This window comes from Apteryx mantelli, chromosome 7, assembly GCF_036417845.1.
Source record: "Apteryx mantelli isolate bAptMan1 chromosome 7, bAptMan1.hap1, whole genome shotgun sequence".
Lineage (NCBI taxonomy): Eukaryota > Metazoa > Chordata > Aves > Apterygiformes > Apterygidae > Apteryx > Apteryx mantelli.
The window spans coordinates 13,019,864-13,265,630 of record NC_089984.1 but is presented as its reverse complement, the minus strand read 5'-3'; the positions used below and the strand labels follow the sequence as shown (position 1 = coordinate 13,265,630).

General features: G+C 39.0%; 2 protein-coding genes and 1 long non-coding RNA gene across 3 annotated transcripts; 1 reads left to right on the top strand and 2 right to left on the bottom strand.

Annotated features, from left to right (window-relative positions):
* Positions 1–41,618: 41,618 nt before the first annotated feature.
* Positions 41,619–100,126, top strand: LOC106499866 (uncharacterized). The gene is made up of 5 exons (XR_001295279.2): positions 41,619–41,746; positions 47,836–47,908; positions 63,757–63,825; positions 65,277–65,380; positions 99,378–100,126. It is a non-coding gene; the product is annotated as an uncharacterized lncRNA (long non-coding RNA).
* LDB3 (LIM domain binding 3) lies at positions 57,244–178,979 on the bottom strand. Its single transcript, XM_067299800.1, has 17 exons — positions 178,887–178,979; positions 147,443–147,594; positions 128,609–128,684; positions 120,324–120,730; positions 103,711–103,880; positions 102,684–102,720; positions 88,244–88,279; positions 86,292–86,495; positions 81,597–81,770; positions 79,824–79,931; positions 74,607–74,654; positions 71,783–71,910; positions 65,259–65,559; positions 63,795–63,975; positions 60,926–61,046; positions 59,293–59,408; positions 57,244–57,333 (listed from the first exon to the last, which is right to left on the bottom strand). The coding sequence occupies exons 1-17, from the start codon at positions 178,977–178,979 to the stop codon at positions 57,244–57,246; spliced, it is 2,442 nt and encodes an 813-aa protein (XP_067155901.1).
* Positions 178,980–203,994: 25,015 nt separating this feature from the next.
* Positions 203,995–238,782, bottom strand: OPN4 (opsin 4). Its single transcript, XM_067299595.1, is given in 12 exon segments — positions 203,995–204,194; positions 205,034–205,076; positions 205,538–205,606; positions 206,086–206,238; positions 207,878–208,043; positions 208,736–208,907; positions 210,767–210,900; positions 210,902–210,965; positions 212,673–212,806; positions 214,777–214,916; positions 237,038–237,188; positions 238,712–238,782. Coding segments are annotated over 12 exon segments (1,497 nt in total).
* Between the last annotated feature and the right edge of the window lie 6,985 nt (positions 238,783–245,767).

The window sequence follows — 245,767 nt, the reverse complement described above, 5'->3', positions numbered from 1 at the left end:
TGTACCTACATGCAGGCATGATTGCTCCTGGGAAGGAAAAGCAAGCCAAAAAGCTGAAAAAGTACTATAAGTAGGGTGGGTTTGATTTTTTTTTTTTTTTTTTAACTGGCATAAACTCAAGTATTAGAGGAAACCAAGAAACAGGCTCTTACCTGACATTCTAACAATTGTGAACAAACCTGACTTGTGTCAAGTCCCACTGTTTTCAAATATCTTTTGAAAAAGCTAATTTGAGTTTATCAGCTTTAGTACTTATATTCCAATTTGATCATATGCCACATATGGCCAAGTCTTTCCATTTTGTCACAGTGTTACAACTTCTGAACGTTTCCATTATCTGAGGCTTTCAGAAAGACCATAGAAAAAGTTTATGATTAAGAAGTCTTACTCTTATGTATGCAAATATAACCCTGAAAGTAACACAAAGACTCAAATATCAGTAATCTAGATGTATTGTTACAAAGCGTATAAGCCAATCTTACAAACTAGAGATTTAATGCCTTATTTCTGAATGCCAAGCCTGACAGTATGGGAATAGGGGTGGATGAAACAGTTGCCTAAGCAACTTCCAGCAAAGGAAGAATTTCAGTGTCTGCTTTTCTTTGCTTTTCCTTCCCAAGCTCCATGAGGACCTTTCCCATTACACGAAGGTCAGAATACTTCTGTCTCCACGTCCATTTATAAGCACTGTTCCTAACACACTGTGGTTTAATAGTCTTGGTAATAAATAATAAATCTGTTTAAAACAGGCAACCTGAAACCATCCTGAATATCAAATAGCACTAGTTCTTAAAGACAACTGTCTCCGCTGAGCAGACAGGCTGACACTCGACTTGTTTCTTCCATGATAAAACTGAAAAAACATTCTTGCCATGCAAAGGTGTCTGTGGGGGTTGCTTTTTTCTTTTTCTAAATTAAGCTTGTAAGAAATGTACAAACTAAATCCATCTCTTTCTATGTAATCAATGAATTGAGTTCATTTTCTGCCAGGCTCCAAAACAAGCTACTGTAAGCAGGAAAAAGGTGTACTTTCCCTTTCTACTATACCACCACATTCCCTGTATCTAATTTATACAAAGGCCACTTTTTACAATTTGAAAAGGCAGCTTTACAAGGCGAAAGGTACTTCTGAACAATGCTGGTGTTTATGATGCCCTCTTGATACTTTTTCCAAACTACCGAATGGATGAAATTCTTAATAGCTGTTAACTCTTACAAATATATTAACTGCATTTCCTGCTCCTGCTCCTATTTATCAGATATCCAAGATCACTAAAATAATTGTTTGGTACAATCACTGGTATGACTTTTTTGATCTGCACAACTCTAGATATGTCTACATTAGCATTTTAATTCAAAACAGGAGTGCAGTTTTAAAGTCAGTCTCCCAAACACCCTTATTTTCCTTGCTTTGCTTTACATAGCAAAACAGCCTCTGAGCACATGAACCAGACTTCTTTTGAACAAAACTAGATCAGAGATCGACCTTCTGGAGTGCGCAGTATATGCTCCAACCACTAACAGGAATTCAGTCACAGAATCATACTGGAACTAGTTTGAAGTAAAACCCTCACAACCTGTATAGCGGGGATGTCAGGTTCTCAGCATCAACAGATCTGCTCTTACTACACCACATTACTTAGTAATGTGGACACGGCCTCTTTCATTGCTTACCAAATTGTCAGTTCCAAATTCACCCCTCCTTTTTTGAAAAGGCAAACTCCAAAACCTTCATCAGGGATGAGGCTGAACTTAAGAATAATTATTTATTTATGTGAGTGACCTCACTGTGTTACAGACTATTTCTTCATCAGCATGAGATGCTACTTAATTTTATATTAAAAAAAACAACAATTGACATAGTATTTTATACAGTTATCCAAAATGCTCAATTATTAATGGATTAGTTTTTCAAAATATTTGGTGTTTTTATTCTAGATGGCATTTTTATGAGAAATGCTATCAAGTACAAAATAAAACCATTAAATAAGTTATTTTCACAATTCCATCCTCCCTTTACCAGAATTTACTACTCATCTACTCATTCATCTACTAAAATGACTATGTGAAGCACTAACGAATTAAAAGTAAGCAACCTCAAAGTGCTTGTATCTGGTTACATATTAAATACAGATTTATCTGGCAATTTTTAGAATTAAGATTAATTGCAGGATCTTCATACACTATTAACTCAGAAATATCAGCACTCACTCTTATTAAAAAAAAAAAAAATTAAGATACCAACTACCTAGCTAGCCCAACAAACTACAAGTTTTCTGTGCCCAGAAAACTTTGGTCATAGGGAACAGCTAGAATATTTCCCCTGAGCTGCTTCCAGCCTCATTCTGCGGGGAAGGAAGGGCTGTCCTGCCAACGCAAGGCAGAGGGCAGGAACAAACAGCCGTGAGCTGGACAGAAAGGAGGGATGTGCAGCAGAGCAAGGCTGCAGTGCGACCGAGGGGAGCTGTCGAGGGAGGGAGGCAAGCTCACACTGAAGCCTCCTTTTCTCACCTCCCCGCTTATCTCCAGATTCTACCTCTTTTTCTCAATAGCTACTAATTCTTCCAGCTCCAGGTCCCTATCCAACTACTCCCTTCACCTATCTTTTCTCTCCTCTAAAACTTTTCAGGGCACTTGACTTCCCCTAAGCTTTGTTCCTCCAATCCATCTCCCCTTTCCCCAGCTGCCTTGCTGGTTTTTCAGCTCACTTATTTACTTACCTTCAGTATAAATTAGAATTTTTATAGCAGAATGAAACCATCAGAGATGAATCAAGGGCATTCCCTATGCAGCTAGAAACATCCAATAGCCTGATCAGTCTATAGCTGAATAAGGAGCTTAACTCTTAGCCCAGAAATAGCAAAGAAAGGTTGGCATATGAGAAATCTGTAACTGCAGGAAGACAAAAGGCTGCTCAGAGGGGTTCTTTACCTTCAAATGAGAAACTCATCACTTTTAGAAACAGAAGGGTAAAAATGACCCTTTTTTGTGCAAAAAGTATTTGCACAGAAATTTTTATGTTATGACACATCTGTAACTCAGGTGTGCATTTTTAAATGCAAAAGAATATGTACTCAAGGAACATAAATTTGCAAAGTAATCTTAATGAAAGTAACCTAACAGTTAGAATAACTGCAATTAAGTACATGATCATACAAAGACTTGTTACATTTTACAGGTTAACGATGCAATTCACTCCAATGTCCTGCTACCTCTTCCCCACTGTCTTTTCCCTCCTCCCATCACACTAATCATACCTTCACTCAGAAGTATGAAACAGAACCCTGTTTCAAAGTTCCTAAAAATTCAGATCATGACAGACATGGTTAGGGTAATAGAGGACAAAACTAAAAGAGAAAGAACTGGAGCAGTAACGTTCAGCATTTGAGATCTGGGATAGGAGCAATGGAGAGAATGAGACAAGCAGCAGGTGCTAGCAGCATGTCTCTGTAAGCAGTGTCAGAGGTTCACAGCTAGCAGGTGACTCTGTTAACAAGAGATGGGAGAGGTTTCTGAAGCAAATTACCCATTTTGGGGTACAACTATAGTCTTAAAAAAAAGGCTTCTTCTTAAAAACCTATGCACCTGGCAAATACACTACAGGCCCAGGCCATTAGACAGCAACCTAGAAGACGGTTCAGTTAACAGTCTCACAACTGCCACTGAAGATTTTAGCCAGAACTGTGATAAGCTAGAAAGTGTTTGGAAAAAAATACCAAATATACTGTTTTTACTACTGTAGCTGTGAAATTTGGGTGGAATTTTAAAAGGAAAGCGGCCATAACAAATGACTAATTCCTACTTCAAACTTCACGTTCCTATTCAAGGATATGAGTTTCTTAAAGAAAACCTTGTCAACATAAATGAACACGCAGAAAAACCCCCATAGCATGCCAAATGGAAGAGCAAATATGATATTGTTTGTAGTACATTTGGGGCTTAATGTTTTTTCTGTAGAATAGTGAAGGCAAAGAGCAAGAAAACCTTGTTCAACAAATAGCCCTTCCAAAATATACGGGACCACAATATAAAATAGAATGCTGCTTGGGCTGAGCAAGTGTATCACTTTTCAGCCTCTGGACACCAAGCAAGATGTGAAAAAAGAGTCTGCAATATGTTTCAAGCACATTTGTTCAATCCTTTCAAGTTTCAAAGTCAAACTAGTTCAAAGCAGTTCCGATCAATCTCCCACTTAAGTGAAAATATACCTGCCTGCAAGCTAATTTTAAAAGTTAACTTTAAGTCTGGCTGTATTCACTTGAGTTTTAGTACACAATCACTAAGCTATTCTTGCAGGCCTCTAAAATGCAAGGAGCAAGATGATATTCCAGCATTTCCCATTTGCATTATAATGGTTTGGCCTTTCTGTATATCTGGTCAGGACTCCTAAGTTAGTCTAAGATAATGCCACTTCCACACACTTCCAGGTTGTTCTTGGAAAGCATTATTTTTGCTGTTCTTATTGATTACTGTATAGAATCTTTATGGCAAATTTGTAATCGTTTGTGGGTAGGTTTATAGACTTCAGAAACACTATCTTGGAATAGTTTGACGAAAACAAAATATTCCATAGAAATAACACTGACCAACTTAAATACTTAGCTTAATCTAAAACAATTTGGCTGGTTGTGTGTGCTGGCAGGTCAGATAATGAGCGCTGCCTCCACTAATGCAAAATCTCCACTGACCTTTTATTTCCAAACTGAGCAAAAATAGGGCAAATCTCTACAATTGAAAAAATACAACTGCTTTTCTTCAAGTCAAGTATCCCTCTTTCTAGAAAAGATTTCTTCTCTATCAGGGCATGCAGCTTTCTTCTTTCTGAAACAGAATTTTTATTTATTTTATGCACATTATTAGTTGGAAATTAGATTGATGGACTAAGGCCTAGCACATTTGCATTATTTTCCTGCAGAACAGAGACAACTGCTCTTCCAAGTCCTTATAAAGAACTTATATACTCAGGAGGTATTAGAGGCACTCTTCACATGTCATATCATGCTTTCCCTTTGAGAAGGAAAAAAACTATCTGTACCCACAAATTGATGGGATATTGTGAACACATGCAGTTGTAGTACAAAAGGGCAACAGACCAACCGGAGCTTTTTCTCCTGAGTCCTTACAACCATGCAAATTATGCAAAGACCAGAGATACCCTAAGCAGGAACATCTGAAGTGCCTACAGTCTGCTTCGTAGGTAGATACTCTGCTGTCCTTTTCATTCATTTCTGTTTTCCTCATCTGAGCTCCCTGTTGAGATACAAGACATATTATGTTGAGATAAAAGATAGAAGTGTTCCACATGCTCGAGCTCCTGAAAAATCACTGCTGCAGGGCATATTCAGAAGCATTAGAACACAAACAAATTCCTGAGTAAGGCAGGACTGTGCAATACCAGCCAGGTAGAAAGGATGCATGTTACAGAGTGACATGAGTCTGTGTAAGTCAGAGTGCAGCTAACAGAGGCAGCCAGACACAGCAGTGTGCACAGAAGGGGTCCTCACCTCCATTCCGAGCAGCATACACATTCTCAGTTATGGTTGTGACATGCCACAGAGCACGTTCGCCTGTAGCTAGCAGTGTATCCCGGGGTCAATGCCGGGCCCAATCCCGTTCAACTTATTCATCAGTGATCTGGATGATGGAACAGAGTGCGCCCTCAGCAAGTTTGCTGATGACACCAAACTGGGAGGAGTGCCTGATACACCAGCAGCTGTGCTGAGTCAGAGGGACCTCAACAGGTTGCAGAGATGGGCAGAGAGGAACCTCATGAAGTTCAACAAAGGCACATGAAGAGTCCTGCACCTGGGGAGCAATAACCCCATGTATCACTTCAGGCTGGGGACTGACCTGCTGGAAGGCAACTCTGCAGAGAAAGACTTGGGAATCCTGGTGGAAAACAAGCTGACCATGAACTAGCAATATTCCCTTGGGGCAAAGGCGGCCGATGGTATCCTGGGCTGCATTAGGAAGAACTTGCCAGCAGTAGAGGGGGAGGTAATCCTCCTCCTCTACTCAGCACTGGTGAGGTCGCATCTGGAGTACTGTGTCCAGTTCTGAGCTCCCCAGTATAAGAGAGAAATGTAGCTACTGGAGTGAATCCAGCAAAGGGCTGCTAAGATGATTAAGGGACTAGAGCATCTCTCATATGAGGAAAGGCTGAGAGAGCTGAGACTGTTCAGCCTGGAGAAGAGAAGACTGAAGGAGAATCTTATCAATGTGTTTAAATATCTGATGGGAGGATCTAAAGACGACAGGGCCAGACTCTTTTCAGTGGTGCACAGCGATAGGACGAGAGGCAACAAGCACAGACTGAAACACAGCAAGTTCCATCTGAACAAGAGAAAAACTTTTTTACTATGAGGGTGACTGAGCACTGGAACAGGTTGCCCAGAGAGGTTGTGGTGCCTCCATCCTTGCAGATATTCAAAAGCCATCTGGGCAGTCCTGGGCAACGTGCTCTAGATGACCCTGCCTGAGCAGGGTGGCTGGACTAAATGATCTCTGGATGTCCCTTTCAACCTCAACCCTTCTGGGATTCTGTGAAATCACTATGCACTGTGCCCTCCGGAGTGTCTCGTCACACAAGAAATTCCTTGTATGAGAATCCAGATATAAACCTCTTATAACACTGACTTAGACCCATACTGAAAGCCTGCCTTGGCAGCAGGGGCAGAAAATTCCGCTAGGCTCTCACTTTGTCTTGGCAGATGTAATTTCCTATCGTAAAAGGAGCTTAAGCCTTCTAATTTCTTAGAGGATAGCTTAAATGTTTTATTTTGGCACACCCAGCTACATCATCTGGAGTCGTCTGAAGGACTCCACAATGCTAATCTCCTGTAACTGTTGCGCTGTGAAAGCAGGCTCCGCACTCTCAGTGAAGAGGCTCTTTATCCACTGGTCCAGTGAGCTAATACCATGGACACGAAAAGTTCTGAAATTTGTGCAGCCAATAAGGTGAAAAAGTCAGCTGACTCTCAGTACTTTGGGGCTGAAAGGAATCTGACAACAGCTTGCTGTTAAATCAATAGCAGTTTTATAGCAGACCATCCCCAAACCTTGCACAGTCCCATCAGTCTGCAGCACTGGTGACGCATCAAAGCTGGAGAGCTCAATCAGCATCAAGAAATGAAGTCCGAGTCTAACTTATCAAGTTTTGTCACTAACACAACTGGGTTAATGCCTTTGCTATGCAACTCTTCTTTCACTATATTCCCACAACTTCTCAAGTATCCCCCAAAAATTCTCCTCAGCTGTGCTTCTGATTTTTAGAAGGATCCAAAACTCAATTAACTGTTTACCTCACATTGGAGGTTCCCGGCTCAAAGCTTCCCCATCAGCAATCTAAACCTCCTCTCAGTATACTAAAGACAGATTATCCCCAAGGCTAATACAGAGTCTTCTGCTGCTTTTGTCCCTGAAAACATACAGCTAGTCGTGATCCAAACTATTTCACAAACCTTCCTGAGTTTCAGAAAATTAACACAAAACATCTAGGCCCCATGCTGTTTAGCCACCAGGAAAATTTCATAGTCAGCTTTCTCAGCATGCTTCAGAACCTTGCTGGGCCCTATCATTTGGCTAATAATTTGCCTTCTGTGGATAGAAGCAACAATAAAATTTGATCACTTGGCTCACAAACCTAGAGACGCATGTTCTTATCATAATACTGATCCTGGGAACAGTGCCCAGACTTCAATTTCTCTGACAAAAAAGCCAACGAAATCTAGCTTCTGCCTGTGCTGCAGGACATATTCGACCACATTTTGATAGGTGATCTTCTTTCCCCTCCCCCTAGGATTCCTACAAAAGGTCAAGTATTTCTTCAGTCTGTCTTTTCACAGAGTAATGCAAAGGGTGAGAAACATTTTCAGGACCTCCTTGATTAAAAAAAGTAATTCTGTCACACCTCTAAGATTTCATGGTCTTAGAAAACAATCCAAGTATCTCCTCTGAAATTTCAAAATATTCACTTCAGTTTACACACTTTCTTAATCAACTGAACATAAATGCTGAATCCTGGTCTGTGAACACTACCCATTGCTTTTTTTCAGGCCAAGTACATCCTGCAACAGACCCACTCTTGACAAAAGCAATCATCAGTAAAATAAGTGAACTTTAATTCAGAGACAGTAGAGTGAGCAAGACCCACAAACTTCATCAATGCTATATCATGGTGACTTATACCAAGTCAGGCTTCAGGTATCAAACTTCCAGGAGTAAAGCATGCACATTTTCAAGCGCTATTTCAAATCATTTTACCAGAAGATAGTGAGACACTAAGGTCTCCGTAACACAAAATGAAAAAACAGTAAAGATTAGTTAAACATTGCTCCACACTATCTTTTTGTTGGGGGGTGGGGCAGTAGGGAGATGATGGAGGATTACTGTTCGACTTTGTTGTTTTTTAATTAAACTGTCACAGAGAGTTGCATTAACACAGTTTATGGGGTTAGTAACCTCTGACAAAGAAGGAAGATGATAGGAACAAATGGTTGGGGGTGAAAAGCCTTTCCAAGATCATCTGCCTTCAATGAAACAGTAGTTGGAACCATTGCCTCAATAGTTTTGAGCACAGGAAAAAGTAACAGAATCTTTAAGGAAATCAGGAATCACAGAAGAAAATGGTTTAAGGCCTCCGCCAATAAATTTTCCTACAGAGAATTATCTGGACTTCAAAAGGGACGACACTATTATTCAAGAGTAAAATCGCGCTTCTGGGGGAACCAAGACAATGTGCACTGAAATTCAAATGTCTACTACTTTTTTCATTCAAGTATGAGAATACTAAAACAAATTTAGACATTTTTGGCAGCTTAAACAGACTTTAGGTATTAGGGTCCTTATGATTAAAGTTCTTATAAAAACATAAAAACACTTCTGCAATAGCTCAACAATTTTCCTCCCCAAAAGCAAACCAAAAACCTAGGTCTCTGTCTTTACTCAGTATATGACAACAAAACAATCAAGGTATGTATGGTTTCTCCTACTGGATCTGACATACAGAAAACAGCTGAAGGTCAGTCATAATATGTTTTAGCTGTCTGTCATGATATCAACTATTTAGAAGGAATACAGAAACCTTAAGGCCCAGAAGTTAGGAACTGGCACAGAGACAGAGTTTAAGATTTATTTTTTCCCTTGGACCTATAAACATACTATTAAATGGCCCTTACTGAAATCAAAATCCTATTGGCATTAGAGGCACAAAATGACAGAATTCTTGCCTAGCTTAATAAGATCTGTTTAAGCTCTGCTAAACATATAAGCCTTAAAATCTGCATTTGTTTCCACCACTGTAAAGTAAAATAAAGGAATCTGTCAACTATCATTAATTCTTAAAATTGGCAATGACTACAAAAGCAAGGGAAATACATTTAAATGAAATTCATGCAGTTTGTGTTGTATCAAGAACATGGAGAAGAGTGTTTGTATTTATATATGAAATCCTAGATTTAGGCTCCTATTGATTTAATCCAGAATGACAAATCACTGACAAGAACCAACCAAAAAAACCCAACCAAACAAAAAAAGTAGTAAGCCCACCCATATTCCCCAGAATACATCATCATTTATGTGAAATAGTGATAGGATATTCGGAGAACAACCAAACTCCCCTTTAGAGCAGACTGCCAAAACCAAGAGCCCTTTGCAGACAAAAGCTTTCTAGCTATAGAAAAAACATTACACCCAGCCTCTTGTTCTCTTTAAAATCACTAGATTACATAACATTGTATAACCAAAGTCAGAAGAGAAAGGCATAAAAAAGTATTTCAAATTATTTTAGACTACTTCAGAGTTTATTTTGTCCGAGTGCAGTATCTGAAACTTAGGTATTCCCATGGATAAAAATTAAAGGTCACAATCAGATAGTCTGCTAATGCAAAGTGTTCCACATGATCATTTAAGGGGCTGTTCTGGCTTTGTGCAATTAACTGACGTTATGCAAACAACTAAGCCTTTGGCAGACAAGATACAAAACTGCAAGATTTACCATTTTTCATAATTCAGTGGTACAAAAAAATACCATCTGTAGGTAAGGCAATGAGGAGTGCTTTATAACCCAGGAAACAACACAGCAATCTCAAACCCCAGCAAACATGAAGTTTTTTTGACAAAAGAGATTATTAAAAAAAAAAAGAAAGTTCCCTCCTTTTCAGGTACGTCACAATACAGAACTTCATTTGCAAGTCCAAACCATCAGGTCACAATGGCCTCAACTTCTGGTCAGGTTGAGCTAAACAGGCTTGAGTAAGGAAATGCTATATCACATAGGGAATAATTTACCTGAGTAATTCAGTGCACAGACTAAGCTGCTCAAAAAGTCTCAGACATTTCAACTATTAAGTCTAATAATTATACATTCAGCTCTAGAACGTTACACCACCTGTAGTTATTTAGCCACCAAATAATGTACCCTCTTTACTTGACCTATGGTTTCTAATGACAGATTTATGAAAGAAAAAATAACCCCGCAAAGACAAATGCAGCATAGACACAGTCAAGTCATAAACAAAGTCAAACATGTGGGAGGCAAATTGAACATGCTTCTTGATCATGCTATATAATTTATCTATTTCATCTGGCCTCTCCCACTTCCTACTAATTTATGTATTCAGAAATAAAGGTGAAGAACTTCTTTTCATCTCTCAAACACTCTTCTTCAAATGCGCAGGCCTACTAGTGCCTTTATCAAGTATCTGAAAGAAAACTAAACCGTTTCTAGAAAGCCTGCAATGAGAAAGGGTCACTTACTCTCTTCTGGTAAACTGGCTGGAAACAGGTTTATTTTATATGGCAAAATCACCCATCTATGAACAAAGACCCTACGATAGGGTCTGTATCCTGAAAAGAACAACTCTAAAAAGAATTTTTAAATGAAAACCATGACAGGATTTAGGCACCACAAGCAGGATTTATGTGATCTTCAAATTCTTCAGCCAGGGAAAGATTTTTGTCAAAGCTCTAAAGGCACTAGAGTTTTGCTACTGCCTATGCTGAAAAGTGCTATTGTCTTGACAAAGCTTGAAAGCTCTCATCTCCTGCTTAAGCCTCCCGAGAATGCCACCATACATGAGGTATTCTGCATAAAACTTTAACCACACTGACAACGCCAACAGATGTTAACATGAAATGTAACAGTCACAGACACTTTCCTTCAAGCTTGCTTTTGGTACTATAATCTGGAAGTTAAAGCACTTGAAAGTGGGAGATCTGTCGCAGTTCCTATGAGCTCTGGATGAACTGGTGCTCCAAGACAGATTTGGAGGGTACAAGCGATCATTCTCCGCTGCACTTGCAAAGGATACGCCACTTTATAGAAATGAGCACAAGGCTCATGGGGGAAGGTGCAAGAGGGAGAAAACAGCTTACGTTGCTCTTTAGACAAACAGTTAAGAGTACCTGGGGTGGCAGACAAGTCCTAAAATATGTTTAACACATTCTTTAAAGCAAAATACACTTCAAACCAGAAGTTATTTTACACTTGGGAGGTAGAAAAAAAGATGAAAGTAATCCCCTTCATCTAAAGAACGACGATTCCTTCGTTTTCCTCTTTCTGAGCAAGTATGCCATCTGGAAGGAGGTGGGCGTAACCCTGTGGATTTACATTCTAGTGACTGGATTAAGGGATAATATAGGTCCCAATAATATTAATAGTGAAGTCTAAAGTAGGCATAAAGAAGTAATATAAAAGTTTTTTCCACCAACATTGTGAGAGACTTCTCATCAGGGAAATAAGTAAATTTCTGATATTCACTCACATTGTTCAATAGCATTTTTGAAAATTGCAAATTTATTTCAGTTCTGGAAAACTTGTCCTGCTGCAAGAAACTTAACATACCTGACATCATTGTTTTAATGTGACCTCTCTCCAACAAGAAAAAAAAATTCTGACACTAGCAGCTTTTTTATTCAGTAAAGGCACAAGAGCCAACAGCTGAAATTTGAATCTTGCACCTTTTCTCAAAAAGCAAAAGAATTAGATTACAACAGATACACTTTAAGTGATTGATTACCCTAAGTTATTGCTGCTTCATTATTATTTGCTGGTATATTCAAATGAAAGGAATATAGAGCATCTTTGCATGTTCTGCTAACTGAGGTATTTCACTTTCTACCCAAGTATTGAATACAATTCCTATTTTAAGCAAGGAAAAACGCAAAAGGGATTCAAATATAGAGCTAATCTCTGCCTGCTCTACACTGAGAATCTGGATTCTATTAAACCGCCAAGCAAGTACCAGGATGAATAAAAGAATCTGTAGTGTTTAACATCAGTAGCTTCTTCATAGGCTGTGCTAAAGCTCTAAAAAAAAAGCCTCATCTGATTAACACTTCAAATGCATGACACCTCTTTTATGCATTTATACAGACTACTTTCATTCTCCCTTCTCTGTGACTGCTACACAAATCTGCAGCTAAATATTTTTTTCCAGGCTATCCTAATCTACAGAGCAGCCTCCTCCAAAGCTACTAATGAGACTACTTATAAAATAGCAATCAATAATATGAAATTTAGGGGAAGACAACATAAAGACTTCCACATAAAGCTGTCAGATAATCTTACTTCAAATAACTCTGTGTTTTAATCTTCTATAATGTAGAATGCAGACTGTGCATGGCACTACTCAAAAATTCAGTGAGAACAAGGCCTAACTCCATACAACTATCCCTTGGGCTCTGAAGAAATTCATTCTCACCTAGATTTACCCAAGAAACAAACTTCTATATGCCATTTCAAGCAAATAACTGACAAACCTCAACAACAGGAACATTTCTCGGAATACTTTCATACCTTAAACAGATATTTACAATGCAACTGAAGAGTCAGTCATCAGGTAGGCCTTTTCAATGTAAAGTCATTCCTATTGAAGCAGAAAGCCACTCAATTTCCTTATGCTTCGTGGAAATAAATTTCATTCCACTGACGATTTACCAGAACTTCAGTATTATGTTTGATAAGAATGTGAGACACGGTAAATGCCGACAGGCTGAAGAGATTTTAACTTTGTGCATAGTTTCCAAAGGTACTTGTGGAAAATACGAAAGAATCCAAATGCGGGGCAGCAAGTTCCTTGCTCCGGTGAAGAAAGCTGAAAGGCTGTACAAGAGCAACACTGAAAATAATAAACAGAAGAAAGTCACTTACCTGCAGTATTTTATAAAGGATCAGTAATTTAAATTTTGCCTCTGTTTTCTTTTTACAAAAAAGGTAAAACAATTAAAACTCCAATAAAGATATGATATAATTAAACAGGATTATGAAAGGAAGAGTTTTATACACCCTGCTATCACGACCATCTTTTGCTTGTTCAAACCTCAAATGCAACTGTTGGAACAAGTAATTAGGGAAAAGGTAGGGATTGGTGGATTCAAATCTTCAAAATTTATAAGGCAATGTGTGCCTTATAAAGCCATGAAGAGACAAGTTTGATATTCCAATGTTTAAATGAAAAAGAATAAAAAAGTAAATTTCCATAGCCCCTTTTTAATAAACCGTATAGTACTAGGAAGGATGAAATAGCTTTGAAAATGACCAACAGTGACACAGATTTACGTACCCAGTTACGGTCTGTTCATAAGAACGTATCTCATATTGCCCCACAGAAGTGCACAGCTTTCCCATCTGTCAGCCCTACCAACTCAACCCAGAGTCAGGCTCAAATGGGTTACTTCCTTGGCATTCCATTAAAAACAGAAGATTCCACAAGAGAAATATATACCCAGATATACCAGTGTGTTTACTTCAAGGGAGTTATTCAAGTACATGCGACTGCAACTCAGGAAACTGCTTTCAAGTATACAAGGAAGATTAGGATGTCTGACTTGGTTGTGCTGGGCTCTAAGAGAGTCACAAGATAAAACAATGGAAGTTACTAAAGCGAGCAGAAATAAATGATTATGTTTAAATATAAGTTCTGCTGAACAGAAGCAGTGGTCTTGCACATTTCTTCTCACATTAGTATGTGATTCTCAAAACTAAAATAGAACAAATATTTGAGTATATTTAAACAGAACCACACAATCACAAGCTTACAGCTCTTTATATTTAAAAACAAAACAGAACTTGAAAGATCTAAGCAATGCAACTAAATCTTGATCAAAGCAGCATGCAATCATATTCTGGCAGTCACTAAAGCAGATGCCTGCCATTAGAGTAATAAAGCAGCTCCATAACCTAACTCATCCTTATTTGGCTGGGGAAGGGAGCAGAGGAATCTGGGTTAAGGAAAAAAAAAAATTTTTTTTTGAAGTTTTAGAAAACTCAGCAAAGAGTGATCTCAAGATGCCGTAATATATTCTGCTTGTGCACATATGTCCAGAAGTCAGGTGAGGCTCAAAAGCTCTCAAATTCTGTAACACAGAGAATGTCTGTCTCTAATAAACCAGAACGTTATATGGTAAGCGAGTGATCTGATGAAATGATTCTGGACTGTCAAACCACTAGAAACGTCAAACTAGTTTGGACTACATGGGTCTTGATCTTTCTTAAAAGAAGGGAACAATGATGACATGGCACATTGACACAAATGATCTGAAACAAAAAAACCTCTTAACAGGGTCCTTGACAAGGCCTGCTAATTCTTGCCAAGGCTTTCAAAGACATACAGTCGCCTCCATTTATTTTGCGTTTTGCAAGTCCACTCGGGATGGAGGGAAAGAAAAACTACCTCCATCCCCCTAAATATATACTCTTTGAGATATTGCTTAAAAAGCCTAAAGATTCAAGCACTGAAGAACAGTTTTGTTGAATGAAGAACTTGTGGACTGTCCTTGTCTACATGGTCATTGAGGGGTAAGGTTCATCTTTTTGGCAACAGAACCTAGTACACGGCAATTTGTACAATGACAATCTCAGTTCTTTTATGCACAATTCAACAAATCAGTTTGCAGGAGGTTGGGTTTCTGTGGTTGGTTGCTTGTTTTGTTTTTAAAACAAGCTGAGACTTGCCCATAGCTTCTCCCTACTTGTTAAAAGTAGCAAAAACATTTGTAAGTTATCTCAAGAGGAACATTCTTAGATACTGAGAAATAGCAGCACTTTGGATGCATAATTCTGACCACACTATTCATAACTTGATCTATCCTAAAATTCACAAACCAATAACCAGTTTCAGACCCTTATTACCTGCCTTTCAAAAAAAAATAAAATTAAAAAAACCACAGCACTCCAGACCATTTCAAAACAGGATGATCAAGAAGATATTCTTAAAAACACAGAATAGGTTAAATACATGAAAAGCACTAACAGGATGAGATGATACTCTTCTGTTTGAGCCGACAGATGAGATTTTTCAAAGGTATACCATTAGAAAGAGGATACACATGATTTCACCCTTTATCAGCTTCAAAATTCATAAAAAGAAAGTTTATCATCAGTGCACGGGGAAAGGTGTTTTGAATAACTGATTAAAAATATTTGTACTTTAAATGGGACAAAGAGAGGAAAGACTGAGATAACAGAAGAGATAAGGAAAAGATAGGAAGAGAGCACAGCTCTGTTTCAGCAACTGCTCTTCTCCAGACAGAAGCTAAACAACTGCAGAATTCAACCTAACCTTGGAACGAGGGAAGTACTTGTGCCAAAGCTCCTCAGCCCTATTTCAGATGCACAAATGCTAAATTTAGAACAATATCCAAAATAGCAAACTGCCTATTGTACACAAAGTAATGACAAACAACTTTTCCATTACTGAACAATAATACTGTATTATTTTTCTCCAGGTCCTTCAGCACTGCCACAGTATTTGCTGCAATTATTTTTAAAAATAATAATTTTAGACTTTTCCAATTATTACATTTTAGCTCTAACTTTGATGAGTTAAAAGGGCTTCTTTTCACTCAAAAGCAAGAGAGGTTATGACACAGCCCAACTCCAGGAACAAACAGAAAAGGCCATTTAATACTTTCAAACATTCTGATGTTATGCTTTCAGGATAAGCAATTTTGTCAAATGCCAGTTATACAGCACCACCAGTATATGTAGCTCCCACTGAAAAGCAGATAAAGAGCTTTCCAAGCCACTGTCCCAACAGTGAAACCAAAATAGTTTCTGGGGAATCTATGGAAATCATGACTTGCTACTGCAGTATTAAGAAGACACATGCACAAAAAATATAATGGGAAGTTGCCTATAGTCTGTTCTAATCTTTATTATCTTTATCTTACTATATTTTATCCGCCCTTAAAAGGCGTCCTCTGATGCTATTCAGTTTATGTGCTACAAAGAAATAATCAAAAAAGCAACTTTTCATACAAGAAATTTTTCAAATACAATTGGTACAAAGAATACATGGGAGGGAGACAATGTTCACTTTTTTCATTATCTAATCCTGTATAAGAACATCTCTACTATCTGATAGCAATGATATTCAAATTTAAATGTTACATGAAAAAAGACACGTCAAAAGGAAGCAGGCCCAAAATATAAAAGTAGAGATTCCAAATCTTTTACCCCAAAGGAACTTTTATTAAAGTCTGAGTTAAGAGCAAACAAAAACAAAAATGAAAAAATAACTGTATTTGCCTAACATTTTCTTGATTTGTCTTTGATAAAACTACAGCCACATTTAAGAAAGCTTTCCAGTTCACAGATCCATTTTATTTCTTGTTGATCCTGCAATAAGTTTTAATTAAAAACCAATAACAGAAAGAAAAACATCAAATACGTATAGATTTAAATAAAAGCTAAAGAACATGTTAAATGCTTATGTTTCCTCCTTCTAATGATGTTTGGGGAGAGAAAAAAAAACAGAGGCTATATGTAAGATGTAACAGTTGCCTGCTGTGCTATTCAATGCACAAAGTAAATAAAGTAATACTCTGTTTTCAAGTTTAGCTTGTATGTATGGTCTTACATGTAGATATGTCTTGCAAGCTCATGCTGTTGCTTTGAAGTTACCTTCATACATTTATACATGTGCAGTATGGAAACTATCATTTTCAAACTGTCACAACTGAAAGATTAAGTGACAGGAGGATAGGCTAAGAGATCTTAATGCCAGCACACAGTTGATATTTGGAAAACAGACAAAGAAGAGAAGGTTAAGAAGATTCATGTCGTTAGTATGTGGGGAATTTTCTCTAGTTTAGTAACCTGCCTTAAGGTTTTTGGTCCTCCACCAAGTTCCAACATGATTTTTTTTTTTTTTTTAAACAAAATGATTTAAAATAAAAAGGTTTCTGTGGAGCTGAGTGATAACATTCACATTTGATAACATAGCCAAGAAAATCCAACTTGGAAAAAAAATTGTGTATTCCTCTTGTGCATTACCTATCATTACAGAAGTGCTATTGTCTTTTGAGTTAGAAAACCCAATGTGCATAACCTTATGCTGAAAACACTTGCTGTTAGTTCTCAGTTATTTCAGTTACACATATAGAAACAATTGCTTACAGGTAAACAGTTCCATATGTACCCATTTCAAATCCTGCCTCACAAAAGGAAGGAAGAAACCTACTTTTATTCACTTAGAAATAAGCTCCTCCCCTTCTCCTTTAAGTCCTACTGTAGGATTTTAACATTTGCAGAAAAATCACGATTCTCGCAAGGAGTATATTAAGAGTTACTCCTTTCCTGCCAAACTGTTTCTCATGTTTGTGAGCCACTGCCAAATCTAACACTGACAGAAGAAACACTTCAGAACTTCAACATTTTTTAAAGTCTTTCCATTGTTTCAAATATGCTCTTAGAAACAAACAGCATTTTACATCCATCATAACATGTTTTTTCCAGGTCACAAGCACTGATAATTTTTTAAAACATAAGAAATAACTGCTGTAGCACAAGAATATGTACAGTAATCTTTCTTAAAATAAAATTTTTGTTAAAATAGAATAGGAGCCCAGATCTACTTAGATACTTAAATAAGTGGTCAGATTAAAGAAGAAATGCTAGGCATCCACCCAACAGCTTCTACTGACAAAATATTCAGATTGAGATTTTTCAAATGGCCTGTAGCACTAAACTGTTTGGCAGCTCTCCTGCCTTGGGGTCTCTGTATAAAGACACACTTAAATCAGGGAATATAAGACTAACACAAATAAGGGATAAGCAGAAAAAATAGTCTACATAGTTCTTCATGTCCTACCCTGACCTTTAGAAAGCTAGAACTCAGGCCACCCGAAATAAATGAAGTGAACTTCAGTTACAAGTAACAAATTTCAGAAGTAAATTGAAAAAACAAAACAAAACAAAAAAATCCCCACACCCTTCTGTTAAGTCTCTTTCTTTAGAAAAGATCTACTAGAAAAGCCCCAAAATCTGACTTTAAAGAAAAGATCACTCAACCCCACATCTATTAGCTTAGTTCTTTCCTCAGCTGTAAAACTAAAAGGATAGTTGTATACCTGCAAGTTATACACTTAAGTCCCAGTTTTCATTTTCCTTCACTGATGCACAATACAAATCAAGTTTAACCACTGCTGGCAGTGCAGCAGGATAAGCTAACCTGGCTGGCACTAAACAAGGTCAAGTGGTTCTTGCTCCTCTCCTCCATTCACTCTCTAACTCAGTTGAGTACAATGATATCAATTAAAAAAGACCCACCAAACGACCTGCTAGTTTGGGTAAGAGAACAAACAAGCCAAACTGTCAGAGCCACAGAGGAAGAAAAGGAAATCACTTAATATGAATCAGCAACACCGTGTGTCCAGTTTACTGTCACACAGACTCACTGAATAACTGAGGTTGGAAGAGCCCTCTGGAAGCTGCCTAGCCCAACCTCTTATCCAACACAGTCAAATTCAAAGTTAGATCAAGCTGCTCAGGACTTTGTCCAGTTGCGTCTTGAACATCTCCATCGATGATGATTTCACAACCTCTCTCAGCAACATGCCCCACTACTTTACCATTCTAATTGTGATTTTTTTAATGCAGTAAGAAATTACCTTGCTGCAACTTGTAACCACTGATTTCTCATCCTTTCAACATGTACTTCTGGAAAGACTTTGGCTCCACCTTCTCTAAAACACCCACCCACCAGGTAGCTGAAGACAACAAACAGATCATCCCTCAGCCTTCTGCAAGCAGAACAAACTCAACTCCCTCAGCTTCTTCTCGTATGTCTTATGCTTGGCAACCCCTCTGCTGGAGCTCACTTCATTATGTCAATATCCTCCTTGTACTGGCAGACCCAGAACTGGACACACTGTGCCTTCAACCTGCTGGCTATGCTTTGTATTCTAATTCAGGAGAATGGTGAGCCAAAACCAAAAGGTTTAGTCTTGGTCCCACTACTCCTTTTTCTCTGCCTCCCCTTTTAGACCAGAGCAAGTAATCATGTAACCAGAGGATGAAGTTCCTCAAATAGCTGATGTGATGCATTTTTTTGTTTTGTTTGCTTTTGGGTTTTTTTTTTTTTTTTTTTGGGGGGGGGGACACGTTAGTTTTCTGTCAGAACAATACAATGAAATGACTTAACTTGGTCAATCCAATTGCTAGATGGGATATAACAAAAAAAGTGAACAGGAGCAGGACCATCTTTTTGGGCAATATTGCACTGCTCTACTGGATAGGTGAACAAGTATCTGAGAGGGTTTTACAGAGAAAGCAATACTAGAAACATAAAACAGAACACTCATTTGCATGGATGTTAGCTCAAATACCATGTCATTTTAGTGCCAACATAGTTTTGTTGCTTGCCACAGCACATAAGGAAAAGTGTTTTCATGAAGATCTGTGCAAACATTTTGCAAGGCAAGCATGTGTGGGCAGAAGCAACATAATTCAGATATGTTTGTTGCAAACATAAAATATGACAGTAGCAACTACAGTCTATTTCAGCTAAGGCAGAAGTCGGGTGTTGGTGTTGCAGCTTTACAGAGCTCTGCATCCATTAATTTACCCTGAATCTCAACACAGCGACTTCATCATTATGCTAGATTGCTTGAAATTTCTGAACTAGCACAAGTGTCTAAGCAAAATACAGTATGTATGCCTTTACAGTCCTTTTTCCTCAGTTCTAGGCATCATACACAGTGTGACCTCAGCTTGAAAATGATGAAACTGTATCTGAACTGCAATGAAAAGCAATATAGATGTACATATTGGAACAGAAACAACAAAAACAAGAGTTTTTTTGGTATCAGTTTCCTTTAAAAACTCTCAGCAGCAGCTGCATCTGCTGCATACTGCTTTTTGGAATAAATACATTTTTAGCCAGCAATACTCACATTTTGAAATACAGCACAGGCCACAGTGAGTTGCGCAAACACTAAGAAGAATTTGGCCAAAGAGTAGCTGAGGTGATCTAGTCATTTCTTTTTACTATATATAGCCTTTCTAAGAAAATGAGAAATAGAATCCATTTTCACTTTTATTCCTAAGGTCAAATCTGATTAACCTGAGGGCCAATTCAGTCTTCCTATAAAGTTTACATCCAGATTTTAAACTCATGCAGTGGATAGTAACTAGTCAAGAATAGATTTCTGATTTTTAGGCTAAGGCAGAAAGAAAAAAAAAAAACCTCTAACCTGTGCCAAAGACCATTTTTTCTAGGAGAGGTGGAAGACAGAAAAGACTCACTGCAGTGAAGCAGAAAGAATCAGTTTGATCCCTCTGGTTTGAAAGGAGCTTAGGGATAAAGCGGTAGCAACTCAGAAAGAATTTTCATCAGAACAAGATACTCCAAGCGCTTTGTGCTAACTAAAACAACCGGAGAATTTTGACATAGGAGTCCCCATTTCAGTGGGCGATTGCTTTTATTTTTGGGAGGAGGGAGGGGAATAAAAAGAATTTCTTTGACAAGAGAAAAACTACACTGCTAACCACATCCAGGATCATTTTACCTCTTTTGCTACAAAGAAGTTAAATGCCATGAAGAAAAATCCCATGATCTAACAGCTTTATATTATTTTTACAAATAATACAACTCTAACCAGTCGCTACAGAAGATATTTTTGCAGTTAATTTATCTTGCACATTTCACAGCACTCTGTGTACAGTGTCTATCATTTAGGCTCCAATAAATGTGGTATCTTGAGCCTTTGATGAGACACCCCAAAAACAAAGCTGTATTTTGCTCTTGAAGCAAGCCTAGCATCATTAGTGATCTCATTTTTGTTGTCTCACACAAAAGGTAGAGGAAAAAAGTCAGAAGTTCAGAACACCTGATTGGCAGAATGATTTACAGCCTGAACTAAAATAGAGAAATAGGTCAAAAGCATGGACAGGATTTCAACTTAGTATGTCCCCCTTAATTTCCTTTCCCTGAAAATATTTATGTAGCCTCAGAGAAGCATACAGGACACATATGAATGACTCTGAAGGAGTAGATACAAGCTGACACTGCTGTATCTTTAGGCCATACTGGCTACAATAACATTTCCACACAGCATTCCATTCCAAAGTCAACTTGAAACTTTGCACGGTTATATTATAAAAAGCCTTAATGATATTCTACTGCAGTTTTTTTGATGGTGGAAGCTTTAGGAAAAAGAAAAGAAAGGAAAAAGTGTGCACAGAGTACACAGGCATTGTTCCTCAAAGGAACCACTGAGCACTGCTGCAATACAAACATTAAATGAGACCTGCAAGATACTTCAAACACATTATTTCAAATCACTGCTTTGTACCCATGAGAAGAGACAGGAAAACAAGCAAAATACACAAACCTATATCTCTATCAAAAAGAAACATTCACATGGAATTTTCATAATATCGTAGATCTAGGTAGCAGGTTGAAAAATGAGAAGAGAAATAAATGTGTGACTAACTAGCTTTCTAACCCTCAAGTATTTTGAGCACAATAATCTGTTTCCAGAAAATCCATATAAATGCTGTTAGAACTAAGCAAAATTAGACACAGACACAAGGATTACAGACATCTAAAAATACTTCAAATACCATTCGTTTCTTAATAAATTCACGTTTACTCGGAGTAAAATAATCAAGAAAGCGAAATCCTCAAAAAAAAAATAGAAGAGGTCATGTCATTCTTACATCTACAGTGACGGCAATGGTAAAAACCGTCACAAAATGAAGCAACCGTGAAAAAAAAAAAAAAAACTTGAGAAGGAGAACTGCTTTCCCTTTTTCAGGCCCCTTTTAAAGAAAATCTCTTTTGGTCTCTCTTTTCGAAGTGGGGGCAGGGTTAGAGATGACTGGCAATTGCGTATTCTAGCTTCGCCAACATGTCTCCAGCCTTCAAGTGTAGTGGTAGGCTCTGGAATGCAGAATGAGTAACTTGATCTCTTCCCTTCCCTCCTCCTTCACAGCAACATTTAGAAAGTAATTTAACCTCTTAAAATGGCATCTCAGCACTGCTTAGCAGGGAACAGATCTACCCATATGCTCTCCTGAAATAGGAAAGAAAACTATTCTTTTAAAATATTTCTTTCCTGAAGTAACGTGGAGGAACTGAGCCTACGGTACATTTGGATCCGTCACTTATAACTGATACACCCCATTATTTCCCGTTAACACGAGTGTGTGTGCAAGCCAAAAGCAATTCTGGTTCTGGGAACAATTACTTTTTAGCTAAGCCATGAAGGTCTGAATTTCTAGTTCAACTCTACCTTGGCTCAAATTAGACTTTACTTTTGCTAATCTTAGAAACAAAGAGATCTTATTCATAAACATGGGATAATAACCATGTAAAAATAAAGATTTGTTCTTTTTCATCTACAAAAACTGTGGATACCAGAACCAAAACATCTATATAAGTCAAATAAGACAGAATCTTATCCAGCACAATGCCACTTCATAAGCCCAAATGAAGGAGACAATTTTGTTATAAACCCATTTAATTTTTCAAACTATATAGTTTATTTATGATACCACCATATTACAAAGTCTAAGTTTTAATGTTAATTACATACATGCACACTAAAAATAATAAAAGAATACAATGAAGTTATGCTTTAAGCCAATATATAAGCCAATCTTATAGATACACAAACTGTTTCCATCTATTTTCACTAAAGATAACATTTTTGTGGCATGAGTAAGACTGTTGGTATTCAAAAATAAATATTTAAATGTTTTACTGTAAACAAAATAGCTAAGATTTTTACCATTCTGAACACACTGAAATTAATAAGACACCATTATCGTATCAGATCAGGGACAAAGGCTTGAAGAAAATAAGTTCTCAATCATTCTAGTAATAACACAATGTACAAAGAGGAAAGAACAACTTCAAAACATTTTTCCACCAGTAATTTTCCTTACATAGAATAACACTTGTCAGTCAGGAACCAGCAAAATGACCAAAAAAAGGTGATCAAGGTACCATGAGGTTTTAAGTCTTTAGGGAATCAGCACAGGCATGAGGTGTTCACACTGATTTTCTCTTGTGTGGTTTCCATAGGAGCTGATTTATACTTTTGTTGGCTTAACACGACACCGCAAAGCACTGGTAAGGGTGGCAATTCTTCTGCAACTCTACCAAGAACCGAACTTTTGCCAGTGTTCGTTGTATCAACAGATCCACTCTGTTCATGTAAAAAATACATCTCCACTAGCAACGAAGGTTGCCAGAAACTCTTAATTGTCATCAAGTCTTTGCATCTAGATTTTTAAATTTATTTAATAAGTCAGCAATGGAAGTTTGGAGCTCGGGATCTTCAGATAGGAGACTCCATAAGCCACAGTTTCTCCTGTTCCCAGGTATAAAAACACTTTTTAAATGTCAAGAGATGTTGAACTGAAGCAGTATTTTTGTTAAAAGCTCAGAACCCCCTTAGGAAATTAAATACCACTCTAATAGGGGCTTACATAAGACTTAAAATCTAGAAAAGAACCTAGAGTAGGTAAGGTAGGGGGATTAAAATAATCCCCCTTAAGTATATTCTAATACACTTTCAAAAGAAAGAAAGAAAGAAAGAAAGAAAGAAGAAGAAGAAAAAAAGACTATGAACATTTCTTAACCTTGGTTATTTCATGCCATAAAACAGAAACACTGAGATAACCATTTTACCCTTATATTCTATACAAAATAAATATGTGTGTGTGTGTACGTGTGTGTGTGCAGAGAGGGGGAGTATTGTTATGTATCAAAATAAAAAAATCTTAGTAAGATGCCTTTGATACTTACAGAATACTACCATCTTATACATGCATTAAAAGTATTTTTTATTTACTGTAAACACTGAATTACATTTGCAAGACCTCTTGTTCTTGTTTTACGAAGACAACACACAATTGTTTAATGAACTTATACACATCATATACTGTATGTTACTTCTTTCAGATTATGTAACTCTAAATCTTATTAAGCCTTTCCCAAAAGGAACTTCTACTATGGCTCTTATCTGTTATTCATCTACGGAAATCATTCATTTCTACTCTATAAATTGGTATCAGATGACCAAAATTCAAAGAAAGATCATAATTTCTGGCAGTATTTTCAGTTTTACTCAGTATTCCTGTATTAACCTCAAGGTAACAGAAAAAGCTCCAAATATTCTAAAGTAAATCATCTTTTTTTTTCTGTTTAAAAGTATGTTTAATAATGCTCACTTGGTTGGATTAAAAATTATTTAAACTGTTGGTTAGGAGTGGAAGAGCAAGCACGTTTACACATTAAAACTGAAGCTCAAATGACCAAAGATGATTACTTGACAGCTACTGAATGGCTTACACAGTTGTTGGTGCGGATTCTTTTTTGAAGGCCTATATAACAGCCCCACCATTAACATTATCTCTGTAGTTGTGACAGCTTTTCTTTTAAGCCTAAACTTTCTTCCCACTTCTAGAGGTTGTCTTTTGAACCTGGGCGATCTGTTATTGGTATACTGCACACAAGCACTCTACGTAACGAAAATTAAGGCCACACTAGAAATACAAGATAATCCTGAAGGCTTCAACAGCGGTCAAAGTGTGCTAAAAATAAAACTGTGCTAAAAATAAAACTATGTATAGATGTTTTACAGAAGAGTCTCTGTGAATGCAATACTTTCCAAAAGAGCAATCTGAAAACATGAATGTGATGCTTTATGAAGACATTCAAGAATGCCTTTGGTACTTCAGTTCAACACAAGTTTCACGCCAGCAAAAATTACAACCAGTCCCTGGAAAACAAACAAACGAACAAATGCCACACACCCTAAACTCCCAGAAACTTATATTGCAAAGTGAGAACAATACAGAGTATTAGAATTCTCCTTTTTTCCCCTCAAATTTTTAAGTCTACGATGAATTATTTTTTGGGTTACTTGATCTGGATATTCCACACAATTCTCCCCTCCCTTTTTTAAGTAAGGTCACATCATCATTGTCAATTAATTTTAACAAATGAAAAATAGTGTCAGGAAATACCTGCTCATAACAATTTTTACACTTTCACAATCAAAACTTCCTTTAAAAGCTACAGACCACATATCAAAGAAAAATACATGTACAGGAAAACAATGAGTAGCTGCAGAAAAGATAAAATACGTTACAAAAGCGCTGTTAAAAGGAAGTTAAAAATGGAAAACATTCCATAACGTCTTTTAATTGTGGTAATCTTGGGTATATTTGTGATACAAAGTCCAACAGGTGTCATTCTAAAGTAAGTATCCTCTTGAACACACTTCATTTCATATGAGAAACATGTCTGTGAATGTTACTAACAGTTTTAATAACTTTAGACCAATCTTTAACATAACTCCGTGCAAGTAGTCCCACTGAATTATAACTGAACTCAGAGAGCCTAACCAAATTAAACTATGCCTATACTTTACTGTTATCAAGAGCAGAGAAAGAGTCTTCTGAAAGATATATTAAAATTACTGTTTTAAATAAAAATGTCATTTTAAAAGTATACTTTAAAAAGCAGCATTCTAAAGGAGCATTAAAGCTAAAGCTTCAACAATGCTGGTGAATTTGCTTGTATGGGGAAAAAATATTTCCTAATACACCCCCCAAAAGCACAAGTTCTGGATGATAATGAGAATTCAGCGCAAAGTAGCAGCATTCAGCAAACCAGGATTTTCAAAAACAAGTCAAATTGCAACATGCAGTTCATAGTTCTGTTTTCTATTATTAAAGGGTACAGTAGGTGGGGGACTGGGGACTGCGTACATACTAATATATAAACATGTGGCTGCATCATTACTCCTATGACCTTGTCACACATTACAACACTATTTTTAGATTATCCTCTCATACCATCTGCACTGCTAAGCTGACATTTAATTCCATTATGTCCACTGTCAAAAAGCTGGCCTTCTGCCTCTACTGCAGCAGATCTTCGCAAGATACATTTTAAAATACTGTATCTCATCTTCAAACATGTTTTGTCCAGTCACAGCTACCAGGCAGCTTCATCTAACATACAGAAAGGAGCATCCATATTTCACTTGCTAGATTCTACGTCACTTCAAGCTCCTTGACTGACTGGGTAAAACTGCTTGGATTTAGAAAGAGGATATATGTTGTTATATCCGTCCCTGCTTTGCAAAGATTTTATTGTGCCATTCTCTCTCTCTCTTCTCTACTGAAGCCTAGGTCACATGAGGAACACAGAACATTTACTCGAATTGATCCCTTCTGTCCTGGCAGTGAAGGGAAAAAAGTATCTATGGTGTTTCCAGTTCTTATACCTCAATTCTTTCATCTCAAATTTTCTCTTCTTTCGGGGGGGAAAAAAAAAAAGTCACCTCACATCAAACAATTTACACCACAAGCAGCAGACCTAGCAAGGCCTGGTTTCCTACAGATTTACGTTCTATTTTGGTATATATCTTCTCCAAACATAATTACCTCGGCTCTCTCCCCATATCCTGTATGATTTCACTCTCCCTGTCCTTTGCACTACGTCCATCTCCCTACTCGCGCACATATTCCTCTAACCACAGTTCTCTCCCTGCCTCCCTCCCACATCCTCTGTTTCCAAACACGGCGTCTCATAGGCTGGTCAGTAGGTGCATATTGACCGGCCCCTTATCAGGCACAAGTTTACTGAACACTTCTGATCATAACATCCTTCACCTCTGGGACATTAACACAGCTCAAGACCTTTGAAACCAAAGCAGCATGACATCCACTCCATCCTAATCTTACCAAACATCTAATATTCAAGCATGCTGATATATGGAGCTTCTCTTTGAAGTTTTAGGTGAGTATTAGGAATTTGCCAAAAATTCACGACTCTAGATGCCACATCGCAGACCGAATCACTGAACAAAACTATTAAAAAAAAAAAAAGAAGAAGAAAAAGGAAAAAAAACAAAGGAAAAAATGAAAAGAACAAAGAAATGTGAAGATGGGACAGTGGAGAGTTTCTGCTCATCCCCTTTTTGCTTTGGGGGGGGATACTCACGATACACTAAAAAGTTACATAGTAGCACTATTGTTCAAACTACTGGGGAAAAAAAAAGTTCCAAAACAGTGAAACTGCAGCTTTGTCCACAAGCAGGAATATTAAACTATCGCTAAGCTGCAGTTGGGAAGCGGCATTCTTGTTCTGTAGGCCAATATGGGCACTTGGTGTGCCCTCTGCAATGGTAACTAGATTGGCAAAAAGTGAAGCCAAAGGGGAAAAGAAAAAAAAAAGTAAAAAAAAAAAAAAAGTAATCAATTTTCTGCCAGTTTAACTTTCTTCAGCATCAGAAGACTACCAATACTGGTGTAAAGGAAAAGGTAGGCATGCACATGGGTGGTGTGAAAAGGGAGTGGAACTGGCCCTTCTGGTGCAGCTAGCTGCTAGGCTTACTTATCTGTAAAATAAAACTGCCCTCTTAATTTGCTAGTTAGTTATTCATCTAGCAGATTTTTCATTACAGACATCAGTGATAGTCTATCTGGCTGTACTGCTGCTGTCCTTTGGAGATTACATTATCAGTCTTCCCACTCTAAGCAAAATAAAGTATCTGAACAGAAAAAGGTCAGGAAAGATGTAGACACTAAAAACACTTGATGCTTGATGGCACTATCATTAAACCAAACCAAATGGACAATGTGTCAACAAAGGCAGCTAGAAGCCAGTGCAATATTTAAAAAAAAAAAAAAAAAAAGTTGCAGTCATTATAGTCATTAAAGACATTACTGAATGTAGAGGAGCTGGCCTGCCTGGGTGCGTTTGTTAGCGTGATAAGAGACATCAGAATTAGCATACTGAATTGTACCAGATGTCTAGCTGACTATTGTGTTTATGACACTGGCTAACATCAGATGCTTAGGAAAAGAAAGGAAGAACAGAATGTTTCCCAACATACCCTTATGCCCTCCAGAAGCCAGTGATTTAAGGACTTCCTAACCTAAAACTGGATACAAGTCACCATCCTATTGCTATTAAAGGACGAGTTTGTATTATCCCAAACTTGTATGATACTTTTGGTCTCGGCCACATATTCTGAAATTAACTCTGCAATAGAAGTATTCACTGTGAAGGGAAAAGCACCACATTTTACTACACTTGCTTTAAACCTACCACCTGTCATCCCTTATATTGTAAAAAACTGTTTCCTATTTATTTCTTAATTTAAAGGAAATTTTGATAGATATCACATTTCCCTCCAAGTTGTTTCTCTTTTCCCAAGTCAAGAAGTCCAAGTATTGCAAGTATTGTATCCCATAGAATGGGCATGTGTTAAAAACAAAAAACCCACTAAGATTTACTGCAAATTTGTTGAAATTGGGTGACCAGAATTATTTAACACACATGCTCATATATAATGAATGTGCACAGCTGCATAATCACATTTTTTAAAACTCCTTAATTGCTCTATAGAATGTGGCTTCAAGAGCGGCTTAAACTTCAATATCTAAGAGTGCACTAATTGTGAAGTGCTGCCCCTCCTCACCTGGTCTCATGGTGAGACCAGCATGAAGCTGCTGAAAACAAAACTTTGAGGGTTAGTTTTCAGCCAGATCTGCAAACAAGTCCAACCTTCCATCTGGCGACAATTACTAGTGCTGATACAAAGCGGACAATGGAAATACACAGCCAAAGTGAAGAGGATGAAAGGAAATGAAAAAAATTTTAATCAGCATAAGCGGACAGTGGCATCTAAAGTTAGAGTTTCACAGCAAAGAATGGTTCGGAGAACTATTCAAGATGTCCCAGAGTGTTAACAGCTACTTTAGAGCCTATTATTGTTTTTCCTCTGTCTGAACGAAATTACATTGCACTTACTGTATCTCACCTGCTATTTTATCAGCCAGATATTCACTACTGCTAGATCCAGTCTACAATACCTGTATCATCTACAATTTTCATCATCTCACTATCCATTCCCCCTTGCAGATCACTTCCAAATACACAAATGTATTTTTCACATGTCCCTGCCACTTGCTCCCAAGGAGGCTGTTAGTATCCTTCTGCTGTTGTGGTAACTTCCAATTTCTTCCTAGTTTTTCCCTTCCTTTATTTTAATCCATTATTAGCACATGATAGTTTTCCCTTCTTAGTATGAACTGGATTATTGTTACCCATAAACCTGTTGTTCCTTCAAAGGGCTAACAGGTGTGAGGTATGACCTCTGCTTATAAAAGCTGTATTGTGTGTGTGTGTGTGTGTGTGTGTGTGTGTGTGTACACACAAGCACACTTTACACTTCATTATACCAATTGGCCTAGTACAGAACTTAAACTTGCTTGCCTGTAATGCTCAGAATTACGACTTGAGCTCTTTCTTGTAACTAGCATCATGTTTGCCATCTTGACTTTCTCTGTCACAGAAAACAGATTTAAAATAGTAAAGCTAGTAGGCAGCAAATTCATACCAATTTTCCTTAAAACTCTTGGTTCTAGTGATTTATCTGACAAAACTGCATACATTCCACCACTTTGCTAATACTCTGAAGTAGACAGAAGTTAATTAGTAGATTCTAAAACACAAGATGGGGTGAAGATCAGATGAAACATTCTGTAGCATTAGCCAGCACACTAGAGAGGAGAGAGAGCCAAAATGCTGAAATCCAGTGACTCTGCAGAGGGACAGGAGAGAAAATTATTTTTACACTAGCAACTCAACTATTTTCTAAACCAGAGCAGTTGGTAGAGTTGCTTCAAAACTGGAAGTTTCCTTCTATTAAAAAGATCATATACCATTTGTTGGATGAAGTCTCTAATACATTCAGGTACAGTTATGCAAACAGCTGGGTAGATGTAACAGTTATTTTTTCTCTCCTCCCTCCCCTCTCACAACTGTGTGGACCCAACCTGCCTCCTCTTCCACCAGCTCTGCTTCACGATGTCTTTCTGTAAGTCATAAATAATAGCCTGAAGATTGGAGACATGGCTCTATCACTCATTCATCTCGAAACAAAACAAAAAAACCCCTTGCAAATGATGTGAGACTAGGTAAGAAAAAATAAAAAATGAAAGGATACGCTGAAAGATAATATCCTGACAGAGAAATTCAGAAGGAAATATAAAGAAAAGCCAAGGATATAGGGAAGAAAGAACATAAGGAAGTACCTGGATTTATCTAGATTAAAAAAAAAGGCTTCAGTAAATCAACACACAGGCACTCACACCACACTCACGGAATGGATTAGGTTCGAAGGGACCTCTGGAAACCCCTGAGCCCAACCCCTATGCTCAAAGCAGGATTAGCTAGAACAGACTGCCAAGGACCGTGTCAAGCTGTGTTTTAAATATCTCCAACAATGGAGACTCCTCAGCCCTGCTGGGCAACTTGTTCCAAGTTTTTTTTCTAACGTTTAAATGCAATTTCCTGCATTTCAGTTCATGCCCAATGAGGAGAGCCTGGCTCAGTCTTCTTTACATCCTCCCATCAGGTATTTGTACACATTGATAAAATTCCCCCTGTACCTTCTCTTCTCCAGGCTGAACAGTTCCAGCTCTTGCAGCCTCTCCACATACAACAGATGCTCCAGTCCCTTCATTATCTTATTGGCCCTTTGCTGGACTTGCTCCAGTAGCTCCATCTCTCTTGTACTGGGGAGTCCAGCACTGGACCCAGCACTCCAGATATGGCCTCACCAATGCTGAGTAAAGGGGAAGAATTACCTACCTTGACCTGCTAGCAACACTCTTACTAGCGCAGCCCAGGAGGCTGCTGGCCTTCTTTGCTACAAGGGCACACTGCTAGCTCACGTTCAACTTATCCACCAGGACCCCCAAGACCCTTTCTGCAAAGCTGCTTTCCAGCCAGTCAGTCCCCCGCCTGAACTGATGCATGGGGTTATTCCTCCCCAGGTGCAGGGCTTTGTACTTCCCTTCGCTGAACTTCATGACATTCCTGTCAGCCCATTTCTCCAGCCTGTTGAGGTCCCTCCAAATGGCAGCTCACTCATTTAGTGCATCAATCACTCCTTCCAGTTTTGCATCATCAGCAAACTTGCTGAGGGTGCACTCTGTCCCATCAGCCAATGAGGCTGTGAAGTAGTACTGGTCCTAGCATCAACTACTGGGGCATGCTGCTACTGACTGGCCTCCCGCTGGACTTCGAGCCACTGATCACAACTCTTTGAGCCAGGCACTTCAGCCAGTTTTCAAGCCACCTTCCTGTCTGCTTAGCTAGTCTGTACTTCATTGGTTTGTCTGTGAGGATGTTATGGGAGACAGTTTCCAAAGCCTTACTAAAGCAGACAAACACTATCCACTGGTCTCTGCTCATCCACCAAGCCAGTCATTTCATCACAGACACCCACCACAATGTCACCTGGTCTGCCTGCCAACACTGACCCGTAAGCTCTCAACTGGCTTGTCATCTGCCCCAAAGCAGAGCTCCATGCACTCCCACTGCTCTCTGACAGCTCCCCTCCTCACCTTCCCAGCCTGTCCTATCTAAAGGGCTGGTATCCATCTACTGCAGCACTCCAGTCAAATGAGCTATCCCACCACGACTATGTGATCCCCATGAGATTGTAGCCTGCAACTGCGTGCGGACCTCTAATTCCTCCTGTTTGTTCTCAGTCTTTTCCACAGTGTATGGTAAACACCAGAGAATCAAAAAAAGCATTAAACTCAGTCTGTGCTGAGGGAAACATCACACTGGCTAAACTTTAATAGCTGGAAACCTCATTTCACACTGTGACCAAACCGCAGATGCTGCAGGGAAAATCAAAAGTGACAACAATGGAAAGATAACTACTTGTTAGTAGTAGGAAAACAAGTATGGATGAAAGGGAAAGAGGTGCAGTTATACACAGGTGAGATAAACAGTTGTCGGTATATCCTGCTCCCAAGTAAGGAAGCCTGTTAGAGGGGGGGCTCAGGTATAGGAAGCATCCCCGGTGTCCCCTCTCTACTGATGAGGATTTCCGTGGCTCGCCCGTTCCAAACCCACCAACCACTCCTACTGCTGTTCCTTGCCTTGAGTTTCCTCTTACCTCATCCCTCCCCCACTCTTCCTACCCTGAGCCCTGTTTCTGCTCTTTCAGATCCTCAAAGGCTCTGCCACCGGTATTCTCAATTCACCCAGAGTTTCTTTGCTCACTGACAGTCACCTGGAAGAGAGGTAATTATTTTACCTTCAGTTGTTCCAAGTACTCATGGTAAAAATATCTTCCTGTGAACACATACTTCTTCCAAAAACAGATACACTTTGAAACCTATACTCAACATTTCTGAAAAACAAGACATTTATGTTACTGTTTGTAACCTTATACTTTAAATTTTTGGCTAAAATTCTTTGAAGCAAAAATTACCTTGGTTGTTATCTTTTTACAGAGCAAAAACCATCACAGGCTCTTACACAGTAACTGAATCACTGTTTACACCAGCATACATCAACTAATACATCTGTTCAAAAACTTGCTCTAATAAATGAGGATTTTATTATCAACTAATAACTCAGACAAATACCAAGGTCAGCAAAACAGTACAAAGAAAAAAGAATACAAAAGAAAACAAAAAATTACCTATTTTTATGTGTTGCTTAACTTTTAGAGACATTTTCAGACTAAAACTAGAACTCTTTAAAATAGTAAGATACTGTATAGAAATATGTTGTGGCTATACAGGAACCTATTTAATGGGCATAACAGTCTTAACTAGCTTCTGCTTATTAGAATTTAGGAAGAAGTTTCCAGAGTGGTGTAATCAAACAGCTGGTTGCTGCAGACTGTCTTACACTTTCCTCTGGAGCAGTAATGCCAGTCACTGTTGGAAACAAAATACTTGAGACTGGTTTGTTCATTTGTAACTTTCTCCTTGTATTAATGCACCATCATTTCATATATTTTTACTTGGTTATTTTTCTGGTAACCAGTCTCACCTATTAAATTAAGTCAGCCAAAATTAAAAGACACTGATAAGAACCATTAAGAAAGAGAACTGAAGAACTTTACTGCAATGAAGAAGTGTTAAGTGCTACAGATGCTTAAGGACAAAGAAGGAAATTCTCACATCAGCTTACCACCTCCTCCTTCCACCTCCCCTGCTTCCCCGCCATTTCTAAGACTATTATCTAAAGTATTACAAAGAGATGTAAATATTATACAACAGTATTTGAAACTTTGAGAAAAAGTTTACTAATGCCATTTCTGTTGCAGAACCTCTGGCTAAGGAATGCACAGCTGCCGAGCAGATGTATAATTTCAGCATTTAGATTCCATTATTTCAAGGGTGGGTTTTTTTTAAACTAGATGTTTTCAGATTTTCTATTTCCATCTGTTTTTTGACCTCCCCCAGTTTAGTTCCCTCCTTTCTGTTTTAGTTCATTATGTCAAAATAATTTTCTAAATTAGAAACATCTCTGCATTTGAAAACTTGTGAATTTGAAGAGAGGTGGGGGAGTGAAGCAGGGCCGGGGCGGAACAAAAACAGACAGTTCAACAGAGGCTTGGGTTTGAATAAAAATTGTCCTGTCTGTGTTGGGTTTTATTTCATGGTTCCTGGTTTAACCCAGATTGGCAAGTCTCTTAACTGCATTCCTTCCATGAAGTTTTCAGAGCAGGAAACTAAAGAGTATCACCTATATGGGATTGTCCCTACACTTCACCATAGTCCTCTACCCTAACTTCTGAACGGAACAATAGTCCAGTTTTTGACTCTAAGGAGAGCTGTATTAAATTAATTTAATTAACTATAGTTGAGAGCGTAAAAGAGTTTTAGCTCACCACGTACCAAGAGTATTTCAAAACACATTAAGATTAACATATACCAGTATCAGTGGCTGTCAATTTAAATTAATTCAGTAAAGAATCAATTCATGCAAAAGTAGTACTGATAAAGTTTAAAAGGAATTAGCATTGTTCAAAAAAATTGCATTCATCTAACCAAAGTAGTAGACTAGGGCATCAACACTGTCTTAAACTTCTGTCCATACTACGGGTTCTAAAGAAGAATTATGAGTAGCAAGATCACTGGTTCAGCTCCGCCAGTGTGACACAGATATGGCTCCAAAATCGATCATTTTTTATTTTAATTTTAAACTCACAATTTCAATTTTCCTGGGTGAGAGAGGGTACAACCTTCAATCCTAATGAATAGCACGCATTTCAGAATAGTGTTATAACATCCTCTATAGAATATTTTTATTAAAAGATTAAATTTCATTGAATAAGTAAATACAGAAGATAAAATTAAAAAATATGACAATATAGAAAATCAAAAAAAGCAGTAAGGGTCTTTTTTATTCTAACTGTGAAACACATTTTTTGTTTGGTCTCCAAGAAAGGAGACATTTGAAACAAATTTTAAACAGTACTTTAAAGTGATACAATTAAAATTCCTAATAAAACTTGCCAAATACTCATCTTCAGGGACACTGTCACTTAATGCTTAGTACTACTCCTGGATTTTTGGTTATTGCTAAAATCCCTGCATGAGCCTTAACTGAAGATATCCCAGGTTTTGGGCGTTGAGTCCAAGAGGAATGGCTGCATCTAATTAGCTAGCAGTGCCTTCCTGTGCAGTATCCCAATCCTGTCCTGTAATTAACTGTCAGCTTTCCAGGTCAGTGTCTGGTTCTGTGAGGTTTCTTCCTAGGAAAGCATAGAAAAGGGTACAGAAGGATTTCTGAAGCCTAATCCAAGCAGTTATGTAAAAGCTGAACTTCTCTTTCATGAAAGAAGAATATGTGCTATATGTACCGTATGTACTACAGAGCACCTTTCGCACGGCTTTCTGTTTTTCTTTATTCATATTTCCCATTCACTTAGGTTCACTCCGTCTTACTGCTATAACCTGCTCTTGTTCTCATACTACTCTTGAAGTTCTTTTATTGGCAAGGGGAGGGGACAGCAAGATGATACAATATTTATTATTTCCAGTATCTGTTTTTCCTGGTAAATGTTCCCTCCCAACTCAAGACATCTGTTCATGCTTCCGTTTCAAGTCACCTGCATCACTGCACAGCAGCATGGGACAGTGCCTGCCTCACAAGCATATCCTGCATTTCCAACTGTACAAAGAATAGGAAAAAGAGTAGTTAAGTTCAAATATCATTTTCTAAACTATGTGCCAAACAAATGCTATCTTCTGTTATCCTTTTCACCACTTTTATATCTTTGAATTCTGACTTTGGGGGTACAATGTGCTAATTTGCACAACAAATCTGTCATGAGCAGAAAATTCATTCTCTGCAAAAGTGAAATCTCCAGTGACTGGGGCCTAGAAAGGTCAGTTAGAGTCTACCCACCCATTTCCAGTAAAGTTTGGGGTCCGAGTCTTACAGAGGAAATCTGAAGGACTATGAACTTTTTTTTTTTAAATGAGAAAGAGTTGTTAATAGTTAGTGCTATTAAGACAAGACAATTTCAACAGTTGCAACAGTGAAAAGGAAAAACTCCCATGAAACAGGTTTGTATTCTGCTGCATGACTTTTGAGATATTCTTTGGTAGTTTCTGTCTTATCCCTGCTGCATCTGTTCATATTTTTAATCAGCTAAAACATGATAATATTGTCTTTTTTTTTTTTTAAATACAGATGGTGAACTGAGAGAATACAGGCATAAAGAGTTGCTAGAACTGCTTCTACATTTTATGTTAATGGAGTCTACTGAAGTCATCATGTAAAGCAATTATCTGAATAAACTGAGAAAATTAAAGTGACTTCAAATTTTTGTAAAAAGCATTGCTGCTCTGTTACAACTTACGAAGCAAATTATACTACAATACTCTTGAGCTAGATTAGTAATACTTTCTTCCTTTTTAAATGCATAGCCAGCTAGTAACATATTAAAATTACATTGAAAATTACTGTATTTTCCTCTCTATTTTGGGAAATTCTACTTGGAGGAGAAAAAAGTATCAGAGTATTCAGCCACATACCGCAGGTATGCATTTTAAAATGCATCCATTCACAGATTTTGTCAAATCAGAGCCTTTTATAGTATTTAAATGAAGTACCTATCCTTCATGCTAATCACAATACTTTCTTTTCCCATAATGAACACAAACACCAACGAATTTAGTAACTGGCTTAACTGACATGCTCTCGGAAAGTGCTCCATCAAGCCAATCAATTTCAGTTTAGCAACAGATGTCACTGGAAAAATTCTAAGTTGATAACACACTAGACCATAAATAAATCTTTGCTGTTGCTTTTCCTTTGATAAAGTTCATATATTGTAGATGCATGATCGCAACTGTGAACTAGAATTTATTTTCCCACTTCATGTGCTTATTTTGAGTTATCCCTGATATTTATTAACCACACCATCATAAAACAGTAAAGTTGAGTGAGACCCACAGAACTCAAATTAAGTAGGAGGGCACCTACAAGACACCTATTACGACAGTGGCAAAGAAGAAAACTGTGTTACAAATCTGAAAGATTTGACCATAACAGTTGTGCATAACTAAAACAATGGGGTCATAACCAGAAATCCACGCATCGTATCACTGCAATAGCATAAAGTTCTCAATCTTCTCAATATACCCAAAATACTATGATCTGAAATTTCAGTCATAAACCTATTACAACACACTTCAATATATGCTGGTCTTTTAGATTTTCATGACTTATTAGGATACTCTACCTCATACAACAGTCAGACTAGAAAGAGACTGTAACTTACTGTCATCAGTCAGGACACAGTCTCTCACAGACAGGAAAGGAATCTAAAACTCACCCTCCTTACAGAAGGATGAAATTCTCTATTTAAGACAAGCACAGTAATTTTTAGTTTTGTTTTCTTGGAGCTGGAAAGCTGGCCACTTGTTCCCTAGTTTATTTCCTGGTCAGTGTTAGGCCAATTATTTGCTTGTATCATATAAACTAAAGCTTTTGACAATTAGATATCCAGAGTAAAGAACACTGAACATATTCTTCTGACTGAATCCCTCGCAAAATAATTATGTTTACATTTTTATTAAAAGCATTCAGGATGTTAAAACAATGTTTTCTTTATGATGAGAATAAACTATGTGACAATTCCAGCTTTTTGTCTTATTTCAAGGATCATCTATTCCAGTTTCTGTATTATTTTTAAGGGGATACAATACAGCAGGTAACATTTTGCATTTGTTTTCAGTTATAAACATTTTTCAGAATAAGTAAAACTACTCTAATTATGTCTGAGAGTATCGGTCACTCCACGGACTTCATTGTAACCTTAAGTGATTGCAAGAAAAGCAGACAAAAGGAAATTCTTTGCTTTCCCTTTAAAGTACTAAACACTGTACAAAATGCACCGTAACTCGATGACATCACCATGACTAGGGATAATCAGAAAAAGTTTGGTAGAGTAACTGCAGAAGAAACAGAATAAAGATTCTGCAGAAGACATTATCTAACGAAACCAATTGAACCACTAAATTTCCATCAGCTAAAGGAAAAGTTTGCTGTCAGGTAGACAAGCACACAGACATATAGGCACTCTGCCCCTCCCTCAGTCAAACACAATATTCTGCATTTTGGGAACATTAATGAGTGAAACAAGCTCTAAGCACTCCACAAGTGTCCAAATATTCCAACTTTGAAGTGATATACCTTTAAATTACTGAGCGCCTTCTGTCATTTATTTGCAGAAGACAGTAAAGTAAGTGAAGAAAGACCCCAGCCCTGAAGACATGCCTCCTTTTTATTGAGGAACCAAGAAATATCTAGAACTTTCCCAGATATCCAGGATAGAAAGGACAGATCTTCAGCTGACCCTTTACGTAAGCACAGAAGCAGCACACACACTTCTAACATGTCCTGCACCACACACACACACGCGCGCACTTTCTTGTCTCATTTATCCACCTACAGCTTTCAGCAATCTACCAAAGAAGTTGCTGTATTCAGCCTTGCAGCTCAAGATGCAAGATATTTATCTGCTACTGGAAAGAGATATTGTCCTTGTTATAAAAAGTTACCAGCCACAAAGACGAACAAGGGAGGGAGGCTCCCCTCCCCCTTCGATTTGTTTTGTTTTCAAGGGCTTTGGAGAAGAAGGGTTTGCTTTCCTTGGAAAGGCTGGATATATGAAAAGTCGTGCAAGCACTAATATCTATTCTTTGACCCCTTCTATGGCAGGGCAGATCCAATTCCTCTTATCTACTGTAACATATCTGTGCCCCACCATGCCTTAGAAAGTTGTAGAAGTTCTTCATTATATTGAGTGATACACAATTTAAGAGAGATTCCCTTGATTCAGAGTGGTTTAACATCACTATTTTCACACCACTTTTTTTCTTTTAAAACATGAATCTAACCTACACAAATTTGTCATTACAAAAATCGTAAATATTTATCAAGTCCTTCCCTACATTTTTTTTTTAAACTTTACAGAACTGCATAATCTGTATCTTGCTTCTTGGAGAACCAATAAAACATCACACCTAACTTTAAATCAAAAAAAATTAAAAATAAAAATAAAAATAAATCAAGCAATCCATCAACTGCTAGCCTTTCAGCACTCCAGGAAGTAGACAAAGCTTCTTCAAAATCCTTTTTGCTTTTATTGGCATAATACTCCATGACACTTCATACTACAGTAATGCTCATCTATGGCAAACACTTGTCCATTTTAAAAGAAACTATCAGATCTAGTTTACGGCACAACCAAAAAGGCACAATATTTAACCCCAAATGTGGTCAAAATCTTATTGTCCTGGACTTGGACACTGCTATACACATCAGAAAAATGTTTAAATAAGGGAGTAGTTCAATAACTACACGAACTACCAGAAAGAATAAAGTTAATTATTTTAGTTAAGCTACCTACACTTTAGACTTGATTCCTGAATGCTGGAAGCCAGAAAGAAGCATGTGTATTGTTTACACACTTTACCACATTGAGTACTTTTAATTCTTACAACAAAGCACACAATTCTCACTGAAAGGATTTTGAAAAGCAGTGTCAAAAACATTAGGAGTTAGGTTCTATACACTGACTTCAAGAAACTGTGGTAGCTCTATCTGCATAATACTTCATTAAGCCCATCTTTTAATAAGTGAAATCCAAGTTACATGGTATTTTGGACTTGCAGTTTACAAACGGTCATCTTTTCTGCTTCGAGTAGGAATTGGACCACATAACATCCAGAGGACCCTTCTAACCTAAATTACTTCATGATTTTAAAAAGAAGGATTCAGATCCAGCCACATATATTCACTGTCAAGGGAACTGAGCAGCCAAGAGGACATAAATCTGGCTGCTGAACTTTGTGGCTACATGAAAAGATCCTCAACAAAAATCCTAGACTAAAACACAAAGCCCACTGTGGTGTACGTGCATGCATCTATATATAAATATATACGAAATACACACACGCACTCACGTAACAAAATGAAATCTATTGAATAACCTAAGAAAAGGTTACAAATAGAACAGAAGTGCAGTAACAAAGGACAAATACACTGCCAACAATTTATAAATGCCAACAATGTTATAAATGCTGCTACATGGGGATTTTTTTTGGCTACGGACTGCAATAATATCTGAATATAAATTACTCTCGCACAGTATTTTCTCCAGTAATAGTTCCTACTGCGAATCAGACAACTTTCTTGATACAGATGAGTTTCATCTGAAAAGTAGTTTCTTCATTCCTACAGATAACAGGCTCTGAACAATTGCAACGAAACTACCTCGATAAAGAATTCACTGAATAATTACCCGTCCACAGAGAATGAAAGAAGTCAGAAAGGCAGTCAATCTACACTGGAAAGAATAGCCACCCGACCTCAGCCCAACTGACAGGTGACTGTTCCACGGAAACACGGCTTCATGCCATTCGTTGCTGCTGAACTCACTCTTCCTTCCACAAAAGCAAAGGGTGGTAGAGAGCCGTTCAAGTCTTTAACCCTCTTCACTAGGCTTCGCAGTCGGTTACAGGAAGACACCAGACACCGTAACTCGAGAGCACAGCCTAACACGGGGAAGCAAGGCCTCTGCTATTAACGCGGCAAGCACGACTTTTAAGGTGCACCCAGCGGTTAGCGTTACTTGCGGGAAGAGCGCTATCCCTCGTTTTATATAACTAAACGGTAACAGACTGACGAGGGCGGCGCAGGACTTCGCTTCCAGGGCGCGCAGACAGGCGCCGGCGCGTCCCACCCGCGCGCCCCTGCGGAGACGAGCCCTGCCGCGGCTGCCGGCGCCGCTCGGCGGCCCCGGCCCCAAACCACGCCGCGGGGGCGGCGGCACCGGGAGCGGGAGCGGGAGCGGCGCACGCCGCAGAGCGGCATCGGCGGCAGCGCTGCCCCGGTCCCGCCAGCGGCCCCGCGGCGCCGGCGAGGCCCGGCCGGAGCCAGCACCAGTACCAGCGCCAGCGCAGCGGCTCGCCGTGCCGCGGAGCCTCCCTCCGCCTCCGCCTCGGCCCAGCCCCAGCCCCGGCCCCGGCCCCGGCCCGGCGCGGGCCGCGGAGCGCGGGGAGGGCGGCGGGGCCGGCGCAGCGCCCCCAGCGCCGCGGCGGGGCAGGGCGGCGAGGGGAGCGGGGCCCGCGGCCTGCGCGCCGCCCGGGCCGGGCAGGGGCGCGGACCCCTCCGCAGCGGCGGCGGCGGCGGCGGCGGCGGCAGCCCCGACGGCGCCCGCCGCCCTCCGCCGCGCGAGGGCAGGGCGTCCCGGCGCGGCCGCGGGCTCGGGCTCCCCGCCGCGGCCCCGCCGCTCCCGCCTCCCCGCGGCCGCACTCACCCGTGTCGGCGGCTCCTCATCCTCCTCGGCGGGGAGCGGAGGGCCGGGGGCCTGCGCCCCGCTTCGCTCCGCGGGCCGCTCGCGGGGCCTCGGCGGCTCCGGGCGGACGGGGAAGGCGGGGTGTGCGTGGGAAGGGGGAGGGTGGGCCGGCGGGCCGGGCTCGGCGCAGGCTCCGTCCCTCGCAGCGCTCCCGACGCCCGGCGCGGCGCGGCGCGGCCCGTCCCTGCGGAGCGGCGCGGCGGGGCGGGGCGGGGCGGGGCGGGGCGCCAGCCGCATTCCAATCACTGCAGCCGCCGGCCGCGGCCGCGCGCGCGGCACGGAGCGAACGAGCGAGCGAGCGAGCGGGCGCGCGCAGCAACGGCCGCCGTCGGGCTGCCTCGCGCGGCGGCCGTTGGCGCGGGGCGACCCCCCCCCACCCTCGCGCGCGGCGGCCGTTGGCGCGGAGCGTCGCCCCCCGCCTCCCCCCACCCTCGCGCGCGCGGCGGCCGTTGGCACGGGGCGGCGTCCCAGCCCCCCTCCCCCCCCCCCAGCGGCTGCCGCCTCCGCCCTTCCATCAACACGTGCCGTGGGCGGGAGGGCTGGCGGGGCACCCCGGAAAAAAAGTTGGCCGGGAGGAACTCGCCGGGCCTGCTTTTCCTCCCCCGTCGTCCCTGCCCGGGCGGCAGCGCAGGCCGCTCGGCTCCCTGCCCCGCTCGGGCGCCCGCCGCCCCCAGCCCCCAGCCCCGCGGCGGAGGCAGCGCGGAGAAGGGGGTGCCCGGCGCAGGAGCTCCTCCGGGAAGGTGTGAGGGCGAGCAGCGGCCAAGTAGGCGTCGCGGAGGCAGAGCTGGATCGAGACGGGGTGAGAGGAACATGGCCGTTGGCCCGGAAAGCCTGGTCAAGGAGCTGGTGGGGCTGGTGCGGTGGGCGACGGGCTGGCCGCCAGGGTTGGCAGAGTAGGTGCCGTGGAGGATTACTTTAGCAGCTCTGCCTGATGTGGATTAAAGGGGACCACTGTGTGAGCTGGGGTGGGCAATGAGGAGGCAATTGTGCCCCCACTATGGAGGAAAAATGAGGGCCCTGAACAGGCCTTTTAGTTATGTGGAAAGATAGTTTACAGTCCGGAAAGGTTGGCATTCCAGTGCCAGGAGAGGGATAGAGTGCCATTGCACTGGCTGGAATTGTTTGTTTGCTTTTTCCCCTTCCTGTATCTCTAAATAAATTAGCTCAGTTAGTTAGATTGGGATACATTATAACTTCTGCAATGATCTGCTTTGCTCACTGGTAAGTTTGCTAAAGGCCATGATTTGCATTGGCTTTCCAAGCTCTTCGTCATTAGGGCAAATCAGCAAAGTAGTAATTTGTCTGTCAGTCTTCAAGTGATGTCTCACAACAGCAGCGCAGAAGGAGCTTTGATGATGGTATGCCATATGACAAGGAGACTGCACAATTCCCACCTGGGCTGCTGTTTTCAATCCTTTATTCAAAAAAATTACAGCAGTTGTGTTGTTGACACAGTCTTGCCTTTAATACCACATTGATTGGTCCCTCTGCATCAAGAACTTTACACACAAAGCCAACTGTAGGAGGAAACTAAGATCATACAGCTCATACAAACCTACTCGGTTTCCCGTTGCAGTAGACCAAAACACCTTTTTGGCCTTTAGGACGCATCAGCAATTGCTATTGTCAAGATGTCTGCTCAGATAAACCATTTCTAGAGAGTAACCAATTGAGAAGCAATCTCACTTATCGATGGAAAATAGCCACATGTACATGTATTGTGGGAAGCATTGGCTTACTTATTGCATTGTCCTCTCCACAGTCTAGCTCCATTTTTGTGTGCTGGTATCAGATAGGATTCGTAAATGTTGCATACTCCACTTTAGAGTTACCACCTCAGGATGCAAGATGAGAGCATTGGCTCTGCAAGAGCAGTTCATATGCATTAGACCCATGGATTGTTAGGCAAGTGCTTAGCTTGCATACTATCCCATATAGCAAAACAAAAGAGGAAGTATAATTTCAAACTGATCAACTTTGCAAGCTCCTTTAAAATGTAGGCAATTAAAGGCACACCTAGTAAGTGTAGGTGGCCAGATACTGCAGTGATAGGCATTTAAAAATACAGGTCTTGTCTTATTAGACTTTTAGAAAAAAATTTTCCGATGACCCTCCTCCAGAAAAATCTGTCAGTGTGCAAAACAAAGACAGCCTGCAAGAAAGACAAAATCACAGCTTTCATGCCAAGCAATACAGAACTTGTATGCTTATGTTTATAATTTCAAAGGAAAATATGAGTCTGCTGTTCCTCCACTCTGTCTGCTATCAGATTATAGCAACAGAATAGACACTCAATATGGAAGAAGAATGCAACATGCATGTGAGCTTCCAACCAGAACTAAAACTGCTAGAGCTAGCATCTCTTTAAATAATAATCTATGTGGTAATACAATCCTGTGCTTTTCAGATGTTTGGTATTGATTTAAATCCAGTATGCCTGAGTTTAGCAAAAGCCACTAACCTTGAAATTTGTCTGATTTCTCGTGTGAAATGGATCAACTGTTTTCATCTAGTTCTTGATGAGTAAATTAGTAAATCACAGAAACTGCCTCCTCAACTAATACTTTTTAAGGCACTCATGCACTGAAGATGCCTGAAGTAATGGCCAAGTCAGAAATAGTGTTATTGCAAATGAAATTTGCATTGCCAATATGCGTGTTCTCTGCATAAATAAAGGGCATCAGACTCTGTAAATACTAGCCTTAATCACAGTATAAATTCAGTAAACTATGTTATAATAATATTAGGGCTGCAGGAGGTAGAGTTGAATCTTGATTTGGAATGATGAATCACAATGACCTTAAAAGGTATTTGGGTCACAGGATTGTGATGGATGTCTGATAAATTATCAGATGGAAAGAACTGGTATGTTTCAAATCAGTGCAGTACTTAGGATATGGTTTCAAATTCATACAGGTGTAAACTGTATTTTTTGAAATATATGATTTACAACAAAAGTATAAAAATAATGTGAGCAGAATAAAATTCCTTTTTTACAATTATACCGTGGGGGGGGGGGGGGTGAGGGGAATTGCTGAGCAGCCCTAATGTGTGAGATGTTGGACCTGATGATGGAAGTGTTTTTCTTTATATACCACCTGAAGAATCCAATTGTACACCCCCTGATGAACTGTGGAAATCTAACCTAAGATTTTTGTCAAGTAAAACATGAAGAATCAAACCTGATTTATTTTATTTTACTTTATTTACCTTACAGGATAGGTAGGGATATCTATTTAAACCAGAAGATGAACACTTTAGGTGAGAGGTGGTCAGAAAGACACACAGGGTTCCAGTGAGCTAGTTATCAGTAACAGACAACTCACCTGCTCAAGATTTTATAAATCTGAAAAAACTTGGACACATCAGTTTTTGGTAACATAAGGTACTTATTTTGTTAATAGAGAAACACTCAGAGACACTGAAATAAAGTCTGAAAATAAACACATGTTCATTCAACACTTGGCCAGGATGGGATGTGGAAACCTAGCGTGAAATATAGAAGGAGCAGTTCAAGACTGACTGTCATGATGAAGAGAGCTGTATTAAAAATAAATTAAATAAGTCATGAATTGGATAGTCTTCCAGCTGCTTTCTTTGTCATTTCCTCTCCAGGAATTTCTTATTAGGTCTTGGAATCACTTGGGAACTGCAAGTCTTAAATATCAAAAGCTCTTTAAGAACAAAGAGGTATGTATAGGGAGAAGGTCATCCATGTGACAGGACTTTATCTTTGTATATCCTTCTTCCTTTCAGTCTCTGGAATTCATATGTCTAAAATCCACAGTACAGTGTGTAAGCCAAATATATTTTTGAAAACTGTTTGCAATTAGATGAGTGCTTTTCTGTTACTGTTACCAAAATAAATATTCTATGTTACATATTAAAAGAATATTACCCTTCAGCCAGGGACATAATTTTTTCACTTAAAATAACGTGAATTTGGCTTTGTCTTTTTTCAGATTTTTACTTGAAAGCACATTCTTTTGATTATAAATCCATTCAGCTGTCTGTTACTTAGAAATGTCATGGATTTTATTAAGTGTTTTAAATGTAAGCATAATTAATTCAATAAGCCAGTCTCAAATCTGTGAGGAAAGGTGTTTCTTAAAAATTTCTACTATTGAAGCACTGATAGTAAAAAGGCAAAAGTATTCATCAGTGTTGCGAGCCCTGGCCAATTTTCAGTCCAACAAGTGCGATGTGGAACTGAGCACGGTACAGAACTGGAGAACAGCATGGGAGACTCCACAGAGTAACAGCTCAATGTGCAGAAGAGGCAGGAGGAAACAGGAAACTCTTCCCACAGCTTAAATACTTGGTGCATTTTGGGGTTACTTCATGGTTTCTGCAGACAGATTCTTAGCCTTGTTCATGTGGACAGTGAGGAAGGAGGACATAATGGCTTCATCTGTCGTTACCTTAGGTAGCTGGTGCAGGATGGGAGCTAAATCCTTACTGAGCTGCATAGTAGGGAACTCAATTGCATCTTGCAAAGGACTGTAGTAATGGGAGCACTTTCCCTGATTTCACAAGTACTCTAGGAGACATTTTGCCAGTCAAGAACCAAATTTCCTGTTGCTGTCCCTGTTTCTTCTTTCTATGCCTAGCTGAGCTGTTTGTTTCTGGTTTTATGGACTTCTGCGTACAAAAGCATATTCCAGCCTTTTCACCAAGCCATAACAAACCCCAAAACAGCCATCCTTATAAATGCAAAAAGCACTTCAAATGATTTTTTTTTAATCTAATGTTGGTTAGTAAAAACATATTAAAATTCTTACACAGAAAAAAGAAAATATTATGGACAGAGACTTTACCTGGGTGCTTCTCTCACGTCAATTTGTTTGGAGTTCACAGAATTAGTAGTATGTTTTTCCCTAGATGCATGTAAATAAAAACCATAAGGTCTTCATTTGCTCTGAGAAGATTTACCTATTTAGACTCTAGTACTGATTTTAAATTTGATATTCCTAATTAACTATCATTCTGCACTGCAGAAGAATGACAAGAAAGTTTTAATTATTAGCTTTCTCTGAGAATATTTGTACTATACTAAGACAAATTTATCTGTTCCTCCACCTCTTATTATAAAAGGTATCTTTTACAGTTTGAGTAATTCTTGGATCCAAAACCACATCATATTAACATTTCATTTATTGATGCTGAGGTCTTCAACCCCTTCAAGCCTTTATACCAGAAACTTCACTTCTTGATGACTATCTTTTTCAGCAACAGAAGCTGAACCGATGCTGAAAATAGGAAATGGTTTTTAGTCCTGATGTTAAACAAGCTGAACTATTTTCAACATAGCATGGTCTGTCTTGATAGCTGTATCCTCAAAAGACAGGGATTCAGGTAGATGTTTTGCTAGCAGCTGTGGTGCGTAGTGTAGAGATTTACAAAGATGGACATTTACAAGACTGAAAATGTAATGTTCTTACAAGCTTGTTAGAAAGAAACAGATCTGAATCCTATACAAATGAACCAAATAGTATTTAATTAATCAAGCCCTTAATTCTTTTCTCATTGCAAACACATCCTTAGCCACAAATGCATCACTATTAAATAAGAACAAATGAAGCAAAATACTCTCCTCCTCTTTTTTTTCCTACCTTAGCACAAACAAAATAATACAGGTCTACTAAATTAATTAAAAAAAAAAGGAGATCATGCTTGTATTTCAGTTACAGCAGTCAGCTAGTATATCTGAAAACATGTAATGAAGTTAAAGGCATAGAAATATAGCTTTTCTACCTTGGTCTTGAAGATACTTGCATATATATTGGAATTTGAGAAAGTTAAAAAACACATGCAACTAAAAGCAAATCTTGACAAATAGCCTGTAACTTCCTTTGCTTTTAAAGAGAGACTCCCTGTGTCTGCAACTCTCTGGATTTGGCAGCTGCATGTAATTCAGTTTAAACTCCCACTGACATCAGCAAAAAATTGCCTGATTAGAGATGCAGGATTGAATCTAAGATAATAGCATATTAAAATCCCATTACAAATTCAAAAGCTACTAATGGAAATTAGATCCCCAGAATATAAAATGTTCAATGCAATTGAACAGTTTTCAGTGTACATACTCAAAATGTTAAACAATAGTAGAGATTGCATGTGCAACTATCAGGAAACACAGCTGTGCTTCTTTCTGTTACAATTAATTACTTCCGTTGTATATAAAATTGAAAGTATTGGTACTCTGGTGCGGAAAAAGGATATCCTGATACACTGCTCCTATTTCCGTACCAAGGCCTATTACTGAACCTTTCACCATTAATTCATTTACAATGAATTACCCTGTGATGAATAAAGGAAGGCTAAACTGGGTTGTTAACTGTAATACTAAAAGCTACTTTCTCTTTGCATTTTCACACTCCCACAAGTATATTTCATTTTACTATTTTCACACGTGCCCTCTTTGACAGCAGTTGTTCATTTTTAAGTAGTTGGAGTTTAATAGTGAAAAGTCTAAAATAAATGTTTACTTAACTATCCTTTGATTTAAAGATTGTTCTGTTAATTTTTTTTTTTACCTTATAAAATGAGAGAAGGCAACAGGTTTTGTCACTGTTCTTTAGGGAAATGAGTAAAATGAGCTTAAGTATTTGTGGCCAGATTCTCTGAGGCTGGTACACAGAGATGAAATTTATACCTTTCTGTGCTAGTAAAGTTCCTAAGCTGGAGGGGGAAGAGGATTCTTACCCAGAGTTAGAACGTAGTAGTAACAGCTCAGCATCTCTCTGTTATGCATTCTTTAACTTTTTGGTGGGAGCAAAGACTGTTTTAAGGTTGTATGGAATAGTGCAAATCTGGACCCTAATGATATACACTGTCCCCAGACATTAGTACCTATGTTTTTAATTACACTAACCTCTTTCTTTTTAGAGAGCTTCTGAACAAAGAACAGCTTTTATGACTGTTTAGAAAGTCGATGAAGTCTCCAGTAGCCACCAGGCATGTAAGTCTATAAAAGGTGGATAATACCTTTAGTATTTGCTCCTAAGAATTTAATCACTCAGGATGCTCCTCCTAACCTAAAAGTCCATGGTCATGTGCGCAGGTGTAATTAACATGATCAGAATGTTTCCAATCCATTATAAGATGTGTAACACAAAGCTAAGTGACATGGGGTAAATGTAGAGTCCTTTCACATCAGCACAAATTAAATCTGCCAGATGAATTAAAAACTTTGCAAGTTCGAGTTCAGTCTAGTTGGTGTCATGACAAAGTAGCAGAACAAAGCCAACTCAGAAAAGCTTCCATTCCAGAAACTGGCCTACATAATACAAAAGGCAGAAAACCATCACCCACATAAAATATAGCCCTATTTTCCTTCTGCTGCAGCAGCTGGCACTGGAAATACAGACTCTGAGGCTGACTGTGCAATGTTGTTATTCTATCACAACACAGTTTAGATTCAGGTATGCTAAATTTGATGTGAGAGCTAGAACCTGAACTTCTCTGGCCACGACTATCATGTTTCTGGCAAGAATTTTTTGGCCAGAAGTACGTGCAATGTAGCATATGTGCTGTGTAGCATTCATGCAGTAACACAGACACTTCCAGTAAGGGTCAGATACATTGTATATCCCCACTTATCAGACACTTCCAGGATGCAGTAGACTAGGTACACTCAGAGTAGCTGTACAGACATAAATTTGCTCCTTACCACACATTGTTATATAGCTTGCAATCATGCTTAAGAACAATAACTGTGATCAGGCTTCCACATGTGCAGAAATCATAGGCAAATTTATAATGTCCTCAAAATCAGTGCAGGAAAAAATTTCCAGGAAGAAAAAGAAAAGAGGTCAGGGAAAAATCCAAGTTTATGCAGACCTGCCAGTGGCATTAGGTGCTGCAGAAAAAAAACCTGACTAGTGTGCTGTGAGGCAAATAAAAGAAAACGATTTTGTATCAGTTTATTTAAAAACTGTTGTTTCATCTGTTCACTTAAAATTAAATGGAAGTTTTCATTTGTTATTAAATTCCAGATCCTTTTAGGAATAACTCATGTTTGTATTCAGAACAAACTCTTATTCTGAAAATCCTCTTTTGTGTGATCTATTGTAGCATTTATACCTTTGTAGTGTACTAATGCTTCTCTCTCAAATAAAGGCTCTCATTCTTTCAGTTGTTAAATAGACTTTAAAAGAAAGTACTTTCAATTATTCAGTTATTAACCTTTTTATTAGCTTGGAAAGTAAATTGTAGTATTCCCATTTTACAGATGGGAAAATAGGCATAACAAAATTAAGCTATTCAAAGCTAAGCAATGAAGGTTGAGCCAAGATTAAAACTAGAGAAGAGATTCTGACTTCCACACCCAGGATCAGCTTTCTAGATGATGACACTTCTTCTTCTATGAGCTTGATCCTGCAAGGCTCATCCATTACAAATTTCCTTTGAAAACAGCAGGAATTTCCCCTGAATAAATTCTTCCAGACTGAGCCTCCTATTCTTTGAGGAAGTTTACAGCCTAAATAAAATATTGCCTTGCAGAATGAAGTGCTTTGGTTGTGAAATAATATATTTGATCTGTGTTTATAATGCACAAAAACATATTTTCTTCCTGAAGTCATATTTTTTATATGGAGCCAAATTTTTGAAAGCTGCTCTCACAGCTCCTATGGTATCAAAAGTCTATAGAAGTCATCATCTCATAAAGCACAAATATCTAACTAATAACAAACTCAGTCTCTGAGTGTACCCAGTTTAACACAGTATTATTATGCTATGCGTAGTAAATGCACTATATGACTTCAACAATTTAGGCTCAAATACTGCAGGTATAAGCTGCACCCACTTAAAGGGAATCAAAGCCTCAATTCCGAGTATAATTTCCTGTTTCAATCCACATAATTGTTCCATACATACATATATGCATGCTTGCATATCTTTTTCTTTAAACCATGGTAAACCTTGATCCCAACATTATTTTCTAACCTACATATGATTAAATCTTAATTAAAATCCTGTAACTCATTCTCTCTTTTCTTCTGAAATAAGATCCTTTGAAACTATGGATATAGCCATTTATTAGCTTCCAAAAAATCCAGAACTCTCCCTTTAATACACTGTAAGAATAAAACAGTCCAAAAGAACAGCAAGTTTCCTAGCCTTCTTGTAGCAAGGAGTGTTCATCCCACATGCATCTTTGGAAGGACTGTCACCTTTGTTCAATTCAAAGCTGCATTTTTATCTATTTCACCAAATTAAAAGAAAAATAAATCACCAGTTCAGTTTCAGAAAGCCCTCAACTTTTTCAGCAACACTGCACATACTAAAACTAAGTGGAAGCAGAAGTATTTCCATTACATCTTTATCATTAATGAAAATAATCTGAATTTTAAAAGTAAAAAAATTATAAAATACTTTTGTGGTAGGGAAAGAACTATCAATGATACTTTAATGCATATTTGACAGCTAAAACAGCTAAAATCTGGAAATTTTCAAAGGAAAAACATGTTTTGTTCAGAAGTGTAGATACTCATGAAGGAGTTTCATTCTGCTTGTCCTTATTACCTGGAACAGTCTCATGACTCAGACATGAGGACTCTGAAGTTCTTACTGGTCATAGCTACTGTGTAAATTAACGGGCATTTCAGCCCAATAGTGACTGATAAGCACATGGAAGACTCTAAGGGAACAGGGGTAGTTTAGCAAAGGATCTATTGTATACCTTCTTTGGTCCCTGATTTCATAGAAACATCCCTATTTCACAGAGGCACCGGTTTTTGGGGGCTCATGTAATTCATAAAAAGCTGGGAAGCAGCCATTTTTTTCAAGGTGGTTTGTCACTTCCAGATCAAATCCTCCCATCGAAAATTTCACATGGGCACAGGATGGGCTTGTGCTGTATTCTGTGACTCCAGCCTCAGAATACATATGCTATTAGCCTCAAGTCTTTGCATGTCATTGGACATTCAGTCAATGCCCAAAATGCAGAGGCATACAGCAGTATACTCTACTTTTTTATACCGAACAGAACAATATCACCACCACAAGACCACATGTGAAGGCCAGCAGGAACTGTGCAGAAGCTACTGCCTTTCACAGGGGCAAGATACAGGTGGGTCAGCTGCGATCGTTGAGACGGTGCCTCCCTCCCTACAGAATTACTGTTGGTGGGGTGAAGCAGACTGTCTGGAGGGATGTGCAGGGCAAGACAAGATCAGTAGCAATTTGCCAGTGTGTGACAGAACCTCATTTCTAGCACCTTTAGGACCAGAGCAAGGAGCTCCTGCTATAGTGGGAATAGCTAATGTCCAGTGCTATATGACGTCTCTCTGAAATTATATCCCCAGTTTCTTTTTTTCTATTTTGAATAAGAAAAAAAACCATCGGATTCATTCTCAGCTTATTGATATGCCTGTACAATGCAGCCCATTTGTCACTATTTTCTCTTGCTATAATCTTCCTAAGAGGAGGAGGGCCTGTATTTTTAAACAGTAAGGGCATGTTTTATAAGCATACAACACAGAATTCATGCCTGAATATGATCTGAATCTCATCCATAACTCTCTGATCTGGCCAGGAGAACAAAGCATTTCATTGTGTATTCAATAATGGTTTCAGCAATCTTATTCACACATTCCTTTCTTTCTTAATCAACAGAAACTGACTGAATTTAAGATTCATGATGGGGGGGAGGAACAATGCCAAAACCTATAGTTTTGAAATCACTGATTTTCTTTAGAGCAAATCATAATCTCTCTTCTATTCTGAATCTTTTAATGCAGCACTTGCTAAGCTGTTTTGCACCATGTCCTTCTCTAGCAAACTTTGCTGTTCATTTCTTGCACCCTGTTTAACTGGCACAGTGCTGTACTTGTCACTGTACTGCTTCCCCTTCTAAGAGCTAAACTGACTCCAGAGATCATGGGGCACAGTTTAGGAAGCATTGTCTACTGCAATGGTTAAAGGTCAGAACAGGCAATCTAAAAACAGCAAATCAGAGTTGACAACAAATTGTGTATGTTCTGCTCATTCTTTTGAATTGCGTTTTTCCTTGAGCACACTGTAAACAGAAATTAGGGCTGTAAAATAAAATCAAAGTGCACAAAATTGCACTTCCTGATGCTGTACTTCGTAATGCTATCTAAAGCCGAATCTGTCCGTTTACTATCTAACTTCTTAATTAGGTTTAGTATCATTAGTTGTATCCTTAAAAATAACTGCATTCCTGAGGGGTGTGGATTAGGAATGTACAAAATGGCTGTTGTAATAAGCTATACTGTTATATGAAGATTTACTTTCATTTGGAAGTATTTCTTGGCATTAGCGTTCAGTGATAACATTTAGAACTTTGTGTGTGTTTTTTAAAGTCACTTCTGCTAAGAAACACAAGAACACCCACGTAACTTAGGCAATTGAACTTTGTTCTCAGATGCATCCGTGTAACCTAGGACAGAGTTTACCCTTTCCTTACAAAGTTACTTTAAGCAGTATTTGCTGACACAATAACATCTGCGAATTTACAGGTCTTGCTAAGTTACAACTTGTACTATTAGTACACTACATCTTTTAAGTGTACTGACATTTGTTTGTTTAAGACAGCATAATAATGGTTAACAAAGCATTCAAGATTGATAGACAATGAAGAAAAGTTGAAACCAATGCTTTTTATTTTAAGGTCTGAAGTAGAGAATACAAGCTTGTGTATGCTTTCTTATCAGTACTACATGGCTGAAAGCTGTCAGCTGTTCACATGCCATATTAATAAATATACCCAAATCATAAAGTACTAAATGTATTTGCACATTCCTTTTATAACTAGACTGTTTTATTCATGTTGGCATAGATAACCCATGCAAGGTACAGTTACTCACACCTCATAAACCACACTACACTCTGTTTCTGAAATAACTAGGAACTTAAAAAATATATGTATATATCTAAAAGCAAGGGCACTTGTGGTATCAAGTCAACATTTCAATTATTATAAAACCTAGACTTCTGTTATGATCACCGCAGGCAACAAATCACTCAGTTTCAAATTCTGATGTTTATAAATACTAAACAAATTAATATTTGCTACCAGGAGACAAGTATTGCAAATAAACATTAGCGTGCCCAGCATTAGACACTAATAAGTATGTTTTCAGTGCTGTGGACATTCACTTTATTAAATATAAATATAAATAATTTTAACAAAACATCTCACCCAAATTACTGACCTCTGAAGGACCAAAGGAAAATATTTTTCCTTGTTTTGAATTGATTTTAGAAATGTGTAATGCGTGAATCCAATATACCAAAAACTAATTGTAAAAATAGTCAGATCAGTTGTTTTTTTAGATGATAAAAGCAAAGTCATCTCTGGAGATGTTTAATTCACCCTGTTCTGAAAATAAAATACAATAAGAAAAGAGCAGGAAAAAAAAGCATTAAGATGATTTTTTGAAGCCTTTGACTGAAAAGATATCACTTTTTAATTCGATAGATTAGATTTTATTTGATCATTCAGAGATACAGTACCTTTGTTCTATTATGTAAAGCCCCATGTGAATTATAATGAAAAAAATATTTAGATGAACTTATGACTTAACCCAGGCATCTGTTACAAGACATAAAACATAAACAAGCACACATTATTCATCTTGCAAACACTATTTTTGAACAGCATTTATGTTCAGTAATAGCTGAAATAAGGGCCCTATTTTTAATTATATATGGGTGTATCTTCGGCCCCCCCACCATATCACAAATAGGACAGCTGGCAGAAGAGTATCAGCAGTTACATGGCATCCTACCCATATGAGAGTTAAAATACTACGTTATTATTCACAAATTTCTGGTTCAGATATGTGCAAAAATTATATCTTAATATAGATATCAAGGGCGGGTAAGTGGATTCCCAATTTTTGGACCACATTATGAAGCAGCACAAGTCAAAACAGGAAATTTATTACATGATATTCCTCAGGGTATCTCTGTTCTTCATTCAGAGATATCACTACACCTCATATAGTGATATGTAAACTAGCTTCAAACTCACTGGCTCAGATACCGGCTGGAGTCAGGGCGTGCATTACAGTCAGGTTAGCTGTTCAAGGAAATTTTCAGGACCCTCACAAGTTCGCAGGGCTCCCACCAAAGTCTGTGCCACTGCATTTCATTGTTGCCACTCTGCAAGCTAGTTCAGCTATGCCTATACCTATGCTGTTCACCCCTCTGCCGTACTGGCTTCAAACATGCTGGATTAGGTCTTGTATCTTCCTTGCTCATCCCATATATATGCATTTATACCGTATCTCTGGTCTACCATAGGCTCCTTGCACCCTAATTTCTTGCTCCAAGCCCCTTCCCTGAACGCAGTAAGTCATCCTGGCTATTCCCCCCTCCCACCCAGTATCTAACATCTCAAGAGTCAGCAAAACGCCTTACCTAGCCATTCCCCCTCCTCCAACCCCGGCTTCAGTAAGGGCTTCCCCTGCCTCCTCAAAGCCTCATCTTTCTACACTCGACCAGAGGCCCCAGAGCCCTGCCTTCTGACTGCCACAGTTCTCCTCCCGCTTGCATCCAGGCCCAGCTTCCCCTGCCGACACGGGACCCCTGAGGGACCCCCTGTGCCTACCCCCGTCCAACCCAACTCCTCACAGCCTGACCTGTGCCACCTCAGCCACCAGTCCTGGGGTGCCTCAGGAGGAGGAAGAGCAGCCCCACCAGTCCCCACTGGCGCCCCTTCCCACTTGTGCCCCATCTTACAGCCACAGGGTAACGGGGGTGGGAGGGGGGAGAACAGGGAGAAGAGGCAGCCGCAGCCCTGCTGCCTTCTTCTCTGACCATCTCCTCAAAGGTAACATTCCTCGCATGGCCAGTGAAGAGCAAGCTTTCAGGAACTTTGCAGAGGGCAAGGTGGAGAGGAAAACAGACACAGTTGCACACATATAGATTAGAGGCAAAAGACCTGATGAAATTCTCCTGAGGCATCACATGCCCTAGCATTTTGTATCCTCCCAAAGGAGCCTGACCCCTGTTTTGAGAATCTGTGATGGCGGCATATGGTAAGAGACTAGCCCCAGTCAGTGGGTTAACACAGAAACTGCCTAAAAGAGCATCTTCAGTGCAGGCTTAGTATATAATATGCTGTTGCTGATTCTATCTCTAAGTGATAGAGAAAAATAAACATCAGCTTTTGTTGAATGACATTCAAAAAATAAAAGGAAATACACAATCACCTCACTCTTACAAAAAGCTACTTAATGCAGTCAAATATGAGTGAAAAATGATTTAACTTCCATGATTATAATTTATTCCTCTGGAGAATACTACGAGCCAGATCTTTGGATTATGTAATCAATGGAACCATATTTACACCAGCCCAGCGCCAACTGAAAACTTGTCTACTATAGAAAAAAACGACTTTGTACATAATGTACTCTTTTAGAATAATTCATGCATAAAAAAATCTGACCCTGCAGCACTCGGGTCAGATTACTGCTAGCATCAGTGAGAACTAAGGCACCTACAGAATAAATACAGGTCACACATGTCAAAACTGCCACAGGCAGCTTAAGGTTGTTACTTTTTTTCCAAGATGTGGACTGCCTGCAGATAAGTTTCAACTTACACATTAGAACCCCAAATTTCCTTTATTTCCTCCTCCCCCCTCCTCCTGCAAGCTTTTCATCCCTAAAAGACATGGCAACTATCTTAAAAAGGGCACTACACATTACAGGAGGGAAGACACAATGCTAAGTCACTCATTGTTATTCAAAACTACAAGGTACAATAGGGTGCAGATGGCACCAAAATAGGTACCATAGAATGCATCCTCGGGTAGCTGAAGCCCAAGAAATATTAACTTTAAACTGTAAGTACTGTAAGCTGTCAATACAGAATCATAATTCTCACTTAAACGAATTAATAAAACTTGAATAGTGATCAAACTTTCCATTTTAACGCTATTTTCTGTTCAATAGAACTGCTCTGTTATACAAGTCATTGATATTTCAATTTAAAAATTATCAATAATACAAATACTGCTGTCTTTTGCAAAAAAAAAGTTTTATAAGTAACTTTGAACAACTTGAAAGGTGTTTCAAAAATATTAGAAGAGATGACTGTATGGTTATCCTATGTGTCAGAGCATATCTACTGTCTTACAGTGGTAAACAACACAATTCAGAATGTGTTGCATTTACATTAATAAAAGTAATAAAGAGCACATACCTGTGCTGTTGTGCTGCCCTGTGAATTTTTAATCAATGTTCATTTACTACAGGAAAAATGAAGATGCTCTTTTTCTAACTATGTGGGGACACAGTAGGGAACTTTTGCAAGCTACCTCCCACTTCCAAGCTGTGCTCAATGGAGGTGTGTCTTCAGTGTTCATTAATGTGAAGCTCAAGATGTAGACTCCTATCTCTCACTGAAATAAATGGGAATTAGACACCTAACCAACTCTGAGAATTTTGTTTCCCAAGAGGAAAGGCAAACCAGGTTTATATTAAAAGACAGTTGCTTTCCAGCAACCCCCATTCCATTCAATTTAAGAGCAAGCTGGAGAAAGCCAGTTGCCCTTTTTCATTATGATTTCAAAGTGAGGTAATCTACTGTTCATATATAAGCCAAGTGCACTAACAAGGTAAACCCAAAATGCTTTTCTCAGTCTTATTGGTGTGTGGATGGAGTTAATTCTGTTTCCACTTTATTTGTAAACGAAGTTACCCATTGTCTCCTTAGCTTCTCAGCTGCATATGGATTCAAGGCAAACTTCTTGTTTGGAAAGAATCTAAAATGTTTGATGCTATGAGGTAGCACCATGACATAATGGAATAGCCCTCACTTTTCAGTGAGGAAATCCCAATCTATTTATTTCCCTTTGAAAGCTATTGCCTTTGGTTCTACAGATTATTGTACACATGGCACTTACTCATTCTTTTTACAAAAGAAAATGACTTATTACAAAAGGACTTTTTCTGGTTATTCTTAAACACTAGTGTGTGGTCTAAGCAGTAAAGCTGCTTCGGGTAGTTCAGCTGAAACTGTATTTGTGCATTAATTTTTATATTATAGATTTTAGGTAATTTCAATATTTTCCCCCAGCTGTTGCACTAAATCTGTTTTCAAATAGATAGTTCATTTGTTTTGATTGTTCATTCAGCAGCTTTTTGTATGAACCATACCAAAGCATGTTCTGCATATATGAAAGAGGTTAAAATTAAACTTCAGAAGTGTCAACTTCCTAGCTTTTACCCAGAGAAATACTAGCCGTAGTTTTCCATTTCATAATTGCCCAGTTAGTCATAAATTTATCCCCAGTATAACTGGCTTCCAGCTCTTCCTTTAGATGTTAATGGCATGGGCATGCTTCTTGCACAGTGGTTTATCCTTTTTGGAGTAAAATGGTTGGCCTTCCAAATTCACATGGCATACCTAGAATAATAATAAATACAATCAGGAATCAGAAGAAAAAGAAAAGATAAAAAAAAAAAAGGATGTGATTATCAATGCCAACTGTATTTCTCTTCAGCCCACACATTTTTTGGCTAAGTCTACACAACAGAATCCAGAAGTGCCTGACTTCCTGGATCAAAGTGCATGCCCTGGTAGCTTTCCCAGTTCTGTGTTGAGGTTAGGCCCTGGTTTGCATCAACCCCTCCGCTCTATATTTTTCTGCCACACGATCCAGAAGGCAGCTTCAGCGTGTCCCAGCAGTGCCTATGTAGACTGTCAAGAGATAGTGGCACACAGGTCTACATTCTGATTCTCTAAATGTATGATTTTACAGCAGCTCTGCTTAGGCGCCATGGTCCCAGTGGTAACACCCTGCCGCAGTATCATTAGGAACTCAGTCCCCCTCACTCCTTTGCCCTGATACCGGTGTTTGTGCATGAGTCATTCAGAAAGCTGATTATCACTGAAAATGAATTACTTTTTCTTACCAGGTTATTCTTCAACCTGTAGAGTTCTTTGCCTGGCTGCGAAAGCACCAGTGTTGACACAGCAAAGCATGTGGGAATGTATGGCCAAGGGCAGGGCAGCCCGGATTTAGATCAGCTTAAACTGCCCAGGAATTGTACCCATATCCACACTGAGTAGTATACCACCACTTGCAAGGTCAGAGTTTACTAGAACCACTTGAGGAAGTTAACGTATCAGAATCTAGACACAAGAATAAACTTTGACCCTATGCTTACAGCAGGCTCAAGACCAGTGGGTGATAACATCAGCAATGTGCTACTGCAAGTGAAAGGAAAACCACGTGAATGGATATGAGAATAAGCATATTAGAAATGAATAATCATGTGTTTATTTTCATTTGACTTTTATCCCACTGAAAGAATTAAAGTGAGCTGCTGTAACACAGCTGTGAGAATGGCATTAACAAAACAAAGATCTCACCTCTGTAGAAACTTGGGTTGCTAATTAAAATAGTTAAGTTAAATGAACAAGTGAAAAAGCATTCAGAGAGAGCATCTTTTACAAGTGACTAATAGCTGTTAGTTTGTGCATGGAATTGGCTGCCTTGGTATTCCTTTCTGTGTTACACCTTCAAAGATAACTTCCATTTTCAGATAAGGACAGCATTGTGTCATTCACTTCCATGTGTCCTTGAAAGAGTGGTAGCCATTTAGTTTAGCTTTAGATATTTTAAGTATTTCTATATTTTTACTTTTCAACTTAAATTTTACAGTTGCGGTTCAACAAACGTTTGAAATGGTCACTGTCATTTCTGGTGTGGCCAACATATTATTTTTACCTAATTAGAAATTTCAAATATTGTTAATTATCTTAGGAATAATGGGTCGGGGAGCAGCACAGCTGTATTAAGACCATATGGAAAGTAGTTTCTCATATGGAACTTACTACTTTGAGTGCAGAGTGTAGGTATAAGGTTATATAGCTGTACACACACCACAGATAGATGAGTTTGACCAAATCTATCCTAATTACTATTCATTCTATCTAAACAGATTCATTTTTACAAGTTTCAAGAAGCATTCTGCATGGAAATGCAAACTTTGCAGCTTTGTAAGCAAGATTATGGCTATACTGTTCAGTATGGCATTAATTTATTTTAAATTCTGATACATCTTCTTTCAGTAAGACTGGAATAGCGCTACTTATTCTTGTATATACAGACTCTCTCTAAAACTGTATGTTATATTAAAAAGCACTCACGATGATCAAATTTAATAATTCAAGTAAAAGTTTAGGGAGGAGAAGAGAAACAACTCCCATCCCTCTCCATCCACAAGTAAAAAATAAAATTCAGTCCCTCTGCATCCTTAGGCGAATATTAGTCATTCCGCCTTCCAGTTCTTCCAATGTAGCTTCATAATTAATGATGAGAATATAAAGAAATAAGACAGTTTTTAGTATAGAACCTACAGCACAAATGAAGCAGGTATCATGCCAAGTGTGTCCAAGGGCTTCAATGAATTTATCTCCAGCTTCAACAGGAAAATCACAGCCATGGCATTTTGTGCTGAACAAAGCAATATAATCTAAAACAAAACAAAAAGCAAACTTAGAACAAATTCTTAACATAATCACATTACGTCCAAGAGAAACAGAAAGTTTCTAGAGGATGATTGTTTGGATTATTGTTGCTTAGAATTTTTACTGCATTCACTGAAACTCCCATAAGGAAATTTGAGAGCTGCCTCTTTTCTTTGCTTATTCAAATACAAATTCAATGCAAAAACCCCACACTGGTACAGCACTACAGTTGTCATTACAAGTATAGAAAACAAACATACAAAACTCAGGAAATTCAAAGCTGTGTTTCTCACAGTAGTTTTAAAGTAGCTTTAATGTATGTGTAAGCTACAAAGAACAAATATGGTCATACAAAATAAAGTCTAATGGCCAGTGACTGTTACCTTAAGGGTGGTGTAGAAGCATAAACCCAGTCATGGAGACTTAAGTTATGTTCTCTTTTTTAAAGTTGAAACACCATGCTTTTTCTGCATTAAGATAGAATATTATAGTAATCCAATACTGTCTGGTTAATACATTTTTACTTTGAATATCAAGTTGGAATTTGGAATTATTTTGTCTTGAAAAAGAGTAGCAGAAATTCAAAAGGTATATGAGATTACTGAGAGTAATTTAGAGGTTATGGCAAGAGCTCCAATTTTAAGGGGTGGGTACCAAGTCAGTCACGCTGTATGTTTTTAATTCTTTAGCAAGAGCTACTCTGATTTAGAAAATCTGGTTTGCACAGCCATAGTAAGGAAAGCATCTCCAGAAAGAACTAGGCTAATGGACAAGGCAAGGCTTACAGAGGGACTACCACTTTATCCTTATCCTGCTTCCAAAACATGTCATTAGCATGGCTAGCTCCATTTATTAAATCATATTACCCTTTCCATAGTTTTGGAAAATCTGCCCTTTTCCTTTCTTAGCTTGCAAGTAGCAGAGTTTTTGTTCCAGCACTCAGAAAACAGAAAATCTGCATGACCATGTGTTGCATATCTGAGCAGAGCTATCTTTTCATATATAGGTCGGTTTTAGGGTGAAGGAGAAGTATAAGAGCTCATAGTTCAAACAACTTAACAGAAGAGAGAGGATATGGGCAGCAACCCACCCATATTATATAGAAGCACCATCAGGAGCCTAACAGAAGATCTTCTTGCCCCAGTAACAAGTAGATTTCTAGTGAGTAGGATCCGAGTAGGGCCCACCAGGGAAGTGAGGGAGACAGGGAAAAAAGGGGAGGGAGACAGATGAAAAATAAATAGGTAAAGGAGAGAAATGAGGCAAGGCATTCTGGGACACAGGGAGACTCGCTCTGCCCGTCTATTATAAAGTGAAGAAAAATACAGAGTGGGAAGCACTTGCATAGGCTGATAATAGAGACAAAAGCCAAGCTAGATGGGTAACTGTGTTGTTTTGTTTTTTTTGTTGGTTTGGTTTTTTTTTTTTTTTTTTTTTTGCTCAGCAATCGCTTTGATCTTATGTTGCTTCTGTACAACATAAAGCACACAAATACTGAGCAGAAGGGTCCAGTTTGCCATACCTTTCTCACAGTAAGGCTCCCCATCCTCCATGTGAAAGAGGCTATTCCCAAACGGCTTCTTACAAGCAGCACAGACAAAGCAACTTGTGTGCCAAGTCTGTCGTAGGGCATGCATCACTTCCTGTAAAACAAACAAACAAACAACTCCAGCATGACAGCACGCCCTGTAACTACCTACTGGAGAACAAATACAAGGCACAGACACTCTCAACTTCTCATTTTGTATCTGCATATTCCTCTCACCAAAAGAAACAGATATGACAGAAATTGGGCTCCTTTGGAAGGAAGAGGAAATAGCACTGCCAGCCTTCTAGAACAACGTATTTGCCAAAACGAAAAAACATAGTTCAGCCAGCTGTTTGTATCAACATGCCCAGTCGCTGTTGCAGGAGAGATTCCACACAACGATTCAGCTTTTTTGACACGATTAGTATGAACTCGTCACTGCAAGAGTGTGATTTATTAAATTTAAATAAATTCTAAAAAGTAATTTTCCCTCTAAGACCAAGAAATGCATGCAGGGGATAAATGATTTTGAAGTCCAATGTTTTCAAACCAGCTTAATCAGGTGCTTATTTCTTTAAGCTTCTCACAAGAAATCTTTAAAAACTAGTATGCAAATTTTAAAAAGTAACCGTGTTCTTAGATTTTAGCTCATATGATTAGTGAAAATGAGTCTGTGGGTCTGTTCCTCGGCCTTAGCAAACGCGTTCATCTCACAAAAAAAAAAAAAAAAGGCGCACAGTTGATGCTTTCCACAGAAGAAAAGCTTGATACTGGACAGGTGGCAGTTTTTACACCTTCCCATGATGACCCATACCCTATGTTTTCACAAACACTGTAACACCACTATAAATCACTGACACAGAAATGGGCTGTCCTTAGACTCCCACCATTCCCAGTTGCTTCCTCCTCCCCTACATGGATCCCCCTGTTTCCAGACAACTGCTTATGTGACTAAATCAAGGAACTGGACTATTTTTGCCAGGATAGTTTAACCCATATTGATTCCTTAGTCATTTGTGTGTGCGGCCACACAAAAGTTTATCCCAGACCAAGAAATGGATGGCACAGGTGATAGGAAAGCGTAATTGGAAGTAGTGGGAGAGTGTAACAACTTTTTTTGGTATGAGAATCAGCTTACGGTATTCATGAAATCACAGATTCAGTTGTCCAGGTTTGTTTGTTCACCTGAACTCATGCAGATCCAGCAGTCAGGTTCTGAAAATCTTCCTTTATTCTTCCTATATAAAAAATACTTTGAACAGAGTACCTGAATTTTATCAGTTTCTTTCTTCTATCCACTGTGGAGCAATCTATTGCTGCTTCATTCTTATCTTGTCATACTGAAGTTCTGCAAGTCCAAAAGCTGCTACACTGAGCTCTGATGTACGGTTACCTGCTAATTTGTTATTCTGACTCATGCTCAAGAGGATGTTTGATAGGGTATCTCTGTGGAACAGTCTAGATTTCAAAGGGCCAGATATTCAACTGGTGTAAATTAGTTTAGCTTTATTAATTTCAATAAAACGACAATGATTTACACCAGCTGAGGATCTGGATCCTATTTTATGTTGCTTCTGATCCAGTATATAGATTCTGATTCTCACTTTTTTACTTTTAAGATTTCCATTGACTGACAAAAAAGGGATTGAAATCCATTCAATGCTTTCAATCTATTGAATAGACAAAATGGGGTCATTTATGTTTGCCATATATCTCATTACAGAATCGCCACCAAGATTCGTTAACTTCTGTTACTGTTTGCAAAACAATTATCACTGAAAAATAGGTTTGTGTCCATTTAAGAACTTCACTGAGCTAAGAAGCAAAAAAGCAGACCGAAAAATCTCATTAATATAAAGAGAGGCAGCTGGCATCTTTGCTATTTTCCTGATGAAAATCCATAACAGAGAACTGATTTGTGCCATCAATAATTAGATAAGTTAAGTCAGTACTCTGCTTTAAAATTACTCCTACTGCTGCAGTAGTAAACAGGACTTGGTTGGAGCCAGAGCTCCACCATAAATGTCTGATGCTGCCATCCCTAATTGGCAATTGCAGATGAAAGCATCTACTTCGTTGATGCCAACATTTAGAGAAATGTCAAAAGGTGAAGGCTAAGTAGTGAAAACCAGTGTGGTACTCCTTGCTTTCCCATTTAAAAGAATCATGTCATATATTCACTATATCTGCATGCATAAATACACTGCTAAAATTAAATTATAGTATTCCAGCTGCATCACCATCTATGTAGAACACCATCTACTTGTATCTGAGCATGAATATATTAAGACAAAAGTGGCATCTAATTTTGCCTTTCTGGAATTCAGATTTGTATTTATTCTGTATTTTATTTTCTTAACTGTAATAAGTCAACAGAATTCCTCTGGGCAGCTGTATTGCTAGTCAATAGTGAGGTGCAGTGAGAGGAATGGGTCTCTTCCCAAGATCACTGACTTCTCTACAGATCTTTAGATTAAGTAAGTCCGTATAAAAAAGTATTGCCAGTTCAAGTCTCTTATTACAAAGACAAGGAAAAGATAGATAAGAGAAACACACTGACTTATGTGTTAAATAGCATCAAAGAACTAGCCAGAAAATGTTATTTATTTTACACTCAGAGAGATGGTAACTGGATTACATACTCTGTCTGTGAGTTAAATAAAGCACAGAAGTATCCAAGATTTCAGAGAGTTAAAAATTATTATAAAAGAATATATATTTCTCATTTGGGAATAATCAACAGACTGGGGAATTATTATTTAAAAAAGGGAAATAATTGAATATCTCCATTCACTGCTTACAGTCTAAACTTTTTCTAATTTCAGTTGACCAGAGAAAGGATTCCACTAGTCATCTTACTTACCCCCATGATCTTAGTGTGGCATCTGGCACAGGTTGGTGCAAAGAACTGCTCATAACAGCGCTCACAGTATACACTATTCTGCTCTTCCACAAAACACACATCAGCCAAGGATGTCTTGCAGTAAGCACAATTGAATTCTTCTGGGTGCCAAGAGCGACCCATGGCTACCAGGAAAGGACCCCTGCAAATAATCATAATTACCTTATTTGTATTACAAAAATATTGAACGACCCTGATTACAAGCTCATTCTGCTAGACACTGCAAACATGTAGCAAGCATGCAGATGAACCATGAAGGTGCATATTAAAATAAGATCCAGAAACCTGAATAGAAATGGTCTTTTTCAAGATTATTACTAAAACACTTTGTGAATTGGTTAAAATGCTTCATTATTGTTTAGACATGTACACTAGATTTTTAAAGCAACTGTTGAAAAATCATCACTTGTTTTCATATCTACATGGCTATAAATGGTCTTTGTGACTAGTTGCAAAATATTTAACACAGTTCTTAAAAAGGACACACAAAATATAGAAGTGTATAAATATAAGATTGCAGGAAAAGACCCAAGAGCTGTAATATACAAAATAAAGCTACTATTTGAAAGCATGAAAAAGCAGGCAAATTTCCAAACCTACACACCCACACTTCACAATAGCTCTGAAAGTCCCCTGCTTTTTCTGCATCTGAGAGAGAACTGCATGCTGCATGTTCTAAAAATATGTCAAGACTATCAGATGGCAACTTGCTGTTTGATTATATGGGAAGGCACATTAAATTATTTTTGGTGATTTACTTCTGACTGTAATTACATGTAGCGATTAGAATTTTATTATTACTGGAGTCTTTCTGTTTCAGAATAGGGGGATAATCAGCAGATCCACATCACCAAACTAGCTCCTTCTAGTGAGCAAGACTGTCATTAAACATGGATTAAAGTTGGTTAGCAGTCCACAGGGTAACAGTGGGCACCAGTCCAGCAGAATGAATTGGGAGAGGAGAAGGGAGAAGCATGCCATGAATCACTGATAATAGAGTGTAGGCATTATCTTTCTCCAGACACAAAAGCAGCAATTACATTTGGCTGCTGTTCCAAAATGATGTCTCATTCCTTTTCTCTCTACCATCCTCCCTTTTTCCACAACTCCCTCCAAGAAATTCTATGTACCTCCTTCAAGAGGTACCTTATGGACCAGAAACTTGCTTAAAAAAACAAAGTGATTTGCCACAGCTTCCGTGAAACAAACAATTAGCATGTATAACTTTGTAGTGATAAAAAGTGAACTACACAATGATGAAGTGAGCTCTGGAAATGTTAAATTAATGAAGCAGACAACAGACATCCCTGCTGGGTAATTTAACTGAGTCTTAGGCTCTGGGACTGTATATTAATGTACAATAACCAGTCTCTCTGTGATACCTTCTTTTTTGCTTCATCCCTCTTCAAAACCTCATGATCTTACCGAATTATGCTGTTACAGTGTCCACAGAGAGGAGTTCGGCTGCTGGCTGGAAAACGCTCAGCCCGCTGAATTGTTCCCCGGGCTACTGCAGGAGCCTGGGAAGAAGCTGAAACTGGAGATGGGTAAGCGGAAGTTGAGGCAGGAGATGGTACTGGAGCACCCCGTGGTAAGATGTTCTTGGTGACAGTGGTGGTGGTTTTTCCGGGTGCAAATTTCTGGGAAAAGGAGTCATCTGTTACCCACGGAGGGCGGCTTGCAGGCTCAGCATTGGCAGGGGTGTAGGAATGAACTGGTGCTGGTGCTGTTTTAAGTATCCCAAAAGAAACCAAGAAGTATTTTAATTTCTTTTCTTCTGATGGCAAAAACAAAACACTCATCAAAGGGACTTCATGACACAAACAAACAAAAAAAAGCTTGAGATGACACTTAATTATGGTCTGTCCCATTATCACTCATTAATTCTGGACTGAATCCAACAATATCAGCACAATCTCTGACATTTTATCCACATGCATCACAGAAATCATTGCCTTCTGACTTTTACAGAATTTATGGAGACCATTTTTGAGGACACCTCATTTTTCCTGTAATAGGAATGGATGTTATAATTTCAAAGACTGCCATCTGATGTGTTTAAGACAGGTTAAAAATAGAAATGCCAGATCATGCAATGAAGTTTTAAAAAAATTTCCCATCATTTTAGTAAGAAGTTATGCTTAAATTTTGACCTGATTATAATGGCCAAAATGCAGTGTTTTCCACAGACGTCACTATCATCTCTAATTTATATGAAGTTTTACTTCTGGGTTTCTGAAGTAAAATAGGTTCACACAGGGAACAGAGATAGAGAGCACTGGAAGCAACATTCAGGGAGCCAGTTCAGCTCACATGACCAGCAAGACAAAGCCAACAGCACTTAGAGGAAGGCCAGGCTTGTGGGTTTTTTTTACTGATCTCAGTTCAGTTCTTGGCTCTGCCACAGACTTCCTGTATAACTTCGAGCAAAGTGCAGTATCTCTGCCTCAGTTCCCATGTCCAAAATAGAAAATTATACTTCCTTTCTTCTACTCTTTGACTATGATGTAAAATCTTCAATGCAGAGACTGTCTCTGAGTTTGTATGCACCAGGTTCTAATCTTGGGTGGAGCTTTATCATACAAAAATAAGCAGAAGCTAGAGCCTATACATACCAAAAAGTCTTCCCTTCGCCCTGCTCTTTTCAAAACGACAGATATAACATTGTGTAGGATTAGTTACTGCTAAGAAATTGCCTCACTTTGCCAAGTACAGGAGCACTAAAAAGCAGTTTTTCCTTTGCAAGTGAGTAATTGTCAGTCTTTCTGAGGAGGAACAGAAGTTTGAAGAGTTGAAGTGTTTTGGTCAAATGAGGGAGACAGCACAGATTTGGGAAGAGAACCCAGGCCTCCTACGCTCCAGGTAAACACTCTGCATGGCAGCTCACTCAGCCAATAAGATGATGGGCAAATACAGGATTTAAGATTTTAAGGGGACTGTAGGTAGAAAGGTGTTTCAACCAAGAAAAGGTTTCAGACTGTAACACAGACCTCTCAGGATAAATAAGTGGTGAGAAGATTATGTACTACTTAACACTCCTCCCTTAGCCCACACCCTGCCATGCAGAATAGCATACACTAATGATTGGGAATTGCAGATGCTTAAATTGCATGTATATCAATCTATTACGATCACTCTAGTGACCTGTGATTTTCTTCCTTTTACTGAGTTCAAAATTGAATCTAACACATCTTCTTGATAAAACTTTCTTATACTAAGCATCAACAAATTTTCTGCTTCATAATCCGGTATCCCACCTTAGCTTGAGGCTTCTTTTTTCACCTGGGAACGGTAAACAATGTTTAAAGATTTCAGAACAGAGAGTTTATATCCAGCCTCTTTAAACCCTGGGGCTGTTGCTATTTATGTATTACGGTATTAAGCCAGTCAAAATTAAAGGCAATATTTCATCTCTAATTGGTGAGTTCAAAAGGCTCCCACCTATGAGGCTCTGTAATTAAATGAGGTGACTTCAAGCTCACTCAGCTTTGTGAAGTGATTCTCCCTCCCCCAAAAGCCAGTTCTTGTTCTTGCGAAGTGTGGCAGTGTATTCCACGGAGGACCTAACAAAATGGTTAAATATTCAAACCCAGACTTTCATAAGTGAAGAGACAGTGCAGTCCTTGTGGACAGTTCAGGTACAATTTTTAGGATATCTTTTCCTATGACTGTCTTCAGTAAATTCAGCTTACAAGCTTACAACCCCTTAGTTTTTAACTTTTTCTTCCTTATTCTTATAAATAGTATCAGTGTTTTGTTTTGTTTTGTTTTTACCAGTTTGTTTATTCTAACCAGTTTAGACAGCACATGATTAATTTGGGTTCAGACTAATCTAGATTCCTTTGTAGAATAAACCCTGAGGATGGGTCTTTCTCTTTCATTGTCTCTACCTTCTTCTATTCCTTTTTCCCTTTCTATTTGCCGCTGTAAAAAGAAAGCAATAAGATGCATTTTTTCCAGTTGCTGAAAGCTGATGCCAGGGGAATTACTGCAAAATGACAAATATTGTGTGTTTGCAACTGCTCTGAGTTCTCTGTAGTTAACTAACTTCTCAGCTACTATCATTTAATTTTAAAAGCTGGATTTATTACAACATATTTTCCCAAAGTAAACAGGCTGGTATTATTATTGATTTCAAATAGCGTCATTGCAATGCACTAGAAATGTTTCACTAACTTTAAGATTTTTAGCTATGCTTATCAGGAGGGAATTATTATCTTATAGCTGTATCCCTAAGCTCATATGAACAACTCTAGTTACTGCCATACAAATTCACCTTACATGGACTAGATTCAGTATATCAGAGGATAGTGTCTCAAAATATCAGCCCTGTATCAACTGACCCATAGCTGTTCAAAAATAAATACTTTAAATGATTCAGTAACTCAACCTCTACCACCCTGTTTCCCTCAGGCCTCTGCTTCTCCTATAGTACAAGAGAAAGAATGGGTTTTATTGTTATCTTGAGAGCATGGTAGAAGAGGTCTCACTTAACAGCCATGGGAACAGGCTGACTCTTTGCTTCCAAAGGATTTGGAATTCTCCCCTTCAGATCTTAGTCTACGGTTAATAGATATTTTCCCTCCAGAAAAAAGGCAGGTTTCCAAATAGCAAAGTAAAGACTCATGTAGTTTCAAGTGCTTTAGTCTTGCATCTTACATTGCACTGTGAAAACGATTTCCCATTTCTTTTTGTCTGTTAGTTGAACACAATTGTTATTCTTAGTAATAATTTTCTAGTAGCAAACACAATTCATAATTACAGCTGATTTGTCTTGTTTTATGCTTAGTGGCCTCATCCTTGAAACCCAAGATTTTGCTATGTACTGTTTCAGTTTATAGTGGATGAGAAACCAGATAATGCAATACAGTCCTTGTATTCATTTATAAGAGGACACAATTCTTATTCAGAAGAGTTTATGGTATAAGAAGGTGGCACATAACCTGCTATTTTAGTCTTGAAAATGTTTAGGATCCAGTGAAAAGTTGAGATCTGTGGGAATTTTTCCACTGATTTCTAAATGGGTGGATAAGGCCTTCACACTTGAGCACTTTTGTATACATGAGTACTCCTATTTGAACCTAAAGATTTAAAAGGAAAGATCTCCTTTCTTGCTTTCAGCCATCTTGTTACTTTGTAGTATGAAACTGGCATTTAGGTTGCTTGGAATATATGCAAGCACTATTCTAATCTGGGATAGCATACAATAAAGGAAGATACAAGTATTTCCTGCCACCTAGTGGACTGTGTTCAGAAAAGAAATCTATGTGCCTTTTAAGAACAGGTCATGAAATGTGAGAAGACACAGAAAAGATTTCAGTTTACAGTTTTCCCTACAGGTACAAAGAAAGAGATTTTTAGCAGCAGAAAATTCCCAGTAGAATTAAGATTGGTCAAAGTATTCCCTCTTTGCTATAAAGTGTAGATTTACTGATTCCTCCCATATTAGACAGTTATTCAGCTGCCATACAGCAATACAGTTTCATTTTGAGATCAATTCCAGTGTAAGCAACATTTAGCCCCATTATTTTCAATCTGAGAAAGATTAAAATAGTTTTTTAAATCTTCCTGATGATTGATTCAGCTTATTGCATATATGAGGCTTCTGGTGGGTGTTTTAATCTGGAAGTTGCTTGCACAGATTTTTAAAGGAAGTTAGGCATCTCATTCCAATTAATATTGAGGGCTAACATAAAGGAATCCCTCTTCTAAATTCTCTATTGCAAAGCCTGAACTACTTTTAAGCTATAAACCTGCGCTATTAATCTAGCCTGCACTAGTAATCTGCACTATTTCAGCTTTTTAAACAGTGGGTTTACAAAAAATGGAAGTCTAAGAAATTATTTGTTAAAGTGAGAGTGCAGTTATTGCACAAACCTCTGGTTGCAATTTAGATTAGAAGAAAAAGATGGATTTTGTGGTCTCATACATCATTTTTTGAGAATAGCTGGCCCTCTCTCAGACTGAAATTGCTTTTTATGCTAAGCACAGAATTTATATGCATTGGCAAAATTGGATGAGGAGGTTTTCTAACTGCCCTAGATGGTGGCTTGTTTTAAACAACTATCGATCCTTCCAATCCACAAATGACAGGAAATGCTATTTCCTGCATTTCCTCCCAAGTGATAAATTCATGTTTACTCAATGCAACTGGAACAGGAACTGCAACTGCCTTTAGGGCCAGCTCATGTTCTAAGACCGGTATGAAGTACTACAACATCAAATATACATTATACTTTAAAAAGGTACCAAAAACAAGACACAGAAATCTTTGATAAAATCTCTTCCTGTAATCTCTTCTGTACCTAAGTCAATCTGAGGTTTATTAAGGAGATATGTTTAGATCCCCTATTGCGTATCTCAAGCTCCTAAGCGATAAGGGAGACTTACTGTTCCTTTCTCTGCCAGCTTTAATGTTATTTGCATTTTGTCTAATATATCAATTATACATTGTTCTGAATTTTCTCCTGTCCTCTGGAGTATGTTATATCCTTGCAGCATTCACAAAATCAAAATTTCCCCACATGCAGGGAGATAATACAGACATTTGAAATACGTTCATTGTACACATAGTGACACAGAACACATTTTCCATACTGTGCATTTAAAACCTTCAAGGTTTGAGCCCCATTGCTGAGGCAATGGGGCTCAAACCCAGCAATATAGGGAATTGCAAAGAAGATGCCCGCCACAGCAGAAAACAAAAGCATTGCTTCTTATTCCAAGTCTAATTCAACAGCCAACTTTTTCTTTCTTAACTGATATAGCTACTAATTTATTTCTGTGGCAGGTTTGTACATCAAGAACTGGAGTTATACTTCTCCCAACTGAGTATGCAGTGCAGTATCAATCACTTTATTTAGGAGATATTTTGACTTGCCACCTAGTTTGCTCTGACAAAAGTAACTCCATCTGTCTTCAGTGAGAATATTGTACATGCTGGCACATGCAAACAGAAGCAAATGAGGAGAAGCTGAAACCCTTTATTGAATCTGAGACTTCTAAGTAACTTACTATAGCTCTGGGCTGGGTTTTTCCACCTTTATGTCTCAAATACAAAGATCAATCAATTGATCAATCTATCTGAATAAATTTCCATTCCAGTAGGTCAACAGATAAGCATTGCATGAAAGACAGAGTTTGAGATTGTTAGACTTGTTGGCCTCTTCATATTTAATTGACTATCAAGCTATAAATCAACTTTGTAATTCTCTTGCTAAGATCAGAATAAGTTTAATTTGAAACAGAATTGCATTTAGACTTATATTACTGCCCCAATTTAATTTGATCATTTTGAAGGTTCATATTTTGGTCATCAATGGTTTTGGAAGTTCACTGCATTTGTAATGCATTAATACAAAGGGAATTTAAATAACATCAAGGAGCATATTTTCCACGTGAATGAGTAATGAAATATATTCCTTTAGTAATTGGATCTGTGGGAAATGGGAGCATAGCATTACAAAGTACTTTAATAGGTCATTCTTTATTCCAAATATAAAACTGAGTTTGAGAAGTTCAACATATGGCCTTACCTATTTTGCAATATATCCTACTCAAGTTACCTTCACTTATTTCATCTCCTTCCTGAAGTGTGCATTCTTAAACCGTTTTATCAATACTTACATGTCTTTGGATTGCTAATTGAGTACACTAGGTTATTTTGCAAATGCATTCCTTTTGAAAAGGTAGGCTACACATTTTTCTTACAGCCTTTTCCCTTGCTTTTCTTCTTCCTCCATCCATTCTACATATTCACTTCAAAGCAGAACAGAATCTTTAACTTTGAGCTAATCTGAAGCAAAACTCTAGCAAACCAGGAGCATTTGGCTCCTTGCATGTAATAAATCTTTCCCAATATGTGTGTCCTGTAACGAAATCTGCATTGTCTTTACAAAAAAACTGCTGGAAATTGTCCTGAATCCTTTCAGAAATTGAAGTCACCTTACCTGGCTGGTAGACAGAGGGCTTTATGCTGGCAGTAGTGACAACCCTTGGTTTTGAAGTAGTAGAAGCAGCAGGACTTTCACCATAACTTGCAGAAACTGGCGTTGGTGCATAGGATTGGCTTGTGTTTCTAAAAGCAAAATGAAGCTATGAGCAACTTTATAAACAGCAAGAGTTATTGATTATGAAATCAAGAGATCTGGCAGCTTCCATAGTACCCCAGGGGTGCTGTCCTTGAGAGCTACAGAGAGAATACTGTGATATTCATAAGTCTTCAGCATTGGTAAGGAAGACTGACAATTCTCTGGAAAGAAAAACTAGCTGAATAACAACTTTAAATAATCCAAAATTGCTCATTGTCACAGAAGATAACTTACTGAAGGAATATGATGGACGTATTAAAAATATTCTCAGTTAGCAAGGGATTGGACTTCAGGAATATGCATATTACATTCAGGTTTTCTTTCTTTTTACATACAAACAGGCCTGCTCTGTTCTAAATGAAATCAATGAGGGATTTCTTGATGACTTAAAGATGACACTGGCTCAAAAGCACAATATATGGAATTTAATTACTTCTACTAATGTTTATAAACATTATACTGTTTTCAAAAACATTGCAGTGGCCTTTGAAAAGCATTTCTGAAACTAAATCTTTTCCATATTCAGACTTGAGACCATAATTTACATTATTTTTTCTAATGTTTGGATTCAGCTAATCCAAAAGCATGTGATATGCAATATTATGATTTCATTTTTGTGTTTGTAGATTAAGAACCTTTGCTCAGGGTTCCAAACATCACTAAGGATTTTTTTTTCCTCCATTTTATAGCTCAGATGGTGATACTCAGTATGATTATAGTAGAACATAGAAGTGTACGCTTCTTCTATTTGCCTATTATTTCGGACGATTCTGTTTGTCATAACTTTGCTTCATAAACTGCTAAAAGAGTATTGCAAGCAAAGAAAGGAAGCGGGAATAAAGAAGCACAAGGAAGGAAGGCAACAGATAGTGAGATTTACTGGAATTTATGCAGTAATAAAAACATTTCAGTACTGAACATCCTTCTTATTCACCCCTAATACCATACTGTTTCATATTTTTCCCTTTCAGTCTTACAATTTCATTGAGCCAGATCCCTACCCATTTCTTGTGAAGGGTTTAGGAGTTATGTGCATAGTGGCTTTTTCTATAGGACAAAGTTTATCAGCACAAGAAAAGAAGAAATGTCCTGCTTTGCCAGACCATCTTGACCGCTACCCTTTCTCCAACAGTGAAAACAGATGCTATCTGGGGAGAACATGTTATAATTTTTACATATAGGAAAACCAGCACATTCCTTCCAGTACAGGTAAAAGGCATACTGGCAAATGTGAGCTTTTGAATTTTAATTTTAAACAAAATTAACCTATACTGACAACATAGCTTTTTGCCACTTTGACAGTGCATATAGTAACGATGCAGTTTGCACAGCATTGCTGCTTCAGGCTAATTTATTTAATCTATGTAGTTAGAACTAGTAATACAACTATTGCTATAATGACTGTAACTAATTATTTCTATACCTAGTCTAGGACTGTAACAAAGTGGATTTGGGTCCACTGTACCATGAATGGACAAGACTCAAAGATAAACTGTTTCAGTGGGTTTGTATTCACCGTAAGTTCTCTTCAGAATTGTGCCATGATTTTGTAACTGTCAAAGCTGTTCGAAGTACAATGGGACAGCTGGTGTTATCAGAAGCAATATTCATTCTACTTTCCATTCTTACCATCCATTTTATGTTGATCCCTCCCCATATTAGAATGCACTGGTCAGAATATCATTGCTCCTTACTGTAGCACAGACAGGAAGAGGTACACTGGGTTTGCATACAGCTTTCAAAAGGCCTTTAGCTGAAATATACACTACCTAAAAGATTTTTTTATTGTTTCAAAATCTACTATTCAAGGTAAATTAGACCAAAACCCAGTAAAATATACTTACCTTTAGAGGACTGGCGGACAATATTTACTATGTGGATTAAATGTTTTTAAATCATGTATGTCATAAAGCCTTTATTTGAAAATGGCACACACTTAGTAATGGCTACTCCCAGACATACGGGTTCATTAGTTGGAAGACTCATTTCTAGGAGTCTTGATGCACAAAACACATAAGGAAGTTCTGAGCCAGATTAATGCTATTTAGACTGTCATGAAAGAAAATAGTTATTCAAAACTCAGGTGTTTTCCAAAGTCAACATCATGATAAAACCATGCCACTGGATTTCTTTGTACACTCAGGGAAATGAAGTTGAAAACAAAAATCATTTTCAAAGTACCAAAATCATCACAAAATTAAAGTCAACTACTGAACTCTTTTACAAGTCAAAGTAATAATACATATTAAATATAGTGAGGAAGGGAAAAAGGCTTCTCAAAGAGAAATAAAGTGTTACACTGCATCATTAAGGGGTTTAGTGAAGTTAAGTCAGCCTTCAAAAGATTTATCAGATACAATTTCTTCTAGAGAAAGGGAAATAGCAGGTAACAACAACAACAAAATACGTCCCAAGGATTGAAGATGCTTTAATAGAACAGTAAGCAATGGCATCTCAAAAAGCAATGAAAGCACCCTACTTAATTTATCTGTAGCAGCCAATGGCATGTGAGAGGCAGCAAATTAAATACTGGCTCTGAAAACTATTAGTTGCCAGAAAGAGTAAATATTTCTAAGCAGATCATTTTTATGTTAATACTTCAATATATGTCTGCTAGCAGCAATAAACTGGCTTGTTAAGTGCTTTTAATATACAGTAGCTGCACAAAATAACATTTTTATACCTCTTTTTTGACTGGTAGCTGATGGAGGTGGAAGAATGCCGGTTGAAACTAAAATGAGACAAAAGTTGTATTTGAAAAGAATGTATGAAGAAAATCAGGGTATCTTGTCCTGCAATTAATTTCCTTATAAGTTATAGGAAGTACACTTACTAAGTGCTAGAGTAAACAACTTGTAATAATTTTTAAGGATTTAAAATCATTTAAGAACAGTATTATAGTACATTCTGCTTATCTTCTTTAAACTAGGAATGATACTGAAACCTCAATAAAGGAGAAGAGAAATAAATGAGCTGACTATATTGCTCCGTAAGTCACTCTCATCCAGTTTTGCCAGTTCTTTAGTTGTGGAATTCTAATTCAACTCCTGGACAGTATGCTTTGACATTCACAATTGATTTGTATTAGCACAGAAAAATAAGCATGTTTTTGTTGTTGTTGTAAGCTTAAGCCACATCAAATTTTAAAAGCCAACCTTGAATGAACCAAAGTTCAAAGATCGGCTAAGTTTCCAGGTTAATTATGAGGCAGCAAGGACAACTCCATAGAAAGGCAAGTAGAAAGTATTTGAAACAACTACATCAAGCTACCATGTTCAACTTATCCCTTTCAATACTACTCTACTGTGCAGATACTAAACAGCCTTAGGTGGATCAGTAGTTTTTTTCCTTGGGGAAACAGCATCATTTCAGAATTCCTATATGGAATCTTCAGGATTCCTTTGTGCAAGTACAAAAAGTACATAAAGGCCTGCACAACATATGATCTGAGAAGTGAGAGGAATCAGAATGGATGCAGCTCCTGTCTAAATGTCCAGTGCAGACCTGCACAGCAACAATCGCATCCCACAACAGCACAGCCTGCACTTGTCAGAATTATCAGGAGGACCCTATCACACGCCAGTGATTTCTTTAACTTTGGGAGAAGAGTTTTTCTTCCTCTTACCACAGAAACACAGGGCTTGGATTAAAACCTTAGAATCACAGAACCTACACCTTCCTTTTAGAGCCATAATCCTACCTAATATATCCTCCTGCATTTATATTCCTGGAGTGCTGCCTCACTTGTTGCCCTGCTTTTACCCTCCAGGTGGAATAACCAATTGCACAGAGCTTCACAGCTTATTTAAGACTCCTGCTGTGCTTTCTCCTTTGTCAGTAAGATTGTAAGTGAAAAAGTAAGTTTAACACTGCGGATCTAAAAATAAGGGAAAAAGATGATCAGTTAAGGATTAATGACATACTTCAAACATTCTTCTTTAGGAACACTACAAAGATTTTACTAATGTTAGGTGTTATGGATACAGTCTTGCTCACAAAAGCAAAAACTATAGAACTGATCTACCCAAGTTTAAAATTGGATTTAATTAGTTAAGGATATTGATCAAGAAATTCTCTGACATTTTCTTGGTGGACCTTTCTAAGGTATCGGGGGGGGGGGAGAAAACCCAAACCAGTGGATCAATGGTGGCAAAATCTCAGGCCCACTCTATCTGAATATGTTTTACAGGATGGGGATACTGTTATAATGAATGCCACCCACGTTTAATTTTGAACTAAAAATTATATGAACTACTACAATTCCCCAGTGGTATATGTCAAAGACAAAACTAGATTTTTAGATCTGTATTTTGGCATGTGAAACCCTGTTTTTAAATGAAAACTATCAGATGCTCAACAATTTGAAATAAAAAGGAACTTCGGAGCCAGTTCTAGGCCCCCATTTTTGCATACAGTAGCTATAACATTTGATAGTTTAAAACAAATAAACAAGGAAATAGCGCGCCAAGAAAGAAACAGCCACAGTTGCTGCACAACCATCTAACAAAAGATAAAACAGTTTGCTTCTTGTACCTGTTTTTCAGGGAGCCAATTTTATACAGGTCCGCTGAGTTTCTGATTTGACCTTAAGTCCCAAGGCTTGTTGCATTACTGAACTTCCAAGAGAGATGTTAGCTAAGATCATAGCATTTGCCTGCTGATAACAACCTGATGCATGTGTCAGCACGATACCTGTGTCTAACCTGTTGCCCTGCCTGACTGTTCAAAGGCTGAAAAGGTTTCCCCCCTTATATCCAGCTGGAACTTCTCTTCTTTTAATTTATGCTCGCTGTCTCTTAACTATTAGTCTTCAAATTGCAAGGTAATGCCTTGGTATTAGAAGGCTGCTGTTAGCTCCCCCCGCCCACCTCACCTCACCCCACCCCACCCCAAATCCTTCTCTTCTCCAGGCCAGGCAAGACTAATTCCCTCAGCCTCTCCTCTCAGGAGGAGTGCTCCAGCCCCTGATCATCTTGGTGGCCCTCCACTGGAATTGTTCCAGTTTATCAACATCCTTCCTGTACTGGGGGAGCCAAAACTGGACGCAGCACTCCAGATGCAGTCTAATGACTGCTGAGTAAAGGGAGATAATCACTTCCCTTGATCTATTTGCTCTGCTCCCATTAATACAGCCCAGGGTGCTGTTGGCCACCTTTGCTGCCAGGGCACACTGCTGGCACATGTTCAGCTTGCTGGTTACCAAGACCGCCAGGTCCTTTCAAACGGGCTGAAAAGGGTAAAATAATCCATGCCATTCAAATGCATCAGATAAAAGCCATTTAAATTGAAAAGAAATTAAAAAAATTCAAGGTGTTCTTGTTCATCTTCCTCACTGATTCAAGTTGTGATTTTGTAGAGGTGCTGTTTGCACCATTACGTTTCACACTCACTAGTCCACATGGATACATAACTACAAATGAATTTATTACTATAAATGAATTTATAGTTTCAAGGCCTCACCCTGCTTCCTCTCTCCAAATGAAAGGGATGTGAAATAAAAGTGAAAAGGATAAAGGCTCAGAAAAGAAATAATATTAACCTAGGGCTAAAATAGCCATGCAATTAGTGTCAATAAATGATAACTATTTTTATACTAGTTTATTAGTTGTTTATATGTAAATTATATGTAATATTGATTACATGTCTTTCTTCACCTCGTCAGACAACTTCACAGAATAACGAAAACAATCTCCAAAGGAAATTTTGTTTTATTTCAGAAGTTTCTTAAAACTGAAAAATTTATATTTTAGACATTTTTAAAATCTGATGTCTTCTTTAGCCATCCCTTTATATCCTCCTATTCATGATACTCAGAAACAGAAATTGTCAATGAATAATAGAATACACTTCAGTTTCACTGAGGTGTAAAAATGCCTTTGTAATACAGGATAAGCAATGAAATAAACCTGACTACAATTTTACCAATGGAGTCCTAAAAGTGAATTATGCAATATATTTGTGATTTTATCTTTCTGTTTACCCCCCAAAATGTTCATTAAATGACAGTCTTTCATTATCTGATTATCTTCTTGAAGAAAAAGAACTAGTGCCATTTTTTGTGTGAAGTCAATGCTCAGCTCAATGAGAAATGCATATATTGCAGAAATAAAAAGTACTACTATGAAGGCTTCGGAGACCTATTAGCTATTACGAATAATTCTCACTGAAACTAACAAAATATCTAAGCAAATCTCTTCTGCAGATAAGTAAAAATATAACCATCATAACAGAATTTGCATGTGTCCTAAGGTACAGACTGATGAAACATGATTAGATGTCCTCTGGCTTGCCAAAGTGGTAACTAGGGCTTCAGTTTGTTTTCATGTTCTGAATGATGGATGCATTTAGGTCCTGAACTGCGAGGAATGCTATCACTGAGTTTCTTCTGTAGCTCAAAGAAATAAATAGGCTTTGCATGCCAGTGTTATAAACAAGCTCAAATATGCACAGTTATTGTTCCTTATGAAGCAAGTAACTTTCTTTGGTTGTAAGAGGTTTTCATCAGTCTCCTACAAGAACTACGTAGGACCCTAGTCTCATAAAGATATGTGATCATTCCAATTTATTAACACAGAGATTTGGGAAAAACAACATTGGATAAGATATCCACATTTAAGAGCCTAATAAGAGCACAGAACCAAATGAAAATGCAGTGTAAGAATTACTTCTGAAATGCACTGAGCCCTCAATTTCAAAATTAGGTTCTCGTAAGGTATTTTATGTTGGACACACATATAATGAATTCCCTAAATAACCAATCGCTCTTGAATCTTGCAAAATCATACATAAAATTAGATGTCAATGACAGCAAAATGACCCTTGCAAGACCTGCTGTTCTATTCTTACTTCCTATTCTTGGTGACATTCACCATCTTCATAGTTTAATTGAAAGTAAAGTTATGATTAGTGTACTTCCACTCAAATACATGAAATTACATCAGCAATTAGTTTTACTTCTTATGCTTTAGCATCTCCATATGGGAATTACAGAAACAAAACCAAGCCAGGTTTACATCGTAAAACTCCAAATTCTCTTCTGTTCTATAGCTTTTCATTTAATTCATTTCAGTGGTGTGAAGCCATCTGAAATAGTTTCAAGTATATATGTGCATATAGCTTTTTCCTGTTGTTTTCTATCATACTCTTGAGAAGGATCATTATACTTTTTGGATTGTAGCCTTCAAACTTAATGTGCTTTGTTCATTTCAAACAGCACCTCTGGGTGACTCTTAACTGCCTTTTTATATTAAGATAAAAGAGACATGGATAAATACTATCTCAAATGCATTACTGACTCATAGCCTCTCACTATTTTTGAAGACTTTACTTAAATAATCAATCTTAAAATCTGCTGTTTTTTTCTCTGTTAGTCTTGACAAAGTGTTAATGAATGAAAGCAAAGAGAAAGCTTAGCAGAGAGACAGTAGAGCAGTATTTGTTTCTAGTGATAGATCTACCTTTCCCTGTAACTGGTCTGTCACTAGTCATGATTTAAAAACATAATAAAAGGCCCATGATTCTTTGAAAGTTCATCAGGTGGTCAAATTATGATCCTGTGTTCTCACCAAGAAAAAAAAAAATTGTCATTGTCACACATTCTCTCTAGACAAATATTTTCATTTTAAGATGGCAAAAACAGCACAAACCAACTGACTGGAATACCTTTGATCACAGGAGATCTTTTGATCATATATTATAAGTCTAAAACTTCAGGTTTTTCCTAGCTCGGTTTTCATGTAAAAGATCAAACAAGAAGGCTGTTCCATTAAACACGTCACACTTTTCAATACTCTGTGTCAAACCAACCTCTTCAGAAGCTGTAAACTTTAAATTGGAGAAAATAATACCAAATAAAAACAAATTAAGTAAAAAGAAAACAAAGAGAGCTTTACAAATATACCTAGACTGAGATGAGATAGCAGATGAGATAGTGGAAACTGCTAATGACATGTTCTTGGACCCAAGAAAAGGCTTAGGTTGTGAAAGAGAGCTGGGGGCTGCAAGCACTCTGCAGAGGACACAGTAAAAGTATGAAAGCATGTACCAAATAATTTTACAGGGATAAAGAAATAGCGACATCAAACTTGAGCTTTCTCTAAGTTCAGATACAAGAGGACTGCTGCATAGTTACCAGCACCACATGTGTTTTCTGTGGCATATCTCTGCAGACTTACAGAATAGCATAACCATGCGCATTCCTACAGAACACAAGACAAAACGCACACATTATGCAAAATTTTTAAACTGGAGTCTGTTGGTAATGAAGAACAACAGTATTTCAGGACAGAACTTGTCAGTGATACATGTTTTTCCTGCAAGAACTGAAGATGTTTGTGTCTGAACTCAAGCTAAACATTTTAATAGACAAGCAGTACCAGACTAAAGATTCTCATATTTAATACTTTGTAATCAGTCAAAGAAAGTCATTGGCATGATTAGTTTAATAGGGTAATTTTTGAGGCCTGTATTAGATAATACATCTTCTTCACATTACAGTTTAACCTGAGGACTAAAATTACTTAACCTGTATTGTTATTTCATGTGAAAATGCCTTTCAACACAGTTTGGAATTGCAGTATAATACCTTATTTGAACCTCCTTTGCTGGCTGAATGTTTGACTTTCTTGAACTGGAAAAAAATATTGAGTCCAGTAGGTCACGGCTAGGAAAAACTGACTAAAGTGAGAAACCAAATAGCTGGTATACATAAGCATTTTAAGTGAATTGGCAAAAACTGAACAAGAAATAGAGGCCAAGACAATATTTCCAAGCAAATTACACAACTCTAAGATACCACAGACTACATCTTAGGTCTTAGTTATTTAAAGCAGTTCATGTTACTGAAGATGTGTTTTCTCCTTCAACTTTTAAAGCATGCTAAAATATATAACTTTCAAGAATATTCATGTAGCAAAATGCATAACAAGGAGAGAAAAATATGCACAAAATGAATTCATTCTTACTCCTTCAACAATTGCTATCATGTAAACGACAACAGTACAAATTCCATCCATTTCTTCACAGACTCAGTCTGATCACCTCTGATATACAGCTGTAACTCCTACTGTAATACAAGTGTATACGAATGTGTACCTCCCTGAAACTCACATTAGCTCTGTAGTTAAATCTCATGAAAGAAAAACAACAGTAGATAAATCCAATACAATTTATTGGCTTAATACCTTAGAGAGCAGTCGATCATCAAATGTATGGTTTTATTGACATATTGCTCATTGTTTACCCTGTTCTACTGAAATGTGCTACAATATGGTAAACTCAATCACATGATTAAATTACATGCTGTAATTTTCCACTTCACATCATGTTTTAGAAACTCTATGAAAAGAACTTTCATTCACCCATTGTAATTACTTTTTTTTTTTTTTTAAACTAGTGGCAAAAAAAATCATTTCTATTTTTAACCCCAGACTTGCTTTTAGAAAATATAACCTGTATCCCAGACATAAAGCCATTCTTTCTTATTTTTCTGGGCAGTTTTATTTTGCAAACATAAACAACACATTTCAGCAAAGAAACAATACTGAAATATATAAAAGCATACAAATAGGCTACAGCTCTTATATACTACATTCTTAACTTAAGAATGTGTATGCAGCATTTGCAGAGCCATACAGGGGTACATCTGCGAAAGGACAAAGCAACGAAGCATTACCTTTGGAAGGAGGATGAGAAGGACTCTTGCACTACTGAAGTGGGAGTGGTTGCTGGCAGTGGAGTCATCAGACTGGCTGGATTTTGAGCAGCGGTAGCAGGCTGATGCGCTGAAGCATGTGGCACAGGAGCAGAGGCAGAGCTGGTAGACACTGGAGCATGCTCAACAGGGGTACTAATTAGAGTTAAATTAAATAAAACAAGAAGCATTTTAAAAAGATGCGTATTTAAATGTAAAGCATAAAACCTACTATGTTTGAACCTGAAGCTGCAAACATAGTAGCAGGCTGTGTTACTGAGAGAAAAGCACAGTAATACAGAGTAAGACAACATTTGTTAGGCATTTTTGGATGTGCAGTTAAGATGGCAATGCGGTTTTGGTCCTGTTCAATTGAAATTTATCCCAGGTGTTATACAGCACTTAAGTCCTGCTCCCACTGAAGTCAGAAACATGTAGCATACAGTACTTAGATGGTTGTATAAAGCCTATTGCAACTCTCTGAATTAGGATAAATTTCATCCGATGTTTACTCCTGGAGCTGAAGTTCACATTAGGAGTAAATTTTTTAATTAGATGAAGAAAAGCAGTTTAAAGGATACTGTTATAGTCTTATATCAGCAGAATTACTGCAAATTCTGATAGTCTAGAAATCCAGTCAGCAAAGCCTTTCTTTTGGGATTAATCAGTTTTGTGCAATACATGTAATGGAAAGATTAAAAAAAAAGTCCATTGATTGTCTGTTCGTTTCTGCCCTAAATTCACCATAAATTATATCAGCCAACTAGTCAAACAATTACAGGCCTTTATACACATGCAACAGTATGCAACAAACAAGGAGAAGACGTAGGAAAAGTTTTACTACACAAGCTTTAAAACCACTTGGGTGATGAAGACCAGAGTTGTTATCCCTACGTTCCTCTAGTGGCTCAGATGATATAGATCAGAAAAACATTAATATTTAATTTAATTTCACTTTATTTGATTGCGAAATAGATTTACTGAGGAAAAAAAAATCTAGTCTCATATCTTGTGACTATTTTAGTAACCTACTGAAATACTAATTTGTCTTTCATCACCTGCTATCTGAGCATCCAGTGCTCATTAACATATTTTAGCCCCACAGCCTCACTGGGATTTGGAAGGTATTTCTTAGGGATAGGCAAATGGGGCAAAGTTGATGCATTGAACAACTTCCCTAGGATAACAGCGGATAACTGATTAACTAAGTATTGAAGCAATTTTTTGGGAGGTTCAGTCCATTGTTTTCCACTAGATGTTTTTAACATCAGATGGATAATCGTATGTTTAACCTGCAAAATCCAAGTTCTTCAATGAATGCTTCAATGAATTGGATATTAACAAAAGGAGAATAATATGCACATTTATTAAGTTGAATGCACTTATAGTCATAGATAGTTGTCAATAAATGAAATAAAGACAGCAACATCATTTAAAAATACTCCACTAAGAGAAAAAAAATGGCAGAAACAGGAAAAGGCAAACTTAATTTGGTCTTTAGACAAATTGCACTGTGGATTTTATCAGTCATTATCTCCAGAACAAATAAGCCACTGAAGATAACTACTTACAGTTTGAGTCTTCAAGTTATTACACTGTTTTGGGTCAGAAACTTTTCAGTGATAACATAAACAGCTAATATAACCAGGCCTGATGGCCATGGTTCTTGTTGTCATATTAGTGTGTAATAGATTCATTTTCTTTGGTTATCCCAATACAATATTTATTTTTAATAGTGCATAACTGTGCATAACTTAGTTGTCCCCAAAGCATTGATGTAAAAGCATGTTTATACATAATGGATGCATTTTTACTCCTTTTGACCTAACTCATAAGCATTTTGCCACATCTTTGGGTTCTTACGAATTACTCCCATCAAGGTGATGGCACTAGGTGATTTCCTTGTGCAACGTACAAAGAATGCCCAAAGTATTCTTCCCCTGAGCACAGCAAGTATCAAATAACAAGAGGCAGCTTACAGTTCCAAGACTGTTTTTCAGTCAAACCTTAGCTCCCCAACACTCTTTCAGCTGTTCTCTAGGTGAGTTTGCCAGTGTTTTTCTTTGCCTTTCAGCCATTCAGTCTGGTATTTTCTTTCGCTTCTCTCACCAAACACCAATTCAGCAAGTTATACTCAAGACCTAGAATTAGTGTTTGGTACATGAGAACCCACGACACCCCCTGCTCTTCAAGGGACCGTCCCATTTCCCCTAACCTGCTCTTCTAACTGCACCTTCTTGTATGGTTTAGTACTCTAAATGATGGTGTCTCTTATTTCAGCCAAACATTTTTTCATTTGGTTAGCTGGAAGTGTGGTTGTTATGCCCACTGATTTCAACAAAGTTTAATCCAGCCTACAGTGAAAGCAGCAAATCACTATTTTCTCCTTTATGAGTTTCATTTGCCATTATATACATAGCAACCGAGCTCCTGAAAATACTAACCTTGTTTACAATTCTTGTTTTCAAATCAGTACACCTAAAGTTTTGCAACAGTTTTGCACAAATTTGTTCATCATAATATGCATTTGAAATTCTGATCAACTTGTCTTTCTTGATGGTATTTGCATTGTGTTGCAAATTCTTCTGCTTTAGTTATTACAATATCATTTATATAGACTATGTAGTAGAGTAGCTGTATATTATACACTAGCCCATGATCCATACCTGTGATGTACTACTGAATTTTAATATAAATGGATACACACAGGATTTGATTTATTTCTTTGCAAACAGTGGGTACTGGAGTTTTCACATTAAAAGGTGTTGACTCAAAATTTAATACTTACACATCTGTGATTTGGCAAATATGAAAGTATGGAAACTATACCATAAATAAAATGGAACTTAAGTCTAAGTCCTAAAAACAAATACAAACCAGAACGACAAAATACGTGAAATCCTATTGCAATTGAAGTGAAAAGGAATTTGTTACAGATTTCAACAGAATCAAGACTTCATACCATAAATATCAGCAAATAGTGAGGTTACTTAACTGTTGTAAAGATCTCTGAAATGTTAACCAAAACGCATACTCAGTGATTATCATATGAAGGGAAGATAAGAATGTGTGTGGGCATTGATCTGTATAGAGACAGACTGGAACTGGACAAACATATAAATAAACTAAATGCAAACATACTGGAATACCATATAAAAGTAAAAACAAAACAAAACATTTTTTTTTTTATATCACATGCTGTTTGTAATGATTCTTTTTATGTGATTAAAATGTTAGAGGTTTGATCAGCTTCCTACAAGGAAGAACATATTAATTATTTTACAGAACAAGGAAATGGTTACATGAAATACATATAAATCTTAAAAATCAGGGTGAACTGGTTACATATAATGTCTGCAGTTGGTGACTAATTTGTTAATCAGTTTTACAGACAGAATTTAGACTAATGTGACTATTCTTAGTTGAACCACTACAAATATTTAAATATGTAAATATAATTTAAATATTACTAGATATTTAATAATATTTTAAATCAAGTATTTTAAATTTAATATTTAAATAATTTTAGATTATTTAAATTGATCTCTTAAGTTTGATGTAACTGCTTCCATTTACTTCTGCTGAACATGTTTTATATGAGCCCCAGGATTTGCATAAGACAAACAAGTGGCTCCTCTGAAGTCAGTAAGTTACATTGCTGGTTTCAAAAATGTCAAGACTTCCTCTGTTTAGAATTTCTATCTGATGTTTTTTAGTTCTTCAGGTGCAGAAGAATTAAGAACTGATAAAGACAAAATACTGCTTTATAAAATGGAGTATCTATTTTAACAGCTTCATTACAGGCACATTACAGGTATTTTTGTTCAGCTATTCTGTACATTTTTAATCCTTACAGTAATTTACATTTTAAGGAAAAATCAACGGAAATGTACATTCTCAAACATCTTTATATCTGTGGTAAGAAACAAACATAAATGCATAACAAGATTAAGTTATGTGGATCAAAACAAACACCTGTATTCTGTTGTTCTCACTTGATTTTCACTCATGAAAAGGAACACAGATCAGTAGAGGTTAAGAGGATGATAATGGTTAACAACCATGATGAGAAAACAGCAACAAACACACACTAACATTTAAAAAAGTAAGTACAGATCACACTTCTTTATCTCAGTGGAGTCCTAAGTTTCTGAGACTTTCTGTCCAAACAACAATTGAATGGATTATTAAACCTCTACTTAGTCTCTTATGTAATACGTGAAGTCCTTTTTGTTTCAAATCTTCCAATACATCTCTTGTAAATAAATGAAAATTCAGGGGACGAAAATTAAAATGACTGTTGTAGCATTGAAAAAAAAAAAAAAAGCTGGAGAATGCATTTGGAGGAAGACACAACATGGAATAGTTTTGCATTTGGATATGGGAATGTTTGTGCTTGTAGAACTACTGACTAGGCATATACTGAATATGATCAGCTGCTGCTTCTTTGCAGAAGGTGCTTAATGGCTGTTGTTAGCATACTGTAGGTGAAATCCTTAAGAGAGCCACTTAAAATATAAAACCCATATAAACTAAAAGTTGCTGGAATTTTTAGAACTTATACGTCTGCTTATCAGGAAACAGGATTTTCTGTGTCAACGAGTTAGAGGATGTTATTACCAAACCATTCCAAAGCTACAAACCAGGTCAGTTATGCAGATACATGTCGCAGTGTACCTTGGATTACCAGATGAAGTAAGAGGGACTTTCTGGCCAGTGCTGATGCAACTGGCTTCCCTCTGACTTGTACCCGCTCCAAGCCTCACGCACCCCTTGGAGGCCACTGGCTTAGCATTGTCAGTGTTGGCATCCAGCGTGCATGACTTAGGAGGATGCCAAATACTGGAGGTCACATACTGCGCATGAGTAGTACCGGCAGGCCTGAGTAACAAAGATTACAAGGGGATTTGAACATGAGTTTTTTTGTTTTTTTTTTTTTAATCATGTCACCCATTTCTTAGGTAATATTAGGTTTTTGAGGGAGAGAAAAAGAATTCCAGCCATAGAAGCAGCTGGTGGTTTTAATGGAAAAAGGTTTGTTTGAGATATATATATATTTTTTAAAGTTTTCAGAGATCCATGTGCCTGCTATCTACAGTATCAGATAAAGCAGCATTTTAGAACACTAAGACCTGGCCCTTTAAGACAGCACTTACTGTTTACATGCAGTGGGGAAAGCCTTCAGAAAAAAAGAGCAACAAGGTGCTGAATCTCGTAATAGAAAAGTCAGTTTAGCTCTAGGTTTAATAATAAAGGCTTCATTTTTCTATTTTGTTTTTTTCTGGAAGAAGATTTACATCTGTAAATATCCAGCGTCCTCTATACGTATCGCCAAATTTCTTCTATCTTAGGAGATCATCATGGTATTGCATTTGAAGTCATGACAAATTTCAATGGTTTATTAATTATTAAGATCAAAAAAAGGTTTTAAGAAATCAAGAAGATATGTACCCTGTGGCATACCTTGTGGAAACCATATTGCTGAAAATATCAAAATAAGACACATAGCAGAGCTGTGATGATAATGGAGGTGGAAAAAGCTACAGTATGACAAACCATGCAAGATTAAGGCAACATAGTGTGACACTAACACCAGTCATACATCAGAGATTGTTCCTGGTAAAATCAAAAACAAACAAAAAAAACAACAAAAAAAGAAATTTCAGGGGAGCCACTCCATAATTCTGTGGACAGTTTTATGGTCTTGTGCAAATAAAATTGCTAGCAAAATGCTAACACTTGCTACTTGGTTTTTCAATTTAATTTATATACAGTTGTTATTCAGAAATTAAGAGTTGTATTTCATTCTTTTCACATTACTCATTAAACAACCATTTTTTTCCCCAAACTGTTCCAAAGTAACACACTGTGTCATTAGTGATGATAATGCTTGTACTTGGATTTTAGTTCTGCGCAACCTTTGTTCAGATATGAGCAGTCTTAACAACAACAAAAGTTGTATATTTTTAGGGAGGAATCAACTAACTGAAGAAAGCAGTGAGGTAGATTTCTTTTCATGGCATGACCTAATGAGAAGAATTTCTTTGCTTTGTTAATCTGCTTCATTCAAGAAGTACCTGCATTTCAGTATTTGTGTGTTTTAGTGCATGAACTAAATTACAAAGTGCTCTGAGAAAAGGTGGGTAAGTGTTGAAATGAAAGAAATTACTTACAGAGATATCTTTTAAACCTCATAAGCTATCAATGTTCTATCAAGGTAATCAAGAATCAGCTATAGAAGTGTACTTAAAATATCAAAAAGATCTACTAATTTAGATTTTAAAAACATCTTGAACAATTTAGACAAAGCTTAAAATAGAAATTGTTCTTAAAACCCCCTCAAACTACGATAATATTCCATTTCAAGAATGTTTGATAAAAGCATCTTATTTTTCAGGTTATAAATTCTGAGGAATTTAAGTTTCATAGTCTGCTCTCATCCCACAGAACTTTTTGAACTCTAATTTAGAAAGAAATATCTAGCCAACCTGCTCAGTTGAAACCTCCATCATTAATCATCTGCTCAAACAGTGTACACATTTGACATGTTTTGGGGATAAGAACATTACGGGGAAGTGGGAGGTAAACTCTAAATGGGAAGGAAGCAGAACACACGGAGCAAACATTACCTGTTTTCTGGTGCTGCTGCAACATTTTCCTTGCCTCTGTGAAAGGAGGGGATACAGTATGAATAAAGCAAGCATAATTGCCAGTGATGGCAAAAAAATAGGGCAAAGGAAGATGGGCTGAGGAGAAATGTTTGGTTGCCAAAAGCATCACAGAGTGGTTGCCTATGAGTATTACAGCTGTAAGAAACATGTTCAGCTCACCAAGTGAAACCCACCAAATATTCAAGTTCATTGCATGCTTTTTCTCTTTTCAATTGCAAACAACTGTGTTTCAATATTAAAGTAAAATGGAGGATAATTAACAGTTACAAATCAGTCATGGTCTGTATGTATAATATATAATTGCAGGTATAGTTTTGACTTTAGTAAGTTCCCTTTTAAAATAAGAATTCAATGGTATTCTAGTGGAACATATGCCAGCTCCAAGTGGTAAAAATAATCAAACTTGGGTAGTCCTCAAGTATCCAACATTTTGAAGTGATAAGCAGTTAAACAGTTAACAAAGACTCTTACAAGATGGATTATATATTTCTGGCCTCACTTAAAAATTCTCTGTTCTATTCAAATAAATACTGTTTTTCTCAATCTAAGTTTGATTACAGACAAGTGAAAAAGTCCCTTCCTTGAGGCAAGGAATAAGTCAGCCTCAATTTCAGTGATACAGAATTAGGCTCTGATTCTGTAAATACATATACATGCTTATGAAAGTATCTGATGAGTTTAAGTGCAAGCAATTGTGTATTTGTGGAAGAAATTAAGACATATATGTCTTAGACTCTTTTACCTTTAGACTCCTGTCTTCAGTTTGAAATCCAGGTAAGTTAAATAATTTGAGACAGACTCAAAATGCAGCAAGTAAGTGGATGCTTATGTTTTTTCCTATTTAAGATATTGTGCTGGAATTTCAACATGCTTAAAGTTAAAATATGCTGAATGAGAATATTTTCCTGAACGAGGGTCTAAAATTAGAAAACAGAAAGCAAATGTCCTCATTTACCCAACTAAACTTCCTTTCTAAAAAATCCTGCCAAAAAAGAAATACAAAGATTTAATTATGTTAATATGTTGGGCTCCAACCATTGTCTTACATTGTTTGAAGCACTAATTTTAATATTTTCCATGTTATTATTTTACATATATTATTTCTCTCTTTCTGTCTAGATAGATATTCATACATATCCCCCACTTCCTTAGTTTAGCTCCAATACAGTTATAAAAACCAGTCCAGTTTACACCAGCAAAGATTTGGGCATCGTATGTTTTCTCTACCCTCTCATCTTTTAAAAGCTCTCTTAACTAAAATGTAACCTCCAAAATATATGAACTGAAGCCAGACTTTCAAATGCAGAAGTAGATCTGAAAAGAGCCTCAGATTTGTCTTTCTCTGACTAAGAACATTATTATGGTCAGAATGGAAGAACCTGACTTGAAAATAAATTCCCTAATAAGATAGATTGGTTCACCACTCTAAAGCAATGAGAAACCAAACAGTATCTTCATAGACAAGCAAGTTGTAATTTCACTGGCATGTCATGTGTAGAAAAGCCAGACTGAAATAAGGTGGAGGAGGATGAATTAGAAAATAGGGTTTGTGAAAGAAAAGTGTTAATACACCAGAGCCATAACCATGCAAGAATGTTAAAAAAAATACAATCACAGCCTGAAGAGAATAAAGCATGGCTTATTTCCAGTGTTAATGTGCTATGAAAAAATTACCAACAAGACCAAAAGGTAGGCAATTGGTGTAAGGCTTCTAGCAGCAGTAGGCTCTGTTGTTCCTACTAACCGGCCCCCACCCTTTCTGCTCTAGTCATTGTGGCCTTATGCTGAAGAATGGAGACAAATGACACTTGGTTTTCAGGTCAGGATTTCACATAAGATTTTTCCCTGAGTGTGCAAGTACAAGATAATATAGAACAATGATGGCAGGGGAGTTGTGAAGGTTAAAAGGAGAGGTAAGTATTATAGTAAACATCCTTCCACAGAGTAGAGCAAAGGAAAAGTCAAAGGGTAAAGGGAAAGACAGCCTCAAAGGCACACAACACCTCTTTGCTGCTGGAGTTTTGGTTTCGGGAACTATTTCTCTTCTGGGAACTATTTCTCTTGCCAGTCAATGGGAATTATTCCTGTCTGACTAACAGTGAAAGAGACTGAAGATCAGATGCAGCTGTTATTGGTGATATTTGCATTTTGAGGAACAGGCTATCAGATTTCTAGTCTTTACAACCAAATATTTTTTGCTGTGTAATGAATTTTACTTCCAAGTCAAATACATCCCTGGGGCAAGCTTGGTAAAGTCAATAGCTTTACACCATGAAAGAATTTAGCTCAGAATACTAGGAGCAGTTTGTATCTTTGTGACTACACAGGCTGCTCAAAGAAATGAGAGTAGTGGATATCTTTGAGTTATCTGGGATATTTTTCTGCAGTCCCTTTAGTCCCCAGTTGAAAGGGCTTATTGATAGAAGGGTCTTAGTCAATGACTATTCTGAGAGAACAGTGGAAAATCCCACAGATTTTATTAGATATTGGCCATGCATCTCAGAGGAGACATATGTATGCAATATACTGTCAGTCCTAATTACACAGTACATTTCATAATATCCATTGTATAATATTTCCCTCTCACAAAAGCACACTACATGAAATGGTCATGAAGACAGAGCAAGTGAAATGACTTAAACAGAATCCTTGTCTCCCACACACCAGCAAGCATAACAATAGTTAACGTTACTAAATGAAAATGCACTTGCAAACCAAGCTTCTGTGTTCTAGTAGATCCTAAAAGAGCTAGAAACTTAGAGAGTTTCTAATAAATGAATTTGTTCAGTCTGAACTGTATGTACTGAACAGCAAAATACTTTCCCATTTTGTTTTACAGTTGAAAATTAAATGTAAAAGATTCCTGAACAAACATGTGCAAGTAGCAGCAGATCTGAGATGCTGAGCTTGGACACCTTCCATCTACCCCTTAGAGAATAACAGAGCTAGACTCTCCTGAACAGCTCCTCTCTACTCCATTAAAATGTTGTCGAGACAGAGAGAATATTTCATGAATAATGAAGGTCTGATGACATAAGGAACATTAAGCGTCTCGAGAGACTGTGTGTCCCTTTAGCTCTTTTCTGTCTTTCAGTACTGAAGCAGTAACTGAAAAGCAATACAAATATTATTGATTTATTCTCAGCATTCCCAAGCAGCAAGACAGTATTTTACAAATGAAGAATTAAAACATGATGGAACTGCTCACGGTCAAAAAGAAGGTCCATGGCAGGGCTAAGAACTGAAATTAGCTCTCTTGAATCCCTATTGAGTATTTTAAATATCAGCTCACCCTCTTTAACCTTTAAATGACTCACCCTCTTTAAAGCCAAAGATTATGGAATTTTATAAATACTACTCTTCAGTTTATCACTGCTTGCCTGTATTGATCATCCGATAGTCTTCTATCCAACCTAACCAATATAGGCTGGCCTTTTTCAAAGAGGAAAATAGTTATTAGGACTTAGAGCTTATTAAGGTCCGTACCTATAGAAGTCCGTACCTATAGAAGTCCGTACCTATAGAAAGTTCTGTTTTTCCACCAGTATGTTGTGGATGTGCAGGACTTACCCTTATTAAACCTGTAATCGTTTTCACTCCAAGATGTACTTATGTGCACATAAACATGTTTGTCTACAAAATATTTTTTAAGAATTTCTAATACAGCAACTAGGAATAAATTTGCATGAAAGCTTCATAATTGCCTTCCAAACATTTCTGTCTCGAAGGCATGAAATACTGTCACTGTTAGGAATTGAACATTGAGCTAGACTGGACTGTTGTTCTGATCCAGTGTGGCAATTTCTATCTTCCAGTGTTTGCAGACGAGAATTCTCCCTTGGACACATGAATATCAGACTATTGAGACTGTTTGTCATTTTATTTTTTCAAACTGCATATTTGTAACTGTAGTGGTCTATTATCTTAACAAAGATATCACAAGACACACACACACACACAAAAAAAAAATCATAAGCAGTTAACTGGAGAGGATAAAAGATTTCAGTGATTAACATGCTGGTTTAGTTATGACTTTAGTTTAGGATCAGAAAAAAGGGATAGGAGAAGAGCTAGTCTCTCTTTTTCAGCCACTGCAGTTAAGAATGTGAGCAGCCCACGCCAAACCAATATCCTGCTAGGAAGTCTGCTTTCCAAAACAGGGAAATACTTTTCTCCCAGAAGGTACCCTGGTTTGTGCAGACTGTGCCACAGAATAGGAAAAGCATCATCAGATATTCAACAAAAAAAACAGCAACTCATTCTCAACAGCTAGTATGGAACTAAAAATCAAAGCAGCTCACTAAATCAAAGCAAATCCCTCCTACAGACCTGGAATACATTTCAGCTCAATGGCCGCTGCAGATAATTATTCCCTATCTTGGCCTTAATGCTGCCATTGGATCTATTTGAACAACTACCACTAGCTTTTTTAGGGTGCCACTGGTAAAGCACAATTATCTGTCAGTAAGAACCTGAATGCAGGATCAGGACTTTCAGTTTATATTTGTGACCTTTACAGGCAAAAAACAATGCACAACAAATGTAGGTATGGTACGCTGAGAAATGATTCCCCTTTCATTGACGGGCTCTTTCTCATCATGACTTCACTTTTCCCTAAGGAAGGTGAGAGAAGAACAAGAACCCATAGATCTCAATGTCAGCTGGTCACTTTAGAGCCACTTTAATTTGTGACTTTTACGATAACAAAATTCATACTTGCTCTACACAGAGATCCTTATTATCCTAAGTTTGAAGCTGCATCTAAGATACACTAGTGCATCTTTTCTACTCAGTTCCTGAATGAACTAAATAAGCGGTATGGACTACAACAGTTGTCAAATTATTTCAGAATATGGATTATATTTTATTTCACAGATTCTCTTAAGGATTTTCTTACCTTCCCTCCCTCTCACTTGTAATTGTATAACATTCTGGATCAACTACAAAAATTGCTTACATGGAAATGAACTATTAGGAAATTATTAGTATTTAGCATAGTTCTGCTGACATTAATGCAATTTAGAAGCAGAGTAAAAGGAAGCAGTGCCAGTGCTCTGTCATCAGCCAGTTCGCAGAGCTTTGTTTAGTGAGAGTTAGAGAACGGGTCTGATGATCCACAGACCACACGTGTTAGACATGCCCAGTGGAAAAACTGTTACATGCAAGAACTCTTTCCTCGTTGGACTGAAGGCAATGTAAGAAAACAGTAGTAAGAGAGAAAGGTAGCACTGCTGCACTGGTATCTTGGTTAGCCCATGTGCATTATTGGAAGGATGCATATGCACACCTGAAAGATTGCTCAGTAGGAACGGAAGAATGAATGTGAGGTTATGAAAAGCAACCAATGCAGAAATAAACATGTGATGGACAGGAACATGCAGAAGACTGAGATGGTAAAGAAGAGATGTTAAAATGCAGCTTAGTGCACAAACAAAAATGTGAGTCTTGAGCTCTGACAAGCTCTGTTAGCTTATGCATTACTTCCTCTACAGACTATTTTAAGAAAAGCTTCACAGTATTTGCCCATTTTATTTGGATGCCTTACTTTTTCAATTTTAAATGAGTACATTCAATTGGATACACCACATCTAATGCCTGTCATCTCTGACCAACTGGTTCTACAGAGAACTGGCTTGAAAACAGTCCCTGATCTCTAAATTCACTTTTCGCACAAAAGTTCAAGGAGTATATTGAGGAAGAAAGACATAATATTTGCTCAATTTACCCTTCTGGTTTCACTCAGAATTCCACAGAAACAACTGAGTTCATTCACTATTCCTAGGTGAGTGGGGATCAGAAAAAATTAAACCAACGTGCTTCCTAGTAGTCCTTATTGTATTTATGTTCCTTAATTGAGAAAGCTAACAATAGAAGCCTGCTTTATTCTGTGGGCTGTTGTGAAAAACGACATATAGTTTTCAGATGAATTTTGGTGATCTGCCTAGCACACAGATAGGAAGTTTTTGGCACTTGGGCAGGTCACCAGTGCTAATCATTGGAATTTTGGCAAATGAAGGGATAGAAATGCCTTAATTGGTCTTAGAGGTGTCAAAAGAATTTGATAAGCAAAAGGAAGACAGAGAATGTTTTCGTGCTGGAGGGGAAATTTTTGGCAATTCACGTTCATGACTACTGCAGAAGGCTATTGCTTAAGGCTAAGTGACTAAAGAAAGCCAACGATTTATGGACTTGGTACCAAAATTCTACCTTTTTACATTTGTGAACTAAAACTTGTGCAAGTATCCATATATTTTTTGAAGGTATAACGATAGCCCCAGTCACTGAAACTCATGGTAGAGGCTGCTAAAGAAGTTACAAAATCAACATAGTCACTGTGGGCATCTAAGTGTACAACTGCCATCTCTTCTGTCTCAAGAACAGGCTTCAGACAGCTGCTCTGATACATGAGAGTCAGACTTTTCAGAAGTGATAAAATAGTCCTTAAAACACCTATCCCTTGCTACTGAACATATACTACCACACAGTTGTGCATAATTAGTGAGAAGCTACAATGAAGAGAAAGCGACCTCTACCTTTATTACATAACAAAACCTTATGCTCCTGCCCATGCAGGCAGGTGTAAGAAGCGGGAGGTAAGGGAAGGAACCGCAGAACCTTTTGTCTCTTCTCATCTTTTCATGCACAAAAGGAAGAGAAGTTCTCAAGCCTGTTTTCCCACAGTCACACTCCTGCCACATCCCATCAGCATGCACCGCATGCAGGCAGTATTCCTGCTGCAAACTAAGCACTGTAAGAGGTGTGGAAGAGACCATCTGAGTAGAGGGCAAGGCAGCACTTTTTAAGGAGCAGGTTAGTTTAGATCAAACGGTCTTATACCACAGCAGAAAATGAGCATTTCCCTGTGTCATAACCAGACAAGCAGATTTACCTGGAAGGTCTTTTGGTTTTGACTTCCTAGTGGCACCAGCTTTGCTGTATCTTCATTAAATGCTTTTAACACTAGGTTTTACTGGTAATATTGGGGGGGGGTGGCGGGTTAATATCACTATCCACATACTTCATTTTATTTTATTTTTGGCTTGGGGACTATTCAGTATTGTCACCAATCATCCTCCTCTGCTCAGCAAAAGTCATAGTTCATAATATATTCAAGATGGAACAGATGTACCTGCCTATCATCAGTGTTACTCTAAAGGATTAGATGACTCATTGAACTTTGAATGAGGGACCTATTTTAAGCCTCAATATCATCAACTGAGACTAGTTCTCTGAGGCAAAACAGCAGACTTCTGCAAATGGTCAAGAAACACTGGAAGATGGCATTGGTGAAGCAGTGACAGCATATAATGAAATAAGCCTGGACATATTAAAAATAGGACGTAGCCAGGCCAGACATTTTCTTTAGCAGAAACAAAGTTGGTAGCTTCTTAAAGTTCTTTGTGAATTCTCATCAGGTCTCAGTCTGTTACACTCTCTAGCAGTAGATGCAGCAGAATGGCAACTCTAGCCCAATTTCTCCACCTTACAGAAAGAGTCTGACTCCTACTCAGGAGGGAAAAACAGGCCTGTTAATAGTAACACAAGGAAATATCTGCAACATTCATTTTCTGGGCTTGAAGATCACCATGACAATGTAAGGGCAGATTTTTGAGGATAAGAGTTAAGGCATTACTATTCTAAATATAAATGAGAAAAAAGAAAAAGGACAGAAAAATGTGACTGATTTGGTTTAGTTAACAAATCCCATCACTTAAGAGATTTTTTGAAAGGCAGTCGACTAAGCACTAGAAATACGTTGTAGTAAACAATCTCGCATTAGGGATAAACTACAGCACCTTCAGGAAGAGGCCTTTGTCATTTCAAAGTTCTAAAAATTGCAACTATTGAAGAATTATTTTTTCCTATTAATTCATCATGTAATTACAGAAAAAAAGTAAACTTCCTCAAGCTTGGAGAAAATTTAGATTCTATTTTCTATCTGTTCTCCAGGAAAAAAAGGCTGACAACTATTTCTCTACATGGTTGCCTGGTTTATCTGCTCTGAATTTTTATTTTTAAATCCAGTGAGGAGAGATAAGGGGAAAAGGTCCTTCATTACATTTGCATTAATTGCAGATCTGATCAAACTATGCTTTTTCTGATTATTAAAGAATCTAGGAAGACTAACAGGAAGGTTAAACATTCAGATAAAATTTAGACATTTTCTTTTTCATTAGAGTACATGCACTAGGACTACTTGAAACAAATAGTATCAATTTTTTGTTGGTAAAACAGTAAGGATATACAATTTCTAGTTAAGGGAAAACACATTATTATGTACTTATTATTCAGCAAACCATTGAATTTAGTTGAAAACTAGAACTGGAAGATTTTTGCTTAAGTACACTTGCTGTTTTAAGAAAGAAAAGTTAATTGCATATTGATATTTTAAATTGTACCAAAATTCCCCATACGTATATAAAATTCACCCATTGTGAACCAGTCTGATCACAGCAACATTCAGAAGTAGTTAAAAAGTTGCACTGCTTTTGTGCAGTTACACTGATTTTCCACAAGTATTAATAAGATGATACGATCAGACTCTGTTTGCATTTCCATAACAAAAATATAAATGAGTATTTTGTATTAAATGGCATGTTTACTGAATTCCTAGAAAATTATGAGAGAAGAATGAAACGCATTTTAAAGGGCACTGCTGCCCATGTATACTTAAATAATGCTCAAAAATCAATTATTTTTAGACATGTAGGAGAGCTTTAAAAAAAAGAAAAGTCACACTCCTGTATTTGGATGATCTATGCAAAATCCTCCATGAAAGGTAGCTTTTCCTGCACTTCTATAGCACAGAAAAACAATGGGAGTTTAAGTGAACTTTTTTCTTGTGTGGACTGATGATATAAATTCCAGATGCCTGGAAGCAGCAAAAAATGTAAGAGTTTTAATCCAACACACTAATCTCTTTGACCTACAATTACTGCTACCAGATAAAGGTACCTAACGCGAAGCTTACAGACGTACATGAAAAAAATTATAGAGGGCTCTAGGTAGGGCTGCAAGAGAGTTAACCTTCAGCTGCAGAGCGAGAGACCTGTGTTTTGTCACTGAAAACTTTTGCTTCAGTCTGTGCTAATGACTCACAAGGCAGATTGTTATAAGAGCTAACACCAACTGTTTCTATGGAAACCATAAACAGTTTAGTTTAATTGCATTTTTTGTTTCATTTAATAATCATCAGAGCATAAATTAGAAAGAGAAGCGATACAGCTTTAGATGTACTTCAAACAGAAAACAGAAATATTTTGGGGCATTTTTGATAGACCTGCCTATGCTTTTAAAATAAAGGACCACTTCCTGAACACCGGCAGTGTCTCAAGTGACTTGCCATGGGTACAAATATGTTATTGCCAGGGAATGCTTACAATATCATTAAGCATTTCCATTTGAATATTATTTAGCTTGTCATCCAGTATCTATTAACTATGCCACGTTCTTTCATAATTAGTAATATATTTGTTCATTTCTTTTCTTGGTCTTTCAAATGTTTCATCAGTTTTATTCTAATTCAGATAATTTAAAGATCAGTAAGAATTCTAGGTAATAGGGAAAAGCTTTTTGACTTCTACCATTTTCCATGGTGGAAAAAAAAAGTTCACCTTCTTTCAAAAATCAGTTGAAGCTGTTACTGTTTTAAAACAGAATAAAATACTGTGTAAAACAGGCCCATAATTATTTTAGTTTTAAATCCTTTTATTTCAGATAAAGCATGCTTTTATATACAGAACAAAAACGTGAGTCAAAGCAAGAGCAATATAGAATGGGCAATATGTTGCTTAAAAGTTACAAGATGCTTTTAAAACCTTCAGTGCACAAATTGTCCTATATAATTCTTCTCACTTCTAAATCGCCTCTAGCAAAATGTCATTTCTTTCACAGTTCCTGAGCAAGCACACTCCACCTCTATCTTTCATCTAATGACAAATTCAGGTTTCAAATGGAAAACTTAGAGCAATGGTTTTAGCAAATGACTCTTAGCAGTATAACATATTGAAGAAAAATAAACTTAACATTGCTACGATCTTATCTCAAATATCATTCATCTATGCAAAGTAAATATGCTGTATATTTAACAAACTCTAGGCTAGTCAGTTTTGCTTTTCACCTTTCTTTCTCCTATTTAATTATCTTTACAGCAGTGAAACTCAAAAGTCTAATTTCTCTCCATCTTAAAGAAATGCTGTCAATAACTTCCCTCTCACTTTCTTCTTTATTTAAAGTCAAGAAAGTAAAATAGTGACGTTTTCCTTCTATCTGTATATTAAAGTTACATTTGATATAGTAAAAGACACAAGTTTATCTACTGTATAATGAAGAACACGAATAGGGTTGGACTATTACTTTTTACTTTTGGTGACAGTGAAGGGATATCAAGCTAACAAAAGATCTATCAAAGACAGGCACCCAGAGAAAACCTCTAGCAGCAAGTCTTCCCTGCACGTGTGTGACTCTTAGGCTCTAAGTCAGGGCAGCAGTTAACTCTTTGATGTAGCTCTATGTCTCACATATTTGTCTGCTACACGTGGGCTTTTAACTTTTAACATTAAGGATTTGCGCCGATAGGCCGTGATGCCAGTTACGCAATTTGGCAAAGCGTGGGCTGTTACGTTCCGTTTCAAACCTTTCCCTGTGGCATGAAGAGAGAGAGAGAAAGGGAGGGAGACAGGGAGAGAAAGGGAGACAGAGACAAAGAGAAGAAAGAAAGGAGGGAGAAAGAAAGGGGTTAGGGAACATGACTACCACTCCCCTGCCTTATAACTAGGGCAATGGCAATTTATTTGGATTTTTTTCTTCAACTTTCAAATCAGTGCAAAGCAGGCTGGGTGATCCTTTTTAGATTGCGTATGAAGGGTTTTTCAGTTGTTCGGTTCTGAGCAGTAACTTGATATAACTTCATATTCTTCAAATTGTGCTTGGTTTGACAAGGCTGCTTTTGCTAGAAACCTCGTGTAACCCCACTGTTTTCTTGCCAGCAGATTCCCTCGGCTTTTCCCCCCCACCCCCTCTACTGAGCAGTGAGCGAAAGTGAACTCGGTACAAGTGCAAAATTAATTCATTTTCCATTCTTAATATCTAGGTGAGCCTACAGCCTGTTCTGTAAGGACCATCAGCCACAAATTTGAGAAGTACTTTTCTACAGCTTTTCTCATCAGTTAGGCTACAGGAACCCTAAAATCCTGTAAGTGCTGACATTTACATAAATATGTTTGGTCACAAAGCACGGTCCTATGAAGTGTTGACCATCTCCTGCAAACATCCCTAACTACCTTGACTTGGAAACTGAGGCACCTAAGCAAGTTGCAAGCAGTGTTCAGCACCTCTCAGAACTGACTCTTTTCTACATGATCTACTGTTTCTAGATGATCTTACAGACTTTGTAAATAAAAAGGGGAAAGACGAGGACATGGGATGAGAGCACGGTCAGGGAGAGGAAGGAAGAGAAGTATATCAAACAGAATGGAAAATAAAATGTTCTTCTTATTTGCAAGTATATTTGATTCATTGCAAACAAGGTAATTTTTCCTCATTATTTAAACCCAAACGCAGCACAATTGTGTTAATACAGCAGAACCCGAGAGTGAAACTGGCCAGACAAACAGCAACGAAGAGGCCAGGCTAGTTTTACTCCTCAGGCTGAATAACGGACAAAACAATAGGAAGAGTAAATGTCAGCAAATTCATTGATATTTCTGAAACTTCTGTTCCTAATAACACAGTATCATGCAAGTAGCACTCCTGAAGGAGTTCTGATGTACGATTTTTCAAACTTTTATGTTTTTACGTAATTAAAAGATGTAAAGTATTCCCAGCTGAAGTCTTGAAACTTCAAGATGGCTTTTTTTTTTTTTTTTTTTTTGGAAAGTAATTTAGAATATACTAGCTGCAACAGGTCTTACATCAAGTTTAAAATTCCCTTATTGCTTTGAAGATACACCCCTCCATTCAAGGAAAAGGTATTAAGAAACATGTTTGAACTGAAATGGGTAATACCTTTCTGGAAAATATTCTGTAACAATCATCACCACAGCAAAGTTTTCACAGCAAATTATAATCTTATGTGTGACTTCAAAATAGCAGTAATGTAAGCAGAAGATAGTCATGCAATAACTCATTAATATGAACTGAAAATAATATTCTGCCAAATGAAAATTCCTGTGCATTATGGGTCCTGCTGAGAGCACATGTCATGAAGTTAGAAGAAGCAATCCAGAAGTGAGTATGTCCATGTAAAAGATGCCTCCCCCAAAAAGCTACATATGTTTTTCTCTTTTTCAAGCATTTGAAAGAAACTTTATCTCTGTTTCATGCAATCCTCACTGACTACACTAAAGAGCTCACACAAAGAGACAAGAGAAAGCACAAGAGAGAGCATGCTCACAGCATGCCCTGAGACCAAAATTCAACATTCAGTGAAATATCTGGCAGTGTAAGTTTTGGAACATAAAAGAATTTTTCCAGACACCCAGAACACCATGGGTTTAATGCAACATTGAGTCTCTCCAGAGTCACAGTTCCATGGAAGCCTCTTGCATTTGGGGGCCCAGGAAACCATACAGGTGATCTCAAACTACGGGCATGAATGAGAAGGGGTGGTTGTACAGGCTGTCTGGAGAAGATAATAAAGAGAAGTTTCTTCTCCCTTATTGTGATGGGTGAGCAGAGTTAAGGATGGAAGGATCTGTACCAGACACACAGAATCCATATTTTTACAAAGCCAAAAGTAGTACAAGTCCTTCTCCAAAAGATTAAAAAGAGAGGAGTTCAGCAGAGCCCGAGGCAGTAATGATGGAAGCACGCATAACCACAGCTGGGGCTACCAACTTTGCAGGTGACATAGGAGGGGTCTAGGCACCAGGCCACCAAGCTAGGGCAAACCCTATCAGTTAGCTGAACAGGAGACCTCATTTCACTCCTTGCACCAGAACTCTTGCCAATAACACTATCACACTGTGCGACTACCCAATATATACTCTCTTCTGCCTCTACTATCCACGAATGCCCTTAAAATTCTTTAGATAGTGTTCAACAGTGCCTAAATGTACTCAGACTCATAACTGTCCTGGTGAAAAAGGGTAACACAGTGATAGCTCAAAACTGCAGACAATGTGCAATGTACAATGGATATACTCATGTACTTTAAATTACACTGAATAAAACATGGAATTTGCAGTGCATATGTTGATTAGTTATGTTGATTAATTATTTTCAATATATCTGATGCCATGTTAAGTGTTCAGTATCTGTTATCTTCCAAATCCACAGATTACAGCTAAAAAGATTATTTCTTTAAGACCAGGTATTGCTCTCAGATGTGTATAGGGGGACTGTTAGGTTCAACACAACATTTTAAATTCCATCATAATAACATGCTCTTACAAACGTGCTATTACATCAAAACATATGATGCACAACACATTTAATTAGGCTCACACATTTGAGGGAAGAAATAAATCCATGAAGGATATAATGTCAAGCCTGATGTACAGACACCTATCCATGAACTTTTGTGAACTGCACTGGCAGCTTTATAACAAAACTAACAGACTGAAAAAAAAGGCAAGTGGGTAGAGTATCACATACATCACACACCCTGGCAGCTGCTTCGAGTGGCTAACACAAGATAGGGACTTGAAGTATGCAAATCAGGCTCACATGCAGGATGCTCCAGTTCAACTACAGTTTTTAAGCTGGACACAACAATCTCTAATAAATCTATCCCCAGGCTGTGTAGGACAACATTAGATGATTATAAGTCTTTAATTCCTTAATATCTTCTAACACGCACCTTTGTATCAGTGTTATTGGTAGAACATCTGAAAACTGACAAATACATTTCTCAGCTAGCAAAAGCAGTCCTGTGTTCTCAAATTCTACATTAGATTTTGTTTTTTTCATACAAAATACAAGCAGATGATGATTATTGACATAAATGGAAACAACTCCTTTACTGTATCATTTCAGATGAATCAAATGCCAATCACAGGATCATCCAAATAAATTGCTCATAAATTTCACCACCACCACAGTATTATATATTTTAATCCAGCTACAGAATAAGTAGTTACACAAGGCTTGGTTTTAGGAACTCATTGCATTCACACTCCCAATAAAGTAAATGAAAATCACATATGCAGAGAGCTTTCAGATTTGAACACACACTTCAGGAATTTTTCACTGTCTTTCCTAAATACATGCCAATTTGTTAACCTTTTGATTAAAATACCTCTCATGATAGCATTTTAATTTTAGTGATTTTTAAGTAAATATGTTAGAATATTTTAAGACCAAAAGATAGTTTTATATTTTCTTACTAATGACATTTTAAAGCATTATTTGATTATCAGTAAGTAGAAAGCCATAATTTCCACAGCTAGTTGCCTACCTTGATCTCCTCAAGGCTTCTTCATCTGGATCTTGCACTGCAGATGATTAAAAAAAAAAAAGTTTCAGTTTAAAAAAAAAAAGGAAGGAGCGGGTTCACGTTTAAATTACAAGTTCTTAGAAAAATATCACTGAAAAGCCTATTGAAAGATATATATTTGCTGACTCTGTAGCAACAGATTTTGTAAAAACAGTATGAACAGGAGCAGCTCCCTAGAGCTCAGGAAGATACTTGTAGGAAAGTAGCTATTACTTTCACATTCATTTATTAGCAGAGTTTCACAGCTGTAGGCAATGAACCTACAGTGAAGGCCCTCTGTTTTGTAGGAAAGCATCTGAGGCAGTGGCAGATTCAAATGCAGAAGAAATAAGGAGGAAATACTGAGCAAATATTTCTATGTGATGCAGGAAAGTTCCCTGCGTTTCTTTCTCTTTAGATCAGAAACAAGATTTGAGGTAAGTACTAGATGGTCAGAAAAGCATTTCCACGGGCAATGAGCAGGGCAGTTCAAGCTCCCATGATATTCATAGCAGATCTTTGTCTGGATAACAGGGTTGCTAGAGAAACATAGGTACAATACAAGTGATAATCCATGGTTTTTTGATCTCAGGAAGTCAATTCTATAGAAGAGTGTTGTTACAAGGGACATTGAGTTGTTTATCTTCTTTCTAATGAACTGACAGCTTTGCATATTCACCTGCTGGAAAGTGAGGGATTACACTGCATACATTAGATTTGTAAGTAGGAAGAACTATTTGGTCTCAGATGCTCTTTTATTGTATAGTCTGTTATTCTTTTATGGTGACACCCATAGCAGATCAATGAATTTTCTGCATAAAACACAAGGTGAGATTTAACACTTAGATTTCCCAGTTACATTCAAGGTTTTCTGATCTTAGGTGTCATTGAAAATGACTACAAGCAGGACGTGAGTCAGTCTTCAGTATCAGTTGCTAACACTACGATAAGAAAATAAAGGCATGAATCCAAAATGAGGGATTGGGGGATATTTTGCTATTTGACTTACTGTACTCCGTTCCTGTCATCTGGGCAAGGATGCGGAAAGACCTAGACTGCAAATTGGCAGAGCGGCGACTCCAGTCTTCGGTTTCATCTTCAGGCTTGTTCTGAGTCTTAAGTACGGCCTGATACACTGGAGAGGCACTGTCTACGTGAGGATCTTTAACTGGAAGAGTACTGCAATTCAGAAAGTGGAACATTGTGAAACAGCAAATGGTGGCTTTCACCCCAACCTCTCTCTAGTTTTATAGCTTCTCATCCAGAAAACAGCAATCCAAAATACTGCCTTGGAAAATATCAGTTTTTACAAAAAATAAATAGATCAATATTATGTGAATTCAGAATATTTTGGCTCACTCTGTCTTTAAAATCACCTATTATAGTTCAAATCCATATATTCAAAACAGTGTGAAAAAGCTTGGAAAGGTCTGATCAGGATTCCTCATTCAATGCAGCCACAAGTGGTTATACCAATGTGTGGCAACAAAGGAGAGTATGCCAGTCAAAAACTTTCATTTCTCTGAGCATTCTTATCCCATATAATTTTTTAAAAAAACAGCTTTATGTTGTACAGATGAAGTTTTACATTACGTTTTTTTACAGTTTTGGACTGGTCTGTTTTAAGGTTACACTTAGAAACAGAAAACATTTTTGGTTATAAAAATAATGTAGTTGATTTTTCAACTTTTTTCTAGAAATTATTATTCTTTGCCAAAACTCTGAATTAAAATTCTAACTGCCATAACCCTGGACTCATAGTCTATTAAACATGTGAAACATGTTTAAGAAGAAATCTAGATTTGTACTCACAATTTGAATACATATTTTGTATCTAAAATCTTTAACAGCAGAATGTACTTCAGACTCTCAAGATGTCTTTAATCACCTTGCACAGTGATATCCAGGAAGAAAGCTTCAATTTTGCACATCTAAAGCCAAAACTACAGAACTCTGTAACACCAGCTGAAGTAACTTCTGATTTATGACACAAGCTTGAAGTAGACTTAGTAACTTCATATCTTTTTTTTGGTGAAAATAGCTTTTGCATAGCACACAGTCAGAATTAAATTTTAACAGAGCTGCAGACACATACACTGAGGGGATGATGCATGCAGTCATATAATAACTCTGCTCCATGACTCCTCTAAATACAGTATCTATTTTGGAAGCAAGTGATTTATTGTGACTGCTTTAATGTGCTACTCCATATAGAACCTTGCAAGCAGCATGCTCAACCTCATGAAAACTGAGAAATGGCTCTTTAAAAAATTAAGGGCCATACGGTCCAACAAACTCACTGCTATAAAGCTCAGGGAATCAGTGCAGTCACCTGTTATAAAACTCACTTCTATAGTTCAGGCTCAAACTTTGTATTTTGTAAGACATTGCTGTGCACAGAAAATCTACAGAGAAGTTGGGGTTGTGATTTGAAAACATGAGGGGACTCGTGAACGAGCCAAAAAGTGTCTGATATCCTACATAAAACAGCAATATACATTGTAAGAAAAAATATTACCCACTAAAGCCTTAACTATTCTAGCTCAAACATCCCAGCAGACAGACACCTCTCTTCAACATTGCCTAATATAAGCTGTGTCAATGGATTTGCATCTACAAATAGCATGGGGTGGGTTTTTTCATGTAGGAGGGCAAGAGGCTAAGGAACTTGATGTGTGCTTATATATGCTATGAAGCCATAAGCACATATGATACAGGACTATATCCAACACCACCTATTTAGAATTTTTTTTATAAGGGGAGTATTTCTATTCTTCATAAGCCCCAGTATATGCAAACTCCTCACTTTCTTGAGAATTTAGCAAAAGTTCTTTTTCTTTTATACCTTTCAATACAATGGAATACATGATAGAGCCTGGCTTAGGGAAAAAAAAACTAAAAATGTCTCTTCAATGTAAACTCCGCCACAAAACAAAAATGTAAGAAACACTCTCAACTTGGAAGATGCCCTGGAGAGAGAAGCAGTGCTCTTCAGCTCCTTTTTTAGCTTATGCTTTCGCACAGCACTATAATATCTAAGCATTACCAGGTATGGAAGGCATAATGGGGATTTGTTTATTTTGGGAAGGGTGTGCTGATGAAACGTGTGCCATCAGTGGCTTCCACTAGTAGTGCGCCAATGGGTAAATTAGTGCCATATCTATCTTTATCACATGGAAGATGGAAGAGAGAGCAGTAGTTTTCCTCTTCTGACCCCCCTTGTATATGGCAGAAGGGCTTCCTGAGGCAGGAAAGTGTAATGGAGAGTTCTGCCTTCTATTGACTTAACACAGAAATAGTCTTTATATGGAAGAGAGATAATCTGTAATGCTAACTGAAAGAAAGTAAACACACCCCTCTTATAATCATTCAGCTGCCACTTCACACTCCTTGGCTAATGCTGAGAAGCTCTGTCACTGCAAAGGGCCCAATAAAAGTCCCCCTAAACATGACTTAGTTTTCAAGTCTCCTGCTGCACTTCAGGCATATGCCTTAGTATTGACTAAGCATGCAGTATCTTTTGCCTTATTACTGTTACAGGTGACTGCCTGCTTGTTACTGCCCAACAGCTGATTACTTTTTTATCTCCAGACTTACATTTTAATCCTGCTGAAGCTTAAAACATTGCTATATGCGACGGCACATTTCATAACTGCAGACTGTTGCAGACAGGATAATAAACCCCTGGGTAGGCAGTACTGCTGACTTCAGCCATGTACTGTTGTGGCAGCAGTGGTGCGTGAGTCATGCACAGATCAAATTCCTTTACATAAATACTCTAATTAAACTACTTTGTTCTTGTGTTATGACGTATAGGCAAACATCAGATTAAAACTCTACATATAGATACATCATTAACTCAGAGGTAGCTAAACAACTGTAGATCACAAATTTCACAGTGGCAATGTGTATCATGGCATATTACTACCTTCATGGTAGACGATTAGGGCAGGAAATGGAGCTTGGTGAATTAACATTTCCTAGCAGAGTGAAGCACCCTCCTATAAGCTGAACTAGATTAATGCACTACATTGGAATATTTCCAACTCTGTCTTTAATGCAACAGGCCATTCTCTTTTTTTAAACCATTATTACATTATAGATGAGTAACTAGGAAATATGAGCCACTCAGCATGGAAGTGTAAAATACAGAGCATCACTGATTATGACCGTTTCATAAACCCAGATGTGATGGTTGATTCTTACAGACAGCCTTAAGATGCACATAACAATGTTAACAAGTGGCTGTTATATCTCTTCTTAATTTAATTTTTTCCATCTGGGTGCATATGTGCAGAAATATCACGTATCTTTAAACCTACTTCTTCAAATTGATGCAACTGAAAAAAAATTCTGCCTGAATGTGCTAGAGTTTTTGAGGTTTTTTCATGTGATATCCTAAGGTATTACAGTAGAATTCAATTAAAACTGATCCCTCTTTCCACATCATAATATAGGTCACATATTTGTATCACAAGTAATTAACATTAAAACAAGCTTTCAAGACAGTCAAGCCTCTTTCAATAAGTAGCAACGTGATTTTTGCTTGCAGTTCACTATAAACTATAGTTTATGATATAAATCATTTCCAAAAGTCATTACTCTGTTTTAATTTAATCAAGTAGTTAATTGATAAGTAAAAACTACGGAAGGGCTACAGTGTTTTATCCCTGATGTAGACATACAATGAAACATAGTAACACTGGATATTAGACTAAGTCCAACTATTAAAAAAAGCCCTAAGGGAAAAAACAAACAAACAAAACAATTCATGCAGATTGGTAAATTATCCAACCAAGATGACAAATTATCCAACCAAGATGACTTATTTTAAAATAAAAACAAGACTTTATTTAGTCACATTACTGATTCTACTACTAGAACTATTAGACCTTAATCCTGATAAAATTGTTGGATTTATATCTGATTACATGATTTGTGAATTTGGCTAAAGCTGCATAATGGAATTTAAAAGAGGTTTGTCAGAAATGTGGATGAAATACCTGACCACACAGTTCTATTTACAACAACTCTTGGTTCTTGGTATATCAAAAATAATTAAAGCAAAGCAACATAGAATGAGAAAGTCAGGGCATTGTAACTTTGCTTAAGTTCCAGCACAAGGTCTAAATAACTGCAGTATAAATAATTTATATTCTTTCCTTTAAGCTTTCGTTACTGATTCAGTATGTGTGGGTTATTTTCTAAGCAACCTGAGCCTGATTCTGATCTCACTAATATCAGGTTAGATGTCACTGATTTCAAATGGTCAAACTAGAAAATGACTCCTTATCCCAAGCTTGTCCATTCTCTGTCACTGATAACAAAAGTAAAGAGTGTTTCAAGGTATTGCTGTCAAAAAGAAATGAAGCCCTTTAGATCTGTAATCAGAGTATGCTTACCCTTTTAGGTACCACCTTGTGGCTTCAGGATTTATTCTCCTATGTAAAGTGAAAAGCCTGAAGAAGAGTAACTAAGTGTTGAGGCCAAATTATAGGCAGAGAACTTAGACTAAACTAAATCAGTACACAATTTGGTCTGCTTTCATATGACAGACTTCTCATAGAATTATTTCTGCATTACATATAATCTAATCTCAGACCTGATCAACTAGAAAGCTAAAGAATATCCTCAGTTTGCACTGATAATTAGAGTTCAGAATATCATGGGGCAAAGCAGCACCTTAAAGAAATGAGCTACAGGTTTGATGAAACGAATGAAGATCACTCAACAGGTAGGCCTTTTTTTTTTTTTTTTTTTAAATCAGGGAGAAGAGCATGAACCTTGCCCTTATATCTAAAGTGCAGTGTTAATAAATCATACAATCTACTGGGAAAATTGTTAGTCACTAAGCAAAGTGTTAGGAAGTTTAAAAAAATACAAAAAGTTATAAAACTGGCTCTAGCATACAGCACATCTAGAGAGTTTCCTCTGCACCTGACAGCACACAGCAATAGAAGCAGTTTATTCTGGAGCCAGACAAATGTTAGGCTTAAGAGTCCCATTCTAAAGATGAAGGAAATGCTTAAACAGTAGTTTATATAGTGGATCTTGCAGAAAAACTTTTTATGCAAGATCACCGGGGAGAACATATTCATGGATGTGTCTGCAAAGAGTAACGTTTCACTAATGTTGTCTGATATACAAAGATTAATGGCAATAATTATCTTATTTCAAAGCACTCATGAGACAGGTGGAGTCCAAGCTCAAAACGGAAGAAAAAAGTTAGAGCTATTGCTGGTGGCACTTAATACAGCTCTTGCTACATTGCTGCAACAATTCAACAGTCCATGCAAATCTGATTTTCGTTTTTTAACTATTTCATTTGGTTATTTTTGAGATAGACATATTGACTAATGTAATTCATTAATATCTTACTATTCATAATTCAAGCCTTTCTCATTATTCTGATTCTTTACTATACAGTTCTACATATCGAGATAAATCCCCAGCCCCCCAGGCGTGCTCTCCACCCAGAACGTGCACTGATTTTCCAGTTCTATTGCACTCTTTGGACTTCTCTCACGCTATTTGCGATTTTTTGAAAGGGCATTTTCCCACCCCTGTGACAAAGTGTTTTGATCTCTTTCACAGGAGGGAAAAGATGTCCATGTTTTCCAGTGCAGTAGAACAACTTCTGTGATCAGAACTGCATTTGAGAGATTCCTTTAATGTGCTATCTATGAAATGAAAAGGATTCACATGCTCAACAGTGAAACTTTATAACCATGGGATCTTTTAAGTAGGTAAAGTTTTAAAGTATTACTATTTGCATTTTATAATGTTACAGCATTTAGCAGGAAATACCAACATTTCATAAAATGTGTCATTTAATCCATGCCTACGAAGGAAGCAAACCACTGTAAGGAACACACACACATAATGCACTTCTTTAACTCTACTTTGCTAATTGGAAATAGGGGTCTACTTACATCAGTGGAAAGTCACTGTAAGTCATATGGTCAAAACCAACAAAAGATACTGTGTGGGACCCATCATTAGGGAGAGTTGTGATGAACACAACAGAATAATATTAGTATCAGGAATTAGTGGAAAAAAGAATTGAAAAACAGAGAGGGGAATGAAATGATCAGTAAAAGGGAGCACAGGCAAATACATAGAACATCAGCATTTTGAATAAGCTTGCAGTTAGCACCTTTAAAAGAAACTACGTTAAAAAGCGTTGCTGTACTTATATTTTGTTGTCAAATGAAAGGAAGGTAAGTTCTATTTCAGGTAGAAAGATACCTAATAAGAGAGACAGGACTACATTCATCCCACATGGAATTTCAGTTAAGTCATAAAAATTATGGGTAAGTTAATTATATTTACAAAAATACAAATTTATTTATTTACGAATAAGGTCCCAATGCTACAATCTACCAGATGCCTGTATTTGGAAAATTCCACTAACAACAATGGAAGGCTATACTAAAATACGCATCACGGCCGTGAGTTATTCTGATACACATCTTCCTTTCTTCCATCTCCTCTTCTCCCATTTGGTCACAAGGATTGCTGTGTGCAAAAAGAAATAAGGTCCTGATTCGCCTCCTATTAGCTTGTCTTCACATGCCTGTAACTTCACTGTCTTTCATGGGGTTTATTCCTAATTTATGAAAGCATCAGAAGTTTGAGGAGAAAAATCTGTTATTCAAGGGCTGAGAGTTGAACAAAGACATTTAAAAATACTACTTCTCACTCAATCAAAGAGTATTATTCCCCTGAGATCTTATGCCCTTTCAGTAAACATTTGCTCAGGTAAAAATGCCTATTGGCACCTATTATAAAAGTTCTTGAAAAAAACAATTCTTGTACATTGGACTGGATTTTGCAGTTGTTGCAGCAGCAAGACCTGCACCTACTCTCATGAAAAGCTGCGCCCAAAGGTAGACAGCAAACTTAAATCCATAGAGAATAAACTTTCAAAATCATATTCAGAAAAGCAGAATATATTATGTGTCTAGTACCAGCAAGGCACAGAGTTCAACGAGAATTACATTCCCAAGTACCTTTGACGATATAGCCTGTCATGGCAACTGGGTAGTGCTATTTTGCAGCTAGTTTAAGTCATGTCTATGGACAAAATTTCTTAAAGCAATAACACTACAATATTACACTTGCATGCCCTAAAATCTTAAAACAGATTTATTTAAAGAAAAAAAATAACTTTTACCCTGGGACATGACCCTGAACATCTAGATATGCCTGCAACAAAAATCTTTGATTTAGAAATCCTTAAAAATACATGTATACCCCTACTATATATAAATCCAATTACAAGAGCAGTATTCTACTTCTGCCAATTGAACTTCTTTTTTATCTCACATAAAAACATCCAAGCATCTGAAATCCAAATTCCAGTTCCAGTTGAACAAAAATAGTATATTTTCTTGTGATTTTTTTGTCTGAAATCAGAATAATCTGAAGAAAAGTATCTTTTTACTTCCAATAATTGTGAATTCTAAGATTATCAAAAACATATATTAGAAAAAGCAGAATTATTAAACAAATTTTGCAGTAGTCCAAAGAGTACCAGATATACTCTGTTGGTATAACATATTTGTGTAAGACATATGTGTTTTAGTTCCTTTGTATTGGACTTTGTCTTTAAAAAGAAACAGTTTGTATATTTCTTTTCTGGCTGTTTCATACCTTTATGACATTGTTGAAGGTTGAATTACTATTGAATCATTCAGAAAAACAAAGCAATAGGATGCTGAGAAAATGAAAGGAATATCAAGAAAATACCCTGTTATTCATCTTCCCCATTCCCACCTACATATGACTGCCAAAATCACCAAGACAATCAGATTATGTTTAACCCAATCTGGTTTAAATGGAAGAACAATAAGCTGGGAGGGAGGGGGCAATGGTAGAAGCTAGAGGGAAGAAAAGACTTTTTATTGACCCATACATTATTATAGAAAGATCATTTTTAGCTTAAATACAGTCTCTTTTGTTAAACATTCTGGATCCTGATAATTCTAAATAAAAGGTTTTGAGAAAACAGTATTAGTATTAATTAAAAATGAATATCCAAAAGGAATAGTATAGCACAACACTCCGTTCTGAAGAACAGAACAGTAACCAGTACTAAATACCTCACATTCTTTATGTATCGATAACATTTTCCTCCCTTTTCCATTCTTTTTGAGCTAGGCATGTAATACAGTGGTTATAAGAAAGCACAGTCATAAGATAAGTGACAGGCGATCTAATTTCATATACAAAGTACCAGATATATTTCAGTGGTGTTTACCAGTTCCAGGAATAATACTGAAAAAGAAATGTTAAATTTTCTAACTATCCTTCCTTTAAACTTCAAAAGGATATTAATGCTTTCAAACACTATCTAGTACTGATCTGTATTTTTCACATATTAGATACTCCATAGAAAAAGGTCAAAGAAGAGCTGTTGTGTCATGCAGGTAGGGGCTATTTGATATACCATGCAGAGAAGGACCATTCCACACAAGGAAATAATCTTACCCAGCAAATTCTCCACCTTGGGCTTGTGCCTGGCCTGCAATTGCATCCATGATAGCATCCTGGGAGTACATGCTGATCGGGGTGTTATATTGGGCATGAATTATGGTAGCCTTGCCGCCCAAGCCTTTCACCTCAATGGGTTTGTGTGTAGACAGGGCAGAGTCCTTCAGGACATTGGGGTTGAAACGTTCCACAAACTCCGTACTGGGTTATGCACAAGTGAGATTCGAAAGGGAAGAGAGGGGAAGAAAGGACAAAGGGGTGGCGATTAAGTGAGAAAAAAAGAACTAACAGAGGAATGTGCATGTATCTTCATGGCATCTCACCACAAAAGCTTCTGCTCAGAGAGTAAGAGACAATACAAAAAGTAATAGTTAATAGCTGGCTGCGGTAATGAATGAGAGTTTTGTGTTGGCTCTCAGATGTGTAAACAGAAAAAAAGGTGAAACAGTTGTCATTTTATAAAAAATCATGAGAAATCACCACGTATTTCTGTGATTTTTACACATAAAATTCTGTTCTTACATGCATATATACATACAATTGTATACATACATATATATATATATATACACACATATATATGCATGCACGTGGATGCACATATATACTTCAGAGAATTCCCAGTTTATTCACTGCATCCATTATTTCAAATGGATCTTATAAAGTGCTAGGAAGTGCAATGGGGTGAACATATGTCAGATTCTCTATTATTCAGAAGGTTACAATGTTTTCTGCATGGATGATTAATCATAGTGAAATTTAGGACTCACGCCTTTTAATCTTCAAAGTTCTCCTCACAGACACTAATTAATCTTCACAAAATCTCCGTACAGACTGCCAGAAGTGTTGCTATAGTATGATATATTCACTGAAAAATTGGTCTTAGATCAAAATATCCTACATTGCAATCTATGGGACAACTGCAGTTGGAAGAGTTGTAGCCATATTTTCTAGTGGCTCCATTTATGAGTAAGGGTTTTTATTTAAGCAATTGAACCACAGGCAAGTTAACTGAAGCTCCCATAGCAATACAAAGAGTCAGTTCAATGTCAGACTTCAACTTAAGAGCACCTGGCTTCCTGGTACTGCCTAGCTGTATAATGTTATTGTCTTAGAGTCAGGACTGTGTATTTTTTGGACTTTTATTGAATTACCTAAACCTCAGACTGTCATTCATTGAAGTGGGTGCTCTTCTCTAACTTCTGGGAGGTCAGATTGTTCTCTGGTTTACTGTTCCTTTCCTGCCAACCGCAGGAAGATGTTAGCAGTACAGGTTCTGTACGCTAATCAGAGCTGGGCAAAACTGAGAATTTTGTTCTTTAGGAAATAAGGATATTTCACAATGGTTTCATTTTGAATTGAACCAAAAGCTAGAAATGGATATATTTCCCCCCACCAAAACAAATTATGAAAATATAATCACGGTTAAGATGCAGTAGGTGTCTGAGAAATCAATCTGAACCCTCAATCTTGCATGGAAGAAAATGAAAAATCAAGTAAAGTTGGTGGCCATCTAACTTAATCTTCCACTGATTATAAAAGGTGATGTGCCACCTCTGCAGCCAGCCAGTGGATTCCATTATATTTTCAGCATTTTGTTTGTGGGATGCCCTGACTGAAGACAGATAGTAAGAGACAGTTATGCATCATTCAAAATACTTGAAAGAACATTAACAGCAACATGCTTGAGGAACAAAGACACAGACATGCACATGCTGCATTACAATCATAGCTTTTAACACACATATCAACATCATAAGGGAGGGAAATGGGAAGCTGCATTATGCACTCAGGCAAAAGTGAAAATCAGCTTTTTACAAAGACATTTTCACATTATATTTATTTTTTCATTAACTATTTACCAAATATGACATCATTATTAAACTGACCTCATCTGTTGAAGGGTGATATGCAGAGATGGGTTTTTATACTCACTGTTGACTTCTCAGCATGCACATGCCTTACTCTAAGGATGGCTTCTCTTTTATTTGTAATACACTACACAATCAGATAATTTGGAATACACAGGTCCTTGAGATTTTGAATTTAGTGTTCTCTTTTCCCCCCACTATTATAAGTATTGAAGAGATTCTAAACCCAAGACCTGAGAAGACTGCAAAGTAAACAGACCGAGGTTAAATTTGCCACTTTTTAAGAATACAGAACAAAGCAACTGGTTTCAACAATCAGTTAAAAAATAAAATTTAGATCTCTCTAGACTGAAAAGAAGATCTTAGAACAGCCTAAGCTTCCCTAACAGTAGTAGTGTAGTGGTAGTAGTGACTTAGGCTTTGACTCATGTAATTTAAACAGTTTCAATGATCTCTTTCAATAGGATTTAGTCATATTACACATACCAAGGCAAAACTTCTACTGAAATCGACTGGATTTCCATAGAAAGAATAAAAAAGGGTACATATTTTCAACTGCAGAGGTCGTAATATAGCTCTGGGAATGAACAAAGATATTAATGCCTGCAAGGGCTGATGTGCTCTAGGACAAAGTGGCAGAGGTGAGATCCTAGAGACAGCTGGAGCAATTGTGTGAATTAATGTTATTTTTATGCCAAGCTGGAAAAAAGAGCGATCAGGAAAAACAAATACGAAAGAAAGAAAGATAAAAAAACCCAACCCTATAATGTTACTTCCCCATTCCAAGACAATAGTAACATAATAATTATCGATGTAAAGTGGCAAGAGCTTCTTTGAATACAAAGCAGTTATATCGTTTTCATGGCATTACATCCATGCCTTATTGTAATCAACAGAGAATGCCAGATCAGTATAAATTATTTTCACTAAATAGTATTTTTTTGTTTATGTATTCTACTACTTCTCTCCTTCTCTTATCAGTTTAAATCTGACATTTATTTTGTTGCTGAATTTAGCTCAATCTTTTCAGCAATTTCTGGACAGCATTAATTCCAGAGACAGAAAGCAGGAATTTAGAAAGAATCCTCTGCCCTTATCACAGCAAACTGAAGATGAAAGCTGAGGATTTTGTAAATTTCCCTAACTAAAGTAGATCAATCACAATTTCAAGTCCATAGTTTTTTCTTATTTGAGCAAACTTTTTACTAATGTCAATTACTTTTTAGATCTTTTCAATACCAGTATCTAATACCAGCAAATACCGTAATGTGAATTTTAGTGGAGTAGGACTTCAAAAATTAACTTGAAAGTTAAGGCTAAAAATACATCACTAATAATATAACAAAAAAGGCTATGACTAAGACTCCCCAAATCCTGACAGCATGAAGATCACTTGAAGAGTTCAATGGAATTATACCCTGACTGTAGAGACTAAAAAATCTGAAAGTATTTGCAAGAATTGAGCAACCTCAAATTCTAACTACATTTGCAGTATTAGAATGTCACCATGAAATGCTGAGCAGATGGTATTCTTAGAACAGAGCCACCAATGGATGCCAGTAGCCGTGTATGACACTTGCCATACCAGTAAGATTTTTTAAAATACTTCCACTTGCAAGCCAACACAGCAGGAACACCAGGGATCATGCTACCCCAGAAAACAAACCTTCACATACAGCGTAACACAAATACTTGGCACTATATAGAAGTGATACTAACTTGGAAGTGGTGTTGGTTATGACCTAAAAGAAGAGAAAGAGAACAAACAACATCAAAAACAGAAATTGTCAATAGTTTTTAGAGTGCAAAGGGCAAGAAGTATTTAAAAAAGTTTACTGAAACTTTTTTTTCAGACTGTCTACAAATAGCAACAGAAAGTAAATGTATGCCTGAAAACCTCAACATGATTAAGAAGGGAAAAAATTTAGGGATTATAGTTTATCCACTAGGATTTAGTAGGGTACCATGGCATTTTGGCTGAACCTTGAATGTGATTTTATTACTGTGCATCCCTGGAAGCACTTTTATCCCAGAAGTACTGTTATCAAAGTGTATGGTAGCAAAAAATAGGAGACATCTGCAGAATATATTCACATCTAAAAATAGTAAATGAATGGTAGAAATTATATTCTTCCCTCAGATACTAAATATTCAGGGATGAGTCTGTTCTCCTCAGGCTGCCCTTAGAGCGTCAGTCTTGCAAGACTGATCTTCTGGCCTTTTATGTGCTGGAGAATAGCCAAATAAAATATTCATAGATGTTTTAAATCTCAAACTAAGGTAAAAACCTTTCTACTTAACAAACTATTGGCCTAAATTTAACTGCATTTATATTATGCCAACAGTGGGGTGAGCTAGTTAATTTCAGCATAGTCATTCCCAGATTACTCAATGTGAAATGAAAAGAGGTAATCCAGTCCATGCATTCTGTGCCTTCTGGATATCCACATCAGGATATTTACTCCATTTGCTATATTCAGAGTATGAAAAAAACATACATTCATGCTACATCCCACTGCTCCATAAACAAGAATTAACTGGCTTGCACAGTAATCCCAAAGAAACACAACACAAAAACTCAAAATATAGGCCTTAGGCCAGCCAAAGCTAGGAGCAATGGAGAGATAATGTGCTCAGGCTGTAATGCCATATTATTTGCCAGTAACTCTGCTGGTTGCAAGAATAGCATTAATGGGCTGTGATGTTTATTTTCGTTTAGTTTCATCAAAGCTTAGAAAATCCATTTTTTGTTATTCTTCTTGGATGAAGAGTAATTCATCACAGTATGACTAAAGAAAAAAGGAAAAGATCCCAGGATCAGTTATTAAATATCACTCCTTATTTAGCTGCACAGAATGCTGCTGATAGATCTAGGCACTGAGCCTACCAACTTGCTGCTGTAACATTTCTAGATCTGGAATTGATACACGACAGTGGACAGCAATGTTACTACTTTGAGTGACATTCGAAGTGAATTTGTCTCTTTCTGCTTTTGTCTCAGGGAACCTTTGGTATTACTGCTTCTTTTTACAAAGTCCTTCTATAATTGACTCATCCACCTGTATTTTTCATGATTAAAAATATTCTACTGAGCCAAAGCCACAGTCAAGGCTTTGCCCTTTTGCATTTCCATGGAAAAGCAATCATAGATCACTTTCTGCAGTTACTGTTCTTCAGACTCTCAAATTTGAGAATATTCTGTGAGCTATACAATTCTGAGAGCTGCATTAAGACAAATATATCAGTCTTTTACAGGAAACAGTAGAGATATATTAGGAACAAGTTGTAGCCTGTAAGCACATCAGTGATCCTATATCCATTTCAGGTATTTATAACACAGCTGGGCACTTGCTTCCAATCAAACATGGTGTAATAGTATTATATTCTGAAGTGCACTCTGATGGCTGCTGTAATCTTCTAATCCAAGTCTCTGCCTTGCACATAAAATAACATATTAAAGGTAGAAGTAGAATCCTTAAAATAGGCCTTAAAGAGAGGAACCACTTATTTGCATATAAAAATATGTTCAGAGATAAAAACATTACATGCACACACTAAGAACAAGTCGACAGCCACATGTCTCATCAAAGATTTTTTTCAATGTGACATGTACTGAAACACTCAACTTGCCCTCTCAAAGAGGTCATGCAAGTAAGAAACTCGTAACCCAAGCCACCTGGCACATAAACACATGTGGGACAGGTATTTACTGCCTTTGACCTACAATGTGAAGTATAACTTATACTGGAATGAAAAAGAACCATATGTGAGAAGCTATGGCTTAGTCTTCATATTTATTAATACTCCCCCTTCCAGAGCTTTCAGCACATGAAGTTCTACTTTTAGCAGACCTCCTCTATATTCTTCTCCTTGGGTCTGTGATAAAGCCTTAATATTGTAAAAGTGTATCAGAGAAACAGATGCTTTGTTATTCTTTAAAAGTCAAGGAAATCCTCTCAACATTAATTCCAGCCTCCTGGCAGGATTTTCCAAAGGGTTTAGCTAAACCTCTAACAGCAATTCACATGATTAAGCTTAAATGATTTGGTTAAAAGAAAAGCAACACTGAAATATAAATATACCTTGAGATCTACCCAATTACCTGAACTCTCTTACAGCTTTAACCATATTGGTAAGTGGATGTTTATGAATGCATAATAAACTGACAGCTTTGGAGCACCATAATTTCACAATCTTTATACAGCATCTCATGTTGTACTGTATGATAAGAATGTCCAAAACAGCAAAGTCCAGAGCTGACTTCACAGAACTTACAGGGCCTTTCTTAAGCACACTTTCATATATATGCACAGTGAGATAGAAACCATCCTGGCTGATATAAAGTTTCAAGATAGTTACAGGTTATAAGAAAGAAGCCTCCCAGTCATGGATAATACTCAAATGGGAGAGGGAATGAAAGGATTATTGAACTCCGAATTTTCACTTCAAGTAAACAGAAATTTAGAATGCTCTAAACCTCAGAAGAATTATCTGAAAAGACACCTATACTTAATGGAGGTGGTTCCAAGATAAAACCTTGCTTTGTAATTCGGTGCATTGCCCTTAAACCATAAGTCTGCACTAATGGAAAACTTGAATTATATTTGGCTGTGAATGTGTACTTATACAGGAGACATAAAATGCATAGAAAAGCAGAAGAGTGAGACAGTGAAGCATTTTGTGCACCTATACTTTTTTTGCATCCCAACAATCACAGCTACATTATATAGCCCTGCCGCAACACTCTCTAGAATCAATAGAATAGTTCACATCGACTTCAGTTAGTGATGGATGCAGCTGTGTTGTGTATAATTTTAATAATAATAAATAGTCCAGAAACTGAGCCACCCAAAATATATCCCCACTACCCCAGCTCTTGCAGATGTTAGGGAGGCATGTGAGGATAGCGGGAGAAAGACAGTGAGATATACTCCCAAGAAATTTCACATATTGAAATGATTCAAAAATTAGTTTTCCTCAAGAAAGCTGTAAATGAAGAAAGAAACATTCCGAGGTTTATTTTGCTGACCCTGCTTATTAATTGAAATTATTTTCCTTTAAACACTCATTGCCTTCCTTAATTATCCAGTGTGAGAAGGAAGTATAGGATTTGTTCAGATAAATTAATTAGGATTGTTAATGCAGAGTGCTGAAAAGAGTTATCCAAAGAGATATTATCTAAACTCTGCATGAATCATCTAAAGCATGTATATATGCTCTTTTTTGAGAATAAAATATCCTTACTTTGCTGTAACTTAAAACCCCCTGGCTTTACTCTTGCAAAGAGCTTCTGTGATGGGATATTAAGTACTAGAAAATACATGTATCTACCTCAAGTGGATTGTTTGACTTTTCTGTTTGTTTTCATGTGGCCAGGTCCTTAGTATTGAAAGTAAATTTTTTTCCCCCCACAATCATAATAAGGAATTTAGTTTTAGATAAATACAGCTTTCAAGTAAGCAAATTAGAGATTTGTTTGTAAATTAAAAAGTGAAGGTAAAAAAGTTAGGAAAACTTATTATTTCTCATTGCTTTCTCTCATGTAAGCCCTGCTGTTACATAGTCCAAGCTGCTCACTTCACACACCTACCAATAGAACAGTTAATCTGCAATATGTTAACACACTGAAAACCTTGATAGCATGGGATCAAATTATCTGGGTAGTAACTAGAGATTATTCCTTCTTATATTCAAGTTAATAACAAAGCTAACAGTACTTAGACATGACACACACAATGTTCAAACTAGAGGATTCAACAAATTGCACTTTTGACTCATCTTGCACAGGAAAGCCAATACATTAAGGAAGGAATTATAGCAGTATGCTGCAGTAGTTCAGCATGTCAGATTTGCTGGTCAAAGCAACTTCTCTTTAGGTAAGCACAAAAATCAGTTCTCTCTTATAACAGCTTCTATAATGGCCTATAGTGATATTTGGTTCTATGAGACTACACGCAGCAATCTAAATTGCTAAATGTCAAAACCCTGAGGTTATCACGGTTACTTCAGTAATAGTGTTTCTCCTCATGCTCTGGTGACTATTGCCAATCCATATTGCAATTCAGATACCAAAGACCAAGAGTTATTATGTAATGGTACTGTGTAAATCTTGTGGGGGTACTGGAAAATTTAATGATTGTTCCAGAACTTAATCGTGATTACAAGACAAATGCACAACAGGGTAGGCACTATTACATTTATTTTTCAGCAAATTCATTACTTACTGGAATATTAAACATTTTACCATGTTACCTACCCTCTAGGAAGTCCACCTTCCGAAGCCCTTCGTTTGAGACTTAATTTATGCATCTCAGCCATTTCCCTTAGAGTCTCTGCTGAGTAAAGGCCAATAGGGTTGTTATACTGCCTTGCAGGGCTCAGTTGGTGTTTAGGACTATTGCCATCAGTGAATACAGGGCTTAGTTTTGAACCTAGATTACTCTTTGCAGGTGAAATGTCAGGAGTCACAGACTGAGAGGACAAGGAAGATCTAACTGCGGTAGTCTTTAAGTAGGAGGAGCTATTTGAAAGGCTGATCTCTTGCTTGCTGAGGTAGCCTGAAAATGTTCCATTGGTTGCTAAAATACTACCCATAGGCCCAGTCGCCGTGTTAGTTAGAGGGCTGAAGGTTGTTCTGTTGCCATTGATTTCCCAAGAAGGTTCCTGTAGTAGCAAACATGCAGGCCAAGAAAAGAAAAAAAGAAAAGAGCAATCATAGAACACATGCAAAAACAATGTATCTGCAATTACAGCTTTCTAAACACATTGATAAACTTGCAATAAACAGATTAGGGGCCAGAGCACCCAGCCTTTCAGGGAACATTTAGTTCATTGTTTCAAAACAAGGGAAGCATTACATACTCAGGCATTTTTTATTGGTTTTTAGTTGAAATCAACAAATTAAAGCTTAACATTAAAAGAATGTTTGGTACTGGTCAACACCATAGCAATAATTTTATATCAAGATGACATTGTCCCATTAATTCCTGGGATAATTAAGAAACTTGTAAATGTTTTGACATCAGAATCATTTGAGATGACAATACGCAAACATAAAAGTCAATGCCATTATTATAAAAACATAATGTTTCTGAAAACACACCATACTGTTTTTCATAAGTATACTTAAGTTATTGAAGCCCACACACTGCATTGCTTTCATAGGCTCTGGTTCATGCTAATTAGGCCATGCAGCACGGTTAGCAAATAGGCTAAGAGAATTCAAGACCAGGTACTGCCCAACAGGTAGAACTCCTCTGTTTCGCTCATTTCCGCACTATTTCCACTTGACAGGATGTCTGCATGAGTATAAATATGCACACAGCACGGGTGCATGATCCTAGAGTCATGGCCCAGATAATACTTTAACCACGACAGCAGGGCATATTGTCTTAGCAGAGGTTACAGGAAGCTCTCCTGAAAATAGTTACATCTGTAAAAATTTATGCTGGTGCTCAAATAAGAAACATACTATAAAAAAAACTCATCCTGGAAAAATAATGTGATATTCTGCTTCGTTTTCATAAATTATTTGCTATTAACGTAGCTTAATGAAAACGAAATAAAATTAATATCAAAGAGGAAAAATACTGCTTTTTTCAGCAACACAATGCAGAAAACAAGCAGCTGTCAAGAAAATTCAGCATAAATGCAAAAAATACAGGCCCTTCTCTCATGAGTTCTGAGGAAGTTCATTTAAAACTTCTGTGCTGATGTTGGTTAAAACACTGTACTACTGCTTCTGCCCTTCAGAGCTCAAGCTCATTCTGGTGTAACACCATCTAAGTCACTGGGAATGGAGGGTACCCAACACTTCACAGGAAGCAACGAGCACTATTTGGGTTAAATAACCTCATTTCTTTCAAGCTACCAGCAGTGTGTGGTAACTGCAGTTCTAATGTCAGTATTTTTTTTAGAAGTCTGCCTACCTGCAGTAGGGACAATTTTATCAATGAGAAATACAAACTTCTCTTTCATGTGGCCATTTTATACCCTCAGTTTTCTTGTTCTTTTTTAAAGACAAATTAGAATATAAGAACATTATTTATTTTTTGGATCAGGAAAAAATGAACTCACTATTTAACCATTCCGCTTGTCAGTCTGTCTTAGTCTTGATAACACCTAACTTCTCTGTGGTTTCCTTTTTTCATGTGATCAAAACTGCTGCCAGTATCTGCATCATCTTCATCTTTTAGCACGTGGATCAGCAGTTCAGATTCTGTACATGTGGTGTCTTTGAAAAACTTTTTGCATTGTTGTATTTTGAGAGGTTGCTCGATACAGTATCAAGGAACAGAGTGAGTATAATCGATTGCAAGTTTCCTAATCCGGGGCATGATGAAAACTTTTACCGTGTTTAAAAAAGAAAAAGAAGGGTTTCAGAGGTACTCACTTCTGTGATTTTAACACAAATCTCAACAGTTAATTGTGCACTCTGAAATACTTAATGTTTTTGTCAAAGCTGCAGTTAAAGAGATAAGAGCAAATGAATAAATTAGCAAGGCCCTTAGGACCATTGAGGAAAACCAAAGAAGTTTAACTTCTAAAGGCTCAACAACTAGAAGATAAATAGGAAAATTTAATATTTATTACTTTTAACATCTGACTAATGTTTGCATCTCAAACTCAGAATTCTGAATGCTGAAACTCATCAGAATATCTTTTTAAAACAATGAATGGCTTAGTTTCAGAAGTAGCCGTTTTATCCATTACTTTTGTTTTCCAGTAATTATGTACTGTGGATAAAGCAATCTGTAGCTGAGGATCACAGAAGGATCACTTTCACCTCCTCCTGCGGACCTAGATAAACACCAAATGTCCGGATGCACAGGGTTATGCTGCCAGCGTGCTGCAGTCCAGCTCTGGGGGACGGGGACAGGCAGGGTCATTATCCTGAAGAAAGGATGGAGCCCACAACCTGGCCTCAACAAAAGCCAGGACAGCAGTGGCTGGTGGCCAGCAGGGACATTTTCCCTCCTTTGGGCTGGTACTGGTTTGATGGCCATATTTAACATCCTACACGTACATCCCCCTTGGCCTTGCATGAACTGTAAGCCTGAGAATAATCTGGAGTCTACTGGTCTTTGTTATAATTAACATCATTTCCTTGTTTGATGTTAATCTTTACTAGAAAGAGAAATATTTTATATTCTCCTCTTGGATTTTCCTATATTGCATATTTAAGTTTAGGGAGATTACATGTGAAAAAGCAAGATAATATGACCTGACTGATTATAATTAATTGCAGAAAAACCTCAAGGTCTGAGGATGTAACTAATGATAACACTAAATACATTTAGGAGATTTTGAGTCAAAGATAGGCAGAGATTTTAACAGCATTAACTGTTGCCTGAGGCTGTAGAAGTAAATAATAGTAAAAAAAATGATTTTAGGATTATTTTTAAATAAATACATTTGAAATAAATACTTCAGTCATTATATCCTGACATCAAAGACTACAAATAACTACCCTTAAGTAGCCTACTGCAAGCTTCCAAGTATCATTAAATAAGAAGAAAACAGGACTTCTCCCTAAAAATATATTTTAAAAGAGGGACAAATGCACAAGGCCATGCTCATAAATTAAGTCACCAATTGTGCAATTGAGTTTTACATGCTGGCAAAGGCGGACAAAACAAATACTGCAAAAACTAGTACAGAGGCAATAAGAGAATAAAAAGGATATGCTGGAGGTAGACTTGTGTGTCACCTTGAAAATCCTGTGGGATTCATCTAAAATTGTGTTTCCTTTCTAAACTTCATAATAAAAGAACATGCATGGAGACCTGATTATAGTATCAGTTTGAACTGCTAGTAAGAGAAATATCAGATATTTCTGTAATCAAAATGCCTTCTCATAGTTTTGGTGTTACTGGACGCTAATGGGAGGCAAAGGGAAAATTATGGGGAAGACAAACATAAGAAATGAAGGCTGATGATTCTGTCAACCTTAAAGACATGAACAGAATTTTGGTTTCACTCCTCAAACCATTTCTGGCTGGAAAAAAATAGAATACACAACAGTGACTAAATACTAGAATTCCTAGCAACCCAACAGTGCCAGCTTAGGATTCTCCATTTTGGCTTAGTATTCTCAGTAGTTCTCAGATAGGTATTTTCCCTGCATTTGGAGGGGAAAAGGGTGAAACAGAAAGTGGATAAGAGAACAGCTGTATAATTCCTTCAAAACAATTACTGTCCAATAATCAGCTTAATTCAGCTCTTCTCTGTTGTGATTTATAAAGTATTTACCATTCAGTTTATTCCTGGGAGGATATTTTAGAATAAATTACTATTCTGTTTCTTTGTAGTCTAGTGGCAAAACCAGATCAACACAGGAAAAGTCTTTCTGAAATCTGAAGGTCAGATTTCTAATAATGAACAGCAGCACGGCTCTTAGCATTGTATCACATGAAACGCAGCCAACAGTAACAAACATTCCCTTGTTTCCCATCTCTCTCTCCTCCCATTCCGCCTCATCATCTCTGTAGCTGAAAAAGCAAGCTAACATCTTAAACTATGCAAGTCTGATGCTACCCTTCAGCTGACCAGAAGAGGAGGCTCTGACACTGAGCAATGGGCCTCCTTCCTAGAGAAAGGAGCTGTCATCTTGCTGCAATCCTTATTGCTGCTTACTAGGAGGGGAAAACAGGGTTTTAATTTCCCAGTGTAATGGCAGTGAATGAGTTTAAAACTGATAAATGTAGAGGAGAGTCTCAAACATTTGGGAATAGAAGGAAGTTATGAATCAGCTCTATTTCCGTTCTGCAGTATTATGTTTTCCTTAGGAATATTTAAATTCTATGAAAGGCAAGCACCCCTTCTTACATACAGGAGAGGTGAGAAAGATGGATTTCTATAGGAAGCAACATTACCACTTTTTCAGGTCCTCTTCCTTCAATAACCTACGTTCTGTTATCTATTGCTATTGTCTTTACAGACTAGTCCAGCTTTTTGCACTTCTAGGAGAGCAATTTCAAAACTCTTTAGCTATACTGAGGAATTTAACCTCCCAACATGCTAAGGAGAACCTAAATGTTACTTTAACCTTTTTAGAAAAAAGGAAATGGAGGTACCATGGTATTAAATGACTGCTCAAAGACATCCAACAAAGAGCTTTTGGCTAAGCATGCTCTTCCACCCTATGCTTTGCTTAAGTAATCAATCATCTTTTCAGCTATTTTTGCTTAGCCATACAGGTTCCCAAATTTTGCAGGAAACAAATCATAGGCATTATGAGATCCTCACTGGGATTCTGAAATATACGTGCTCTGCAATGTTTCATAAACAGGACAACATGTAGTCATGTTATTAAAGAGGCTGTCTTTAAGACCTTTGTGCAAACGGACAGAAGCTAAAGCTATGCACTTAGCCTTAAGGCTTCAGCTGAAACATCTGGAACTGCACTAAGCCGACTCCTTACCTGTACTTGCCTAATTACATCCCCTCAAAAGTTGCAGGAGCTCAGTCTAGTGACTGATGATGGCTTAGTCTCAGTCCTTGGAGTCATGCTTACTCTTCTTCCAATTTGAATGCTTTCAGCCTCAGTTATGCCCTTCTCTTCCAATTATGCCACACCTGTGCAAAAGGTCTGACTAAAACTCACCTCAAATCAAAAACGTTTCAGCTTTCAGATTAATGTTAGAGAAGGAAAGAGTAAAACTATTTCCAATACAGCCCTGCAGCACAGCTGATCTCATACTTATGCTTGAAAAAACTGTGTCATCCATAACACTGATCAGCTCAAGAAAGTAAGGAGAGAATGCACACATTCCATTACTTATGGAATGTAGAACAATTTCTATTATGCTGAAAAACTCTGGGGTTTTTATACATTCTTTATATCCTTCAAAGGAATGTAAGTTTATTTTTTTTAAAACAGGAGAGACCATGACCACAGCAGTCCAAAAAGAAATCCATGCTTGAAAATTAGTGCAAGCTGCAATCAGATCAGCAATAATGTACAAAGGAATTTATGGCTTATACTAGACACTGAACTTGCACACGCAGTATCTTTTAGCTGACATAGCCATGCCTTTAACTTTGACCCAGGGAGAGGTAAGAAAAACTTCCGCCTGTATTTGAGGACAACACTGTAATGATTGTCAGGCAATGTAGCTGTTTGCTGTCTTTGAAAAGCAATCAAATTCATTTCATGGGCACCATGAGTTGAACACTATCAAGCTGTGATGTGGTGGAGACAGATTCTGCCTATATGTCATGGAACTCTTCATATCTACAGTGTTATTGTTACTAGACGTAATAAAGGGACAAGCAAAGAAACCTTGATTTTGAAGTATATTTACTATAACCTACCTTATGGCAACATGCCATACTGCTGTTTGTATCAGTAAAGACTTTTTATTCCATTTTTTGAGACTTCTCCTCCAGCAGTTCAATGCCTTCATCTCCTCTCAAAATACTCTCAGAGAGGAGTTCTTCTAGTTGCTGCACTCAGCAATACCTTGATTACTTTCTAACAGTTAAAATTACTCTTGTCTACTTCAGTCCTTCTTCTATTACTCAGATGCATGTCCTAGCCCAACAAGACAGAGGGCTGGCTTTTACTATTCCTATTTATTCACCTGGTCAGCAGCTCCTTTGCTCCAAAGCACAAACATCACTCCCCCTGACCTGCAAGGGTCTCTCACTCCAGCACTCTACTGCTGCCTGTTCCCTCTGGACCAAAGACCCTACTTAAGAAAGCTTTTTGAATATTTTTAGAAACCTGTTCCCCACCACAGCTAAGAGCTGCCACCATTCTCCCACAGAAAGAGTCTAGTAAATCTCTTTCCAGCTGCAAGTATTGCCTGCAGCCCATTCAGAATAGGCTACCTCCAACAGCTCCGATAAACCTTTCGTAAACACCAGTGCACACAATGCTCAAGTGCAAAACAACATGCTCTTGAGAAAAGGTTGAGCCCTTTAATCCTCATATCTCTCTGAAGGGTAATACAGGAAATGTAAAGTGACCTTTTACTTTACAGCTTTCATGTCAAAGGCATTTTTAGGATTTTTAAAAAACCTACAGTGTGTGGAGTTAACTTTTTTATAGGATAGATATTAAAGGAAGAATAGATTTCTTGTATGGTAAACAGCTGTGGATGGCTATGGTTACTACCCATTCCAAAATTGACACTTGCCAAGGGAAGGAATACAGAGTCATCAAAATCAGGTGTATAAAAGCTATTATATATCAGTGCCTGTGATGGAAGTAGGGAAATCTGTCATACCCACATAGGTATTATTGAGGGTCCCAAAAGATAGTTGGTCTTGTAAATATTGTGTGTCAGTGAATGAGTCTGAAAAGACAAGTCTACTTACAGCCTTCAAGGCAAACAGCATTCTGTGCAGTTCTTCAGGGAAAAGCAAGTTCTCTCTTCCCCTTCTTGCCCCTATTCCTTTGCTGGAGCACCAGTTTAAGTAAAAGAATGAACCATCCTTTCTCTTCTAGGAAGTTCACAGTACTATTCGATCATTCTTCCAATAACTTCCTCCCCAGATAATACTTAAAAAATCATGAGATAAGCAGAAACAACCCTGAGCAACATCAGTTCTTAATTCCTTCTTCCCTTACCAAAAAGTTTACAAGATCCCAGAGTCCCATTATTTCTGTCTCAACTAATAAATAGTCAGGCAGGTTCAATTCGAATTCGACAAAATAAAATTGAGCCAAACCATTCTCCCTAAGTGCATTCTCCTCTGTTAGCATGAAGGTATCTACAGCTGTTATAGGAATGATGTTAACCTCCTGAGATCTGAATTTGGAAGGCACAGTGTTTATAAAAAATGCCTAAAATTGATCTATAGAAATCAGAATTGCCAAAAAAACAAGAAGAAATCACCTAGTTCCCTGTATATTTTGATCTTAAGTGCTTCTTAATTATTTTATATCTTAGGAACAAAATTAGCACTTACAAAATGGATAAAATTGCAGCTGTGAAGATTTTGCCTTTTCCCAATTTATCTAATTGAATATATCAGTAATACAAATATCCTCCCAACTACTTTACCCTAAGGGCATATGCCATCTTTTAGGCATCCTTGGTCCCAGGTCCTTGGTCCAATGTCTACTGACTGATGGGAGAAGAATGCAATATGATGCAAGCTTTTCAAATGCTCTAATGTCCTCTTATCTTTTCAAGTCAGTGTCTTTTCAGTCGTAGTCAAGATTTAGACACGCTGAGACAGACAACTGTTTTTTTCCCCCGAGAATCTACAAAAGCAAATGCATGCTTTGGGAAGCTTTGTTAGCTGTTTGCAGCCTAGAGAAGAACAAAATCAAGATGACAACATTGTTCAGCCACTCAGAGTAGACTAAAATCCTGTCAGAGGACAGCTGGATGCTTTGGTTCTTCTAATCAGAAATCAGCAAAATATAGATCCATCTATACATCGCATTATAGGCACTTTTGGTACCTGTGCATTCATTCAATGTTTACTTATTTGAGGTGGGCAAAACCGATTTTCTGTAGTAGGTATTTACCTTCACTAGGGTAGATAAAACTGATAACTTTGGCTGAGGAGAAATATGTCACATACCTTCTGGTGGGGAATTACAGGCCGGGGAGAGTCAATTCTGGGTGCTGTGGTTGGAATTGGCACTGGACGTTTAGATCTGGGAACCAAAAATAATAAAAAACATTGGTAATCAGGACTCCTATTTTTCAGATCTAATTTTAAAATTCCAGAAAATTCTGCAGGACTGAAACCTAACCATAGCCTAGATTTTTGCTAGTTATCAGAATGCTTTTTCCACCTACTCATTTGCAAAGATCTTAGATATAAGAAATAGAGTTTGATTAGGTTTCTCTGAATGATAAAAAGCACCAGTTATGGAAGCAGCCTCTGATTTGGGAGACCATCTATTTTCCAATACTTTTTGACAAACTCGATTTTCATAAAGGCCAATCAGCCACTACTATGGAAAAAATTCAGGTTTATGCTGCCCTCTGGAAAATGGCACTTAAAAGTGTCTTAAAATACAGAGACTAAATCCTGATATTGAGGCATCTCAAGATCAACTTCAACAGATTATAAGTTGATATCTTAAGCTGCTGTAGCAACTGCCCTAATTTAGACTCCTCTACAGGAAGAAACCTGGGCTTCATTTTGGACAATTTATAGTTTCAACAGGAGCAGAAGATCACTAACAAGCTCACCACGCTCCCCTCCAAATGCCCTTCTTTTACCCGTTTGTAACAAGCACACGCACACAAACATTTGAAAAACAAAAACAAACCCTACCAAAATGTTTTCAAAACACTTGGTTCTCCCTTTCATAGAAATACAACATAGAAAGTGAATCAAGCACAGCGACAAATGTTAACTAAATCAATGTGACTCTAGGACGCTCAGGTAAGTAAAGATTTATTTGTGGAGGTGTTGTGAGAATCTGCATAGCATTGATCATCCCTCTGAAATCTCCTCAGTACACATGGGATTACCAGAGCAAATGAAATGAAAAATGAACTAAGAATCAAAAGAATCAAAATTAGACAAGTAATATACTGTTGCCAACTGATAGATCAGTATTATGCCTGGAATACTCATCTTTAAAAATTACATTTCAAAATTTGGACAAAGGTACAAATATGAAATAAAAATACTTAAAAGCATACAAAACTATTACTCAAGCCAAAGTGACTGTGACATTTGGAATTGCTTGCTTTAGAGAGGAAATGAATATGGGAAGACATTACAGAGGCTTAGACAATAATGAATGGTAGAAAAAGGGAAATAAAGCTACGTTCCTGGACATTAAGTGAAATTGAAAAGACAACACACATAAAATTGACAAAGGCAAACAATATTTCTTAGAGTACTTGATTAACCTGAGGTGAAACTCACTGTTAAACACCACTGAGACTATGAGATTAGTACGATTTCAGAAAGGATTAGACATTTATACAGATAATGAAAATACAAAAGCTGCTTTAGGTTGGGGAAAAAATAAGTACCAATACAGATTCTCATTTTTCATGGCACAACTTAATAACAGATTGATAGTGGAAGGCATAAGCTTTCTGTGTTAGGCTCATTATTTCTTTACTGACGGGTATATTGCACTTTCCTCTGAAATACCTAACAGTGGTATTTATCAGAGACAGAAAACTGAGCAAGACAAATGCAGGGCTCATCCACTGGGCCAATTCCTGCATTAATGCCTAGCTTCATGTTGAACTGTGTATTTAGCTTTGATTGCCACACATAAAATACCTACATAAGCAGAAATAAACATTAAAAAAAAAAAAAAGGAAATTGGAAGATTTCCATATAGAAGATTGGGAAATGATGCTACTTTGGGAGATGAAAGCAAAGATGATGTAATAGATGCCCACCTCATCATGAGCTAATATGAGAATAGTTTGAAGAGGAGAAAAAGAAGAAGAGGAATTTCAAAACTGGCATTTTATTATGCAACAGGTAATTAACCTGTGAAATTTGCTGACATAATGTATTCCTGAAACAAGAGCCTAGAATACTGCAGAAGGCACCAACGTTGATATTCACAGTGGGAATAGATCATAACACACTAAGACATAATTATCTGAGGAATATATATCTTCCTGTTCCAAAAACAAAAGCTAAGCACTAACTGCCTCGAACAAACTTTGCTCAGACACATTACTAAATAGTTTTCCCTCAGAAGAGGAGAGATTCCTGTATCCTTCCTCCAACCATTTTTGCTTAAAAAGGAAAATGATAAATCATATTCATGAGACAGGCACATGTATCATGAAAGATGGCAAAAAAAAAAAGAGACAGAAAGCAATCAAGTGCAGCTCAGAACCCAGTCAGACCTGCTGAAAACTGAATGAAACAATTTATGAACAGGTAAAGATTTAGGGGGAGATTCTGATCCTGCCTCCACTGCTGATATTTTCTGGGTACACTCAGTGATTTCTATGAGGTTATTCAGGGGGACCTGAGCATAAAATCAAGACCACAGCCAGACAGGGTCCATAGTACTCTGTTCACTGAGCATGAATTATGTGTCAAAACTGCTTAGCAATGTAAATATTCTTTGTCATTTGCAGAGGTATAGCAAACAACCACAAAACGCATCTGTCTGATGCACAAATAGAAAATATTTGTATTGCACCAAGGGTTTTATCTACTCCATCACTTCTGTTGTTTAATGTATGTCTTCTTCCTCACTCACTACCTGACCATATAAGATGATGTTAAAAAGCTATATTTATTCCACAGGTTACTGATAAGCTACATCTGTCACTCACAGTGTTATCCAACCAAGACTTTTATTTCACGCTGACTTTGTATGAGATTTCAAGATGCCACTTTAAAACAAAGAGGTTCCTACATAACTCTGCCCTGGGTGTTCATAGCTTTGATATTTATAAACAGAATGATGAGACTTGCTAGACTTAGCATAGGTTTGCAGTGGAGAGAAGGGCAGAAAAGGTGAAGTCAATTTGCAGGAATGAAAATGTATGCAGTTGCAAAATAAAACAATTATTTACCTAAGAGCCATTATTCCTCAGGGAAACATCTGCAATTTCAGGACATTTCCTTTTCCTTCTTTTCCTTGATGAATCAAATCCTGCAGCAACACTTGTAAGTTAGGTTTTTGCTTTTCAAGTGATGAAGGCATTGTTGTGCAGGTGTTTGTCCAAGTTTACATTTTAATCTACTGACTGCAAAATTCTTTTATTCCAAACACTCAATTGTAAGCGTCACTCAGAAAGGATGGATTAAGCTCACATATTTTTGCTCTCCATGACAAAGACTGAAAGCATGCATTCAATAATTCTGTGTCTGTATGACAAGCTTTGCAGGGGACCATACCCCCCCCCCCCCAGAACCTGGCAGCTCACCACAGGAGGTGAAGTCAGAAGCTTTGCCTCTGGAAGAACCCCAAGAATTTCCTGGCACCCCTGGCGGCACCCCCTGCACAAGGCCTGCTCAGGGGACCAGCAGACAAGGAGATGAGATGGTTTCCACATCTCCTGAGCAGAAACCACTCTCACGCAAAATACTCCAACATTTAATTCTACAGCCTTTAGACAGGGTTCTGGGTTTTCACTGAAACAGCATAGCATCAGAAGCATCTAACAGAAAGCAGCATACTGCTGGAAAAGCAGCTAAGAAATACTGTGTGAAACGAACAGCCCCATGCTGGGAGGAGATGGGCTTTAGTTTTTGCTCTAAGTTCTCCTGTTTTCATGACTATAAGAGTGGCTCCTGCCCTGCTGTAGCTACTCTTGGATTCTGTCACAGCTAATGCAGATGAACATCTTGCACTTGACATTTAACTGGAAAGTGTGTGTGTGGGGGGGAGGCACTTAACAGAGAACATTTAAAACAATTTCTGCAGACTTTAGGTCCCCCTGAAGAACTGCCCATTCTTTGCCTCAGGTTTATTTGCCTCTGTTCCATCTATATCCTATGTTGTAGAAACCATTCATGAAGAAGGATAAATGACTGTGATAGGCAATATTGCCAGACTTACAATGGGTAATTTTTAGAGCGATATGAACTACTCTTATATACTCTATATGAATCATATGTGGCTGCAGTGTTTTAATCTCTGCTGGCTCAGGGACTGAGCTACTAGATTCAATTTGGGGCCCCTTGTGCAATGATGTATAACAAAAACCCCACTGCTACCAGATGACCCCTGATGTTTTGCTTTTAAATGTTAATGTCTTTGTCATTTTGAAGCCTCAGTCTCTACTGTGTCAAACCATACATGATCCTCATTTGCCTAGCAGGACTGTGAGGAGGAGGAAAGTCCAAATTCCACAAAGGGCTGTGAAAATTACATATTTGGTGTTGAAATGTTCCGTGTAAAAAACTCCAAAGAAATTAACTTTGTTTGCAGTCAAAGCAATTAATTTGATTGCAACTTTTACACATCTTGTTCTGTATTTAAAAAGTTTAAAATGGAAACAAAAATTCATTTCAAAATGAAAATTCAAAACAGCCCTAAAGATGACAAAATAGGTCTTTGATATTTTTGGAATTCTCCTCCCCACCACACCAACACACAACTGGTTTTCTTCCTTAATGAAGATTAAAAACAAAAGATGGATCTCATATCGCAAAGCAGTTCAATTGTTATGGCACCATAGATACGACTGTGTCCAAATTTCTACTCGTTCCCACCTACCTAAATTTATCTTTCCCAGAAGAGTGCTTGACTTCAAATGTAATATCTTTGCAGTGGCAGTAAAGGTTCATTAAGAGTCAGCTGCATTAAGAAGAGCTATCTGCCTAAGGAAAGGTTGCAAAAGAGCTCTGTGATGCAGTACCAGTTTAACCTGTGTCCTTAGGGGAACACAATACTGTACTTGCAGAGACGTGGTGTGACATAAATAGTAGCTCTTTTTCCATCTTCACATGGCTTTTTTGTATTTCATAACTTTGCCAATCAGGGTCTATCTTCTCCTTTCCAATACTCAGGATAGCTAAAATCGACACTTTTTTTTACAGTAAACTTTTGCTTTCATTTCATGTGACCACTTATTTATACCTCTTTGAGAGTCTTACTAATCCTACCTTAATATCTCAACCAGTCGAAAATAAAAAGGGGTAGAGCCCATAGAAAGGTGATACTAAAATACAACAGATTAGATTAGGATTAGAAATACTTAGAGATAGAAAATATTTTACAACTATCATCTCATTGAAATGGAGTCATTCTGGAGCGCAGTGAGCACATAGCAGGATGCAAAACAATAAAGCGTGTAAAATTGAGCTTCTGATGTATATTTGTTTGAATGCAAAGAAAATTAATGACTTGATTTGGGGAAAAAAAAAAGAGAGAAGTAAAAGGGACAGGTTAAATACTGGTCTTGTCAATTTGAGATGTCCATTTAACAAGTGCTAATACCAGTAATGTGTCAGATAAATTTTTAGCCAAAGAGTGAATTAAGTAGCCAAACACAGCAGCAGCTTCTTGTTTTTAAGGCTTGCAAAGAAAAGCTCGAGTCTTGTGATATCACTGTTTAAGTCCTCCAGGCCCTGCCTGGAACATCAGCAAACAACAGCCTCAGTGACTTTAATAAGCATCACAGACAAAAGTCTGAACATTTCATAGTACTACAAATATAACTGAGATCATTTGAGAGCTAGCATGAGGCCTAGCTTCTCTGTATCAGGATATTATCTATGCCTGCAATAAAAATGAAAAGTATTTCCATCAGCAGTTTTGCCTCCTATATTTTAATGGTGAATGCAAATATTAGCATTTGGCTGGATGACTGATTTTTTAATTATTTATCTGCATTGTGCTGCATCTGGCTGAATTACAAGACTGGCAATCATTCTTTCCAGGCCTAATGTTCATACCCACAGCAATATATGGACACAAACTTCTCATGCATAAATAGCACCAGCCTAAAGGGAAGCTGCTACTCAAAAGTCTATGAAAGTGAATTTGGTAGTATCTAATTCCTCTTTCTCCTTAGAAGCAATTTGAATCAGGGGCAGACACAAACATTACTGGACAGAAAGGGAAAGCAAAGAGGGAAGGAACCTGGGGAAATCTCATGGAAGGAGGGAGAGGAAAGGAACAGGAGAAGGAAGATGTGTAAATTTGGAAATTTTTTAAAAGGACTATGTATCCAAAGCTGTTAGAGCAGCAATCAAATTCTTCTCTTTTGTTCCCTCTTACATCCCTTCTCGTTCTATCCCAATGCAGTGTGCCTGTTGCAACCTTTTTAGCCTCCCTCATGCTAGGCAGGCAACTCATGCAAAATCCCTTTTCTCCTGAACTGCCCCACCTTCTGCCCTCCAGCCTCTTCCCTCCTGAGCTGAGCAACCAGCTACCCAAGCCTCCCTCTCCTTTTAGTGGGCTCGGTACCGCTCTGGGAGGTGGCCGCCCATGACTCCTCCACCGCAGCAGCTCCTGCCGGCAGATGCAGAGGCTCAGCTGGCATCCCCGTGGCCCTGTGTGGCCATTCTCCAGTGAGCTGCTGAAGCAGGTAGGCCAAGCACTTACCTGACTCACGTGGCAAGCACTACACTTAACCTCCATGGAGTGCAGGCATCTTTCACACAGATTATTCTTCTTGATCTCTTCTTATTCCTTTCTTTTGCTCTATTTGTAAATCATTTCCAAGCCTTTCCTCTCCCTGTCACTACTGAAGACTCAGAAAAATGTGCGATCACCAGGATATCTCATCCAGTTATAGAACTTGTTTATGCCGTCATGGATTGGATTTGTATGTAGGGGTGGATTGCCATTGATATTGTTAAAATACATGAAATTACCTCAGATCCATACCTTGTTTCTAACTAATAAGTAGATCATACGAATTTGAAAATGAGCTTGCTTTAACACTGAGCTACCAAATAGATCACTTGGTAATAACATTGATTTACTTCAGCTCTACAAACCTTGTTCACATCACTATATTTTCATTCAAATCTCTCTGCTAGCTGTGTTGCTTTGATTTGAGCTCAAATATGGTATTTTACTAGTTTGACCCAAAATAATTCGTCCACTAGGTTTGCTTGAGTCCATTCATCCATAGATTACAATCATGACACTATTCCCCTTAATTTTTCATGTTTACCCCATTCAAATCCACATTTGACTTCAGACTTCATTACAGGAGTTTTGCATTGCTTTTCTAGTTATCCATACTAACTCAGTGTCAATAGCATACAATTCAGAAGTGAAATGCATTTTAACTAGGTTGAAATAAGATTCTTTAGGAGGGAGAACACGGCTTCTTCCTCCTTTCTACCTCTACATCTGCATGTTTTCTGGTACTATTACTGACCAGATGAAAGTGACAGATGCTTCCCTCAGAGAGACTGCTTTAAAATAACAGATGAATGAAAATGGTACTTTCAGCACAATGTAGACAAAAACACAGTACTTCAAATACTCAGGAATATATAAACAGGTATTGACTCTAAATAGGGAGCCACTACTCTCAGCTCAATAGCAAATTGGCTAAAGGCAGAATTGGATTGCTTAGCAGTAAAGAAGGGCGTGACAGAATTGAGAGACAGATGGTGGAATACAGTCAAAATAATCATAAAAGGGTCAGAGCCTAATCCTATATAACCTCCAAACATAGTATCTCACTTGAAAGCTCTAAGTTCAGCATAGTTATTTATTATTCATGATCTTATGATTATATTCATTACTTATGATTATAGGCAGACATTAAAAAGAAATCCCAATTAAAGTAAACATGCGAATAACGAGAAGAGATAATTTGTTGGGCTCATGACAAGAATAAGAAGAGTGGAACAAAACAAAGCATTGGGAAAAGATCTTATAACATAGAGCAAAGAGCTATTATTATGAAGAGCAGGAGTGGCACTTTATTTAGTGCTTGCATGTGGCCTACCATACCCTGGTCTTGAGATGTGACTCACTCTCCCCAATAAATTTTGAATTTTATATTTTGAAATATGTTCAAATTGAACATTACATAAGTAATTTTTAGCTGAGAAAAGATCAGACGTGAAGCAAACTGATTTCTCCTTTTGGATTTTCCCTGGCATGCAGATACAGAGTGTAGCTGACTCATACTATCCCCATGCAAGTGTCACAAGACTTCACTGCAGCCCTGTAACTCTTGGCTTCTCAACAGTTTTTTAGGGGTGAAAGTCATTCAGGTACAGATTTGAGAGCAGCACTGGGGGCTGCAGAAGAGCACCATGCAAAGGACCAGCTCCAGAAGCAGAGAATCACAGCCAGGCCTCAAAGCTATGACAATGAATCTACCACTCTAAAAAAGTTCACAAAAGAATAACACAAAGCTTAAGAGCTGCTTTATACAGCTTTCTATTGATACATAGGAGTTGAGGTGTTATGAGTCCAAATGGATTTCTAACACTATGTAGATGAAGTCTATTTTTCCCCTGCCACTCAACATTTTCTAAGGGCAAAAGCCTCAGTCAAGGTACTTTGAGCATCCTGACCACAAATGACTTTTGCTAGTTTCCTGAAGCTGTAATGAAGCATATTTACTTAGTTGTTTTTCCTCTAATGCCTCTTACTTGGAATGCGGACATTACAATGTGCCACATGGCTTTTAGAGCATTTCTAATTGACATATATGGGAGAGAAAAAGCAGTGAACATGGATAATTAGATCTTAACTACACTGGCTAATTCATGCCTTTGCTCTTTCTGTTTCCAAGCTAAAACACCTCAACGAGCGTGTTCCATTAATGCCTTTTTTCATCTGCTTTTCTGAGCATTTGGATGACAGTAACTGTTGTGTGGTACACAGAGCCAAACACCAGTTGGCATTACTCTACCACAGCAATACTCAGTAACTAATTTCTGGGCAAAGTTTTAGCACCTGTGAAAGACGTGCAAATTTTCAGCTGTTGCAAGAAGCAGCCATCATGTTTCCAAACCTTATTCAGAGAAACCCGTAGAGATGTACATCCCACTTTGCAGTGTGCTTTACTCTTTTGTACTCAGATGCTTTTCTCTGCAGAGACAGACACTTGTATAGATACTGTCACATTTCCCAGCTTGAAGCCTACAGGCCATGTTTCACTTTTGCCACCTTTAATTTGTGTCCCTTGAGGGGAAACACTGGTGATTATCAGTGTTCACTCTCTCAGGTGATCAACCATCACGGACTTCAGTGAAGTCGCCCAAAGGCGGCCAGGAACAAAGTGTCTCTTACTTGCTCATGTTTGCTGTGTCCAGAAAACCAAACAATTCAGAGCTATGCTACTAATACAGGACTGATACCTACATATTTTCATTTTGTTCACCAGGCAGAACAGACAAGTTTTTTTAATGCTGCGCCTAGAGCCACCATCTTCACCAAGGGGGCTACATACTATTTCATGCCAAATAATCATTCCATTATTTTTGCAGTAGCTAACCAATCAATTATGCCACAGGGGAAGGATGTCCCAGCAATAAGGCCACTGCCTATAGAACTGAGATTCAGTTTTCTCTGTTGCTACACAGGATGGCCTGCAGAAAGTAACTGGGCATTTTGCCCTTCTTCACAGGGAAGACCAGAGCACTTCCCACATGAGGGTGAACTCATTAAAGACTGCTCCAACGATACAGCAATATAATGAATAGATGCTTTCTGTAATTATTTACATTTTTTTTCTGAAGTTTTGGGACAAACCTAAGGTGATTCGACAAATATCGTTGGCTAGCTGTATGAAAAACAGGTAACTATTTTCTCATCATCTGCTAGATACTAAATATATTCCTGTTGTAACTACATGGTAACTTCTTGGCCAATTTTTTTTCAAGACCCCCAAATTTCATTTTTGGTTTGATTCTATTTCTAAATTAATAATTGAGTCAATACTCAGTTTTTACGTATTAGTTCACCCATCTGGTTGTATTTAGTTCTTCCCACTCTTCAAAAACACTGATTTCACCTGTAATTGAGTCTATTTTGGTTTACTGTGACCTTTTTCTTTACATAGCTGCACAGTATCTTTACATAGCTGCACAATTTTATCTTTCTAGAGTTGCCTTTTTTTTTTTTCTACTCCTTCCAGTCCTTTTTAAAGTGCTGTTTGATACTTGCAACCTTTTGTATAGCAGAGTTGTCTTATTTTGCAATTCAGTCCTCCTCAAGCAAATCAGGTCAAAATCTTAAAGACTTGGCACTGAGTTTAAAGAAACAGCTGTAACCACAGATAGTAACCTTACATTTATCAGCCTTCATGACTAGGCCAGAAAAGGTAACATAAAAGTATTTAAAACAGGTGGCTTTCATAGGCCAAAATAGTCATATTCTGTTCAACAGTTCAGTAAAATTGGTGTGACACTGCCAATGTTCTTCAGTGAACTTGAAGTAAGTTTCTGCAGGAGACACCAAAGAAACAGAAGATTTCCTAGAGGTAAATTTGCTGTGGACTGTGCTTCCTGTGACCGTACAATTAATCTGGGCATGTCTGTTGTACTTTAGTTGCTGGAGATAGGACACAGATTACAGGCAGGATAGAGAGATAAAAAGAGGAAGGAACTGCTGAAGAAGTTGGGGGCCACCAAGCATAGGGAGAAGACAAAGCTTCTGGGAGAAAGGATTATTAAATCTGACAAACTGAATTTTAGAGAGACTTCTACTGGAAACATAGCTCCATGTCTTAAAACTGCTGAGGCAAGAAAGTTAGCCAGGACTTGTCAGAGTAATTTGTTTCCTTTTGAGTTATTCAAGTATCATTTGAAGTTGGCGTTACAGTAATGAAGACGACAGGGTCAGCTAGTACCCAGTGCTCCGTACGGCCATTCTGTGACTGACACTGACCAAGGAGAGCACAGACCCAAAGAGGCAGCCAACTGCTGTAGGTGACTGAGAGCCAGGCAAGACAAAGCAGTGGGGACAAACAATTCAGATCTTCTGAAAAAAAGAATTAGGCCCAGCAGTTTTCATAGTGGGTGGTGGGCAGGAAACACCACAATAAAAGGGCTCCAAAAGAAACTACTAACCTCACAAATAACACACTGCAAGATCAATCTAGTAAAGTTTAGTATTTTACTTGATTGAATGATTCTTTCCAATTTTTATAAGGACTGTATTATCCATTCCAATTAGCCTCAAGTGTGTAATTTGCATTTTGACACATCTATGCTTAAGCTAATCAACATTAATCAATAAGAAAAGGTTCCAGCCCTAATATATGGTGACTTTCCTGTCTTCGATAACGTTTTCAGTAACATATAGACTTCCTTGTTGCAGAACACAACGAATATTTGTCTGAAAGATTATAACTGTCATGTTTATTGAGCAAGTTGTGTCAGCCTATTGACTTTGAGATGTGCCAGTGATACCCATCAGGATCTTTCCATGGTCAGTGTGATATAATATGCATTAGAATTCACATGGAGATTATCTTCAGCTCATCCAGAGAATATTTCTCAGACAAATAAAAGGATGCATTTTAACCTCACTTCTAAGATGGTATTTGGGGGGGGAGGAAGTGATGTACACTGAGAACTGTTCTAATCCCTAAGTAGAATCTTCTTGTAATGAAGACTTCATTGGCCTTTCAAACCTTGGCATTTACCCACAGTTTCCAAGCTCTTTTCTAGAGCTAACAAGGACACTTTATGAAGTGAGTGTAAATAGCAGTCCACAGAATTAAACTGCTTGTGTAAAGAATAGAAATATATTTACTGCAGTGACTAACATTGATATTTTATTTCATTTTCCATGGAAAAAGCTGCTCATTAATTTTAACAGCATTAAATGTTACTACTCAAAGATGGTAACTCACAGCCCTGTTCAAATGCTAGCCTCGCATCTAATAACAAATCCTACTGTCCTCTCATTGTACCTGAGTACAGAGACAATTGGGTATGGAATGAGATTCACCTCTATTGCACAAGGAATGAGAGAATCTCTCAGCCCATGACAGTACATGGTAAACTTCTTAATCCACTAGCAGGATATGTCTATGCTTTTTTATGCTTTGAGCACATAGCACCATCAGATTTGGGGAGGAAACTTTGGATACTGGAGGCAGATGGCTCGAAAGTTCTAGAGTCAAATCTCTAAGCAAAATAAAATAACTAGTGTCACATGTCACACCCACCATTAATTACTGCTCTCTCTTTTGGTACTAACTTGGTTAAAATTTTGAATTTATATATATAGCGATTAAGTGAAGCATGTAAGCAGATGTTTGACTACTCTGCTATTCATTTCTCTCCAAAAGTAGATTTTGTAATATCTCTCCTGAGGCCCACCAGCAGATGCATGCAATTATCTACAGACTAAGGTGCTCACCGACTGAGTGCCTTGTACAGGGCTCCAGAACACACTGTCTACATGGAGGCAGATCTCACAGTGCTTTGTCCAGTCCAGAACAGAATTATTTCAGTGAATACCACATGGAAGATCCAACATTGCACTATCTTTGAATTTATTCCTTTCTTATATTTAGCTAGCATTTCCTTAATTTATTCTGTAAATCTCACTAAGGTTCACGTTAGCATAGTTAAAACATAATTTCTGTAGAACTCAAGATATGAGCAGATTAAAGCACAGAGCTTCATTTTTCTATGTTTTTCTTTTTAACCTCTTATTTGATTTTTTCTTAAGTGCAATGTAGCTTCAGGCTATATTTTATGACAATATCAACATATTTGTACTTGAAGATACAGTAAGAGTGCATCATTTCTAGTGAAATTCTATCAAATGCAAGCTGAAATGTGAGTGGCACATCTTTGTGACTGCTTAAGGCTGAACTAAACACTGTGTTATGGTAAGAGGCAGGCATTCACATCCTTAATCCAGTCTGACAGTAGCAACAGACTCGCTACTACATCCAGTAATTCAGAGAGACTCTTACTGGAGTCTTGACGTGGTCTCTGTTCCCTAAACTTTTAAGTGCTGCTATGCTAATCACTGAGACCCAGGTGGGACTCTTGGATTTGAAAGTGTTGTGGTACCCTCAGCCAAGGAACAGTCATTTGACACTGGGAATTCAATTTCCATAGTTCTACAACTGCACTCAGAAAGGCAGTAACAACCAAGAAAAGCTTAGGATTGCATATCCTTCTCTAGTAGAAGTCTGTTGATCTTGTCAAACACAAATCTCCTATCCTTACCCCACAGATGGATTTCAGGAGATGCATTCACAATGCTGACCACTAGCACAAGTGAATTATCACTAGTGCTAGCATTCCTTTCAAAAAACATCACATTCACATGGGTTCATATTCTGCCTCCAATATATAAGCAGTCCCTAAATTGTATCGCTTCTCTTTTACTTGGTTGGAGAACTGGATGGTGGCAGCAGATGTAAGAAAGTTCTGAAGTCCTACCTTGACTGCTGAAATTACCTCCCTCTGTGACCTTGAGATTTCCTGGCTTTTGTGAGAGATCCAGGACATTCCCACTATACACTGCTCTCATTTTGCACAACAGGAGACAGTTACAAAGATTAACACTTACATAGCAGAGTTAAATACGGTTTGACTGTGGTTACTCTTACTGTGAATATTTCACCATATTTAAATTCATAATGCAAATAATCATGTCACCTTTAAAACAGTTATCAAAAAAAATCCTGACAGGCTCGGTGTCTCTGTGTACTTCTTGGCACACAATCATTTGGAGAAGCATCTGCTGGGATTAAGTGTGGAGCTTTAAAAAACACTTGTCCCTCATGAAAACACTGTAACTAGACCTGAAGCAAGGCTGATTCTATACTCTTGAAAGACTTTGTGGTCTTTCATATTCTTTGCACAAAATATTAAAGACAAAACAAAACACTTGGCAGGTGTTTTTTTTCTATATCACACCATGCTCATCCTAATTTAGGATTATTAACACTGAGGCTTGCAAAAAGAGACTTGTAGAAACAATGGGACAAAATGGAAACATTATTAGCCTGATGAATTTAACAGAATTGCTCAAAGCAAGAAATTTTTTTTTTTCCAAATCCGTGTCTTCATTTACTGTTATTTTTTACCAGTTATTGCCTACATGCTTTTAAGGCAATGTTTCTACATGATATTCAGAGTACCACTATTTTTAGACTGTACTTCCATAAAAATTGTTTATAGAGTTTCAGTCCTCTGTTAAATTAGGATATATGCCCTCTTCCAATTCTCCTCCAAGCATAAACCCAGCCTAAACCTGGTTCTGATTCAAAAAGTGCCCATCAGCAGACCTAAAGCACGCACAGAATTGTTTGCTATTCACAGCTTCAGACACGGGAAAACAATTTACATTAACCACCGAATTTCTCTTGCTTGCAATTTGTTATCACCACATGCTTTATTTATAGTAGGCCTGAAATAAATACCGCTGTATCAGGCATCCTTTGGTGCTACACAAGAAAAGAAGAGCTATTTAATATTTACAATAAATCTCTTAGCCTCTGATCTTTCCCTTTCAGTAGAGAAAGGGATTATTTAGCTCTTGATTTTCCAGCAAAAGACAGTCAATTGTGACTGACTGGAAATGAATGGCAGCACCACCGGGGTGCCCTGGGAGGAGGAGGTTGTGCCAGTATGCACCAGGCACAAAAAGCCTGCACCTCCCCTGTTCCTCTCTAGCAGCACAGGGTGATGCCGAGGCAGGCGTCTTACAGAGTGTCACAGGAATGTTTATGCCAGCAGAATGAGGTGCACTCATGTTACAGCACTTTCCAAAACTAAACCAGTACATTTGGTGAATCCTTTCCAAGGAGGCTGATCGGATTCCTTGAGTTAAGATCAAATGAATGTTGCGGATGCTCCAGTGAAATGTACTGACAAATAATACTTCACTCTCCTACATTACATTTACTGTGAATTTGAAAAAGAAACCCCTCTGTATCAAAAATAGATTTTTCCATGCATTTCATTTTTCACCTGTGAACCAAGTACTGTAGGACAATAAGCTGGTAATAAGCTTCTATGGGACTGATAGGCAGTGAAAGATGAACTCTGACTGGCCCAGAACTAAAATGCCTGGAGGCAGCTGTGTAGCTCAAGTAACTGATTAGAAACCAATACTGAAAATGACTGAGAACTAAGCTCCAGCAAGTCACAAAAAGATTAAAATCAAAGCAGTGTCTTTTTCTACTACAACCCAGGGCATCATGGAGTATCATCACAGCCTTCGATATCGTTGTCTAGTAGAACTAGCACCAACTAGCTGTTCAGTGCATCTAGCGTAATGGAGGTACCTAAGGAATTAGCTGCATCTGTCTAAGTATATAATGTTTTAGAATATCAACATTATTGTTTGCCTAAATAGTAACATACTGTGTAGAGTTCTACCGGGTATTAGTGCACAGTGTAAAAGAAATTTCTTTCCTTTTCCCCTCACCGTTATCTCTTCCACAGCAAAAGGGAATTTACTGGCTAGATATATTCTTTTGTCTCTTAAATTGAACTAAGCAGAGCTGGTCTGGAGGGTCCCATACCTTTCCACACCTCTGGAGCACAGGTCTTCTTCTCTAGGAATGTCCCAAACACTTCAACTCCCTGCCCCCTTGTCTGTCTGCATTCCCTACCTTTCCAAAAGCAGGGCATGGAAGCACGCTACAGGCTCTGGAGAAGTAGGCAGCCAGAAACTGAAAATGAGCAGCCAGGGAATGCAGTGTTTCACTCAGAAAGGCCAGTGCAAGCCAAGTTCTTGCTGCCTGATCAAACCTCTGGCATAGTTGGTGAGACCCACAAAAGAGAGTTTTGCAGAGTTTTATGTGGAACCATAGCAAGGATGAGCTGATAAGAAGCAAATTTAACAGAGAGTTTAGGGACGGAAGCAGTCAGAAACCACTATATATACATATAGAGACACATACATATTCCTTAATACATAACGGGTTATCTACATGAGTGAAACACAGAGAACTCAATTCAGGCCAGCACTGGCACCCTAAGCATTAGTTGAAGAGCTATGTTAAGAGTACATTGAACAGTGTAGATTGATAGCACTTGAAGAAGATCTAATATTGTACAGTCAGAGAAGGCAGACTCTCACTGGTTTAGGTAGGCAGGTATGGATGGGCATTCTTAATGCTTCTCTTCTGCTACATTTGATATTTGCAATTTGATGTCCTGTACAAGTGCTGACTCCATGTACAGATTTTGACAGCCACATAAAAAATAACCACCTCCCCACCCTGAGAAAGAAACCCCACAGGGAATTTAAGTGTGATAATAAAAGTGAGCAGCAGCAAACTTCATCTGAACTGCCAGGTTATAAACAATGCTCATAAAACCCTCATGGCCAGGATCAATAAAAGGAAGCGCCATCACTCCTGAGAGCCAAGAGCTATTAGAAAAATAAAAAGCTTTCTATTTCAGAGTGCATATGTCTAGATTTCACATTCCACTGCTTCTTCCATGGCATTACAGACTGAACAAGCAAGCAAGCAAGCAAGCTAGTTTTCTTTGACTGCCAGTGCTGCGACAGCGAAACCAAGCCACAGATTGCCCGGTAGGGAATTCCATGACCTTGAGACACATTCTCTTGAGCCACGCGACTACTTCAAATTAATGCCCAAAGTCATCAAAATTTAGGGCTTAAGTTTTTTCCATCACAACAGCTAGAGCTCTTTCCACCTTGATCTGAATTCCTAATGCACATATACCCATGTTCCATTTGAAAGGATTCCCAATGTTTCCAAACTTTTATGCATATTAGGTAATTTTGAGTGTCCCCATCTCTGTATTTCTCTAAACTCTGATGGAAACTAGTTTTTCTTTTTTGTAGTGCAAGAACATTCCACTCCAGTTTCATCTCTGCAAGCCAAGTCTAAAAAAGTAGAAGTCATCTCTTAGCACAGTCATTTTCCTGGTAACTAAGGCCCAGGGCATCTTGCCTTTCTCCTGTTTTGTTCTTATTTGGTTGAAAAGTTGGTACTTCTCATTAGTGACTGCTCTCATATTTTTCATGTTAAGTATTCTTTCCCTCACCTATGCAATCTTTGTAAAATCCTTTTTTTTTTCCCTTCAAAAAAGTAAAAATCATTGTAAATTCTCAGTGACTAAACTGTCACAACCCTTTTGTATGTGGGTAAATTTCTCATGATTTTCTGAGGTGAGATTAATCTAACTTGACAAATATTGTGGAAATGTCTTTTGTCCAAGACACCTGGATACTGGATCTTAAATAGGTTTCTATACATAAGTCAGTAGGCTGAGCTCACAAGATGAAAGGGTATAGCCTGCATAAATACTGAATTGTACAGAGTGAAAGCCTGCTTAAATCCTCTGAGCACAAGTTTATGAACATCCCCCTTTATGAACATCTTAGAAACAACAGTCTACTATCAAAAAAAAGTTACTTTTCAGTCTCTGTTTGTCGTTTGCTTTTTCTATATGATTGTAGCAAAGCTGAATGGCTCATAAATGCAGACTAATAGCTCACATCAAAAAGCAACAGAACAGAAAAGAAAACAGAAAAGAAGATACTACTGATCTGTATAAAAAAATTAGAGCAAGAGAATCCACAAAATTTCTCACTTGTTAACAGAGAAACTACCTGACTTACTTGGGCTCAATAATATTCCATAACACTTTATCCTACTTTTTTTCCTTTTTAAAATGGATCTTACCTCACCTAAATCTATTAGCCTATGCAAACATATTTCAGCCTGTGGAATGCTCCATTCAGTAAGTTTAGGATCAGGCTCTTGGTCTAGACTCTGTTTAATTTTAGCTCAGAATCTTGCCTAAACACACTAGAGACATATGTGCACATCAAATGAGGTGATAGAAATTATGCCATGCATTGAAACAGCTGGACCACAAACTTGTTTCAGATTTTCTCAGAGATTTTATAAGCTCTTTTCCAGGAAATATTTAAATATACCCAGTGCTCTCACAAAAAAGCTAACAAATTTGCTCTACTTTTTGTTAGCATCTTTCTACCCTGTGCATTTATTTTACACGTTATCTGGAACATCCACTTAAAAACAAACTTGAGATTTTGAAAGCAATACGGGAAATTCAGCCACACATTTTCTTTTAGCGTACACTGCTCTGCCTTGGAGACTTCAGCATAAGATCTTTGTCCCTTAGGTGTTAGTCTATGCCCAACACTAATTGGTCTACAGGGCACCCCTACGTAAGATCTGTTACATTCTCAAATCATATTTTCATATTATAACCCGCTTAATTGCTGCTTTCCATACCTGTCTTTGCCTAGGCTATGTAAAAATTATCTCCTAAAAATGCAATAAAAATAGCAGTTACATCGCTTTATAACATTATAGAGCTTTAAATATTAATGCAAGTGTTACAGAAAATCTCTGTGCAAGTTTATCTAACTTGAGAACAAGTTTCTTAAAAAGGAAGCAATATTAACAAAGAAAGGTTGAGACACCTGTTATGTGAAGGGATTCTGCTTTCTCAATGGCAAGGCAACTTCTCTCACACCTATGAGAAAGGCTCCCTTCTCCATGTTCTACTGCCTTCCTTTCCTGCACTTGGGCTACACCTTTCTCATCATCCTATCAGCTGGAGAAACACCACTTTCACACCCACAGTCCTGCTGGTGCCACATCATTGACAAATTCTCAGCATGCTGCAAATATTCACCTTGTGAACGACATGTTCCTCCCATGCACTCAGAACACTTATGACATTTTTAGAACGGTCATTCAGACCAAACAAAACAGTGCATCATCCACATGGGAATATGCAAAAGAAGCATCACGGATGAACTTATTTTTTAACAGAAGCCTGAATGGATATGAAATTATACTTGTATTTAGTGGGCTAAATTCTATGCAGATACACTCACATATCATAGCAATCATACTGATTTCTATAAGAATCCATGCTGATTTCTGTAAGAATCAGAGCAGAATTTGGTATTCCATCTCATTTCTGCGGCATGGGCGCTTTAAGTAAATCTAACAGGCAAAGATGAAACACTTATCGCTTGGTCATGAATTTCACAGGATGCTCTTAGGAACACAAAGATTTTAACTCAAATCAACCTACTTCTGAAGAGTGAGGCTCAAATTGTAGCTGGCTGACTTGATCTTGTTCTGGGCCTCTAAGTGGGTCATGCTGTCAGCGTTGACTCCATCAATGGCTACCACAAGGTCCCCTTGGTTCATTTGTGACTGGGCTGCCTTGCTGCCAGGGGTGATCTGTGTGGAAAAAGAAAAAGAAAAGAAAACTTATCAGGGTAAATCATTTGGTGCACAAAGTGATGCTAGAGAACTTGTTCGGAACTACAATGGGAGAAGTATTTTCCTCACCTACTGCTTTTGTTATTATCGTAGGGGTGGAACAACAAAATTTATGGAAATTAAACAAACTCAAAGTTAACTCACACTTCTGTAAAGGCCCAGGACAATGTCTACTTGCCATCAATTCCTTTTTGAGGGGTTAAGCCCAATTCTCTGGTTCCTATACCATGTATTAGCTCCTCAAGAGAATAATCATCATTTGTTATATTGGAGAAGTACATAAAGACATTACTCAGACTAGTAAGCTATCTGCTTACTACCTGCTGCATGATTTTATTGTATTTTTTCCTCACAAAAGTCTTTTTTCCCAGAAATAATTTAGTATACTGAGCTAACAGAAAACTGAAAGTCTGTGAGGGGCTCTGGACATGTTTTGCTTCTTTTATAGTGAGCTTTATAGGAAACCATTCTGCTTAACCCTACCCACATAAAATTATAGCCTCGTTACCAAGACAGATCACTATGTATTTGAGATCACCTCATTGATCTGTTGGACTTGACCAACCTGATACTCCAAAGGAAGGAGATGAGCACTTTTAGAAATGAGAAGTCACAATGTTCACAACTACAGACCCAATTATTCAGACAACAGTTCAGAAATTCTGGTGTCTCACTACAGCATTATATTTTGTTAGCACTGGAAGCCTTGGGGTCTGTGTCTTCTCCTAGTGGACAGTATCTTGACCTCAATTTTACACAACCTTCTCCACTTGCATCCGGATGACATTAATACACTACAGCTACCTGTGAAACTTGACTCCATTAGGGAACTCCAACTAAACCAGAAGAGCCTTCATAAACCTTCAGCCAGATGAGCCTCAGTGAGCACATCAGAACTGTTCCATGTTCTCTGCATTAAGTATATATAGGCTACAGATACCAGTTATAGGTCTTTGTTCTTATTTTTAGGTACCCACTTCCTTAAATCCCACATTTTTTAAAAAAGAAAATAATCTAAAATGCTAAGATGAAGATGGTAGTCAACAGCTCTGTTCCTTCAGGACAGTGACCATGAACGTAAAAATGTGCTTGATTATGAGCCAAAACTCCCCTGTGTGTCAATCTGAAACAGTGACGTTAATTCCTGTGGAAACCAACAACCAACACAATTCTAAATCCCTTTCCCACCAAGTGTGAAGTGAAATTCCTCAGCTTGCCTTCCCTAATATGACCTCAAAACATTTAAAATATGTACATTCTTAAAAACAAAAAAAAACCCTTCCAAAACAGTTCCCTAAGCTGCTTGTTTGTGCTCTTCCACTGAGGGAGACAGAAAACAAATGCTTCCTAATGCCCGACTAAAAGGTGCTCAGTATTGAGGCTGACAATCAAATTGGAGCAGGACCTCCCCTGGCCACAGGAGTTGTCAACTGTCTAGAATACAAGTTCTAGTGCCAAGTCACTAGAACACAGCATACTGAATAGGTGAAAGACTGTACTTAAAAATAAAAATTAATTTGGAATGAGGCACTGTAAATAACTCATACCTAGAAATGATCCGACTGGAATGACAACTTTCTATATCTCTTCATTAGAGATAAAAGCATTAAGAGTTATATGTTCTCTAAGTGAAGAAGAGCCACAGATATTTATCAATGTTCTTACACGCATTAGAACTGACTAATAATGTAGTGCCATTTTCTATTGCATTCTTCTATTGTTAAGGAACCAGGAAGAAAAAATACTTCATGGCAATTTCAATGATGGAGTTTTGTTCTGCAGTTTTATGCATCTTCATAGAAAAGAGGGTAGAAAAAACAAGATAAATCATATTAGAAGCAGAGTGTTCCTGACTTATACAAACATCAGCTCCTATACATTTCAATGACCTGCACTGTACAAAAAGCACAAAGTCTCTAAATCTGTAAAGAATACATACGATTATCTGAGTACCCATATGTACTTGCACAGTTACCAAAAGACCCTTCCCTGCTCAGTCCCCCAAATACGTCAGCAAACACAGTTTGTAATAAAATAAAAGGTCAGAAAAAGGCAAAACGAGAACAAAAGCCAAACTCAGACAAATCGGTCAATAAGACTCAAATTCATGAAGTAGTACTCTTCTCAGCCTTCCTCAATTTATCCTTTTTCTCTATTAAGTTAAATTGTCTGCCATTCAGTTAGAGACCAAGACTTGAGCCTTCCTGATAAGGATTCTTATAAATAATCTAGATAGGTCAGGGTACCACTGATAGTAAAATCTAATTTTAATAGTATTTCTTTAGCTCCTCAAGCTGAAGCAAGGAGTTCAACTTGAAAAGTCAACCATTTTTCTCACCTCTTCGAAAAGTAGAGATTGTTTGGGGAGCACTTGCTGCTTCACAGAGATGTGAACTCCCAGCCCTCCCAAATTTCCTACAAGTAAGACACCTGGTTTCCAGTATCCCCAGCCTAAAGCAAGTGGGCAGGCTGGAAGCATCACATGTTGCTTTCAGTGCACTAAAGAGAAATCTTACTACACTCTGTTGCAAGGAAAACTGTATACTGAGTTAACGTATAGTACAACAGTGACAGCTGTGCCCTAAAAAATAAGTCTGCACTGGGTATGGAGTAAATACCACTTAGCAGGAGCTCTCGGAGGCAATGTACAAAGCGCAGCTGCTGCACCACCTGGAGACCAACACATGTTCCCATCCAAGTCCCTCAGCTCCACTCCAGAGCAGGCAGAAAGGGCTCAGGCAGCATTTGAGTACTTGAGTGTTAAAATACTAATGAGAATGCTTGTATAAACAGATGCACAGACACAGCCTCTCTACCCCAAAGAATTTCTAATTTACAAGACAGACAAAATTACATAGGGAGGCCTACACAATTGAGAGAGTATTAATATACTCTCTCATTGGCAGCTTGTAGCATTAGCCAATGACTCTTCTTTTTCCAGGACTTCAGCTATGCCTGACCCCTACCTGACCCCAGTTCGGGCTCAGCAAGTTACTTGCACTTTCCTCTTCTCGTTTAAGAACAAGATTTTGGAGAATCAAGTACTCACTAGCACTAGAAATACGCTAACGCATCTGGGAACAAATACCTTCTTCTTTTATCTTTTAGGATATCTGGAATAGAAGAAACTATTAAAAGAAAATGTTCCTTTCCATTGTCAGAAAGGCTGAAAAGCAGAGATATGACACATGCTATCAGTTACCAGAGACTGTAACATACACCGTCATATGGAAAGGAAAGGATAGACAGACAGTAAGGATCACTAGGAAATGAAAAGCATTCACTTTATGGAAGAAGTTGCATTTACATTTCCCTTGGTTAAATTTTTGCAACTGGGTTTTGATACAGATGCTTCCAACAAATCTTTATAGGCTTTACACGTTATAGTGTGAGAGAGTTCACTGACGGAATTTATCTCATTGTTTCCTAAGCAAGTCACTTCCCATCTCTGTCCCTGCAACAAACATCTAACAGCTCCAAAGTGAAAATTATGTTTTTTTTTTTAAAATAGAAGACAATTCTGGACAAGAAAAATAAGTGAAGAAAAGAAGGATCCCCTGGGATAAGTTATCAAGCAGAAATTCAACATTTCACCCTACACATTGCTAGAAGACATAACACAGAAACAAAGGAACAGCCCAGATAACCTGCACCACAGAGCAAACATCCTACTATCTTTGGTGATGGGTCTTATACCCTTCAGGACCAGAGGGGAGAGCTGAGCAAGACTGATTAAGTGTAGAGACAGAGGACTGTAGGAGGCTGTTTGGAAGTCCTTATACCAAACCTAGAGAAAATTCCCTTTCTGCAGTTACCATTTTTCTGAATCAAACACCTTGTTAGTTTCAATTTACTGGCAGTTAAAAAATAAATAAAATAAAAAGCTCTGTTTCTTGTTTCTATTTGGATAACAAAACCTGTCCTAAATGAACACTCAGGGGACCTGTAAAATATGCCACTGACACCTTGAAGAGCTTCCACTTACATTAAACAGAGCTGAGCTGGCAAGCTGCAGAGGCACTCTGAAGTGCTCTCTCAGACTATGTTTCATCTGTGGTTAGGAAGAGAGATTATAATACATGTGAGCATACCCAAAATAGCTTTAATCTACCTCTTTTGAGTACCAGGAGCCCTGATGCCACAGCAGCTGAGTGATTTTGCGAGACAGTCAGCCAAGTACTTACAATTCAGGACATCCTGTGCTGAAATCTGTCCCACAACAGCAGAACTCCTACTTCAGCTATCTGGCTTACCTTGGCTATGCCTGGCCATGCTGTAATGATTACCTTCTTCTTAATTAACACTGGAGATCTTTTTGCCTAACCCCTCTACAGGACTGCTGTTCATGCATAGTGTATAGACTCTTCAAGGAAGAAGGACAGCTAGCTCTTCTTGCCAGACAAAAATTGGAAATGTTTTGGAGTTTGCTGCTTAGCCTGTCAGAAGCATGACTTGTCTAGGTACACAAACTATACAGATGATGGTCAAAATGTGGATGGTGGGGGAGGAGTTATAGGATGTGTTGGCAAGGCCACAAGACTATGTAGCCCTCTAAATCTTTTATAGTGTGACTAATAGTAATCTCCCTTCTCCCAATCTTCATCTAAAAATAGCTGTTGGATATTTTCAGTCTGCTCTCAGTTAGCATCGTGCACTGTGCCAAGATAGCGTATGGTATGTGTCCTGCAAAAATGAAATGGAAGCAGCGAGCTGAGTAGTACAACAGACTTTGCTTGCTGTGTTACAATGACAGTATTTAAGGAGCAAGTAAGTTCTTACGTGGTATCAAAGAGTTTGATATCCTTAATGCAAGTCAAATTTGAGAATCCAACTGAGGTACGGATCCCAAGTGCACTGACAGCCCAGCATGCGTTCGCAGTTCTGTCACCTGCCACAGGACAACTCCCCATAAAGTCAAACTGAGCTTGTAAGCACTTTCAGGATCAGAACTGCCAACTTTCTTCAAAGGTTCTCCTTCCTCTTCCCTACCTCTTTTTTTGATTTGAATTCATTTTAAGGCAGTTCTATAAGGCAGGATGTTTCTTTGTGTTTCAAGTAGGCAGTTAGATCTTAGTAATCAATATGGCCTTTCAGACTTTCACAGCTTTATAGCTTCTTGAATTCTCCATTCTGTGCAGTTTTTTGACCTCCTGATCCAAACACAATTTGTCTTGCCTCACACTACAAGCAAAAGCAATAAAATGAGGGTTTTATGTCTTTTGCTATTGGTCACTCTGGTAAAATAACTTTTTTTTTTTAATTCATTCTGCTTAATGCATTCCATTGTATATAACTAAGACTACAAAGCTTTTTAACTTTGAAGCGTTTTTGATCTATTCAGCAACAATAAGGCCTGAACTAAAAGGGTATTTGAGATGATACTGAATGTTTTATTTTAGCACTTAGTGGCCTGCAGCCACTTCTGATATTAAGCAACTCAAAATAGCTTTGACTTTGGGTATGTCCTGAGGTTCCAGCACAGATTTGGCTGCTGTGTAAGTGACTCTTCTGCTCCTGCGTGTCCATAAATTAGGGTGTTTATTACACTGATGCAGGCTTACATTTAATTATTCTTTAAATGTGCATTTGTTTAGTGAGTTCTTTTGTTTCTGGCTACCAGGGGAGCAATTCTTCCTCTGATCAACAAAATGCTAGCCAGTCTGACATAGCGGTCCTCTCTCTAAACCAGAAATTAGCAGTATTCATCTTCATTCTTTGCCTACAGGATGTTATGGTAGTATGGTACACATCAAAAGGCATCTGTATGACAGAAGGTGAAACATATCACATGTCCACAGTGACAGAGACATTAAACTAGAACTAAATCTGCAGGAACTAAACTCAGTATCATGCTATTACTTTCTTTTATGGGCCACACTGCTTAATGTAAGCCTGTTTCCAATGGATAGCCCAACACTAACCATTCTGTATACAGCATCAATTAATCACTAAACACTCTTATCCACAAGAACAGTGTTTTCCACCTGTATTGTTCATCAGTGCTCTCCGAGAGAAGAAACAAAAGCTCAAGCTTCAAAACTTCAGAGTGAAGAATTCCTTTCAAAATCCAAGTGACTAAGAGAGAAGAGAAGCAAACTTCCCCTGAGGAAGCGCAATGCAATTTTCTTCCGTAAAACGCTGTGTCATGTTTAGTGCACAACATGACATCCTGCCAGGTATCCCAGCAGGGTGCTTGGAAATTTAAAGATGTAGCAGGCAAAATACAATCTTAATGTACTTAAAAGCTATAAAAACTGCTGGACATTTCAGGAAGCGAGGGAAGTTGTGGAGTGAGAGTGAAGATGTTTCCTCTACCTGTTAAAATTTAATAGCTTAAGCTTTGCTCTCCAACCTTTTCAATCAGAGATGCCACTTCCCTTGTGAAGCCAAGGGAACCACACTTCTTTAACAGGGAATAATTTGAACACATTGATATTATCTCAGATCTAAAAGGGAAACCTTGCTATGGAGCATTTATCTGCTTGAAGACTGTGAAGAGAATACTGGCGAAATAAAATTAAAAACAAGGCAATCAGAATTTTAGAAGAGGAAGAAGCCTGATTTACTGCTACTTTATCTAGATCAAAGGAGGATGTAGCTGTTGCTGAGGTCAAAGATTTAACTTTTATAGAGTGATGATGTTAATGCTGGTTTGGGTGTTTTAACCCATTAGAGTGGTAGATACAGCATTCTTCAAAAAATTTCCATTTAAAGTTTGCGGAGTATAATAAAAAGAAGGATCTTATTTGACAAAGTACAAGCCAGTGACATGCATGGTTTTCTAATGGTAAAAGCATCCTCTTCTAGTATCACTCTCAGTGAGTTTTACATCCATCAGCTTTACAATCCTCTATTGCATAAAGGTAGATCTCTCTCACAGAGAATTCAGGTGAGTAGCAGTATTAAGCTCAAAAGGTTCCAAAATGTGGTTTTTGTCTTACTTCCAGGAATGTGTGCTCCACAGTACCAGTTTTCATGCAACTCCAGAATAGCCTACTGTTTACAGAAACAAAATGAAATAATAGAAATGAGAGTTTTTAGAATACTGGTACTGTTTGTAGCCAAAGGCTTTTTCAGATTCAAAATAAAAATCAAGAAAGTAAGATGGAAAAAGAGTATCACTTACTGAAAAAGATAGCGATTTTTGTTCAATCACTAATGCAACAAGGGTAGTTCAGTGACTCTAACAGTCTACCACCTTCTCCTCTCCCCTCTTTACAACCCGCTATCAAGCTTGTGATGAAACATAAGGCCAAGTAACCCTGACAGAATTGCTCCTACACAATATAGGGTTCACAAAATTGTTTCATTTATGCTGAGGAAGAAGTCCAAACAGCTGGGTGTGCTACACAAAGTTAACCTGCTTTGATATTTTTCTTCTCCCACAGAGTACTTCATCAGCCCCCTTTCCTGTTCCCTACCTGCACCATTTCCTAGGGAGGACATGAAGTAAAAAAATCTCTTACAAAACATTATATAGAAGACAAAGATATTGCTTTCTGAAAATTTGGTACACAAAGTCTTCATTAAACTAAGATCAATATTGTTTATGAGCCAACATATCCTGAAAGGCACAAGTAAAAATACTAAGTTAAGAAAATGGAACTGCAAAGGGGGCACTGAAGTAAGGTTTTAGCATGAATTTCCCATAACTTTGACAAACCATGAGCTGATATGGAAGCATGCCATTTATAAAGAACTTCAGGAAATGAATGAACTAAGCTAGTTAATATTAATTTGCCTATTGTGAGTGGCTCTTCATTTAAAGTGACCTGTGCTTGAAGATCAAAGCAGTGCTGCTCACCTTCATTTTCATGGCTTGCATTGTTTATGCACAGGTTGTGGCTGAAATTTGACTCAAATTCTCAAGCACTATGAAGAAAGCTGTTCTCGGGGAATTTCCATCCCAGATAAAGGCAGGAGCCTGTGATCTCAAGAGTCCTAATTCAGCAGAATCCATAGTTCAAGCAGCCTCAACTATCTTTGGATAAGCTACAGGTTTTTTATTTTTTGCAGAGGGAAAATCATTTATTCAAACTCCAGGTCCCTAGAGAGATCTCCAAAATGGTAAAGCATATTTATTTGAACATCCCACTCAGCAGCACATTCCCGGAACTCAGTTAGAAAAGAATATAACTACCAAAATAGGAAAAAAGTTCTTTGACATTCACAAAAGAACTTAATTATAGTTGTAGCAGGGATCATATTTGCACCTGTCGCCACCTGTATTGCCTACCTTGCCAACATTTATCCACCAGTCTTTTAGGAGCCCACGGAACCATTCCCTTGCAGACAACCTGGTGTGTTGTCTCTGATGACAGGTTTTTCATTCCATCAAGAATTACCCAGCAAGTATGTGTGGGTGAAGGGGGATTTCAAGGTGGAAAGACTATGCCCAATAACTTGAGAGAAGTTATGAAGAGGACCCTGACCAGTATTTCCTATCTAGCTGACATGCCACTGTGGACAGCCTGTCACCCTCTGGGCTGCCCATCATGGTGATCAACAGGTGTGCGTTACAGAGCTTTCAGTCTCACTGCCAATGCTAAGCAAGATGCATCCCCCCCCAGTAGTTTCCTGAACTTGATTTTGTACTGCATTCCAGAGGGCCCAATGAGGAGAAACCTCCAACGTTTTAACTACAGATAGCAAAGTGGGGAACCATCAACTATAAATGAGCACTTTCTGTCTAAACAAGAGGCCCCTGCAAAACACAGACTGCAGCTTTGCCTGTGATGCATTCATGATATTGCTGGTTAGGTGGAATTTTTCCCTGAGACCCTAGGGAGCAATGTTTTTGCCAATTTCTTTTGGGGTACTCTTCTCTCCTGTTTTACGTTCTTAACGTCTCATCCAAATTTGGTGATCCCCATTCACTAGGGTGAATGCCACCAAGTTAAGGCAGGATTATTCTTCCAGAGCACTCAAGTTTTAGGAGTGCTTCTAGGTAGGGCCTTGAAGCATGCCCTTTATATCTACTGTTCCAACTCTCACCCCTCTGCACATTCCTAGTTATTTCAGAAAGAAGGAGAAGTTGGAAGAGAACTTATACTGAAATCATAAGATGCCCACCAGTCTGATAGTGTGATCAGTATCTTAGGAGCTCACGGCAGATTTTCAAAAATGGCTTAGACATTTATTTAATAAGCATTCTTAGGTACCAAAGTTCTGGTGCCTAACATACATGTGAGAATAATCCTTAGCCGCCTTACTATATTTACCTGTAAAGGCTTATCTAGATGAACATGGATCGGTTCCCTAGTTTGAGATATTCATTCATTCTTGATTCAGAGCCTGGCTCATTATAGATCAAACTTAACAAGTAAGGTATAGTTTGAACACAAGAATTGTTTTGCAGGGTGCTTCACTTCCATTTCAAAGGTATAGCTTTATCTTTCATTCCTTCCTTGATACCTGCAGACATTTTTCTCAAAACCACTGGAAGCAGAGGCTATAATCTGCTACACGCCTGGCTACACAGAGTTTCTAAATTCAGTATGTCCAAATTAGGATACACTATATTGCATTAATTATGATAATCTATTGGTATATTTTGTGCTGGAATAAATGTTCACAGGACTGCTATTTAAGTCCATGGAAGGAACGCATTCAAGTTCAAAATCTGGCTTAGCAGCGTTTTCCTTGGCTGTGTTAGTCACTGTAACTTCTGCAGTGAGGCATGTCAAAAGCAACTGGTTTGGGGGAGGCAGCAGGACAGCTATTGTTTGACTGAGAAAGAATTTCAGAAAGTCTAAGGTGGTCTGTTTCTGTGTGCCTCATTTGTCTTTTTTTCATTCATCTGGCGCTAAATGAATTACTAGACAATGAATTGTGTAGATGACAAAATATAAGACAGTTACTTTAACAGGGATTCCTGCTGCTAGTAAAATGGTATTTGTCCAAAACAAATGAGGAATTGAAGAAATATGTAGGAAAAACTTAACCCTCCACTTTGATCTCAATGAGAGCTTTGCTAAACTTCTGCAGAACAGGCTTCATCATCTTATTCTGTCAGCAAACAGTCTTCTGAATGGCTAAACTGAAGTAACATTCTGTATTGCACAAAGCAAAAGTGTCTTTAAAGAAAACAAAAGAAGTTTAACATATTTCCTAATACCCAAATGCAAATCTCCGATTCAGCCAGAATTTTGACTGACAGAATTATGAAAGTGCTCTGTTCCAGGCAGAGTTATATTTACAGTAATATTTTTCAGAGCTGTACACCCACATGCAAAGAAAATGTGTAGTCATTTTGTAGTTTTAACATGTCAACAGAGTTTGATCTTGGCCAAATTTCTCTAAAGCCTCTTAAATCAGGATATAACTTAGTGAATGGCTGGCTACCACCCTTCCTAGTCTTTGTTTTTGACCCAACACTCCCTCCCACCCACCCACCCTTTTTTTTTTTTAATATCCTTCCTTCTCCTTCCTTCTCTCATAGTGCCTTGTTCAGTAACATTACTCGGTATGATGAACCATGTTTGCAGAGAAAATATTTAGTAACTGTCAGCAATTGAGTTTTGATGTGCTGAATATCAAGAATTTGCCAGGTGCAATGGCAGCAGAAAACAACATTCCTCAAAGTGAATATGCATCTATTTAACAATAGGAAGCTTCTACTTTTACTTCTGATACCCAGAAGCGGAAATAAATGAAAATTAAGAACGCTTGGATAGCTACTGGGCAGCTGGGAAGATTCCTGGAGCAGAGAGAAGTGCCAAATGGAGCTGCATTAATAATCTCTCTTTATCCCAGGATGGGACTTCTATTTATAGAATTATATGACTCCCTGAGAGACTGTAATATTACATATATATATATATGATATGGAAGCAACATATGGATTTTACATGTAACTGCCTAATGAAGTCTTAAGATGCTCCCACAGTTTTACTAGACATTCTTTAAATAGCACCACAGATTACGTCCATCTGGTTCTCTGAGCTGGTGACAGGCATTTTCTTCTGAATGGCCTTTCTCTCTGCCTTTTCGTACTATTTCCAGGATTAAAATAAATTTACCCTTTACCTTCTGCTTCCACTTCCTGTAAATCTCCAACACAAAACCCTCAGAAAAGAGCTCCTTCACAATTCCAGATCACACCAATTGGCCTTTTGGGTCATATCCAGTCCAGCATATGTTCAAGTAAAAGTCTCTTCTACTCCACACATCAATATGAGCTTCTTATTCTATAGCTAGAAAGCAATAATTCATGTTTCATAATGATTATATTCTTTGACAAAGTCAAAGTCCAGTCTATCCAAACTCAGAACTAGAAAAAGACACTCATTACTCACACTTTAGAATTGAATCACTACTGGCAATAGCATTTTGCCAGCCAATGCGGATTACCAAATTGAAGACTTCTGAGGTTGCAGAGGGAAATATAAGGCATAAACAGTAGCTGATATTAAAGCTGCATGTATCAAACACAAAGAAAGATATAAGTGTAAGCTTCTAGCTATCTGTGCTTTTTGATGAAGGAAAGATAAGCCAAAAGCTTAAGGAAACCCTGGGGTTTTGGGTGGCTTTTTTTTTTTTTTTTTTTAAAAACACAGTGGGGTGTTGACTACTTTCTTCCATGTATGCACACTGCCTAGTGCAATGGGGCCCAGACTTTCCCTGGCCCTGTACCTCAAGGTAATACAAATAAACAATCAATATATTTCACAGACTTAAAAATGAGACATCAAGCAGTATTCTGGGCAAATAATAAAGGTGGCTGGTATAAATAAATCACCCAGATGTTAAAACTAGTTCTTAGTAAAAAAAATAAAGAAGGAGAAACTGAGACATAAGAAAAAAATATTTACAAGATTTTGGATATATCACAGAAGAGCAGGACAACGTCTTTACTCTCCCCTTCAAAACATTAACATTCCTCATCTAACACTGCTGCTCTTTGTGAATACCACGGACAAACAGAATTGACGTGAAAGCATAGATTTCAAGCTCTATGTTCCTCTGCCCTGTAGTCCAGGCAATAATTCTAGCATCTATTGCAGTTTCTGTGAAGGGACCCCTTGATTTAGGCTGATTTGTAGCAAGAGTGCAAACGTAAAAGCTCTGCAGACAGTAAGGTATCGGTCATGTCCCTTGGGAGGCCCCTTATCCCTTTTTATCATGCATGACCCTGTAAGAATGTGCAATGTGATAGTTCAGAGACAGAAAAGCACCAAGCTGCCAAGCTGAGCTTTTGCTGGCTGCAACTCAGATTTGACACAAACTCATGCCCGTCTTATGTAAAGACTGATAAGAAGGCAGTGCACTGTTTATGCTATATCAGCATGTAATTAGAAGGTCTTGTGCTTGTATTAGCAGGTACACTGATAATCAGTCCTCAGAAAAGACCAGAATGGAGAACTGAAAGTGTGAATATCAAAAGTAGCTAAATCCTTCCAGAGATCAAAGAATAGCATTGGCCTAAGATTAACAGATTCTGAAACAGCATGATTACAAGTACCTTTCCCAAGTAAAGCGTGAATCAAGCTGTTGTGGAAGTCAGAGTCAAAGAGGAAAAAACTCTGTGCAGGAAATGAATTCCTTCTGCATATTCCTCCTGTGACCCCAGTCTATTTGTTTGGAAGACCAGAAAAAAATCCTTTAACATAGTAAAAATATTATGGCCCCAATTCCCCACTACTTAACGCAGAGCTCTTCTCTTCAGTGCAAATGCAAGCTTTTCAGTTTCTTTGTTAACTCCTTTGTAGCACTACAAATGACTGCACAACTGCTTGGCAGTGGTAAATCAGAGCTTGTATTTTTGTCTCAGGCAAAATATTAGTGGTTTATTTGCAAGTAACATTTGGAAAAATATACCTTTAATTTACAATAGGACTTTAAAAGCTCTTCTATCCCCCCTATAGTTTTAAGTCATATTTCCTGGCTTTATGAATAAAGTAGTAAAACTAAGGATTGTGGGCAGCTCTGGCGCTCATGTCCCTGTTCTCTTCTGTCCTGAACGGCAACTTCCCTACTCCTATCATCAAAAGTAACAAGTTGTAAGTCCACCTTACTTTTATCAGAGAAACCCTCTCTAATGAACGTGGCTGAGGACACAGCAAAATTCATTTCACAAGAGAGAGGAGCTGGCTGGGCTCACACCTAACTTGCCATCTTGCAGACTCAGTGGGTAGCAGGCCTTTTCTCTGGCTGTGTACCAGACAATCCAGGTCTTCTCCAATAAGGAAACTGAAAACCCAAACTACACAATCTTGGCAGTCTTTTGAATAAATTATATTTAAACTATATCACAGAAACTAAAGTTTGAAGATCCCCATGTTGACAGAATGCAGATAACTAGTCCATGTTACTGGCAGAGAGTTAGGAGCTGACAAAGTCAGAAGAATGGTCCAGAGGATCACCAGGATCTACCTCCGTTTATCTGCAGTTCATTCAAGTAAATCTTTGTCAGGACAAATCTATGAAACCTATAGATCCATAAATATACAAATAAATGTATAATGTATTCAGGAGAGATTGGATTTCAGATTTAAGAGTTGTATATTTATCTCAGAGAGAAGCAAGGATGATTAAAAAAACTTCTGAAGTGAACATGAAATAATATTAAGAAAGTCACTTTTTCTGAAAACCATTTTTTGTTTCCCTTTATGTTATAGATATAGCAATTCAACAGGGAAACATGACCCACGTGTAGCTACTACACACTCTCAAATCCACTCATGACATACACTGTACCAAAGAGGCTGAGGGTCTATGTGTTTTTGCATAAGTTATAGACAAAGTCTTTGTCAATCTATAGCACAGGTACTTCTACAGTAGACAGTAATATTTATAATACTCCATTTTGTTAATCCATCATTTGAGCTGTGTTAATATTAGCAAATGAAAATTTATATTTTTAATCTTAGTATTTTTGTTATAAACTTACAATCTAAGCTACAATAGTATTTTCAGTATTTAAAAATACAGGCTGTGTTTCCAAAGCCTGACTTACGAGCATTGCTGTGCAATACCATTTGTAAATATATTGACCATCTTAGGTGTTTTTAAAAACAGAGTTTATTTGTAACAAACTGTTTTGCCTTGTTAAAAGCAAAAGTACACATATCCTATATGAGGCCTGTACTTGCATACATGGCCCTATTTCATGAAGGCCATGAATCTAAATCACTACAAATACTAACTGCCAATTAACTCTCCCGTTGAGTTATGATAAATGATTATTCTGGAGTAAAACTATACATTTTCCAAAAGGGGCTTTATCATAGCTATGTTGACAGGACTTTAAGTAGGATGGTATGCTTAGTACTACCATAAAGTAGTTGAAGTATGTGTCCCAGCAGGTGCCACAAGTAGAACATAGATTTGCTTTGACATTAGAACGTAGGGTATAGAATGAGTGCAGGATTTTTCATGGATTTAAAAAGAGCATATGTCCTGGATGGTTTGGAAATGCTGAGCCTTCAGGGTCCAGCATTAGAGTCGGAGCTAAGCGAGTCTGAAGAAATCCTGCCTCATCATGGTAACAGTTGTTTGAGCTTTATGATCATCAGGGTAACTATCATTAAAGAAACATCTTGCCATCTCCAAAACAAGACCTCACTGAAGTATAACCTCTTAGTGAAAATAAGACCAAAGTATTAAAACATGTCATTTGAGCTTTATGGGACATACTTCTACCACAGAACTGTAAAAATATTTGTACCTATTTTACAACATGTAAAGCATACTTTATATTTATTTCATATTCTTGATAATGCCCTTTTTATAAAGGCTTCATCCTGAATCTTTGCGCTAACTCTCAGCATTATAGGATGTTGGTAATCAACACATAGTCCTAGTCCTTCAGGTACAAAGTGGCATAAAAGATGACATCTTTTACCAACCAAAGGACCTCTCTGCATCTATGACTTTACATGTTACCAATCTGAACTGACTTAATTCAGCTTAACAAAGTAAATGAAAAACACCCCTTGCTGGGCCCACCTCCCTGCTGACATGCATACATCTCTTGCATCTATATACACACATATGATCCTCCACCTGCAGTGATTTGGAAACGGTCAGTCTGGTTGTGATCTGTGCAACAAGGTTTCTCCTTGAATTCTTCACATCTTCTGGTGATTTTAGCCTTCACAATGCCATTTTATAGAGGTACTCATGCTTCCTTTCCTAATACTTGAGCAATGGTACAACTCTATATAGAGTCTTCATTTTCACCAGTTACTGTAAGACCTTTCTTGAGCCATTTGCAATATCAATTTATTGTCTTGCATATGAATTAAGGTCATCAGCAACTTGTAAAAATAAAATGAGATATCTAACCAGTCTGCTTGACAGCCAGTTTATAGACCTGGTGTGCCAAAACTGCAGCTAAAATTAAAGATTTGTGAAAGATAATGGAATATCCCAAACCCCACCAGGAAATCAGCCTAAGCAATGTATACATTTCCTAGATTAACCCTACAATACATACACACTTGGAAACAGAGCATAAATAACCTCAACTGTACCTTCTTGATTAAAAAATTTTGAACTAGATCCTCAAATATTAGGGGATGGGGGAAAAAAAGCACATTCTATGGTGTTTAATCTCCTTAATGGAGCTATGCTGGTTTATATGAGGTAAAAGTATTACTCTCATTTTAGGGAGTGTAGCATTTCTCTTACAGAAGGAATTTTAACTTTACATTAAATGGTATTTTTTCCAACCTCCTTTTTTACACAAGTGGATGAGAACAGCAATATCATCTTTCAACTCGTGAGGCCATCTGCATCAATATATTTCCCCTGCAATTCCATAGAACTAGTGGAATTATACCCAGAATAAATTTGTTCCAGTATCTTCAGTTACTCTATTTGGGAGCCAGTCATTTGCCTGACCTTCAGTGCAATGCTAAAAACAGAGTTTGTCTGTCATCAAGAGCCAGCGAGATTTCAGATAAAACAGAAGTCACAGCTCCTGCAATGAAATTCCAGGAGCGTCCATCAAAGGCTTGCCAACAATAGGGTCTCGCTCAGTCAGTACTTCTGTACTTTAATTAAAATATATTAAAAAAAGAGAGAGAGAAACAGAGAGAGAGAGAGAGATTGTATCAAGTTCTAGATAGTGGCTACAACACTTGGAATTGGGCATGCCACAGAGATTTAGGGCTCAGTACAAAGTATAAGAAATCAGAAGGACTCTAATTATATTCTACCTAAATTTGGATGACTTGAATAGCTTTGGTTCTTTAAAGTCATTCCTCCCACTATGGAGAATTTTTTTTTTTAAACCCCTTCAAACATGTTCCAAGTGAACTACTAGTTATTAGATTATTGGGGAACATTTCTTCTTGTTACAAATACAAGAAACTATCTGAAATAACATATAGAGCAACATAAAAAATCATATTTTTTCTAAATCCCTATGTAAATATTATGAGCAAGTACTTAAGTGGAAGCATGACTTTCTTCTCCTTCTAACTTCCTTGTTTAAATTAAAATAGATTAATCTTGTGCTCAATAGAACAGGAGGATTGTTATAGGAGGACAGCTTCCAGGCAAGACTTTAAATTTCTTCCTTCTGGTCCTATGCCGATATGTAGACTTATAATGCTCCCTCCTCTTTCAGACTTGATCCCCTCATTTCTCTTGAAACTACTCTATCAAAACTTAAGCTTCCATATACTAGTCCAGTCCTAGCAGAATACTGCAGAATGCTTTGACTGTGAAAGATGTTGATAGCAAAAGTTACCAGAGTCATTTCCACATACATCCTGCACCTCCATTAGTATATACATAGTTTTCTAACAATCTCACTATCTTGGAACACATTTACACTTTCAGTGTTTGTACTGTTCATCCAGCCTTGTAGTCATTTCTTAGTTGGGTCTCCACTAACAGAATATGAACAGCTAGGTTTATGGAAAGATGAAGGGTGAGTGCAAGCTGGAGAGAAGCTAGCAAAAAGGGTTACCATGTAATCTTAAACATGGTGTTTTCACATCACAAAGTAGATAGTATGCATTTTAATCCAAAGACAAAGACCTGTCCTTACAGTGCAGTGATTTAGTCTCTGCAATTAAAATTAGCCATAAAAAAAAAAAAAAAAAAAGAGTACGGAGGTGTCAGAGGTAAGAATAGAAAGGAAAAAGATAATCAATTTCCAGAAAGTGTCAGGGGCTACAGGAAGCAAAAGCCACATTTCAAGGCTAAGCATAGGTTAAGAATCACACCATCAATTTTTAAGTGCAGCTTACAGAAAGCTCTCCTTAAACATGAGGCTTTGTCACTATCTCTATTATGTTGTCATTAAACTGAGACCTATCACAGTGCAAGCTATTGGCAATACAAAGTGATGCAAGGCACTAGAGAAAAGAGGAAAGTGTCAAGGGGAATATCAAACTAATACCTATTTATCTTTGGTATCACAGTAGCACCCAGATTTCCATGAGAGAGTCTGAACCCACTGGACAAGTTTGCAAATTCATCATCCATAGCCATGAAAACTATGGTCTAACTATGTAAGGCAGACAACATGATGAGAAAAAGAAACAAAGCAATGGAGGTGGGATTAAAAAAAAAGTCTCCATGTTCTCAAATACTAAAGAAATGAAACTGAACAAAAACTGAAAAGATACCATCAGAGCAGCCTAGATTTTAAGTATTCTGGTAGTAAAGCAGGGTAAAGTGAAAAAAGTCCTAAAATATATCCTAAAATAAATACACAGGTCATACACAGTGTACATTCAGGACGGAAGGTGGAAAGAACATTTCTTGTGTATCAAAAGTATAAAACTGAACTTAACTAAGAATACAACAAGGACATTGAAAATCACTACCTTTTTCATCTATTCTCATGATTTTCTATCTTTCTAACCAAATATGTTATCACTTGATTTCCTATTTCCTTTCTTCTTTTTTTAAACAGAAATAAACATAGGGATTTAGAATGCTTAACATTACAGCTTCACTTAATAAATATATTAAAACATTAAAATAGATATAAAAAGATCAGATGTCTCAGCTTTGTATCTTCAAAGTGACACCTTCAACCCTTAGAGCTAACAGTTAGCCAGATAAAAATGCATTTAGATGACATGCTGAACTAATTTTTACTGAGTATCATATTAATATGTAATTGTAGCAAGGTGGGAGGATATGAGAGCGTCAGAAGATGGCATGCACCCTCCTCTTTTTCCAGAGAGGTTTCAGCAATTTCAGGGCTTTTCCTGCTGGTTCCCGATCCATATTTTGGTGTTAAAGTTGGTGGTCTGCAGTCGAATAAGATTATGCTTTAAAGAGTTTTTTTCCACACTAATACAGCATCAGTTTACACCAGGACATTCTCATATTAAGGAAGAGGTGTGGGCCAGATGGCCACTACTTTGTCTGAGATAGTAGCCAAAAGCAGATACTTTAGGGGAAGATTAAAACTGTGGACTACTGGCATCTAGGCCAGAACATTCACTGTAGAGATTCTAGAATGAAATGCCAATGAGGAAAGTTTGCTCCCAAACCCATACTTTGCTCCTAAATTTATACTTTGAACACAGAGACTTAATCTGAACTACCTGGCAAGAGCTCTTCCTTAGCCTCCCAAGCTTAGAGGTGCATTTAATACTGGGACACAATTCAATTTCTGCCAAGACCAGCAGAGAAGGATCAAGGCTTAATGTAGGCAAAAGAAAAATACTATTTACAAGTCCTCTTGGCAACATTTTCCACAAATTAAAGGTAATTAGAAGTCCAGTTAATACGGGGCAAGTCACTTAAGTGTTTATTTTTTAAAAACTACTGCTTTGTGTCATTTTTCTGACCTATAAAGAGTTTTAATAAAGCAGAAGAGTTACAGACCAAACTCAGTAATTGAGCTAAACACTCAGAGAGCGGCAAGAGAAGCAGACATCTATCCATATCACCAGATGACATGAAACTCAGATCTAGCTTTTGAATTCCTTCCCCATGGGAAGGATCAGCATCTCACACTGTACTTATAAAATATAATACTGTACAAGAGTGTCCTGCCTCCTTTCCAGGTTGTCTTTAGGACACATGAACTCCAGGGAATTGTGGGTGGAGTGTACAGAAGATCATATTGCAGCTGCTTGCACTGCACCTGTTCAAGGGATAAATAAAGCAGCTCAATTCTAGTTTTGGTTTCATTCACTGCCAGCCCCTTCATATGCAAAGGAATGATATACCACCTCCTCATCTTGCCAATCAAACTGGAAATATGCCTTCTGTATTGTGAAAGGGATGGGTTTGGTTTTTTTCCTCCCCTTTGAGAATGTTCCCACAAGCTGGGATAACTTCTCTCAACTCACATACACTGGGAAAGACCAATGGCTCTTCGCTCCATATTCTTCCAGAGAACAACCCTGTCCATGTTAATTAACAGTCCTTAGGCTTCTTCTCCCTTTTACTAGGAAATGGATTAGAATTAGGTCTAGATGAAATTGATCTGAAACTAAAACCGAACTAATTCACAGATTCACTGGAGCTTACAGCTTCTTTGCTGCTCTCCCCCACCACACACACTTTATTTACCGCTGTGATTTCAAAAAGTAGAAACATTTCACTATATAAAAGAACTGTAAAAGTACTGCATACTATATAGAATAAGAAACATACTAAGCCTGTATGAGTTGAAGATCCAGGCCTTTTTGATGCAAGTCACTCGGGTCTTTCCACTGACATTTAGGACAAAGATGCACATCTTCACAGGACACATTTTCCACAAAGTTTTTGTTGCGACAGTGCAGGGGAGGGTTTTTTTTTTTTTTTTTTTTTGGAACTCTGTTGTTCTCTTGCCTACTTCTCTGGGTCACCTAAAGGATGATGTCTAGAAACTCAATCAAATAGAAGATGTTATCTTCAGAAGAAACGACATGGATTTAGAAAGCAAGCACACATTCCTATATAGGGAAACCTAACTGCGCTTTGCTATGAAGAACTGGTGGAAATGCTCAAAATCATCATCTGCCTGTATTTTTTGATAGGATGAATGCATCCAACTACCTGTGCTCAGAGTATTTTCAATGGAAAGGAGATTGCAGTCTGAAATGACGTTTGGCAGGGTGAGCAAACAAAGCTCTGCAGAAAGAGATTTAAGCACAGATACATAGATGCAAAAGGCGGCAACTGCCCATGAACAGGACAAAAGCATGATTTGTGGTCCACAGAAGGTGTGGTTTAAGGGGAGGGATGCATCTTCCAGAAATTCTCTACTGAGATATCAACACTTACTCTCCTCTCAGCTCAGAAATGATATTGGTATTAGCTGCAGCTTGGGTTCCCCAGCACAGGGCAGTGAAGACTATTTAATACAGCAATGCCTCTAAACAGAGAAAAAGGAAGCCTCAGTTATACACAGCAGTTGTGAACTTCCATAAGGTACCCTGCTTGGCCAACTCCCTCCTGTACTCTTTCATCCTGCATGGTCTTTCTGTCCTTCCCTTTCCCTTCTTATACAAGAAATCATAACGTTTTGTGGAAGGATCTGTGGTTCTCATTTTCCCAGTGCAGTCTCCACTTCCTTAATCCTTCACTTAAAATGCATTAAATCAGAACATCACAGAAAGCTAGGAACAAAGCAAGGATGGGAGACTCTGATGAGGGAGAATTTGGGGGCCAGAGCAAGGAAAGGCAGTAAGGGGAAGCAGCCCAATGCAGGGTAACAGCCATACAGAAGCAGGAGATGGCAGAGTACCATCCCACATAGAGCAAGGACAAATGCCAAGAGGCATCTCTAGGGTTCTCCCACACAAACATAGTCCACAGCAGTATCAGTACTTGCCCTTGCAGCCAACTGCCACAACTAAGGCATTAAGCTTCCAAATATGGGAGATTCCCTCCCTCAAAAGAAAGCCTAGTGAGCTTGATTATTCCAGATAGAAGGGCTGAGCTGCAAAGGCAAACAGCTGGCACGATGCTTCTGGCATGAAACTGCCAAACAGTTCTGGTACCCCAGTGGTCTGCTCACCGTTTCTTTCAGGGGCTCACCTTCAACAGCCTGCTGCCCACAACTCTGCACACGCATCTTGAATTACTGACAGCTGTATGCCAGCACAGCATATATTTTAATTCTAGAATCATTACACTAAATCAGCACCAGGCAATAGACAATTAAACAAACTGAAAAGAGTGCTGTTGTTTTTGTTGCTGATGCTCAAGACAACAGTGGCACTTAGGGACTTCTTACCGCTTGTTGTCATTAAGAAAGTAAACATGCAATAGAGAGATCCTCATTCACCCCATCCCACAGAGCTGGCAAAGGGATTTAGTCCCTAATAATTTGTTAGGTCACTTTAGCAAGCCAGAGACAAGAATCTTCTAGACAGGAAAGCAATTCTGACAGGAGGTCAGGAGGGTACTTGTATTTTTCAACTCTTAACAAAAAATTAGTAGGAAGACTGTCAATTTACTTCTAGGAGTAATTAATCTTAGCCAACCCTGATGAAAGAGAACATCGTGTTTCAGCTGCCTAATTCTTTTTTAAACACCTCCCTGTAGTAGCACCACCTGCCCTTGGCCATTTTCGAACCAGCTATGACTAGGTAAGGAGAGAATGCTGACATTCTCAAATAGAGGACAGCTCCAAATGACCCCCAGGATCAAGAAAAGGCAGCCCAAATTCACCCTAATACCAGAACATTCTGGATTTGGCAGTACACACTAGAATCTGGAGTTACGCATAGTATTTTTGGATGCCACATCCCAAGCTGGCATTCCAAAAGTCTGAAGTAAATGCAGCATTCATTCCAATTCAAAATAGCTTCCTAAGTTACAGGATGCTTTAAATATAGCATGAGAGTCCCACAGAGGCCTCTGAAGAGCATGCATGCCACCTTAACCAGGTAGAAGCACTACAATGCCTTACAGTTACTTTTCACGCCACATAAAGACTAACTGTGACTAATGCTGAGTTTATACTGAAGAGCCATAGCCTATTCAAACTAAGTGTGTACCCTTGAGCCAGTAAGCTTTAATGAGAATATGGGTTTACGCCTATATTAACAAGTATGACTAACCAAGAGCAACAAGCGAGGGAGCCAAAATAGCCCAGCAGCTGGTATTTGGACTCTGAGAAAGGGTGCCAGCATATGAAAGGCAGAGTTCTTCCTAATCCTCAGCTGCCATTGTAACAAATCAAGTGTATTTGGAAGGATTTTGGACAAAGGTTAAAACCTATTTATTCACAGGGTCCAGGCACTGAACACCTGTGGCAAAGACGACCCCAGCATCAGCTACGTATGTGGGAAGTGCAGAAGGTAACTCTACCCTTGCCAGGGGATTTGCACGCCTTTAAGATATTTGACTCATTACATCTTCCTAAAAGAAGGGCAAGATCTCATTGACTTTCTGGAAAAATGGCTGCTAGCCACAGCTAACAAAAAAAGGAGTCACCTTGTAAGAAGCATGTTCAAGATTTCATGTGAAGACATTACTAGGCTGGTAACTAATTATTTTCAAGGTACCCAGTTCCAGAAAAACTGAGTGCTTACACACAAAGTTAGTGGGTGAAAAATATGGTCTTTTTTCCCCCCATAAAACCAAAAAAACTGAAAAGCTGGCTGATTTTGTTCCAGAAAGTCTCTTGGAAGAACACAGAAATAGCTTTGCATTTTTGGGAAAAACTATACTTTTTATGGACCTGAAAATGAATTTTTTAGGACTGTTCCAAAGGGATTCCTAACTAGGGTGGATTAAGCTGCAGGGCCAGCATCAGGCAGACAGCCCACATGATGAAGCTTTCATTTCATTTGGGCCCTTAAGTTATGATAGCAGCTAAGTAAAATACATTTTTTTCCTCATCACCTATAAGGCATGCTTTGATGGGTACCATTTGTTTGCTTTTAAATATACCATATTATGTAAATTATGGGTCAACACAATGCAACTGAACAGCATACCTACTGACATTCTTGTCCTCACTTTGCACAGGCAATAATTCAATTCCTCATGAAGTGTCATTTATTAAATATCATTGTATACTTGATAAAATTAGGATTTAATAATGTAAACAATTGTTAAAAAAAGCCTCTTCTCAGATTTCACTCTCAAGTAACCTTTTTAAGATTTTAATTATAGTAGCAGCAGGAGAAACAGCCCTTTCACATGTTCTTTTTTAAGTATAAGTCATCCTTTTTCAAATAGCATTAATAATTTCAAAGCATACCATAAATGGCATTGCAAAACACTGTTCTAACTTAATTTCTTTCTTCAAGACTTGCAAGTATCAACTTTTAACATATTCAGCAAAAGTCTTCCTCCTTCCTCATGATTTTTCAAAGGAAATTAACAACTTACTGGCTCACTGGGTATCCAGTTCTTCCTACAACATACCCAGCGAACAAAGAAGAGCAATATGTCATATTATACTGGATGCTATTTAATGGTTTATTATGCATTAAAGTGGTGGCATCTCAGGTCCCTATGTATAGAAACTTCTAGTTGAATAGTGAATGTTACATACAAAACAAAACTACATCAAAGAAGGAGGCTTGAGCAAGCTGAGCACACAATGCTACATCATAAAGCTTATTGCATTTAATATGCCATCTTGATAGAGTGCTTTTGAAGGCTTTTTTTAATACCCACATTTTCTAGATCTACAAAATGTATTTTTTACACCACTAATTAAGTGGAATTAGACAACAGGAGTGACCAGATGAGAACTGCTGCTGCTAGAATAGATAGTTAATGCTAACATATTTGCAGAACTGATTTCGTTCTTTGTGTTCCATTGGCTGAAGAACATTCTACAATAATGCACTCAGAACAGAGTTAATAACAGGTTATCTGCTGTGTCATGGAAGACAGCCATTTACTGAGTTCAGACACCAGACACTATAATAAAAAGTACTAAATGGAAATAAGTTTAGTTGTACATTTTCATTATAAAACATGAACAGTTCAGCAGCTTAAAATTCATAATTTAATGGTTACCTCTTGCTACCTTTACTGGTTCTGAAGGAGCTTCAAGATTATTAGAAGTTAATTAAGTAAACCTGAGGACTTCCTGAAATGTTACATAAACTATATTCTCTGCTAAATAAGCTCTAGGTCAAAGAGCTGAGAAATTTATCAGACCAGAATATCCAGCTGACAAGGAACATTGTTAAATGTTAAAATAAGGGGGGAAAAAAAAAGAAAAAAGAACACACCCTCATTTGAGTTCTGGACATGCTTCCTTAGATTAAGAAAAATTATTCTGTGTAAAGACACAATAATTACAGTTATCTCCACTTGTGAAATCCTTCTCAGCTTTTCACCATCGCTGGGCCCAAGTTTCTCAACACAGTCAGTCAACACTATGCCTCCTGTTCACGGGAAAGGTTATATTCCCCTTCCTACTGCAGTAAAGCAAGCTGTAAAGTCCCTGCAGACTGTTTTTTGGAAGCAGTAGTAGCCTAACACCAAGAAATATTGACTGGATTTAAAAGTGAGTTGCTAATTGCATAGATCCTATGTCTAGTTATTTCAGACGCTGAACTCTTTCACAGATAATGCCACAACGGATTTGATGACCTAGATACAATCAAACCCCAATGAGCTGCATTTAGCAGATTAAACAGAAAGGAAGGGCTACAGCTACACTGGTTACATATTTTGTGTCAGAACAATCAGGGCAGCAGTGTTTATTATATATCACCAGCTACACATCGTTTAAGCCAGTACCACAGCTATTACAGGCCATTAGTCATAGTAATCTGGCCTACATTCTTACAGTCCTAGGTGTTGCTCCTGAAATTCAAAACAGGTAGAATTGAGAAACAGAACTTTAAACAGAGCTATGTATGGTGCGTGCATAGGTACTATGCAGAGTACATAGTGCTCTTTCTGTAACCCGGCTTTCAGCACTGAGTTTAGTATTTAGTTGTTACTTTAATCAGACAAACAGATATGAGGAGCTGCCTTTCAATTCCAAGCACACACTTGATTTAAAGGGGAAACTGTTTGACCAAAAGCTGCAGTAGAGCTGTAAACCATATCCTTCCTGAAAGTTATTTGGTGGAGGACAGTATACACATACAAGTCACATTACGTTATGATACTGATAAATAAAAAATAAAAAGTCTCTTCTCCTTACTGCAAAATTATCGTTTCTGGAAATTCTGAGTTTAAAGATACAGTAATAAGCTGCGTGGATTTTTCAGAATGTTTTCTTCAAGGTATTGGGGGGGGGGGGGAAGGGAGGGGACTTCTTCCTTATATCACGATTCAACCACAGTATATGAAAAAACAGTTATCTGGTCATGGAACTGCTCTGTATTATAAAAATCTGATATTTGTTGAAACCAAACCTTCTCCTGAAGTGTTAGTAGCTTAGGCAAAATATCCATTGGGATGTTGACAGATTTTGTCTACCTCAGAATAACTAATGCCCCACTTGTTAGAGCACACAGACAGTCAAGTTATTTAAGCCTCTGCTCTGCTTTATTCAGAGAAGGGACTTGTCCCCTATATCCAGAAGTGTTCCCATCCCCAGACTTCAGAATCTCTCTCTTTTTCTGGCCCAATAAATACTATTTAAACAGAACACAACTACAGCATTTGCTCACTCCCTCCTCTGTCCAGCACATGCCACTCATGTTTGATGAGATGCAGCCATATCATACAAATGTCTTATTTACTGTATTGTCACTTGTAGTGTAAATCTTGACTACTGAGACATCTCAGATAAACAGCACCAAACCAGGAGTTTTAGAAGTTATTTGCAGGGTTGAGTCTCACAGAGATGCAATCATTTCTGCTAACTGTGGCTGTAAACATACTGGAATTGGATTGCAAATTATCTTGAAAGTAAAAATACCATCTGAAGATATTAGCACTCTTCCATGATAATGACACACCCATAGAATACAATAAACAACTGCATGTAGTAAAATTTTCAATGCTATGACTTTCATTGAGATGACTTGCTCAAGAAACAATCTAGAAGTTAAGCAGATTATCACAAAGGAATGCTAACACCAACAGAATAGTTGTTTCTTCCACACACAGACAGCAATGTTTTGGAGCGTTCCTAAAAGTTGCCCTGGAAATACTTCATTTCCTTCTTGCAGGAGCTCAGTTGTAGGAGAGTGGAAGAATTTAAAATTGCCTATGGATAAGAATTTAGCAAAGCTCTTTTAGACATGAAGGTCATTACATTAAAGTTTAACAGCCCACGCCCCCTCTCAGAAGTTGACTCAAAGACATTTGCATTTTGGTGGAAAAATAAAACATCTCTACTCATCAGTAGTTAAAAGAGAGGAGTTTTACGAGACACAAGACTTTCCTATTAGTTTTGTAGAATACCACCTATTATCAGCACTAACCTATGGCTCTTAGGATTGTGAAGGACTTCACATTTAGAGATGAAACAAAACCTTTTCTCTCAAAGTTGGAGTTTTATCACAACAGCTACTCAACAGTTATATGCATCAGAGACGAACAGGTGATGTGGAATCAGTTTCAAATGAGCTTGCTAAACGTCTTTAGTTCAGTCAACACAGGTATACTTCCTTCTTCTGATGACAATTTATGTACAGCACTAGACAGCTGTTCAAATGACAGTGGCAGGGAGCATGGTGCTTGACTCAGATAATCTGTTTCCCTGCATTCAAGAATAAAAGAAAAAAAGCCAAGAGGGACTCCCCTTTCAACCATCACTTCCCTATTGTAAGGCACTGAAAGCCCATATGCAATATAAGCCCATAAGCAAACAGGAGTACAGGATGAATATTCTCACACAGATCCCCTGAGGGGAACACAGTCACAGAGAGGCTGACACCTGCATGTTTGGGAGTGGAGGAGGGACAGGAAGTAATTAAGAAAATATGCTAGTAAAATGAGAGAGTCCAACAAATACAAGAAAAGCTTTCCTGTTCCTCCAGCGACATGAATTGCCAATGCTAGAATAGCTCTTTCAGAAGAACTGTTTCAGGCTGTTTGCATCAGAGCAAGTACACAGATCAGCTTAAAATGTCATTTATTTTCCTATTAGTGCTCAGAATTTCCCCTCACTGCATTGTTATCATGGTCAGATTTCAACTTCTTACTCACTTACTAAAGTAAAGCCAAAATAGTTCTACAATACCTCTTTTTGTTGTTGTTTGTTTGTTTAAATACTGTCTCCTTTAGCTTCAGGTTCTGGCTTCTGATTTGGCACCCAGGCAACATTCAAAAAAACCACCAAAAACCACACTTCTCTATTAGGAAACACAGAACTGAGTGGATAATCAGAGTGAATATACCAGTCATGAGTGACAGCGCTGTTTTGGACAATATTTTAGCTATCTCAGATGATAATAATAATAATAATAATTCCTGCATGCCTTTCATCTCATTGCACCACTTGCAAGCCAGTCTGTCTCACTAGAAGAGTTTGCTGTTCAGCAAACATCATTCACAAATATACAAAGAGACTCTGTCATTGCATCCATCCACCTACAATTCCACCATCTTAAGTAACATGGCAATATAGCCATGATTAACCATGCCTTAAATGATTAACCATGCCTAATATCCTTCTTAGACAGGATTAGGTCTATAAAATTAATTAATTCTGCTTGTTTTCAGGCAGTCTATGCAGGCAGTAGGAGAAAATAAACTGCTTTGCTGCCTACATCAATTTGGGAAGATGAGATTTACGCATACGATCAGGCCACTGGTGACAGCTCTTAGCAGCGTCAATAACCTGCAACTCTCAGTCATTTCAGTAGGAGTGACAGATGCTCAGCTTCACTGGGAGTCAGTCACTACTGTTTTCCTACCTCTGGTACCTGCCCATGACATCTCATGACAAATTAATCCTAGAGGGTGGGAAGGTCTGTAGGGTGGGGAGTAAAAAACTATTTTTAAAATACAAAGTCTTCCCAAATTATTTTCTAAAGAAGAATTTGTTCCATTGTTAAAGGAGTAGAAAGCTGCAGGGTGACGTTAGCTCTTATGTACTTGTTTCTCTCCCTTCTCTTCCCACTACTGACACCAGACAGGCACTTATTTTTAGATAGAGAACATAGCATTAAGCACAATGTTCCATTTCAGGGGAACACAAAGCTATGTCCTCACCTGTCACCCAGCTGATTGACTGGTACCCCTGTGTCTTATGCTGTTGATTCAGCAGTGATATGATCACCTGGACCTCCCTGAAGGGAAGACATGGCAGCATCTCAGAAAGCATTTTAAAAAGTCCTTTAAGTCTAAACTGTTGTAACATAGCTCTGAGAAAGAGTAATTCCCTTCCTTGCTCACTGTTTTAAGAGGAAGAGCATTGTCCTGAACAGAAGCATTAGCAAAGCCTCAATCTTGCATTGTGCTTTTGTAAGCAGGCCTCAAAAACCTTCAGGTTTTCTCCCCTGCTTCTCAGGTGGAGAAGCAGGGGCAGCATGGGAATCGTCAGGGGCTGGCTGATAGAGTGCAGATCCCCAGAGCTCCGGGCCACAGCTCTATTCCCTAAGGCCAGGGTGCCCACTTTATGTCTAGCTGTGGAATGGCTTAATACTAGTACCAATACTAGCTTCCCCTTTCAGAAAGGCCCTTGAAAACTTGCAGAGGTAAGACTATAGATGGGATGAACAATCCTGGTGTGGCAGACACTCATCTTTCCCAGGAGCCCAGAGGCCACTCTGTCACTATATGACTTGCAGCATAACAGAAGAGCACAGAGTCTCCATAAAAGAGGGTGAATCCTTCTGCTCTCAGTGGCACCCCACAGATACTCTAACAGCTCCCAAGCAATAAGGTTATAAAGCGCGTGCCCGCAGGTAAACCCCATCTGCCTGTGTAGAGGAAAACTAAGCATGAGAAGGCAAAAAGATCATGCCACATTTGGTACTAAAAGCAACTATGTGGCCCTTTCAGTTGAAATGATTGCATTTTAGGCACCACTGTCTTGCACATTAAGTTTGGTTCCATCTCAGTGCAGCTGTGGATCAAAACCAGTCCATAGATGTGTATGACACCTGCTGGCAACATTCAGAGCTGTATGCTCTTCCCAGAAAGGGATTTTCCTCACAGTCATTCCATACTGTCAAGACATTCTTGAGAAAAAAGCAACTAAGTACAGTCTTCCCTTCTCCTCTTGGCAAGACTGCAATTATGGCTGAGTTCACAGCTCACCTTACTTGTCTGCAAATTGCTGATAATGGGAATCTCTGATACTTTTGGGGATATATTTATGCGAAAGATGCTAAAGAAAAAACAGACTTTATTAGGACATTATCATCAAAAGCCATGCATTAAACTCTCTTACAATTAAAAATATCACAAACAGCATGCATTCCTATTCCAGCTTTCCCTTCTCCTCTCCCCAAAAGACAGTGTGTTCATTTCTGCATGTCTGCTTTTTCCCTAAAGCAGGCTTCCAAACCCAATCCCACCCCTAAAGCAACATTCACAACTAAAAATGGGGCCTCATTGGGGAAGATTTCAAAGCATTTAACAGTACTTTCTGACACTTCTACTGCCAGGAATGCAGCCAGCTGTGCAAAAGGGTAATTCCTCCGTGCCTCTGGGAATCCAGCCATCACAGAGATTTACTCCAGCTCATCACATGCCCTCAGCAGCCCCATGAGAATCACACAACCTTCGGGCACAGCGAGTCTCCCTTATGAGATCATGACCTAAGACTATGGGTTCTTTGGGAAACAACTGGCTTTTCATTTTGATTGCGTCATATACAGTGCAAGTGTCACAGTCACAGTCCTTGACAGGTGGCCTCTAGGCATGACTGAATTACTTTAAAAAACTTAACACTTCACAGAGCAAGGTGCTAAAGTGTCATGAGTATGCCTACAGAAATACATTGGCACCTCTCCATCCTTACCTTTGGTGGGATAAGGAACGAAATACCAGAACTATTTACCATGCTGAAATTAGTATAAGCTTTTGAAAGTGAATTTTTGTGAGCAGTCATTATTTATAACATTGACAGAACATCCTTCTTTGCCATTCCAATAGCACAAAGACCTCTTCTGCAAAAGGGATTATGAAAAGGTCCTCTCATCATCACAGAAACATTAACACAAATACAGCTCTCTAGGGAGAATGGAATATTGTACATAAGAATAAGGGAGAGCAAATAAGACAGAGCTTTACAGTTTGAATATGAAATAGGACAGTTAAGACTTCAGAAGCTTGCCGATGTCTTTGATTCATGATTGTTGCAGGGATATCAATTTGGTATCCATAATTTAACTGATTGTATTTTTTCATTAAGAAAAAGTTTTCAAAGTAGCATTGATTTTTTTTTTCCCAGTGCAGCAGACTCTGCTTGCAATCTATTTGTTTATCTGATTAAATCATTCTGGTATTCCTTTTAAAGACTATTATGTAAGTAACCTCTCTCATCACTGCTCTGCAAACTGATCAGCCTTGTGCAGGTGATTTGTGGAGTAACCAGGACATCTCTAAAAGATCTGAACATTCTGAAATAAAGCTGAGACTGCCAAAAAAGCAGGCAGGAGCTCCTGAGAGGTACTGGAAAGCAGAGCTTCCAAATTAGAAGTTATACAGAGCTATCTTGCTTTGTAAGAGCAAGGCAAGGATGGGAAACTTTTGCATTTGAGGACCGTTCAGTGTTAAAAGCTTTTAATGAACACAATAATTCAGGTAATAACACTCCACTGAAATGCCTTAAGATATTGCCTCTTATAGAGGGGGGGAAAAAAAAAAAGATGGCTATAAAAAAAGGGACTATAATCAACAGATGCACTGGGTAATCAATTATTAAATCAAACACTGCTCATCAGCTACAAATGGAAGCCTTGTGCATAATTTAAGACAGTATTTTCAGCACTATTGAGTCTTCCACTTGACATGTCTAATTTTCATCCAATTATTGCGCCTCCCTGACCCAAAAAAGGGGAAATATATCCCTTTGTCCTGTATGAACATACAGACTTCACACATTTAGAAGCAGTTACATACTTATTTTCTGGAAATATAATTTTATATTGCTATTTGTAGTTCTTCTATTCCCTTCCCCCAAAGGTCTGTATAGACAGCACCAGAGAGGCCCTTGCCAGCAGAAAAGGTTCAACACTATACAAAACAGAACTGGAAGCTCATTTAAGAGAGACAGTATCATCATTCTTAGAAACACACAATCCAACCAAAAATGTTTTCCTGTGGCATCATCAATGACAGGTTGTGCCTTGAACTGGTATTTTTAAAGTCTACATTATATTCTTTTTATTCAGACCTAGCTGCAGAGATCCTCCACTTTGCTTGGCCAGATCAGAGTGTACATACAGTTAGTTTACTGCTATTTTCCAACCTATATACAAACTCAATGAAACTTTCTGTTCACTTACTCTGGAGATGGTCAAGGGCATGTTGAAGTCCTTGCCGCCTTGCAGTCGGAAACCCCATGGTCCAGGTCCATTCAGAGTCACGTTGTAAGCCATTTTGTACCTCTTTCACCAGCCGATGACAAGGCACTGCAGAACAGAAGGATGGGGTAGACAGAGAAAGCGTGAAAAAAAAAAAAAGCAGAATGAGAAGGGGGAAAGGCTTTCTACATGGAAAGTATATTCTCTTCCTGCCTTGCCTGTTCAGTCGTGCTGGGATACCACCTAAGAATAGATGGGAGCTATAATGCAGATGCTGATATCCCAGCTGAGGAGGGCCCATAAAAGGTTTGTAACCAGACACCTACTATGCAAAGACTTTATGACTCAGAGGTCTAATATAGCCCCCAGGGAGGGGGACAGATCTTTCTAGGCTTCCCAAGCCCCTCTTCATGCTCACTTACTTTATGGGCAAAATATATTTTGGGGGGGGGGGGGGGGAAATCCCATGTTAAAATCCCAAACATTCAAATCTTATTACTAACCTGTTAACAACTACAAAGCCATTTGTAACTTATGCTTCAGAATATATATTTATTACACAGTGATAGATAATGTACTACAAATAAGTGCTCTCAATGTAGATCTTTCCATACATTACAGGAGAGGCAAAAAAAAAAAGTGTTTAGCTTGCTTTGCATTGGTCTGTTAAACTGAAAAATATGCACCACATGCATTTGCCATCACAAAAAACTTCATACACTTCTGGCTCTTTGTTACATAGCCTTTACTTTCCCAAGGGAAAATCAAAATTTATTCTCTTGGAATGCAGCTAGAGGTATTACAAGTTATTTCTAAGTAGCATGTGATTTCTGTGGCAAAAGCTTAGTTAAATCACATACTTGTCAGATATTATTTTGATACAAGTCTCTTAAAGGCACAGCAGTTAAGCAGAAGGCTAACATGACAAATAGCTAGCTAACTGTTTCCCTAATTTATTTCTGAGATATTTGATAGTTTCTATTCCATTTGTATTAGATGTTCCATAAAACTTCACAGCCCAAGTTTGGTAATGCTGAATAGCAGTTCTGCCTTAGATTGGGAATAACTAAAATATGGAGAACAAGGGCAGGGGGGAGGTGTTGGCAGACGTATGAATATAAACAAACAGCTTCTGCTCTCATGATAAAGCTATAAACATTAAATAATGCTCCCTCCTTTCAAGTCATTAATATGTGCAGGACCTCCAGAACCATTCTACTGTTTCTCTGTAGCACCCTTGCTTTTACACTCATGTGACACAATAATTCCCCCTATGCTAAGGTGAAAAATAAGCATAGGCTCCCCTCTGATTAGCAAAAAGAATCAAAACCACATCATGCCCTAGAGTCCAGTGGCTCAGTTTGAATGTGGACATGAAGTCTTGTCTGCCCACGCACATTAAAACTTAAGGTGTGCAGGCTTGTGTCTTAAATGTCATGGAGAAACTGATGGTGAAACCACAGGGAGCAAACACTAATACGGTCCCAGTTTTTACCTAAGGAAACAGTCAATTTTTCAAAATCATGAGGCAATAAGAGCTTTTGTTTAGTACTTATGGCAACAGAAGAGCCATTTATACAAGGAAATAATCATGCTCTGCATAGACACTAGACTAAACCACCTAACTGTATTTTTTAAGCAGAGGCCCAAATTAAACTGCAGCAGCTCACATGGATTTGAATGAAAGTTGCACTCAGGCAGTAGAACTGGCCCAATCCAAAAGCAAAGCAAATGGCAAAACAGAGCTTCAAATGAAAATAGATCACTGCTGTCTCGCAAACACCTCCATAATGCATCTAAATTAACAGCATTTGTAAACTATCTCTATAGGAGGCCATAATCGGTGAGGTTTGGAGATGACTTAAAGGAGAGAGAAAACTGAAGTGCTGCACTTTGAAGAGCCTTCAGGCCTGCCCAGTCTATCTAGTAGGCCTCTGCCTAAGTCTAATACTGGATTTTTTTTATTTATTTTTTTTTAAAGGGCACCTGCATACACCAAAGATCACAGGTAGATTCCCACTGCACTATTCCTTTTCTCTTCCCGGAATCCATTGCTGTTTTCTATTGCTCTGTCTTGGCTCTGTTTCAAAGGTTCAGGAGCACAGAATGGAAAAAAAAACAAGCGAGAGAAACAGGGCAAGTTATTGATTCACTAGTATACACAGAATTGCAGAAAAAAAAGAATCAGAAGAGAGGTTACATTTTTATGAACTGCCAGGTCCCTGTAAGTTACCTTCCTATATCTAAAATTTCATAAAAAAAAAAGAGGAAAAACTGTAACAGAATAAAACTGCATAGACAGCAAGCTGAACAGAGCTAAGCATTAAGAAACAGAGATGCTGTTTAATCTGACTACATGCTTCTGTCTTACTTTCACATGTGTAACATGGCATTTGTTTATCTGTTCATGATGTCTGAAAGGGTCTGTGAGATCCTTCAAGCTGGAGGGTGTGCTATGAAACTACAGCAGTAGTCTCATTAGGGACATTATCATTTGTGTGAAAGGTTACACTGAGCTCACTTGTTCCTACTCCTTTGGTTTTTGTCTGTATCCACATGGAGGTCTGGCACAGCTTGACACTTTTTTTTTTTTTAAAAGAGTGTAGAGAATACCAGTGTCCTGGCCAACACTCTCCTTCAACACAAGGCAACCTAACATCCACAGCTCTTACATGTGCCCACATTATCACTACCAGAATTCTCATTTTCTAGGCCTTTCAGGTCCATTCCCTCCTGTGCTTGTTTCCCTTTTGCCTTCACGCTGTTTCACATCTCTCCCGTCATGACTCATTCGCCACCTATCCTCTTCCAAGGAAGTGCTGTGCCAAATAATGGAGAACTCCACACGGTACAGAGGCTCATGCTGCAGTCACAGCTCTGTTTGCTGGGGGTACTTGTAGCACAGGTCCTGTTTGCCTTCTGCAGACTCCTACAACAGGCAGTCTCTCAAGTAGAGAGCTGGGGATGCAAGACCCACCCAGAAAACCTGCCCTGTTTTCAAAGGTACAGATGAGCAAGAGACACAGGTGCTCTTTAAAAAGCCTGTGTCAAATCTCCAGAGCAAGCAGAGGGAACTGGATTGGTGCAGCAGGTACAGTGCCTTCATAGCTACCAGCACAAAGGCCACCAAAACTTTCAGCGAAAGCCAAGGATGAAGTAAACTGTGTGTTTACATATAATCCTCTTGTTTCCAGAGGTTAGTGATGTTTAAATTAGGTTTTAGTTGCTTTATGCTTCTTAGCATAACAAAACACTGTTCCAAAAATCTTTTTTTTGTTTGTTTGCTCAAATAACAGCATTTAGTTTCTCTTGGAGTGGCTTCTTCCCTACATTCTCCAGCTTAGTCAAAATCAGTGATGTACTTGTAGTTCCCTCCCTTCAGACGGAAGCTATGCTGAGTCAGAAGAGTCAGTGGCATAAGAAGTGACAATAAAAGAAAAAAATATATATCCAGGAGTAGGGTGACATTTTCTCTTCAGATATCAAAACGAAGGATTGTCCAGAGCTCATAAGGTCCCCCCAGACTTGTCCCCAGCTGACTGACAGGAACAGTTGTGAGGAAGCTGGACGGGTCCCGGGCACAATGGGCCCCAAGCACCAGCAGGCTCCATGGGCAGAGGAGAGTGCTGCCACCTCCAGCAAATGGCTTGGAGCCACAGCAGAGCCATGCTTCCACAACTACGTCAGACACTACGCTAGAGGAAACAATTCACATATGCTAGGAGACCATGTTGTTGTATTATAGTGAAACAACTTCAGGAAAGCTACAACTGCATGCCTGGGAGCACAGAGCCATTAAGTGAATGAAATAAAAACCACTAGAGTCAACGCTAAATTAAGATGGAGGACACAAGCCCTGGAAATTCCAACTGTTCAAGTTGCTACCACTTTGTTAGGCTGACCACATTACTCATCAGCTATATTTTAGCAGCAGTGCTAGAGGTGCTTCTAGGAGAGCCTGTTACTTTTACTGCAGTAACAAAGCTGCATCATTTGTAACATCGAGCATTTCAGAAGTAGATTGCTTGAGAGTTTATTTGGCTTCTGATCTACAATAGACCATGTGTCTTTGGCACACATCTGCAAAGTCATGGTTTCCACAACTTTTTATGTTTTCCTTTAGGCAAACAAAGGACATACCCTTTAGAAGAATAAGCTATTATTTCTTTTCAATAAAAATCTCTTCAATAAACTGGATATAAATCCCTTAAAAAAAAAAATCAGATAAATACACTAGCATTCTCCGTCTCAGTCTCCCTCACTACTGCCTCCCTGCTACTCCCTGAGGAGTAGCAGTACAAGAAGGTAATTCTCAGTCAACTTTAGAACAAAAATGTCTGTTTTGTCCCATGAATTCCTACACCGCACCCACTAAGATTATTTGCACTCTTTCAGAAGAGCAGGAAGGCAAGGGGGATACATTGGGAGTATGTGTAAAGAAGGCACCCACATGCAAATGAAGAAAATAAATCCAAGTTTTGAACCAGATGGTTAGTATATGCAGTCCTAGATTATTCCCAAACTTTGGGTTAACTCAAAGTTAATTGCATTCCACATGGAATAACAGGGGTACAATAGCTATATTTGGGGACTGATCTTCATATCCATCCATGGGACAGAATAGCATGTATTTACTATATATGGGCTAATCGGTACTAAAGAATTTGAATCAGAGCCATTAAAGAGGGAAAAACCTTTTAGCTCAGAATTCATATCCTTGACAATGTCAGATTGAATGTAAAAATAACTACTGAGAGCAAAGATTTTTTTCCAACAGAATTTTAATATTTTTTCCACAACAAGACTATTCTACAGGGCAACAGAGCTCAATGCCACTCCTTTCCCTTGCTGCTGAGCTCTCGACTAAGTTCAGTTAATCCTACTTGTACTTCCTCGCACACGTTGTTTCACCCATTTAACTGAAACCCTTCAATTCTTACAGAACTTTATATTCCTGAATTCCTCTTAGATGTCTCTGTCAACTTGTCCTAAGTCCTGTACTTTGATCTTTCCATAGGAATTAGATTTTCTATCACCTCTGGCTTCACCAAGTTCTGCTTTGTTGATATCCTTCTAGTAATGCAGTTTGAGGGTCCCAACAGAATATAGGATTCCTGAAGAGATATGTTACAGCGATATAATGATGGAATATTATTCCCCCGCCCCGTGATACAATGTCTTCAGAAATGCAGCTCAGTTTTCTGTTTGGCTGTTTGCTGCTGCCATTATCACCTTACAGACTTGCATCAAATTTGTTGTTTACTCTCATCTCTAGATCCTTCACCATTACTACTTTCACCATTACAGAACACTCACATTTTAGACTTTTTTCCTGCTAACTGGCATTTTTTACTGCCACAATACTCCTTTTATTATTGTGAGAGACAGGTATACCACAGTGTAGCTAGCTTACATCTTTAAAAGGCTCAAAGACTTTGGTAACTATGCTACACTGCAAGCCATGCCTGTGGAAAGACAGGCTACTGAGGGAAGGGAAAAGGAAGTCACACCTGTCCAGACTATTTACAAAGATTTCTTCCTCCCAGCATTACAAAAAGACTTAAGTGCACATTACTGAGTTCTCACCTTACCAAGGTCTCAGTTATTGTTTTTAAAGATCTCCACTACAGCATGTAACACTTAACACTTTTGTGGCACCTACTTTACCAAGAGACTTATTTTTATATATAAGTGTCTATATGTATATGTGTGTATACATATATACACACACATATATATATTTTTTAGATATAGAACCCAAAAACACCTGTTATTTAGGTAAACATTGTCATCTCTTTTTTACATAGCTTAGCCATAGCAGTTAGGTTATTAACTGTAGATCACCGAATGAGTCAACAGCAGAGACTGGATTAAAAGGCAGGGCTCAGTTTCTAATGCAGGTGGCTGTACGTGAACCAGAAACAGAAGGCTGCTAAATGCTTTGCCATTTTTGTCTTTATGCTTTCTCGACTCTAGTCTAAAACCAGGAAAGTTTATAGCAACCCTGTGACTGCTTTACTCTGCATCTTGTTGCCTGTGATCCTAATTGACTGTTTTGTGACTAAGGGCGGGGGGGGAAGTCTACAGGAACCCTGGCTAAAAAGCCGAAGGGCAGTTCTCCGTGAGCCCCACCTGGATCAGGACTCGCGCGTCGCTTTGCCGCCGGCCGTATCTCCCCACTGCACAGACTCCTCACCGACCACCGCACCCCAACGAGGCAGCAGCGCGCTCCTAAGGAGGTGCTCCCGTCCACAAGCGCGACTCATGATTAAATGGAGCAGATTCCCCAAGAGTTAGACTGCAGCCACGTGACTCACCTACTAGTCTCTACCTTCACGGGAAAGGCTTTACTAGGTAGCGTTTTCCACTAAGGAGAGCCTTTAATTCCCCGGGGAGGTTTTTAAAGGCAGCATGTGACTCCCCTTCTACAGTCTTCATTTGCAAACAGTACTTTGACCATGACCGCCTTTGGCTGGAAGAGCAGTTACCTCCTCCTTCTCTCCGTTACGTTTCTTCCGACGCGTTAACTCGAAGGGAGTTGAAGCCTCCTTTCTCTGCACGGCAGCGGGCAGTGAAAGGCTGCGAGCGCGCGGCAGCAGGAGGCGCATCAGCTGCTCTGCCGCCCGGCAGCCGGGGCGGCTACCTCCGTGTCCCCGCGCCCCTCGGAGCCCGCCAGGACCCGCCTTTACCGTTCGCCGGCGACCCGCCGAGGCCGCCCCGGGAGCCGAGCCGAGCCGCTCCCCCCCAGCCCGGGGCTACCTCGGCGCGGGCTCCGCCTCCCTCTCCCGCCGCCGCCGCCCGCTCCCCAGGCGGGGGAGGCGCTGCCGCCGCTAAGGTGGAGACCTTAAAGCGGCAGCGGAGGCGAGGCCGCCCTTTAGCCGGGGCGGCCGGTTCCGAGGGACCGTTAACCGTTACTTTCTGTGGGCGTGGCCGGCCAACGCCCCATCGTTTTCAAAAATGCCCCCTGCGGCTGGGGCGGCCGGTTCCGAGGGACCGTTAACTGTTACCTTCTGTGGGCGTGGCCGGCCAACGCCCTATCGTTTTCAAAAATCTGTTTGTGAATTCAAGTGGGCTTTTTCTGTTTGTTTTTTTTTTTGGTTGCCGGGGGCCGAGCACAGGGGCGGCGCAGGGCGGCAGGTGCTGGAGCGGGGGGGGGGGGGGCCCATGGGCGGGTTTTCCAGAACTTTCTGGAAAGCGCGGTGGGCGGCGGGAATGGTGCAGCCTCGCCTCGGGTGCGCAGTGGCTGAACCGAGCTAATCGTCAAAAGAGGCGCTTGGCTCCTAACCCGCGAGGAGATCTGTGAGGGCTGCAGGAGATCAGAGTTTGGGCCAAGCTTGGCAGAGGCACTTAAGCATGTGCTTTAGTGCGTCGCTAATGGGGAGCCTGCGGCCCTGGTGCCTCCTTCTACTCACTGCAGGGAGCCGTGTGAAACCCTCTATTTCCTGTTCTGGAAGGAATATATATTTTTCTATGTTCCACAGGTCTTATTCATTGCTCTTAGGAGCTTCAAGCTGTCCAGGTGTAAGATGTTACAAGTGTAATTTTATTTTTTTATATATGTACACACACAAACATACACACATCTATGCATTACATACGTGTAAAGAGCTTTAAAAATCTTATATTGACAATAGGAAAAATAAGAGACTATTACAGAAGTGCAAATTTGCCTAAGAAGAGATGTGAGAAAACGCAAGTGAGTGAGGCACCCACCCGCTCACTTCTCACCACTTCTCACTGTTACACCACTTGATGGTGTAAGGTAAAAGACCATTTTCAAAAAAAAAAAAACAAAAAAAACCCCAAGTTGTTTGCAATCTGAACTTTGGGGAGTGTTTTTATGTCTTCCCTTGTTTTACATTTTGCCTTGGAATAACTTTGTACGTCTGCTGATCTGTGTCAAGGATCCCACCACTACAAGGGTCCCTCTGTTCAGCAGCGCTAGGTGAATTTTTAAATCATTTGCTCCAGATTAACCAAAAAGTATCTTCCAGAAAGGCAGCTATTTTCTCAGTATGATGACTGAGCTGCTGTTTTATGAGGGTTTTTTTTTTTGGGGGGGGGGGGAGGGAGAAAGAAATACTGCTGCCATCCTTGAAGGCCCTGAGCTGTTTGAGCCCGTGCAATGCCCGGTCCGAGCCACGTGGGATTCATGCAAATACCCTGCAGCAGCGGCGGTTGCGAGATCCAAGCACGAGACTGGAGTTGCCTTGAACTTAATCCGCTGGAAATCACTTATTCGCACCTCGGAGGAGAGGCACAGGGGCTTGGGGCGTCCGTCCTGCTCGGGCCAGCCCTTGGCTCGGGCCTCGCCGGTGAGGCTGCGCTACGAAACCGGCCGGGCCGCCGCCCTTTGGCTCCTTCAGCACCAGGGACAGGCCTCGCCTCCGAGCTTAAAGCAGCGATGCCAGCAAGGCGCCAGGAAGCCTTCGGTGAGTAATTTCGGAGCTGCACAGTGTACGTAACTGTCCGTGTTTGCAGGCATGCAAGAAACGTGGAGATAGCGTTACTCATCCTCGTGCTGGATCTCGAATGTCAACAGTTACAATACCTTTTAAATGAAGGAATGCGAAAGTGCTTTACGTTTCATAGATGGGAATAAATTCAACAATGACCTCGTTGAAATACAAAACAACCATTTTAAGTATGTCCCCAGCATGGCTCTGGTCTACTTAAAAGAGCTGCAGTTGGGATTTGGTATTTCACATCTTATGGCATCTAAAGTCTCTTTATCCCTTGTGTGTAACATGGCTAAATACTGACTGTGTGACGCACAATAAGTGGTGTCTTTTGGCCCAGTACACAAGGTGCATGGACCAGGCCAGGAAATCATGATCTAAGGTATTTAAGTATTTATATTTGGCCAAAGTTCATATTCACATGGACTGTGGCTTAACAGTGGTTGTAATGATAAGATTCTGCTGACAAGTCAGGTTACATCCCCTAAAAAGGAAACATTTCACATCTTGCAAAATGACTGAATACATTATTTTTCATGGAGCTTTAAAGATATCAATAATTACTACAAGGCAATGCGGTTTATACAAAAAGACTGTGGGACATAAGGCAGCAGGCAAATAGAACAGATTAGTTGTAGCACAGATTATAAAAGCAAAACCCTTGCAACTATTTTGTTTGTTTGTTTAAAATTGTGAAAATAAAATAATGGGGTAGTTGATGTGGAAGGACGAAAAGCACACCAAAGCATTAGCTTTCTAGCACGCACCAGTCACATATTAAACTTTAAATAAGATTTCAAAAACTTATTGCTGAGCTAAGTAATGGCCTTGGAATAGTTCTGTGAAACAGCTTCCGGATCATCATCTAGTACAGAAAGCTGAAGACTGAGAATACACTGGCCAAGCCATCCTCTGCTGACAATCTTACTTGCTTTCTGCAGAGTGGCTTACTGGTAATTCAGGGTTTTCCACAAGTCTTTCTCCAGGTCTTTTGTCTCATCACAATTTGATCTCTCCAACTGTTGGATTAGCTCTTCAGCCTTAGATCAGTCATGGTAGGATTGTTTTTCTTTTTTAAAAAATCTCTTTCACATTTTTCATAAATTTCTGCAATAAAATTTCATAGCTGATTACCATTACCAGGCATTTTGATAAGCTATCTACACAGTTAAGTTGCAGTAACTGTAAACTGATGGTGCCACCACCACTTATGGAAATTTAAAAGAATGACGGCTGCCCAATGGGACTGGCCTCCTCAGCTACCGAATTTCCCCTCCCACCAGTGGTGATGGTAGGAAAATTAGCGTGTAAAGTAAATACATTGCACCACTAAGTGTGGACCGGTTTCCTCACAGATAATGCTTTCCACATCTGATCTCATGCCCTGCCTAGCTGACAGGATTAAGGTTCCGAGTACAAAAATAAACTGGTGATGTGTGGCTTTCCGAGAGCCTCTACTTTGACTACAGCAATAATACAATGTTACCTTTGGTTTGGTTTGCACTGGGTAGGCCTTTTTTCTTTACAGTGACTTTAATGTGGTTGGTCAAACAGATGCGCTCACTTCTAGAAGACTGCAAATCTGAGGTAAATTTGCGCTGTCATTTACCCAAACTATATCAGCTCCAATAAATGAAGCCTTTTTGTTTCCATAGCTATTAATCCCTCAGATTTAACATTAAGTGTTTCAAAATCAATTTTTAGAACAAAGATAAGGACTTCATTTTTTTATGTGATTGTGTTTATTGCTTAGCACTTCTGACTCTCACTATCCTTTGCACAGGCTATGTATGGGGGCATGGGATTCAATGGTCTGTTTTTCCTTTCATTGGTAATGAATAAGCAATTTACCAAACAACTCGCAGGTTTTCACTTCCCTTCTCATAAAAGGCTGAAAGGAATTTCTCTAAAATGAGTATTGTAGATGTATCCAATTAACAGCCTGATTCACATGGGATTACGGCTTAATTATTAGCATTGGCAAAGAAAGCTGCCAAAGAAATTTAGTATTTTAGATTTTTAAAATTATGTTATTTTGCAAAACAGCAAATCTTAGAGAAACAAAGCAAGTGCAGCTCACATGAGAATCATTTTGTTAGAGTGGTTCTACCTTACTAATTTTATCCTTGTAAGACAGAGTCTCATCAATGCCATTTGCAGTCTTATCTTACCAGTTTTGGAAAGTTCCTAATGCTGCCCACCTAAAAACAAACAAGCAAACAAAACAAACAAAACCTCAAGCTGTTACAGAGTTCAATGACACATTCTTAATTACAACTCTAGAGTTTTACACAAAAATAAAAAAAGAAGTCTGTCCATATGGTAACCTCCTAGAGCTGTTTTTGTCATTTCCCTGAGCTGCATTATTAGCATAATATTCCTAGGACAGGGTCAAAACAGAGTTATGGCAGTGGGTAATTCAAGATGGATTGTCAGCAGGATGAACCCCAGCAGCACAGTTTGACTCATAACCACTGCTGCTTTCAAACTTGGGACCAGTCCAGCCTCAAAATGTCAGTGTTGTCTACAAAATGTCCAGAAATTTTGTGCTCCAATTTTAGACAGGAGGAGAGCAGCAATTCTCTATAAGTTTAAACTTAGTCTGTTTTCATTCAGTTTGTCCCAATAAAATTGGACCTCTCAATTCTAGTTCACTGTTCAGCTGTAAACAGTCAGTTGTAAATACATGTTATCTGTATGAAGTGAAAGGTATTGTGAATCTCTTCCTGCCTATTTTGCTCGATATCCCTCTAGATCTCTCATATCACAGTTCAAGGCTGATTAATCTGTCATTGCATCTTCCTTAAAGCACTTCCTTAAAGTGCTGCTAATCCTCTGAGTATGGAAAAAGTCACAATTTGGAACCTTTTAAAAAATCAGTAATTGTAATATAAATACAGGTAACATACCCTAGCTTTAAAGAACTTCATGCAAAACATTACTAATTTAGCCTTACAGCACTCCAAGAGTAAATGGTATGCCCATTCACAGATAAACTTGGGCAGTGAGGTAAATTGAATTGTCAAGGTCACACAGGTACTCAATGCCTGTCTGGCTCAGAACTGTATATTTTTGATACTTACCGCAACGTGGTGTCAGTTGAGTATCAGTCTTGTTCAGTTTGATTACCTGGTGCCTTGATCTGATGATTTGTTCAGCTGAGCCTATTGATTCATTGAAACAATCTTAATTGTGATTTCTGAAGACTAGTGTAACCTTAGCTGAGAAAATTGTGAGCCATCTGGCTCTTTCAAATAAGGACTTAAAGACCACTTTTCCTGAGCACTAAAAAAAATGGTGTGAGCATTAAAAGATACATTACCAGAGCCTTTTAAAGCAGGTATTTACAAACAAACATATGACGTCTAGATTATCCAATGAAGAAAGATTACCCATCTTACCTACTTTAACAAACCAGAATTAACAAATATTTTGCTCTGTCACTGATACATTCACTGTATTGAAGCAGTAAATGTGTGATAATGGTGAGTGGAATAACCTATGCTTTTCTGAGAATTCTTTATCTAACTGTAAATAGAAAATGTGAACTGGCTAAGCAGCTTTTCTCGCAGTGCCTTGGAAATAATCCTTTGGGCACTTGATAGTTGCAGACAAAGGTAATGATTTTTAAATGATCTTGACAGTCACTGGAGAATGGCTGCTGATATGTGGGTTTTTCATAGGGTAGCATCCCAGTGCCCCACCTTTCAACATCCCAGAGAGTTTATCCTGGCTCTTCAAGCATAAAGTAAATTTGTTTAACACCACCAACTCAACAAATAACCTGGAGTAAACTGTTACTTTGAGTAGTATGCCTGTTAAAAGGGAAACAGAAATAGACCAAAAGCTAATCACAACAGTTTTCATCTAATACATTTATGTTAGCAATCTGTCCTGACAGCAACATAAATCTACACAAGAGAATACGTGCAAAAACAAACACTTGCTGCTCAGCATTAGTTAGGAGACTGTAGCCAAACTGCTCCATCAGAAACAGTGACAAAACTGCTTTAGTGAGGACTTGGCCATTTAATAATGATTCAGCCAAAGTCTTCTGAGTTCCTATTCAGACAATCTTCTATTCCTTTCTTACTGTTTTCTGTTGTGCCGGCAATAAGGGAGGAACTGAACTCAAAGCAATTAGGGATAACAGGCTAAATACATCATCATTCCAGTGGAGCTGGAGTGACTTTGGTCTCCAAACTCAATGTTACTAGTCATCTTAGCTGCTGTCTCATATTACCTCATAATTTCCAGCTGTGAGTATGGCATATGTCTATACTAACAGTAATTTTTAACTCCTGTGTTTCATACATTTACCATATATATGGATTCATGATCTCCAGCTGTAGGAACTTCAGCCACTGAATGTAATAAACCCTTTGGCTTATCTGACAATTCGATACAGAGCTGCTCACACAATTTACAGATAGCTGATGTGTTGTAATAAATACTTTTGGCAGAGTCACTGGAGGCTTATAGCTAGATTAAAAGGGCAGGGTGAGAGAGCGTGCTGGCTGCCACAGTCTCATGTGATCCCTAATGAACATGCTGCATACTGATTTTTAAATAATAAGGCAGATCAAACTGAATTAAGTCAGAAAGGTTTGAAATGATGGTGACATGCCATTCATTTTTTTCTAAGAAAGGCAGTTCAAAGGTTAGTTTATTATGAAACTTGCCAGGAGACCCTGTGTTAATGTTCCAGTCTCTATTGTAATCTATTTCCATATCTTTATGATTTTCCAAACCATTAACCTCTGGCTCTATAGTGTTAGTTAGATGATCTGTTTGTGGACAGTATTGACATCTTCTATCGTTTAGTTTAAATCTTCCACTTTTCATTGATTCACAGGTTAGAAGAGCCCACAATGATCATCTGAAGTGACCTCTGGCATAACAGTTTCCATAAGGAAAGTGAGGTTTAGAGGTTGAGTGACTTGCTTGGGATGCACTGTACAGCAGTGGATCAGATACAGACCTCTCAGTCAGTCCTGACTGAGATGTTAACATGCTCTTTGATTCTGGGTAAGTCACTTTTTCCTAGCTACACCACTGAACCAAAGCAAAACCCTAGCTCAGAAATCAACCTTCAGCTTTTGGGCAAACCACATTTTGAGTATATGTATCCAAATTTTGCAGCTCAGCCCTGTCTATGCATTAAATTGTCGAGTTTAAAAAAATTCTATGGATAAAGTGAGATAATTTGAGTAGTTTATATCTCTCTCCAATTATATACAGAAAGATATCATTTTCTCAAGCCTAAGCGTTTCTGAGACCTAAGCTACTGAGAGATTTAATAGCTGACTTAGCTTGATTCTCCCAAGTGGTATTTTTTTTCCAATTCGAAAGGTGTGCAGAAAGATTGTTTCTCAGCTGAGAGGAAGAAAGAACTGTAATACCTTGATGGTCAGATGTGAAATGCACAAATCATGTAAGAGCAAATGGGAATTGACAGACTGGCTGTGTAATTTGCACTTGCACAAGGTTCTTGTACAGTAAGCAGAATGAAGGACTGAGAAAGAAAGGCACACCATGTCAGAACAATTTTCTGAAGTGCCTCTGTTCAATCACAATAAATAACAGAAACTTACATGAATTTAAGATGTAGCTTTATTGGAGTTTTCAATAACAAAAACTTTGCTTAGGCTCAGCCAAGCTTTCCAACTGACTTTCAGTGGCCTAGAAGAGGACAAATGGGATACTAATTCAGGCTCCTATTAGATGAGTAACCTGATTCACTTCCCACATGTTTACAGGAATGCCGGAGCCAACAAGAAGAGAACTCCCAGACAAGTCAATAGGAATGTCATTTATCTTATTTTGTTCCTCAGCCCCTTCATGTAGAGGTTTGGCTATTAGTTGTAGAGGGCCCAGAATGAATGTTCCAATGAAATGTGTATTCTGTGACAAGCTTTTTTCTTTTGATGAGACCTTGCCAGTTGAGTTTAAGTAAAATAATAATAGCCAGATTATAACAGAAGTCAAATAACTCTGCTAGAACTGATGTTTCCTAGGTAGGGCCAAGCCAATAGCTCTTGGAGGGGAGGAGGCAGAGAAAGACAATTGCCTACAAGTTGGTCATGTGTTGAAATAGAAACATTATGATGTTGTCTTGATCTGTCAAATCAACAGATGTTTTGAATGTGTTTTAATTAATTTAAGCTGAATATATAACGCCTGGGACTGCTGCATTAGCACATAGGTAAAAGCTTAGGCTGTGATTTTTAGATTTTCTGTTGCTGAAGTTCCAGTGAATATTGCTTGGACAAGCAGGACCCTTTTTCAAATCTCTGTTTCCAGTCCTGAAGCGTCCAACACTGGAGAAGAAATACTACTATTATGAAAACCTTAAACAAGTAGGAAACTCTAATCACTAAGGCACAGAGTACTTGATAGAAGATTGCCATGGGATTTTTCTTTTGTTTTGTTTTAATATTTTTGACTGGTAAATTTAGAGCTAATCTGAGATCCTGTGAAGTGGTTGAACTGCACTGATTTTCCATCTAGAGAATCTGCCTTAGAAAACAGATGAGAAATTGCGTTTCCTTAAAACCCAGTCTACCTCAGGGTCTCCTCATATGGCTGAAGTGTCATGCAATGAGCCCTTAAAGGGATCTTGCCACTCTTTCTTACCTGTATGGCTGTGCTGGTAAAGCGTTTGGCCCTGGCTTTCTGTTGACAAAAGAAGTGCATTGGTCTTACCTAAAACCAAAATTTTAAGTTTCCCAGAAACGGCTTCCAGTGATGTTGGGCATTCAGATGTGTTATTTTGAAAACTCTTGCATTTACTTTATTCTTAAAAGCTGGAATTCAGGCAGCTCACACTATTGCCATGTTCATGACCTGGTATAATAAGCAATTGCCTTAATGCTCTGACCCAGTAAAAATGGAGCAGGTTCAGCTGTGAGGGGATTCTTTCTGTTTCAGGAGGCAGCACAATGAAGGGAAGCTGCCAGATGCAGCTCTCTAACTCATGCTGTGGCCTCCTTAGCCATGGCAATGCCTGTGAAATAGGTATGATCTGACTCTTACACATGAGAAAAATCAAGGAGGGTTGAGTCAGTGAAAGGGGCAAAAAGATAAAAGATGATAACTCTAAGTTCCTTTGCTGATAATGGCCTCCAACAGGAAAGGGGGGGAGAGACTTTCCTATATAAGGCTATTGTATTTCATAACACTTCAGAATTCCCTAGCTTATTTGCAGTCACTTCATTAAGATGCAGTGCTAGTGACTATCCTAAACTGTTTTCTTTTTCTTCCTTTGCTTTTGGCCGTCCTCTAAAGTGACATTTCTGTGTAAAGCAAGAATTAAAATGGTTGTGATTTATTGAAATGAAGTTTCACAGGATGTTTCATGGAGATTTCATGTTTTTTAATTCCTTCAGTGGAAATAAATGGACCCTGTACTGCTCTAAGAGAAAGATTTTTACAGTCAAAACTACATGAAACTTATTTCTCATCTGACTGAACATAATGATCCAGGACTGAAGACTGGCAAATTCTTTTTTCAGATGGGGAATGATTTTCAGGAGGAATCTACACAACGACAATGAACAACCACTGAGCTACCTGATGCTACAGCTTCAGCCCTGTGCTTCAGAGAAAGCACAAGAGTGCTGCTCCCTTCTTACTTCATTGAGTAGCAGCAGAAGGTGCATTTTAACCAGTGCATCTGGTAAACCAGCACTTCAAATGAGACATATCAGTACACTCTAAGGGATTTGCTATATGCCTCTGCTACTCAGATCTGAAGCTTTTTGGGTTAAAAAAAGAGAGAAAGAGTTTTTCTTGGTTTGTTTTTAAACCTATTTTCCTTAAGTATGTTTTTTCCTCTTTATCAAGTGGACTTGCGTAGCATGTCTAATACAGGCAAATAAGGGGAGAGGTATTACCCAAACAGTGAGGTATAGCATATTCTTTGGGCTGTTCTCCCATTATGCATTTACAGCTATGTCCAGTCTAGTGTGTATCAAGACTGCCCCAAAAGTCTGATGGAGAAACTAATTTCCTCAGAGTCACAGCTCAGCACTGGGCAGATACATGAGGGAATCCAGAGCTCTGTGATGATAACCACATGCTTCAGGCACTGGAAATGCTGCCTTAATTTTTTTAAGACTATAGTCTCTTCCTTCCTGCCTTGCTTCCTGCCTTCCCTGAGCTTCACTGTATTCTTAATACTTGTTATCTTGGCATTCAAAATTCCTCAAATTGCCCTACTTTACATCCTTTGAAATTAATGGTGATATTTGAGTTTAAAATGATATGCATGATACTAGAAGTTGTCTTGAAAAGAATAACCCAGATCTGGACAGGGCAGTAACAACTGTCTGTCTGATGCTCACAGCAGGCTGAACTAAACTTACATTTTTTCAGAGTCTCATTCTAGGTAACATCTGGGGAAAGTCATTAAAATTTTGTTGATTTGGTAGTGGCAGATCCTGTTAATGTTACCCTTGTGTCCTGGATGATATTGTTGGTCAATGACTCCCTTCTCCAGTTAGTGATTTTTGCCTCATTAGTAAAGAACCTAAAAATGATATTACAATCTGAGTTTGATGTTTCTGGTCTCAGAGGACAAACCTTACCTATGATAAAGCATTTAAAACATGTTCACTGAATATTGTTGCTTCCAGTTCTCCTTCTGTCCATTGCTTCCCTTCATTATAATTTCTGTGCTCCTCCATTCCCTTCTCACCTCTGTTTTCCATCCTTTTTCTGGTACCCTCTAAATGGTATTTTTCCTCTTTGTTCCTTGGTTAGTTAGTTTGATTCAACCTCCCCACTGTCAGTGAAATACTGCAGATAAAATCCATGTAGCGTGTGCAGGCACCTATATTTCAGTTCAGAGTTGTTTCTGCATAGCATCTATGGCTCCAGGAAATCTTTAAAAAGAGAACATGCTAGATCCTGAGCAAATCTTTGGCAAATCAGGTGGGCGTGTAGCAGGCCTCAGCCCTCTTTCAAGGATCCCTCTCTTAAAATCCTCCCATTGATTAGTTTCTGCTCCTCACAGATCTGTTTTGGCTCCTTCTCCACAGCTAGATTCTGTTTTCCTTTTTACTTATGTACAATAAAGCAAAGTTTCACCCACTGCTTCTTAATTATACAGTTTCCTCAAGGGAATACATTATTATAAATCACTCTTCAATCAAAGAATTTCATGATACATATTTTTAATAGTTACATTTTACCATTAAAATACTTCATTCCATTTGACTCTTGTTACAAAGTATAATATACCAGTAAATGAAAACTGAAGTCAGCTAGGTGGGCATGTTTGTAAATTATTTCTGTGAATAATTCCTGTTGAGAAAAGGTATTACTATGCATTCCTTATTCACTTAAGTACCATCTCTTGACTTTCATATGTAGTAGTTTCACAATGTGTATTTTAGACTCACTCATAACTAAACAGTAATTGAAGAAAATGTAAACAGTGGAAAAAATAAGTTGTGTTCCTAGTTGTGAATCTTGGAACAAACTGCAAAAGCTAGTTGAGAGTAGACCCATGATGGTGAAGATGATAGTACCCCTATTTTTCAGTTAGAAATACTGAGATAAAGATTAAGTGATTTGTGCAAGGTCACACAGAAAACCTGCATCAAAACCAAAAATAGACTCTTGGGCTTCTGACTCCAACTTTTGAGCATTGTCGCAAAACTGTCCTTACTCCTCTTTGTAAGGGTTTGTTTTACAAAAGTACTTACTGGTTTCTACATCAGATCACAGTAAGCTAACAAAAATACAGGTTGCTTGCAGATTCACCTATCAGGGTAAACCTTGGCTTTAAAAAATGCATAACTTAGGAGATATTTACAGTTGCATGGAGTTAACAGCAAACACTAAACTGGAGAAATACTTAAAAAATTCAGTAACTTCTAGTATTGACCTACAGCTCTAACTCCCCCACCTGCTTTGACTGTGTGTTCTGAGGGATTGTGTAAACATTTATGTGCATGATTAACTTCAGGCATGTGAAAAACTTTTGAAAAAATCCATTATACCAATCCAAAGGGCATATTTGGGAACGTATCATAAATTTTTAAAGTACTTTGTAGAACTTTTTTAGTACTTTTAAAGTACTAAAAAAGCTTTTGTAGGAAGTGCTACTGTATTAGATGTACGGTCACTTTATGTGTGAACCTTCAAACACAGCACTGCATAGGAGGATGTGGATTTTCAATACTTTTTTTTTCCCCTCAAGCGATGGAAAACATGTAACAATTGGAAAGATGTCTGTTAGTGTCCCACAGCCTATTCAGGAAATGTCCCTTATGAAACTTTACATGGCAGATCTTGTGCTGTGCACTGATGTGGTCTCAGATTTTTGTGTCTATTTCTGAACCATCTTTTTGTATGCATGTGGAATTCACAATGAAGACTAAATGGTGAAGGAACTGAATAATGGCTTTGTTTTTTACTTGGTGAGTAAAGCATGCTTAGCAAAAGTCCCCCCCAGCAATTCTTTTACATAAGTATATAACATGTTTATATTTTTAGGGGGTATTTGCATGTGTTGAAGCTTATTCATACTGAAGTTGGATGACAGTATTGCTAGTCGGCAGATTCTTCGTGGGGAGAAAGAAACACAAATAAATTCATATAATATAACTTGTATTAAAAGGATTTTCTGAAATATACCTGGTATTTCTTCAAATACCAGAACATTCCTACTTTGAAATAAAGGTCTGGTGTTCAGGCACAAAGATTCTTACCCTGCTAATAAAACAGTGGAGTATTCATTAATACTTATGATTTTCCCATCTTCTGCACTCTGGAATAGCCTCATAATCTGACCTTCTTTCATATTGCAGCTGTGCCAATATCATCAAGTTTCCCATTATTGATGTAGGAGATAACTGTATCCCCTGATAAACTGTAATATAAGAAAATCACATATCATTCCATAAACAAAAACACCAAACATTAATGAGCTAAGAGCCATATGATGAGCTTTACTTTTAGGTTATGTCTGTGTTAGTTTGCTTGCTGGGATGGTTTAACCTGAGCTACAGCTCCCTCTTTTTTCTGTACAGTGTACTTAAGGCTTGACTCAAGCCTGATAAAATCAAAAAGAGTGTTTCTACTAATTCTACTTATCCTTCAAGCTACAGAATTGAACTGTGAATTTTTGTGCTTCTCGATCCAAAATCTGATGGATCGTGCCCAGTTATGTGTTGTAGTTGCCCAAAGGTGAGGCTTAAAAAGGTTCTCCCGCATAAAGTCTCCTTGGCTAAGTTTGGTTACAACTTCCCTGAAAGCAGTCATAGACGTTTTTTGTACTGAATCTCTAATACAGCTGTTTGTGTAAGTTTAACGATTAAAAAAAGGAGAAGGGCGGGGAGAGAAAGTTTGCTGTAAATAGGCCTGAATCCCTCTCCATTCTTCCCAGCCCATGATACTATTTATGCCCAGTTTCAGATGAATCTTCTTAATCATGAGAACCAATTTCATTGCCAAAAAGTGTTTATAGGTAATATGCCAACAAACCACCATGAGGCTGGCTTTGTGGTCTAGTATCACGAGATCCTCACGTCTCTATAAGCAGTGAGGTGGTATCAGTGTTTGGAAAATGTACTAGCATTTTTCTGTGCTGGCGTGACTCTAGCAGCATTTGCTTTGCTCTGCAGGCCAGGTACATAGAATTCCTGTGCTGGGTATCCAGCAGAACACTGCTGCTGGCAGAACTGTTTTAACTAAGCTAATGAAGAAGTACTTTCCTGCAAAAAAGAAGAGCCTTTTCTAATGTTCGTCCTTTATATTAGACTGATATGGCCAGATTTGCTCTAGAGAACTTTTCTAGCTTTATTAAGCTTACACTGATCATATATTTAACCTACTGTCCTTATCTGGGATGTAAATAGGGCAACTTACACATCTTGACAACTGTAAACTTAGCATGAGTTTGAAAATGAGCATTTAGGCTGTAAATTTCATGGGGTGGGGAAGAAATAGCAACCTTTTTTTTGTTCTGTATAAAATGTTTAGTGTAAAACAGTCTGAATAAAATGTTTAGCGCATGGGATTTCCACCCATGTCTAGGGTGGCTGACAGTACTAATAATTTATTTGTTTTAAGATTGCTTTTATATAATTCAGTTTATAACATGGGACTCTTCAGATGCCTTTGACATTAACAACTGCGAGGCTGCAAGCACAAGTGTTCAAACTGAGATACCTGTTGCCAGCCACTGAAATACCACTGACTGATAACCTAGCATTGCTTTGCAGATAAGGGCCCTTTCTCAATAGTGCCCTGTGGGAGTAGTGCTTTCAGGAGCAGAGAAGTATGGCTGCTCAGTCAGAGTTACTGAGATACTGACATCTTTCCCTGAAGGATCAGAAAAGGATGAGGGCCACAGTGCAGTACTTCTTGGAGAGACCAAGGTAAAAAAATGGCACCAGTCACACTGAGGAAAATGGGCACATGTGACTTACCCCCATTATGCCTAAAGAGCTGTAGAGGCACCCACAAAGCATTGGAAGTGCTTTTGTTCTTTCTGAACATCGAGCTCTTTCTCTGTTGGTTTTATATACGACTTCATGTAAACCACTCTGCTGACAGATTGCAGAGAAAATTTTACTCTCTGTCCATTACAATAATTCTAGGTAAAATTGTATTTATAGCTCTGCTCTGCAGTTTCCTTGATGGCAAAGTTTGTATCTGTCCTACATGAGTGTGTGTGAAAATTTACTCAATGTCAGTTGCTGTGATGACACTTGCTAGTTCAGTGGCATATGCAAAACAGTTTCCAAAAGAAAAAGTATGGAAATGAGACTGTAACCGTCGAAACATAGGGACTAAGATCCTTGGTGGTATGTGAGAAGCGAAAAGATTGGCAGTGTGCAGCTGCCTTATGCTGCTGTATTTTAATCATGACTTGCAACAAACAGCCTTTTATTACACTGGTTCTTGGCACCTTCTTTATAGGATCACCAGTAGTGACCATAGCAATTTTGCAGAATTGCTTGGATGATCAGAACAAACACATCTTCACTTGTGACCCAAGTCTGAATTTGAACTTGAGTCCTTGGAGGTGAAAACCTTGTCCATTAACTTACAACACTGCCCACTATTGCCTTTGCCAGCAGGCTGCTCTGTGAACAGCTGCTGTAGCACGAAAGGCCAAAGGGAAGTGCCTCAGTTTTGCCCTAGTCCTTTCACACCTCCAAGTTACTGGAACATACCCAAGTGCATGGTAAACTGCAGGCTCTTTGCAGTGCAGAACAAGCTGTGCAGTTGACTTTAACTGAAACACGAATCATGTCAGTCCTTGTCACGCTGTCATGCTATGAAGGTTCGATAGCAACGACTGAGACAGTAATATAATAATAATAAAAAAGATGTTTATTTCCTCACACAAGTTCTTGGATTAGTAACATCCATTAAAATAATGCGATTACTAATTTAGGAAGGATAACACAAAACCATCAGTTACTAATTTAGAAAGGATAACCTGAAACCGTCGATTACTGCATTATTAATTGGAAGGACTGCTTATCCCTACTTGAAAGCTTTCTTGTTCACTCTCCTAGTGAGAGGGCTCTCAACCTCGAGGAGTTACCTTAACCCAGCGTCCCAGGAAAAGGGGAGGGGGGGGGAATACTCACGGTCCAGCCGGAGAGGATGATCAGGTCACGTTCCCGTCCCTGCTCAAACTCTCCTAGCTCCCAAGTCTCTTTTTATACGGCTGGGGCTCTGGGCAAACACTGCTTTTGCTGACTTTTAGCAAGTTTCGCAATCACAGGACTGTCTGTTTGTCTGCTTGGGAGGACCCTGCTAGCGAGGCAAGACCACAACACCTCCGTATTGCTTCTTCCCTCCCTGGGGGTCCGTGCAGATTCCAGGTGGCAGACCTCTTCAGTCTTGTTAATGCTGCCATTCCGCAGCCTTGCGCATATCAGTCCTTGCGCATATCGGTTGGTAGACGACTTTAGTCCTGTTAAGTCCTCTGTTCAGCAGCTTTGTGCACGTCAGCTCTTGTGCTATCAGTTCTTCTGCGTATCAATTGACAAACTTCAGTCCTGTTAACTCTTCACTCGCCCGTCAGTCCTAAATTATTTTAATCCAATCAATCATCTCTTTAAAGGGTTATAAAGAGACAGCAAAACAGAAAGAATGGCTGCCAAGCAGAGGATACAGGACACAAATAAAGCTGCTAAGATGAAATGAAATATGAACGAATAATGATTTATTCCAAATACCACTGGGGTTACAGTGTGAATGAGTGGGAAAGATATTCAGATGCAATGAGTTTTGTAGGCTTTCCCCTGAATGATTTTCATGGCCTCAGTAGAGGCAAAGGGAAAGTAAAGCTGCATTAGGTACATAAGGAGGACACACAAGAATTTTGAAATGCTCCAGAACCAATTCTCCCTAATTAATATATGCTTTTCAAGTCTTTTTTAAGTAGACAAGCAGTAACAGCTGTAGTTCTTTTTATAGATACAAAATAATCTCTAGTACATGTTGGAGTTGAAGGATATAGAGAACAACATGCTGTGGATTCATAAGGCTTTTCTAGCCATGGAAGTATTCTTTTTATGTCCTCTAAAAGTGGAAGGGAATGCAGAAGAATGCAGAGTACAGCCTTCAAGAATGCTACTTGGGAATGAAATTATGACAGGAGAAAAAATGTTAGCTCTAGTGACACATACCATACCCTGATGCATCTTATTAACACATGAAACGGCATGTCTGAGCTTTGATCCATTTTCTTGACAGGTTCAGCCTTTTGCTGCCCCTGTGAAATGGGCAGTAATAAAGCATTCCCATTTGCTAGTGTTTGATTCCCACTTTGCACTGGTGTGAATGGCCTTCATGACAAAGGATGGGAAGAATTGCAGCTTCATGTTTTCAAATAATTTTTAAAACCTAAACAATAAGTCATAACAAAATTCTTCAGACTTGATGAGTATCTTTGAGCACAGTTCCTGTTTGAAGATGATATGTTTTTCCCCTCCTTATTGCTAGCTGAATATATGATCAGTTTAATATTGTCCTCTGTCTGAAGACAATATCCGGTTGTGGTAGGTAAAGGCAGGAACTGTAATAGCTCTTTTCCATCTCTAATGCCTATGATTTTATTTACATAAAAACATCCTGGATTTTGAACAGTTTGTTTCTTTTGGCATCTTATTACCTGCCTGAACTGTCTACTCATTCACGATCCCAAATCTGGCTGCTGCGAAAGTCATTATCAGTTCAATTTTTAGTTGTAATAACCCTGTATGAGATAAGTTTCCAAAAGTTTGCTTCAAATCAGTGCCCCAAATCTTCTGGAACCTGCTGTAGCTTTTTTCAAAGGGATGAGCTGGTTACATTTTTGTTTTAAGGCTCTTTCTGACGTGATATTTAAAAGAGTGGTTTACTTAGAACAAAGCTACTTGCTGGGTTCCTTCCATTCTTTGGAATAAGCAGAGAATTACTTGGGGGGTGGGGATGGTGCAGGAAAGAACTGTTTCAATAGTTCTTTGTGCCCTGTGCTTTTGTGGTTAGAAAGTATATATTCCCCAGTGTGGACTGACTACACCTCATTATTGCTGGATTGCAAACTTCTGTGGCTTGTAGATTAATTCTGTCCATTTATTCTCATGCCCTAGAAGGAGCACCAGGTAAGAACAGAAAATTACTATTTCATAGAAATGTTTTCTTTCCTTTCTGGAGGAATAAGTACAATTCACTGGATGTAGTCATCATGGAGAAGACCTTGCCTATGTGGATACTGCTGGATAGAGAAGGCAAAAATTAAAACGCTGATGTGGGGAGGATGTGGATTCCACACGTGTAGAACAAATCTTTATGGGCAACTAATCCTTCTCCACCTAAGGTTTACTTTAGAAAAGCATACCTAAAGATAAACTATTTTGAAGAATTGGAAGTCAATTGTATTTCCTTAATCATAAGACATTTCACTCCATATACTGCTTTGAGCTCTGCATTCTTCTCTTGACACCTGCTAAGGGGAAGTGAGGAGGAGCTTTCTGGTTCATTCCTATTGCTCAGAGGAGGTTAGCTAAATTGTGTTAAGCTGCTCTCTAAATGACTGTCGGAAAAAGAATCTAGGTATGGAAAAGTAGCATAGGCTTGTCTTCAGTGTGATTCCCTTCCCTCAGAATCTCAGAAGTTAAAATAAAGATCCCAGACTTCAAACTTCTGCTCAAGTACATTGCCTTTCAACCATACTGTACAAGAAAATGAGGGAAAACATGTTATTAATGAGAGAAGGGAGCACTGACTGCATGATTAAGTTTTCATTTTCTAGAGGAACTTCACAATAATGAAGAAAACATCTGCAGGAAGTAATGTTAGTTTTTCCCCAAAATCTTTCAGCTTTATCTCTGTAATAACTTTGAAATTAAGCTACACTTAAGTGAAAAAAGGTCAGTTTTGAATCTCGTATTTCCCCTTCCTCCCAAGTTAATCTTAAGAGGCTTGTAGGTAAGATCTATACAGTGGTGGTATATATCTGAGCAGAGTAAAATCCAAGTGAAAGAAATCATTTCATGAGCTGCATAAAGAAGAAATATTAAAATTATGATGTGACTCAGATCAAAAAAGAGCATATCAGAACAATGCAGGAAGGTTTTCTGGATTCAGCTGATCCATGGTTATTCCAGAGATACTGACTAAGCTGATACTCTGGTTTGCACCACCCACTTCTGGCTGTGGCTCTCGATCTTAGGGTACAGGAAAACAGAGCTGTATTCAGAAGGTGGCTCTACTCCTTGGACATTGCTGTATGTTACTATAATGCTGGGTATCTGGGCTGCAGATGGTCTCTGGTGAGATTCTCCTTTTCTTAGTCCAATGCCATTCAGGCTTTCACCTGCCTAAAGCATGCAAGGATTTAAGAGAAATAGAAATCAGAGATGTTTACAAGGAGATTGGGTTGCAGCATCTATGAAAAAGCAACATATGTTTAGATAAGCGCTTTGATAATTCTAACTACTAACTCAAAGACAGACTTAAAGGATGGAGGAAAAGATAGACCTGAACACTTTTGGAATGTTTCACAAGTACCTTATGAGAAAACTGTTGTTAAAGAGGTTAATGTATTAAAGCACAGACTTTGCATTTGCTACTTCAGAATCTGGTCTACTGTGGTAAAAGACCAGGCTAATGACAGCACATCCATCCATGAACAAAAGTGCTGAGAATGTGCTCAAAGGGTCTATGAATTCAGTGAAATAAAGAGTTCCTACATAAAGAAATCGAGATAAGCAAGATGGCACCTGTTTAGGTTCATCGTGGCATGGAAATTTTGAAAGGAGAAGCAAACTGGAGAAAAGAGTGAAAACAGGAATTGAAGGGAAGCTTATTTTGACAGTAGCAATGCTAGCTGTGACTTGCACAGGACCAAAAAATGAGAATGTTAGGATGATGCTAGCAATAGCTTATGAGGATCACTACTAACAATGCAGAGTTAATTTAAGATGTTTATATTACATTGTGATTAATATTGCAAAGATTAAACTAACTCCCATTTTGCTTTCATCCAGCAACTCTTTTCTCTTATTTCCTCATCTGTCAAGACTTAGAGCAAGTTAACTCACTTGTGGCAGATGTCAAAAAAATATCAATATACTGTAGCTTTGTTAAATGGAAGAAAAAAGAGGCACTAGGACAACGTCTTACTGAATAAGTGCTATGGCATGTTTCAGAAACTTACCTGGGTTTCCTGCAAGTTGCATGTTTTAGTTGGTTGGCACTACCCAAAACAGAGAACATTAAACAGTTAACAATATCAATTTGTACAGTAATACTTTCCACAAGACAATGGCTGTTTCAGATGGACAGCCATCTGAATGGCTTATCTTCCCGTGTGTATTATTTATATAAAGTCTGGCACAAAATTAAGACTTCCCTGCTCAACTAAGGAAATCACAGACCTCATCAGGGAGACTGCTGAATCCATGGAAATAGTCAAGTTCCTTGGAAAAGTTGGACTTAAGGAGAACTGTGTAGCACATACATTCTCCATCAATCTCTGATTAGTTTCAGCAACGCATTCTACAACTTGTGGCATTTTTTTGTATTCTACTGGGAGCATCATCTTATTTTTGCATCTTAACAAATGAGTTAATTTAAGCTCCAAGACTGGGAGAAAATGTCATTAGTTTTTATTTGCTCAATTAGACCCATGGCAAATATTAAAGTAACAATTCTTACAGCAGGTGTAGCAGTGTACTCTGTGACATTCAGATCCACCATGGATATGTCATCAGAATCTACAAATGTCTGAAAAAAGAACACAGACAAGAAAGACAAATGACATATAAGTATGTCACAATATCCTGCAAATTTGAAATGCAAAGGGTAGGAAAAAAAAAAGGGACAGCAGAGGACTGAAATGTAGCAATATACTAAGGACAGCTTCGTCTTCTACCTCTCCAGTAACTATATTTGTTCATTTAAGAACAAATGGGGAGACAACAAAAAGATGGGTCAAGTAATTTGTACACTGAAAAGCAAGTATTACTGAATACAAACTTAAATAGAAGCCATACCACTCAGATGCTAAGTTCCTCTGCCTGCCAGAAATGCAACAAAGACAGCTAAATAATTAACCAGTTGAGGACCTTTTACAGCCTCAAGGTATTAATTCATAGGTTATCCCCATCTTCTAGGCAGGAACATTCATGACTAATTATGATAAAATGTGCAGATTTATTAACCTACCAGTTGTCTGAGAACTTAGATATTACACAATCTATTACCTTCTCAAAAATCCCAGAATCATGGCTTTTTGGTTTAGGTTTGGCTCTTATGTTACTAGTTTCATTTGTGTCTTTTCCCATTTCAGAGGAAACCTGTCTGCTAGCAGGTCTGGAGACCATAGTGGTGATACCAGTTTCTGTATCAGTACAGCCCTATGAATACAACAAAAACAATCACTTTAGGTTCTGTAGATTTCCAGCCAATTTGTCCTGTGAAAATCAGCTTTACCTAGACAGAAATTACAAGAGGGACGACATTTTATAAAAGACATTTCACAAAAGCTATGTCATGTACAGCTTAATACATTCTTTTGCATATAACTGGTACAAACAAAACTATCAAGTCTTTTAAGTCTAAAATTCAGCTTACTTTTTCATAGGTTTCAAGTACTGCATGTAAGAAATTAAAAAATATGTAACAAGCTTGGCAGTAATATGTTAGAGTAAGATCACTATGGTACAGTGGATCACATAGGAACAGTGGTATGTTATAAAAAATAACATGTTCTGGGAAGTATTGATAGGAGCATGGCATAGAAGAGAATAGCTGTCTCCCTTTACTCAGTACTAATGAAGTCTAACATGGGTTACTGTGTCTAGTTTTGAGCACCTTACCTGAAGAGAGCATAGATAAACTCTCCAGGGGACAAAATAAAAAAGAGGTGCAGAAAAACATGACTGTGATGGAACTGAAGGAGTTGGTCTGTTGAGCCTGTTTTATCAAGAGAAAATCCCAAGTGGAGATGCTGTAGAAGAATTTTAATACATAACAGATTGATTGCTCCAAGGAGGATCAGGATCATTTTTTCTATATAACTATGGGGAAGGGGAAGACAGGAGAAGGGGAAGGAAAAAATACACTTAATTTGCAACAGTGACAATCAAGGTTGTATTTTAAGAAGCAGCTTTCTAACTCCTAGGGAAGCAATGCACTGACATAGCAGTTTTCCACTTGAGTATTTCAAAATCTTTGCATTTGACAAGATGTTCTAAAGCAGATAGGTCTGTTTTAGAAATGCTGAACTGAAGCACAGGAAGATGAAGAGACTTGTTCCAGTGTCACATGTTAACTTGGGAGAAATATCCGTGTAGAGCCAACACATCGTGACTTCCAATCCCTTACTTGTACCTGGATTGTACTAACAGTAATGTGGTATCAAGCTATGTACATGCACTGTATTAATTATCGTGTTTCTGTTGAAAATACTGTATAAAATGCTGGCAATTAAATAGATAAAGGACACGCTGGGATGATTGATATTTAAGATCTTTAGATCCAGCACTAAAAAACTCCCCAACACAAATATGTACTGTCTAATTTGATGTTGCTTATACTTGTAAGGAATTTCAGCAGTTTGATGTAACACAAGAAAATAAATGGACTTGTGTAAATAGAAGAAGTAGAGAAAAAAAAGAGAATCAGGCCCATGGGTGGGGTTGGGGAGTTGTCCCCTTATGTTTCCATTTTAGAACGCTAAATGAAGTTCAAGTTGTTCAAATACCCTCGCATAGAGAATCTGCCTTTAGAACTCATCAGCACAATTTCTTATGTTGCCAGTAATAACCTTGTTTTCTTTTTCTTTTTTTTTTGTTTGAAAAGTCAAACTAAGGAAAAAATCATAGTCAGCATGTGCCTCATTTGTTAAATGTCACTCCTGAATATGTGTATGTTTTGAATGCACTTCAGGCATTAGAGTTGACAGGTAGCATTGACTTTTATCCATTGCACCTTTTACAATTTCACACTTTGTGCTTTCACTAAATATTTCTTTGCTGATACATTCATAATTACCCCAGCAAAAACTACCAGAGCAACAACAGAGTATGGTGACCAGGAAATGACATAAAGCAAGATGACAATCAGTGCAATTTTGGCCATCCTCCACTTATTTTTCACCCTCTGATACTGTTTCTGGAACTCTTTATTTCCATGTTTGCATCCAAATGTCTGAATAGACCTAGGAGAAATAAACATATTACAACAGAAAGGGAGGTAGGGTTGACCAAATAACTTCATAAAATGGGGAAACAATTACTCTCACACTAGTTCATGCTAAAAGTCATATGCTTTTAATGTATGTTAACTGTATGTGACCAATTCCTCACAATTAAAATGCACTTTTGTTACACTATTTAATGGCAAAATTCCCATTTGCTTCAGTGGAGAAGACATTCCTGTGCCAAAAAAAATTTCCAGATAAATCAGGTATTCAAGCTTTTACCTTCCTCTAGCTCTTTGTCAAACATGGAATTTGCAGTTCAATTCCATCTATTTTTCTGTGGAATAGTTGTTGATACACTGTTATTAGGTGTCTCTGATGTCTCTTTGGTATTTCTTTTCAGAGTTGGTTAATTTACATAATCCTGCCTCCTCTCTAGATTTCTCAGGCTGCTGCTCATACCCTTTTCTGAATCATTAGTGAATATACTGAGTGGCTTTGGCTTAAATTCAGAACCCCGAATAACCTTTTTAAGGATCATACTTCTTACTATATTGATTATTGACAGAATTCTTATTTTGTTTCCTTTCTCAGTAATAGATACAAAGTCAAAGTGAAGAACTTTCCATTTTTCTTTTGTTAGTTTTTTTGTAAAAAAATAAGCAGTCATTTAAACTAAGGAATGAAAACCTAGACTGTTGGCTACTTACTTGTTGGCCTTCTTGATAGCCTCAAAGATAAATATATAACTGTATATGATAGCAATCAAAGGAATGAAAAAGACAAAGCAGAAAAGCAGCATTGTATAGGCATGGACTGATGGGGTGAAAGTTATGTAGTCCCAGGAACAGGAAGTCAGCAGACCCTCAGGAACATATGCACCTAGAAAGACAGGAGAAGGGTTAAGCCGTGAGGTGATGCTTATTAAATATTCTGAGTGCAGAATTTAGAGAAAGATACTCAGAATAACGAGGGACTTAGTCCTATTCTGTTTGAGGGAAAAAGAGTTTAAAAGGATACACAATTCTTTTAAACCACCTCTTTTTATTTTCTCTTACTCTATTGCCCTGTTGTATTTGACTGAATCATCCTGTTTCAGTTCTGGAATATGATTTAAAGCTCAGTGTAGTCAAAAGGCATCTCCAAAGCTTCAGTGTGTCTTGGATCAGACCCATGTTGTTTTCAGATACCTCCATTTCATCTCAAATTGCTGTCCTCCCCAGGAGTGAAATGAAACTGATTGCAGTAGCTACCTCTTTTTAAATTCTGCAGATTAGGGAAATTTATTGTGCAAAGGAGAGATTTATTGTGCAGATCAAATTAATTTTGTCATGAAATAAAGTCAAGTACATGTAAAAGAAAAATCACACATACATAAGATTCTGCCTGAAATATAATCTCCTTAGAGAAACTGTGTCAAACTGTTAAGTAAAGAAATTGTCAACAGCAATGTATTTTTACCTTTGTATTTTAATTTTTACTCTTTACAGTGATATTTTCTGTTGGACTAACTCTTAAAAATATTGTACCAGATGTTCCCATATACATCTAATTATTTTATGAGAGTTAGTACTGCAGATACTATTAGAGTCTAATTATAAGATAAACTTAATACCCTTCAAGTAATTATTCTGCAATCTCACATTAAGATTCTAGCATCTAAAATTATATGCCATAATTCTCTTCTTAAATCTCCTAATTAAACTGAAGGCTGCTTCTCCAAGTACTGCAGTTTGCCTGCTAAGCATGCTACATGTTTAAGGGGAGCCAGAATTACAATAACAAAACAGTAACAGGAAAATCTACTGAAATTCCACTCAGCAACTGAGTTTGTTGCAACATCCTTTGGGAAAATAAAAAATTACTATTTTCTCACCTCAGTTGAGCTCACACTCATTCTATTTTGAAATTAGGGAACACAATAATGGGCAGGGTTTTTAACTGACAAGTTCATTCTAACTTAGTGACTGAAAACTGGTGACTCATAGAAAACAAATTCATGGTACTGAGGCAGATTCAAATGGAGAAGAATAGCAGAAACTCTGTGTTATAAGCAACAAGGATCAAGATGCTGTATATGTGCTCCAATTTCCATGCATAAAATTTACATTTACAAAAGCAAATTAGTTACCTAGTTATTACTAAACGCCATCCTTACTGGAAGCCTTAGTGAAGACACCAATGGCTGTCTGAATGGTGTGACCAACTCCTAGTGCAATTTACCCTTCTAGAATACAGTCAAGATACGTTGAAGACGTACTTGCACAAAACACTCAGACTGTATTCCTCTTTTATATGAATAAAGGGATTTTATATGAATAAAGAGATTTGCATTGCCAGCACTCAGGAAAAAGTCATCAGAAAAAAAATTTATTAATTTCACCTTTACTTTATATTGTTCAGTTTGACTCAACAGAAGTAGGTATGGGATAATACGCAAGTCCATTTTTCATAAACTTCGGCCTTGATTTTATCTGCTGTTCTTTATATCATAAGTAATGAGTTCAAGGAAGAGTGCCAGCGTCATGTAATTTACCATGATATACACACTGTTTTTCTTTTCTTCTAATTCAAGATCCTTGGTTTCAATACATATCTAGCAATCTTCCTCAAATTGATTTCTTCAAGCCTAACATGCAAGCCATTAATTCACCCTTCTCCTACACCTGTAACAGACCAATCTTTAATCTATCATTTCCCCATGCTATGAGGCAAACAAACTTTTATTCCATTTCACTTACTCCATCCAAAGAAGGGTGGGAGACTCCAAGCCAAAGAGTACAGCCAGACTCCTACCAGGATTATTAGTGCCTTCTTCTTAGACATCACTCCAAGAGAAGCCAGAGGTTTTGTGATGACAAAATATCTGTCCAATCACCGTCAAAGTGATCATAGATGTAATGTCAAAAAGAGCTCTGCAGAAAGCATACAGCTCACAGCCTTTCAATGAAGATGACAGAGGTAGCAGTGAAATTAATCCACCCATGCTAATTAAGAAACCATTTCTGGGAGAATTCAAGTCTGTGTTTCCTATGAACTAGTGTCTTCTGGAATTCTTAAAGCAATGGAGCTTCAGTTTTCCAGCAGTTGTAATTCTATTTCAAAGCTACTGTCTGTCTTGCTAATTACATAATCCATGGAGATAAACTTTAAAGATTTGGTTTGCTCATATTGCTGGAGACTATAATACTTAAGATATTTTCACTCACTGGCTTCTAATGTTTCTAGCAGGAAAATTTTAGCAGTCCCATGGTATCTTGTTTAACTCCAATTTTACTGCAGCTCCCCTAGAAACAACTATTTTGCTTAACAATATGTTATAGCTATTTTGATACCATGGAATCATTTATATCTAAAGGTCAGCATAACTGGAGTAAACATTCAAACTATAAATATATTCATGAGTCTGATTTTAATTATTCAAACAACATAATGCTTAGAAGCATTTTTTTTCATGTGTGCAATTAGACACTTCATGGAATGCAAAAAAACATGCTTTTGATCATCAGTAATCAAAATAGCAACATTACTTCTCTGACCTTCCTCTCTATCCTTACCTGGTCAAGATACATAGACTAGTCTTTCTCTTGCTACAACTATATAGGAAGAATGAAAGCATCTTTACTCCACAGATTTTTTTGTACATTATTGAGCATGACTTCTTAGGACTGATTTGTACGTATACCTCCTATATCAAAGGTGAAAATCCCACTCTATTGAAGTCTGCAGCAGTTTTGCTATTGACTTAAGTCACACTAAGATTTTGGCTGGGGTCGGAGACCTTCCTGCAGGTGGGTAGCCTTCTGCCTGCCAGATCAGGGGGTGGGTTTTAGATTCTGGAGAGTCAGGAATGAGAGAAGGATGATTCAGCAAAGTTCAGTTGACGTGCATTTTAAACACATCTAAATGGTGACAGAAGTAGCAGATGGAGGATTAAAACCCAACAACAAGAAGGAGCAGCTTTGAAGATTTGTTACACTTTTTTTTTTTTTTTAAAGAGACAGCTGAAAGAGTTGATAACCATCTCTCCCTGTGTGGTTGAATCCCTTGAAACCATCTTTCATCTGATACTGACTGTTTAAATTGTAAATGGGTTTGGGCAGGGAACAGGGTTTTTTTCTAAACACTGATGAATCTTTTGGTCAGACATTCTAGTCACTGTTGTCATACAGCAACGACCAGATATCTTCTATAAATCATAAATTATCCCTGATTCTGACAAGAACATTTACTGAATGCATAGAAAATGTTCAGTTAATATTTTGTTGTGAAAACTCACTTTTGCGAGGCTTTCTGGTGAAATTTCCTGAGCAAGTTACCTATAGCAGCTATTAAACTGGTGTGTTGGGAGTTGATGCTCCTTTGTTGTAAAATTCTGCTAGTAACTAAATTATGAGATTTCTGGGAAAGAATGCTGGCAATATGGGACTAGTCCTGTGACTCACATTGCCAGTGTCTCCTTTTTATCTCATAAATGTAATTTTCCTCTCCATGGTGGGAATGTATTCATTGCCCACACACAAAAATAGTTCAAAGAAAGTTCTCAAGGTTGCAAAAATGAAGTACCTGAGGACTAGGAAATACTGCATTAACTACTGTTAGCATAAGAACATACTTAGTAATTTCTTAGAAATGGTATATACAGACCTTTCTCACCAAAAATCCAGTGTTTGTGGAGACTGTTGGTGAAAAAAATTGGAGACTGTGTAATGGATATCAGGAAGTCACTAATAGCTAGATTGGTGATGAATATGTTGGCTGGTGTTTGGAGGCTCCTACTCCTAGAAAGAAAAGATCAGAAGGAATGTTGCTAAACTCTGTTGCCCAGTTAATTATGTTGTTCCTCTTTCCCATGAGCCTTGGCAGCTTCACAGATACCAAGGCACACTACATAACAAGCTAGAGCAGAGTGCTTCTCATTTCCCTGATGAGAGAACACAAGCAAGGCTCAGTTTTATACCCTTATACTCCTGTGTGTTTTAGAGGATTGTTTTGATAAACAGCTCAGTGATGGGGATAAACCACATTGTTCTTTAAATATCCTGACCCAGTGCACTGCATGTCCATGACTAACAGGAAATTAAAGCTGATGTACTCTATGGATTAACTGGATCTGGGTCATGCTGAGCTGAGGGGGAGGGAAAGGGGCTTTTCCACTGCTGACAAGATCAGCAGTGACTTCCAAATACAGGGATTAAGCAAACTCACTATGTACCACATCAAGCATTTTGATTTATATTAATTCTTCTCCACAACACTCATTTTGCTGGACCAGATGCTGACTTTGAAAAGAGCAATAGCCAGCCTTTAGCATATCCTGCCTGCGTATTTTGTTCACAATGGTACAGTACAATGCTTTAAAGGGTACACATACAAGCTCATCTGAGAGCTCCTCAGTCTGGGGTTTAGTGTAGCTTTTTAGCTCCTTTCTCAAATTTTCAGTCTTAGACACAATTGAAAAATATCAAAATAAATTATGGGTTCTTTGCACTGATCCATAATCAATCACTAGGTCTATCCTAAGTGTCAATTTAGGAGCAAGGAGATAGTAGTAGTAGATGCCTAAGGGGGCGCGTATATTTGTTCATTAGTCTACAGAGTTACTGAACATAATTCTGTTTTAGACAGCTGGCTGTCTCTTAGAGTTTTGCCATTATTTAAGACACTTTTGGTATCACCATTGCTTTGCTATCAGTATCCCTTCCTGTCCTCATAACATCCTCAGATGAAAACAGGCCATTCTCCTCTGTGTCCTCTACTGGAACTGCAACTGCTGTGACTGGATTTCCTGTGTGGGACCAGCTGGAGAACTAAGCTAGCTCATGTAATTTATCCTTCTCTCACATATCTAGTCTTCATGCCAGCACCCTTTCTGTCCCGAAAGCTGTGTCATTCACACCAAAGCGTTGGTACCTACTCAGAATGCACACACTGTTTTCTGTTACAGACCTAACAAAATGTGAGATTGTCTGGGAAAACTTGCCACTATCTCACCCTTCATAATCTACTGTTTAATTCACCAGATAGATACAGCCTCTGGACCAAGATTAGTTTGGTCCACACCTCAGTGATTTAAGCTAACACAGTAAAAATTATCATATAATTGTTATTATTTAGGTTTATTACAGTAGTGCCTAAAGACCAATCAAAAAGTAGGACCTCACTGGCCTAGACATGATGTCAGTGATCTCTGCCCCAGTGCGACAAAACAGAAACCAGATGAACGAATAGGAATGGTACAAATATCACATTGTGGTCAGAGATCAGATTTCCTTTGGATATAAAAGTTGGGATGTGACTTTAGTTAACAACAAATTAACAACAAAGAGGTAGTAAATGTGCTGAAAGTTCATAGCCAGTAAGGGACAGAGGGGGACAGAGCAAAGGAGGAGTAAGCGACAGGAGGAAGGAAACGTGTAAGATAGAAAAGTCATGTGGAAGAGGCAGGAGCAAAACATCCCATTGGTCCAGTGCAGAACAGCCAATAGCTGAAAGTGAACTGAATGTTTTCTGCTTTGGCTCCTTTTCTATTGCTTGGAGTATCTGGGTGGTTCTTTGCAGTTTTGCTAACAGACCATGCTTAATGGGAAGAAATCAGAGCAAAATGACAGATTGCCACTTTTTTCCTAGTGAAATGTCTCTCAGTGCATTACTATGGTGGGGTTCTGCGCTGCATTTGCAGAACACAGTCACAGTGCTGTTAAAGACCATCCATGCGAGTACTGAAACAATATCCAAACAAAAGAGTTACCTGCAGAAAGCATAGATGACCAAGAAATTACCCAGAGTTCCTGTGATTCCCACTGTAAGAATGACTGCTCCAGTTGTGTAATGGGCATGGTCTGGGACATCCACCATAGGAAAGGCACGAGGAACATCTTGTGCAGTCATCTTCTACAGAGTAAACAAGAATTCACAGCTATATTGTCAAACTTGACTGAGTAAGCTGGCACATGCTTCTTCTCTAGAAGAGGGAATAGACAAGAATGGCAAAAACCAGCAAGCAAAAAAAGTCAGAATAAGCAAATTGCTTTCAAATTACATTTACTGTTGATCATCTTCTGAGAATAAATATGCCATCAGCAGTGCAAAGGTCAAAGGGTATTTTAGGTGTTTACTGATGTTAGATGTTCTTTAGATGTTGTTTAGCCTTTTGGTGAAGAAAAGCAGTCTGTTTTCGCCAAAAAGAAATAGAGGAATATAGAAGAGAAAAAGAGAGACAGAGAGGGATCCTTTCTGTTGCATCTGACATCAAGTAATGCAGTACTTAACAACAAGTAAATTTTCTGCAATTTTCATTTCATGAAAATTTCTATACCTGTGAAGTGTGATTTCTGTTGTCCTCTCACATCACTGGCTAGACTGCTCAAATTAAGTAGAAATAATATTCTATGAATAGATATGCATTTAATCCTTCAGTAGTGTGGCTATTTTGTTTCTCCCACTGAATAACTAACACTAAATTGCTAGTGGCCCTCAAGACTTAGTAACCAAAAGCCTGACAGCTTTAAGCAAGTCTTGCAAACTAAATTAAAGGTTAGAAAAACTAAAACACAAAAACTTTTTATAAAGCAGCTTATGTCTGTTTTACATGCAAGTTTTCACTCTGGGCTGAGTGAACGTATTTTTCTCTCTGTGAAGTTTGTGATAAAGCACTTGATGAAAGCATTTGTGTCTAACTTATTAATGAGCTGTAGTTCTGATGACTATGGCATTTTAAATAATAATAGTTTTAAAACATTTTTTTGCAAGTGCCAGGAGCCACAAAGACTTTTTAAGCCAAGTGCTCCTAACTTAGTCATGAAGCAAACAAGAAAGCTACATCCAGAAAGCAGGATGACCTGACAGAAATGGAAGAGGACACAGGAACAGCTGTCCAAGCTGTCACCATTCTGCTGCCTGTTGATATAAAGTAAGGCAAGGAGACTTAAACACTCACCTCTGTGTAACTGCCACCATCCTACACGTGTCTTGGCATCAGCTCTGACCAACTAATGTCATGAAAAATACCAAGCCCAGTCCTCATTCATCTGAACAGACAAATCTTGCCTCTTCTTCATAACCCAGCTTTTCTCATCAGGGTGGCAGTCACTCTGGAATGGCATGCCATGACCATTGCTCATAACACAAACCTGCAAGCTGCGGCCATGGCATTCCTCACCTCCTGAGCTGCGAGAATCATGCCAGGGCTGAGCAAAGCCCAGCAGATATTTTGGATGGTTTGTAGCCTGCTTACTGTGAATACTATCAACCTGACTTGTGGCCTAGGATCCAGGACCAGGAAACTGCTTATATCAAGGTCTGTACCTGTACCAAGCTTAAATCATGCTATGAAGGTGGCTATATTCTTTCCAGTCACCAGTACTGGCAGATGGTGCTACAGCTATCATCTGCACCCACTCCTAGGAGAAGGTAGGTTGCTGGTAGGAAAGGAGGAAAGTGCCTAGAAGTAGATTTAGAGTTTTCCCGTTATGCTATAGTTGTGTTGTCAGAGTATGCAGGGATGTGACGAGGAAGGCCAAGGCCCATTTGGAATTAAATCTGGCGAGAGATGTCAAGGACAACAAGAAGGGCTTCTTCAAATACATCAGTAGCAAGAGGAAGACTAGGGAAAATGTGGGCCCTTTGCTGAATGGGGTGGGTGCCCTGGTGACGAAGGATGCAGAGAAGGCAGAGTTACTGAATGCCTTCTTTGCTTCAGGCTTTACTGCTCAGGCCAGCCCTCAGGAACCCCAGACCCTGGAGGCAAGAAAGTCTGGAGAAAGGAAGACTTTCCCTTGGTCGAGGAGGAGTGGGTTAGAGATCATTTAAGCAAACTTGACACCCACAAATCCATGGGCCCTGATGGGATGCACCCACGAGTGCTGAGGGAGCTGGTGGACGTTATTGCTAGGCCACTCTCCATCATCTTTGAAAGGTCATGGAGAACAGGAGAGATGCCTGAGGACTGGAAGAAAGCCAATGTCACCCCAGTCTTCAAAAAGGGCAAGAAGGAGCACACGGGAAACTACAGGCCAGTCAGGCTCACCTCCATTCCTGGAAAGGTGATGGAGCAGCTCACCCTGGAGGCCATCTCCAAGCATGTGGAGGACAAGAAAGTGATCAGGAGTAGTCAGCATGGCTTCACCAAGGGGAAATCATGCTTAACCAAGCTGATAGCCTTCTATGATGGAATGACTGGCTGGGTAGATGAGGGGAGAGCAGTGGATTTTGTCTCCCTTGACTTTCGACACTGTCTCCCATAACATCCTCATAGACAAGCTCAGGAAGTGTGGGCTAGATGAGTGGCTAGTGAGGTGGATTGAGAACTGGCTGAATGGCAGAGCTCAGAGGGTTGTGATCAGCAGCGCAGAGACTAGTTGGAGGCCTGTAGCTAGCAGTGTCCCCCAAGGGTCAGTACTGGGTCCAGTCTTGTTCAACTTCTTCATCAATGACCTGCACGCACGCACTCACGCAAGCACTCACTTGTGCACTCACTCACTCCCTGACGCAAGCACTCACTCGTGCACTCACTCACTCACGCAAGCACGCACTCACACAAGCACGCACTCCCTGGTGCAAGCATTCATGCATGCACTCAGGCACACACTCACACACACATGCACTCATGCATGCACGCACTCACGCACTGACGCACGTGAGTGCTCTCTCACATGAGAACTAACGCAAACACTCAATCATGCACTCGCACTCATGCGAGCACTCACTGACACAAGCACTCATTCACACGAGCGCTCATGCTTGCGAGCGAGCACACACACGCTTACACGAGCACTCCCCCACGCACACACTCACGCATGCACTCATTCATGCACTAATGCACTCAGGCACTCAATCACTCACGCAGGCACTCATGCAGGCATTAACTCACAAACTCAAGCACTCACTCACTCACGCACTCACCATGGGAAACGGCTAGCTATGGATGTCGTGCCCGAGCAATACGGGTGGAAATCAATACTCATCGAGGCCTGCCGCTATCAAAAACGGTCAACATCGATAGGCAGCGATGCCTCCCGAGAGCAACATCGGCCCCAGAGCAAAAGCTATGCATGCCTGTCGAGAAGGAGCGGTTTCAGGGCCTATCAATAGTGTTCGATATCGAGCAGTATCGCCCCACCCTGACAATTATTGCCCTCCCATTTATTACTCTCACTTTTCAAATACTACACCCCCCTCTGACATATTGCACCCCCATGCCACTTATTACGCCCCCCCACCACTTATTACACCCCCCACCACTTATCATGCCCCCTATCTAGTTATTACACCCCCCACCCCCAGTTATTATGCACCCCCCACCACTTATTATATACCTTAACCACTATCAATAGGTCTGGAATTCGACAGGCATCGCTGCCGCTCCATCTTAAGATGGATCCATGTCGATAGCCTTCGATGCCTACCCAGGGCAGACTGGGCTCCAGCGCAAAAGCCAGAGATGCCTGTCGAGAGCGAGAGCTATCAATGGCGCTCGGCAGGCATCCGTATCTTCAGCTACCGACACCTACGGAGACCTAAGTGGTGCGATCCCTATGAGTAGGTATGGAAAGGGATGGGCCTCAGTGCCTCTTGAGATGGAGAGGGAGCGATGCATACCGAGGGGCGTGGCTTGCGTGAGTGAGTGCTTGAGTGATTGCTCGTGTGAGTGCCCACGCGAGTGAGTGCGTCAGTGAGAGCTCACGTGAGTGAGAGCTCGCTCGCATGACTGAATTCTCGCGTGAGTGCATGAGTGAGTGCGTAAGTGAATGATCCCGAGTGCTCGCCTGAGTGAGTGCATGCGGGAGTTCATGAGTGCATGCTCACGTGAGTGCTCACGTGAGTTGGTGCAAGCGTGAGTGCTCGTGTAAATGCTCACGTGAGTGCGTGTCTGAGTGTGAGTGACTGAGCGCGTGAGAGAGTACTCACGTGAGAGTGCTCGCATGAATGAGTGCAAGTGTTTGAGTGAGTGTGTAAGTGCTCATGTGAGTCAGTGCGCGAGTGCTCACGTAAATGAGCTGTCACACAAGCGATTGCTCACGTGAATGAGTCCGCGAACACGTGAGTTTGTGAGTGCTCATGTGAGAGACGTAACTCACGCACTCAATCACGCAATCATGCGAGCAGTCACTCACGCAAGCACTCACTGAAGCGAGCACTCACACAAGCACTCAATCATGCGAGCGAGCGCTCACTCACGCACTCACTCATGTGAGCTCTCACTCACGCACTCGAGCACTCAAATGGGCACTCACTCACACACTCACGCAAACACTCAATCATGCGAGCTAGCACTCCCGTGAGCACTCACTCCTGCAAGCGCTCATTCACTCAGGCACTCACTTGAGCAGTCAATCATGCGAGCGAGCACTCACATGAGCACTCACTCACATGAGCACTCACACACTAAAACATGCACTCACTCTGCGAGCACTCACTCACGAACTCACTCACGCGAGCACTCAATTACTCATGCACTCACGCACACGAGCACTCACGCATGCGAGCACTTAATTACTCATGCACTCACGCGAGCACTCACACAAGCACTCACTCATTCACATGAGCACTGACTCGCTCACGCACTCACTCACGCAAGAGCTCATGTGAGAGCTCACGCACGCACTCACGCCCGCACTCACTCACGCAAGCAGTCTCACGCGAGCACTCATTCACTCACTCACGTGAGAACTCACTCACTCAAGCACTCACTTATGTAATCACTCACACACTCATGCGAGCACTCTCACGTGAGCACTCAAACGAGCACTCACTCATGCCAGCACTAACGCACTCACACACTCAAGCACTCATTCACTCACACAAGCACTCACACGAGCGAGCACTCATGCACTCGCTCACTCACGCACTCCCTCACACACTCACGTGAGCACTCACTCGAGCAAGCACTCCCACCAACACTAATGCGAGCACTCACGCAATCACTCACAAATGCGAGCACTATCATGCTAGCACTCTCTCACGCTAGCACTCAGGCAGGCACTCAGTCATGTGAGCACTCATGCACTCGCTCACGTGGGCACACACTCACGCACTCATGCAAACACTCACGCGAGCACTCACTCACGTATGCACCTGAGCACTCTCACGCGAGCACTCACATGCTCATGCACTCAGTCACGCACTCACTCTCGCACTCATGCACTTAGGTGACCACTCACGAGAGCACTCACTCACGCACTCACGTGAGCACTGACGCACTCATGCACGCAGATGCACTCATGCATGCACTCACGCGAGCACACATGCTCTCACTCACGCTTTCACGTGAGCACACATGCACTCATGCACTCTCACGCACGCACTCACTCATGTGAGCACTCTCACACGAGCACTCCCTCATGTGAACACTCACGCACTCACTCACACGAGTGAGCACTCACACATGCAAACATGCACTCACAAGAGTGGGCACTCAGGGGAGTGTGCTCTCAGTAGAGCAAGTACTCAGGTGAGTGAGCACTGAGGCAAGCCAGCCCACCAGGGAGTGTGCACTCTGGGGAGTGTGCACTCCGGGGAGCGTGTGCTCACGCACTAACGCACTCACACACTCATGGACTCAAGCGAGCACTACCTCAGGCACTCATTCATGCACTCACGTGAGTACTCACTCAAACTAGCACTCACGCATGCACTCCCTCACACGAGCACTCATGCCCTCAGGTGAGCGCTCCTTTACTCACGCACTTATGCGCTCACACACTCACTCTCATAAGCACTCACACGAGCACTCACACTCACTCACGTGAGCATTTACATGAGCACTCATGTGAGCGTTCACATGAGCACTCACTCATGCACACGCACTCACGCAAGCACTCATGCGAGGACTCACACAAGTACTCACTCAAGCACTCATGCACTCACGTGAGCACTCTCACGCGAGCACTCAGTCACGCACTCACGTGAGCACTCATTCAGGCACATGCACTCACACACGCACGCTTGCACTCACACACTCACGCATGCACTCACACGAGCACTCATGCAAGTGAGCACTCACTCACACAAGCACTCACTCACGCAAGCGAGCACTCACGCAAGCATTCACTCACGCACTCAAGCACTCACTCACGTGAACACTCTCTCACACACTCACGCACTCAAACCAGCACTCACGCGAGCACTCACTCACGCACTTGCACTCATGCGAGCACTCACTGACGTGAACACTCACTGACACGAGCACTCATTCATGTGAGCACTCTTGCGAGCGAGCGCTCACGCGCGCACTCACTCCCTCACACCACAACTCCCTCACGCGAGCACTATCATGTGAGCGCTCTCTCACGCGAGCACTCTCACTCACTCGCACGCTCGCTCACACACGTGCTCATTCACGCGCTCGCTCACTCAGGCAGGCACTCATGCACTCAGGCGAGCACTCACTCAGGCACTCAGGCAAGCACTCACGAATTCACTCACGTGAGCACTCACTCATGCAATCACTCACTCTCTGAGCACTCACACGACCACTGAGTGATGCGAGCACGCACTCAGGCGAGCACACACTCACATGAGCACTCAGTCACGCGAGCACTCTCTCACGCACTCCCTCGCACTCAATCACGTGCTCACACAGAAACTCCCTCGCGCGACCACTCACACACACAACCACTCATGCAAGCCCTCTCTCAAGCGAGCACTCACATACTCAGGCACTCACACACTCACTTTCGTACTCAGGCGAGCACTCACTCACGCACGCACTCACTCATGCACACACTCACTCACTTGAGCATTCTCTCAAGCACTCACACGAGCACTCTCCCACGCGAGCACTCTCCCGCGCGAGCACTCATGCAGTCACGAATTCATTCACGTGAGTACTCACTCACGTGAGCACTCACGCACTCATTCACACACTCAATCACGCACTTACACAATTACGCGACCATTTACTCACGCGCACACGCACTCACGTGCACACGCACTCATCACTCACGAGTGCTCACGCATGCGAGCATGCACTCACTTAAGCAACCACTCACACAATCACGCACTCACTCTATCACTCACTCGACCACTCATGCATGCACTCACACTCATTCACATGAACACTCACTCGCATGACTACGCACGTGAGCACTCACTCACATAAGCATGCACTCACACACTCAATCATGTGAGCATTCACTCATTCAATCACTCATGATCTCTCGGACTCATTCACGCGAGCACCCATTCATGCAAGCGTGCACTCACTCACGCGTGACCACTCACTTGCATATTCACACACTCAGTCATGCGAGCACTCACGCATGCAGGCAAGCATGTGAACGTTCTCTCACACCCTCACTCACGTGAGCACTCACGCCCTCACTCACTCCCATGAGCATTCATGCACTCACTCACTCCCATGAGCACTCACTCATGCGAGCACTCACTGACACACTCCCTCCCTCCCGTGAGCACTCCCTCAAGTACTCAAGCACTCACGTGAGCACTCACGCACTCAAGTACTCACTCAAGCACTCACTCACGTGAGCACTCACGCGCAAGCACTCACGCACTCAGTCGCGCAAGCACTCACTTGTGTGACTACTCACGTGAGCACTCACGCGAGCATGCACTCACGCACTCAATCACAAGCATTCACTCACGCAATCACTCATGCACTCACGATCTCACAGACTCATTCATGTGAGCACTCACACAAGCATGCACTCACACACTCAATCACGCGAGCATTCACTCATGCACGCACTCACGCGAGCGACACTGACATGAGTGAGACTCACTCACGCGAGCACTCACTCAGCGAGCACCCACTCAAGCACTCAGTCACACACTCACGCACGCACCCACTCACGCACGCAGGCTCCTCAAAGTAGCAGTTCAGTGCAGTGCCTCATTAGAGCTGAGGAAGACGAAGACCCATGCACACAAGTGGTCTCAGTTCAACTCCTTCTGGCTTTGTGGCAGAAGAGGAGCGTATTCTCAAAAACGGTCAAGGCAGAGGCCAACATGACAACTGGGGACTCAAAAGCATTCAGTTCTCAGATCACAAGAGACTTTACCTGTGGCCTTGAGCCCATTTTTCCACACCTCAATCTGTGAAATGGGAAGATCAGCTCTTCCCTCCCCCCTTCCTTTCTTAAATTGTGATGTTGTACAGGTTAAAAAACATTACACATGCAAAACGAATGCTTCAACAAGGTAATGAAACAGCTCCTGGGTGACATTATACTCCCTGGGACTCCTTTTTATCCTGGGGCATATGCATACAGCAGTTTCAAGTCAAGAGAGCTCTGAAGGTCCTGGCTTGGCCACCAAAAGCAATGTAACTGTATTAATACGGCATGCAGAGTTAAGACACCTTTAGCTTATGCCATATTTTGCCATGCAGAGATACCCTTTGACATGTTAAGTCTGACACACACCATGTTTAGTACAAATGACGACCCTATCACATGTAGTGCAATAACGTGCCTTCAATTGCTACATCATCAACCCTGAAAGGAACATAAGGTTTGGCTTAGTGTGTGCAAAAAGGTTTGAACCTGCAATGCCAGGCAGTCACGGAGACACAACTGTACCTAGAGTGTTGTCAAAAAGTGCGCAGCAGGATCAGGCTAGAATGCATTAAAAAATTTAGTGGTTGCAGGCAGGTTTTAGAGTTAACGTGCAGACTAACAATTCCCTGGTTGCTCCTCTCTGCCTGGAAAGTCAGCATAACAATACACATGGGAAAGTATTACCTTTTCTCTAGAAAGGAAAATCATCATCTTTTTTGTTTTTCATCCAATAAAACATATACACAAAAATAGAGTCCCATGAGAGAGCAGCAGAGTCTACATCATAATGGCAAAAAAAAAACCCAACACACAAAAAACAAAAAACACACATGCTAAAAGCATTCTGTTCTTGAATTAACAAAAGCACACAAAGCACTTCTGTAGCTGTTCTGTCCTTAAGTTCATGACTATTCCTCACAGATCTCAGAAGAATTATATAAATGCTTAGAGGTAAGTATGTGCTTAAGCGCTGTGCTGGGTAAGAAACAGCCCTTGGGAGTTCCGCAGAATCCAGGATGATGTTTAGGGTGTCAGTATACAGCAAGAAACTAACAGCAAGAAGCTGTTTAAAGCTTCTGCTACTGATTTCATGTTAAAGTGCTAGTGTTTTCTTGAGTATCTTATTCTTCTCTCATTCATTTCTAATAAATCAGGAATGTATACCATTATATAAAAGGCTAAATATTCGTGCCTACATATCGCAATTAGAGACTTTGTCTTAAAGGGGAAAGAGGCTTTTATAGGGATTGTAAATGTTCATTTCTTGACTATTTCTAGCATTATAAGCTGAAAACTTTTGCCACTGACAGAATTAGTGCACATTCTCTGTATGATTTTGGTTCTCTAGTAGAAAACTTCATAAAGAAGGAATAAAAATTATTCCATTTCTAAATAAAAAAAGATGATCAACTTTCATGCTAATTCCTTTCCCCACTTTTCATGTCATTTCTCATTATACTAACGCTGATGCTGTGGTGTGCTCAAGAACAATCTAATCTCCATAGAAGTTAGCCATGCCCTGATAGATGTGTAAAAAGAGATTGAAATAGATGTTTTCCCTCTGCACAGTGAGGATGGGATCACATGCTTCTTTGATAGTTACACAGCTGAAGCACACTTTCATCTCAGAAAAAAGAATTCAGTAGGCAACAGAACTAGCAATGATAGCATTCTAGCTACTTATCACTGCACAGAGAAAAATAAGCCAAATACAAGCAGAAAAAAATGCAAGCAGTAAACAAATCAAGGTTAATAAATCACATGAACAAAGATATGCAAAAGAAATAATAAAGACATTACTACTCTGACATTACCCTTATATTAGATATGTGTACTGACTGTTCCATATACACAATAATTTTATTCTGAAGTCTTACATTTTCATTAATGGCTAGAGGGACAAAAGAGACATGAGACTTGGAAAGAATTCTTGTTATTTTACCTCAGTATAAAATAAATATGCAGGCAAGAGAAAAGCTAGCTTGTGAATGTGCTTTTCGATTCCCATACTTGTTTTTCTTTGTGTTGCATAACATAGTACTTTTTTCATACGTGGACTTTAAACAAGCCTGCAGTTAGTTAACATGTTTCATAAAAGAGGTTCTCAATTTTTTTCCAATTGCTGTACAGAAAAAAAACATGAGCTCAGAAAAAAGCAACAAAGTAAAATGCAGATTCTGGTCAGTCTGAGACTGCAGGTGCTTAATGGATAGAAAAAATATTTGTAAAGGAGGACAAATTTACTCAACCTTCTAATTTTTCAGCTTCATAAGGAATGGATCGGCAATGCGGTCAGACAGTGTCCATTTTGTTAAAAAGGGAAACTTGTCACGTTTTGCAGGGGAGATGAATTTACTGAAAACAGGTCAAGCTGGGGCCATATACTGCTCTAATCCCAAGGTTTGAGTAAAATTTGACCAAAAGGCACAGACCTCTGAAGAGAGGTGGCAAAAATTTCATATAAAATTCCTTAAGCAACATGCTCAGTACACTTAGAAAAGATGCCAACATTAACCAGCATGGATATCTGGAAACACGAAAGGACTGATAAAGTTAAACCGTGTTTAAGGTCTCTTCTACTTACAACATTCCACAACGTTTTAATTCTCAAGCGGAAGAGTTGTTCCAAATGTCTTTGTAGACTATTTTCTGTGAGCAGGTCCTGCAGAGTCAAAGAAGCCTCATTTCTTTGAGGGGATTATAAGTTTGGCTGATAAAGACAAGAACATAAATGCAATATACTCAGAATTCTGAAGGTTTTTAAAGCCCTAAGGTATACAGTTAACGGCTTAAAAACTGACTAAATTAAATAAGTGTTAAGAAAAAGGAAAAAAAAAGTTAGATGAAACCACCACTCAATAGGAGTCAGTCTTACTGGATTCCACAGAATCCCTTCTGAATACAATTCAATATGTACAGTCTGGAGGTAAATATTACATCCCTGCAAATAAAACTAACAGACAACAGAAAGACTATCAGAAGCCTAAACAGTGAAGATGAGAGGACATTCACTCAGAATGGGCCAAGATGCTTGTTAGGCTGGGTCCACACAAAAGAACGTTGTATTACACCTCAATGGGAAGTTAGAAGCCTGTGAATAGAAATTGCCATTCACACCTATATAGTGGAGAATGGTACCTTGCACGGCAGTGACTCTGAAATAAGTGCCAACTTTCAGTATGATCCTTGGCTGCATGAAAGAGGAGACGTAATAGAGATAGGGAAGTCATTCTACACATCTCCGAGGCATGGTTGAGACTGATAACAAAGTACTGCAGATGGACATCTTCTCATGTTTTAAGGACATTGAAAAATTGGAGGGGATGCAGAAAAGAGGTATCAGGAACCAAAGCCAAGGGACAAAAATAAAAATAAAAAAAAATAAAAAAGCTGCCTTGATTACACCTTTTTTGGACAAAATACCCAGTATCATGGTTTTCAAATCCTGTGGAACAAGGCTAACAAGACCCAAAGACAGGAAAACACAGAGAGGCAAGCTGAAATTAGGTAAAGGTTTAAACAGTAAGAATGATAAACCACTGAAATAAATGACAAAAGACATAGGTTCCCTGTCTCCCAGTATCTTCAGATGCTGGTATGCCCTTCTGTCAAATGCAATAAAGTGAAACAGAGTGGCCTGGTATTTGCAGGATGTTGGATTAGGTGATCTAACTACGGACACTGCCATGAGAGGTGAATTCAGCAGTTTATAGCCAGCAATGCCAACTTCCTCATTTAGGTTGTCTCTACAATTCATCCTGCGGGCAAGAAGAAAAACTGCCACCTGGAGCTGGGGTTTGAACTGGAGCAAAAATCTTATCTTTTCCCTTCTCTCCTTAACTCCACTGCCACACGCAGTTTCTCAGTGCACTCACCAAACCAACGGTGATCCACAACTATATTTGCTCCCCGCTGCTTTGCTCAAAAAGCTCATCTGCTATTCTGAGACACTTAAGTTCAAGTTAAGCTTCCTCAAAATGTGCATCATTGGTGAAGTCTGTGAATGTAAAGTGGAAAAAAAAAAAATCACACTACCATACCATACTCTCGCTTATGTTGCAAATGCATCTCCCTGCTCTCAGTTTTCTTTCATCATAAAATAAATGTCAGATTTTGCACATTCCTATTCTGGGCATTCCATTTTATGATTGCCAAGTCTAGAACTGTCCTAAGCCAGTCAATGATCACAGAATTTTCATTGTTCTGCCTTATTTTTTTTCCCCACAGTTGCACATCAATAAACACAACTAATAGTGTTATGAACCCAGATAAGAAATGTTGACTTGAGAGAGTTTATCATAGTGAAAGAAATGCATCTTTTCAACATAGTGTTTGTGACAACTACTGTATAAAATAGAGTTCAATTGTATGATTGTGGCTATCATGTGACTAAAATGGATTTGTTTTCTTCCTCCCGGAGGCAGCCACAAAGTTAAGTAAATCCAGCAAGAGAAATTGCCTAGACACAAAGAAACAGTAGCACATCCGCCCCCATCTGAACGGGCACCCTTGGAAAGCTCGCGGTGTGAATTGGAAACGGAGAAATAAATTGTGGAGGAAAAACTCTGCGCCTGGAGGCTAAACACCTCGCCACAGAGACACGCAGCCCCCACCTTGGAAAAGGAGAAAGCCGCCTGCACCGGTGATTTCCATAACCGCGCTACGTAACTTAAAATGAGACGCACGGCCACTGTTTCGAGCACGGGGGGAGGTGAGGGGGGGAAAAAATCACGTCCCTTTCCCAGGCTATTTTAGCTAATACCTGCTGCAACTGTAAGTTCACTCATAAGAAACAATCTCAGCATCAAATATTAAAGCATTTCCAGGGAAATCTGTAAGTTCTGCACTTACTGCACTCAATCTTTTTTGTTCATCCCATCAGCTGCTACTATATAATTAATAACAGATTAAAAAAAATAATGTTTTTTATTAGCACAATTCCTACCACTGCTAACAGAGAAGCATCATAAGACATCCACCAGTTCAAACCAAGTGATGCACGGTGCCCGTTTACCTGTTATATTTAAATTTCAAGCTGAGGTGGTTTCTTTTTTCCTTGATAAAACTGAAAAACATCCCACTTTCCAGCTGCTGCCCGCTCACATTTCCGCACCTTTTGCGGCACCACAGGCTCACCCAGGCCTTCTCTTCAAGGCCTTTTCTGCCCTCCCCCTTGCATTCACCCTCCGCTTTTACCCTGGCAGCTCCCCAAGCGTGCTGCCACGCAAATCCCCTATTACTGACCACCCACGGCCTCTCTGAGCCCTGGGAATGCAGGAGGGAATGTAGTTCCCTGCGCCCAGCCCTGCTCCCAGGGCAGCCAGCGCACGCGGGCACGCACTCACGCATGCCCTCAGGCACACACAGACTCACGCAAGCAGGCTCTGATGCACACACGCACGCAGGCACACGTGCATGCACTCACTCACACACGCAAGCAGGCACCACTTATTACGCCCTCCCCCCCCCACTACTTATTACACCCCCCACCACTTATTATGCCACCCCATCTAGTTGGTATACCCCCAACCCCCCTGCAGTTCTTAAGCACCCCACCACTTATTATATACCTTAACCACTATCGATAGGTCCGGAATTCGACAGGCATTGCTGCCACTCCATCTTGAGATGGATCCATGTCGATAGCCTTCGATGCCTACCCAGGGCAAACTGGGCTCCAGCGCAAAAGCCAGAGATGCCTGTCGAGAGCGAGATATCCACGGCGCTCGGCAGGCATCCGTATCTTCAGCTACCAATACCTATGGAGACCTAAGTGGTGTGATCCCTATGAGTAGGTATGGAAAGAGATGGGCCTCGGTGCCTTGCAGCACAAATCAGAGTGCTTAGAGGCACTGAAAGTGCAATGTGCATGGAAGAACAGAGAATGTTTTCGACATAACCTTCATTTTTCTGTGCATTTTATTACAGCTTAAAACACATCTGTAATTCAGATCAGATGCCTATTCCACTTTCAACTGGCCCATTACAAGCATTGCTATCTCCAAAAAGCGTGAGGCTCCAGCAGCCAGAGGTCTGTACTCTCAATCCTTGCGAGACAGCACCAGCACAGTACACACAGCGGGAGTGAGGTGAGAACTTAGAAGAAAAGGAGGAGAAAGAAGAATGAGAAATTCAGAATGATAGCTACCAAGCAGAGGAGAATTGGAAAGCCAAGCGCAAGCACTGCGGCTGCAGGCTGGAAAAAGCAAGAACAGCTATTTAGCCGACTCCTCAGCTGCAAAATTTGAAGTGGCATCTTGCAGTGTATATTTAGCAAGCAGTAATCTCAGGATTACACAGAGGGAAGGATATAAGCACAGTCCCATCTATCAGCCTAAAATATTACTATGAGTGATTTTTCTGAAGTGCTTACTTACTGTGGGGGCAAGATACAAAGCATTTTGCATTTAATTCTAATAATAATAAGTTCTAATAAGTGCTGAGTGCAGATTTCCAGCTGAAACCACTGGCTCCTTAAAGTCAGACACAAAGTGTATCACTTTGGACTCAAAAAATACATATAATAAAATTAGGAAACGCCCCTGCAAACGTGGGTGAGCAGACACTTGTTTTTCTACAGGGCAGGACTCTCCCATTTAGCTTTCAAGTGGACGGTTTCTTTGGTGAAACGGAAAGGTAAAAATGCACACTTTTCTGCCTTCCCCATAAAAATGCAGGCAGTAGATATCTTAAGCGATAACGGTCTATACAGAATAAAAATATTAATAACTTGCAAATGCGCATGCTGCCCTTCAGACTTGCACCCGAACCACTTGTGCGCCGCTTCCCGCTAGTTCCGCTACGCCCCCTCCCCGCCGCCCGGAGCGATGCGTGCGCGGGGGGCAGAGCAGCCCCGGGAGCGGCGGGCCCCGCGCTCACGGACGAGGACGGCGCTGCCGAGGCCGCGCAGCTGGCTCAGCAGCGGCCCCCGCGCCTGGAAGATGCGCAGCCCGCGGCGCGGCGCGGCGCTGCGAGGCGGCGGGGGCCGTTGGCGCAGGGCAGCCCGGCAGCATGGCCGCGCCGGGCGGGGCGAGCGCCGCCTTGAGCCGCGAGCCCGGGGGCACCTCGCTGCCCGGCGGCATCGCCCCGCGCGTCGCCCGGGCGACGGCTGCCGCCTCTCCTCGCCGCGCCGCCGTGGCGTCGTGGCGCCACCGCCCACGTGACCCTCTGCGCCGGAGCGGGGCATTGTGGGGAACGTAGTTCCCAGCGCCCAGCCCCGCTCCCACGGAAGCCAGCGCGCGCACACGTGCACTCACGCGAGCACCGAGCGCGCCCCCTCGCAAGTTTGCTGACGATACAAAACTGGGAGGAGTGGCCGATACACCGGAGGGCTGTGCTGCCATTCAGAGGGACCTGGACAGGCTGGAGAGGTGGGCAGAGAGGAACCTCATGAAGTTCAACAAAGGCAAGTGCAGGGTCCTGCACCTGGGGAGGAACAACCCCCTGCACCAGTACAGGTTGGGGGTTGACCTGCTGGAAAGCAGCTCTGCAGAGAAGGACCTGGGAGTGCTGGTGGACACCAAGTTAACCATGAGGCAGCAATGTGCCCTTGTGGCCAAGAAGGCCAATGGTATGCTGGGGTGCATCAGGAAGAGTGTTGCCAGCAGGTGGAGGGAGGTGATCCTCCCCCCCTCCTCAGCCCTGGTGAGGCAGCGGGCTCAAACTGAAACACAGACAATTCCGTCTGAACATGAGGAAAAACTTCTTCACTGTGAGGGTGACAGAGCCCTGGAACAGGTTGCCCAGAGAGGTTGTGGAGTCTCCCTCTCTGGAGATATTCAAAACCCGCCTGGACGTGATCCTGTGCAACTGCTCTAGGTGACCCTGCTTGAGCAGGGGGGTTGGACTAGATGATCTCCAGAGGTCCCTTCCAACCTCAACCATTCTGTGATTCTGTGATTCATCTTACCATCTGGCACTCGCTGTTAGGGTGAAACTCGGAAATGCCCTCGATAACAGCCCAGTCATCAAAGGACATGGATATTTTCAGACAACCGGGGCAGCCATTACTTCTGAGTAAATCTGTGAGATTGGGTTGAAGTAAAGTTAACAGACAGGCAATATTTAAAACCAGTGTGCCAGTAGCATGAGGGGGACCCCAGGAGTGTTCGGAATTCTAGAAGAGTTTATCTTCGCTTGTGTCCCAAAGATGGGCCTGCAGCGGTCCTCAACAAGAATGCGTTCCTTGGGTTTCTACATCAGCGGGATGAAAGGCCGGACAAATAGTCTGAGCTCAGGGAAAATGTAGCTGCGGCAGTTGTTATAATTGGAGCAAAACATTGTTATTGCATTAAGGCTGATACGCTAACTGAATGACAGAGCCATGAAATTTATTGTTCAGGTTCCTTCAGCAAGTTTAAGTTGGCCACGCATCATATAAACATCAATGGGCATTTTGCCTAAGTTCAAATTGTATTTAACCCACTGCCAGTAAAGTAACGTAAAATCCCATGCAAGTGGAGTGAGAGTCTGAGTTAAAATTGTTTTAAAGAAATGAGATCAGTTGTTTTTTGGTTTGGGGTTTTTTTTATTTAGCCTTGTGGCTGGAACATTTTTTAACTGCTGCTCTACAGAGAGTTAATCATGATTATTACTGGAATGGAGATTTCTAATGTTTTCGCAGTATCCCTTTAGCTATCCATTTACTTAGAACAGGATCAAGGTAACAGAAATGAAGCAACTAAAGGAGCTTGTTCTGGCTACAAAGAACACATTAAAAATGGCTTTAATTTGAACTATATTTGTGGAAGACTCAGAACAATGAGAAATTAGAAAGATAAATACAAACACACAGAAATCACAATAGAAGAAAAGGTTATTGAAAGGACAGTAGAAGATTTTAAAAGTACATCTTCAGAAATAAAACAAGTTCAGGGCCAACAGAAATGTCAAGTGTTAAAAAAATAAAGGAATAATATTTATATTGAAGCAGTGATAGGACATAAATAATGATAAGAGATGGGGAGAGAAATAGTCTGTGGCAAAGAGGAGTAGATTCACATTCTAGTGTGCACTTCTGTAGGCCTGGGATTTTCACAGGGTCCAGTGCTAGCTGTTCTCTAAGAAAAAAAAAAAATCAATTATTGAAAAAGGTAATTTCACAGTTTTTGTTGGAAATAAAGGTCTCATTCAGAGCTCCTTTAAGTCAATAGAAAGACGTTCATCAACTCAAAAGGCATCACATCAGGTTCTAAGCACACCATCAGTGAGTTGTGTACATATAGCTTCCTCTCTAGAAGAAAACACATACCTCTCTTGAGTTCACCCCTAGATCTTCTAAGGGATGCGTACATCAAACAAAAGGAGGGGGAGAAAAAGTGCTTGAGGAAATCAGGTCAGCAGGATAATCAAGAAATCAAACAATTCACAAAGTTTTTCTGTATTTGGTTTCTCCAGCAGATTAGCCTTGTTTAGTCTCTGTCTTCTTTTGTCATCCCAAGGTATTAGTACTTGGGTGGTGGGGGAGAATAAAACCCCACTGTTGCAGTCCCCCCGTAGCAATGGTCCTCTGAGAACGTTCAGTTGGAACAGCTCCGTAGGAATGCTGTATCAGTTGCATTGATTACAGGTAACATTGCTGCCTCCCGTGTTCTTCCGTAGAGTGTTCTTTCTGCGTACGGCTCATAATGAAGGTAAGAAAAAAGAACAGACAAAACCAGCACTTTGTTGTTCCTCTTCCAAGTCATATGACAACACACTCTGTTTTATGCAGCATAGTTCAAAATATCACCAAATGCACAAAGAAACTGAACTGCAAACTGGAAGGTTAGACATTTTCCTGTGGGTGGACGATGCACCACAGCTTTCCTGAGCCAACAAAGATAACGTGTATCTGGGGCTCTGGACCACTGGGTGCCAGTATGCCTACAGGTTTACTGTGTTGAAGGTGGCTTAGACTGGTATTAATTCTGTAGAAACAATTCCTTTGGAAGCACCAACTTCCTGACAGTCAGTCAGTGTAAATATTGCACATCTCTCAAGCAACCAAACGAAATGGTCTTGCAAACTGTGGAGGGCATCAAGGAAGTAACTGAAAAGTAACACAATCCCTTCACAGTCAGTATTGAAGGGCAGCTTGGGAACATCAGCTTCTAGGCGTGGATGGTATTTTAAGCATGCTTGAAAAGCAGGTTTTGTAATATTGCTGGGTATATATGAAAACTGGCCTCTTGCTAGGACTGTAAAATAATTTGTGGTTTTAATCTCTGATAGGCAAGCCATTATAATTTTTTATTTATTTACTCCATAGTGTTGCAGAATCTGGTGGATAGTTATGTTCTGTTAAGGCGCTCAGGAGGTGCCACACTGACTGAGACCGCTCGAGAGAACGCTAGTCTGCCTTTAGACATGACTGGGTGTTCTACAGAGCTGCAAAACTTGTGTAATGAACAGCTCTCTGGGAATTTCCTTTTCACCATAGAGTCTTAGGAGTTGGTTTGTACCTTAAAATAGGTTTATTATCCCTTTGAAATGGTGATCTGAATGGAGGATATTTTTATTATCCAAATATACGTGCAATCCTTTTCTAAATCCTACTCTGTTTTTTGCCTCAGTAGAGTTATTGGCAAGAAGTTAGGGAGGTTGCTCCATATTAGTGCGTTTCCTTCCAGCAGGTTTAAGTGTGTCCTTGTGGAACACTAGAAAAAGAGGGAAATAGCTAGGTTTAATGCATAGTCTGCCTTCTTAAAATGCTCATAGTTCTGAGGAAGTTTGGGCTAAGCAAGATAGGCTTGCTTTTACTAAATAAAATATAAAATGAGTAAATCTGCAATGGATGCCAGGCTGGAGCATAGACAGCACTGTGCTGACAAGGAATGAAGAAAGAATTATATTTTCCTCCCTAAAGGAATGCTTGTTTATCACCTATAACAAAACAGCTAAAACAGAACTGAGCATGTTTTCAGTTATTCAGTAAACTTCACTGAGACGTGCAAACTTGGGGTGCTTTTTAGCCGGCAGGAAAGAAATGCTTGCTAGTTAGATAAATATGTCTCAATCCCCGCTCTTCTGGTCTTGCCTGTGGAGGTTGCAGCACAGCGTGGAGCCTTGTTGATCCATATTTATTGCTTGCTGCCACAGCTGGTTACAAGGGAGGCAGAATTCCTCCTGGAAGGCTAATTCGAGGAGCCAGCCCACTCCTTTGGGAAGGAGAGCAGTACATGCTCGCATCTGTACAGCTGTGCTAACGCTTGGTGCGAGCAGCGAAGGGGTAAGTGTCATTCGGCCCCAGAGCATGTCAGCAAAAGGCAGAGCTTGTACTTCTCCATGAAGCTTGTCAAGGCCCTGGACATGGCCCTGAGAGAGAGTTAAAAGGGTAAAGCAATCTCGCAGGCTGCGACAAAATCACTGTTTACTAAATGATTTGCCCAGGTTAGAAGTAAGTCTAGACCAGATATATAACCCAGGCATCCTTGATAACTGCATCTCTTCTGTCTGGGGAACATACCTTTTCCTAAAGAGAGGGTTTTTTAAATAGTTATTTCAAAATCGTTTGTAAAAAAATAAAACCAAACCAGCTCACCTTTGAATAAGTTCTAGTAGAAGGCATATCCTTTTTGAAAGTTCTCCACCTCATGATATGAGAAAAATGTTTAAGTGAACATGTAAAGAATACAGTGCAACTATTACTGGGAAAAATAGTCTGTTCTTTTTCAGATCAAGAAAAAAAATCCTACTTTTTAATTACTCTGCTTCTGGAGATCTCAGTTATTGAACTCCTACTAAAAGTAAGTGATGATGGCAGGAGCAGGGCTGTGTATGTAAATATTTGTACTGAACATAAATCATGTTTTTTTATAGCTCACTCCTCACATTATCCCGATGGCAAGAGTATAAGGCAAGGTTTAATTTATATTTAAAGGGAAACAATAAATCCTCATGAGATTGTTTTGGGATTTGAAAATATTTCAGAGCTGCTTCTGATTGACTAATTTGTGTGACAGTGAAGAGTCAGCAACAAAAAAGACTGGGGTAAGGATATTTTTCAGCTACTTCTACCTGGACACTAGATGGATTTGTATCTTAATTGGGGTAAAAAAAGACAAGGAGGGGGAAATAGAGACTGCTGTGTCATTGCTCTCAGGGATTCACCTGGCTTTCAAACTGTAGTCAGTGGTTTTGCAGAATGACTATTTTAATGAAATACAGCCCAGCTCCAAAAGCATCACAAGTTTTGGCAGGCCCACATTGACTTTGGCAATGCAGCGTGTCTCTCTGTTCTGGGTTTTCCTAGAAACACAGGTAAGGAAGTTGCTGATTTCTAGAGTGTGGCATATACTACCAATGTTAGTGTTAGGCTTTTTACATTACAACAAATCATATAGCCTAGAAAAAATTATCAGAGCAGAAATACTGGAATCTCCTAGAACTTCTGGATGCCAGTTTTTATACTGCCTGCCTACAAGAGGCCTCAAAGAACTGATAACACTTATTTTTCTTCATAGTTCCTTGCTCTGATTTCTGAGCTTGCCTCTGTAGACACTTTCTCTGTGATGACAGGCAGCACAAAGAGGAGTGTAATCCCAGCTCAACTACGGTTTCAGCAGGGTGGCACCAGCTGCTAAGCCCCCGTTTCCAGCAGGCAGCGGGGCTTTCCATGAATGATTTTTGTCCTGTTGAGCAATTTGGATAGCAGATTTTGTATCCTGGCTTCCGGATGAAATCTCAACCTCAAACAGCACATATTGCTTTCAGTCCTGAAACGCTGTTAAACAAATCTTTGTGTCAAGTTAAAATGCAAGAATTTGAAAAGACAATCACTTATCTAAAGAGTGGAAACAGACAGCTAATAACCTCTTTCAGCAGAAGAGGAAAACACTCATTTTAAATTTTCCAATGTAGATCACTCTGTCCCCAGAATCTTTTTCCATTTTGCCATGTATTCTGCAGTCCCTCTTCTCCCTCCCTGCTGTGTTCTGCTATCCTCTTTCATTATGTTATCCATCTAATTTAGTTTATAAGCGCCTAGGTTCACAACACTTGTCTATTTGCCTGTAGTACACTGCATATCCAGGTTTTATTAAAAAAAAGGGACATTTTTATGTCCTTTTACTATGCAAATACTAAAATATTTACTGCTTCATTATAATTAGCATAAACATCCTATATGTATAAAGACTTCTAGAGTGTTTGAAACTTGTTTGCAGTTTTTGCAAGTGGCCTCTGTGTTATGTGGGCCATGCCAAAATATGTGGTGTGTTCACACCAACATTTTAAGTTGAATTTCAGATTTTACAAACTTTAAATATTAGCCTGGATCTTTTTTTATTCTTTTCTTTTAAAGAGACTTTCATATAAACAGCAAATGAACAAAACTTTGTAGTTCTAACAGTGTACAGGGATACACCACCAGGAGGAGGACTCCTGAATTCCTTTGGCTTGGGCTTTTGGGGTAGGATGGAGAATTTAGAATGCCCAAGGAAGTTCTGTCCTGAAGTTTCGGTGCAACAGAGTCTGACCTTCACGCTTTCAAGGAAATTTTCTTTCTATTTAGTGTTTAACAACTGAGAAAGAGCTTTGATGGAACTTACCTGGAAAAAAACTTCAGAAAAGCTCTCTTCCATGACTGCAAATAACGACTCTTTAACATTTACATAAGTGCTCCATTGCATTTATAGACTGTTAAAGAAATGACAGAGATTTCCCATCTTGAATAATCACACAAGAGGGCATTGTGTTTGAACTGCTAAAAAACTGTTTAACGTACAAGGACATGCTGTTTTGATAGTTTCCAACATATTGAGTGTACTTTGACATTAAACATTCCTCTCTCTCTTCTGCCCATGTAATGTTGCTGGCAAACACTGCTTCTACAATTCTTTCTGCAGCAAAGAAAGAGTTAAAGGAATAAAAAGAAAGCTTTTTTTTTTATGTTGTTAATTATTGCATTGCAGCATTAAATGTGTGCATGCACTTTAAATGTTCATTTAAAGCTCTGTAAATGCCAGCTTTGCCAGCATTTACTTGCTACAGGTTTTAGTCACAGAAGACACTTACTGTTGGGGCTCTAAGAGGCAGGTCCTCCCGTTTGTAGGCATTGGCTTCTGAGTCATTCCATGCATTGAGGGACTCCACAGTTTTGGTGCAGCTGGGGTCCTCAGAGGAACAAGAGATCCCCCTTCGAATGGGCTGACTGCGCACGTGAAATCTAAGCAATAATGAAGAAAGAAAAGCTCTCCTCTGAACTTAAATCAGCCCAGTTTCCCTTTTCTTGTGTGTTAAGCAGATTGTCAGATTCCCTTGTCCGGAACCATGCGAGATGCAGTGCTGAGTTTCTCAGTGGAGCCTCAGATTGCGTCTCTCCATCTCCAGCTTAGCAAAGGGCGGCAGCAGCAGCTGCCATTTAAATATAAGAGCCTGCAGGGTCTGCACATGCCCCGTTGGACACTTGTTCAATCCAGATTCAGGCTTCAGTTTAATGACATTGTAAAACTGATGCTCACTTAAAAATATTGTTATCTTTTTTTGCCTTTGACATATTTAAGTCTGAATTTTAATGCTATCACCACGTTATTCCTCTATGAAGAGAAAGAAGGTAAAAGATTGGTTTCACTAGCTGTCTTAAATATTAGTTCTTGCTGTTCATTTTCATGGTATTGGTGAATTAGCTTTTTGTGCTCTGTATTTAAAGATGTTTCTGTACAGTTCTGCTGAAATTGCCTGAACTGAAATAGATTCTGATACTTAACAATGTGCTTGTCTGCACTTCTGTCTTGCAGAATTTAGGTCATGCTTAGCAGTTGCGCACTTTGTTAAAGAGGAAAAATAGGAATAAAACCCACTGACATCCATCTTTTTCTGCCCTTCAGTTTAAAAAAGAACACAAATACCTTGGGCAGAGAACAGCAAATAACCACTTGTTTCAAGAGTTGTCTGTTTTCTTTTTCAGTTGTGTTTAGCAAGAGCGGACATGAGCAGATCCTTATTCACATAAATCCTCCTGTACATTGCTCTCTGTAAAGGAGTATGAATTGCTGTATTCCCAACTGAAGGCCCATTACTGTGGTAAAGTGAAGTTTAATTGAACTGCTGTAGAGAATTAGGCACAGAAAGTGGAAAAGCTGTTCTAGCAGATACCGCAACCTGAATATCACAGTGTTTAGGCCTTCCAGCCAAATGGCCCTATGCAAGCTATTAGCTTCATTACAGTTGGTAATAAAAATAAATGGCGTGAACTGTTTCCAGAAGCCTTTGTGAGAAGATTTAACAGGAACCGTATTCCCTCAGCTCTGCTCAGATTTCCCTTTTCATATACCTTTCCTTGAATTAGCACTTGCAGTACCTGACCTTAAATTAAGGGGAAAAGGCCTTTCTTTGCATGAACAGGAGGTGTACCATGGGTATATGTGACCTGTGCCTCTGTATCAAAGGCACTCACCTGTAGTGCTGCAAATTCCCTTTCCTCACAGCCCCTTGAAGAAGGTAGCAGATGCCTTGTATCACCAGGCCACTAAACACTAACCGGAGGAGAGACCTCTAAGACTCTACAGGCTCTCAAACTGTGAGACTTCAGAAATAATCATTAGCAGACCTGTTGTGTTTTCCTTATTGCTGCGTGCCAGAGAGATTTCACTGAGTATTCCTGCCTTGCAGCGTTGTGTAGACACACCCAAGCTAGGTTTAAATTAGCTGTGGTATGTGGCAGAACTGAGCTCAGAGGTGGCTGATCACCTGAGGATTTCCAGCTTGGTCGCGCTGCGATTCTGTAGTCGTTCTCTTCCCCTCACCTCCGCAGGTGACATCGTCCGCATAAACATCGGGGCGATGGTGGATGCGACGTAGCGGTATGAAGTTCAAAAGACATGGATGTGAACTCGGAATCTGTCATTGCATTCTCTTGCCCAGGTGGTTCGGCTGCTGCAGTGAGCGTGCAGCTTCCCGTTCAATGACCGCTGTAGATATGAGGCAGCAAACTGTGATGTTGGACATCTTGAGGGACAGGACCCTCTTGGAAGATAATACTGCATTTTACTACTACAAAGATAGGATACATCTTTACAGAAAGCCACAATATGAAACTGGCAAAAACTCCTAGTGTCTTCAAATAAGGCTTATCGAGGGAGTAGAGTAGGAAGTACGTTTTAACGGTTGAAGTGACGCGAGAGGAAAGAGTGGGAGATCTCCTATATGCGTGAACTTTATATCCATAGAAGTTACATCCTGCTATTATCAAGCTGATGAGACAAATTTCAAGACATTATCTTCAAGGACAGGCATAAATACTAGATCAGAGATGTTCTTTGACTGTGTACACTAATTTTTTTTTTTTTTTTTTTTTTTTGCTCAAATCCTCTTAGTTTTCTCCTGTATGTCCCAGTTTTGAGCAATGCCTAACAATCTGTTTACATACAGCTTGTACATTAAGTTTTCGTTTTCCCTGGGTCACAGATTCCATTTTTCTTCCTTCTTATTTCCTCTCATCTTTATGACAAGTAAATGCACTGAAAACGTTTCATTTCCAGTTAGCCTGGAAGCATCCACTTCTCTGGCATTTCTGGGTGAACCGATAACATATTTGGCAGGATAATCAAATCATGCGGCAAGTGTAATCCTTTTTAAAGTAGATCAGACTTTATAGAAACTATGTGACTTTTGCTTCATTAGATTTGGCTTTGCTGTAAATGCCTTTCCTGACAGATAAATTTGATTAGTTTAGCAGTTCCTGAGAGGATATTATAAAAGAATATACAGTATAAAGGAAAGAAATTAAGTCTCCCCCAGAGAGAGGGGGCTGCTACTCCCAAGTGGGCTTTTGATTTGGTGTCCCTCCTTGCCTCTGAGACCTGCCTTTGTGAATGCTAAGCACTTGCAACTGCAGGTGAAATAACTTCTGGAAATTAGACCCTAAGGCTAAGGTTCATCTTCAATGGAAATGTCGCCATGTTAGACAGTTGTGTGATCTTCTGTTGTTGCGAACTGCTAGAGGTAATTCAGCTGACCTATTTTATATTGGTTACCTCAGCTTCCTTGGAAGAAGAATGATGTCCTAGAACTGCACAAGGCGTGAAGTCTGAGTAATCACATTTGCCGTACCTAGTTCGGAAAGTAAAGCAAAGACACATACAGTAACAAGTCATTCATAAAACATTTTCTTCCAGATTTGCTTCTGTTTTACATGCAGTTTTAAACTAACAAACACTTTCAGACATAGGTGTCATCTAACTTCAATTATGTATACAAGGAGTAATTTCTGAAATTATTATGAACTTTTATTTTGTTCAATCTTCACTGATTTATTTGCTCTATTTGACAATGCCTGCATACACCATTATCACATTTATCTCCTCAAGTAGTTTGACTTTCCAAACAATCTCTCTCCAAAGTCTAGAAGTTTAAGATAGAAAAAGCCTCTTTTTCAGTCTTATAATGTATACAGAAAATTAGAACTATCTAGATGATAGACATTGGCACTGCTAGGAAAAAAAACAAGATCAAGTAGCAACATGCAGTTTTGAACACTGACTGGACTAATGGACTGTGTACCATTCTGTGCTGGAAGCTGAAAAAAATCCTGTAGCAAATACCCTACCACAAAGAGTCATTTTAGTAGGATCCTCTAACTTTCATGAGAGAGGATTTTTCCCTGTTTTGCTGTTTGTAGAAGACCTGTCTTAGAATTCCCTCAGTTCAACAAACATACAAATAGGGATTATTGAACTATAAAACTTTCCAGCTTACTCTCATCACCCTTGTTTAAGAACTTACCAGTAAGCTTCTGTTTTTTTCAAATCACAGATAAGTGCCTTAAAAGAATCATTTCAAGGCCACTTTAACAGTCTGTCACAGTGTCATAAAGACAATGACCTCTTCTGAAGAGAAACTCTGGAATGTTTACCATGAGAAGTCCCTAATTTTATATGAAATGTTATATATAATTCTGTGTATAACCACAGTATACATGTGTATATACAGCAATAGGGAAAAGTGGTAGATGAAATGAAGGGGGTTAGTAGCTGCTGGCACATGATCCCATCCCCGTTGTGAGCAGAACATAGAAACAGAAAATTCAAGACAACTTTATTTTTCTTTCAGTGCTTAAAAATGTGAGCAAAGTAGGAGGAAACAGTGTATATTAAACCAGAAAAAAATAATTCAAAATAATTACTGAACAAAGCTTGTTTTTTGTTAAGGGTATTTGACTTAAAGAAAGTCATCAGAATTATAGCCTTACAGATCCGGAGGGAAATTTGCTCTCTAGTTTTCCCATGCTTATTCTCCACCAAAAAAACCCCACAAACAAACCAACAAAAAGAATTACCTCTGTGGTATCTCTAGTAAGCTTTTAGGAGACAATTTATCAGTTCATGACCCCAGGTATTTTCTAAAGCTATCCTGCTCATCCTAAATTTTGCAAACACTTCCTCCACAGTCTTATATGTGAAATCACACCAGAAGCCCATCTGGTTTACCGCACAGGTCTGAACTGCCCTCCAGAGTCCTTTCTTTAGAAATGAAAACCTGCAAAGATTCATCTCTCCAAATTCTGTCAGTCTGAGATATGGTGAGGACATCCTTCCCAATTTTACAGCTGTGACTTTAAACTGCACCTCTTCCTACAGATAGCTTCTATTCCTAGCTTTTTATAAACTACAAGGGGAAATAGCACAAAAATTGCGGACTCTGGAGTCCTTCCATGAAACCAAGAAAATTGCCTAACAGGGCAATGGAAGGATAATCCATGGGTAAAACTGAAAGTTTAATTAAAGTCAAGATGAGCGTAGGAGTTTTTTTTCAATGGCTGAAAAGGAACAGTTTCCTTTTCTCCTCTGTCTGGGAGCTGGGTGGGATTAGGTTTTAGCTCATCTCCAGCAGTACAGAGTGGACCGAAAGAATGAGTAATCTGCTTCTTAGATGATCAACAAATTGCTGTTGCAAAGGGCCAGGAGGGTTGGACGATCAGGGTTACAGTCAGCCAGGCATTAATTTCCCTGAGCCTTATTTAAAAAAGACCACTTAGGCTCCCTTAAACTCTCCTCATCCACGGCGAGGATGAGGAGAGAGAAGTAGACCACTCAGTAATAGGCAAGATGAGCAACTCTCACTCTTCTTTGAGTGCAGATACAGTTTTGAGATCTGAGTTACCGCAAACTAGGAATGCTCAGAACACGGAAGTTGGATGTTTACATGGCTTACTAATAAGTTACTTGGTCTTTCCCTACTATGATGGGGAGGGTGATAGTGATATCCTTGTAAATTGTTTTGAGGATAACAATGCTAACCTCATAATTTAATTTTACAAATGGAAACTGAGATCATGGTATTAGAGGAATATCAAATTCCTTCTTGCTTTGTGGGACTGACAGTCATCTTCATTTCTTCAAAAGCCTTTATTCTGATTCCAGAAAAGGCTGCCCTTTAACTTACCAAATACTGGGTTTTGTCCTTGATTTAAAAAGGCCCATCTCCTCATCCTCAGCAACTGTCTAAGATACTATACTATAAAACCTGAATCCATAGAGGTCTGTCATGCAGAGGAGTTGTTAGCCCTGGATATTTGGTTTTGTGTATCACTCATCAGTGGCTGTAACATCTGAAAATACATTTCTCTCAAAAGTGTTTTCAGAGACCTACTTTTGTACCAGTATCTGCAACAAACTTATTTCCTTAGATACCCAGATGAAAATTGATTGTTCATTTTATACAGAAATCCATTTTCCAGACTCTGTATTCTTTCTGTCTCTTAACAGCTAAGATCTGTGAGGTGGGAATTCTCTCACATCCTAGGTGTTTCCAGACAATGTGCTACAATTCTGCTATCCCAAATAATAAAATTGGAAGAGAGTTGTGTAACACATATCTTTTGTGCTCTATTAATCATAGAGATTAAATTTAGTTGTGCATGCCTGGAGCAACTTGGCAAGGGACACGGAGGCAAGAACACCCTTTGTAAATAAAATTGTTAAATTGAGTACAAAGTTCTCTACAGCCCTTTATGGGAGCATGCTCTTGGGACTACCCAAAATCAATAGACAAAATACAAAACAGTAAATCAAATCAACAGTTCCTGCTCTGCTGTAGAACTGAATAATAATTCAACTCATAGGTAGCTCTAATTTTATAGAGTAGCCAAGACCTATGATGAACGAGGAGAGCACAAACTGCAGGGTGCAGTCAGCAAGCGTGAACACTTCAGAGCTGTTTAGACCCACAGAAAGAGCGCGAGTCCAGTGGCTGGACTGAGTACAGAAGGGCCAGACCCAGGGAGATGTTTTAGAAGTGCCCATTCAAACACAAGGATTTCTAAGGCTTACCAAAAAAGTAAAAATAATCCATCTCTTTCACTAAGAAAATACTGTATCAGCTCTTTTCAATGATATGAATTTAGCATTAGGCTGCCGCTATGGAAAGACACAATCCAGTTAGCTACTCTGCCTTAATTTTGCCAGTAGTATTTCCAGCTTACGCTGGTGGCTTACAGCTTCAACACCAGATAACTTGAGAAGTTATCCCCACCTCAACCCCTCTTGTCCTTCTACACAGAGTCTGAAGACAATTTCAAAGTAGCCACACAAAGAACTCTCCAGCCCACCTAAGTTTAATTTGCAGTGCCTCCAAAACAGCTTGTTAACTTGCTCTATGAGCTGAGCTATAAGGTTCACCCATGCCCTGTCTCCTGTGGCTTAACCTCTGTGCAGAGCCTACCATTCTCCAAGGAACTCTGATTAGCCAAACTCTTGATCTCAAATAAGTTTGTTTGGTTACTTCCCTGCTTCCAGCTCCCAAATATGAGCTCTCACCTTTCTAGCCCTTTTCACATGTACAATAAAAAGCTGATAGTGCTGATGCAGTTTAGTGCCAGCTGTAGGCAAGGAAAAATCATATTTTAAAAACGATAGAGAAGTTGCTATATCATTGCAGTACAAGCAGTCTTTTCATCTTTCATGCAATAATTTGACACAAACCCTAAAGGAAACTGCCCTTGCTGTTCTCCTGCCCATAAGAAATAGGTGCACACCACAAGCAGCTCAGTTTGCAGTGGGCTAGCTCACAGGCTACTGGTCTCTAAGCTGTCTGTTGTCTTTGCTGGGAGCAGGTGTTACAGAAGATTTGCTTATGCAGAAATACAACAGAATAGCGTGTTACCCAGCATGAATGGACTCAGATCACCAAGAGTTATTGGGGAGAAGGGAGAAGTGGAGAGATAAAATTACAAAGAAATTCTGTTTATAAAGTATTTTCCCCTCATCAAGTACTGACCACCATTACAGATAGACAGCAGTGCCAAGTTTGGGTCAGCATTAAAAGAGAGTTGGTACTGCTCACAGGAAGAAATTGGTACCATCAGCTTTTTTTATTATTCATCTTTTCTGCTTACACAGTAGTTACTTCTGTAATGGAAAGAACTCAGTGACTAGAGCCTGTCTTGGGGGGTGGGGGGGCCTGTATAAGTACCTTGATAGGTAAGGTACAGGACGGGAATGGAGACACCCAAGCCTCTCATGAAAAGGCTAAGGGAAGAAGAACAATGCGAAGCAATTTGTATCCCCACACAGCAATCGGAATGAAAACCCTGGGATTTGAGAAATGATAACCATAATAACCAGAAGGTAAACAAAGTGTGGTCCCATTTCATGTTAAAGAATTACCATCTTTATTCTCAGATAACAGCGCTATTGTCTTGAAGCAATCCACGTGAATACATATACTGCCCTACCAGTTATACAACTATTTTTCCTGGCACATGCTGTTGTGTCTTACAAGGTCTGTGTGAAAGAAATCCTGTCCTTTCTAGAAATATCAGTGGTCCTGTAAAGAATCAAGACACGATTGTCAGTTCACTGGTGGAAGAAAATTCTGTTACTGCACTAATAAGCAGGCAGCTTTACCACTGACTGTAGCACGAGTCTCTGCAGCTCACAGCTGTTGCAGGTGCCTCATGCTTTGCTGCTCTAGCCTGTGCTGTTCCCAGTGCTTTCACAAATCTGGGCAGGATGAGGAGAGAGGAACAGACCACTCACTAACATCACTGAATTTTCAAAATCTTGTATTTGAATTGTTTCCAAAAATAGCACGAAGAGTGTGTAAGTTAAAAATACTAGAGGATAACAAAATAGCTGAGTCTGTAAGAGAAGGTTTCAGTGAAGAGTGCCCAGCCTAACACAAAATGGCCAGCAGCAGATGAAGCAGAAGCAAGAACTGGCTCAGACTACAGCAGCCCTCAAGTTCTGGGCAGGATTCTGTCATGACTGTTAAGAACAGAGATGTTAAGAGGAGTTTCTCCCTGCAGCAGCTTGAAACTTTGCACACAGAGTCCAAAACCAACAGAACTAATGCTTAAGCCAGAAGAAAATCCACCACAGTTCTATAATCAGAGTGTCTCTATGTAAAGAAGTGTAATGCCCATTTCTTTATAAACCCCTACTAGGAGTATCATCCAGCCTGTCATCACTTGGGCTGAGATTTCTCTAGTGTTCAAATGAGGCCTCTAAATGCACAGAGATTCTTCTGCGTACAAGTCTCTGGAATATGACCTTTATTAGTATCTATTCTGCTAAATGCCTCACCTGGATCCTCATTAACTTGTTGCAGGTGCTGTGACATCTTTTTCCCTCTGACCTTGTTTAATTGAACATACAGGGCAGATTATCAGGAGGATGCAGACAGGATGCAAGTGTGCCAGCATGGTTGTGCAGACTATTATTAACATTGTGGCTAGAACCAGCCTAGGCTGAGCCCTTTTCATCTCAATCCAGTCCTCTCCCAGCCCATTGCTTTGGCTGGGCCATC

Coding starts and splice junctions, on each gene's coding strand:
- LDB3 (XM_067299800.1), bottom strand. CDS start 178,979: ATGGCTTACAACGTGACTCTGAATGGACCTGGACCATGGGGTTTCCGA. Junction 147,595..178,886: donor TGCCCTTGACCATCTCCAGA/GTAAGTGAACAG, acceptor TTTTCCACACAG/ATCACCCCTGGCAGCAAGGC. Junction 120,731..128,608: donor CTGTAATTCCCCACCAGAAG/GTATGTGACATA, acceptor TTGCTACTACAG/GAACCTTCTTGGGAAATCAA.